General features: G+C 44.5%; 5 protein-coding genes across 6 annotated transcripts; all 5 read left to right on the top strand.

The window, feature by feature from the left end:
* The first annotated feature begins 15,282 nt into the window (after window positions 1-15,282).
* On the top strand, window positions 15,283-80,118 carry LOC142194036 (uncharacterized). The gene is made up of 14 exons (XM_075263064.1): window positions 15,283-15,551; window positions 42,270-42,388; window positions 46,827-47,417; window positions 57,630-57,659; window positions 68,139-68,198; window positions 69,478-69,543; window positions 70,016-70,081; window positions 71,538-71,603; window positions 74,053-74,127; window positions 74,899-74,952; window positions 75,380-75,424; window positions 78,558-78,599; window positions 79,472-79,494; window positions 80,074-80,118. Exons 2-14 carry the CDS (start codon window positions 42,271-42,273, stop codon window positions 80,116-80,118), a joined length of 1,281 nt encoding a protein of 426 aa, XP_075119165.1. The 5' UTR covers window positions 15,283-15,551; window position 42,270.
* Window positions 80,119-81,287: 1,169 nt separating this feature from the next.
* LOC142194035 (uncharacterized) lies at window positions 81,288-85,569 on the top strand. The gene is made up of 4 exons (XM_075263063.1): window positions 81,288-81,396; window positions 82,471-82,513; window positions 83,411-84,594; window positions 85,418-85,569. The coding sequence occupies exons 3-4, from the start codon at window positions 83,415-83,417 to the stop codon at window positions 85,567-85,569; spliced, it is 1,332 nt and encodes a 443-aa protein (XP_075119164.1). The 5' UTR covers window positions 81,288-81,396; window positions 82,471-82,513; window positions 83,411-83,414.
* Window positions 85,570-88,424: 2,855 nt separating this feature from the next.
* ADGRG2 (adhesion G protein-coupled receptor G2) lies at window positions 88,425-112,064 on the top strand. Of its 2 annotated transcripts, none has more exons than XM_075263582.1 (14): window positions 88,425-88,977; window positions 89,778-89,970; window positions 91,150-91,306; window positions 93,168-93,311; window positions 94,248-94,415; window positions 96,642-96,681; window positions 97,790-97,893; window positions 99,361-99,485; window positions 99,820-100,091; window positions 100,527-100,626; window positions 101,601-101,881; window positions 105,227-105,328; window positions 107,727-107,879; window positions 110,568-112,064. In XM_075263582.1, exons 1-14 carry the CDS (start codon window positions 88,785-88,787, stop codon window positions 110,732-110,734), a joined length of 2,199 nt encoding a protein of 732 aa, XP_075119683.1. In that variant the 5' UTR covers window positions 88,425-88,784; the 3' UTR covers window positions 110,735-112,064. The 2 variants fall into 2 exon arrangements, with proteins under 2 accessions (XP_075119683.1, XP_075119682.1); XM_075263581.1 differs by having other exon boundaries at window positions 88,587-88,977; window positions 94,290-94,415.
* Window positions 112,065-122,581: 10,517 nt separating this feature from the next.
* On the top strand, window positions 122,582-153,966 carry SPAG5 (sperm associated antigen 5). Its single transcript, XM_075263062.1, has 24 exons — window positions 122,582-122,653; window positions 124,143-124,280; window positions 125,430-126,889; window positions 127,814-127,997; window positions 128,668-128,787; window positions 131,273-131,365; window positions 132,224-132,358; window positions 133,056-133,175; window positions 134,598-134,690; window positions 135,385-135,519; window positions 136,351-136,423; window positions 137,380-137,527; window positions 140,021-140,074; window positions 142,584-142,698; window positions 143,725-143,858; window positions 144,995-145,163; window positions 145,467-145,560; window positions 147,799-147,919; window positions 149,577-149,709; window positions 149,873-149,953; window positions 151,757-151,900; window positions 153,123-153,197; window positions 153,718-153,798; window positions 153,895-153,966. The coding sequence occupies exons 1-24, from the start codon at window positions 122,597-122,599 to the stop codon at window positions 153,964-153,966; spliced, it is 4,029 nt and encodes a 1,342-aa protein (XP_075119163.1). The 5' UTR covers window positions 122,582-122,596.
* Window positions 153,967-163,641: 9,675 nt separating this feature from the next.
* On the top strand, window positions 163,642-173,631 carry ALDOC (aldolase, fructose-bisphosphate C). Its single transcript, XM_075263578.1, has 9 exons — window positions 163,642-163,730; window positions 166,678-166,808; window positions 168,095-168,306; window positions 169,330-169,384; window positions 170,848-171,008; window positions 171,119-171,202; window positions 171,958-172,132; window positions 172,255-172,454; window positions 172,751-173,631. The coding sequence occupies exons 2-9, from the start codon at window positions 166,697-166,699 to the stop codon at window positions 172,844-172,846; spliced, it is 1,095 nt and encodes a 364-aa protein (XP_075119679.1). The 5' UTR covers window positions 163,642-163,730; window positions 166,678-166,696; the 3' UTR covers window positions 172,847-173,631.
* Window positions 173,632-244,756: the final 71,125 nt, after the last annotated feature.

The following is a 244,756-nucleotide window of genomic DNA, read 5'->3' as shown; positions in this document are numbered from 1 at the left end:
ATGATATGGTAATTACTTACATATACAGGGAAACTTATTAAAGTTGACCACCCAAATTTGCACAGGGAAATGGTCTTTTATAGGGGTGGTCCTCTCCCCAGCAAGGCTCCTACTCACATTCTTGCAACCCAGCATTGCTCCCCATTGTAATCTTGGTCCCTAACATTATTCGCTTTTTTATTCCTGGACCCCTGGAATAGGTCCACCTTACATTTATGGTACCCATGACAGCTACCTTACATATTCTGTGTCCCCAGCATAACTTACTCTTTCTCTCCTGGTCCCCAACCTGGCTCTTACCTGGCCCCAAGGTAGCCCCCTCTTTCCTGGTAGCTGCATAACTCTCTCTCTCTCATTTCTGTTTCCCAGTATGGTCCCCCTCTTATTGTTGGTCTCTGGTCTCCATCCTGGCTTTCTTTTCCATTTTACCCCCTCACTGCTGACCTTGACACTTGTCAGTCTTCCTAGCACATGTGAGTCCAAGTGTATGCTTTCTCTTTCCAAAGTGGTTCCTTGGGAAAAAAAAATGGCTTACAACAATGGCAGTGGCGGTAGCTTGTATGCTTTGTAATATTGCGATCACAAACATTACACTAATCTGGAAGGGTTGCCTGAAGAAAGGTGAAGAAGCCTTGACTTCATTATTGTCGTAAACAGCATCAGCTCAAGGAAGGTGTACAATAGAAGATTGGAAACGGGTGATTTGGAGCAATGTAATGAAAGGCAATAGACTGGGCTCTGATAGGTGCAAATGCGTCTGGAAGAAATAAGGGGAAAAGGGGCTAATGGATCAAGACATTAAAGGAAGTGTCACGTTTGGTGGAGGAAACCTGATGATATGGGGGGTTTCACAGCCAAAGGTGTTGGATATTTGACCAGGTTCGATTGGTGGTCTCAGTGCTGAGCTCTGTATGAGTATCCTACAACTACACTCAAGTACTGTGTATATGTAAAGGAAGACATAGTGTTCCAGCAGGACAACGTCCTGAAGCATACCTCGACATTAGCAAAGAAATGGTTCAATGACAATGAAGTAGAGGTGCTGGATTGGCCCCCACAGTCCCCAGAGTTCAACCCAATTGAATACCTGTGGTCATAGTTGAAGAAAAAGCTGTACTCATACCCAAGTGAGTCCACCAGTAGGCACCAACATTGGGAACGTGTAAACGAGACCTGGAATCTGACTTTGGTTAAGAGCTAGCTATAGGGCTGCCTCCCCCACCATGTGGTGACCTCCCCTCAACTTTTGTTGTCAGTCCAGCTCTCACGTGACCAGATCACGGGAGCCATCTGGTTAGTATAGCAGCCATGAGCCTTGTGAAGGCTCCCAGGCCTGTTAATGTAAAATAAACTGCTCAGGCCTGTCTTTGGCGGGCCTCAGTACATATACAAGAATGTATAGACTATAATACAGTTTTGCAGTCTATGGTCCAAGCAATCTTAAGATCACATGTTCAAGTAAGGGCTAAAAATATTGAATAAAGTTTAAAATTAAAGATATGTTTAGAAAGTATTAAAAATATTTATCTCATGCCACATAGGCAGCACAACCCGCTTAGGCTAAGGCGCCACATTGTGCAAATGCAGCTTTTTTTGTTGCAGATTTTGCTGCATTTTTTTCAGCTAAAGCCAGGGGTGGATTAAGCAGTAGGTAGAAGTAGAAGAACTTCATATATATTTCCCATTCCTTTTGTAGCCATTCTTGGCTTTGAAAAAAAAAAAAAAAAACGCAGCAAAAAAGCCGTGTTCCTGCAACGTGGGACTTCAGCCTAAAAGTGAAATGGGAAGGAAGGGTCATAAAAAAAAAAAAAAGATCCACTTCTATACTGCTCATATAAAGAAGTTGAGACTAGAGATGAGCGAACACTAAAATGTTCGAGGTTCGAAATTCGATTCGAACAGCCGCTCAATGTTCGTGTGTTCGAATGGGTTTCGAACCCCATTATAGTCTATGGGGAACAGATACTCGTTAAGGGGGAAACCCAAATCCGTGTCTGGAGGGTCACCAAGTCCACTATGACACCCCAGGAAATGATGCCAACACCTCTGGAATGACACTGGGACAGCAGGGGAAGCATGTCTGGGGGCATCTAACACACCAAAGACCCTCTATTACCCCAACATCACAGCCTAACAACTACACACTTTACACACTCAATACCACCTCTCTGACAGTAGGAAAACACCTTGAAACATGTGTATTTGGCACTTGCAGTGAGGAGAGCTTGTCACCAGCAGTGAATTTGGCCCTTGTAGTAAGTTGAGGTTGGCACCAACATTTGTTTTGAAAATCAGGGTGGATTGAGCCTCTAACCAGCAGAGTTTGGGCAAATTCATGGTGGAGGGAGCCTCTAACCACCCCAGTTTGGGCAAATTCATGGTGGAGGGAGCCTCTAAAAACCCCAGTTTGGACCAATTCATGGTGGAGGGAGCCTCTAACCAGCCCAGTGTGGGCAAATTCATTATGGAGGGAGCCTCTAAAAAACCCAGTTTGGACCAATTCATGGTGGAGGGAGCCTCTAACCAGCCCAGTTTGGGCAAATTCATGGTGGAGGGAGCCTCTAAAAAACCCAGTTTGGACCAATTCATGGTGGAGGGAGCCTCTAACCAGCCCAGTTTGGGCAAATTCATGGTGGAGGGAGCCTCTAAAAAACCCAGTTTGGACCAATTCATGGTGGAGGGAGCCTCTAACCAGCCCAGTTTGGGCAAATTCATGGTGGAGGGAGCCTCTAAACAGCCCAGTTTGGGCAAATTCATGGTGGAGGGAGCCTCTAAACAGCCCAGTTTGGGCAAATTCATGGTGGAGGGAGCCTCTAACCAGCCCAGTTTGGACCAATTAATGGTGGAGGGAGCCTCTAACCAGCCCAGTTTGGGCAAATTCATGGTGGAGGGAGCCTCTAAACAGCCCAGTTTGGACCAATTCATGGTGGAGGGAGCCTCTAAAAAACCCAGTTTGGACCAATTCATGGTGGAGGGAGCCTCTAAAAACCCCAGTTTGGGCAAATTCATGGTGGAGGGAGCCTCTAATCAGCCCAGTTTGGACCAATTCATGGTGGAGGGAGCCTCTAACCAGCCCAGTTTGGGCAAATTCATGGTGGAGGGAGCCTCTAAACAGCCCAGTTTGGACCAATTCATGGTGGAGGGAGCCTCTAAAAAACCCAGTTTGGACCAATTCATGGTGGAGGGAGCCTCTAAACAGCCCAGTTTGGGCAAATTCATGGTGGAGGGAGCCTCTAACCAGCCAAGTTTGGACCAATTAATGGTGGAGGGAGCCTCTAAACAGCCAAGTTTTGGGAAATTCATGGTGGAGGGAGCCTCTAAACAGCCCAGTTTGGGCAAATTCATGGTGGAGGGAGCCTCTAAAAAACCCAGTTTGGACCAATTCATGGTGGAGGGAGCCTCTAACCAGCCCAGTTTGGACCAATTAATGGTGGAGGGAGCCTCTAAACAGCCAAGTTTGGACCAATTCATGGTGGAGGGAGCCTCTAAAAACCCCAGTTTGGACCAATTCATGGTGGAGGGAGCCTCTAACCAGCCCAGTTTGGGCAAATTCATGGTGGAGGGAGCCTCTAAACAGCCCAGTTTGGGCAAATTCATGGTGGAGGGAGCCTCTAACCAGCCCAGTTTGGACCAATTAATGGTGGAGGGAGCCGCTAAACAGCCCAGTTTGGACCAATTCATGGTGGAGGGAGCCTCTAAAAACCCCAGTTTGGACCAATTCATGGTGGAGGGAGCCTCTAAAAAACCCAGTTTGGACCAATTCATGGTGGAGGGAGCCTCTAACCAGCCCAGTTTGGACCAATTAATGGTGGAGGGAGCCTCTAAACAGCCAAGTTTGGACCAATTCATGGTGGAGGGAGCCTCTAAAAACCCCAGTTTGGACCAATTCATGGTGGAGGGAGCCTCTAACCAGCCCAGTTTGGGCAAATTCATGGTGGAGGGAGCCTCTAAACAGCCCAGTTTGGGCAAATTCATGGTGGAGGGAGCCTCTAACCAGCCCAGTTTGGACCAATTAATGGTGGAGGGAGCCGCTAAACAGCCCAGTTTGGACCAATTCATGGTGGAGGGAGCCTCTAAAAACCCCAGTTTGGACCAATTCATGGTGGAGGGAGCCTCTAAAAAACCCAGTTTGGACCAATTCATGGTGGAGGGAGCCTCTAACCAGCCCAGTTTGGACCAATTAATGGTGGAGGGAGCCTCTAAACAGCCAAGTTTGGACCAATTCATGGTGGAGGGAGCCTCTAAAAACCCCAGTTTGGACCAATTCATGGTGGAGGGAGCCTCTAACCAGCCCAGTTTGGGCAAATTCATGGTGGAGGGAGCCTCTAAACAGCCCAGTTTGGGCAAATTCATGGTGGAGGGAGCCTCTAACCAGCCCAGTTTGGACCAATTAATGGTGGAGGGAGCCGCTAAACAGCCCAGTTTGGACCAATTCATGGTGGAGGGAGCCTCTAAAAACCCCAGTTTGGACCAATTCATGGTGGAGGGAGCCTCTAAAAAACCCAGTTTGGACCAATTCATGGTGGAGGGAGCCTCTAACCAGCCCAGTTTGGACCAATTAATGGTGGAGGGAGCCTCTAAAAACCCCAGTTTGGACCAATTCATGGTGGAGGGAGCCTCTAACCAGCCCAGTTTGGGCAAATTCATGGTGGAGGGAGCCTCTAAACAGCCCAGTTTGGGCAAATTCATGGTGGAGGGAGCCTCTAACCAGCCCAGTTTGGACCAATTAATGGTGGAGGGAGCCGCTAAACAGCCCAGTTTGGACCAATTCATGGTGGAGGGAGCCTCTAAAAAACCCAGTTTGGACCAATTCATGGTGGAGGGAGCCTCTAACCAGCCCAGTTTGGACCAATTAATGGTGGAGGGAGCCTCTAAACAGCCAAGTTTGGACCAATTCATGGTGGAGGGAGCCTCTAAAAACCCCAGTTTGGACCAATTCATGGTGGAGGGAGCCTCTAACCAGCCCAGTTTGGGCAAATTCATGGTGGAGGGAGCCTCTAAACAGCCCAGTTTGGGCAAATTCATGGTGGAGGGAGCCTCTAACCAGCCCAGTTTGGACCAATTAATGGTGGAGGGAGCCTCTAAACAGCCAAGTTTTGGGAAATTCATGGTGGAGGGAGCCTCTAACCAGCCCAGTTTGGACCAATTCATGGTGGAGGGAGCCTCTAAAAAACCCAGTTTGGACCAATTCATGGTGGAGGGAGCCTCTAACCAGCCCAGTTTGGACCAATTAATGGTGGAGGGAGCCTCTAAACAGCCAAGTTTGGACCAATTCATGGTGGAGGGAGCCTCTAAAAACCCCAGTTTGGACCAATTCATGGTGGAGGGAGCCTCTAACCAGCCCAGTTTGGGCAAATTCATGGTGGAGGGAGCCTCTAAACAGCCCAGTTTGGGCAAATTCATGGTGGAGGGAGCCTCTAACCAGCCCAGTTTGGACCAATTAATGGTGGAGGGAGCCGCTAAACAGCCCAGTTTGGACCAATTCATGGTGGAGGGAGCCTCTAAAAACCCCAGTTTGGACCAATTCATGGTGGACGGAGCCTCTAAACAGCCCAGTTTGGGCAAATTCATGGTGGAGGGAGCCTCTAACCAGCAGAGTTGGTGGAAATCAGGGTGGAGGGAGCCTCTAACCAGCAGAGTTGGGGGAAATCAGGGTGGAGGGAGCCTAGTATTAGCAGAATTGTGCAACGCTTATGGTGGATGAGTATGAGGATGCGGAGGAATTGGAGAGGTTGAGTACAGACATGGAGTTTCATGTTGGGGTGCTTTACACAGGTGGGCACAAAAATGACGGCTCTACCCAGTGGTGGTTCATTTTTATCAAAGTGAGCCGGTCGGCACTCTCAGCTGACAGACGGGTGCGCTTGTCAGTGATGATGCCACCGGCTGCACTGAACACCCTCTCAGATAGGACGCTGGCGGCAGGACAGGACAGCACCTCCAAGGCATATAGGGCAAGTTCAAGCCACAGGTCCAACTTCGACACCCAATACGTGTAGGGCGCAGAGGGGTCGGAGAGGACAGGGCTGTGGTCGGAAAGGTATTCCCGCAACATGCGCCTATACTTCTCACGCCTGGTGACACTAGGACCCTCCGTGGCGGCACTTTGGCGAGGGGGTGCCATCAAGGTGTCCCAGACCTTAGACAGTGTGCCCCTCGTTTGTGTGGACCGGTGAGAACTTGGTTGCCTACTGGAGGAACTGCCCTCCCTGCCGCCAACGTCACATGCTGGAAACATCTCCATCATATTCTGCACCAATTGCCTGTGGCAAGCATTGATGCGATTGGCCCTCCCCTCTACCGGAATAAAAGACGAGATGTTGTTTTTATACCGGGGGTCAAGGATAGCAAAGATCCAGTACTGGTTGTCCTCCATGATTTTGACAATACGCTTGTCGGTTGTAAAGCACCCCAACATGAACTCAGCCATGTCTGCCACAGTGTTAGTTGGCATGACTCCTCTGGCCCCACCGGAAAGTTCAATCTCCATTTCCTCCTCATCCTCCATGTCTACCCATCCGCGCTGCAACAATGGGACGATTCGAAGTTGCCCGGAAGCCTCCTGTATCACCATCACATCATCGGACAACTCTTCTTCCTCCTCCTCCTCCTCCTCCTCCTCCTCCTCCTCCATTAAACGCAGTGAAGCGGACAGATGTGTGGACCTACTCTCCAGCTGTGACGGATCGGATGCTATCCCTAACTCCTCTGTGTGATCTGAGTTATCCCTGATGTCAATCAGGGATTCTCTCAGAACACACAAGAGCGGGATTGTAAGGCTCACCATCGCATCCTCAGAGCTCACCCTCCTTGTGGACTCCTCAAAGACCCGTAGGATGTCACAAAGGTCTCTCATCCATGGCCACTCATGGATGTGAAACTGAGGCAGCTGACTTTGTGGCACCCTAGGGTTTTGTAGCTGGTATTCCATCAAAGGTCTCTGCTGCTCAACCACTCTATTCAACATCTGAAACGTTGAGTTCCAGCGTGTGGGGACGTCGCACAAAAGCCGGTGTTGTGGCACATGCAGGCGTTGCTGGAGAGATTTTAAGCTAGCAGCGGCTACTGTCGACTTGCGAAAGTGGGCGCACATGCGCCGCACTTTCACCAGTAGCTCTGGAACATTGGGGTAGCTCTTTAGGAAACGTTGCACCACTAGGTTGAAGACGTGGGCCAGGCATGGAACATGTTGGAGTCCGGCAAGCTCCAGAGCTGCTACCAGGTTCCGGCCGTTATCACAAATGACCATGCCTGGGCCCAGGTGCAGCGGCTCAAACCATATTGCCGTCTCATCGAGGAGGGCATCCCTCACCTCGGAGGCAGTGTGCTGTCTGTCCCCCAAGCTGATCAGCTTCAGCACAGCCTGCTGACGTCTACCAACGCCAGTGCTGCAACGTTTCCAACTCGTAGCTGGGGTCAATCTAACAGCGGAGGAGGAGGCGGTGGCGGAGGAGGAGGCGGTGGCGGAGGAGGAGGCGGTAGAGGAGGAGGAGGAGGGGGGTGTTCTTCTCGTGTCCCTGCCAGGAATGTTAGGCGGGGAGACGAGGTACACCGGGCCAGTTTGGGAAGCAGTCCCAGCCTCAACTACATTCACCCAGTGTGCCGTCAGTGAAATGTAGCGTCCCTGTCCGCATGCACTTGTCCACGCGTCGGTGGTCAAGTGGACCTTTGTGCAAAGCGCGGAACTAAGGGCCCGCCTGATGTTGAGTGACACGTGCTGGTGCAAGGCGGGGACGGCACACCGGGAGAAGTAGTGACGGCTAGGGACGGCATAGCGAGGTGCCGCAGTTGCCATCAGGTCCAGGAAGGCGGGAGTTTCAACAAGCCGGAACGCCAACATCTCCTGGGCCAGCAGTTTAGCGATGTTGGCGTTCAAGGCTTGCGCGTGTGGGTGGTTAGCAGTGTATTTCTGCCGCCGCTCCAATGTCTGAGAGATGGTGGGTTGTTGTAAAGAAACGCCTGATGGTGCCTTTGATGGTGCAGGAGAAGGAGATGAGACAGGACCAGGGGAGGATGAGGTAGAAGTCAACAAAGTGGCGGAGGCAGATGAAGTGGTGTCCTGGCTCGTCCTCTGGAGTGCATCGCCAGCACAGTCAGCAGTGGCAGTGGCAGAGGCAGAGGCAGTGGCAGAGGCAGTGGCAGTGGCGTGAACGGCAGGCGGCCTTTGTCCTGCCGTTGCTGCCTGCCACTGATTCCAGTGCTTGGATTCCAAATGACGGCGCATTGAAGTGGTGGACAGGTTGCTCTTCTCAGAGCCCCTAATCAATTTCGAGAGGCAAATTGTGCAGACAACACTATATCTGTCCTCGGCGCATTCCTTGAAAAAACTCCACACCTTCGAGAAACGTGCCCTCGAGGTGGGAGTTTTTCGGGGCTGGGTACGAACTGGAACATCTTGGGAGATTCCGGGTGTGGCCTGGCTTCGCCTAAGCTGCTGACCTCTGCCTCTGCCTCTAGCTACCCTTTTTGGTGCTGCACCTGCCTCAACATCCACACTACTTTCCCCGCTTGACATCCCCCCTGTCCAGGTCGGGTCAGTGTCCTCATCATCCACCACTTCCTCTTCCAACTCCTGTCTCATCTCCTCCTCCCGCACAATGCGCCGGTCAACTGGATGCCCTGACGGCAACTGCGTCACATCATCGTCGATGAGGGTGGGTTGCTGGTCATCCACCACCAAATCGAACGGAGATGGAGGAGACTCTAGTGTTTGAGCATCTGGACACAGATGCTCCTCTGTTAGGTTCGTGGAATCGTGACGTGGAGAGGCAGGTTGAGGGACAATGAAAGGAGCGGAGAACAGCTCTGGGGAGCAGGGACAGTTTGGGTTATTGTTCTGTAAAGCTTCGGAATTTTGGGAGGAAGGAAGACAAGACTGTTGGGTAATAGGAGGAGAGGAGGCAGAGTCTGACTGGCTGCTGGACAATGTGCTGTAAGCGTTCTCTGACAGCCATTGCAAGACCTGTTCCTGGTTCTCGGGCCTACTAAGGTTTGTACCCTGCAGTTTAGTTAATGTGGCAAGCAACCCTGGCACTGTGGAGTGGCGCAATGCTTGCTGCCCCACAGGAGTAGGCACGGGACGCCCTGTGGCTTCACTGCTACCTTGCTCCCCAGAACCATTCCCCCGACCTCGCCCACGGCCTCGTCCACGTCCCTTTCCGGGAGCCTTGCGCATTTTGAATTCCTAGTTAGAAATTGGCACTGTATACCAGTAGTAAAAATTGTGGGTGCACGTAACCCCAATATATTCTTTGAATTACCAGTCAGACACTGGCACTATATGGCAGTAGCAAGAAATGAGGGTATTTGTATTCCCAATATATTCTTTGAATTCCCAGTCAGACAATGGCACTGTATACCAGTAGTAAAAATTGTGGGTGCACGTAACCCCAATATATTCTTTGAATTACCAGTCAGAAACTGGCACTATATGGCAGTAGCAAGAAATGAGGGTATTTGTATTCCCAATATATTCTTTGAATTCCCAGTCAGACAATGGCACTGTATACCAGTAGTAAAAATTGTGGGTGCACGTAACCACAATATATTCTTTGAATTACCAGTCAGAAACTGGCACTATATGGCAGTAGCAAGAAATGAGGGTATTTATAACCCCAATATATTCTTTGAATTCCCAGTCAGACAATGGCACTGTATACCAGTAGTAAAAATTGTGGGTGCACGTAACCCCAATATATTCTTTGAATTCCCAGTCAGACACTGGCACTATATGGCAGTAGCAAGAAATGAGGGTATTTGTATTCCCAATATATTCTTTGAATTCCCAGTCAGACAATGGCACTGTATACCAGTAGTAAAAATTGTGGGTGCACGTAACCACAATATATTCTTTGAATTCCCAGTCAGAAACTGGCACTATATGGCAGTAGCAAGAAATGAGGGTATTTATAACCCCAATATATTCTTTGAATTCCCAGTCAGACAATGGCACTGTATACCAGTAGTAAAAATTGTGGGTGCACGTAACCCCAATATATTCTTTGAATTCCCAGTCAGACACTGGCACTATATGGCAGTAGCAAGAAATGAGAGTATTTGTATTCCCAATATATTCTTTGAATTCCCAGTCAGACAATGGCACTGTATACCAGTAGTAAAAATTGTGGGTGCACGTAACCCCAATATATTCTTTGAATTACCAGTCAGAAACTGGCACTATATGGCAGTAGCAAGAAATGAGGGTATTTGTATTCCCAATATATTCTTTGAATTCCCAGTCAGACAATGGCACTGTATACCAGTAGTAAAAATTGTGGGTGCACGTAACCCCAATATATTCTTTGAATTACCAGTCAGAAACTGGCACTATATGGCAGTAGCAAGAAATGAGGGTATTTATAACCCCAATATATTCTTTGAATTCCCAGTCAGACAATGGCACTGTATACCAGTAGTAAAAATTGTGGGTGTATATAGCCCCAATTCTATTGCTAGGGGACTTGCAGGGTATTTCTGGGGTGAAGGTGGGGGGGCACACCGTTGGAACGGGTATCGGGGTATATATCGGGTATACGGGAATACACTGACAGTGTATTCCATTCAGGATCCTGGGAAAGCTGGGTTGCGGCGATTGAGCCCGTCAGTGCCACGTTACACTGACAAGCTTCTCCCTGGAATTTAGCTCTTACAAGAGCTGTTGTGGTTGTCTTCTCCTTCCTATCCTAGCCTGTCCCTGCCTACCCAGAATCTAAGCCCTAGCTAGCTGGACGGAAACCTCCGTCCTCGGTGAATTGCAAGCTCAGAATGACGCGAACCTGGGCGGCGCTGTTCTTTTAAATTAGAGGTCACATGTTTTCGGCAGCCAATGGGTTTTGCCTACTTTTCTCAACGTCACCGGTGTCGTAGTTCCTGTCCCACCTACCCTGCGCTGTTATTGGAGCAAAAAAGGCGCCAGGGAAGGTGGGAGGGGAATCGAGTAATGGCGCACTTTACCACGCGGTGTTCGATTCGATTCGAACATGCCGAACAGCCTAATATCCGATCGAACATGAGTTCGATAGAACACTGTTCGCTCATCTCTAGTTGAGACCATAAGCCCCAGTTACTTAATATCATGCTGGTGTGGTGGTCCCAAGCAGTCTGACACTAGGTTCACACTAGCGTTTAGATCTCTGTCATTCGGATCTGGATGGGGATACAAAAACTGTCCGCTTAAAAAGTGGTTACCTGTGGACACCTGCAGACCCCATAGTCTATAAAACTGGAGTAGGGAAAAGTCCTCCTTGTAAGATTTTTCTCTCCAAGGATTTTAGACATCTAGTGTAGAGACATACAAATAAACTAGGCCCATGTATTGTTTAATAGAATTACCATTATGTGGCCTTCTATTTATCCCCATTCCCCACATTTAAATGGGTGCACATACATACCCTGTAATAAATAGATGTGACACATTTTAAAAGATTGTAGTTTATATATATAACCTACACTCATGGTTGTAAATTTTTCCAGAAATTACCGTATATACTCGAGTATAAGCCGACCCGAATATAAGCCATGCCCTTAATTTTACCACAAAAAACTGGGAAAACTTATTGACTCGAGTATAAGCTGAGGGGGGGAAATGCAGCAGCTACTGGAAAAATTCAAAAATTAAAATAGATACCAATAAAATTACATTAACTGAGTGGGTTACTGATATGTGAGAGACAAGAAGGTAATAATTATTACATTAAACATTATTAAGACACTTTATTATTATCTCCATATGTCTCACATATTAGTAACCCTTATATGGGGCACACAGGGGTTAATGTGAGGGACATGATGGGGTTAACTGCTATTAATGTGAGGCACATGGAGTTACTAAAACTAAATTAATAACCCCAAATGCCTGACATTAATAGGAATTGTAACCCCAGCATGTACCTGTGTGTTTTAATTTCACTTTACTGTATGAGCGCTGCTGGATGCAAACATAGGAGCAGGGACCTGCCGTCTCCCGGGCTTTCATCTCTCTTGCTAGTGAAGGGGGGAGTGTCCCATATCATTACTGTAGCAACCACTGAAGGACACTCCCCCTTCACTTAATTTATGCAGGTCCTTGCAAGCCTGTGCTGCCTGACTTGAGTATAAGCCGAGGGAGTCTTTTTCAGCATAAAAACTGTTCTGAAAAAGTCAGCTTATACTCGAGTATATAGAGTAAGTATCGTAAGAAAATTATTACAATTACACGTTTTGTTATACACTTTTTTTTTTCCTTTGTGTGTATTGGAACATACCACAAAAAAAATTAAGAAAAAAAGCCAAAAATGATTTAATTTCATGCAAAACTCCAAAAATAGGCCGGACAAAATTACACACGCCTTCAACTTAGTATTTGGTCACACACCCTTTGGAAAAACATAACTGTTGCTTCCTATAGCCATCAACAAGCTTGTTACACCTCTCAACTGGAATTTTGGACTCCTCTTCTTTTGCAAACTGCTCCAGGTCTCTCAAATTTCAGGGTTGGTAACACTTACAGCCATGACTGTAAACCTCCTTGTCTAGCAACATCAAAACTTAAAAAATGGCACAGATCAATGCAAGAAAGGTGTAAACTAATACACTTAACAAACAATTTCAACATATTACAGACAATGGCAAAAATGGCACAAGTCCAATGACAATTTGCCCTCATAATGTTTTTTTTTCTTCTAACTAAATATGTGAACCAGGCAATGCCAAGTCCCGCCATATAAATACACTGGCCATTTTTGGCAGTGATCGGTATAAATTACTGCTGTCAGTGCTTTCCTATTTTGATGGATTTTTGCCAGTTTATTCTACGCTACTCTATATCCATGTGTTTGTGATCACAGAAAAAGTCTGATGCTATATTTACAGTATACTGTTGCCAAAACGACAAGTTTTATGAACGTACCTTAAATATTTTTTCAGTGTAGAGGGATGCAGCTGTTGATTCAAGTGTGTGAGCGCAGGGTCCCAGCCCGTCGTCTATAGTAGAAACGCAGACCTCACACGTAATCGTGCCAACATTTTCTTTTATTGATCAAAATTGTGTATTCTGAAGAGCCAAGCAAAATGTTTTTCGGTCACAAACGTTCTTCAGACTCTCCGTGGACGTCCCTACTTGAGATCCGCAAATTGCCAATGTGAAAGGTAATGAAGACCAGAGATACTGCAGAGGAGGAGGCAGGATGCCGAAGAAAAAAGCGCTTGAAACCCAGGACGGAAGAAGACACAGGGAGAGGCCGTTCCAGAAGAAGATGGAGGCAGCGCTGGAGAGTTCTCTCGCAGCATTGGGGACGCCCCCAGTGCTGTTTGAGCGTTGAGGTCCGCCCCCAGTGCTGTGAGAGAACTCATTTGCATACCAAAGAAAAACGGGATTTCTACCAAACTGCAAAGACATCTAAAGGTAGGAGAAGAATAGCCTTTCTTAAGGCTATTCCTACGTGTTAGGGAGAAAAAAAAAGAGTATCCAATGATAGAATCCCTTTAAGAAACCCTAGTTTATCAATGTAAATCCTGGTTATTATGTTTTACAACAGAAGGGCGCATTTAATAAAAGTAACTAATTTTACGACATCTAATTTCCTGGGGTTTTTTTGACACATTTACAATCTAGGCGCATGCTATATAGTATTTACCTTGTATTGTGTCTGTACCAAGAAATGTGTCTAAAATGTGGTCTTTGTCACAAAAATAAATAATATGTTATATTCAATATATTGAATTTGGTCTCGTGTGTGATTTATTTTTTTTTAATCTCATCTCTGCTACATTCTTCAATATTTGTAAGGGTTTTTTTTTTCAACAAACTGATTTAAGAGGATTTGTACTAAAGGAAACATTTCTATAAACCTTCCTAATTGTCCAAACTTTTTGGCTCACGGCATGAATTTTGTCATAGTATCTTGTGTTATAAAGCATGCATTCTAAAAAAAATACCTTTCCCTATATGGAAGGGGTTACAATATCTCACTAAATAATGCAAGAAATTCTGAATAATTAAATTTTTATCAAACAGTATTTATATAACACATGAAATATATAGTTCTCATTTCAATTCATAAATAGAGTATGTGTAAATATAAATATTTAATACATGGGTAACATTACATTTTATTCTTTTCAACACTTTTGTGCATTTTTTCTAGTTTTAAATTGGTCTAAATTTCTGCAGAAAAATACAAGTTACGCTAGGTTCACACCTGTATTCTGGTCTCCGTTCTGTGCTTTCCGTCTTCTGCATGCCAGAAGACGGAAAGCAGAGACCGGGTCCGGCCGTGAGCGGCGGTGAGCATTTTATGCTCTCCGCCGCGAAACCGGATTTTTGAATCCAGACACAGAGTACTGCATGTCCGACTCTGTGTCCGGATTATAAAACCCGGTTTCGCGGAGGAGAGCATAAAACGCTCACCGCCGCTCACGGCCGGACACCTTTCTCACCCATTCAAATGAATGGGTGAGAAAGACTCCTGCAGGTTTCCGTCTCCTGCTCTGTTTTATGCAGGAAACAGAAACCTGAAGTACGGACACCTGGGCGCAGATGTGAACGAGCCCTTAATAATAAGACAGCTTCATAAATCTAATTCTCAGACAAGAGTCACCCTACAGTCACATGACAGTGGAGATCGGCTGCATTAAAGAGGACCTTTCATCAGATTGGGCACAGGCAGTTCTATATACTGCTGGAAAGCCGACAGTGCGCTGAATTCAGTGCCGCTGTGGTTTTTCCCTCAGTACTTTTTGTTACTGGACACCACATGATGCTTTAGCCTAAGGGCACACGTCACAGAAACGCAGTTTTTTTTGTTGCAGATTTTGTTGTGGTTTTTTGAGCCAAAGCCAGGAGTGGATTGAGCAGACATTAGAAGTATAAGTACTTTATAGCTCCCATTCCTCTTGTAGCCATTCTTGGCTTTGCCTCAAAAAACCGCAACAAAATCTGCAACAAAAAAGCTGCGTTTCTGCGATGTGGGGCTTTAGCCTTAAAGGTGTATATATTTTCCTATAGTGATTCCTATGGATATGAACAAAAATCCCTGTATATAATGTGACCTATACAGTGTGTGTGAGGGCAGCCTCCCTGCAAGGTCTGGTCAGGGCTCCATAGTCCATGACTACAGTCCTGCCCGGTGCAGAGGGGGCTCCATACTGACCAGAGGGTCCTGAGCAGGTGAGCAGGGGGTGCAGGGTGCCCTCTGCTGTAGCAGCTCTGTGGTGTCATCCTATGGCAGCTGTGACTATACTGGACGAGGCAGCAGGGCAGACACACCCGGCTCCTCCTCTCTCTCTCTGCTGGAGTGTGAGCAGTGTGCCGGCACGCAATCTGGAGACTCACTGCTCAGAGTCACACAGGGACAGGCTTATCGGGAGACCCGCTCAAAGTTGGCGGAGAAACCTGCTGAGAGTGAGTGTGCACGGCTTCCACCCCAGTGATGTCACCTCACAGCAGCCCCAACACTCACTCAGCCCCTCACTAGTCCCAGACTTGTACCAGACCCCTGAGGAGGTGCCTGCCCGGGACACAAGGCTAGAGGAATGGTCTGACGTGCGGGGACAGGAGACTGCTACACCACCAGGTGAGTGCCCCTATAGTACCCTGTGTATGTGGCATTGTATAGCACAGCCTGCATCTGCCTTGTACTATCACTCTTACATGGGACTGCAGATACACCAGTGCATGCACTAAGTCAGTTCTTAGGCGTCTTCAGGAAAGTGTGACACATCAGCCTCTGCCTGTCTCTTATTGCCAGGGGATCTCAGAAGATGCAGGTGCAGAGGAGAAATGGGGAACCACTTGTGGCTCAGTTATCATGGAAGAGATGGAGATTGTTGTGTATTTCTATAATGGATCGATAATGTGTCCTTTATAGTATTGTAGTATGTGATAAGTGAGCGATGGAAATGGACTCTACACACACACAAAGCTGCGAAATCTGGCACAGAGATATAGGTGTAAGGTGTGAGTAGTGTATACGGGAGCGCAACTGTTATATTGTCACTCCGAATGTCACCAAAACCAAATGTGTCACTTCTAATGTCTAGGACTGGACTGACCTGGTAAAGACTGTGTGTGTTTTAAGAAAATTTTGCTGTCAATTTAGTCACAGATTGTCCCCCAACTAAAAATGGTCGGTCACAAGGATACAGATGCTTTATTACTATGGCAGTATTGTAGACAGTGACACCTTTCTAAAAGACCACCTTTTTGAGAAGACCACCCCTTTAACCAGACCGGATTTCTCAAGACAGATTCTGTTCCAGCATATATTATGTATGTATACAGTATGTATATTGGCCACCATATATTATGTATGTATACTGCACATCTTTGTTGAGAGGACCACACCAAGGAGACCACTTTGCAATATACAGTAGTTTTGGGTGGTCATCTCAAAGAGGATTCACATTGTGTGTACAGGGAAACCTCTTGGAGATGGCCGTCAGAAATTGAATGGAAAAGAAGTCTGAAGAATCAGGGCTCGTTCACATCTGCGTTGTGCTCTCCATTCTGCAGGTTTCTGTTTCCTGCATAAAACAGAGCAGGAGACGGAAACCTGCAGGAGTCTTTCTCACCCAGAAAGCTGTCCGGCCGTGAGCGGCGGTGAGCATTTTTGCGCTCTCCGCCGCGAAATCGGGTTATTTAATCCGGACACAGAGTCGGACATGCAGTACTCTGTGTCCGGATTAAAAGATCCGGTTTCGCGGCGGAGAGCATAAAACGCTCACCGCCGCTCACGGCCGGACCCGGTCTGTGCTTTCCGTCTTCTGGCATTCAGAAGACGGAAAGCACAGAACGGAGAGTAGAACGCAGGTGTGAACCTAGCGTCAGTGGTCTGCTCAAAGATGTGCTCTATAGAAGCAGTTTCACAGTGTATATATACAGTGTTTATATAATTATGTAAGCTGATGGCCGGCAAAATAATGGAGGGGGTTTACATCTCGCCCAGACTACTCAGGTGGGCAAGATGAGAGGAAGTCCAGGAATGACTTGTTCTCAGCAGACAGCTTTTGTCTGCTGAGCATTTTGTTACATGCTCAGTATTGGGCTGGATTTTTTTAGGAATGGCAGGTAGGATTGGCAGTGGGACCTGTCATTCCACCCCCCTCCAGTCCACACATTGTGGATGTTTCTGCAGTGTGTCAGCTGCTGTGGATTGTCCTCATCAGTGAGGTTTAAAAGGTCAGCTCCAAGTGTCCCGTATTGGACAGAGCTGGGCTGCAGGGCCAGCTGGAAGGTCACACTGTGGGGGCTGTGTCTGGTACCCTTCAATTTTGCCATTGAATCTGCCATTATAGGTGAGGTAGCCTATTTATGTGTTTAGTCAGAGCCTAGTCGGGCAGGGATTTATTTTGTATTGTTTTTTTTCTTTTTGGTTGCTGTGCTGTTTCGTGTGGAATAAAAATCTGGACTTACGTGTCTATGCCAGCCCACCTAGCAACCTCAGACCCTGACAACATATATATATGTGTGGCAGTGATGAAGACATATATTAGTGTAGTGAGGTTGTTGAAAATGGTTCAAATTCTGCTAAAATGGTGCACATTGCATTATGGGTGTATTCACTAAGACTAGCATATTGTATGCCGGTCTTTGTCCCATGCTCTAGTAGAGGATACACTGTATTTGTGATGTCAGACACATCTTTCCAGCATCCTTGCACCTTGGTGAAATCCTACACCAGCTCCTTCCCATAAGCTGGCCAATCCATCATTTGCCAAAATAAACGCCACTTTTGCGTTGCTGAATCTGTCCTAGGTGATGGACCCCCGCGCCCCAGCATGGTTGGCCACTTGCAGATACTTTAGTCACAAATGGAGTTAAATAGTCGTAAATAACTGATTTCCTACTATTTTACAACAAAAAGTGCTGGTACAACGTTTATGAATCCCCCATATTTTGCTTAGACACAGCTATCTCCATTATGCCTGTCACGGGATGGTTAGAGTCCGGCAATAGGCAATGTGTAATATATATTTCATGTGGAATGTATTCTCTAACCTGTTGTAAACATCAGTGTGTAGTTGGCTGATTAGGGTCTAGTGTGTTAGCACATTGTATGCAAATACCTCTAACTAGTGAGGACCAGTGAGGACAATGGGTGGAGATAATCTGATCAGTGTCTCCAAGAAAATGTTGGATGGTGCATTGTCCATAGTAGACAGGGAGTCTGCTCTCCTTGGTATAGGTGAGGGGGGAAGGATCTGTGACTCAGCCCTTCCCACCCACAGATATAGGTGTAACAGTTTTAGTATATAGTTGTAGCTGCAGTTAGTATGTGTTAGCCGGCCTGTGCACAGCTCTGCAGAGAGCCAGGACTTAGTTACAGGACCAAGGAACCAAAGTTATCATTGGATTGTGACTTCTGTGGACTTATTGTTATTACGGTTGATGTGACCGCCGCCGGCTACTAACTTTGTGGATTACAATAAATTGCTGTTGTCTCCCGACCTCTTGCGTCCGTGTTGATTCAAAAGACCATCCGGAGGAAGACGTATACCTTTGCTCCGTGACAACTGGTTGGCAGCGGTGGGATCAACAGCGGACAGCGAGATGGACTACAGCAGCCCAGCGATTAATGGAGCCACAACCTCAGAATACAGGAACTGGACTATGGCAAGTCTACAAGTAAGGGCCCGGGAACTAAACCTGAGTTACCAGGGAAGAACGAAAGATCAACTGATCGAGGCACTGGAGGAGATGACCCTGCAAAGCGACCATGAGGAGGGCTGCCCCCAGGAGACTGGAGAGATACGGGAGTGGCAGGTACAGACCCAAAAGAGCAGATGGGTTGTTTTGTATGAGGAGGAGTTGGCAGTGCTGGGGCTAGGAGCAACTGCAGAGCAAAGGAGTAGAGCATTACAGAGGGCTCAGGAAACGGAGAAGGAGGAACAGAGAATGGCGCATGAAAAGGAAAGAATGGCGCATGAAATGCGAATGGCTGAGATAACTGCGCGGAATTATAATCAAACGTCGGCCCCCAGCCCAACAGTGAGAGAACCACCATATGTCTCCCATAAACACTTCAAGACCTTTGATGAAGCGGCTGGGGATGTTGATGGATATTTTCAGGACTTCGAACACCAGTGCCACCTGATGGAAGTCCCAGAGAAGGATTGGGTCCGGTATCTGGTGGGGCACCTACGAGATGGGGCTGCGGAAGCTCTCAGAGCCATGGACCCTAGTGATCAGCGGGACTATGAGGCCATTAAAAGAGCGGTGCAGAAGTATTATGCCGTCACTCCAGAGACCTACCGAGTTCAATTCCGCTCTTTGTCTTACAATGGGGGAAGCTCCTTCCACATGTTCGCCCACAAGTTGAAGCAAGCATGCAAGCGCTGGCTAGAAGGAGAGGAGGCTGTCACAGTCGATAAGATCCTCCAAGTCATACTTAAGGAACAGTTCTTTTCCCAGTGCCCCGCTGAGATCCGTGAGTGGGTGCTGGAACGGAACCCAGCCACAGTGGAGCAAGCTGCTTCCCTTGCAGATGAGGGCCTGACCATCAAGCCGCAGTGGAAGAGGTTGTTTGCAGAGGAACGGAAAACTACCACAGTCCGCCAGACACCCTTCATCCAGCCACCCACCTTTCGTGCCCGGCCTCAGGATTACAATTCCCCCTCTACCCCTGCCCCAGCCCATCGGCCTCCAGCTATGAACAACCCTGTCCCTAGACAACGACCTACTGGAAGAATGCTAGAGCGCAGATGTTTTGGGTGCGGGCGGCCTGGACATTTGCAAGCTAGTTGCCCTGTTAACATGGGGGCACGGGCCACCGTGGCATCCCGGCCTATTCACTACCTGGGAACCACCCCTAGGACTGAAAGTTTGGCCCCATTTCCAGATGACTCCATGAATGACCCATCTGTTCCACCTCCAGGGGTCTATGGGATTCAGCCTTCCGCCACACATCCCGCAAACCTTCAGCGGAAGCACTTGCAGGAGGTCCTACTGGATGGCCGAACAGTTGTTGGATTCCGGGACTCGGGAGCTTTCCTAACGGTAGCGGACCCCCGAGTGGTTCGACCCGAGGCCCTAGAGGAGGGCCCTGGCCTTTCTATCGAGTTGGCAGGAGGTACTCGGAAACGTATTCCTAAAGCTACCGTGGAACTCGACTATGGTTATGGACCAAAACGATGCACAATTGGTGTGATGAGCGGGCTGCCGGCCGATGTTCTGTTAGGCAACGATGTTGGAAATCTACAGTGCCACTTTGTGGGAGCAGTGACCCGAAGCCAAGCTCAGAGAGACGCCAACATGGATCGACCGGATTTTTTGCCAGATGCCAGCCCTTCAACTCTACAACTTTACCATTCAGTACCGCCGAGGGAACCAACACCAGAACGCAGATGGGTTATCCCGGCAGGAGGAAATATGAGCTATAGAGACTGATGTGCATTCCCCAATTTACCTGTGTAGGCCAATTGTGTCATGCACATGTTTTGAGAGGGGGAGGGGTTGTCACGGGATGGTTAGAGTCCGGCAATAGGCAATGTGTAATATATATTTCATGTGGAATGTATTCTCTAACCTGTTGTAAACATCAGTGTGTAGTTGGCTGATTAGGGTCTAGTGTGTTAGCACATTGTATGCAAATACCTCTAACTAGTGAGGACCAGTGAGGACAATGGGTGGAGATAATCTGATCAGTGTCTCCAAGAAAATGTTGGATGGTGCATTGTCCATAGTAGACAGGGAGTCTGCTCTCCTTGGTATAGGTGAGGGGGGAAGGATCTGTGACTCAGCCCTTCCCACCCACAGATATAGGTGTAACAGTTTTAGTATATAGTTGTAGCTGCAGTTAGTATGTGTTAGCCGGCCTGTGCACAGCTCTGCAGAGAGCCAGGACTTAGTTACAGGACCAAGGAACCAAAGTTATCATTGGATTGTGACTTCTGTGGACTTATTGTTATTACGGTTGATGTGACCGCCGCCGGCTACTAACTTTGTGGATTACAATAAATTGCTGTTGTCTCCCGACCTCTTGCGTCCGTGTTGATTCAAAAGACCATCCGGAGGAAGACGTATACCTTTGCTCCGTGACATGCCTCCTCTTGGGATGTATACTATTGGGTGATACCTCCAAGTGGCAAAGTCAAATAAATCCTAAACATATTCTTACCTATCTCCTTTTCCTTAATATTTTTAAGGCTCCGCTCACATCTCTGTTATAGCCTCCCTCTGACTTTGTCATAGTTGCTTTTTTTTTACCTTTTCAATTCTCTTGCTTATATAGGACCAACATATTCTGCAGTGCTTTACAGATATTGTCATCACTTACTGTCCCATATAGGGCTCACAATGTACATTCCCTATCAGTATGTCTTTGAAGTGTGGGAGGAAATCGGAGTACCCGGAGGAAACCCACACAAACATGGGGAGAACATACAAACTCCTTGCAGATGTTGTCCTTGGTCAGATTTCACCCCGGGACTCTTGCAGAACGTAAAGGACACTGCAATGGAACCAGCTGATGGATGTGTCAATGTCTTGTTATAAACACAAACCATGACAACAGCCCAAGTGCATGCAGATTTAAAGGGATGTTCCAGTTCCTTTTTTAACCCCTTAAAATAACAAACCATGTATACTCACCTCTCCATTCAACCAAGGATCCAGCGGAGAGTCTCCGTACGGGTCCCCGTCCTTTGTTGATATTCTCCTGATGCAATTATACTACATTTTAACAAAACATGACAGGTCAGATTACTCTTTTGAGGGTCAAAGGTCAGGAATATCTCATATCCACTACTTGTGCACTGCTTCACTGAACCGAGCATATATTGGAATGATGGTTGAGATGACCGGCTATCGACACCTATCACATGGCATGGTTGGCGTTATTCATATTAATGTTTGCAGTAATACATATAACAACATTACCTTATTGCCAAGCAGGGATAAGTTTTAAACTCATAGTAGACCCCTCCAATCTGACCATCTGTACATTAGTATAGTGCAAATGCCCACCTGTCTATGGGCTGTGTCCCGTATTATAAACCAGCTCATAACTCATCACTCACACTTTGGACCTGGACACTGATATTAGGTTGAATGTGAGATTTCACATAGATAGTCTCAACGTCAATCACAAAACAGTCCAAGGGACTCTCTTTCATCAGCTGGAGAGTTTTCCTGCACTCATAGACTTTTCGTTCTTCTGCAGATGGATTCTTTACCCATTGGATTTCTATCTGTAGAGGCTATATAGAGAGCTATAGATGTTTTCACTGGTGGGGTCCATGAGCTATGATCTCAAAAGATCGTTCAACTTAAAGGGGCTGTCCCATCACAAGGATCCTATCTATACTGCTTGTTAATGTGAATGTAAGACTTTTCCTAAATACATTGCTTCAGCAAAACTGCTTTGTTTGTCCACTATCTTACTTTATTCATTTTTTTGACACATCCCTTGACTTATCTGGTCATAAGTCAAGTGATGTATCTGCTGCTCTGAGGGGGGGGGGGGGAGGGGCTAAGTGCACGGGAGCAAGCCTGGAGGGGGGGTAGTTTACACTTTGGGGGGAGGGAAGGGGCCACCAATACAGACCCGGCATCCGCTGTAATAGAGAGGCGGATGCCGGGGAGGGTTAGATGCCGGCACAGATGCCTGCAACATCGCTACACTCCTGCCCTGCATGAAGCCAGCAGCGGTAGGAGCGATGCTGCTATTGCGGAGGGGAGGGGGGGGGGGGGGCCGGAGGAGCGGAATAGCAGCATCGGTCCTGCCGCTGCTTGCTTCACCTGTGCCGGCGTCTACACTCCCACGGCATCCGCCTCTCTATTACAGCGGATGCCGGGTCTGTATTACATTGTGAAGGCTGTACGTCCGATGCCTAGTGCATCGGCAGCGCACATTGCAAGGCCAGCGGCATAGAAGCGACGACTTCTCGCCGCTGGCTTTGCATATGTAACCCTGCCCACCAATGACGCAACAAAGCCGGAAGACAGAAGAATTTACTGCAGCGAAGACTAGCGAGTATGCGACGTGGGACAACCCCTTTAAGCTCCTGATTTTTAAGATGCCCATTCAAGCACTTCTATTTAGCCAATAGCTATTCCTCCTATCTCCCCCATACACCTGCTTGGGCAGTTCAACCAGATGTGGATAGGGAATAGGTATATTTAATGGGGCAACTCCTTTAAGTGATATTACACCTTTAGGCTAAGGCCCCAAGTAGTGATCCGCAACCGAAAAGACTGTATTTCTTTCTGCAGTTTTTCTCAGAAAGAGTCCACAGAGTCCATTTGGGTGTCTTTTTATAAGTGAAATCAATGGACAAAAAGTCAGGGCTGTAGCACTATTTTGTCCAGTGATATCTGACAGATCTGCACTGAATGGATACCTGGTGCAGGTGTGAACATAACCCAAACTGCCTGTAGATGAGCTCCTGTCTAAAACCTTTTCTGTGCTGTGCCCGTCTTGGCAGGATTCACCATCGCTGTTATACAATGTCAGTTGTACCGATAACATTTCCCATATTTCGGCAGCTGGCCTGGGTGTGTACAGATGTGCAGCCTGCAGGGAAGGCTGGAGTAGTTACCTCTGTATTCTGAAGGAATCAAAGGAATCAATGGAAGCAAAGAATCTCTTCTCTTTTCACATAGAATATTCTGTCCTACAACATAATATTGAAGCCCTTGTGTACTATCCTGTATAAGCAGCAGGTAAATAGTTATTGATTTTGATGTGTTGTAAGCAGGAAGAACGCATAGGCAAGCGTAAGGATCTGTTCGGACTAGATAGTGATGTATCTGGGATACTTGTTGCTTGCTTGTAGTTATTGAACATCACGATCTGTATGTTACGAGATGGTGTTGGGTGGCCGGTCCTCTGGCAGGTCCTGGGTGCAATGAACAGTTTATTGGTATAGGAATTACAACCTGTTTTCCTTACAGAAAGACTTCACAGTAAGGGGAATATTCTCTATGTCATCAGCTGCCCCTAGAACTGCGTATACCGTATGCGGCTTACAAGATATTTTTGTAGCATGAGATTCCCTTTAATGGTAGACACCAAGATCTTGTTCTCTAATATATTCTTTGTGACGGAATCAGAATTGAAAAGCACCTCAGGGCAACGAGTAAGGAAAGTGAAAGTCTCCCCTGTTACTCTTTACTATGGGCTGCCAGTCATGGTGCCAGTGGTTTTAGATTAACATACATGTTGCTGACAGCTGACGGGATGTTTAGAGGGGTAATTCCATCTCTAGGATCATAAAGTTGTACTTTAACCTAATGGAATTGTTCTACCCAATACATTGGTTTATCTATATTGCTCCCTTTGCTGAGTGCTGCTCATTATGTGTGCTCCATGCTTACAGTTGGGTGGCTGGGTTTGACCACCTCTGCTGTCTATCAGCAGTGGCCTGGTTAGTGATGTCTGTCCCTTTTCGTAACCACCTCTTCACTGTAATTGATGGCTAAGGCCGGATTCACACGGAGTATTCTGGCTCGTCATTTGGTACGTAGACGCCGCGGGAAGATTTGCAGGCCGTATACGCTCCCATTGTTTTCAATGGGAGCCGGTACCGTACATGCGGCGCTATTTTTCAGCCGTGATTTTGCGGCGGCCGCAAAATAGCGCCACGTGTACGGTACCGGCTCCCATTGAAAACAATGGGAGCGTATACGGCCCGCAAATCCTCCCGCGGTGTCTACATACCAAATGACGAGCCAGAATACTCCGTGTAAACCCGGCCTAACAGAGCAGTCTGTCAGGTCTTCAAAGTGTGGAGCCCTGATAATGGTTAAACACTGCTGTGATCATATCCCGTGATCATAGTCTCTGTTATTTATCTCTGAATGTAGATCCTGAGATAACAGGGTGCAGATTAGCACAAGCAAGTTGCTGGCCTAACAAATATATATATATATATATATATATATATATATATATATATATATATATATATATTATATATTACACAGTCTCTGCCTGCCCACCGACTAGTCACTGAAAACAGTACAAAAATTGTCACCACCGACCTATTTACACCACTCACCACTTTCTGAGAAGGGAGTGGGGCTATCGAATTTGACAGATTTATCATTATTTACGCCAGAAAGCATCTTCTGCTGCTGCAAAGGGATATCAAGACTGTCTTGATAATTTCCTCCCTCAATGCGTCTTGGTGCTGCTATAAGATATTCTGTTCATCTCTATTTTATAGTATCAAATTTGTGATGTAAAAAGTGGATTTGAGGCCCATACATTAAACATGTGACTCACTTCAAAGGTATTTCCATGTTCTCCATTAAAAATAATTCTTCCTAAGCATGAGTCACACCAGGTTTCTGTGGCCACCACCCAGCAGGCTATTCTCCTATGTCTACTACCTGATGCATGGCTTTATAATTGTTTCATTCATGGTCTCAGGACACTTTTAAAGGAAACCAGAAACCTGTGATTTTTTGTTTGAGAATGAACTGAGCTGTTTCTATGGAAATCCCAGCATAATAGGCCCCGGGCTTTTGTGTGATGGCACACTTCATGCTCTGCAAGGAAATCTCTTCTAGACGTAGAATATCTTTTGCGTCTCCTAATTGTTGCCAACTGTTCCAGATTTGCCCATTTGGTCTAGTTTATGAAATCATTGACACCTGCTCTTATATTGTCTGCCAAGCTATCTGAGACATTACAATGTCACGTGAATGGGACCATATGGAAAGCTGCACTCCGACCATGCCTTTGGCCTATGTCATTCCTATACTATACCCATAGGAATTTATTTTGCAGACCTATGCCAAAAGACTTGGTCACATGTGACGGTCTGGAAACTCTTTTTATGCGAGTACTAAAACCAACCAAACCTATGGGAGAATGTTTTCACACGATGGGGCATATTTATCAATAGACGTGACACTCTTTTCTGTCTATATTTATGCCCAAAATTTATGGTGCACGACATTCACAACATATTTATGAGCAGCGTGTGCCAGGAAGAATATCAAAATATGAAAAACTCGGAACGTTTTTGATAAATGTGCCACAGAATGGCCGGGTTTAGAAGTGGCTCACTTTATGGCACCTTTATGAAGCCGAAAAGAACGGATATGGCGCAGATTTTCTTGTGCAAAGTAGACAAAGTTTACAATATCATAAGCTTATTAATTTACACCAATTTACCTCATACGCCATAAGTTTCCGTCTTGCACCACATATTTGTCTTCTCAAAAAGCGAGAGATGATTTGAGTCTGCTTATGTCGCGCCAAAAATTGTAGGGTTTATGATGCGTGCACCAAATATCTTCCTTACAGCCTGTGAGTTACTGTAAAGCTGGGTTCACACTAGCATCGGTGTCTGACAGCTAGTGCCCAACGCTAATGTCCGCGGAAGATTTTAGCATCGGACACTAGCTGTGTCCATTACAATTTCCATTATTTCAAATGGGATATTATGTAGTGTCCTTAAAGGGGCTCAATCATGCTGATAGAGCCCCACATATGCGTGAATAACCTTTAAAAAGGCTATTCAGGCACCTTAAAAGTTATATTAAACTACCCCCCCCCCCCCCCCCCCCGTTTTAAAATAATACCCTAAAAAAGAATGTGATCTACTTACGCATCGTGCACGCTGGGCGGGCATTCAGGGTGTGTCTTCTTCTTCATCCACACCTCCTCTTCCTCCGATGTCCTTGGGACCCGTCCTCCGGCGCTCGCGAACTGACATTGATAAAAAAAATGGCCTGGGTGCATGCACAGTAGCATGCGGATTCTACTACGGCTACTGCGCAGACGCCCAGGTAATTTTTTTTAATCAATGTCAGTTAGCGAGCGCCGGAAGAGGACGGGACCGGAGGACATCGGAGGAAGAGGATGCGTGGATGAAGAAGAAGACACACCCTGAATGCCTGCCCAGCGTGCACGATGTGTAAGTAGATCATTCTTTTTTAGGTTTTGCTGATAGAGCCCCTTTAAGTGTCCATTTACAAAGATGTCCAATTTTTCAAGCAGACAGCAAAATCCTACATCACTATTGTGACAATTCCGTGTTTTTGTGCCTTTCGTGCCAGTCTCCTGACAATAAAAGTGGTGTGTGCCTACTGACAGTAGGAAGAAAATATATTAGAAAATTGTACAAATGTTATTATACTGTGGTTAACCTTTATATAGATAAGATCTACCCTTCGTTCACTTCTGCATTCGGTATTCCGTTTGGGGTGTCCGCATGAGGACCCCCTGAACAGAATACTGAACGCAACTGTAAGCGGTGTGCAGTAAAAGCACACGGACCCCATAGACTATAACGGGCTCCGCGCGCTGCCCGCATGAATCATGCGGACAGGAAAGTAGATTGCGGAGATCTGGCAGCAAACACACAGACTCCATTATACTCTATGGGGATCTGTGTGCTTTCACAGGCACACCGCGTGTAGTTGCACCCCATGCGGACTCCCCCGGACGGAATACCAAAGCTGATGTGAACGAGGCCTGAGGCCTGAGGCTGAGGCATCACGATGCAGAAACGCAGCTGTTTTTTGTTGCAGATTTTGATATGGCGTTTTAAAGTCAAAGCCAGGAGTGGATTAAGCAGAAGGGAGAAGTATAAGAACTTCCTACATATTTCCTTTTCCTTCTGTAGCCATTCTTGGCTTTGATTAAAAAAAACAGCAACAAAACCCCCCCCTGCGTTTCTGCATTTACTTCTTGTCACAGGTTCTCTCTTTGATCATTACAATGATCTCTATCCCACACAATGTATATACATCTATATACATCTATATATACTCTGCCTAAGATCTGATGGCTTATTCTTGTTCATAGACTGGTTACTCATTCGATAAGAAGTGTTTTTAAAATCTCCTATTTTCAGGCAGAATCTGTTATATAAACCATGGAGCTTGGTCTAATGCCAGCGGCTGGGAGACTGTGGGATGTGCCATATTGGCTGGTTTTACATATTGGCGGCTTCTTCCTCACATTGGAGTCAAAGTGGATTTTAAGATGATTCAGTGCAGAGTAATTGGGAACAGTTTTGCTTGTTTCCATTCAGGAATAGGAAGCAATTTTATTTTTTATCATAATAATTTTTTGCTCTTTTTCTACTTATTAATGTGAATTTGCTCACAAACAACCTATAAGATTTTTTTTCACGATATGAGAAGTGGAGAGGAATAACATTATAATTTAGGATGGAATTGAAGGGGTTTTTCCATGGCATAGCCACAGGATATGACTTAATTGTCTAATACATCTCTAATATATCCCTAATATATAGATAATATATCTATATGTCTCAGACTAGTAGTCTGAGACATTCCTTTCTGCATTCAAACTGGCAAGTGGGGCTTAAAGGGGATGTCCGGGCAAAAATGTTTATTTTCTAAATAGGCCGGGGAGGTGAAAACAATTTAAAAGAAATCATACTCGCCTTTACCTGGTGGTCCGGTCCTACCAGTCCATTGTTGTCTTTTGGTGGAGGTCTCTACCGCACATGATCATTGAGGCCAATCAGTGGCCTCAACAAAGGATATGTGACCCTTCTGCTAAAACTGCTGATTGACCTCAGCGGACACGTGACCACTTGACGCTGCAGTTACAAGCGCTGGGGACAACAATGTACTGGGAGGATTGGACCACGCTGAGAGACACTGGAGCACTAGAGACATGTGATTGTAAATTATTTGCCTGGACAATCCCTTTAAGTTTGCAGTGCTTGCAATCTGAGGCCAGAAAGTGGTGTTTAGCTGGTCTTACACGACCGTAGTGGTTTTTGCGGTCCGCAATTTGCGGATCCGCAACACAAATTTCACTTTAAAAAGTGCATCCACAACGTTCCGTGTGTATCAGTATTATGCGGATCCGCAAAAAACGAAACACACCACAAAACACACATGTTGATATCCGCAATTGCGGATATACACTGATGTATGTTCAGTGTATATCCGCAAAAATGCACGTGCCCATAGACTTCTATTGGACCTTCCATGCCGTGCCGTGCCGTAAAAGCACGGCCATTACGGACATGCGGTATATATGCGGACATATACGGACATGCGGCGTGCCACACCACTGACAAAATCTACGGTCGTGTAAGAGGCCTCATAGAAAATTATGGGACCGTAAATGGTCCGCAATTTTGAACCCTCAATTGCGGACCATTTGCGGTGCAAAACTACGGTCGTGTAAGACCAGCCTTAGACTTGTCTTACACAACCGTAGTTTAAGACCGCAAATGGTCCGCAATTGCGGGTTTTAAATTGCGGACCATTTGCAGACCCACTGTCTTTCTATGCAGTCTCTTGCACCACCGTAGATTTTGTCCATGGTGTGGCGTGCTGTAACTATGATCCGCAATTGCGGATGTCAACATGTGTGTTTTGTGGTGTGTTTTGTTTTTTGCGGATCTGCATAATACTGATACACAAGGAACGTTGCGGATATACGTGTAAGACCAAACCGTAGTGGTTTTTGCGGTCCACACGGACGTCTGCGGAATGAGTTTTTAGAGTGAAATTTGTGTTGCGGAACTCAAAAACCACAATGGTTTGGTCTTACACGTGTATCTGCAATGTTTCGTGTGTATCAGTATTATGCAGATCCGCAAAAAAACAAAACACACCACAAAACACACATGTTGACATCCGCAATTGCGGATATACACTGATGTATGTTCAGTGTCTATCCGCATAACTGCACGCACCCATAGACTTGTATGGGACAGTCCGTGCCGTAAAAACACGGCCATTACGGACATGCGGTATACTGTCCAGACCACGGTTACGGCACGCCACACCACGAACAAGATCTATTTAAGTATCAGGAAATCCTTGAAATGTACTCGAAAGGAACTGTGCAATACCAGTGAAGTGTATGACATGGCGGTATTGCATAATATTCCTGTAACTAATCTGTCACATCCCTGTCATTATTCACAACACTTGGATTAGGATGTTATCAGGTTTATCAAGGCAATTTAAAACCCGCAATTGCGGACCATTTGTGGTCTTAAACTATGGTCGTGTAAGACCTGCCTTAGACAATGAGACTATGGGGGACCACAGCCACATTAGACACACCAAACAGCAATGGTAGAATCTGGGACAGCAGCCGCGAAAGGGACGGCATTAGGTTTGTTATCTAAGTAGTTACATTTTTACTTTGATCCTGAGAGCTGTCTTGTAGGAAATTCAAGAGTTCCTCGGAGCCCCTTCACTACTGACTGCAGACACTGTGGCCACAAGTGGAGAGTTAGGTAAATAATAATCTAGCACTCCTTGAGATTGCACTTGAAGTGTTTAGCCAGTTAATATTTCACTTTTATTCATTGTTTATGATTTCTTACCTAATTATGGTTATATATAAAGACATAATCACTTACGTATGACCTGGCCTTGATAAACCTGATAACATCCTAATCCAAGTGTTGTGAATAATGACAGGGATGTGACAGATCAGTTACAGGAATATTATGCAATACCGCCATGTCGTACACTTCACTGGTATTGCACAGTTCCTTTCGAGTACATTTCAAGGATTTCCTGATACTTCCTCGGGACATGCTCAAATATTTCCCCTAAATTAGTAACGTTCTGTGAACTATACAAAGGCAAACCTTAGGATGACCTGCCACTTGAGTTGTTCTCAGCATAGACCGGCAAACTTTTCTCAAAAGTTGTGTCATTTTTTTGCAGTTTCTAACCTAACACTCGACAACGTTTTTGACGTAGGTACTGACACATCAATGACGGCAAGTTCTGCTTTTTGATGATTTTGTCACACCATTCGACATACTTTCATTCTGTGTAAAATCGTGCCACTGTTTTCTAACTTGTGCAAATTTTTTTTAAAGGTCTTATTTCACGAACGGGCCAATATCCCGCCTTGCCCACATTTACAAAGCAACTTGCACGACGCAAGGGGTTAATAAACCCGTCCCACAGCAGATAAAACGCTACTTCAAAGTAAAATTTTCGCCAGATAAAGGAACATTCTTTTGGATTTGTGCGCACAATAATCTACAAGCATTTATGACACAGCTGGAAAGACAGCCGTACACTTGAGACAGCAATTTCTCCCAACTCCGCCATCAATGTCAACACCAGATTCATCTTAATTTTTATGTAGAAAGAAGAATAAAGCGCGGCCAGACATCTCTGATAAGAGCTGATAAGAGTAGAAATGCTTAGACTATATTTTGAGTATATTCCCCAACCTAACCTTGTAGAGTATTGTAATAAAGAAGCAAATACAGACACTGAAAATTTGTTGCACGGCAGTGTGAATTCCACTCAAGCCAATCTAGACTCTAGTGTTACAATACAGATTTACAGTACAATGAGTGTTTTATCTTTTGCAATGCAGTATTGGAAATCTGTGGCCAAATCTGCACATAACAAAGTCCAAGGAGATAAAAAATGAAAACTGAAAACGGAAATAAACCTCTCAGTGCGCTCACCATTTGGTAGAGGTTTGTTATTTTTGTATGCTGCTACAGTGTACGGTGATGATGGCTTCTATTCAATCCACATATATACAGTATATACTTAGTGGCAGCCTCTTCCAGCCATCGATGAAAAAAAAAATCTTTCCAGTGTAAAAGATGCTCAAAAATGTGACCCAACCTGTGCAAATATGTATTTTCTGTCTTCTTAAGCTGACACAGTTGTTAGCTCATTGTTCTTAAAGGGGTTTTCCAAAGTATTTTATTGCTATTTATTTTTATACCGATAAAAAAAAAATTGTGCTGAAATGAATTTTTTTTTTTAGTTGAGACCTCATAAAGGTATACTACCCTTTTGCAGAATTGTGTGAGCAACATAATCTCTTTTGCAACCACTTTATTAGCGGTACTGATCATGTGCCATCCATTGTACACATGACTTAAGTTGTTACCCACAATCTACTATGAATGTGATGTCACTACTGATGATTGTAATATTTGTCTAAAGTTTATTGACTGCCAGAGCAGCCAGGAGGAAGTGGGGACTGGTCCTGATAACCAGACAAGGCAGCACCTGGTTCACACATATGATCACAGAAGTGATTACCGTATTTTTCGGACTATAAGACGCACTTTTTTCCCCCCAAATTTGGGGGGAAAGAAGGGTGCGTCTTATAGTCCGAATGTGGCCGCAATACAGACCCTGTAATAGAAAGGCGGATGCCGGGGAGGGTTAGACGCCGGCACAGGTGCTGGGGCCTGAGACATCACTACGCTCCTGCCCTGCAGGAAGCCAGCAGCGGCAGGAGCGATGCTGTTATTCCACTCCTCCCTCCCCCCTCCCCGCAATAGCAGCCTCCCCCCCCCCCCTTCCCGCAATAGCAGCATCGCTCCTGCCGCTGCTGGCTTCCTGCAGGGCCCCAAACTTCCAATAATGCATACAGTAGGCACATGAGCATCAAAACTCAACTATTGACCAATGCTGTGGACCATATAGTGAACAAATGGCGCCTGGATACACTATGGGAAGAAGGCAGTGGCTGGCAGAGGCAGTGCAATGTTCTGGGCAAATTTCACTCAGAAACTTTAAGGGTTAGTTCACATGGGTAAAGGGGGGCGTATTTTGATCCTGATTTTGACACAGGAAGCCACGTCAGAATAGGACCAAAATACGCCTGCTGCGACTTCCAACAGTTGCGGCACTCCGGGCCTGAGTAGGCCCAAATGAATGGGCCTAGACCGGAGCGTGCTACCGCGAGGCGGATGATGCAGCTGAATCAGCCGCGGAATCTGCCTGAAGAAAGGCCAGCTTGCTTCTTCTTTCTGTGAGTGGCAACATGCCGGTCACGGAAAAAAGTAAGCTAGCGGTCTACATAGACCGCTATTGTGAGAGGACAGATTATGACGTGGATTTAGCGCCAAAATCCGCCCCCTCTTGCTCCGTGTGAATGGGGCCTAAAGCTTCATGCACAGGACCGAGGCTCTTCTGATAGTGGTCTGATACTGTGTTCTAATCCAAAGATTACAGAGCATGTTCTATCCTGCTTCATGACGTTGGAATGGAACGGAACTCCCTCCCCATGAAGGCACTCGAATGACATTCGGATTTCATTGGAGTGCATTCCGACCGAGGGTCTTCCGATGCCTCCATTCCGCACTGATACTTTATTGGACCTCCTCTATATTTATTGGAATACAATGGAGCATTGGAGCATCAGAAAACACTTGGTCATGTGCATGAAGTCATCTTTGAGCAGGATAATACACGGTGTCATACTGTAAAAAAAAAATTAGGAATAGTTTAAGGAACTTGACAGAGAGTTCAAGGTATTGACTCGGTCTCCAAATTCCCTAGAGGTCAGTCCAGTGAGCATATGTGGCATGTGCTGGAGAAACAAGTCCGCTTCATGGAGGCCTTAACTCACAGCTTACAGTACAGAAATTGTGGAATCCATTAATGGGTAGCACAAGGGGGAGCTACAGAATGGGATAACCTTTGTTATATTAGATTTTAATTGTTTACACAGGCAGAATGACATAGACTGCCATAGTATCTTTGTTTAAAAAAAAAAAGTGGAAAATTGGTAGAACAAAAGCTAACGTAATGCAAATTGATGCTATTTGCCTAAACAGTATCCGCTTATATCAAAAGTGAACTAAACAGGATTGTCCAGGATAACAAAGCAGTAAACTACGGTGGGAATCTAGAAAAGGCCTGAAAATAAGATTTTGTACTCCTAGGAATATTCACAGTGATAACATTATTTCAGCAACTTGCACAGAATGGTGGAATCTATAATGCAAGTCATTATGTACAGAATTTCTTAAAGAAATAAAACGATCCTTATCATATAAGATTTTACAGCACCGTACTAACCTGCGCAAGGCGCAAAGGTTTCAGTGTGATAGCACACCTCAAGGAAGGTGAATGGCCTCATTGATTTTCAATACGCGCTCCCTTTGCTTTTCGTTCACATCGTTGCATGGATCAGATTTGTGTGCAGACAGAAACAGTGTATGATAAATGTTTGGTTTGCTGTTTTTCATTAATGTTTAACCCTTTCTTTTAAATAGCTATACTAATGTATCCTGATGACCGTTTAGCCGACAGTAGGAAGTAACTGTAGGGTGGTGATAGAAGCGATGTCAGTGGCACGCTGTGCTGAAGAAGGGTCCCGACCCCATTACAGTGTAGGCTGATAAACTTTGCGCCCTTTGATGTCAGGGCTTGATAGTGTAATTTCTTAACAAGTGGCGTTACGGTGTCATAACCTACATCGGACCTAGTCTATGGGGGGAAAAAAATGAAAGAAAATTTAACCCTTTTCTTTTAAAAAAAATAAAAAATAAATTACTTTGCTTCACCACTTTCTGAAATCCATATAAATCCCCCTTCACCGCTATAGGACATTATGAACACCTTTGCAAAAATTTGAAAAGATACCCCAGACTATAGTAGCCCCCTAGACCATTGTCCCATAATAACTTTGGGCCTTCGGCGTTGCGTCAAATTTTAAACCTTTCACAGGGTTGTCCAATTTCCTGGCCAATGCCTCCTCCCCCTACAAAAGTATTTTTTCATGTTTTCTTTAGCCTCACTTGGCTGTAAAAGTACTCAGGAAGGTCGGGTCATTTGGTCAATAGCTAATTGTTGGTTTGTTTAGCTGCTTTATTGTGCTTGTCAATGGTTAGTGTGTCAATGGTTCCCTGCTAGTATGCGTAGAGGTAAAGCTGTAGCTTTTCTACTGCCCCTCCTGTACATCATGTAATAGTGTACCGTGTGTAATAATATCCAGTTTGTTTCACATTCATAATGCGATATGACTGAGCTTTACAAGAATAAGTGTTACTAGGCCGTCTATCATGTACAGTAAATACATGACTTGCACTGACTTGCCAATGCTTATAACAGTTCTTTTGTACAACTTCGCACAGAGGATCTCTCCAGACAAATAAACAGGACCTTTCACCACCTCCACCAGTTCAATCACTTTTTATTCTTTACTAGTCGTTGCTTCACTGATTCTGGTGCAGTTGAATTTTTTTCTCTAGCCCCCACCATTCCTGAGCACTCAGTACATTTCAAATTTCCCGCTTATGCATAGGCGCCGCTATTTTGTGGTGAATTGCTGCCACCCAGAACGAGATCCAGGGACTGCGATCTGTTGTCATTGACAGCCTATTGAAGACTTCCAGGCTTGAGTGGCATAGAATTGTATATAAAGCACTGTGTATTGCACGAGTTGCAATTTTACAAAGCATTGCAATGCATTGTATTAGTGATCAGACCCCCTGGGGTACAAAAACATAAATAGAATGAAAAAATTCAAATCTCCCCCCCCTTCCCTAGCACACAAGTAAGGGCTAATTCACAGGGGCAAAATGGTCAGGATTATGGCGCGGAATCCGCGTCAAAATCCTGGTCAAAAAAACACCTCCCATTGAAATCAATGGGAGCCGCTCATTTCCTTTTCCTCGAGCGGTTTTTTTCCTGATCACTGAAAAAAGAAGCGAGCTACCCTTTCTTCAGGCGGATTCGCCTTATGACACCACCCTGTGGACTAGGTCCATTCATTTGGTCCTAATCCGGAGAGAGGAAAGCCGCGACGGAATGTGTCATTGCAGAACCCCGTGTGAACTAGCCCTAAAAGTAAAAACATTAAAGTGAAACACATACACATTACTTATTACTAGAGTGTGAAAACGCCAGGTCTTCAGACTTTACTAGAGTGCCCAAATTGGTATAAATAAAAAGTACATCTGGCCCTGCAAAAAAAAAGAAAAAAAGACGCCTTATGCAAAAGTCTAAAAACGTTATGGGTGTCAGAATAAGGGGTTAAAATGTAAAAATATATAAATTTGGTATCCCTGGACTGTACCGACCCATTGAATACAGGTGATGTGTCCCTTTGGCTGCACAGAGAATACCGTAAAAACAAAGCCCGTTAGAAAGTCGCAAAACCCAGTTTTTAGCCAAGTCCACCCTTTTCTCCTTTTTTTAAATTTTATTTTTTTTACAGCTTCTGTTTGTCAGCGTATTGTAGAGATTACTGTCTGGTGCTTTGCCTTGACATTACAAAATAACTAGTTACATAAATGATTCCAAATTGTGACCAGTTTCAGAATGATTTATTAGTAATAGAGAGGTGTAACATAAGGTAAGATGAAGCATTATTTGATTTTAGTAAATTTCTTCACCTGATCATGGCTAGATTTTTATCCACTGAAAGTAAACAATAAAGGTTCCTATTGATTGACTGTATTACCAAGGCTGATATATTTTGGGTACACAGTGTGCCCATTTCCTTATTGTAGAAGTATTGTATACTGTATAACATAACATTTGTTTTTTCCTATTACCATGTGTGTATCCAGTGTGGAAGTTCTGTTTCCTGTTATTAACTTCAACATATCCAATGGTTTTGTGACACTTACCTCTGATTTTCATGTTTGGTCACAGTCCACGTTATACAGAATATTTCATAGAAACAAACTTTGCACAAATCACTAGTACAGTGTGTATACAGGAGGAATATCACTATTTCTAGTAGTTATATCACTACAGGCAGAAACCTGGCAAAGCCCATAATAGTCTATGGGGCCCGCAGCTAACTGCTTATTAAGCAGAGAAGGTTTTCGTTTTTCAGGTCCCCAAGCGAGGCTAAAGAAAGGAAACTTTGGACACTAGTGTGAACCTAGCGTAAGCCTGTCTTTCTTCTCTTCTCTGCTACACTTCCTGCTTACTCCTCCCCCGCCATGAAGTCTGTATGAGAGGGATCTAGCAGGGATCTTCAGAGTGAAAGTCATTTGAGCAGAGGAAGGAGGAGCAGGCAAACTACCTTAATAAGAGCAGATAGAGGCATTTTCCTCTGATAAGATATACAACCCCAATTCCAAAAAATTTTCACGCTGTGTAAAATGTAAAGAACACAAGAACGTAATGATTTGGAAATCTCATATAACAATATTTTAGTCACGATTGAACCTAGAACACATATTGGAAGGTGAAGTTAGACATGTTTCGATTTCATTGGAAAAAAAATGATGGCCGCAACGCTTAAAAAAGTTGGGACAGGGTAATCTCTACCATTGTGTGAGATGAGGTCTGTAAATGTCTGGGAAGTGAGGAGACCTATTGCTGGGGTTTTATAGAGGAAAGTTATCCAGTTCTTGTCTGATGTACCTGTTCAAAAGTCCTAGATCTTCATTGCCAGATATTTTATATTGCTGAAAGATCTGGACTGCAGGCTGCTACTTCAACACCCGGACTCTTCTTCTGCAACATCATGTTAGCATACCTCCCAACTTTTCAAGAACTAAAAGAGGAACAAATTTAGTCCCCCCCACTTTTATATTGACTCCGCCCATTCTCATTCATTTTCCATGTTCCCCCCCACAGTATAATCCTTCTACAGTCACCCGTAAATTATATGCCCCCCCTCCATCTCTCCCCCAGTTTCATGTCCCCCCATCTCTGTCCCCAGATTCATGTCCCCCCATCTCTGCCCCAGATTCATGTCCCTTCATCTCTGCCCCCAGATTCATGTCCCCCCCATCTCTGCTCCCAGATTTATGTCCCCCCATCTCTGCCCCCAGATTTATGTCCCCCCATCTCTGCCCCCAGATTTATGTCCCCCCATCTCTGCCCCCAGATTCATGTCCCCCCATCTCTGCCCCCAGATTCATGTCCCCCCATCTCTGCCCCCAGATTCATGTCCCTACATCTCTGCTCCCAGATTCATGTCCCCCCATCTCTGCCCCCAGATTCATGTCCCTACATCTCTGCTCCCAGAATCATGTCCCCCCATCTCTGCCCCCAGATTAATGTCCCCTCCATCTCTGCCCCCAGATTCATGTCCCCCCCATCTCTGCCCCCAGATTCATGTCCCCTCCATCTCTGCCCCCAGATTCATGTCCCCTCCATCTCTGCCCCCAGATTCATGTCCCCCCATCTCTGCCCCCAGATTCATGTCCCCTCCATCTCTGCCCCCAGATTCATGTCCCCCCCATCTCTGCCCCCAGATTCATGTCCCCTCCATCTCTGCCCCCAGATTCATGTCCCCCCCATCTCTGCTCCCAGAATCATGTCCCCCCATCACTGCCCCCAGATTCATGTCCCCCATCTTCCCCCAGATTCATGCCGTTTCCCCCCCTTTATCTGCCCCCAGTTTCATGGACCCCCTTCATTATGTTCCACCTTAATGTTTAACACAAAAAAACACTTATACTCACCTTTTCCTTGCTCCCCTGCCGCTCTCTCCGCAGTTTCACTTACAGAGTTGTAAGCGCTATGTGACGTCATCACATCGCGCTTACACATCCACTAGTTGGAGCGCTGCAGCAAAGCAAGGAGCTGAACTGTGACAGCTCCTTGCTTTAGTCGCGTATGTATTCAACTCAGATCTGCGTCCTCTGGACGCAGATCTGAGTTGAAATCAGGACATACCTCCCGCCAACCGGGACCGCGGGACAGGACACCGAAATCGTGAATGTCCCGTGGAAATCGGGACGGTTGGGAGGTATGTGTTAGTGTGATGGATCTAATATGTGTTTTTAGCCTTGTCATGCTGAAATTCAAGACCTTCCCTGAAAGAAACATTGTATGCGTGGGAGTATATATTGTTCTGAAACCTGTAAGCCCAGCTATGATTGTGTCACGATGTGTAAGCTGCTCATGCCATAGGAACTACTGCAACCCCATAGCTTCAGATATGCCGCCTTTTAAAGCGAGTGTTGATAACAAGTTGGATGGTCCCTCTCTTCTTGAGTCCGCAGGACACGGCGTCTTTGGTTTCCATAAAGAATTTCTAAGGCTCCATTCACACGGAGTAACGCCAGGTGTTTTTTGTGCTTATTTTGTGCTTATTTTTACGGCTGTAAAAAGACGTTTCCATTGAGTTCTATAGAAAAATACGTCCGTTTTTTTACGTCCGTTTTTTGCATCCGTTTTTTTGCGTCCGTTTTTTTACTCAATGGAAACGTCTTTTTACAGCCGTAAAAATAAGCACAAAATAAGCACAAAAAACGCCTGGCGTTACTCCGTGTGAATGGAGCCTAATATTGATTCTTGTGTCCACAGAACAGTTTTTCATTTTGTGCAGTTCCATTTTAAGTGACCTTTGACCCAGAGGAGATGGGGCATTTGTGGATTGTTTTACTACATGGCTTCTTCTTACAGCTTTAACTTGCATTTGTGGATTGTGTGATGAACTGTGTTCGCAAGCAGTGATTTTCAAAAGTGTGACTGATCCCATGCAGAGATTCCCATTACCCATTCATGCCTGATTTTAATGCAGTGTTATCTGAGGGCTTATAGATCGCGAATATCCAATATTGATCAATCTTTTTCCATGTGCACATGGATTTCACCAGATTATCTGAAATTTATGACAATACTATGTACTGTGATGGAGGGATGTTGAAATTCTTTGCAGTTTTATGTTGAGAAACATTTTTCTGTTCATTTATGGAAGGTTTGCTGAAAAGTTGCTGTAGGTGTCATTGTGTGCAGAGGGCAAACACATCCAAAAGGTGGCACTAGAGCAAATATTCCTTTTTCCATCAAGGAAAACCTATTTGCATATTCTTTGCCCATAATTCTTAGCAAAGCAGGTATAGTCTATAAGACCCTGTACACCCAAAGATGTCCTGCAAAGGCAGACTCCTAAGGCCGGGTTCACACAGGGCTTTTTGGTCCGGAACCTGAGGCAGAGGCCACTTCAGGTTGTGGACCAAAATACGGGTAGCTGGGACTGGATGCCGTGGAATGTAACCATCATCTAGTCGCGTACTCCGCTCCGGATTAGGCCTAAATGAATGGACCTAGTCGGGAGGGAGTGTCTTCACCTTGAGACGTCCACCTGAAAGAATGAGCATGTTGCTTCTTTTTTCCGGGAGCCGGAACAAACCGCTCCCAAAAAAGAGAACTGACCGGCTCCCATTGATTTTAATGGGAGCTGTCTTTTTGGTCAGGATTTTGAGGCGGATACGACCTCAAAATCCTGAACTTACCCTTAAGGAGCCAGTGCTCCTCCAGACTCTATGACGTCTATGGACTTTCACCTAAATTTGTTTTTTCCATTGACTCATGGGTAAAGACTGGGATTATAATAAGGGCCATAAAATTACCACTTCGCTGATAATCCAGTAATGAGATGGTATTATTGTATATACTTTTTTTCCCATTCCTGTATAGATATTCTAAAGAAGATAATACGTTTAGACCTCCAGTGAATGGTGTATTGCTTTGGTTAATAACAGGGTTATGTCAGCCCTTTATTATGCTCTTTATCAATGTTAAAGCGTTCTTAGAAGAGGGATATAATAAACCTTTTATTTTTAATGAGAGGAGGAGAGCGAGTGGCGTATTCTGTGCTCGCATCCTGTATCCTGTGTGACCCTGCGCAGTCCAGAGCACAATACACCTGTAATAGACACTCATTGTCCTGGTCTGCTGAAGGACTCAAGCCGGCGATGACACCAGCCGTGGGAGTCTTCCAAAATCTTTATTCGAGCTCCTCCAGCTAAGCTTGTCTCTTTTATTAATCATCTATTTAGTGCTCATTCCTGTTGATCCTATTACACAGGGCTGAATACGCCCAGCACACAAAAACATCAGATATAATGGGCAAAGTGCATACTCAAAACCATTGTAAGCTCTCCCATAGACAAGAGCTTTGTATCATAGGGTTTATTATACTGTAATATCATTTTTTTGCCGCTTCCTAACTCTGTAGCTCATATAAATGCATAAAATTTACTTTACAGACTCCTTACCCGTTATAAAAAGCCTACAAATATTATCTACGGCCTTATTTAATTAGCAAAATCTTACAAAAGTTTCACTTTCAGTGGCAAAGGTTGAAAACCATGCTGGAACATGCAGAAAAAATGTACATTATGTGTTGTGGGTTTTTTCTTCAGAGTGTAGATAGGATTAGATTATATCTCTGCCACTACATTAGCCACTAGTGATTTTGCAGCAGTGTTACAGAATCTGAGACCTGGTTCTCATCTGCGCATGGGTTTCTGTTCAGGTAGTCCACTTGGCGACCCCCGAACGGAAACCTAATCCGCCTACAAAAACGGTTACCTTAGGAAACCTGCGGCTGCCATAGACTATAATGGGGTCCATGTGGTTTCCGTTCGGTTTCCGCACAAAACATGCGGAAAGAAAAGTCCTGCAAGCAGCACTTTTCTCTCTGCAAGTTTTATGCAGAAACCACATGGACCCCATTATAGTCTATGAGGTCTGCGATGTTTCTTAGTTAACAGCTTTTTAATGCATATAGCTTTCCATTCTGGGATACCCAAGTCGACTCCCTGAACGAAATACCAAACACAGATGTGAATACTGAATAATATGCATATCCTATCAGAATGCCAAGGCTCCATCATGTGCCCACTGCATTCAGAATGGAGGATTCCCAAGCACAAAAAAATAATCTACCTGCCACTCTCTTCCTTAAAACGCTAAATGTTTGTTATTGGTTACTTTACCACCATTTTCAGAAGCCATATAGATACCAGGTAAGGCTAAGTCTACACAACTGTCATTACAGTCCGTTGCTCTCATCCTATGTCGGACTGAAACAGCAATAGAATGACTGAGGTAGACAGAGCCCCCTTGTGTGTAAAAAAACGTGATGGAAGCTGCAGGACTTTTTCTTCCTTTTGAAGAAATCTTCTGTCATGTCTTTTACAGACAGGGGAGTATTCTGCCTGCGTCACTTATTCTATTGTCACATAAGTCTGTTGTTTTTATCCTGTGACGCAGCAGAAGAGTGTAATGTGAACTTAGCCTTAGGCAGACAGGCTTTAAACCTGAATAGCATTTGCCTTTGGGCAGTAATAGATGAGTCAGTTATCACGAAAAACATATATACTTGGTATCATCATACTCGAAAAAATTTGATGATTGTTCCATGTGGTAACCTTTAGAGTTTTTTGTCCGTTTCTTCTATATATTGCCAAGAATTTGAAGGCTGTGTTGAGGTGTTCCATTTTGACGGGATAAGGAAGGACTATATGTCCTCCAAAAATGAAGACAAAACTATTGTTAGGCAATGAATTAGGATATATATATATATATATATATATATATATATATATATATATATATATATATATATATATATATATATATATATCCCATTCTGGCCAATTTTGTAGGATACAAGCCTATAGAGCTATAACAGGAGTGTAGCAACCTACAGGGAATTGGTTTATTTTAACCCTTGTCTCCATGCGCTTTATTGAACACTTAATATGCCCACATTATAAAAGAAGGTGAAACTATGCCCAGAATGTTTTTCTTTCCTCTTCATCCCGCGCTGCGAATACTCGTTGTGAAATATTTCCCTTATGACTGACAGTATTGGAAGGTAATGTCTAGTGTGTCTTGTGTTTTACAGGATGTCGCTCCATGGTTTCCAGAGTGCAATAATCGACAAAACAAAGCATCGTCCTGTGAAATTAAAGAATATTCAGCCGCTATGTATACTGATGTGTATTCTGACTATCCCAGAAATAGGTAAGATGTGCAAGTTCACCATCTTAAGACGTTCTGTTTTTGTCATCTTAGAAGCTATCTTAAGCAAATATGGCATGCAAAGGAGATTAAAGGCAACCTGTCATCAGTTTTATTCCACCCTGAACAATGGCAGGATTACAGCGTAGACTTCCTCTTTACAAGTTCTACTCTGAAATGTAACAGATTCAAAGAAAACATGGGGGGAATGAATTGGTTTTACTGCAGAATCTGTTGTTATGCATTTTTTTTTTGGCAGGGTCAAAGGTTAGCAGAAAGGGACATGGCTTCCCAGATTCATTTTTGGTGCAGGGAGGGTGGCCAGTAAAGGAACCAGTTTATTAAATTAGGCTCATCTCCACACCCCATAGGGGGTCAAGGCTAGCGTAGGAAATGCCAACCGTGTGCAAAATACTACGACTTACCCGGCATTTTCAAGATAATATAGCTTTATGAATAGTTAGGCACAAGGAGAAGTGTTTGCTCTCTGGCTGCACATGGGCTTGTCGGGCGCTCCTTGGAGTGATCAGGGTCCTTGTGACAAGGTGTCCGCCATCGATATATTCTAGCAAAGATCCACAGCACTCGCCTGTGATGTATACAAAGATTATTAGTGTTTAGTTCTGTGGATGCCGACACATTTATAACCGACTCTGTGTAAAAGCCATCTTTTGGGTGGGAAAACCCGCGGCGTTTACCCCACATGAGACCCTCAGCCTAATACAGTTTGTTGGCTATTGTTTTTTTTGTAGGATAAGTGTTTATGACTTACATGAGTGAATACCAATCTGTATATAGAAAGTACAAATATCAGTTTTTCTGTTTACACCCATATGAAGAATGTACAGTGCTGGACTCTGAAGGGGAGTTTCAAGGAGTGTAAGTGCAGCTCGGCACTTAGTATCTTCTTGAACTTTGTCCAGCGTCTCGATTCTCAGAGTATAGCCCCAGGGACAGATCTATGTAATATTTGTGCCAGTGCTTGCATCCCAACTCACCTTACAAAAATGTTGGTGGCTAGATAAACTCGATTTCAGTTCCAGGAAATGGTGTTGTCACATAACCCGTCACCTAGCTTATCTATATAGTATACACCTATTTGTGCCTAGAAGCAGGTGTGTATGGTTATTCCTGTCTGTAAAGTAAGGACAGAGGTAAGCAAGACTAATAATATACAATGTCACGTCTGCAGACAATAGAAGGTAGATTTCAAAATACGTGACTAAGAAAGGAATGTGGCAGCTTTTGGTGTAAAGCTGGAGTTATTGTGGGTGGGTAGATACTTCGCAGCGTGTACAGGATGTCTAAACTTATCTTTTCTGAACACGCAGTTACTGCACCTGTAGGGAACAACGTCATTGACTGCTTGAGGGTTATCTAACATAAGGATTCAGGCGACATTTCATGTAGGACGAAAGAGAAGTGAAACGTTTGACATTCTAAATGAAATACGGTTACGGAAAAAATGTCTGCCTCTTACAGTCAATGCAAAGTGAATGGGATTCTAGCGAATCTCATCCACACAATGCAGAAAAATATGTGCAGCGGAAATGGTGTGATTTCCAAAATCGTTGCAGATTCAGAAATTGTAGCATGTCAATTTTATCTACGGAAACGCCAGTGGTTTCGCTTTAGGTATAATAGAAACAGAAAGGAAACCTCTGCAGACTTTTTTTGCAATTTAAATTTTTGTTGCAATTTTCTAACAATACAACAAGGCCTGAAATAGACCAATAGTACAGAAAAATACAAAAAAAAGCAAAGCAGACCGGAGGGGAGAACCCCAAACTGACCTAAACCAACAAAGGTACGGAATCTTTAAGAAGAAGAGGGAGAAGAGGAAGAAAGAGTGAAAGTGGAGGGAAAGGAGAACTAGAGGAGAGGAAGAAAAGCAGAGGGGAAAAATAAAAACGGGGGGGGGGGGGGGGTAAGGGTAAATATCGGGAGTCGAGCAAAAGACAAACCATATTAGGGCCCGGCAAGCAAGCCTTGTCAGGTTCCCGTCAGAAGGACCAAGAATAAATAACATAAGGACAGAGATTAGCATAACAGTGGTAGTATCCGTGTGGCCGCCCTGCATTGGGTATTCTGCTCAGGCCTAAGAGGAAGGCCCAGAGCCTGGGAGCGTCTGATATTCACTAGAGCATTGAGATTCCAACCAATAAAAGCAGGTTGTATTGAAGACTTCAACCGTGTCATGCACGAAAGAGATGAGGTTATCTGCAGACATTCAGAGAAAAGCGCTGCAGGAAAAACCGCAATGTATTTCTGCGGTCATCATATGTAAGTGGGAGAAAATAAGAAAGTTCTGCTGAAAATATAATAACTTTTTTTTTACATTGGGAACTGTTTTTCTAAAAATTTGGATACTTATTTCAATATATTTTTCTGAATAAATCTATAAAAAAACTGAAATTTTTGTGCTTAATTAGAATTTGTCATCACTTGGAAGGCGCCCAAGCATCACATTTTTAAAGGAAATTATAGCATTCAGTTACCATGCTTGTGGCTTTTGGATCCAGCGATGGCAAATTAAAATAAATGTACTGGCCTACAATTTCCATTTGGAGATCTGTGAAGGGGAATGAATGATTCTTTGACTTATTTGAAGAAATTTCTAAAGGGCTTTGTGAAGACTCACTGTCACTTTATTTTTATGGTATTCATGGCGTAAACTAGATCAGTTCACTAGATATTATGACTCCTCAACACTGAAACTGAATCAAGAAGGAAAAGTCGTGGGATTATGGAAATCACAGGATCCGATAAACATGTTACTCTAGGTTCACTATTTGGATCTGTTTGGGGACCTGAAAAATGGAAACCCAATCAGCTTAAAAAGTGCTTACCCACGGAAAACCCCCGGACCCCATTGACTATAATGTGTTTTGCTGTGCACCATAATAGCCTGTGAGAGTGGAGGTATGAGGTCAATGCAACGTCTGCAGCTGGATATCTGGCTTGTAGCCATTCTAGGCTTGGGACATGATACCCAATTCACTTGTAGCACAGAATATGACTATCACTATACGTGATTCTTCCAGTCAGATGATCTGGTTTGCCTCCACACACCTTGCACTGTCATTCCCATTTGTGGGACATACAACATTGAGCAATGCTGATATCTCTCACCCTAGGCTACTGTCCTAATTTGGATTTGCAATTGCAGATCATATTATGGACCCATTCATTTCTATCGGCCCTTACACACAGCTGTAGTTTTTGTGTCTGGGCCGTAGTGAAGAGTCACAAAATATGGAGCAAGTCCTATACCTTGGTCCATTGCATCAATGTATGGGTCGGGTCAGTGAGAAGCACAGATGATATACAGATATCAATCTTAGGGAGCCTTCACACGGCGTAAATGCAGGTGTATTTTTGCAAAATACACGTGTAAAAATAAGACTCCCATTGATTTCAATATTTTTTACACGTGTAAAAATACGCCTGTAAGGGGGAGTTCACACGATGTAACGTGCCGCGTAATCTGCCACGTATACGGCGTGTGAGAGTTTGCGTGCCGTAAAAGCTCCCATTGATTTCAATGGAGTTAAGATCGTATACGCTGCGTTATTTTGCGGCTGCAAAATCATGGCCGCAAAATAACGCGGCGTATATGATCCTAACTCCCTTTGAAATCAATGGAAGCGTATGCGGCATGCAAACTCGCACACGCCGTATACGTGCCACATCGCGCGGAACATTATATCTCGTGAATGCACCCTAAAATGTCATTGAAGTCAATAGAAGTCTTATTTTTACACATGTATTTTTACACGTGTATTTTGCAAAAATACACGCGCGTTTACTCCGTGTGAAGGCTCCCTTACAGCTTGTCCTTCTTGGGGTTGCAGTTTCAATGTTTAAGAATGTGTACGAATAGTATATAGATACAGAAATTGCCGTGGCATATAGATACAGAAGTTGCTGTGGTATATAGATACAGATGTTGCTGTGGTATATAGATACAGATGTTGCTGTGGTATATAGATACAGAAGGTTTTGTTTCTGTCAAGAGTAGTAGTAGTCACTAAAAGTTATGTACATGGTATAGTCCAGTGTCAGTCTTTGCAGTGTCCCGACGACTGATGTAATATGCATTAGTCAACAAGGGGCTTAGTGTGGTCAGAATAGATACAGATATATAAAAGACAGTCGTTAAAATACCATAAAACTAGGAAAAAATGTATGCTGCTCCAGTGTTGTATACGGATATAGATACTGGTCTCAAAATGTGATTGCTTTTACTACACACAAAGCATTAAAGGGTTTGCCTTGTCAAGAAAGTCCCTGTCCATATCCAGTTGGAAGACTCCTCGAAAGGGCGGTCATGTATATGGCAGGCCTTAGTCAGGATTATCTATGATTTTATTCTATTTTATGCAAAAAAAAAAAAAAAAAAATGCACATTGTCCTTACTTCTCTACATTTTGTTTTTTAGCTCATGCTGCTAAATTCGACCACAAGGCTGTCTTCACTTCACCATGCTTGGATATTATGACTTCAAGTATCCCTGATCCTGATCTGACCAAGTTTACTGTGTGCACCTACATAAAGCTGGCGTCTTCAGATCCCTGGACTGCCTTTACATACCAGCTACCTAATTCTTCTGTCTATGAATTCGGCGTCTTTGGCGATAGCAGCAGCCTGACAATATGGATGTTTGGCACTCAAATAAATGTGATTGAAAAGCTAAACCTACAGACTTGGTACGAGATCTGCATTATGTGGGATGGCGACAGTAAATCCATGGGATTTTATCTCGATGGTACTCAAAAAGTCAGACGCAAACTGGAGAATAACCACAAACTGGCCGGCGGCGGTGGGGTGTTCCTCGGGTGCCCGCAGAATAAAGAAGCTAATTCCTCTATATCTGTTGGGTTGGTCGGAGAGATCTACATGTTTAGGATGTGGAACTCAGTACAATCTTCCTTACTTCAGACGTGCAAAGATGGGACTGTTATACAGTGGAAAACCGAAAAATGGATCTACTACACAAATGTAATACAGAGAGATTCAACGCTGCACTGCGGTAAGTCTTGTCACATCTGCTTTCCATTTCATAGTGTTTAAGATAATCTCCTAAGGTGGCGTCATCATTAGAAATGTAAGGCCCTGGTTTGGAGCAATTCATGGATATACCGTATCCTTACATCGACGGCCGTAGTTCACAAGCATAATAATGCCAGTCCCATTCATGCATTGCAAAAAAAATATTCCAAAACCGTTGCGGTTTTGTGGGGCCTTAGGCTATAAATGGCCATTCTCTATCAGCGCGGTGCTCACAGAGACTGTTGTGTTGCGCTTAAAGGCATCATAACAGGCTTGGTCAGAGCTCATTGACAGGTTGGAGGTTCCTGCATGCGTTATGCTTGTACAATTTGTAAGGAAGCCTGGTGAAATGTGAATTCCTCGAAATCCTTGAGGCAAGATTCATGATCCTAGATAACATTACATCCGGGCACAGTCAGTTATGCAACTCTGTGATGTAATATATAAGGTGGCTCCAAACCAGAGCATCACCTTATATTGTTCACACTGTCAAGATGGACAAGTTGTGTCTATTTTATTTAGCCTAAAGCCAAGGCCACTCGTTGCAGAAAAGCCGCTTTTTATGTTGCAGATTTTGCTGCTCTATTTTGAGCCAAAGCCGGGAGTAGATTTCGCAAATGGTAAATATAAGAGAATAAGATTCCTTATAAGAAATTCTTGATTTTGGCTCAAGAAATGCTTCAAAATCTGCAACAAAAGAGCAGTTTCTCAGTTTTTTTAAGCCATAGCCAGGAGTGGCCTCAAAAGGAATGAGAAATATAAGCTCTTCTACTGCTCTGTTCTGCTGAATTTACTCCTAACATTGGATAAAAATAAATCAAATAATGTCTGCAAAAAAAAATAAATAAAAATGCAGTTTTTCCACAACGTGGGGCCTATGTGAGTCGCCCCGGCTCGGCCTCTGTGGATTCACGGTGCGAGCAGGCCCGACAACCGGGGGCGGCAGCGCCTTGAAGAAGGGGAGTTTTAAGCAAAAATGGATTAAAGAAAAACAATAAAGAAAAATAAAAGTTTGTCGTGATGCCAGTTGGGGTTTCGGCTTGGTGAAGACGGGCACTGTAGGCAGGGCCTCTGGGAATAGGTGGTGATGCAGTGCCAGATGTTATACCCTCCCCAACCAGATCAGGTCCCAGGGCCAGATGATATAGGTGAGGAAGGGATGATTTCCAGGAGGAGTAACAGAGGAGCGATGAAAGAACACAGTCCAGACAGGGGTTAACCAAACACTTTCGGTTTACTTCTGTAGTCAGCAGGAGATAACAGACGTTACAGGAGGATTCACCTTGCTCCAGTATAGTGAGATGCCAGTCTTCCCTTTTACCACCAGTATGATTCAGTCTTCCACTGCTGTAATAGATTTCCTCTGGTTCTGGGTTCCAGGTGCTCAGAGGTTAAGTACAACTGGGTAGATCCCCCTTCTGTACAGCAGGTAACGCGAGTTCTTTGGGATGCTGGATGCACACACTCACCCCAACTCTGTATGTTACTGAGCCTCCAGGAATCTTGCATTCACTAGGCCTCAGTCCAGTGAGTTTCTCAATGTTCTTAGTGTTTCACACACAAGTTAGGAATTGATGGTCCTTTGACTGCAGCTCCGTCCCTGCAAGGTCTTGTCTCACCTCTGCAGGTCCACGGCCTCCTGTGCTGTGCACACCATGCGGCTGCAGCACACCCTGCACCTCCACACACCTCTCCTCTCTCCTACACTCTGACCTGGAACTCCAAGGGGCCTCTTCCTAAAGGGGCAATGTCTGTGGTACTTTATATGTGTTAACAGGTTGTCTGGATCTCACTATACCTTCACAGTACACAGTGTAGATCACATAAGATAACATCTGTAGTGACACGCTCTGAGGGGCGCTACATAAGCATAGCAAATCCCATCCACACACTGCAGAAGAACACACGCAGCAGAAATTCTGCAATTTCCAAAAGGGTCACGGTTTTGGAAATTGCAACATGTCAATTATATTTACGGAAATACTGGCGGTTTCCCTATAGGTATAATGGAAGCAGAAAGTCCGCAGAGTAAAAAATGCAATGAGTTTCTGCTGCGTTTTTTTCCAACAGCGCTTTTTTGCTGCAGCCCACTCTGTAGGGCTTAAAACAGCTAAACCAATATGACAAAAATGCAAAAAAAAAGGTCATAATTAACTCACCGATCCCCTGCTATGCCCGTTGCGATGGGCCATAAATTTAGTGTTAGTACTCTGCACTTCTTGCAATCGAATAGAGATACATTGTACCCAGCATAAATATGAATTATAATTGTGACTACCTTTCTAAACCCATCTGCAGCTGTTATTTTTTTTCTTTTTGTCTGACGTAATGTAAAATGTCAGGCCATACATTGCAAACGTGCAGAAATGCTTCTGAATGGTATATTTTTGGGTTCAGGTCAGCAGACCACAGGCTAAAACCACAATGACGAATCATTTCCAGCTCTGCTAATTAAAACCAAACTCCAATATTCTCCTTGACTGGCAAAACAAACATAAAAGACTTGAGGGGTTTATGTGCAATTTGGTAGAGTAACATTATATGACGCTGGGAATATAGAAGCAGATTCAGTAAAGGGGATCACAAGGGTTTCCTGAAAATACAGTATTACATTTGGGTAACAGTTAAGGATTTTCCTAGAAAAAGATCTGCTTTTGTAAATTGATCTATAAAGTGTAGCGACTATTTTCTCTTTCATTTCTAGTTCTAAATTTTGTGATGATTAAAGGGGTTGTGAAAATAAGTTCAAAAATGGTATCTACACAGGACATTATATACCATGAAGACATATCTCACCTTTGAAGCGTCCCCTGCTCAAGGGCCAGCAGCTTAATTCTCGCTCTTAAGTAGTCACTAACTTTTCAGACAACTTAGGCCCCATTCACATCTGCGTTCCGGTTTGGAGAGTCCCCTTGGGGACCCCCTCAAACAGAAACGTTCGTCTGTGTGTTGTTGGCGTCGATGATCCGCCTATATTCAGCAAATTGCTGCCGTCGATGGTTTGCCTGCTCTGGCATTTGACAGCTCTCAAGCTGTCCTGCTGCTGAACTTGTTGCTCACGCCGTGCCTGTGATTGTTCCGGCATCTCAGCAGCTCGCTGGGACACCATATAATGAGTGTGTTGTTGGTGTCGATGATCCGCCTGCTCCGGTGTTTCTGCAGCTCTCAAGCTGGCCTACTGCTGAACTTGTTCCTCGCACTGTGCCTGGGATTGTTCAGGCACCTCAGCAGCTCTCTGTGATGCCGTATAATGAGTGTGTTGTTGGCGACGATGATCCCCTCAGCTCCGCTTGAGAAGAAGTCTGTGACTTCCGGCTACCTTCATAGCTCTCGTTGTTTTAGAATTTTGTGACAAATTTGATTTTCTTTTTCCCAGAATGTTTAAAATTGCCAAACTGCCAATTTGGATTAAAGGTGTTTTCCCATCCAGTGTGTCAGCACTGCCTGGAGCAGATCAGATAATATGCAAATGCATGTACAGAATGGACTGAGGGTTAGCTGAGTGTTTACGTAGAAAGATAACAGACCTGGTTTTATCAGCAAATGGATTAACTGAGATAATGCTGCTGTCAAGAGCAGTTTAATATAGTATATGAACATAAATCCATAACAATCATGAAGCCATGTCATTTACCGGTATTAAAAGTAGCCTATGTGTTAATCGAGGTTACAAACTATGTCCCAAATCTCCTATATTATGGTCCTTGGACTTTTCTCAGCTATATGTTCACTGTTGCACAGTTACTCCTGGCAGAATGGCAAAACAGTAAAAGTAATGGATACCGGAAGGGTACTTGCTGCACATGTCCACAGCCTCAAGGGCAAATGCAAAGTGTGCTATAACGACCAGAAACGTTGGGTACTAAGCTGCGGGTGCTGGAACAGATGATATGAACATAAACTGGGAAAATATTCAGCAAACGGTTTGCTCACAAAATTATAGGTATACAGTAAAGTCAGTCTTCGACATAAGTCTCAGTATTCTTTTCCTTAAAGCCCTGTGCCGATGACAGTGAACATTTTTTTTTATCATTCCATACATGTCCATTTTTTGAAGAATTGGGGTCAATGGGTACATATAATAACATAAACAATCTGATGCAAAACAGATGTTAAAATCTGATACATGGCCAGAAAACTGTTGAAAAATAAGTGACACGCTAATGGAAGACACATGTTAAAAATTTACAGTTTTATCCATTTTTAATGGCCATATTTTTCACGGAGCCTTATAACCCCCTTGCATGGCTGCTTGTGAATGGGGCTGTTCAAGACTTCTTATTTTTACAGATCCTTCAATAGAATCATATCTATGAGAGATCCATAATAACAGGTGCACCAGAAAGCACACTGACACTAGGTTCACACCAGCTTTTGGGTTTCCATTCTTTGGGTCTGCTTGGGGTGACCTGCGGACACCATAGACTATAATGGAGTCTGCTGGGTTTCCGTCTGGAATCGGTGGAGAGAAAGATCACACTTGCAGGGCTTTTATCTCCGCATATTTTAGGCAGCACGGGGGACGGAGCCCCTAAACAGTCACACAACACTAGTGTGATCGTAGCCTGACCCATTCATTTCTGTCGGCCCATGCACACGTCCGTGTGTTATACAGATCCGTGTGCGGGCCGACAGTCTTGCATTGGGGATTGGGATGAACTGGCTACCTCTGAAGTAGAGCAAGTACAAGTACAAGTGCAGTAAGACTATCTCAGTGTCTTATCACTTTCTCAGAGGATTACTACACGTAGACTAATAATCTTAAAGGGTAATCCTGCACAATGTGAATTCACTGTAACCTTCTTTGTATGGTAAAGTGCTGAGAGAAATACTACTTTTTCTGTTGGTTAATTTCCACAGTTCCTCTAATCCCAGACACCCAGCTTGGACAGTGATGTAAGGTTTATGACACCTCGCTGCCAATTTTTCAACTGGAGGAAAAACAGATTTTAGTAGGTCTTATTAAACAAACCACAGTCAAACCCAAGTTTTATTTTACGTCTTTAACCATATGCTATATTTGATGGAGTATTTTTTACATTTTACGATTCAGATGTTTAAAGAGGACCTGCTCTGTCGCCTTTCCTGGTATACGCCCTGGTCCTGGAGATACCGGTGCACCAATATCCCGCACTGTCAGAAGGGAGGGCCTAGAGCAGGGGTCCTCAAACTTTTTAAACAGTGGGCCGGAGGCAGAGCAGGTCGCACAGACATCGGGAGCAGTGCCCTCCAATAGGTAAAGTGAAGTGCACTCCATGGCCTGGCCCCAGGAGCTTCATTATAAATGCACGCCTGCCGGCGTTGTCGGTGGGGCCAAACAGTAGTGCTTGGTGGTCCGCATGTGGCCCGTGGGCCGCAGTTTGAGGACCCCTGGCCTAGAGCCTAGCATCATCGCTTCCCCCCTGACAGTACTCTTCCATAGACTTGTATTGTCAGAGGGGCGATCCTCACAACCCAGCAATGACGCTGAGCTGTAAGGCTCGCCATTCTAACGGTGGTTAGATATCTGTGCCAAAGTTAATGTCACCGATATCTCCACCATCGGGGCGCATACCGGGAAAGCTGACAGCACACTGTCATCTTTCTAACAGTATATAACTCCCATCAATGAGGACATGAGGTCCTCTTTAAAGGCGCAGTCTGACACCAGAATGCACCCCACAGATAGATAGCATAGGGTCAGCTGAACCAAATATTGTTTTCCCCTTGTGAATCGCTACCTCTGTTTCGCAGATATCACCGTTTTTTTATTGCCACTGCATAAAGGAGCTTTTTAGAGCAATGATGGTGTTAGAGCTAGTTCACACGGGTAGCGGAATGGCGGATTTTGTTCCTGATTCTGACGTGGGCCAATATTCTGAATAGGGCCAAAATGCACCTGCTTCCTGCACCGGAGTAGGCCCAAATGAATGGGCCTAGTCCGGAGGGTGCTGACATGAGGCAGATGCCGGGGCTGAATCAGCCGCGGAATCCGCCTGAAGAAAGGGCAGCTCGCGGTCTACATAGATCTCCATTGTGAGGGAGCGGATTATGACATGCATTCAGCGCCAAAATCCGCCCCCTCCTGCCCCGTGTAAACGAGCCCTTAGCGCTTCCTTTATGGAGCATCTGTAACACCTTCATTGCTCCAAACAGCTCATGTATATATTGACAAAATCAGCTATATCTCAGCAGTGGAGGCAGAGATACAAGGGGAAAACAGATGAAAAATCCAGAATAAATCCTCCTCAAACAGTTACCCCAGCAGGTTTAGCTTCACCAGACCAAGATGTCCAAATTTAACAACCAATAGTGGAAGCTTCACCCAACCAATAAGAAGAAATTCAAAGACACCTTATTCACCCATTGTGTGATACAATGCTGCCTCCTCAATAAATTTGGCTATAACACGATAAGTGAATAAAGCTTTCGATTTTTTTTCCATTTTGTTTCTTGGTTGTCAAATACTTTTTGTTATTTTTTTTTTTTTAATGTAGATTGTGAGCCCCATATAGGGATCACAATGTACATTTATTTTCCTATCAGTATGTCTTTGTATAAGGGTAGGAAATCCATGCACACTCGGGGAGAACATACAAACTCCTTGCAGATGTTGTTCCTGGTGGGATTCAAACCCAGGACTCCAGCGTTGCAAGGCTGCAGTGCTAACCACTGAGCCACCGTGTTGCCTCCTATATTTTTGTTATTTTGTAAAATTAAAAAAATATATAAACTTAAAAATAAGTCTGTTTGCCTTTGTCATATTCTGACATGCACCTGATTTTTTTTTTTGCAGTCAACAAAGTTGTTTTAGATCTTGTTTTTTGGTGGGGTGTGTTGAAGTTTCTAAGGGTAAGTTCACACAGGGTTTTTTGGTCTGGAACCTGAGGCGGAGGACTGGATGCTGGTGCAGTATTGGCATCCAGTTGCACACTCCGCTCCGGATTAGGCCCAAATGAATGAGCCTAGTCGGGAGTGTCTTCAGGTGGATGTTGCGAGGCGAATCCGCCTGAAAGAATGAGCATGTCGCTTCTTCTTTCCGGAAGCCGGAACAAACGGCTCCTGGAGAAAAGAACTGACCGGCTCACATTGATTTCAATGGGGGCCATCGTTTTGGTCAGGATTTTGAGGCGGATACGGATATACCGAAAAACCCGGTGTGAACTTACCCTAACAAGGAACAAGCACTCTTTAATGTTTTATTGTAGACTATTTCACTTTTTATTTTAGAAGAACTAAGATCTACTCAAGGGTTAAAGGAGATATCCACGGCAAAAACAAATTTCTCCGGCAACTCTCCGATGATAAAATATAACTTTTAAACAGAAAACATCATAAACATCATATGTTTTAACCACATGTGCTTTGGAAATTTATAGATCACTTTAATTCCCACATGTAGTGCAGGGTTTTATTGGCAACCCGTCCGGAGCTTAAAGGTATAGATACATACTTACGGAGCCTTTAGGTCAGTTGGTTACTATCGTTATGCATATCAGGCCTCAGGTAGTTGCAATTAAAATGTGGAAATTCACCTTAGAAACGCAGGTAGTGTGAATTGTTCCATACCTACCTTTCTGCCATATATCACATATGGTCTTTTCTGGTTGAAGTGACTCTTTGGATGATATGCAGACACTATTAAATATGTTTCAGGATTATAATCAGTTTTTTTTGTTTTGTTTTTTTTATAAACGCAGGCAGTGTGAATTCACTCATACTTACCCATTTATCTGGTTGAAGTGATTCTTTGGATGATATGCATACACCATTAAATATGTTCTAGGATTAGAATCAGGTTTTTTTGTTTTTTTTTCTTTAAACGCAGGCAGTGTGAATTCATATTTATCCATTTACAATCTTGATGGGTTAAAAAATTCTTTTTGGATGACATGTAGAGAAGGTTGAATGTTCTTCTTTTGTATCCTTATAATAAATTAGGGTTCAGGAGTAAAATAGATATATTTAGGTATATATGCATATGTTATAACTAGTGGAGCTTCAGGTCCAGGTGACGAATACTTTGCAAAGATGACTAGGGTGGTTCCCTAACACCGGAAATTGAGATGGGTGAGAAACCTATATTAACCCAGGTCATTCTATTCAGAGCATGCACTGAGGAAGGAACGATGGTTCCGCAACGCGTCTGCGGTTTTTAGGGGGTTTACATTTCTTTTCTTTATTTTGTGATTGACATCAAATTTTTTGTCATTTTATGATGTTTTCTGATTAAAAGTTATATTTTATCATTGGAGAGTTGCCGGAGAAATTTGTTTTTGCCGTGGAGATATTACACTCAAGGAATAGAGTGTGCTGCCGTGCACCCCAAAGAATTTAACCATTGAAAAGCCGATGTCTGAAATCAACCTGTGGGTGAGCTGAACCTTTTTGTACCTTTTTTTAAAAGGAGATATGCAGAATTAGAAAATGTTTCAGGCCATCACATCGTGTCCATTGGTCACTCGGCCATGCTACAGCTCAATCCCACACAAATTCTTCAACTGCTAAAAAGAAAAAGGAAAGGCGATGAAACGCTGCTTTATTGTGCTTTTTTAATGTTAGCCCTAATCTGAATCCTCTGGAATCTCTGCCGGGTTCTAGATTTCATTTTGCTGTCCAGATTCCAGAAACGGTTCTGCTAGATGTCGAAGTCAGAAGGAGACGGCAACATCACAGAGAGAGGCCGAGCTGGAAACTCCGGATTTTCACTAAGGGCTTGAGTGACTCATTTGGAAATAGAGAGAAATATCATATTTCTTACCAATTAGTTGTGCTTCATGTTCTGTGTTGTGCAGGGATATTTTGTTTTACATCTGGCGGGATTATTTCATTTAGTTCATTAAGACGCTAACCCAAAACATTCTGATCGTTGGCATGTTGGGTAGTAAAAGCAGTGTCAATAATAGTTGTGGAAGCAAAAGTCGTACTATGAGATTCATGACAGTATCACAGGTGACTGGAGAAAAAACACACACTACTTTTTTTTTTTTTTTTTGAATATTTGGAAACTGTAGAATTTCCTCTACAAGGTCCTGGGATTAGGTTTACAACCAATTTATTGCTGACAGACTCTCCCTGAATAAAATGTAATAACGTCGACATTTTGGGACTTTGGAACCAATTACTAGTTTACCAAAGAGTTATGGTCTGAGGTTACAATATTGCACAGATTAATAATATCTAAATTACGTACAGTATGAACACAATAGTTAGAACTAGAGATGAGCGAGTACTACTCGAAATGGTCGTTTCGAATAGCACGCACCCATAGGAATGAATGGAAGCGTCCGGCACGCAGAGGGTTAAGCGACTGGCCGCCGGCAAAGTCTGCGAGCCGGCCGCTTCCATTCATTCCTATGGGTGCGTCCTATTCGAAATGGGAGTTTCGAATAGTACTCGCTCATCTGTAACCTATAAAATATTGTGGGGAAGGTAGCTCGGTAGCAGCAATGGTGCGGACCCAACCAGTCAAGGACAGGGACACAAAATCAGGTTTATTTAGAAAAAACAGCAAAATAAATAAACCTTGACTTCAGGCACAAAAAGTGCAAAATAAAATACAGCCTTAACTTCAGGTAAATAATGTGAAACAAAACCCTGCTCGTCTGAGCACTAGCTAGACAATGAGTACTAACTGTACATGGGGCTTACCACCAGTCACACGAATCAAAAAAAAAAAAAGAGCTCGATATAGTCTCAGACCCAGACACCTCCTCTCGCTCCCAGGATCTGCCCTGAAGTGCAGGCTTGGTAGCCTTTTATGGCCCATTAACGAGCCCATGACCCACATCTGGGGCTGAGGCCTACACAAGTCCTGCCCTCAACCACACATATGTCAGAAATTGGGGGAAATATACCGGAACTTCAGCTCTCTGCCTGTCACCTTCTCGCAATATACAGAACCTAAAACCTTCATTTTTATCCTGCTTTTGTGCCTCCGCCTCAAATTCCGGACCAAAAAACTCTGTCTGAACTCAGCCTCAGCGTGGAAATTTCTTCTTATATTAAGAGTATGATTTAATGCATGGGTACGGAGTGTGAGTACAGGTCAGCATTACATATACCAGTAAACCAGCATGTCCCCAGGACAGCGGTGTCAGCAGGTAGATCAGAAGATGCCGTGTACCTTTTTGCTAGCAAATGTGGCCCTCTTGAGGCAAACTTGTTTCATGCATGAAGTACCGTGAAGTAATTCTCTCTCTTTCCTTTGCAGCAAAAGAACAGGAATATTCCTCAATGTCTGGTAGGTTTTCTGTGTGACTATATTACTATGTAAACCTTTTATATAAGCTACATCTTACTAGCACAGTGTACTCCGTAAAAGTAGATTCTAACTTACCGCTTCTGCAGAAACCACAACTAACTCATATCTATATGTGATGGTAAAATGGAGGAGTACCAGGAATATCACAATATCCTTCAGTGTAGCAGACCCTCCCCTCTATACAAGTGTTTTATATAGTCATAAATTGGAAAAATTGCAAAATGACCTTACTAGACGACTACAAAGATACCTACTAGACTGACTTTCTATCATTATAGTATTTTCCATCCAGGAATTTACTGCACCAGAACCTGTTGAGTTATCCTGCAGCACCTCCGCAGGTTCATAGAAGTATTACACATTTTACATCCAAAGTAATGGGCTTGTAATAAATGACCATACCAGAGTGATCATCATCCTTGCAAGATAATCTGCAGAGGAAGAATAGAAAGGTTTTAGGGTGGCCATGTAATGCAGCACTGAAAAATCACTTCAGTATTGTGATGCTAATATTCCTGATTTTTTTTCCTGATTTTCTGCTGTTGATTTTGTTCTCCTGATCTGTCACTTTCTCAATAACTTCCTCAATCATGGAGAAAGAGGTGTGCAGAGGTGGAAGCAGGAATACCTGCGTCATTGCTCCCATAGCTTAGATATACGTATTATTACACCTGTATGTGTCACTGTATAACCGCTATATACCGCTATCCTATGAAACCTTTGAGGTATTTGTGAAAAGTACTTGGAAACGAACATGCAAAGGGGAATATCTTTTACATGACTACAACCAGTATCAGTCTCTTTTCCGAAAAGGAAATAAAAATCCCTTTGAGTCCCGTTTCTGACCATGTAATACAACTGGTACAATAAGTAGTCCTAGTGCAAATAATAGACACTCATAAGGTGAATGGTCAACCTTGTGCTCCTCGGCCATGTTTACTCATTGGGAGTCTACTTTAGTCGTGACTCACAGGCTTTAGGCTGAATAAGAGATAATAAACCTTCATCACATTCGGTTTTATTTTCTATGAACGGACTGCTACTTTTCTGTAGAGGAATCTACATGAGCGCATCAGCTCTTCTGAGCATCTCCTTCATATAAATAATGTGCATTTAGGAATCTTATATGACCCCCTATAAAGCCTATTGCCAGTGGTACCTACAATTCTCAAAGGGTCATTTCTGTCTTATCGAAAGTAGGAAATTTACTGGACAGACTCAATTTTTTCCATGGCCTTATCGTGGTCTACTTTGATCCGCATGCTCAGTAATCTGTAGCTGATGATTCCTTTCCAGACAAAGCAGCTGATCTTTCATGTGATTTCGGAGCTGGAAAAATCATTACAATCATGCAAGAAATAATGGTGTATGTAGACATTGATTGTGTATGTAAAGCTTAACCCTGTTCCGAACCTGAGCATGTACGTGATACTACCATTAGGCGAACCTTTGCCATATGCAGCTCTGTCAGCAGTCCGCATCTTATAGAACAGCAACAGTCAAGTGGGCGGTCCTGCACAGTGATAGCCTTATGTATGAGTGTGTATACAGAAAACACAGTCAATCACTGAGATGGAAAGCCCACCGGACTACTAAAACCAGAATGAGCAGATATTTGTGTACATGACAAGGTAAGCTGGAACCTTTTTAACAAAACTATAACCATCAACCTGTTCTGCTCCTCCTGCTCTATAACATGCTGCCTGCATGTATAATGGGACAGGTTCCTTTTAATTCTGTGTAGATCATTCAAAGGTGACAAATGTGGATTTTTTTTATGGGGTCTTCACATGTGAGAGGTAGTAGTCTATGATGGTCATTCTTAAGCTGGTCTTACACGACAGTACGTTTAGTCCGCAAATGGTCCACAATTGTGATTTGTCAATTGTGGACCATTTGCGGACACATTGTATTCAGTGTGGCCTCTTACACCACCCTGATATTTTATCCGTGGTGTGCCGTGCCGTGACTGAGGTCCGCATTGAATACCGCAGGTTCACAAAGTCATGGACATCACGGCACTGCATGGACTTACCCATAGAACTCTGTGGGCGCACGCAGCTGGACACGGACATCTGCGGAATGACTTTTTGGAGTGTAAGTTAGGGGGCGTTCACACTACCATCGGTGTCCGACAGCTAGTGTCCCATGCTAATGTCTGCGCAAAATCTTGCGCGGACATTAGCATTGGACACTAGCTGTGTCCATTACATTTTGCATTGATTCAATGGGACATCGGGTGCGTTCTTTTACAGTCCGTGTCTGTCCTTAGCATCGGACACTAGCTTTTGGACACCGACGGTAGTATTGCAGATTAGCAAATTGTGGACCGCAAACACCACTACGGTCATGTAAGACCAGCCTTAAAGGGGTTGTAGAGGGCTATAAAAACATGGCAACTTCCTAGAATAGCAGAATTGCACCTGTCTGCTGGTTACAAGTGGTAGTGCAGCTTAGTCGCTATCACTCCTGTATAGCTGAAATGCAATACCAGGTGCAATTTATGGCCAGTTGGGGTGCTGTACTTGAAAGAAGGTAGCCCTGTTTTTCAGATCCTGGACATCTCCCTTAAGGGGGCATTCACACGGAGTAAAGTGGCGCCAATTCTGGCACGATAATTCACGGCAGAATCAGCGCTGATAAAAAGACTCCCATTGACTTTAATGAGTTCCATTTTCTGTGCGGAACACATTGAAGTCAATGGGAGTCTTTTTATCAGTGCTGATTCTGCCGCACGTTATCGTGCCAGAATCGGTGCCACTTTACTCCATGTGAATGCCCCCTTAAGTTACTCTGCAGAAGTAAATTGTCAAACATGGCCTATCATGGGCCACTAACTCTCAGATGTGAAGACCTTCCCAGACAACATCCCATATCTCAGCTTATTGGATACTTAAATGCTCAGGTTTTTCACGGAGTTATGCTTTATGCTTGTTGGATTGTACAATAATCTTTGTGTCTATGTTCAGTAATAAATGGCTTTAGTCTGTGTGAACTCTCACTTGTCTTGTGTACATTTTGGAGTGTATTATAACATTACATTTAGTGTTAAATTCCTGTTAAAGTGTAATATTTGCAATCTTCTGTAAAACTTGTATGTATAACAGATACACATAGGTAGGTGTAATACCACTTAATACACTCTAAAACCGTCACGTGCTCCTGCTCTTATTTTGTTCTTTCTCCTTTCATTTCTTTAACATTTTTTATTGCTGCTATTTGTGTGTCACATGGGAACAGAACAATGTAGCCGCATGTACTATTGTAACAAACCCCCTATTAAATACAAGCACAAACGTGCAGTAAAAGTATTCCTGTACATTGTGTACCATAAGAGCTCATTCACATTCCAGCTGAGAGGCTACTTAAAACTTAAAAGCAGTTTGATGCCATCACTTTTCTAAAATAATGAAGCATAACCTATGTATAAAATAATTAAAAAACAATATAAATGAATTATAACATTTAGACTAATAATATTTCATGTGCACCATCAGTTACTTTTGAAGCTGCATAATAATTTGGTGTGGAATTTCAGAAAAAGGAACCCATTGAAGTCAATGGGAGGCTTTTTTTTCAGCGCTGAAATTCCACACCAAATTCCTCACCATTTTCTTCCGCGTGAATGGACCCTAAGTCTTAATAAAGGGCCCGACTGGTGCAAGGCGTGCCTGGATCATCAAGAGGCTTAATAATTCAGGCATATGCCCGTGCACCAAAATGGAAACCTACACCAGATAGGCATTGGCATAAATTTCCTATATAAGTCATGCTAGTTTTCTAGTGCGAGTTATACTAAATCTGTTGGATTGGCTCCACAAACATTCATAGAAAGTGGTTAGCGAGTCACAGAATGGGGAATGTGGCAGATTTATGGTGCAAAAACAGGTTGTGTGCCAATGTGGTGCCACAATAACATCCATCTACTCCTGAAAAATTGCATAAATGGGTTGATAAATTCCCCTTATTGTGTTGCAGTTTTTACCAAGTTGGATTTTACTGTAATTTTACTACTATTTACAGCAGTCACATGAATAGGAGTGAATAGGGCCCACAACCTTTGGGTTCTATTATAGATTCTGGTTTTATTCACAACACATGCATTAAAGAGAGTGAAAACAGCATATGTAATAGCTTTCAGGTTTCCGTCTTCTGCCAGAGAAACTGGACAGGAGATGGAAACCGGCAGTCAGATTTCAAACCCCTTCATTTGAATGGGTTTGCAAAGTGTCTGCCCATGAGCGTCTTTTGGTCTTCGCGGCTAAACCGTTTTTATTTTTAACCGGACACAAAGTCGGACATGCAGGACTTTAAATCCGGTTAAAAAAACCCGGTTTCACTGTGGAGAGCACAAAACACTGACAGGCGCTCACGGGCGGACACTGTCTGCTGGATTTTTGTCTCCTGTCGGCAGAAGACAAAAACCTGAAAGCGGAGACCGAGGTGCAGATGTGAACCCGTCCTTAATAAACTCTGTCGTTAAAGTTTAACCAAACTTTCAAACAACTTGTGATTTTCTGGCAGTATTTGTGTCATTAATACATTTTGTAATATACTTGATTAATACATTTTGTCTCCTTTCTGTGAAATTCAGTTTTTTTCACTTTTCCTAGTTTCTGCATTGAGAGCTATTCACTGAATGTTACTGTGTATGGAGCTGTGTAACATGCAGGGAAAGTGAGAGTATGGGAGGGTCATTGCAAACAGTATATATATATATATATATATATATATATATATATATATATATAATATATACACTTGCCAATCCCAACTGTATTACTGTATTTTTAACCAGTGATACCTCTGGAAATAATTTAGATAGCACCGCACGAGAAGAGACCAGAAGAGAATCTCCTTTTTCATATGACACCTAAAGCTGGTTTGTACCTTTTATAATGTTTGAGATATAACTGTTTGCTGTGACCCCCTCTCCTCATTTTCTCTCCATATTACACAGCCCCGTTCATACAAAGTAACATTCAGTGAGAGGCAGAAACAGCTCCCAATACAGAAACAAGGGGAAGAGTGAAAAATGCAGGATTTCACAGAAAGGAGTCAAAATGTATTAATAAAGTATATTACATAATGTATTAATGACACAAATACTGCCAGAAAATCAAAACCTGTCTGAAAGTTTAGTTACACTATAGCCTAAGGTTAAGGCCCCATGGGCCGTAAATGCACTGCTAGAGCACTGCGGGGACAACCGCTGCGTGAATGCATATGGACCGCGCCTAATGAAACAATATGATTGGCGCTGCACCCCTGTTCACTGCATACAGTGGATTGGACCTGTCTTATTGTTAGGTCTTCCGTATAAAAACTCCATTTAAGGCAGGAAAACAATTTTTTTAAATAAATTTATTACAGTAATTTTAATTTATTAGAAATGCAAAACAAATGGTTATTAGATTCTAAATATCATTACAGGAGAACAATCCAGATTATAATTATGATCAAATAAAAATAAAATAATCTGCGGGAAATCATTATCCAATCTAAAGATAAAATCTAATAATTTCCTTTTTATTCTTTTACGAAACAGGTCAGATCAACAATATCATTCACTTGTTTCACAAACGATCTCTTGGAGGTAAAAATAATGTGTTATACTAATTATAATTAATTGGATTTAATTATCTGAGGGACTCTACCATTCTTTTCGTACTGTATACACTTCACTCACGGCATGTGCACTCTCAGTCTTGTGATACAGTGTCGGGGTTACTGAATATTGTATAAAACCTTACTCTGTCTGGTTATATCCTGCACCATAAAGACTGAGACTGTACAGTGGTAGAAACGTTGCCAATGAAAACCTGACCTAAGCGTATCGATGTAGAAGTAATATCTTCAATAACAAGGGCACGTGACTGCTATACGTCTTACAATTAGGAGAATGGTTAAAGCGAGTCTACTACTACCGAAATCTCTTGTGAACCTCTAATCTTCTGTTGTAGGTGAGGTCATAACCTGGCCTCTAAGTAGAACCCTCCTCCTTTTGACATCATAAAGCTGCAACATCTTTATTGAATAATATTAAAATAGAAGTAACTGTTTTAAACTTTAAAATGATATAAAATTATAATAAAACAAATAAACTCAAAATCTAACAGAACGAGGTCTATAGAATCCCCTGGCAAGCTTCCTTTTCCTTTGGGTACATTCCAGCCGATTTCATGCCTCAGGAGGAAGACCGTCACCAGAAGCTGGAATGATGTTAGTTCTTCTCCTAATCATGAGTCTCCTGCATCCGCTTCACACCAGGAACTTCAAGAAATTTTGGGAGCTTGTGCTGATGATGCCTTGAAGCCTTGTGGGTCTGAGTTTGATGACCATGTGGTGGTTGCAGAGGAGAGCGAATACATTGAACCTAACCCAGAGTTGGTGGAGACAGAAGACATAGAAGTCAGTGAATCTGCAGAACCAAGCCTTGGTGATGACCCACAAGCAGAAGATGTGTCACTGGGCAACCTGAACCCCCTAGTTATAGAAATGCCAATTCTGAAAACCCAGCTGGGGTTAAGGAGGAAGAGACAGACCTGCTGATGAGCAGCCATGGTAATGCTTCAGATGGTGATGGACCTCTTGGATTCACATCAACAAGTTGAGATATCCAACCCTGATGACGGTGTGTGGTCTTCTGCCATGAAGGAGTAGATGTCACAGTCTGCAATGGCTCCTTGGGTACACAGTCGTCCTACATGGATGAGGATAGTGATGGGGTGTACTTGAGTTGTGGGATGTATAAAGCAACCTTGGGAGAACAAGTCTGGGATAGAGGAGAAGACCCTGGTCCCCTTTATTCTCTATTTTCTCAAGCTGATTGGACTTGTCTTTTGCTACTAAATACTGTGGATCTACTACCAATCTCAAGAAGGACTGTTTCATCTGAAGAGATCTTTGTCCTTATGATGGGCCATTATGGAATATACTGTGGTCGGATATACTGGGCGGCAGAATGTTTAGATGGACCTTGCCAAGTCCCCAAAAGACTGTAAACTGGTTTGTAGGCCCTACAAACCACCAGGAACTCAGTACAAAGAACCCTCCCCTAACACCAACAAATAGGTGGGAGCAAATTTACCGTCCAGTGTGAGCCACCCCTTTTACTGTATATTTGGGACCTCTTTAGCCTGCCTGGTCTACGTCTACTCTTTCTAAGTATACAAGTCCTCACACAGAGAACCGCATTAGTTGTTCCCGTCTTTGTAAACCTGACTTTGTCAATTTAATCTCACATCTGACTTGAAAGAAAATTTTGTGCAAGCTATAGAGTAAAACATTTGCATAGGCCCTATTATGTTAGTAGGGGAAAGGGTGGCCATTTTGTTGAATCTACTTCAGTTCTGCAGATACAGGGTTTAAAGCAGTTTTGTGCCAGGACCTTATAGAATAGATTTCATGTACTGTAAGTATACATGAGATACAGAGGAATATAGTAATATATAGACTCTATACCTTACCTTACTTATACTAAAGAGTATTCATGTAATTGTCTGTTGTAGAGATTTCAAATGGAGTGCGACAACCTGCAGAAGGAGGTAAATCAAAACCGAACAATTTCATCTCCGTATGTCAGTCTCTATTCAAGGCTTTGGGGTAAAGGGGTTGATACAAGTGAATGGGAGCAGTGATGCCGCACTCTGACATGCCCACTACTTCTAGTTCTGCAGTCAGGGGCTGCCAAAAACAGCCAATTGGCTGGGCTACCAGATCGGATATTGATAATATTGCTCATGATAAGCTTAAAGGGATTCTATCATTAAAATGCTATTTTTTCTCACTAACACGTAGGAATAGCCTTAAGAAAGACTGTTCTTCTCCTACCTTTAGATGTCTTCTCCGCGACGAATCCCGCTTTTCTTCGGTATGTAAATGAGTTCTCTCACAGCACTGGGGGCGTTCCCAATGCTGCCAGAGAAATCTCCAGCACTGCCTCCTTCTTTGTCTGGAACGGGCTCTCTCGCGTCTGCTTCCAGCGCTGGCTTCAAACACAGTCCCGACTGCGCATGCCTAGAAGTTTGAAGCGAGCACCGAAAGAAGATGCAGAGAGAGGCTGTTCCAGAAGAAGATAATGGCGTCGCTGGAGAGTTCTCTTGCAGCAATGGGGACGCCCCCAGTGCTGCGAGGGAACTCATTTGCATACCGAAAAAATCCCGGATTTCTACTGAATGGCGGTGCAGAGGAGGAGAAGAGTAGTCTTTCTTAAGGCTTTTCCTACATGGTAGTGAGAAAAAATAGCATTTTAATGATATAATCCCTTTAAAGGGCTTATATCCTTGGAATAGCTGAATTTGGATACACAAAACACCAAAATGTTGAATGATGTATGTCATTGGGTTTTTCATAAATGGTGAGAGGCCCTCTTTAATGACGTGTTCCAGGTGTTGTTGTTTTTTAAAAATTTTTTATTGATAACCTACCATTAAGATGAGCCATCAATATTACAATCAGCATTTTTGCCAATATCACATCCATCAGTCCCACCAATCTGCTGTTCTAGGCCGATTCAGGCTTCAAAACTGAACAATGAAATAGGCTTTATACATTGAGCTTTTCCTACCTAGCGACAATGAAATGGGTGGTAGGTCCTCCTTAAGTCGTCATAATGACCTAAGTAATGTCACACAAGGCTGCAAACTGCTTACTGTTGTCATAAGATCTCCTTACATAATTCCAAATACCATATCCCTAGAATATGAACGTATGCGAGTAATGGTTATTTTAGCTCTTGACACACTGCCATCTTCTGGAAAGAAGTCAAGCTTTTGTGAATTGTGACCGTTGAAAGACTTTGTTTCGCACAAACATCTTTTGTCCATGAATATTCTTTCTGTGAAGGGATATCCCAAGGAACATCTTCGTCCTTAGTCTTCAGTTATATTGGTAGTGTATGGCTGTTTGCATGGCTGTAAAGGCCAATATAGACCAAGAACTACATCTGTGACACGATTGCTCACCCGTCTGGCCTCCTTTAGTGATTACAATATGGTTTTGTAGATGTGATTTGCGTGATCGGTAAGTGTAGAGTACCACCTGTTTATTCAGTATATGATGAAAGATAGGACCAAACTTAAAGGGATTATCCAGCTTCCAAAAACTATCTGCAAGTACATCCACAGTGGTGCTAAATCCTCACAGTTGCCTTGCGCTGCCTTTTCTTGGCTTTATTTTACTTGAGACTCCTTGTATTACTGTTATGGACATACAGTGAATCTGCGAACAAACTACATTTCCCATGATGCATCTTCCTGCTCTCACTCTCCGTGTACTCTTCCCTTGTCCACTCTCTTCTCCAATTAAATCACAGGTAATAAATCTGTTCCTCATCTGAGGTCACATGATGCTGTGATGTTTCGTTTGCAAGCTCACTCCCCCCCCATCCTCCTGTGAGCAACAAACAAGGAGATGCATCATGGGAAATGTAGTCTGTTCACAGAGTCACTGCATGTAAATAACAGTGATACAAGGAGTCTCAAGTCAAATAAAGCCAAGCAAAGGCTACCCGAGGGAACAGTGAGGATTTAGCACTGCAATGTATTTGCAGATCATTTTTGAAGGTGGACAATCTCTTTAAGGGGCAGATTTTTTAGTGTTATGGGAGCACAAATGTCAAGTGAGATCACCATGAGGTCAGCAGAGCCTAGGAGGATATTTAACATAAAATGTAAAATTTATATTTTGATATTTATATTTATTTTGATATTAATATTTTGGCTATACACTTTATATGACAGTTACATGCATGCTCGGTTCTATTGAGTAATTCATGTGCTCTGAAAAGGGAGAGAGGAGTAGATGCTATCAGACACCACCGGCAAAAGAACTGTCTGGTATTTACCTTCCTCAACATCTGTTGGGGGAATATTGGAGGCCCTCATACACATCAGATGGTCAGCAAAACCTGTAAAAAATAAATGTGGCTGCTTGAAGAGGTTTCCAAGCTAAAATTGATGATTTATCCCAATATCCTATTGATGGGGACTGACACGCCCTACCTACTCATACTCAGAGAATAGAGCAGGAAGCAGACAGCGCTGTTCTCTGTGTAGTGGCTGAATTAAGTCACTGCAGCTCTGCAGTACCTAGTCCTGTTTGAAGAGCTTCTTTACCTTTGTCCTCATGGCAGCCATGTATCATGGGATCACTAGGCATCAGAACGATCAGACAGACCATCAGATTTCAGCAGCTCCTTCAGGTCACAACTATACAGTAAGTTCCAGGTGTATGCCTATTAATATCAACTTTAAAACAATGATAAATTGAGTGTTAGCAAACTGTAGCTGCTTTTTACATGCAGGATTATACCAGTTGTAGCAAAACAGAATCTTTGGTCTGAAACATTTACAATATGGGGATTTGAATTCTGTTCCAGCTGTGACTTTTACGTAGACTATCTCTTCTGCAAGCTAACATTTCGGGTTTTTTATATGTTTCCTTTGCTCTCTGCAGTGACATCTAGACCTTCTCTAGTCTTTCCTAATGTTTCTCCAACAATCAGCTCCACAACAGGTAAGTCAGCCATGCAAGACACACTCTAGAGCTTCGGGGGCTATTGCCACAATCTTGGTCTTGTTTTAAAGCCAAGAATCTCTGTAGCCCCTCTAGATTCTGAGAAATCACTGGTTAAAGTGGAGGTGCATGTGCTTACACCTTCACTTTAACCAGTGTGCAGAAGAACACGAGCCGCTGACCGTGCAAGGAGAGCAGAAAATTATTATTCTCCTGTCTCTTAAGGGTAAGTTCACACGGGGTATTTTGGTCAGGATTTTGAGGCTGTATCCGCCTCAAAATCCTGACCAAAAAGACGACTCCCATTGAAATCAATGGGAGCCGGTCAGTTCATTTTTTCCGGGAGCCGTTTGTTCCGGCTCCTGAAAAAAGAAGTGAGATGCTCATTCTTTCAGGTCAATGAAGCGAGGCGAAGACACTCCCTCCCGACTAGGCCCATTCATTTGGGCCTAATCTAGAGCAGAGCTTGCAACTGGATGCCGGTGCACTGTATCGGTATCCAGTTGCAGCTACCCATGTGAACCCGGCCTAAAGCCGGGTTCACACGGAATATTATGGCACGTAATGTGGTATGTAGACGGCGCGGGAGCTTTTACGGGCCGTATACGCTCCCATTGTTTTCAATGGGAGCCAGTACCTTATACGCGGATCTATTTTACGGCCACCGCAAAATCCCGGCCACAAAATAGCGCCGCGTATACGGTATCGGCTCCCATTGAAAACAATGGGAGCGTATAGGCCCGCAAAAGCTCCCGCGCCGTCTACGTACCACATTACGTGCCATAATACTCCGTGTGAACCCGGCCTAAGATAACTCCACGGGAGGGGAGGGCATACTATGGACATCAACCCACCTCCTCCCCATCATTATCAATCAGAAGCATACTTGCTATTTAACTCCTTATATGCTGCGGTCAATGCTGACTGCAGTATCTAAGTTGTTTTACACAAAAAAAGTAAAAATAGTCTTTTTGCCCTTGTTAATGGAAAAAAATAAATAAAAAAACAAACAATTGATATTACCACATCCATCACATCCCCTTAAAATAAAATTAGTATTTTATGTTATTTATTCTACATGAATAGCGTCATAAATATTGAAATTCAGATTCAAGAATTAATGTTTTTTTGTTCACTTCATCTCTCAAAAACAAAAAGTAATAAAGAATGAAAAAAAATCGTATGTTCCCATAAAATACAGAAATCATGAAAATTGATAAAGTTAAATTTCTGTATATTCTCAGTTTGTATTGTATTTTTATTCATTTATTTTTTACAGGGACAAAGGTATTGACCAGTGGCATGAATACAATTTCAGTTGTAGAAACCACTAATATAACTAATGGTAAGTACATATATACAGTAAGGCTCCGTTCCCACGGAGTAACGCGCCACTCATTTAGACACGTAAACACGTGTCAGAGCGAGGCGCTTCAAAACAGATCCCATTGATTTCAATGGGTGCCGCCTTACGCGTGCTATATATTGAAACCAATGGGTTATAAAGCCTCCCATTGATTTCAATGTGTAGGGCGCGTAAGCCAGCACCCGTCGAAATCAATGGGATCTGTTTTGAAGCGCCTCGCTCTGACACGTGTTTACGTAGTATAATGCAACAGAAATGGCATAAACAATATGGATTCCCGCAGGCTACTAATGCAGCAGGTAAAGAGTGCTGGAATACTAATGGCAGGTTAATGGTTTTGTCCATGTGTTTAATCAATGCTTTTGCTCTTATGGTGCCAATAATTACTTCTGTCCTAGGTTGCTAACATTCTGCTCAAAAAACTGATGAATTTCTTGTTTTATTGTTACAGTCACTGGATTTACCATTGGCACCTCCAGAAGCAAAACAATTTGGACATCATCATCATTAAACAACGGTGAGCATGTTTCTCCCGACCACTTTTGCTCCAATGGTAATAACATAGTAACTGGTAATATACATATCGAAGGCCAAGGCCCCACAAAGCGAGCCACAACGAGAAAGCACTGTGGGAAAAACCACGTCGGAAACGCATTGCGTTATTTCTTGCAGTGCTTTTAACAAAAAGTCCACAACGTTTAGTTATAGTTCAATGGAAACAACCGGTGTTTCCCTAGGTATGATTGACATGCTTCAATTTCCAAAAATGCAATGGTTTCGGAAAGCGCAGCTGGTATTTCTCTGCAATATGTGGATGGGATTCGCTAAAATCGCATCAACTCTGCAGAGACTGTAAAACTCTACATTTTTTTCTTGCAGTGTTTCCACAAGGCCAAACCGCACTGTTTACGCTACCTGGAGCCCCATCCTAAAGTTGTTTTTTGGGACTTAAGAGTTGATAACCTATTCTTAGGATAGGTCATCAGTATCAGGTTGGAGGGGGTCTGACCCACTACCCCACTTATTAGCTCATAGTAGGTGTCATATTTGCCAGAAGCAGCGCAGAGTACAGACCTATGCTCACCAGATGTGCACTGTGTAGTGGCCGTGCTAAGGCCGGGTTCACACGGGGCTTTTTGGTCTGGAACCTGAGTCGTAGGCCGTCTCAGGTTCTGGTTCAAAATACGGGTAGCAGTGCACCGACATCCAGTCGCACACTCCTCTTCGGATTAGGTTCAAATGAATGGGCCTAGTCGGGAGGGAGTGTCTTCAGGACGATTTGCGAGGTGACTCCGCCTGAAGAATGAGCCGGAACAAACCGCTCCCGCAAAAAAGAACTGACCAACTCCCATTGATTTCAATGGCATTCAGTCGCGGCTGCCCATTTTTGGACCGGAACCTGAGGTGCCTTCCGTCTCTGGTTCCGATCCAAAAAAACTCTGTGTGAATTTAGCCTAATCCTTTTGTTTTAATCGGAGATAAGTCACCTCCATAGGTAGCTGTCACTGGGTTACTACCATTAATGTCCTTTGTTGTCATCCATCATAGGACGCAGATGGAGCCTCCCATTGACTCTAATGTAAGCAATGGACACTGTCTTCTGTCATTTTACATTAGGGTGAATGCACACGGAAATCTGGGGGCGTCTGTCATTTAATGTCCATTGCTCTCATCCTGTGACAGATAAGAGCGACGGACATTGAATAACGGTAGTGTGTGAACTCTCCCTTACTCCACTCCCAGCATTATAAACCACAACGATGCTCCGGCCAGTGTGCAAGTATATGTGGGAATAGGGAAGAATAGCCAGCGCCCAATCAAGCCTTCATCCAGCAGTTATTGGAGGTGTATGGTCAAAAGTGACATTGAGAATGTATTTACCTACAAATGTATTTTTTTGGATATCCTGCAATGTACAATGTAAATCAGTCTTGTTCCTTTTTATAAATCATGTCACGTTTTGATTGTTTTAGAAAACGACACATTCACAAACAGCAGTACGTTCTCGACGTCTTCCTTTACAACAACCATGAACAATGGTAAGTCATTTTTAGAGGAACAATTGTAAAACACGCATTGTTTATTCCTGCTACTGGGCATGTAGTTCTGCGGGAAAACCTGTGAAACTATAATCATAAATGCATAAACTCTAGCGAATCCCATCCACTCCTTGTAGAATAATATACGTAGCAGACACCCTGTAGGTTTGGAAGTCGCAGCATATCATTTATACCTACGGAAAACATAGCTGCTTTCCCTATAGGTGTAATGGAAGCAGAAAGTCTGAAAATAAAAACATCTGCGGACCTTCTGTGAAAAGCGCTGTGGGAAAACCGCGATACATGCTACCATGTTTTTTTTCCCCCCACTGTGTGGAGCCTTAGCCTTAAGGTATGTTCTTACGCAGTTTTTTGCATCTGAAAAAATCTGCTTCAGGAATCAGGAAACTTTTTTGAGGCCTTTTTTTTTACATGATGCAAGTTTTGTCGCTGTTTTTGACAGTTTTTTGCTGCAGCACGCTGTATGGACCTGGAAGCTTGCGTTTTTTTGCAAAATCTGCGACAGAAAACGCATGAAAAACCTGCATCGTGTGATTTGGGTCAAAATCAGCCTGCAAGAAACTCCGTGTGAAAATACCCTATTCTGTTTTCTTACCGTGACAGTCTTTTCAGATTATTGAAAGTTTTTTGCATTTGCTAACAATGTATTACACAACCCTCTCTAGTCATAAGAGAAATGGTCAGCCTATTTTATGCTAAAAATCGAGTATGGACATTGTAGGAACCGTGTAAAATGCAAACTTTATTGATGTTTGTGTGCCGCGGTATGGATGTTGGTGAATGTCGTGCTGTCAATAAGTGACCTTACTATGTGCAGAGAAGGGATTGGACGAGCAAGTGCAAAAACATTGTTTTACTCCTTATGGGATATTCAGAAAGCAAGAACATTTGATCTGATTGATGAGGAAAAAGGGGATCGGTAACATGTAACTTTTGTTCCTGTTATTCTTCTCTGTGGTGTCTCATCTCTCCTATGCCTGCAGTCGGTCAGCTTCCCCCGGGTACTTTATATGTCTCTGTCTTGGGGAGTGGGAGCTGCTCTAAGTGCTAGAATTGTAGTTCTGAGTGCTAAACAACCTAAGATCGAGCTATTAGCAGCAAGAACATATATCTTACGTCCTTGGAGGGTGTAAGAGAGATTTTCTTGGCGTGTGAAAGGTAATACTGAAAGGATAAAACTTCTTTTTTGGAACTTTGGCATGTAAGAAAAAAATTCACTTCCATGTTTTAAGTTGGAGTGCAAGTAAAATCTGCAAGTATAAATACACACCAAGGGCACATTAAATGGAGACACAATAATACGAGCATTAAAGCGAGACTTGGCTTTATAAGGCCGGGCCCCACGGGAAAACTCCGCAAACTTTCTGTTGAAAGCGCTGTGCAAAGAACTGCAGTGCGTTCATTCTGTGAATGCAGCCCATGGGGCCGTAGCCTTAAGCAGCTTTACTAAACTAAATGAATCAGAATTGTGATACATTGTGCACTAGAAGGGCTTACCTATCGATTCCATCAACTGCAGTAGATGTAAGACCACAAAAGCTTTATAAGGGCTCGTTCCAACGATGTAACGCCGTCTTACACGCGTAACACATTGAAATCAATGGGTTAAAAAGCCTCCCATTGATTTCAATGTGTAGTGCGCGTAAGACGGAACCAATTGAAGTGAATGGGATTCTGTTTTGAAGCGCTGACTCTGACATGTGTTTACGTGTCAGAATGAGCGCCGCGTTACATTATGGGAACGAGCCCTAAGGCTAAGGCCCCATGTAGAGTTTTCCTCTGCAGACTTTCTGCTTCAATTTCACCTATGCGGAAACCGCCGTTTTTTTGGAAATTGCAGCATTTCCGCTGCTGGTATTTCTTTTGCAATTTGTTGATGGGATTAACCAGAATCCCATTCACTTTCCAGGGACTGTAAAACGCTGCGGTTTTTATGTCACTTTCGGCTCCAGTCCAATCTGACCAATGGTAATTGGTCAGAATATCATATTAATGATTCCCCTATATTCTATCTAATACATGCAGTTAATTGTGTCAGAGCAGAGCTGCACGGTTGCCAAACTTATAAAGAGTATAAGTGAGAAGTTTATGAAGACCAGGCATTTATAAAGCCAGTCTTCATATTTCCTGCTCCATTGAAGGGTGTGCTTCCTCCTAAACCAGGCTCACCTTCCGCAGGCCATGGGTCTGTAGTGAAATCTATTCAGGCACAATTTACACTAGTAAACTGGCATAAATGATAACAAAAAAAATCTGTCGTGGCAGTGTATGTTACTGCACATTATATATATATATATATTATGTATATGAAACAAGAGACAATAATGCATTTTATTGCAAATACATGCGAGTAAAGTGTTCATTGTATATGTTATTTGAAAAATTCTACAAGTTTTTCTCCACTTTTATTTTATTCATTCTTTTATAGGGACTAGCAGTTGGAGCACTGGTATAACCTCTAAGCGGACATATGTGACCTCTGAGTTCAGCCAAACAACAAATGGTAAGTATATAGTATTCTGGTGACTAGTTACCCAAGCAGTGGCCCCATATACGCCCGTACATCTGAGGGGCTTATATTTATTTTATATTTATAAAGCCACAATGGACTAATGTTCTCATAGACGCGGCTGCAATGTGTCATGGCTGTATAATATAGTGCAGGGAGTAATAGCCTTCCAGGCACTTGGCGGTACTAGTAATAGTATGGCGCTCAAGGCTAAGAAGCACAATACACTATACACGATACACTAGATATTTTCTTGATGACATTTTGAAATAAGCAATGATCTATATGAGCATAAGCTTGCCCATGTCAGATGCAGAAACCAATAGAAGGTAGAGTCAGACTACGCACCGACAATACCAGCAGCGTGTGGATCAGTCACTTCTAGACAAGGCTTCCTCTCCCTGAGGACAAGCCAAGGACACAGCAGCCTCAGGCTTCATAGTTCACTTCCTTGGTTAGAATGGCAAGACTTCAGAGACTGTTTACAAGACAGATGCAGGAAATACTAGTGTTTAGTGGCTGGAAAGATGGTGTAAGATTCCTTGCAGGAAAAAGCACAGAATATTTTTTCCTGCAAGGTGTTGAATATATGAATGTATTAGTGCATTGTATAGACAAGGGCATAACACTACCTGCTATATGTAATACAATTTATACAAGGCTTTTCATCATCTTGGCTAATGGTTTTTTTATTATTAAATATGTAGTTGTAGTATTTCTATGATATTACATGCGACTGTATCATTTGTCTTTTTTTTTTTTTAGTTGTAAACAATGAAACATTTACTACACCATCCATTTCATCAGATATGGCAGCAGGTATGTAACTTCTATTCATGCTGTGCTCCATAAAACATGTTACGCCTTGTGAAAATATCTCATGTTATCTATAGGTGTTACTAGATTAGTAGTTGTAAGGCTGCTTTCACACGGAGTAAGGCTCCACTCATTCTGACACGTGTCAGAGTGAGTGCAGTAAGACAGAATCACATTGACTTCAATGGGTTCCGTCTTACGCGCGCTAACCATTGAACTCAATGGGAGGCTTTTTTTAACTATTACTTTCAATGTGATACACGCGCAAGACCGAACCCATTGAAGTCAATGGGATTCTGTTTTACTGCGCTCACTCTGACACGTGTTTACATGTCAGAATGAGCGGAGCGATACTCCGTGTGAAAGCAGCCTTAGAGTGACTTCTGTGTTGTCATATTGTAATATTTTGCTTGTATTTGTGCTATTACAGGAAGCATGAATTGCTCCATGAATGATACCTTGGCCGCGGAGACATGTAAGTGCTTATATCATCATTGATGGTAAAAACGTAACTAGAAAACTCAACCCAAAATGAGAATTAGAAGACTGCACATTACAGCTACAGCATGCAGAAGGGGAACTGCTACAAATGCATAAATAATGACCTGAAATAGTGTCACTCCTCATGTACAACATGGCAGCTTACCCTGAGACTTAAATGAAACAATAGGAACACTTTAATGCCCGTCCCCACTGATTTTATTTTTTTATGTAGCGGCCTATTGTCAATCCATGGGGGCCAGTAAAGAGGGCAATTACTGTGTGAGGGCCGGTAAAAAGGGCAGGACACTGTATAAGGGCCAATAAAGGGACTGGTTATTGTAGGGAGCAAGAAGAGGCATTGTTATACTATGTGTGGCGTTAGTAAAGTGGGCATTTTATCGGGTGAGGGACAGTAATTTTGACATTATATTGTATGGTGGTCAGTAAATGCGGCACTGTACTGTGTGGAAGATAGAAAGGGGCATTCTAAATATGTGGGGGCCACTTAAAGGGAACCTGTCACCATAAAAATGTTCTAATCTACAGGCACTATGTTATAGAGCAGGGGAAACTGAGCAGATATATACTTGATATATAGTTTTTTTGGAAAAGATTCTGTGTAATCTCATTTATTCATTGATTTCTCCATTCTTGGAAGGAATAATTGAATCCAGTGGGCAGATTTAATAGTGCTTGTGCCTACAGAGAAATGTTTGTTAGGACCGGCCACTGGACTCAAGCAAAAAGTTTGGGAATGGTGGAGGCTAGAGAGAAATTTCCAATTGTGCTGGAATCAGTGAAGCAGATAAACAGAAGCTAAGAACTAGAATTGGTGGAAGTGGTGAAAGGTCCTCTTTAAAGCTCCATGTATTGAGATGCATCTAAAAAATGCTGCAAAAGCAAAACCAAGTGAAAATGAGTGATTTCTGGGTTTCTCTGTGAGCCCCTGGCATCTTCTGTATTTGCTTACTTGAGTATTTTCCTGTTCTGTGTTTTCTTACAACTACCATGATGCCTTGCGTTTCACTCTGAGCTGACTCATACCACTCACTCCCACTCCCTTTCTTACTCACACCCCCTCCCTGTTTCCCTAGCTATCCCACCCACTACTAGCCCATCCTAACTAAATCAATCTCCCCCCCCCACCCCATGATAGTCATCTTTGTTCTCATCCAGATCTTCTGGGCATGGGAGGTTACTTCTTCTGGGCTGTTGACCGCCCACATCTGAGCAATAGACCCAGAAGAAGTGACCTCCCATACCCAGAAGATCTGGATGAGAACACAGGTAAGCAGGAGTGCGGGGGGTTGTTAGTTAGGCGACGTTCTGTTTCTAGAAGGAGATCTACAAGTGAAGTAATGTCACTGGAATATCGGAAAATGTGCCTAAGGCGGTCACATGTCCGCCCCGGCGATCTAGATAAATATAGATTTTTTTTTTCAAAAAAATGAGTCATTTAGAAGGTAAAAGGGTGTGTGTGCTTAATTTATAATTATTTAATTTAAATTTTAATTATCAATTTATTTCAGACAACCCCTTTAACATTCAATGCCAGTTGCTATTGTTGCCATTACAAGCACTCGTCCCCCAGATCATGTCCCTTTCTTTTGTTGTTGTTTCTCATTTTTGATTGTGTTGTCCGTGATTCTTGTAATAAAAATATGTATTTTTATGCCATCGGTTTGCACATTCTCTTGGATTTCACAATACATGACTATCACTGTAACTTAGTCTTAAAATAGAATATGAGTTGGAATATTTAATTCCAGTGAGTCACTAAAAGGAAGACAAAATACCACCCAAAAAAAGGGTGTGTGAGGTAGAAATTGATGGCATAATCCCGAATTGTGTCTGAGGCAGGGCTAGCGGCATTACAGTTCAGCAGCAATGAGGAATAGGAATTGTACATGAGCTCACGGAAGATAACCTGCCATTCATCACATAACGCCAATTGTATATTTTGACCACAGTGACCATATGTACTGATAGTAGATAGAAAATTAACATGTTACATAATACATTAAGCGAAAGGTTTATATAAAAATATATCAGGAATTACAAATTTTCTATAGAAACAGCTCCACAAACATTTCTAACAACTGTTTTATTAAAACCGAGACCCACAAAATCACAAAGATACATTATTGGTGTGATAGCAACATGGCACTGCACAGCACCTCTAGCTCAAATATGGCTCCTAGTATGAGCTGTACCAAGGTTGGGATCAGATACCATGAAACGTCCGAAAATGTCTAGGAATGGTGCAAGGAAAATGCTTGTTCTCGTACCGTATTAACTTGATAGTCTTCAGTTGATATCTTTTTAATGGCTAACTAATAATGATGACAGATTACAACGTTTCGGAACTCTCGCCTCCTTTCTCAAGTAAATTTAAAAACCATTTCTGAAGGATTAGACATGAGCGAGTACTGTTCGGATCAGCCGATCCAAACAGCACGCTCGCATAGAAATGAATGGACGTAGCCGGCACACAGGGGGTTAAGCGGCCGGCCGATGTCAAAGCGGAAGTACCAGGTGCATCCATTCATTTCTATGGAGCGTACTGTTCGGATTGGCTGATCCGAATAGTACTCGCTCATCTCTATGAAGGATGCATATTTATGTACAGAGGGACACATAGGGATAGAATTCTAGGAGGATGGGGGGGTGTAGAGGGTTATTAGTAATTGGTAGAAACAATGTAAACAATTCCAGGTTCTTATCAGTTCTCAGGGTCTCAGGTCAGTGATTTCTGTAAGATGCCATAAAACCATGTGACAGATTTAAGCCCTTCTCCAGTGTTTGAAGCAGGGTCATAAGTTTATACTCATAAATCCGTCACTCTTTCTTTGATTTGAAATTCCCTCTTGAAACCAAAATTTTCATGTGATTGGTGATATTATGATCCTCATTGCAGAAATGTTTTGATACGGGGAGGTCCATTCTTCGTTCTCTAATTGTATGGCGATGTGAATTCATAGGCATTCTAAGCTGTTGTCCGGTCTCTCCAACATACAGATTTTCAGTGGGACATTTGGTGCACTTTATTAAATACACTACATTAGGTGTGTTAGGAATGGTGCAATAATTCTAATAATGGGTTTGTTTTGCCTTCTGTTTTGAAGGGTTATTGGATATCTGTAAGTCAAGTTGTGATTACGGTTCAGGTACGTTCATGTTACAGTATTAGAAGACATATAAGCGCTTTTCCATTGATAATGAATGATATGGAAGCAGAACGGTCTGTGTGTGTATTTTATGTTGGTGACTTATATGGATAGAGAAAAGGGAGTCACTGCAGCGTTGATCTGTGGGAGTTCAGGGTGTTGGGCCCCCACTGAGCTTATATTAATGGCCTATCTTAAGGAGAGTTCATCAATATTTTAATCTGGCGAACACCCCTTTAACCCTCATTAAGGTCATAGATCTCACTTTCTATGTGTCATAGTAGGTTTGTAATAGAGGTGCATGTATTGTACCTCCGTGTGTCTCTAGCATTGGCATACAGAATCTTATTCGTCAGATTCTGTCTGGGTTTCAGCAAAAAAAAAATAAAAAAAAAATTGCGGAAATCTCCAAATTCTATGGGGAAAATTGATGAATCCTTGTATGCTACATTTCAGGTAAAGAGGGACGATATTGTAGCGCACGTTTGGCGCAAAGCCCTTTCTTCTTGTGGTCAGGGATCACGCCAGCCTCTTCATAAATGTCTCACTCCGGCCCTTAATAAGACTGGGGCACAATACGCCAATGTTAACAAAAATGTGTTCAAAAGTCATTTTCCCAAGAATCCTTCATATATGTAAAATCTATACTATCAGAGCCTTTACCGTAATGCATGGAGGCCGTTGCGGCGCCACGATAAAGACTTCTTATCTATAAGGGACCCATTAGCTTTTATACTGTCATGTTACAGTAGTCCGATGCTGTACCATTCATTCAGGGACAGGAGGGAGGGCAGTAGGGAAAAGGGAGACAAATACAAGTACCAATGCCATAACTCTTATAGTAACTCTTATATGTTTTCATTTCCTTACAGCTTATGAGATCATACTTAATGAAGTACGTGGATTTATTTATTTATTTTTTATTATAATTGTTGTTATTTATCGGGTTAATGTTCTTAATTCTTATTGTTTGGAACCTTGCAAACTATGTGCAAACAAGGATACATGTAAGGCCACGTTCACAGGGGGCAAGAGGGGGCGGATTTTGGCGCGGAATCTATGTCATAATCCGCCCCCTCACAATGGTGGTCTATGTAGACCGCTAGCATCCTTTTTTCCACTAGCGGCAACATGAAGAAAAGAAATGAGCTGCCCTTTCTTCAGCCGGATTCCGCGGCTGATTCAACAGCGGCGTCCATCTCGTCGCACCACGCTCATTCATTTGGGCCTATGCCGGACCAGAGTGCCGCGACTGTCGGAAGTCGCGACAGGCGGATTTTGGCCATATTCTGGCGTGGCTTCCCGCATCAGAATCAGGACCAAAATCCGCCATCCGCGACTAAGAATTTATGGCAGCATGTTATGTTCTTTATATCCAGTATGCTTCTTACAGGGAGGTATGGCGGTAGTAAACTCACGTTAAAGGGACTTGATAACAATGTAAATGTTTCATCCATAAAATTTCTATTTACAGAATTGTACAGAGGAAGAAAGTAAACTGAAGCTGAAACTGACGTAAGTGCCATCGCCGCTATGAGTATTTACTTTTTTTGTTTATTTTTTTAACCTTAACTGACAGATCCCTTCATATACACCAGTCATCAGTAATCTTCAGCACTCAATCTGCTGGGGAACTACAACTCCCAGCATGATCCATTCACTTCAGTGGGTAGAAGAAGAGCAGAGCAAGTATATATACTGGGAGTTGTAGTTTCACAACAGCAGGAGCGCCAAAGGTTGTCTACCCCCATATACGCAAATAGGGAAAGGCCTGTCATACAAGACATGAGGAGTAAGGAGAAGCCGCACCGCAGACTCTTCTCCCCATTCCTGTTTTATTATTATAGGTAGCTTTCCAGTATTATATACCACTGCCAGTGTTAGAGGACATGAAGGATCCTCTTTAAAGGCTGTATAAGTAATGTGTTAATGTGTTTTTTTTTTTCTATCAGAATTTTGAACTTCAATTATTTGTAAGTATATTGTGTAAGTATATTCATTACATTTTGTTCAATCGCTTTGTCGGTCCATGTGCAGCTGCACTGTTCTTACTAGATGTTATACACTAAAAATGCGGAAATATAGAAATTTTATTTGGATTTGTGAGCGCTACCAGTCTCATCTGATCTGAGATAGATCAAAATAAAACAACTTGACTTTGGGATAGGCAAACGAACTACCCTGGACTGTGGTTCAGGTATACATTGTATTTAACATAGTCATACAGTTTATGTCCCCATGCGACACCCACACAATCTAATGTCCCTAGACAGTATAATGCCCCCCTTGTGGTTCCTACACATTACACTGTCCTGTTATTTCCACCACACTGTATAAATCCCCTTGGATGTGGCCAGTAGTGGAAGCAATGATGGGTGTTATGTGGTGTTATCTATAGTGGTGTGAGCTTCTATTGTAATTCTTAGAATGGTGTTATCTTTTATTGTTATTCCATCTGTCTGGTCTGTGATGTAAGTAAAGGATTTAGTGGTCAGAGTGTAGGATTTAGTATTTTTTAATACAGATAGTGACATGAAAATTTATATATATATATATATATATATATATATATATATATATATATATATATATTAGAAATATTTTTAAAAGAAGAGCTTGGATTTAAAAACATCTGGTGACACTTTCCCTTCGGGTTATTCTTGTCTATTCCTTCTTTCTTTTTTTTATAGCGGGAAGAACTGCAAGGTCTTGGTACTAAATAACACTGCCATCAATGACTGTGATTTATGGAAACGATCTTCTTCCGGCATTAATATACAGGGTGTTAATAGAATAGGTAAGTATGTATTCTATATAGGTTACCGTATATACTCAAGTATAAGCTGAATTTTTTAGCACAGTTTTTGTGCTGAAAAAGCCTCTCTTGGCTTATACTCGAGTCAAGCAAAAAAAAAAAAAAAAAGTATTTATTTATTTTATTTTATTTTTTTTTTGGGGGGGGGTCTATGACCAGCCGCAATAGTAATGTATAGAATCTCCCATAAAATAGTGAAAAAAAAGAAACTTTAAAAAAATATAATAGAAAAATAAAATAAATGAAAGTTCTAAATCCCTCCTTTCCCTAGAATACATGTAAAAGTAGAATATTACCGTGATACACATACACATGAGGTATCCCTGTGTCTGACAGTGCCCGGTCTACTGAATATAGGGGATCTGCAGTGCTCCTGTTCCATCAGGAAGGGGTTAATAGGAGCACTGCAGATCCCCTATATTCAGCCAGGCTGAATTCCAAGTGGGGGAAAAAAAACCCAGTCTCAATCTCAGGGAAGGGGCAGACAGACAACCAAAACACCCCCTCCCCTTCCCCAGCACCTACTGCACCCAAAACCTCCGACCATTTTAATTTTTGAAATTTTCCAGTAGCTGCTGCATCCCCCCCCCCCAGGCTTATACTCGAGTCAATAAGTTTTCCCAGTTTTTTGTGGTAAAATTAGGGGCCTCGGCTTATATTCGGGTCGGCTTATACTTGAGTATATACGGTATATATGTTCTTGGTTCCCACCATAAGCATGTACCACTCTTTCTTATTTCTGTTTTGCTGGACTGTGATATTAGTTGATATCATGGCAGGCCAGATGTGCGGTATAACTGGGGCACATTTTGACATTGTATGTTGTCAGGTTTAGAAGGTGTTGAAAAATTGGTCACAAACAACGATCAATGACATAAACTTAAAGGAGCGAATGAAACTTATTTGTGAGATAACATTCACTATTTCTATGTAAAGAGTTATTCTCCATAGAGTCAATACCTTATATACTGATGCCTGTCAATTCTTTTGTCTACATACATAAGATATAAGATTCTGACGTAAGGTGATGCTAATATATTCTTGCACTTAATATAGATTACTACTGCTGTTGTTCAGAGGAGTGTCCCAGCCCCAACTGGTGAGTTCTGTTCATTCTCAGTTCTTCTAGTTCATTGTTGATAATCACATGTACAACAAGCTAAAGGAGACCTATCACTAGGACAGGCAGCTGCGGTATATTGTAAATCAGGGCATCTTATAGAGTAATGAGTACATTTGTTCCTACTAAACTAACCCACCAAAGTGACTGGGGGCAAAACCTACCTTCTACAATCAGATATCCTGAGGGGGCTCGTATGGATATGCTTCTTTGTCCAGTAGACGTGTTACTAAAAAAACATTCAGAAAATGTCCAGGTTGTTGAGAGAATTGTTGCACCCCTGCTGATGAACTGTATGGGAAGGGGGTCTGCAGTCTCTTCGTTTTTACATTGGTCCATCCACCTGCACACCATCTACTTAGTAGTAGCAGCACAAGGCTTTACGTCCTTGCCCCATTCACTTGAAATATAATGGGGGGTAGATTTCAGGCAGAATTTGGAGTTGATTTTGAGGTTAAATCTGGCTCAAATTCAGCTCCAAATTCCTATGTGTGACCCTAGCCTGGGACTCTGAATGTAAAGTTCGAAGCAAACAGCACTTTTCTCTCCGCGTGTTTCGTGCAGAAACCACACGGACCCCATTATAGTCTATGGGGTCTGCGGGTTTCCTAAAGGTAATCGCTTTTTAATGCATATAGGTTTCCATTCGGGGGTCCCCAAGCAGACTCCCCAACGGAAACCCGAACGCAGACGTGAACCGGGCCTAAGCAATAGCATTAAGCATAGCCTAAGCATTACTAGAGCATTCACTTGACACCAACTATTGGATTACATTATTTTGAGCCGAGTGTGATATTCTATTTAAGTTGCAACTAACAGAACATAAGAAACCTTTTTTCTCATTTCCCAAGTATAAGCTTATTCTTGTTTTTGCAGCATTATGAGTAAACGTATCTGTCTTACCGATGGCACTGGCGTCACCAAAGGATTCTCGTCCACAGTTTTGGATAATAGTGACTTGACGATTGGTGTAACAGTTAATAACAGAACTGGTATGACTGATTACAGTGGAGCATCTACAACTTCTACCAAAGGATCTAGTACAATGATTAATAGCACTTCTCTTACAACCCTCAGTATTGTATCTAACTCAAGTGTAGGGATTGGACTCAGTACGGATAGTATACTCAATACAACACTGAAAGGTGAAGTTACATTAACAGGAAACGGTCAATCTAAAACAACCCCTAACAGTGAAAGCACACCAAGCAATGGTGGATCTAACGCAACACATAGCCATGGAACTACAGCATCTGCCGATAGTGAGTCCAATACAACAGCGGACCAGGCAACAATGACAACTATTAATGGAACAGCTAACACTGGCTCTGATATAACTGGTAACAGTGGTCATACGCCGTCTGCTGACAGTGGATCTCGTACAACAGCTAACAGTGAATCCACAAGGACTACTAATAGTGGATCTAATTCAACATATAACCCCGGACGTACGACCACAGTAAATAATGGATTTAGTACAGCAGGTAATAGTGAATCTACAAGGACTACTAATAGTGGATCTAATTCAACATATAACCCCGGACGTACGACCACAGTAAATAATGGATTTAGTACAGCAGGTAATAGTGAATCTACAAGGACTACTAATAGTGGATCTAATTCAACATATAACCCCGGACGTACGACCACAATAAATGATGGATTTAGTACAGCAGGTAATAGTGAATCTACAAGGACTACTAATAGTGGATCTAATTCAACATATAACCCCGGACGTACGACCACAATAAATGATGGATTTAGTACAGCAGGTAATAGTGAATCTACAAGGACTACTAATAGTGGATCTAATTCAACATATAACCCCGGACGTACGACCACAATAAATGATGGATTTAGTACAGCAGGTAATAGTGAACCGACATCCTCTACTAATAGTGAAACTAACTCAACATATAACAGCGGTCCTACAACAACAAGTAGTAGTGGATATAATACAACAGATTATACTGAATCTACAAGGACTAGTAATAGGGAATCTAATTCAACATTTACCACCGGACATGCAAACACAATATATAATGGATATAATACAACAGGTAATAGTGAGTTGGCAGGCACTACTAATAGTGAATCTAATTCAACATATAAGACCAATCCTATAACAACAAGAGGTAGTGGATTTAATACAACAGATAATAGTAAATCCACAAGGACTAGCAATAGTGAATCTAATTCAACACTTAACACTGGTCGTACGACCACAATATATAATGGATTTAATACGGCCACTAATAGTGAACTAACAGGCACTACTAATAGTGAATCTAATTCAACATTCAACACCAATCCTATAACAACAAGTAGTAGTGGATATAATACAGCAGCTAATAGTGAATCCACAAGGACTAGTAATAGGGAATCTAATTCAACATTTACCACCGGACATGCAACCACAATATATAATGGATTTAATACAGCCGCTAATAGTGAGTTGACAGGCACTACTAATAGTGAATCTAATTCAACATATAACACTGGTCGTACGACCACAATATATAAGGGATTTAATACGGCAGCTAATAGTGAACTGACAGGCACTACTAATAGTGAATCTAATTCAACATTCAACACCAATCCTATAACAACAAGACGTAATGGATTTAATACAACAGATAATAGTGAATCCACAAGGACTAGCAATAGTGAATCTAATTCAACATTCAATACTGGTCGTACGACCACAATATATAATGGCTTTAATACAGCAACTAATAGTGAATCCACAAGGACTAGCAATAGTGAATCTAATTCAACATTTGCCACCGGACATACAACCACAATATATAATGGATTTAATACAGCCGCTAATAGTGAGCTGACAGGCACTACTAATAGTGAATCTAATTCAACATTTAACAGCAACCCTACAGCAACAAGAGGTAGTGGATTTAATACAACAGATAATAGTGAATCCACAAGGACTAGCAATAGTGAATCTAATTCAACATATAACACTGGTCGTACGACCACAATATATAATGGATTTAATACGGCAGCTAATAGTGAACTGACAGGCACTACTAATAGTGAATCTAATTCAACATTCAATACCAATCCTATAACAACAAGAGGTAGTGGATTTAATACAACAGATAATAGTGAATCCACAAGGACTAGCAATAGTGAATCTAATTCAACATTTAATACTGGTCGCACGACCACAATATATAATGGCTTTAATACAGCAGCTAATAGTGAATCCACCAAGACTAGTAATAGTGAATCTAATTCAACATTTACCACCGGACATACAACCACAATATATAAGGGATCTAATACAGCAGCTAATAGTGAGTTGACAGGCACTACTAATAGTGAATCTAATTCAACATTCAATACCAATCCTATAACAACAAGAGGTAGTGGATTTAATACAACAGATAATAGTGAATCCACAAGGACTAGCAATAGTGAATCTAATTCAACACTTAACACTGGTCATACGACCACAATATATAATGGATTTAATACAGCAGCTAATAGTGAACTAACAGGCAGTACTAATAGTGAATCTAATTCAACATTCAACACCAATCCTATAACAACAAGTAATAGTGGATATAATACAACAGATTCTAGTGAATCTACAAGGACTAGTAATAGGGAATCTAATTCAACATTTACCACCGGACATACAACCACAATATATAATGGATTTAATACAACAGCTAATAGTGAGTTGACAGGCACTACTAATAGTGAATCTAACTCAAAATATAACAGCGGTCCTACAACAACAAGTAGTAGTGGATATAATACAGCAGCTAATAGTGAATCCACAAGGACTACTAATAGTGAATCTAATTCAACATATAACACCAATCCTATAACAACAAGAGGTAGTGGATTTAATACAACAGATAATAGTGAATCCACAAGGACTAGCAATAGTGAATCTAATTCAACATTTGCCACCAGACATACAACCAGAATATATAATGGGTTTAATACAGCCGCTAATAGTGAGTTGACAGGCACTACTAATAATGAATCTAATTCAACATTTAACAGCAACCCTACAGCAACAAGAGGTAGTGGATTTAATACAACAGATAATAGTGAATCCACAAGGACTAGCAATAGTGAATCTAATTCAACATATAACACTGGTCGTACGACCACAATATATAATGGATTTAATACAGCCGCTAATAGTGAACTGACAGGCACTACTAATAGTGAATCTAATTCAACATTCAACACCAATCCTATAACAACAAGAGATAATGGATTTAATACAACAGATAATAGTGAATCCACAAGGACTAGTAATAGTGAATCTAATTCAACATATAACACTGGTCGTACGACCACAATATATAATGGATTTAATACAGCAGCTAATAGTGAACTAACAGGCAGTACTAATAGTGAATCTAATTCAACATTCAACACCAATCCTATAACAACAAGTAGTAGTGGATATAATACAACAGATTCTAGTGAATCTACAAGGACTAGTAATGGGGAATCTAATTCAACATTTACCACCGGACATACAACCACAATATATAATGAATTTAATACAGCAGCTAATAGTGAGTTGACAGGCACTACTAATAGTGAATCTAACTCAACATATAACAGCGGTCCTACAACAACAAGTAGTAGTGGATTTAATACAGCCGCTAATAGTGAATCCACAAGGACTAGTAATAGTGAATCTAATTCAACATTTACCACCGGACATGCAACCACAATATATAATGGATTTAATACGGCAGCTAATAGTGAACTGACAGGCACTACTAATAGTGAATCTAATTCAACATTTAATACTGGTCGCACGACCACAATATATAATGGCTTTAATACAGCAGCTAATAGTGAATCCACCAAGACTAGTAATAGTGAATCGAATTCAACATTTGCCACCAGACATACAACCACAATATATAATGGATCTAATACAGCCGCTAATAGTGAGTTGACAGGCACTACTAATAGTGAATCTAATTCAACATTCAATACCAATCCTATAACAACAAGAACTAGTGGATTTAATACAACAGATAATAGTGAATCCACAAGGACTAGCAATAGTGAATCTAATTCAACATTCAATACTGGTCGTACGACCACAATATATAATGGCTTTAATACAGCAGCTAATAGTGAATCCACCAAGATTAGTAATAGTGAATCTAATTCAACATTTGCCACCAGACATACAACCACAATATATAATGGATTTAATACAGCCGCTAATAGTGAGTTGACAGGCACTACTAATAGTGAATCTAATTCAACATATAACACTGGTCGTACGACCACAATATATAAGGGATTTAATACGGCAGCTAATAGTGAACTGACAGGCACTACTAATAGTGAATCTAATTCAACATATAACACCAATCCTATAACAACAAGAGGTAGTGGATTTAATACAACAGATAATAGTGAATCCACAAGGACTAGCAATAGTGAATCTAATTCAACATTTAATACTGGTCGTACGACCACAATACATAATGGATTTAATACAGCCGCTAATAGTGAATCCACAAGGACTAGTAATAGTGAATCTAATTCAACATTTACCACCGGACATACAACCACAATATATAATGGATTTAATACAACAGCTAATAGTGAATTGACAGGCACTACTAATAGTGAATCTAATTCAACATATAACACTGGTCGTACGACCACAATATATAAGGGATTTAATACGGCAGCTAATAGTGAACTGACAGGCACTACTAATAGTGAATCTAATTCAACATTTAACACCAATCCTATAACAACAAGAGGTAATGGATTTAATACAACAGATAATAGTGAATCCACAAGGACTAGTAATAGTGAATCTAATTCAACATTTAATACTGGTCGCTCGACCACAATATATAATGGCTTTAATACAGCAGCTAATAGTGAATCCACCAAGACTAGTAATAGTGAATCTAATTCAACATTTGCCACCAGACATACAACCACAATATATAATGGATTTAATACGGCAGCTAATAGTGAGCTGACAGGCACTACTAATAGTGAATCTAATTCAACATATAACACCAATCCTACAGCAACAAGAACTAGTGGATATAATACAGCCGCTAATAGTGAATCCACAAGGACTAGTAATAGTGAATCTAATTCAGCATTTACCACCGGTCCTACAACAACAAGAGGTAGAGGATTTAATACAACAGCTAATAGTGAACCAACAAGTATTACTAATAGTCAATCTAATTCAGCATTTAACACCACACTTATGACAACAGGAGATGGAGGAGTTAATATAACAGCTGGTGGAGACACATGGACACGTAATACCACTGTTAATACTGGATCTACGACAACCTCTCAAAGTGGATCTAAAACAACTTATACATACAATCATACTGTAACTATTTCTGGTGGTTCCAGCAGTTCAGATAACGTTACAAATTCACCAAACACTACAGGTAAACCTTACATATACTCTTAATTCATTTTTTATAGAAATCTTTCACTACAGGCATACAATATATTATTGCTGTTGCGGTTTAATCTCAGCATACATTTTAATACAGATACAGTAGATGCAGTATATATGTATATACTTTTGTTATGTCAAGTTTGTAGATTTGGAGAAAAAGTGTTATGCAAACAAAGAAGTCGGTGCACTGGGGGCGGGGCTTCAGCCCTGGGAGCACTGCTCAAGTAGGATGGGTGATATCATAGCAGTGGGAAGATGAACTCTCCCCGCATGGGGGTGGCACCGGCATGGGACAGTAGGGATTTGAGTGGCCTGAGCAGTGTTGGGGAGCTGAAGGCCCAACCCCAGTGCACCAACTTCTGTAAGAGCTTAAAGATGTTTTTTTTTTTTTTTCCACATCTCCAGAAGTGACTTGCATAACAAATGTATGTTATTATCACTGTAATGTGCCTTGTATGGTGGTGGCAGTTTATTAGACATGCAAAAGTAATGGGGGCTTCAGGAAAAAACCTAATTTTAACACATTTTTCTCATCACTACTAACAAAATTAACATTTTCCATATTCTTTAATGTGAAACACAAATTGCACAATGTGCCTGTCTCCTGGTGTTATAGTGATATTTTTATGACTACAATATGATAGTACGCCCCTCAAACAAAAACATGTATCGTTGTAAATCTTCTGTCCCTAACCTTGAAGCATCTGATCACAGAAATGTGTTTCCTCCAATGAGTGAACAACATTTCTGTATCTGTAACTTGTATGTTTTTCTCCTTGTTCAAAGATTCTTCGAAAAATGTGACCATCATCCTCCCCGGGCCGGATGATCTCAATTCATCCGCTATAGACAGGATTTTGTCACAATTAGAAAGCATGTTACGTGGAGAAGTGAGTGTTAGCGACGCACAAGCAATGCTTAATACGTTGGATGTATTATTAAGCGCTAATCAGACTCTTCTTGGACCGGTCGCTAACAGGTAATTTGGTCTTTTTCAATCTAAGTACTTTCACCTTCTCAAACAAAGTACCCCATAGTGAGAAAAAAAACCCAACCGAGTACCCCCGAAGTAATGATTTCTGATAAATGACTTTTAACCTTATGTAATGGCTACCTCAATGCCCCCACATCTAGTAAAATGACCTCCTCAGTGCTCCCACGTGTAATGTAATCAGGGGTGAACCATGGCGTTCTGCCGCCTGAAGCAGACGTCAGAAAGCCAGCCCCCCCCCCCCCTGGAGGAGGGGGCGGGGCCGAGCAGAGGGGGCGGGGACGAGTGGAGCGAGCGTCTTTAGCAGGCAGGGAGAGGACCCGCTCTCTGCCTGAGCGTGAGGGGCGGCCGCTGGAGCAGCGCTGCTCCAGCGGCCGCCCCAATCCACCGCTCAGTGACGGTGACCCTAAGCCAGTCCAGGACAGCTTGTCCTGGACTGGCTTAGGTCAGCAAAAATGCCGCCCTCCCCGTGGCCCTGGCATAGCGCTGCCTGAAGCGGTGGCTTCGGGTCGCCTCATGGGAGGTGCGGCACTGAATGTAATCGCCCCCACAGTTTCCCTATGTGTTGTATAATGGCACTCACAGTACTCTCATGTGTAGTATAATGGTCCCCAGTTTTTGTCTAATGACAGCGTAATGGCCCATGTGTAACATAATGGCCCCCACATGTAATATAATGATCCCTACAATGCACTCATGTGTAACATAATGGCCCCACAAGTAATATAATGGTCCCTACAATGCACTCATGTGTAACAAAATGACCGCCACCGTTCTTTCTTTGGTAAAATAATATCCCCCATAATGTATGCACAGTGACCTGATACCCAGTGATATCTATATTATATGCTATACTGCATGCAGCGGACAGACTCCTATGGGCACCAGCCTTACTTTATAGGTGCAATGAGTTTTTCCATCAGTCCTGATGTTGATGTTCATTGCAGTTACAGGTGCCCGGGGAGCGAGTGCTGAGCTGCATTCACCACTCACCACTGTCCTCCATGCTTTCTCTCTTTTCGGGGCCTGCTGTGACATCAGCAGTTGGCGCCTGGATCAGAGAGGAAGTGAGGGGCGGAATCTTTGTCTGTAAATATGCTATATTGATTTCGTACACGGCGATTTATGTCTTTCTGTTGGTAAGAGTGTTTTCTCTTCTATTTCTAGCCTAATTAAAGTAGTGGACACCATTGGCTTACAGCTGGCTTTCCCTGGAAACAACATTTCTCTCACCTCTAACTTCTTGGCACTGGCAGTGGAAAAAGTCAATGTCAGCTCTTTCACAGGAACATCTTTTGGCGTTGATTCCTCATCTGGTCTCCAGGTAGGACATGATTAAAAATACATTGCAAATTGTGCATCACAAAGTCAACTTTAAGCTAAGGTACCACGTAGCGGGCCGCAGCCAGAAAGCCTTGAAAGAAAAACTGTGTTGGAAATGCATTGAGTTTTTTCCTGCAGCGTTTTTTTTTTCTGTAGAGGTTTCCGCTGCAGACTTTCTGCTTCCATTATACTGCCAGTGTTTCCATAGGTATAATGGAAATGCTGCAGTTTGCAAAAACAATAGATTATTTTCTGTATGTGTGTTTGCGGTTTTCGCCACAGGGTTTCTATCGTCGCCAAACTGCATTGTTTACGCCATGTGGGGCCTTAACCACTTCCAGACCGCCCATAGAGTATATACGTCCGGATAGTGGTTGCCTAGTTCTGACAGGACGTACCGGTACATCCAGTCAGAACACAGTAACTGCACAGAGATCGTGCAGCTACTGAAGCTGGGAGCCGGTTGTAACTTCAGCCGGAGCTCTCAGAGAGAAGACAGGGAAGGTTTATTCTCTTCCCTGCCATCTCGATCGCTGTGTATACAGTGCTCAATGAGCGCTGTATACATGGCTATGGGCACCGCCATGATGCGGCCGCCCTCTGACCCGGCGGTCACGTGATCCGCCGGGAGCAGCGTCTTGCAAGAGCTGCTGGGTCCTACAGGACCCCAGATCAGCTCTGTATACTGTGTATACAGCGTGCAGGAGGCTGGATTTCTCCTGCAACTGAGGCTATATGTACCAGCCTCAGGGTATGTTCACACATCAGTATGCCATCAGTCCGTTTGAATTCAGTTTGAGACTTTAAAACGGACTGATGCACATACTGATTGTATACTGACACCTTTTTATGCTGATAGCAAACGCTGTGGTCCCCTAGAGGACAGATAAGGGGATTAAAAGTAGCAATTGTAAACAAAGTAAAGATAAGGAGGACATAAGGACATTTTTTATATCTCCTTATCTTTACTTTGTTTACAATTGCTACTTTTAGTCCCCTTATCTGTCCTCTAGGGGACCACAGCGTTTGCTATCAGCATAAAAAGGTGTCAGTATACAATCAGTATGTGCATCAGTCCGTTTTAAAGTCTCAAACTGAATTCAAACGGACTGATGGCATACTGATGTGTGAACATACCCTCACAGTTGCAGGAGAAATCAGCCTCCAATACAAAAAAAAAAAAAAGTGATCAGATGTCCCCAAAGGTCTCTTATCACCTTATGAGGACACAATCTGAAAAAAAAAAAAATATATATATATATATAATTAAAAAGTTTAAAAAAATGTAAATAAAATAATAATAATAAAAAAATACGCTAATAAAACGCCGTTATTAAAGGTTATAGCCCCAACCCCCGATGACACCATACAAAATAAAAATTACCATAACGGAGAGGAAAAACTATATTATAAAGTTTTTCAGTGACACTTTGTGTTATTAAATAAAAAATAAATAAATAAATTGAAAACCAGACACAATTTGCCTTCTATTATGTTTATATTTTCCCGGATATAAAAAAAAATTAAAACACATTCGAAAATAAAAACAACATAAAAATAAAGCCCTATGTGTCCCCGAAAAAAAGATGCAAAAATTAGTTGACTGAGACATACGGGAAAAATGTTACAGCCCTCAAAACCGCACATACAAAATAAACCTAAAATGTGTCTGGTCCTGGACCACAAATTGGCCCGGTACTGAAGTGGTTAAAGTAAACCTGTCCCCAGGGTTTTTTTTCTTTGCATTTTTCAAGCAGATTTGGGTGCGGAAACCCCAAATGGAATCCAGGCGCAGGTGTGAATCTAGCCTTAGGAAGGAACTCTGCGGATCACTGTCATTATAATCTGCTTTTATATTGAAGGTATCTTGGGGGGCTCAAGCACCAGGAAACAGTGATGGCTCCGTTCTTCTTCCTGCTTCCGTCATCAGTCAATTGTCTCCTGATGAAAAAAAGAACGCCTCAAGAGTACAGTTTAACTATTATGCCAAGACGTCTTTATTCATGGTAAAATCTCATAGTGTGATATACTGGTTTATGGAGCATGTAAGAATTACTATAGACTGTAACATTTCATTTATCAACACTGTAGGGATTGTAGGGTTATAGGTTGGACTTGTATCAGAAGAGGTGATAGGATCTCCATCAATGTCAGCTCTTTGTATCCTTCAGTAGGCGACTCACAGCATTTTCTGGTGCAATTAGAATTTTTTCGGTAGCCCCCACCATTCCTGAGCATTCGGTGCTGTTAGTTTCTGTCCCTGATAGGCTTGTTAGGCTCCCTGTTGTGAAGTGGGTAGTTTCAGGCAGACAAGGGGGCATGATTCAGGGCTCTCAGACACTACCCAATCATGGGCAGACAGTATCCGCTCAGAACCACGCTCCCTTGTCTATTATATAAGACCACCCACTGACTTGAGTAGAAGATTATTTAGCATATTGGGCAACAAAGATAACTGTAGGAATTGCCCTGAAAGGTGTTGACTAGAGAAATAATTTCAATTCTGCCAGAAACAGAAGAGTGGCAACTAGTAAAGAGTACAAAGAACTGAATTTGGTGCAAGTTGTAAAAATTCCTCTTTATATGAGCTTAGTCTTGGTATTGCTGACCCTGCCAGCTATGTCACTGTCTAAGGCTGCCGCTAGTAATCTGAATTCTACCTTCAAAATGGAGATGTGAAGCAATATAAAGTAATGTTTTTAACATGTAACCTAGCAAAATTCCCCTGTACCTCCTGTAGTCGGCGACCAAAGCCTGTTCCAGTAGTCTGTCTGATATACTATTACTGATTTATATATACCCACCTTACCACTTTAATATACACTACAGGGGAAAGAGTATTTCATTACTTACATGGTGTCTAAAGTTGTCTGATGTCAGTGACCAAAGAATATTACAACCATTTACTGTCATGCCAAGTATTGTTACGGTTTATCTTTTAGTATATGTGTGTTAATACTTTTCACCTTCCATATGTTTATCAGGACTCGTCCCTCACTACAAAACAATTGGTGAGCAAAGTGATATCGTCGAGTGTCTCAAACCTCTCAATCAGTAATCTAACTGAAAGTATTGTTGTAACGCTAAAGACCTCACCGACCAATAGCTCAGTAAGTATGATGTTCTATGTAATAAGATCCTATAATATGCTCCAGTATACATGTCAGGTGCTGGTGCAACATTTGTTACTTGTCTAAATGATTTGGTCTTCCTATCTTTAATCTTCCAATGTTGTAACGGCAGATGAATTACTGATGTTATGGTATTATTACATTATAATCCCAAACAAGGATCCCACAATGTTGTCAGAGAGCCTTTAAGTTCCCTTATGGCGGAACAACAGGGCATAAGAAATGACACAGGCAGCATGTGTGAAATCTTGTGCAGAGTGAGTCCACAACACAGTAAAAGTAAAATTTATTTATAACTTCAGGCCTTACAATAATAAACTAGATGATATTACATCCAGTCAGAATCGCATACAATGTATGATGCATGAATACATTAACTTATTGCTTACTTCAGTGGCGTTACTAGCAATGGCTGGGCCCCAAGGCGAATATTTGACATGCCCCCCCCACCTTTGCCGACTCTTTTCAGACCCCAGAGTGTAATGATCGGAGACCCAGGGGAGGATACAGACATAAAAAACACTGTTACTTACCTCTCCCTGGCTCTGGCGCACTCCCTACTATTTTCAGCCATCGTCAATGTTGGACCAGACATCGCTGAGCCAGGTCGGTGTCGCGACCCATAATGATGCCGGCCTGGCTCACGTGACGTCTGGGACTACCAGAGGGAAGGAGAGGTAAGTAACACTGTTTTTTATGTTCTCTCACCTCCCCCGTGCCTCTGATCATTATACTCTAGGGTCTGAAAAGATCCCAGAGTATAATGATAGTAGTGTTTGTTGGAGTTCGCGGGCCCACGGCCTCATTTACCGATCCCCCACTCTTTAAGACAGCTAGGTCCGCAGAAGGGGAAGTGCAGGCAGCCGTGAGCAGGAGCAGAGATCGGTACATAAATAGGGATTTTAAAAGCAATCCTATTCACTATACAGCATGGAATCTAACAATTGTTAGAATCCACGCTGTGTAGTGAATCACTAAAGTAGCCAGAGGATTTTTTATTAATACTCTGGCTACTTAGTCCCCCGTGGTGTCCACTTACCTCCAGAGATGGCTGGTCTGGTGCCCGGTGCCTTCCTTCTTCTTTGCTTCGCTGTCGCTCCACGCTTCTCTTCTCCCTTTGCTGCCCCCTCCCTGCCAGGTTAGGAGAGTGTGGGCGGGTTAGGAGAGTGTGGGCGGGTACTGGGAGGGGAGACATCACGTCTCCCCGCCCTGTACCCACCCACACTCTCCTAAGCCACATGCCCCGCCTACCTAGCGCTTTAAACACTAACCTGGGAGGCGGGGCAGCGAGGCAAGAAGAAGGAGGGCACCGGAGCAGCCATCTCTAGAGGTAAGTAGCTGCTAGAGATGTTTAGTTTAGCCTCCAATTCGAATGAATGGAGGCAGCCGGCGCGCAGGGGGTTAAGGCTTTGTGCCGGCTGCTTCCATTCATTCCTATGGAGCTGCAGCGGAGCCTTCACACTGAGTATACAGCGTATACTCAGTGTGAAGGCTAAGCAAAGAATTGTGGGAAAAGATCACCGATCTCGATCCCACATAAAAAGATCGTGTTTGGCATTCCGATCACGATCATGAAATTTTCTCGATCGCCGTTCGGAATCCGATCTTTTCCGAACACGATCACTCAACCCTATCCAGCAGTTAACGACCTAGTAGAAAAAAAAAACATCAGGCGCCCCCTAATGTCCTGGGCCCTGCGGCAGGCGCTACTGCCGCTACCCCGGTATTTACGCCACTGGCTTTCTTTTCTGGCTCAAAAACTTTGGCTCTTATTAACTGTGAGCAGAAATAGACAAGAAATGGCCAAGAATTGACAAATGGGGGGAGCTGTATACAGGGGGAAAGGATAGGCTATATACAATTAGACAATAGAATCAATAAAGTAACAATAATGTGTAAATATTCTCATATACCATATTCTTCAGATGTCCTGATCACTAATAAGCACAGGATGTAGTAGAGATGAATAAAAGGAATATTGATCAGGGAAACGTCCTGTCATATTGGGTCCCAGTTTACATTGTTTGATGCCAGGCCATAAACTGTGGTGCCCAGAAGTAGCGTCAGAGACGGATACATGGGCAGGATTAGCTCCTAGGCCATAGAAATAATGGTTATTTTTATTATGTCATCAAAGGAAATCAAAGAAAATAAACATATTCTGTATTCAGATAAAATGTTAACTCTCAGTTTATTTTTCCACAGAACCAAGTGTCCTGTGTATTTTGGGACTTTAACAGAAACAGTAAGTATACTGCATTAAATCAGATATGAATGCCATGTTACTGTACACTAAGGGATAATATCATTGTTATGAAGTTATCAGCAACATCATTACCAGCTCCACCAATACTGCCTCCTTTCATCCTTATATAGGCGCCACTCACTAATTCCAGTGGATTTGGATATTTTTCTCTAGCCCCCCCCCCCCCATTGCTTCCTAGCAATTTGTACTGTTCGTTTTGGTGTCAGATATGCTAACTAGACTCTCTAAAGTCAAGTGGGTGGGAGCAGGCAAGGGGGGGTGTCTCAGATCTCCATTCAGAGAAGAACAGTATCAGACCCTTTTGGGCTTCTGCCTGACACCACTCATTAGATGTTAGAGAGTCTATTTAGCATATCAGGCACCCAAACTAACAGTACTTATTACTCAGGAATGGTGGGGGCTCGAGGAAAAATTCCATCTTTGCTGGATTCGGTGGAGTGTTGTCTATTAGAGGATGAAAAGAACTTAAAGGGATTGTACCATTAAATTCACAATTTTTTTCTCGATAACACGTAGGAATAGCCTTAAGAAAGGCTATTCTTCTCCTACCTTTAGATGTCTTCTCTGCGCCGCCATTTGGTAGAAATCCTAGTTTTCGTCTGTATCCAAATGAGTTATCTCGCAGCACTGGGGGCGGTCCCCAGTGCTCAAACAGCACTGGGGGCATCCCCAATGCTGCGAGAGAAATCTCCAGTGCTGCCTCTACCTTCTACAGGAACGGCCTCACTGCGCGTCTTCTTCCGGAGCTGGGTTCAAACTTCTAGGCCGCAGGTCTCGGGCAGAGCCGACTAACTATGACTAACTGAAACATGTGCTATGTCCAGAAGTCCTTCTATATTCCAGGCTATGAGAGTCTTGACTAGTCAGGGTTGGACTTATGATTACAACATCAGACCACTGGTGGCCATTATAGAGACAGAAGCTAGATCTAAAGCCATTATATTTATCTTATGTGTTTACTGCCGGTAACAATTTCTGACCCTACTAGACAGAACGTTATATGACTATATCCCGAGGTTCTCTGTTACTGTCTACAAAATAAATATCTAGACATTGACTTAAATAATGGATTGTGTTGGGTCAACAGATGGAAGTGGCGGCTGGTCATCAGAGGGCTGCTCAGTGGCTAAAACAACACGGGATGAGACAGTGTGTAAATGTAACCATCTAACCAGCTTTGCAATATTGATGGTAAGAACATTATACTATTTACATATATGTTACCATATGTCATAATCTGACTGTATTACGCTAAGTTCACACCAGCGTTCGGGTTTCTGTTCAGGGGTCCACTTGGGCACCCCCGAACGGAAAACTATCCAGCTTAAAAAAGCAGTTACCTTTGGAAACCCGCAGACCCCATAAACTATAGTGGAGTCTGCCAGGTTTCCACTCAAAAAGGGCAGAGAATATGGAGAGAAAAGTTCTGCTTGGAACGGGGAAGCAAACAATTTGGTCCTGTATCGGCTGTATCCTCAAAGCCTCCATCACTCTATTATTTGGGGCACTGATAAAAAGTACATCTTATGATCTTGACAGTGCCAGGAGTGCCTTTTCGTGTGAAGAGGGGATGCCTTTCTGACATATTTTCTAAAAAGCAGCATGGTTAGACTTATTTTTTATAATTGAATACATCCTGTGTCATAATATTGGAAATTAAAGCGGTTGTCCAGGGATTAGAACAACCCGTAAGACAGCTGGAGGAGGTATAAAATAAAAAAACAAACCTACTCGCCTGTCCCCTGAGGCTGACATCACTGCTGTAACCAATCAGTGGCCTCAGTGGTTCCGGGTTAGGAACTAGTGACATATGTGAGTGATGTCATCGCTCCCTCTCCAGCGACCACTGAGGCCACTGATTGGTCACGTGAGTCTTAGGACATCTGGCAATGTAGCCCTGGTATGAGATGGAAAGGGCACATGGAGGGCTACAGAGCACTGGGGACAGATGAGTATGTTTTTTTTTAATTTTACGCCACCTCATGGTTGCTCCAGTTCTTAAACTTGTACTTTTATATGTCAATATGGCTATCTTATACCCCACATTGGTGACCCTAAAGGAAGGAGTACTTTGCTGCTATCAGATATCAAGATAATAGACCAAAACGACCACCTCTTTGACAAGACCACCGGATTTTACAGCCTAGATTTCCTATGACAAATATCACATCACTGGGGGCAACATGGGGGCTCAGTGGTTAGCACTGCAGCCTTGCAGCACTGGAGTCCTGGGTTCGAATCCCGCCAGGAACAACATCTGCAAGGAGTTTGTATGTTCTCCCCGTGTTTGCGTGGATTTCCTCCCATTCTACAAAAACATACTGATAGGAACAAAAATGTACATTGTGATCCCTATATGGGGCTCACAATCTACATTAGAACAAAACAAAACAAAAAATAAATATATATATATATATATATATATATATATATATATACATATATATATATATATATATATATATATATATATATATATATATATATCATATCTCTGTGCTATAAGTAAGTCTTTGTTGCATTGCAGTAGAGAAAAGCAGCGGACTATACGGTCAGGGCGTCGCAATAAATGTGCTTTTTAATATCACTATAATTCAGTACTATGAATGGACATATATATTGCTTATATTCATACGTTTGTTCTTTATTATGTTTCAGAACGTATCACCCAATGCTCAATTGAAACCAGAGGATCTCCTGGTTTTGACCTTCATCACGTATATTGGATGTGGTCTTTCTGCAATCTTCCTCTCTGTGACTCTTGTCACCTACATAGCATTTGAGTACGTAACAAATATACTTGTCTCTTATTGTCTGTCTGTCTTCAAGCACACGAGTAAGAATCATTTCTGTGTGTAATCTAACCTGCGGCATGGGGGACAAGAATACTAACAGTAAGGGCTCGTTCATATCTGCGCCCGGTCTCCGTTCTGCAGGTTTCCGTTTCCTGCACAAAACAGCGGCGCTACACTTCTGCATTCACACGGGGGGTTCGCGGACCCTCATGATCACTGAGGTTCAGAGCTCCAGCGATCAGATCATTTCTTTCTTTACAATGAGTTAATGTATGTTAAATAGTAAACCTTTTCTTACTTTGTAAATTTGTTTTTATTTCAGAAAAATCCGGAGAGATTACCCATCTAAAATCCTGATTCAGCTTTGTGCTGCCCTCGTTTGCCTAAACCTGACATTCCTGCTGAATCCGTGGATTGCCCTATATAATGACATCCCTGGACTCTGCATCTCTGTCGCTGCTTTCCTGCATTATTTTGTCCTGGTGTCTATTACCTGGATGGGCCTTGAAGCTTTCCACATGTATCTGTCTCTCGTAAAGGTCTTTAATACGTATGTGCGAAAATACATCTTAAAGTTCTGCATTGTTGGATGGGGTACGTACTATTTAGTCTTCTTTTATAGCTGTGTGTGCTAAGCCTGGATCTAGGACACACATCCTTTTTCCATTACATTCCTGCTGCAGTCTGATGGCGGTCACTGAGTTACATGTTGATGTCTTCCCCTGGACCACAGCTATAGTTTGATATTAAAAAAATGTGTTGCCTTGCCTCTTGTAGTTATGAACAGACTGTGACATAAATTTCTCTAAAATGGGGCACATTTTGGCATAAAAGTGGAATTTCAATTCTGCTAGCAGAAAAAGGAACCCATTGAAGTTAACGTGAGGTTTTTTTTTCAGTGCTGAAATTCAGCACCGAATTCAGCGCCATTTTCCTCTGTGTGAATGGACCCTTACATCCTCTGTAACGTGTGAGAGCAACAATTCCATTTTTTCTAACATTGACCCTTTACATTCTGTCTCATACCAGGAGTTCCTGCTGTGGTGGTGGCAATAATACTTGCCGTTAACAAAGACTTATATAGTCTCAAAATAAGTGGAAAATATCCAAATGGATCGACAGATTATTTGTAAGTTGACATAAGTCTGGCAGATTGGTGTGAATAGGATTTCATAGACATCTATTTCCTTTACTTCTACATCTTTCACCAGGATATGCCATAAATGTCTGATAAACATAAGCCTTACTACTGGGACCTGCACCCATTTATCTCGGGAATAGCTGTCCCTGACCCCTGTCTTGCAGCCACATGTGCGACTCTCTCCGTTCACGGTTATGGTAGTTCTGCACTCGGCTATTTTTTGCTGATTCCATCAGATTGAATGGAGAGAGCCCCGTTCACATTATTCAGAAGACAGGATTGAGGTATCCAAATCTCAAGATAGGCGTAGGTTCCCAGAAGTGACAGACAGATATGGCATATTGTGTGGATGTGGCTTTTATGGTAATTTACTACCAGAAATGTCGCGTGTAACTGCGTCCTAATTAGAGATGAGCGAGTACTGTTCGGATCAGCCAATCCAAACAGCACGCTCCATAGAAATGAATGGATGCACCTGGTACTTCCGCTTTGATGGCGGCCGGCCGCTTAACCCCCCGCGTGTTGGCTACGTCCATTCATTTCTATGCGAGCGTGCTGTTCGAATCGGCTGATCCCAACAGTACTCGCTCATCTCTAGTCCTAATAGAAAGTATTGATTCATTTATTTTACCGGCTGCTTCTCATTTGCAGCTGAAGGAAACCTGCAGTTTATTCTGTAGGCAGCATGTTATATGTCCTCATGGTGGGCTTAGGAGTCCGGTGGGTGGTCCTACTCCCTGACTGATAACCTTACATATAGGAATGTACATACAGACATAGCTATCCGTCATGGACCGCCCACAGGACTCGGAATGAGGAGAGATCTGAAGGAATAAATGACAAGTTATACTGGATCTTTCCTCATTACACTATATATCAATATTCTCGGCTTCTCCTGTATTGTCAGACGTTCTACTTTTCTGCAATAAACAATTTGCTTTCCTGTCTTTTTTCCATTGCAGCTGCTGGGTGAATGACACTGTATTCTGGGTCACGGTCGTTGGATACTTCGCTATAATATTCCTCTTAAACGTCAGCATGTTTGTCGTGGTCCTCATTCAGTTGTGTCGCATCAAAAAGCAGAAACAGCTGGGCTATCAGAGGAAGACCACCCTCCAGGACCTGCGCAGCGTGGCCGGAATCACCTTCCTGCTGGGTATCACATGGGGCCTCGGCTTCTTCTCGTTTGGTCCTGGGACAACAGTTGTCATGTTCCTGTTCACTATATTCAACAGCTTACAAGGTTAGTCCGAAAACACATTTCTGAATATCTGACCTGGGCCCTGGCTCAGCCTGCATTGTGTGTACTACCGTAAACCTAAAGCATATCTAGTAGAGATGAGCGAACAGTGTTCTATCGAACACATGTTCGATCGGATATCAGGGTGTTCGCCATGTTCGAATCGAATCGAACACCGCGTGGTAAAGTGCGCCAAAATTCGATTCCCCTCCCACCTTCCCTGGCGCCTTTTTTGCACCAATAACAGCGCAGGGGAGGTGGGACAGGAACTACGACACTGGGGGCATTGAAAAAAATTGGAAAAAGTCATTGGCTGCCGAAATCAGGTGACCTCCATTTTAGACGAATAGTGGATTTCAAATCCGGGTCATATGAGAATGTGAACTTTGTGACTATGAGACAGGGATAGCTGTACAGGCAGGGATAGCTAGGGATAACCTTTATTTAGGGGGGAATGTTATTAAAAATAACTTTTTGGGGCTCTATCGGGTGTGTAATTGTGATTTTTGTGAGATAAACTTTTTCCCATAGGGATGCATTGGCCAGCGCTGATTGGCCGAATTCCGTACTCTGGCCAATCAGTGCTGGCCAATGCATTCTATTAGCTTGATGAAGCAGAGTGTGCACAAGGGTTCAAGCGCACCCTCGGCTCTGATGTAGCAGAGCTGAGGCTGCACAAGGGTTCAAGCGCACCCTCGGCTCTGATGTAGGAGAGCCGAGGGTGCACTTGAACCCTTGTGCACCCTCGGCTCTGCTACATCAGAGCCGAGGGTGCGCTTGAACCCTTGTGCACACTCTGCTTCATCAAGCTAATAGAATGCATTGGCCAGCGCTGATTGGCCAATGCATTCTATTAGCCCGATGAAGTAGAGCTGAATGTGTGTGCTAAGCACACACATTCAGCACTGCTTCATCACGCCAATACAATGCATTAGCCAGTGCTGATTGGCCAGAGTACGGAATTCGGCCAATCAGCGCTGGCTCTGCTGGAGGAGGCGGAGTCTAAGATCGCTCCACACCAGTCTCCATTCAGGTCTGACCTTAGACTCCGCCTCCTCCAGCAGAGCCAGCGCTGATTGGCCGAATTCCGTACTCTGGCCAATCAGCACTGGCTAATGCATTGTATTGGCGTGATGAAGCAGTGCTGAATGTGTGTGCTTAGCACACACATTCAGCTCTACTTCATCGGGTTAATAGAATGCATTGGCCAGCGCTGATTGGCCAGAGTACGGAATTCGGCCAATCAGCGCTGGCTCTGCTGGAGGAGGCGGAGTCTAAGATCGCTCCACACCAATCTCCATTCAGGTCCGACCTTAGACTCCGCCTCCTCCAGCAGAGCCAGCGCTGATTGGCCGAATTCCGTACTCTGGCCAATCAGCACTGGCTAATGCATTGTATTGGCGTGATGAAGCAGTGCTGAATGTGTGTGCTTAACACACACATTCAGCTCTACTTCATCGGGCTAATAGAATGCATTGGCCAATCAGCGCTGGCCAATGCATTCTATTAGTGTGAACTGAGTTTGCACAGGGGTTCTAGTGCACCCTCGGCTCTGCTACATCAGATTGCTACATCTGATGTAGCAGTGCCGAGTGTGCATCAGATGTGTAGTTGAGCAAAACTGACTCAGCACTGCTAAGTCTCTGCATTCGCATAGGAATGCATTGGCCAGCCTTCGGCCAATCAGCGCTGGCTCTGCCGGAGGAGGCGGAGTCTAAGGTCGGACCTGAATGGAGACTGGTGTGGAGCGATCTTAGACTCCGCCTCCTCCAGCAGAGCCAGCGCTGATTGGTCGAGTTCCGTACTCTGGCCAATCAGCACTGGCCAATGCATTTCTATGGGGAAAAGTTAGCTTGCGAAAATCGCAAACTGACAGGGATTTCCATGAAATAAAGTGACTTTTATGCCCCCAGACATGCTTCCCCTGCTGTCCCAGTGTCATTCCAGGGTGTTGGTATCATTTCCTGGGGTGTCATAGTGGACTTGGTGACCCTCCAGACACGAATTTGGGTTTCCCCCTTAACGAGTTTATGTTCCCCATAGACTATAATGGGGTTCGAAACCCATTCGAACACTCGAACAGTGAGCGGCTGTTCGAATCGAATTTCGAACCTCAAACATTTTAGTGTTCGCTCATCTCTAATATCTAGCATTTCAAGTATTGTGTAGAGGGAACATTTTTTTTTTTTTTTTTAATATACAGTACTTTAGGTGATTTTGTTGACTTTTGTTAACATGCTCTAAAGTCTGACGTTAGCAGCTCCGTCACTAACCTGTCACATACACAATTGGACAGATTTATGAACTTGGCTAAGGCCCCACATAAGCGGGCCACAGCGAAAAAGCACTGTGGGAAAAAACGCGGCAAAAACATTGTGGTTTTTCTCACAGCACTTTTCACAGAAAGTCCACAGAGGTTTCCTCTACGGACTTTCTGCTTCCATTATACCTATAGGGAAACCACTGACATTTTTGTAAGTATAATTGACATGCTGAGATTTCCAAAGCCATAATGATTTTGGGAACTCCAGCGTTTCTACTGCACGCATTCTTCTGCAATGTGTGGATGGGATTTGCTAGACTTTGCAGTGAACAGTGTAAAACATTGCCGCGGTGTTTACACACTACTATTCAATCACGGCCCAGCTACTTATCCCCTATCCATAGGGCACCTCTCCCTTTATTTCAATAGGAGAGCCAAAGAATTGGGGATCTTTGTTCCCCATTGGCTTAGGGTTCGTTCACATCTGCATTTGTATTCCGTCCAGGGGAGTCTGCATGGGGACCCCCCCGAACAGAATACAAACACAATTGCAAGTGCTGTGCAGTAAAAGCACATGGACCCCATAGACTATAATGGGGTCCGTGTGCTTACCGCCAGATCTCCGCACGGGTCATGCGGACAGGACAGTAGTTCATAATCTACTTTCCAGCCCACATGATTCGTGCAGGCAGCATGCGGCAAGCACACGGACCTCATTATAGTCTATGGGGTCCGTGTGCTTTTAGAGCACAGCGCTTGCAATTGTGTTTGTATTATGGTTGGGGGTCTCCATGCGGACTCTCCTCGGATGGAATACAAAACGAGGGCTTAATGAATGGAGGTCTGTATGGTTGGACCCGTACCAATTTGCAAATTATTTCCTATGGATAGGATAGAGCAGCACAGTGAAGAACCCCTGAAATTTGCATATATGTATATTGTTATCCCTTCCATGTCCTTCCGCAAACAACAAAAAGCGTACAGAATGGCTCTAATGTGAAGAATTAAAACTTGAATATCACACTGTGGAATATACTGATGCTGTATACCGGCAGCTAGAAATAAGTAATATGTTTCTTTTCTAGGTTTCTTCATATTTTTCTTCTACTGTGTAGCAAAGGAAAATGTCCGCAAGCAGTGGAGGCGATATCTTTGCTGTGGAAAATTCAGGCTGGCTGAAAACTCTGGTAATGCTTTCAATGAAGTAAATCTACTGGTTGCTTCTAAGTATTCCTCCACTTTAATATCAGCTCATACCTATCATAGCACATACAGAACATTTGTATCTCTTGCACACTCCTGAGACTAGTAATGGGCTTGATATGACATTGTGTATTTGTAAGCCGTGTACCGAGGTGGGCTCCCCAGGATACAGCGAAGTCACGAACAAAGGAAGTGAGTCCAATTCAATTTAACAAGATAGGACTTTACTTAGTTTAGATATCCTCTTTTGTCCAAAAGAAGACTCCCAGGTATTACATTTACACAGCCTAGAGGCTGGGACCCTGGTGTTATACAGCACGGTGCCCACTAGTGTGGCCTTCAATATACTCCAAGCTTTTACCTACCTGCAAGCTGCGCCTATGCAGCTGCCTGTTACCTGTTATTACCCTATTACACAGGAACAATTCAGTGTGTGTGACACAGGCATCCGGCGGTGTAACACCAGGGTTTACAATCTTATCACAATACTACTAAATTCCCCCCAAACCAAGTACAACTAAGCAAGTATAATGGTTGGTTAGCTTGCAAGCCAAACAGTGTAAAGTTAAACTAAATGTTGCTCCCAGACTTCCTTAAAAGTCCCTCTCTGGGAGATATAACTCTGTAGAAATCCTCTGTGACTTAGTCCTTTTACCAGACAGGTAGATAGTTCACCAGTATTGCAGCCTGGGGTGATGATTATACCTAACTAACTAACTACAGGCTTTTTACTCAGTCCCAGCAATATGGTGCAAAACTTGCAGTGTGGTGCGTGCACGCTTACTTCTGTTGGGTACCTTTTAGTCTCTGTTAGCATCCGGGTGAAGAGGAGCTCCTCGGACAGCATGCGGTCTCACTGGCAGTCTCACTTCTCAGCCAAGTCTCTGACAGTAATCTTCTCCTTAGAATGGTGTCTGGACAGACTCTGAAAGTCTCAAATCCTCAGCTATACTTGCTGTGGCTTCTCCCTCCAAGGACCCTCTCTGCACAGAGATGTCTCCACAGCTCTCTCTTCTCCTCTAGAGTCCAGCACACTCTGACTCAAAATGGCTCCTAGAACCTTCCTCCAACGATCAGGGTCTCCACATCAATCTTCCAGGGGCATGCAGCCTTTTTCCTTTTACCTGCAACAGCGACCTCTTGTGGTCAAACAACAAAATGTCAGGTTATGAAAACATCAACTCAATTACACATTGCACATTCACTACACAGGGGCTGTTTCACCCTCTTACATATTTCTATAAAATGTAATTCTGCATATTGGGTACATGTGAGAGTGTGCCACGTAGTGTGCCATTGCATGGCGTCCTGTTTCCCACTAGTTGCTAGCACTGTGCCCAGAGGCGATAGAGAGTGCGGACACAACCACAACATTTAAGGCGATCCTCCTCCTCCTCCTCCTACTCGCTCAAACCTGCCTAAAGGTATGGATTTGGCATTCACGATAATTGAGGATCTCCTGATACATCACGGGCGTCCTGGCATGCTTTGTCACCTCCAGGCAGACTCCTTGTGCTCCGTAGTTTTTATGGAGTAATTTTGGGTGTTTGGAATTTCCACAAACTGGAGCAACGTTTGGGCGAAGCCGGTGAATATGACACATGTTGTGACTGAAGTTCTGGTTAAGCTGCAAAACAAGAACAGCCCGTTACAAGAGTGCTGCTATTTCGAGGAGAAATAAAATTCATAAAAATACCCTTTTTTACTAATTGTAGTCAAGCGTTTTAACCTTAGTCATTTTGTGGTTGCTTTGCTTTACTTATACACGGATTTGAAGTTACATTGTATTTTAGGATAGATTTTCTTGCAGCAGTTTTTCTGCTTTTTGACCGCAGGTGTATACACTATTGTGTTTAGGGGCCTGGACTGGTGCACGTTTTTTGGAATGGAAGTGCACCTATGAACACATTAGGCTGGAGTCACATGGCTGTAATACAGACATATTCTGTGCTCTGGTTTATAGCTGCAATTTCTATTATATTGACTTTTATGTAAGGGTTAACAACCAGTGGCACCCCCATTGAAGACAATGGCAGCAGGAGTGCGTCGCATCCACCAGGGGTACATCTACATTTATAACTGGAGAAAAACATCTCCTCCCCCGTTCTTATTATTGGTGGGGGTTTCAGCAGTCCGACTCTCACTGATTCTTTGTGTGTATGTATGTATATACTGTGTATATACATACAGTATATATGTGTGTGTGTGTGTGTGTGTATATATATACAGTATGTAATAAAGTCAGTGATTGGAGGGACCCTTGTGAATACACTCAGTCTCTATTCTTCCCAGAGTCTTGGCATTGGTGTTGGCCATTTTATATGAGCGCTTTTGCTTGCCATTATTTATAATGTCATTTTATTTTATTTACATTGCTTCTAGATTGGAGTAAAACGGCTACCAACAAACTAAGGAAACAGACTTCCAAGCAAGGAGTATCCAGCAGCTCCAGCAACTCCATTCAGTCATCCAGTAATACTAATTCTACCACATTACTAGTGTCCAGCGAGTACTCACTGCACCCTAATGGAAATGGTGAGCTGTGCATGCTTTCTTTCTGGCTTAGGCCTGGTTCACATCTGCGTTGGTAATCCATTTGGGGAGTCTGCATGGAGACCCTCCCGAACAGACTACCAAACGCATTGGCAAGCGGTGTGCAGTGAACGCACACGGACCCCATAGACTATAATCGGGTCCGTGTGCTTTTCGCACGGAACATGCAGACAGAAAAGTAGTTCACGATCTACTTTCCTCTCCGCATGACTCGTGCGGAGACCGTACAGAAAGCACATGGACCCCATTATAGTCTATGGGGTCCATGTGCTTTCACTCCACACCACTTGCCAATGCGTTCGGTAGTCTGTTCGGAAGGGTCCCCATGCGGACTTCCCTGAACGGATTACCAACGCGGATGTGAACCAAGCCTTGGGACTTTGTGTCCGTTTAAAAAAAAACTGGTTTTGTCTTGGAAAGGCAGAAGACGCACATGGGCGGTCACCTTTGCAAACCCATTCAAGTGAAAACTGACCGCCGGCTTTCCGTCCCCTGTCCAGGTTCTCGGGGCAGAAGACAGAAACCCGCCGGATTGGCTAAAGCAAAGGTGTAAACTCGCCCTAATCAGTATGTAATCAGTTTTTGACTAATCAGTTTTTCTTTTTCTTCCCCCTTCTTCATTCTGAGCATGTGCAAAACAGACACAAACTGATTGCTCTCAGAATGGAATAACGCTGGGTTCACACTAGCGCCCGGAGTCCGTTCTGAGCTTTCCGTCTTCTGCATGCAGAAGACGGAAAGCTATCAGACCGGGTCCGGCCTTGTGCACCAGTGAGCGTTTTATGCTCTCCGCCGCGAAATTGTTTTTTTAAAACCGGACATAGAGTACTGCATGTCCGACTCAGTGTCCGATTTTTAAAAAAAACGGTTTCGCGGCGGAGAGCATAAAACGCTCACGGCCGGACACCTTTCAAACCCATTCAAATGAATGGGTATGAAAGACTCCTGCAGGTTTCCGTCTCCTGCTCAGTTTTGTGCAGGAAACGGAAACCTGCATGAACGGAGTGCCGGGCGCATTTGTGAACGAGCCCTTACGCTAGGTTCACACCTGCGTTCATGACTCCGTTCTATGGTTTCCGTCTTCTGCATGGCAGAAGACGGAAACCATAGACCGGGTCCGGCCGTGCGCGGCGGTGAGCGTTTTAGGCTCTCCGCCGCGAAACCGGATTTTTTTATCCGGACACAGAGTACTGCATGTCCGACTCTGTGTCCGGATTATAAAACCCGGTTTCGCGGCGGAGAGCGCAAAACGCTCACTGCCGCGCACGGCCGGACAGCTTTCTCACCCATTCAAATGAATGGGTGAGAAAGTCTCCTGCAGGCTTCCGTCTCCTGCATCTGTTTTATGCAGGAAACGGGAACCTGCAATAAGGACAGTGAACGCAGATGTGAACGAGCCCTGAGTTTGTAATCCATTTTCCATAAAACTCAGTGTTAAAACAAAACTGACTGCTTGCTGTCTGTCTGGAATCCTTATTTTCAGCCCAGAGACAAAGTTCTGCTAGTTCTACTTTTCTCTCCAAACACAAAAAAACTGAAACCAGACGGAATGGCACAAACTGATTACATACTGGTTACGCTGGGTTCACACCAGTGTCCGGTCTCCGTTCAGAGGTTTCCGTCTTTTGCAAGCAGAAGACAGAAACCTGTCAGACAGTGTCCGGCCGTGAGCGCCGGTGAGCGTTTTGGGCTCTCCGCGGCTAAACCGTTTTTTTCAAACCGGACACAAAGTTCTGCATATCCAACTTTGTGTCCGGTTAAAAAAAAAAAAAAAAAAATGGTTTCGCTGCGGAGAGCCCAAAACTCTCCCCGGCGCTCACGGCCGGACACTTTTCAAACCCATTCATTTGAATGGGTTTGAAAAATTCCTGCAGGTTTCCTTATTCTACCCAGTTTCGGGCAGGAAACGGAAACCTGAAAGCGGAGACCCCGGGTGCAGATGTGAACAAGCCCTTACTTTTAAAACCCATTGTAATGAATGAGTTTTCATCCGGACCATTTGAAATCAGTTTTTGAAGATATCCAATACTGATCACGAACGGAATGGCCAAATGCAGATGTGAACCAGGCCTGAGCAATGTTTAGATATAAAGTCTAGGCCGCTTATGTGAGGAAACAGTTTGCAAGACTTTCAGCCCAAAAAACAGTGACTAAAAACAGTTTGGTTTTTTTTATATAGGCCAGGGGAGATTACATTTTTTATTTTTTTTTTAAATCATACTCGCCTGTCCCCGGTGCTCCGGTGTCCTTCCTGCACGTTCTGTTCCTGCTGCTCGCTGTCTTTTTGAAGTGACATCCCAGGTCCATTCTGCTGAAGGCGATCATTGGCCTCAGTGGTCACGTGCAGCAGAGATTTCCACCAGTAGACAACAACAGACCGGCAGGACTGGACCGCAGTGGGAGGCACCAAAGCACCAGGGACAGATGGGATTTAATTTTGTTTTTATTTTCCCCGGCCTATTTAAAAAATAAAATTTTTGCCCGGACAACCTCTTTAAGTAATAGGGGTGTTTTGGGACTCTCATTGCAAAAAAATGCAGGGCAATAATATGAACTAGTGAGCTGAGTCTTCCAGAAACTCCCAATTGGTCACGTTTAGTCTTTAGCGCTTTCTGTTATCTGCTGTAGTTTACACTTTTCTTGCTGATGCTCTAAATTTTATATTTAAAGGCAACGTCTTAAAGGAAAGAAATGGCGTTTCTTTCATGCTGCAGAACGGCGAGATGCCACTTCAAGAAATGGCTGCAAGAGCCTCCACCAAGAATGGAAATGTGAAACAGAATTCTTTGAGAAGGACTTCCAATCGGGGAAGCGTGCATTTCATTGACCAGATCTAGCCGGGTCATCTGCTCATTCGCCATGAAGCCTTGACTGGGAATCCTGCGTTCCAGATGTGAGAACACTAGCGGCTTGTGTATTTCTACATTCACTGAACGTAGCTGCCTTGGACTATCAAGCACGGCTGAAATTAGAGCGTCCGATAGAGAAGTCACTGCACCAATAATGGACTTGGCCAAGTGAAAAGAACCGAGAGGCGTAGAATAGAATCCGGGACCACGAGACAGGACATAATGTTTTATGCCTTGTTCAGCGCATTATTCACTTTTCTTTACTGTATTTTTATATATTTAATTTATATATTGTTGTTTAATATTAGTGTATGTATGAAGGCTAGGCCTGTGAGATGTATCAGTAGTCTAAGCTTACACCTTGTAACTTATTAGTCGTGTGTAGGCCTCTCCTGTCCCTTTATGTTCCTCCACAGAACTGGACCTGGTTTTTGTCCTGTAAAACAACGCTGCCACAGATATGGACTTTTCTGAATTTTTGTTGATATTGACATAACTAAAGGGGGCATCGATTCTGAGTTCAGCCCCGAAATATATTGGTACGATGAAGAATGTTATATTGCTTAAGCCGTGTTTAGGACTAAATATGTTGTTTGCAGAGAATACAGAAGCCTTTTTTTGCATATTTGCACATATTAATGAGGTTCGCCATATTTGGCTTATCGCACATGTACATGTAAGCTCTACTTAAATAACAAAGCAATGGCACCTACTTAAAGGGAGTCTGTCACCAGGACCCAGCTTATCACCCCAGCCCTGCAGATAGATAGGTTGCTGTCACCAGACCCAGCATATCACCCCAGCCCCACAGATAGACAGGTTAGTGTCACCAGAACCAGCATATCACCCCAGTCCTGCAGATAGATAGGTTAGTGTCACCAGAACCAGCATATCACCCCAGCCCTGCAGATAGATAGGTTAGTGTCACCAGACCCCAGCATATCACCCCAGCCCCACAGATAGACAGGTTAGTGTCACCAGAACCAGCATATCAACCCAGCCCTGCAGATAGATAGGTTAGTGTCACCAGACCCCAGCATATCACCCCAGTCCTGCAGATAGATAGGTTAGTGTCACCAGAACCAGCATATCACCCCAGCCCTGCAGATAGATAGGTTAGTGTCACCAGACCCCAGCATATCACCCCAGCCCCACAGATAGACAGGTTAGCGCCACCAGAACCAGCATATCACCCCAGCCCCGCAGATAGATAGGTTAGTGTCACCAGACCCCAGCATATCACCCCAGTCCTGCAGATAGATAGGTTAGTGTCACCAGAACCAGCATATCACCCCAGCCCTGCAGATAGATAGGTTAGTGTCACCAGAACCAGCATATCACCCCAGCCCTGCAGATAGATAGGTTAGGGTCACCAGAACCAGCATATCACCCCAGCCCTGCAGATAGATAGGTTAGTGTCAGCAGAACCAGTATATCACTCCAGCCCTGCAGATAGATAGGTTAGTGTCACCAGAACCAGCATATCACCCCAGTCCTGCAGATAGATAGGTTAGTGTCACCAGACCCAGCATATCACCCCAGCCCCGCAGATAGGTTAGTGTCACCAATACCAGCATATCACCCCAGCCCTGCAGATAGATAGGTTACTGTCACCAGAACCAGCATATCACCCCAGCCCTGCAGATAAGTTACTGTCACCAGAACCAGCATATCACCCCAGCCCTGCAGATAGATAGGTTAGGGGTATCTGAGTCAAAGGGTGAATTGGTGTCTCTGTTATTGATTGGTTTTGTCAATATGCAAATGATGTCCTTGGAGCAACAAGGGTTTTGCTGCTTACCTCTTTGGAGCAATGGTAATGCCTTAGTTGCTCCAAAGACCTCATTTGCATATAGACAAAAAAAGGCTATATCTCAGCAAAGGGGTAACTCATTTACAAGGGGAAAACACAGTATGATTCAGGTGACCCTAACCTTTCTATCTGCAGGGCTGGGTTGACATGCTGAGTTTTTGTGACAGACTCCCTTTAAACTGCTTTGCATCCCTAGGACTAGGATGCCATCTTTTCCAGAATGAATACGGGCATCAGCAGCTAGTTTGTTACAGACATTTATAGCTGTACTTTATCTGAGCCTAATAAAGGTACGCAACAGATGGATACTGGGAAATACATTGAGGATCATATGGACACGTTCCAGGATATCTTATTTATATGTTATGTAAGTTTTACAGTCAGCAGTGTTTTCTATATATGTTTAATTATGAGGAATAACTTGGAAACGTCCGGGCTTGTGAGCTAGAATCTTATCTACCATACCGCTTTGTCGTGGGTTTTGCAGATTCATATGGTTAAAATTTTCATATAAGCAACTCATTCAACCCATGAAGCCTTTGGTATACATTTTGTTGTGGTCTTGCACATGAATATGCATGTTAAGCTGGGCGCAAAGTATTATAATGATGTACATTACTACATAGATAAAATAGCTGGAATTTCTCATTGGCAAGTCATGCTCTTGTAACAAAATGTACATATATCTCCGTATGATTTTTTATTTTCAGAATGGAATGTTGTTTTTTTTTCTATTGCTGCTGAATAAAGTATCATGTAACTTGTCTGTCTAGATTACAGTCCGTCTCTATCATTCTATTAATATACCATTCATATGTACCGCGGCTGGATCGCTGCTTTCTGCTTAGCGATACCAAGTAATACCGTTCAGAGATCAGCAAGACTTGATACTGGGCAGGACGGACACTCACTGGGGAAAGAGTTACAGTTCAGATGTTAGTCAGCTACATTGTTATGGGATACGCCAAAGTAGGGCTGGACTGGCATTTCTGGAAATGAGAAATGGGCTGGTCTCCCTCTTTTTTCACTTATTCTTTCAGTCTTCTCTAACAGAAGACTGGGAGTCTACTGTGTGACACAACCGACACTGATGCAGATAGGCTCACAGCCTTACTACCGGCAAGGCCCAATTCACATCTGCGTGAATGGAAACCTATACACGTAAAAAAGCAGTTACCCAAGGAGATCCGCGGACCCCATAGACTCTAAAGGAGTCCGTGTGGTTTCCGCATGAAACATATGGAGAGAAAAATCCTGCAAGCAGCACGTTTCTCTCCGCATGTTTCGAGCAGAAACCACACGGACCCCGTTATAGTATATGGGGTCTGCGGGTTTCCTTAGGTAACCGCTTATTTTATGCGTATAGGCTGGACTCCCCAAATGGAAACTGAACACAGATGTGAATAGGGCTTGAGTCTGATCCAACCAGCATTACTGCAAGAGAGTCATGTTTTGTGAGACTGAGAGACGGTATCAGATGGAGGAGGGGGTGTTACAGGTTGTTATCAGGTGGTAAAGAGATCCCAATCAACAGTCAGAGCTTCCTTACAACTATATAATTCTGATATACACTGTCTACCAATAAGTATATGGACACGTGTGGTCCGAGCGGCAATTACAGCCTCCACCCTCCGGGGCTTTCCACAAGTCCTTGCATGATGGCTAGTGGTATTTTATTCCATTCGGCTTGGAGAAGACAGGTAAGGTTTTTTTTTTTCACCTATTTTGGACGGCTGCTGCACCCCTTAGTTCCGCGATCCAACTTGTCCCAGAGGTGCTCGATAGGGTTCCAGTCTGGGCTCTGGGCAGGCCAGTCCAGTTAGTTAACCTAATTGTCACTGTACCAAGCCATGGTAGACCTCACTACATGACAGCTGGCGTTGTCATCCTGGAAGTAACATTGGTCCGAGCCATAGAACCGCCATAATGTAGGAAGCACACTGTTATCTAAAATAGTGCAATAGGCGTTGGCGTTGAGTATACCATGTACTGGGGCCAAGGGTCTCAGCCCATACCAGGAGAAACACCCCCAGACCATAACTTCACCCCCACAGAACTTTACTGGGTGTCCAAATACTTATTAGTAGACAGTGTATAATAAAGCTAGCCGAATGAGCTGCTTTTTTCCCTATTGCTTTCAATGTGATACGCGCGTATCACATTGAAAGCAATAGGGAAAAAAGCAGCCCATTCATTTCTATGGGGCGCGCACGTATGACAGCTCCCATAGAAAGCAATGGGATCTGTTTTAACGCCGCTGATTCGGAACGAGTTAACACGTTCAGAATCAGTGAGCGTATACTCCGTGTGAAGGGGCCCTAAGAATTTTCATGTAATCCCAGACAGACAGTATGATGTTGAGATCATGGGATATATCTGTAGGGGCCATATCATCACTCCCAAGACTCGTCCTCCGAAGGGCAAATGTCACACCGAATGTTGATGGGATTTACATTTCTCTTTAATTAATTTAATTTACTTTATTCAAAAATAACTATTGACACTTCTATTTGCAGCATTTTCCCCCCACACCTGCCTAAAACTTTTGAACAATACAATACTATACATATATATGTACAGAGAGAGAATATATATTTTTTGCCTGATCTATGGTCTGGTTTGGTATCGAAATTAGTTTGGGGATTCAGTCTGGGGTCTGATTTAAGTTAGGGTTGTAGGGTTTAGTAACATAGCAGATAAAGTTAGATAAATGCTCCAGTCCATTCAATATGAGGCAACATATTAAATTTTTCTGTTCACATGGGGCACTATTTGTGGCCTAATTTTTTGGTCAAGTCTGATTCATTGGATATAACTGTAGTTAGCTCGGTAGAAGCAGTGGTGCGGACCCAAACAGTCAAAGACAGGAACACAAAATATGCAGGAAACTGGTTTATTTAGAAAAAAAAACAGGAAAATAAATAAACCTAGGCTTCAGGCCCAAAATGAGCAAAACAAAATACAGCCCTAGGCAAAAAGAAAATAAAATCCTGCTCGTCTGAGCGACTAACTAAACAGAAATATTAACCTAACTATTTCTGTGGCTTATCAGCCACAAGAACAAAACAGGAACAATATTGTCTCAATAGACTCAGGGTTACAGGACAGAACCATACACCTCCTTTCACTCCTCGGATCTGTCTTGGAGTGCAGAATCTGCAACCTTTTCTGGCCCGGTAATGAGCCAAGGACTCGAACCAGGAGCTGAGGCCTACTGCAGACATGGACTGGACCACACATAAGTTAAAAACCTGGGGGAGATATAGCGAGTCCAGCACTCGCTGTGGGGCATAAAAGAGTTTGCAGGGGCCACTGTGGGACATTATATACAGTCCTATGAAAAAGTTTGGGCACCCCTATTAATCTTAATCATTTTTAGTTCTAAATATTTTGGTGTTTATAACAGCCATTTCAGTTTGATATATCTAATAACTGATGGACACAGTAATATTTCAGGATTGAAATGAGGTTTATTGTACTAACAGAAAATGTGCAATATGCATTAAACCAAAATTTGACCGGTGCAAAAGTATGGGCACCTCAACAGAAAAGTGACATTAATATTTAGTAGATCCTCCTTTTGCAAAGATAACAGCCTCTAGTCGCTTCCTGTAGCTTTTAATCAGTTCCTGGATCCTGGATAAAGGTATTTTGGACAAACAATTCAAGTTCAGTTAAGTTAGATGGTCGCCGAGCATGGACAGCCCGCTTCAAATCATCCCACAGATGTTCAATGATATTCAGGTCTGGGGACTGGGATGGCCATTCCAGAACATTGTAATTGTTCCTCTGCATGAATGCCTGAGTTGATTTGGAGCGGTGTTTTGGATCATTGTCTTGCTGAAATATCCATCCCCGGCGTAACTTCAACTTCGTCACTGATTCTTGAACATTATTCTCAAGAATCTGCTGATACTGAGTGGAATCCATGCGACTCTCAACTTTAACAAGATTCCCGATGCCGGCATTGGCCACACAGCCCCAAAGCATGATGGAACCTCCACCAAATTTTACAGTGGGTAGCATGTGTTTTTCTTGGAATGCTGTTTCTTTTTGGACGCCATGCATAACGCCTTTTTTTATAACCAAACAACTCAATTTTTGTTTCCAAAATGAAGCTGCCTTGTCCAAATGTGCTTTTTCATACCTCAGGCAACTCTATTTGTGGCGTACATGCAGAAACGGCTTCTTTCTCATCACTCTCCCATACAGCTTCTATTTGTGCAAAGTGCGCTGTATAGTTGACCGATGCACAGTGACACCATCTGCAGCAAGATGATGCTGCAGCTCTTTGGAGGTGGTCTGTGGATTGTCCTTGACTGTTCTCACCATTCTTCTTCTCTGCCTTTCTGATATTTTTCTTGGCCTGCCACTTCTGGGCTTAACAAGAACTGTCCCTGTGGTCTTCCATTTCCTTACTATGTTCCTCACAGTGGAAACTGACAGGTTAAATCTCTGAGACAACTTTTTGTATCCTTCCCCTGAACAACTATGTTGAACAATCTTTGTTTTCAGATCATTTGAGAGTTGTTTTGAGTAGCCCATGATGCCACTCTTCAGAGGAGATTCAAATAGGAGATCAACTTGCAATTGGCCACCTTAAATACCTTTTCTTATGATTGGATACATCTGGCTATGAAGTTCAAAGCTCACTGAGGTTACAAAACCAATTTTGTGCTTCAGTAAGTCAGTAAAAAGTAGTTAGGGGAATTCAAATCAATAAAATGATAAGGGTGCCCATACTTTTGCACCGGTCAAATTTTGGTTTAATGCATATTGCACATTTTCTGTTAGTACAATAAACCTCATTTCAATCCTGAAATATTACTGTGTCCATCAGTTATTAGATATATCAAACTGAAATGGCTGTTGCAAACACCAAAATATTTAGAACAAAAAATGATTAAGATTAATAGGGGTGCCCAAACTTTTTCATAGGACTGTATATAGGGTCAGGTGCGTGGAGAAGTGAGGAGTCAAAGATGTCTGTGTTGCAAACTTTACAGAGTCAAGTCACAGCTGGAAGAAGTGGTCATGGTGGTCCAAAGAGAAAAGACGAAAATGTGGGAAGACGTCTCCTGTAGGTTCACCACTGAGCACGGGTATTGAAAGCTGCTGTGTACAGCTGATCAGTGCAAGGGCCACTTGTCACATAAGCATAGCACATAAAATTCTAAATCCTGGACAAACCCTTTAATTGAAATTAATATATAGTTGCCTTGATGTATTTGGCCTGACTGCACAAATGGTAGGAGAGAGTAAGTGTTCTTACTTAAAAAAAAAAATCCAACTTTTACATAACTGATGACTTTAACCTGTATTTAATAGGTGCCGTGAGGAAGCAAGGGGTAGTGCCTTATAATAGAAAAAAACTTGTCATCACTTATACTGTATGATATTATAATTCATGTACGTAAACTGTATATAGAGGTTTCTAGCTAGACTTTCCTTGGATTATTCTGCCACCTAGAGGTGAAGACCAGTAATGCTAGCAATGCTATTTACTTCGCGATTCCAATCCTGCCCACGGCTGCCTCCTCTTCCCTTCCAAACTGGACCTCTTACATGAGCGTCTGTTTGGCCACAGAAAAATGGCTGAACTGACATGCGCAGTCAGCTCTGATGGCGCGGCCGATGACATGGCGAAGAGGCGTTGGTGGAGAGTCTTCGGAGAGTTTTAAATCAAACCGTTGGAAATTAGCTTTTGAGGATTTTGAGACGGTTTCAAAAACTGATGTCGCGCAGAGAGCCAAACACTGATGTGAACCCAGTCTGAACAGGTTGTGCCTACTTGTATGGAATGGACTGGGTTGCACGCCCTTACAGTAGGTCCGCCTCAGCATATAAAAAAAATCACATAATTTTAGAGTTTTGGATTTTTTTTTCTGCAGCAAAAAGATAGAGGATAGAAAGGGAGAGAATGTGCAGCGTGCTATGCACCTACTTCTGACAAATCTCAAACATTTTGCTATGTGCCCCCATAGAGTATAATCCTCCTAATATTATATGTCCCCACATAATTATATTCCCCTCCAATTGCCCGACAATATGAAGAACCTAGAGGGGGAAATTAAAGGGGCTCTATCATTGGGGATATGCATTTTAAACTAAGGACACGTTGGAATAGCTGAATTCAGCGCACTGTTGGCTTTCTAGTGGTATATAAAACCACATGTGCAGGAGGACATCAAAGGTTCTATGGCTGGGTTCACACTACCGCCGCTGTCCGCCTTCCGTTTTTCCATGGTAAATCCCGGGGAAACTGGACAGGGGACGGCTTCCCGGCAGTCAGCTTTAAAACCCATACATTTGAATAGGTTTTAAAAGTAAACCATTGGTGTCCGCCTGCAGCATCTCCGCGGGGAAACTGTTTGTTTTTTGGCCAGACATAAAGTCCTGCATGTCCAGCCAAAAAAACGTTTTCCTCGGGAAGAAGCTGCATACGGACATCGGCAGTTTGCAGATTTACGGGTTATTAGCTAAAGATATGCCTTTAAAAAGACTATTCAGATGCTGCAATTAGTTTGTAAAAAGACACCCCCTGTTATTATTAATTACCTTGGTAATTGATATGTAAATGATCTTGATTGTGCACGGTGGGCGTCGTGCACCCCTTAGTGTCATAGCTTCTGCACACCCACCGCTGTCTCCAAGCCCCCCTCCTCCTTCTTATTGACGGCGGTTTTTTATTGAAAGCATGCGCGTGTGCAGTGGCGCTCCCTTTGGCATGCTACTGCGCACGCCATTTTCCCATAAAGAACATTGCGAGCTGGAGCATGTGCAGTAGCACGCCGTAGGGTCATGCCCATCATGTACGATTAAAGTTCATTTAAAAACGGGGGTCTTTTTACAAACTAATAGCAGCTCCTGAATAGTCTTTTTAAAGGTTCTCTTTAGCTCCTAACCCGTAAATCTGCTGATAGAGCCCCTGTAGAGCTGACCGCCGGAAAGCCGCCCCCTGTGCAGCTTCTCTGGGGAATAGGTCGGAGACCCGGAAAGCGGACACAGGCGCAAGTGTGAACACCTCCTAAATGGTCTGCAGTGCGCTATATACCACTGTACGGTCCGGTCACTATACGGACACTGTACGGTCACTATGCAGTCACTACGGTCACTATACGGTCAGTATACAGTGACCGAATCGGTATACCTAAATTAGGAGCCCACTTGGCTATGTAGGCGCCGCTGTGCTGTGCCCCTAGCTGCCCCTTGGGCTCTGTCTGTGTCCCCTGTTTTTGCAGTCTGCGGGGCAGATGTGAGCAGAGTCTAATGTCCCTCTCAGTCACGTGACCTCGCGTGTCGGGCTCTCTGTCCCTCCGCCTATACCTTGTACCTGACCCCGCCCATCTATCCTGTTAGCTGTGGTCTGCGCACTATTACCCGCACTAGCCCCGCCCCATTGCGTGGTGTAACCTATACTACTGTAAACAGTGCGTAACTAAGACAAGTGACCGCAACCAGCGAGGAGTGGTTGTTTCAAAACGAGGCTCGGAACGCTACAATGGTGTGACTTGTGATTGGTCCTACTTCAGCCAATAGAATCCTGTGTGACTGATTTGAACTACTGGCGCTGAGTGAACACACAACAGCAAAGCTTCGAGTATTTGACAGGTAATGGACCGCGGGTCTGGCGGTGTTAGTGGGGAAGGGTAGGCGTCACTCTCACTCCTCAGGCGCCGTCTATGATACTGTGTCAGGACGGCCTCGTATGTATGAGTATAGCGAGCCCCGTGACTACCGTCTGCTCTGTGTATCCGACCTTCTGCCATATGTACCCGCCCCCACTGCCCGGTGTAACATAGAAGTAGTCACTAACAGTTCTGGGGGCGCCCGAGAGTCTCCTAAGTCTCCATTATATAGTAACCCTGTAATCTCCACAGCTACGAGCTCAGGTACTGTGCAGTGTCTACATGTACAGGTCAGGTTCAGGCGGGTAGTCATCATGTAGCAGTGTATATATGGTGGACATGGAAATGTCTATGTAAATACCCTGCCCTTCATGTAGCAGTGTATATATGGTGGACATGAAATGTCTATGTAAATACCCTGCCCTTCATGTAGCAGGGCTGCCCACATCACCACAAAGCGGCTTCTTAAGCTGACCAGAAAAGTTAAAGGAGTTACCTCACGAACGACACTTATGGCCTATCCAGAGTTCTCGGTTGTCCAGCACTCCTGTACCCCGACCTCACTGACTGTGAGATCCAGACTGTCAGACATAGTTGGGCTGTACAGAAACAGTGTAGCTCTCTTCTATGCTATTTCTGTAACTATTATAGAAATGAATACGAGTTACAGAGGATGCTAGGCTGTAAGGCCCACCCTTGTTATAGCAGGGAGATGGCTGAACCGAAATTACCAATACTGATCAGCACCGGTGGAGGACAGCGCACTGATGGCTTTCTAGCAGTATATAACACCACATAAAGAGAACCTTTCATGTCCTCAGGCACATGCGGTTTTATATACCGCCGGAAAGCCGACAGTGCACTGAATTCAGCGCACTGTCTTCTTTCCCGTTATGTGCCCCAGGTCTGGAGATATCGGTGCCATTACTGATCTCTGCCCACTGCGTTCCTGACAGTCTAGCTGGGCTGTGAGGAACACCCCCACCTGACAGTGCTAATCCATAGCCCTGTATGGTCAGGGGGGCATTCCTCAAAGCCCGGATAGACTGTCAGGAACGCCCTTCTGACAGTGGGGAAAGATTGGTAATGGCACCGATATCTCCAGACCTGGGCCATATAACGGGAAAGCTGATAGTGCGCTGAATTCAGCACAGTGTCTGCTTTCCGGCGGTATATGAAACAGCTTGTGAAATGTTCTCTTTAAGTCTCAGGCACACAACTATACTTTTTATCTGCAATTGCAGATACAAGTATGACCACACTCTTTTATATGGGTCCATACACAAAGCCGTAGTTTTTGCAGATGTGTTTCCAGGCCACAGTGAAGAGCAGCAACATATAGAGCAGGTCCTGTACTTATCTGTATTTATGGCTCGGTCCATTCTTTTCAATGTATGACTCAGTAAAAATCATAATGACACGTGATCCCAATCCGTGTGTCATCCATGCCATTTTTACTGACCTGTACATTGCATGCGGTTGTGTGCATGTAGCCCAACAGAAACAGCAAAGAACTGTGAGCTATGTTGTTACTATAAATCCCATTTGCTTTTATGAGTTACGGAAATATTATAAGTCATACTGCTGCACTGCTTCTTTTTTTTTTCTTTTTTCTTTCTTTACTATAAATGTAGATTCTGAGCCCCATATAGGGATCACAATGTTTTTTTTTTTTCCTATCAGTATGTCATTGTAGAATGAGAGGAAATCCATCACAATCATGGGGAGAACATACAAACTTCTTGCAGATGTTTTTCCTGGCAGGATTTCAACCCAGGACTCCAGCGCTGCAAGGCTGCAGTGCTAACCACTGAGCCACCGAGTTGCCCCAGTGCTACACTGTTTCTATAAAACGTGACTACCAGTGACAGTCTAGATTTCACTGTCAATTATGTATTTTAGAGACATATACAGGTCCCAGGTGTGGGACTCCCAGCGATCAGGCCCATACTGTGGATACATTGTAATGATAAATTGTTATTGTGTGATACCGTGTTTCTCTGAAAATAAAGACAGGTTCTTCTATTTATTATTCAGAACCTTTTTTTTATTCTCTCCAGTCAAATTTTGTAAAATGTTTAGGTTTAGTAACCCTAACTTACATTCACAATTGATGGGTCTTAAACAAACTTTCTGGCACTCTCCCTATCTAAACACTGTGTGTGGTACCGTGCCCTCTCTATCTCCTCTCCTTTACGCTATGGGGTAGGTTCTGTAGTGGAGTGGCTGCATCTGTGAGATCGAACAGGGATGACACCTGATGTGTGGTCACATAGGGAGCCAAACCCACAGCATAGTAGCAGCTAGGAGGTGGGACTCTGGAGCAGGTGAGTGGATTTTGCCCTGCCAATAATTCTTAAGAGAAATTGATTTTTTTTATTTCATTTTAGACACTGAAACAAATGCATCATGTGGTCTCCGGCCAACCCTGCTAGTGATGAAAACCAAGTTCCTGCCGTACAAAATGTAAGTCAAGTGGTTTTCTACTTATGCTTAAAATAGACCAGTCTACCATGTTTGTTTTTTCTTGTTTGTAGTAGGGACTAAATCACCAGTTGAAGTATATAAAAGAAAATGAAATAGGAATCACAGCAGAGCAGGGTTATTGTACAGCTAAAGATAGAAGACACAAGGGAGCATATGTAACATACACAGTATACTGAAGATATAAACCACACTGAGGTAGAGGGGGAGGTCTGTAGGCTGCCGGATATCATGAGACATTGGTTATGGTGATGGTATATCCACCAGAGGAACACTATAAAGGACCGGCAGCAATATTTTCCTGCGTGTTTTTATTCATTTTTTTTACCTTGTCTTTTTGCACAAGTACAGTAATCTTTCGTTCAGGGTTCGTTCACACTTGCGCTCGGTGTCTGGTGTGTGCATTCCGCCAGAATTCCGTCTTCAGCCCCGGCGAAACTGGACATTGGACGGAAACCCGGCTGTCAACTTTAAAACCCATTCACTGTCTGCGTGGAAGCACTTTTTTTTTTTTTTTTCTTAGCTGGACACAAAGTGAGACATGCAGGACTTTGTGTCCGGCTTAAAAAAACCCATTTTCCCTGCAGACAGGCAGCAGGCAGACACCGGTGGTCAACTTTACAAACCCATTCAAGTGAGGGCGGGTTCACACCTGCGCCCGGTCTCCGCTTTGCAGGTTTCTGTCTTCTGCCCAAGAAACTGGACAGGAGACGGAAACCCAGCTGTCAGTTTTTAAACCCATTCTTATGAATGGGTTTGCAAAGTGTCCGCCCGTGAGCATCTTCTGTCTCTCCGTGGCGAAACAGTGTTTTTTAACCAGATACAAAGTCGGACATGCAGGACTTTGTGTCCGGTTAAAATAAAAACTGTTTCGCCGCGAAGACCAGAAGACACTCACAGGCGGAAACTGACTGCCATGTTTCTGTCTCCTGTCCAGTTTCTCGGGCAGAAGACGGAAACCCACAAAGCGGAGACTGGGCGCAGACGTGAATCCGCCCTGAATGGGTTTTAAAGCTGACCGCCGAGGTTTCGTCCCCTGTCCAGTTTCGCCGGGGCTGGTGGAAATCTGGCGGAATGCACACACCGGACACCGAGCGCAAGTGTGAACGAAACTTTACTTTCGGCTGCGAACGGGCCTCCATTCTCTTGTGAACAGGGAGTCATTGTTATTATTGAGAAATATCTTTATGTGGCACATATGAAACTAAATCTTGTGTGGTCTGCACATTTGGCTCTGTAAAGCATTTTTGTATAGAACCAGTTCTAGGAGAACCTCCTACAATTGCTTGCAGAAAGTGTTGGTAAATTTGTCTGCCAGTGGTTAAGCTATTCTTCCTGATGCAGTGCTATGATGCTATTCTGCCATACCATTATCCATTCAGGTCAGTCTACTGCTGATCCAGTCAGGTAGTTTCTACCCCGGCTGTAAAATGCTACAACTAATCTAAGTTGTTTTCTCTGTTTTCTGTAGGTACATCGTAAGTCTGTTGGTCGGACTCCCTTCAAGGTTGTTACTGGTCAGCAACTTGCTGCGCTCGATCCAAATATTCTTGTCAATAAAAGACCTTCCCTGTCTAAAACATCCAGTCGCTCATCTCTTACAAGCAAGGTAAAAATTCACATATGACTTTTTGGAAAATGAGTTCAGAAAAATGAAATCTAGTAGCAGCAGTGACCATTCAGGATTAATCTCTAATGTGCATTTATGATTTTGGAGGGAATTGGATAAAATAGTCGTCAGTCTTGCTCCACGTATAATATGTTTGTTGTTCCAAGTCATGTGCAGTAAAGGTAGGAAACTCATTCATACTGCAGTTCACCCAAGGCCAGAAGCCCATGGCACCAACCATTGTCCATATTTGAAGGTTGTATGAAGCAGTTGTGGGATTAGACACAGAAAACGGTCCAAAAGAAGTCCGAGCTATTGCATTGTATAGGCATACATATGCCACTCATAGGCTTACTTTATTAAGAAATATTGCAGCCATGTTTTGCTTATCCAGGCATAGTGACATACATGTGAATTGATTCTGCAGTTCAGCCATGTTTACTTGGACAGACTGAGCTGTAGTACCATATTTACAATTCCTCAATATCGGATTGGTGGTCTGACATCTGGACCCCATGCCGATTAGCTGCTCCAGGCATCAACCAATACAAGAACCTATACTGCAGACAAAGCCAGAACCAGCAGGTTCCTTCCATTGAATGGTGGCTGAACTGGAGTATCGCATCTCTGTCCAATTCACTTGAATGGAAGTAGAGCTGCAGCTCTCCAGCATTGCAGCTATACAGTGATTGGAGCCTTCTGGTTTTGTTCCGTTAAGGGAGCATTCACACAGAGTAACGCGGCATTGATTCTGACGCGATACCTCACGTAAGAATCCGCGCTGCAAAACAGAATCCCATTGATGTCAGTGGGTTCCGTTTAACGCACGTAACACATTGCAATCCAAGGGTTAAAAATCCTCCCATTGATTTTGATGCGTTACGCGAGTTAAACGGAACCCATTGAAGTAAATGGGATTCTGATTGGCAATGCTGATTCTTACGCGCTTTATCGTGTCAGAATCAACGCCGTGTTACTCCGTGTGAATGCCCCCTGTAGGTTTCGGTAACAGTAACTGCTTGGAACAGCACGATAGCTCAGCAATATCAAAAGTGGTTAGCCATGAAACCTCTGTAGTATGTCAAGCTAATAAAAATAACTTTAAGGGTTGGTTTAAAATTGAAGATTTTCAACTATTCTCTTCTATAGGAGTCTACAAGAGTCAGCGTTGGCACACAAGTCAATATTTGGATTGACCATTGCTACAGTGGTAACTTGACAAAAAGTTCAGTAACCGAAACCAACACTTCGTTGACTCTTCCTCCTCCTTCTTCTCTCTTGGAGTCTTTATTGTCTGAAGACGACTCCCTGAATTTACCTGCTGGTCCTGAAGACTGTGATCCGTTTAGTCAGTCTTGTGACATTGCCGTACTATCACAGTCTACAGATTCGCTTGAAAGCCATGGTGCGATGGGTGACCTCAGTGAAGGTTATCACAGTCAGTCAGTAAATGATGTTGCTCATGGCCTTCATGGTGAGCAATTGTTAACCTTACCCTCCACTAATACTATTAATGAGATAGGTGCTACATGGGAAGCTGAGACATGCCAAAAGACAAGGCTTATGCCAAATGAGCCTGAAAGCCTTGAAGATGCACATGGGGTCCTATTACCTGGAAGTCCTCTTACAGATATTCCAGAACCTGATGAAATAACTTCAAAAGATGAAGATAGTATTGTAGAAGATGTTATACACCTCAGTGCTTATCACATGAGCAAACCTGCAGTTGTCCTTCCTTCCGAAAAAAATAAGAGCCGGTTAGAAGAGCTCTATGGAGTGGCGCCAAACCCTGCCACGCCTGCAAATGACACCTATGAGATAGATCCTCACCATACTGCGGCTTCTTTTACAGACGTGTTGTCTGAAGTCGCTGAGATTATTGAAAACTGGAACTTGTCTAGAAAAGATGACGATGGCTCCCAAACTGAGCCAACCGATGATGAAGACAAAGTTGAGTGTTGTCTACCGGTGGAGACGTCTTCATCTCTCCCAGGCATTGTGGTAGATAATCTTAGGGAAACGCAGCTGCTCAGTGGTTTACAAGAAAGTCTTGACCCTGTAGTCGATGATTATTATGAGAAAAGTCTTTATGTTTTACCTCTTGAGGACTCTCTTGTTACAGAAGTGATATTTCTCGATTCTGAGGCGTCTTCATATAGAACAATGAATTACCCTCCAGAGACGAGTGCAAACCATTGCTGTACGCCTATTGATCCTATTATGACTGAAGGTTCCACTACATTAACAAATACTAAGTGGTTTTCTCCGATACCTAATATGGATCCGATCCCTAACCCTGATCAAGGGAAGGTCCCGGAGAATACTCCATTCACTGAAAGCTGTCCCACTCCAATGATCCCGAATCCTTCAAAACTTCATGACCTCCAGTTAATTAGCAAAGAAATCTTTAAACATCTTACTCCAAAGATGTTTTCCTCCCCTCACGAAGTTGGGACTTCTATGACTCCAGTATCAACCACTGAGGAAGTGACGTGGACGACACCTATAATGCTTCTGAACAAAAGCATGAACACTTCTTGTGACTTCATAGGGAAGAGGGAGAAGAGCGCAAAGGATAATTCCTCTGAGACGGATTCGGCTCTATGGACGTAAGTAACATGCATTCAATATTTTTCAGTTAGAATATGAGAACTGGGCATATTAAATTCCAGGCAGGAGGCCCCATACACATGAGATTCTTGTCCCGTATTGCCATAATTGATGAGTTTGGCTGATGGTTTTCTAATGTGTATGGTCTGAAGACCCAATCATTAGCCATTCTTCTAAGGGTAAAGCTTCCAAGCGAGAAAAGTGTTTTACCTTCTACTGAATGGCTTTTGTAGCTGAATACTTAAAGGTAGTCTATCATTAGAAAATTAATGTAAAGGCTATTCTGCTCTTACCTTCCATTCTCTTCTGCTCCCCGCCATTTTTTTTTTTTTTTCCCTATCTGTATGTTTTTGGAATATGGGAGGAAATCCAAGCAAACACGGGGAGAACATACAAACTCCTTGCAGATGTTGTTCCTGGCAGGATTTGATCCCAGGACTTCAGCGCTGCAAGGCTGCAGTGCTAACCACCGAGCCACCGTGTTGCATGCTCCTCGCCATCTCTGTAAAAATCTGGTTCTTGTGATAAGCAAATTAAGCTCAGGGAGCACAGGGGCGTACCCCCTGTTCTCCAAGCACACCCGCGTCATCACCTAATGACGCCCCTTAGTTCATTCCCTTCGTGCCCCTCTGCATCTTTTTCTGGTCTTCTGCTTTGCATAGGCATCCAATGCTGCGCTATACGTGGTTCAAATCCTGCGCAGAAAAGCTGGGTGAGGATCTCTTACTTATCTCTGTTTCGAGATATATATATATATATATATATATATATATATATATATATATATATATATATATATATATATATATATATATATATATATATATATAGGGCTCTGAAGTTACTTTTAAGTGTAAGAACTTTACATACTGTGAGGTCGGAGTCTATAATGGACTCTTTATGTCTGTCACTTCATCTTCCAGTTTCTCTAGGGAGGCCTTATCTAGTGCATCTCGGGAGGAGCTGATGGATCGCCTGGAAGGCACATTAATCGTAGTGGAAGTGCTTTCTCGACAGCTTCAAGGCTGGCAACAAAAGAACATTTCATCTAAACCATCTGAGCAGAGGGAGTGTGCTACCCAGACGTGTGTCACTTCCATTAGTACGGTAAGGGCAGAATATCTACTCATAGTAGTGTACAAGACCTACTGTTAGCAAATGGAAATGACTATTCTACGTGTCCAATGCAACTCCTTAATAAATGATTAATTATTTAGGAATACTCACCTTAACAACCCCTCTCGGGTGCCAGCTGTTCTCTTCTACCTTTAAAGCAATATTCCAGTTACAGTAAGTTACCCGCATCCATGCTGTCTCCGGCAGTCCTCATTCAAATGAATGGAGCGACGTGTGCTGTACGTAACCCAGTTCTCGAGATCGGTAGTGATCCCAGAGGTGGAAGACTCATTGATCAGTAAGTTACCCCCTATACTTTGAGTAAGGAGTAACTTGTTGTAACTGGAATTCCCCTTTTCATTTGATAATCACTTGAATAAGATTGAGATTTTATTTTTGAGGGAAAAAATCTCCCAGTCCTATGTAGCTTAATAATATTATATTAGTAAATGTGCCAGGTACTGTGGATCCAAATTGCCACTCACGTCATTGTACACATCCAAACTGATGGATAGCTTACTTTAGACTATACGCACACAGAGATATATATGTGTGTGTATATATAATTATTATTATTATTATTTTCTTATTTTTTAATGTTCAATTTTCTTCCTCATTGATCTTATTAACTTGACTTTCTCTCCCAAATCCTTTTTTGCAGGAGGAACAGTATTACCATAATCTGTACATGAGAACACTTAATAGACTTCAGTCTGTGCAGCAGAGTCAGGAGCAAGAAGAGACATTACAGCAGCATCTTAAAGAAGCTACTGAAGCTTTGGTAGGTTGGGTCCATTCTCCTGTTCATGAGGATTACACCACCTTGATGTACAGTACAATATGTTCTGTGACAGATTTTGCAGTTTGTAAAGAAAACCGATCCCTGCATTGCCAGTCCACAGTCAGACAACAATAGTGATCAGCTGGTTCAGTGCCGTTCACTTCTGGTGACATCACACAACCAAACTATGGGACACATTTATCAAAACAAGCAGAAACAATATTGTGGATAAAATACAATAAATGCATCATAATGGCACAAACATCATACGTGTTGTGCATTGCACTTACCACATTGAATATGCATTACATTGCACACGCTCCCCATCCACTAGAAGCTTCTGGCACCTGGAGGTTGCCAGTACAGCTGATCTGTGTGGGGTCCAGGCATCCGATGCCAACAGATCACATACTGATGACCTGTCCTTTCAATAGTTCATCATTATGGGGTCGGAAAACGCCTTAAAGAGGGTCTGTCAGCAGGAATATCAGTATCAATAGCTGATAGACAATATCTTTTAACGTTGCTTCTACACTTTCCTAAAGTGTATTTTTGCATTGCAGCTCCGTTTTCATAAAGATAATTTTTATTTCTATGTGAAATAGCTGAAAATGAGTTTATTGGAGTTTGCTCACCTGCTGGGGCTTCACGCTCTGCTCTAGATAATGGTCCCCAACTGCAGACAAAGTGTGATTGTGGCAAATGTCACTCAGGCAATGGGGGGCGTAGCTCATCTGCAGTTAGGGGCAGGAGAAGACAAGTCCCTAAAGTCCTTTTCAGGTAATCGTCATAAGAATAAAACACTGATTCTCATAAAAATTTAGCTGCAATACAGAATTAAAAACAAAACCATCTAGGGCTCGTTCACACGTGAGCAAAGGGGAGGTTTTTGACAGCGGATTTTGTGTCAAAAACCTCCCCTTTACAATGGTGGTCTATGCAGACCGCCAGGCTTCTTTTCTCCGCTAGCGGCGGGCTGCTGCTAGCGGAGAAAAGAAGCAACATGTCCTTTCTTCAGGCTTCCGCCCCCGGCAGCACCCTCCTTTGTCGGCTCATTTCATTTCAATGTGAAATATAGCTCTAAAAAAAAAAAAAAAACGCAAAAAAATCTGCAACAAAAAAACTGTTTCCGCAATGTGGAACCTTAGCCTTAGAAAGTGTAGAAGACATCAAATCAAATCATCCTGCAAGATACTGTCAGGGTGGGTTCACACTTGCGCCCGTCTCCGCTTTAGGCAATCTGGCGGGTTTCTATCCTCTGCCCTGAGAAACTGGACAGGAGACGAAAACCGGCAGTCACAAAGTCGGACATGCAGGACTTTGTAACAGACCAGAAAAGTAGGACCAACTTCATATAAACTCTATTTGCCACAGTATGAGTTAAGAAGTAAAAGATCCGCGCTTACCCTCAGGATAGTTGAATAATCGCCTTTATTTAAAAATCACAAACAGGGATCTTCATCGCTACGCGTTACGGGACACCCTGGTCCCTTTTTCAAGTGCAAAAATAGATCATTATGCAGGACTTTGTGTCCGGTTAAAAAAAAAACAAAAACGATTTCACCGCGGAGAGGCAGAAGACGCTCACAGGCGGACACTTTGCAAACCCATTCCAGTGAATGGGTTTGAAAACTGACTGCCGGTTTCCGTCTCCTGTCCAGTTTCTCGGGCAGAAGATAGAAACCATCAAAGCGGAGACCGGGCGCTGGTATGAACCCGCCCTCATTACTTTGATACTAATTTTCCTGCTGACAGTCTTCCTTTAGAAACATTCAAACAATAGCATTTAGTAATAATATATATTTAATTTTTAATCTGTTGCGTGCGCATCGGAAGACCAAAAGAAATGTGGACCTTTAATAACTGCAGTGCCTGCCACTTTTTCACACATAAAACCACTTTAGGTTATAGAATGTGATAAATGTTCCCTGCTGCCATCTGGTATTGCCGAAATGGGCTGATGCAGATGGATAGCTAGAATGTCAATGTGACACGGGATAAAACCTCTTCAGATGAAGGAATACTGTATATTGGACCTTCTTTGAGGTGATACATATTTTTGAAGGCACTCAGGCTGTCTTATAGCTGAAAAACAATCCAAATAATTCAAGACCCTGGGTTGTAACCCTTCATTTACCTTTTATGAGCTTCTTTCAGAATGACCTAATGTTTAATGTTTCAGTCATTGAAGTATTTAGTAAGGTAAAAAGTTTACAATGGCTTAAAAAAAAGTAAAAGTAACCTCATCAATTGCTCACCATTTCTTTCCCGGTTTGTATTCAATGGTCCCTCCCAACAGATACAAAGTGATTGCTTAGTCAATGGATGGTGACCGCCCCCTGCCTGTGATGGGCTGGGGTGTTGGGAGAGACCAAGGAGTAGACGCAGGGCAACACTGAAATGGAAGCAGCGGCAATCGGTCAGGGGAGTAATTCTATTTTTATTTATTTAGCAATACTACTATGCTCTGATTCTGTTCTTCTAGACCTCACACCAGAATGAAGCTTCATCCATGATTGAGTTTGCAAAGAGTCTGTACGATGTTACACAAAAAGACAGAAGTGACTTACAGCAAAAGGTAAGGAATTACAGCTCATAATGTACAATGTAAGCCAAAAATGGCTACGAGGTTATTACTTACCTTAAAGGGTTTTTTTTTCTGAGCTAGAGGTTTAGAGGTTTGCCAAGAGTTAAAAATTATATATGGCAAATAAATAATCAAAGTTCTGGGATTTTCATGCAAACATAGAGAGAATTTACATTCAAAGAGTTTTTGGCTTCGTATTACCTATCACTTATCACTGCATCAATAGGTTTCACAACTTTCTAAGGGTCAGTGCATACAGAGTTTTTTGGCGCTGATTTTGACGCTGAATCTGCCACAAAATCAGCCTTCAAAAAAAAAAAAAAAAGAAAAGCCTTCCAATAGATTTCTATTGTGTAAAGTGACTAAACCTTATTATATTACAGGGGGACTGTCAGCAGTAAATTGGTTATAGACCTAATCCTAGTACCTTGTAACTACCTCTGTTATTCGGCTTTGGTGCCCCCTTTTTCATGTAAATCACAGTTTTTTCCATACCTGAATGAGAGAGAAAATTTAAAAAAAATGCTTCACTTGGGAATCTAGAGGTAATACTGAAGCTTGGGCGCTCCCCAAGGCACTTTTCCCCTCCCCTGCATATGGCTAAAGCTGGGATTTACATGAAAATGGGGCTGCAAAGCTGAGTAACAGAGACTTGTTTGAAAACTGTGATTTGGGGATGTGCTGGGATTAGCTTTATAACCAATTTCCTGCTGACAGACTCCCTTTATGGGTTACATCCAGGGTAAGAAATAGAAATAATTTTATATTTACATGTAATGCAGTCTTCAGATGTAATGATAAAGTTGATAAAATGCCAATACTGAACTTTTTATCCTGTTTGGATCCTAGATGAGCCATACTCGTAAGCTTTTTGCAGACCACATGAGCATTTTGGAGAAGATGAGTGAGAAGGTAAAGGACGGTTTCCTTCAGAGGGATGAAATGAAAGCCAAAATGGAAAAAGCTCTAGAGGCTAAGGCTGCGGTATGTAGACCTGACCCTGCTCACAAATATCAAGGAAACGCCTTATACTTTGTATGGTGCATGATCAGCAATATCTAATAATAATATCGAGTTAGGGCTCGTTCACATCTGCGTTCTCCTCTCCGTACTGCAGGTTTCCTTTTCCTGCATAAAACGGAGCAGGAGACGGAAACCTGCAGGAGTCTTTCTCACCCATTCATTTGAATGGGTGAGAAAGCTGTCCGGCCGTGAGCGGCGGTGAGTGTTTTGCGCTCTCCGCCGCGAAACCGGGTTTTATAATCCGGACACAGAGTCGGACATGCAGTACTCTGTGTCCGGATTAAAAAAACGGTTTCGCGGCGGAGAGCATAAAACGCTCACCCCCGCTCACGGCCGGACCTGGTCTGTGGTTTCCGTCTTCTGGCATGCAGAAGACGGAAACCACAGAACAGAGACCAGAACGCAGGTGGGAACCTAGCGTCAGTCCAGTATTGTCTGCTGCAGTGTTAGTACACAATATCTCACGTATATGACATTACAATAGCTCGTTCATCCTCCTTTGGGTGTATAGCGTCCAGTTCTTTATCTAGGACCCTGTTTTGTTTTTTTTTGTTTTTTTCTTATGAATGTTCTATAGAAGATCTACCTACTTTACTTGTGTGAAAAAGATTGAAGTCATTTGTCTTTACATTGTCTGCTGTCTATGTGTTGTCCTCAGGCGGTCCAGTGTCTCCAAGATCTTGAGATCCACTCCTCAGGAGTCATTACTCAGCTGAGCCGAGACCTAGGAGCTGAAAGGCAGCTTTGTGAGTCTGTTAAAGGGGCTTACGAGCAGCAGGTAATTCATATCCTATACTGTTGTGTAGTTCTTTTCTGCGGGTGTTTATTTATTTTTTTGCCACATTTGGGATTTTTCGGGAAATAGGTTTTTGATAGGTGTTTACTGTCCTGGTTTGTAAATCTAGAAAACACACTTCAGCACAGCACACTCTAGTGATGGTGTCAGGTACTGCAGCTCTTCACCTATTAGATTCCAGTGCTTGGAGGTAGCTGGAACAGCTGATTCGTGCGGGGTCTCTGTGTCTGACCACCATAATCACATACGAATGGCCTATCTTCTTGATATGGTATCAGTATAACGTAACTGTAAAACCCCTTTAAAACTTTCTCACCCTAAGTGCTTTATTCACATCATTCAATACTGTTATGTGTGAATGGGCTCCATGATGCTTTTTAAGCAGAATCTTCTGTTTTCTTGATGTGCATTGTATGGGAGACATCATAGCAGCAAATCTGTAAGAAACAGAGAACTGCTAAAAATGTAGAAAAAAAAAATACAAGTCATATGTCAGAAATAGTTTAGCGAATCCCATCCACACATTGTGGAAAAATACACGCATCGGGTATGCTACAATTTTCAAAACCGTTGTGTTTTTTGGGAATTGAAGCAAGTCAATTGTACCTACAGAAACGCCGGCAGTTTCACCATAGATATAATGTAAGCAAAAAGTCTGCAGAGGAATCCATTGCTGACTTTCTGTGAAAACCTCTGCAGGAAAAACAGCAAAGCATTGCCACTATGACTTTTACTGCAGAGCCTTTATATTGCGGCCCGCTCCGTGGGGCCTTAAAGACACATTGCAACTTATTCTCGCCTGAAAGCACAAGTGGTTTGAGTCAATTTTTAGTCCGCAAATTCCGATGCCCATAACTTTTTTTTTTTTTTTTTTTTTTTTTTAAATCACCATTTTATTTAATTTTCTTTTTTAGAGAGACAAACCGGCTAAAAAATGTGGGGTTTGTTTTATGCCCTGCCCATTTTTAAAATAGAGGTTAAATTGCTGATTAGTGGGAGTCTGACTACAGAGACCACCACTGATCCTGAGCATGGGGGTGTTTTGCCCCCTGTTGTGTACGTAGCTATGGTGAACACAGACACACACACCTCACTTAAATTCACATTCATGGAGCGCAATGCTTCAGCTACTTCCAGCTAATAAAGCACCCCACCCCCCCTCCCCGAATTCCCAGGATCAGCAGAGGTCTCACCCCCACTTATCATGAGTTTATTCTTCATTTTCAGTGTATAGGATCTTTTCTGGGTTTTGATACTATGAAATGCACTTTACAGACTTCCATTTTTCCGCTCCCTTGTGGCTGGTATTAGAATTGTTGCCGGTTCATATGAGAGTGAGGGGTTTATTTTCTTTGTTTTTTGGGTTATTTTTGAACCAATAACATATTTGCTTTTCTTCTAAAGCGTTCTTACAATGAAGAGTTGGCAGATTTTGTACATCGCGCTCAGTATATTTGCTCTGAAGTAGAAGAAGACAGAGCCCAGCTACAGAGACAGGTGATCAGACATGACTTACTTTCTAAGATATTTTCTAAGGCATTGAACATGGCGATATATACAGAATAAGCATCTGCCTCTTCCATAATAGTCATTCAGATGGCAATCGCTTTATTTCCTGTGGGCATCTTTCTACTAATGGGGGGTAGTAATCTTTTCACATCAGTTTTCTGGGTCAAAAGTATCAAACTTTTGGCACTTTGCACCAGAAATCCTCTTCTTTGCTCATTTTCTTACCTGCTTGCAATTTTTGTAAAAAGGGGGGGGGGAGACAAAGCAGTCAGGGGCGAAAGCCTCGGCCTAATGTATTTATCTATAACTCCTATCAGAAAACTGACATGCGTATTACCTGAAATCTATACTAGTCCCTGACTGTCGATTTCAGTTCTGGTGCACAGGATCTCCCATGGTGTGCAAGAATTAAGAGGCCGGAGGAGCCAGTGATCTCATGTTAGGACTGATGCAGTGTATGCCAGTCTTAATACATTTCTCCTACCCCCGTTTATTGTAAACCTAAGGCTGAGCTGCCAGACAACATTGCTTTACCTAGTTCTCCAATCATTGTATATGTGTATGTATTCACAATACCACGTTCCAGGAGATTATGAAGCTTGCAGGCTTATTGTTTCCTGTTGTCATCTTTCTAGCCTTGTAATTCATGTTTCCTGATGTGTTTGTGTGTGTTCCCTGTTAGTGCTCTCAAGCAAGGGAATTGATGTCTCGGCACTGGCGTCTCTTTGAAATTATGAAGGAGAAGACTCAGTCAGCACTGGAGGAGTATGAAGGACTCAAGATGGAAAGGGACATGACGCTTCTAAAAAATGAAGAAGTGAGCCTATATGAAGACTGCATGAACGTTTGACCTGTTTAAAGGGAACCTGTTAGATGTATATTTTTTTTCTGCCATGCTTTGTCTCCATCATCATCCACTGCTGCCTCTCTAATCTTTATCTTGCAGAAAAATGAAGTTATAAATGTTTGAAAGCATAAAATGTTCTATGTAAATTACCCTAAGTAGTCACGGTGGGCGGGGAGAATCTTCAGCCTTGTCATACTGTCCCCTTGCTAATCTTACCTCTCTGAGCCTCTTCTTCCCTGACATTACGAAAGAGATGTCAGTGACACCCAGAGGAGAGATTAGCAAGTGGAGAGCATGACTATGGTGAAGCTGCTCCCGCCCACGTGACTACTTAGGGTAATTTACATATGATATCAGACACTTAGAACTTCACAGAATCAGCTTTACATGGTCCTGCACGACCAGGGGCCAGTTATGGTGGATAAACCACCTGACAGGTTCCCTTAAGAGTATCCTGCTGTCTCCTGTGGTGTATGGGGTCCAACCTAAGGAACTGTTACTACAGAGAGTAGGCACGGCCAACCATACCTTTCCCTGCTGTGGCCACAACAAAAATAACCAGGAGCCTTTAAATCTTATCAGTCCTCCTGTTTGGCTTACAGGTATTGGGGGTCCCAAGCAAGAGCCCCCTTCCTATGACTTCAGAACTTTGTGTTAGGGAGTATCTACGTCTCCTTGTTTGCTGCCTCCTTAGGAGACCATTTATTGTTGAAGACTCTTTTTATGTATTTGTATATTATTCATGTTGTACATAGATGTTAATGTGTAAGATTTACTTGTAATCTCTTTTGCTCCTGTTAGGTACACGGTCATTTACAAAGTGTAATGTCAGACACTGAACAGATGACACTGGAGAACTCACGTCTGGGATCAGGTTTGCTTTATTGATTTACTTATGTTACAGTGGATACACTCCCATCATCTGTAAGGCTGCATCTATAGTGTTCCTTTGCTGTATGTTCTGGGAAAGCTTCCAATACATATGTCAGGTATATCCATAGGCCCACACTTACCACTGTCAGGCTGGTGTAACTTATTTTGTGCTGTAATGAATAGCAACATCATCTTTGCTATTCCATACTGAAGCTTCCTGCAAAAAAGTATATGGGGCAGTACACACTTTTAAGCAAGTGCTTTGAGCCATCCCTTTAAAGGGGCTCTATCAGCAAAATCATGCTGAGAGCCCCACATATGCGTGAATAGCCTTTAAAAAGGCTATTCAGGCACCGCTAAAGTTATATTAAACTACCCTCCCGTTTTAAAATAATACCTTAAAAAAGAATACAATCAACTTACACATCATGCACGCTGGGCGGGCATTCAGGGTCCGCAGTCTTCTTCATCCACGCCTCCTCTTCCTGCGATGTCCTCAGGTCCCGTCTTCCTCCGGCGCTCGCGAACTGACATTGCTAAAAAAAAAAAAAATGGCCTGGGCGCATGCGCAGTAGCCGTAGTACAAGCAGCATGCTACTGCGCATGTGCCCAGGCCATGTTTTTTTTAGCAATTTCAGTTTGCGAGCGCCGGAGGAAGACGAGACCTGAGGACATCGCAGGAAGAGGAGGCGTGGATGAAGAAGACTGCGGACCCTGAATGCCCGCCCCCCGTGCACGATGGGTAAGTAGATCACATTCTTTTTTAGGGTATTATTTTAAAACGGGGGGGGGTAGTTTAATATAACTTTTACGGTGCCTGAGTAGCCTTTTTAAAGGCTATTCACGCATATGTGGGGCTCTATCAGCATGATTTTGCTGATCGAGTCCCTTTAAGCACTTCATTCACAAACTCCACTTCTGTGAATTTTTTTTGCACATTGTTTTTTATTACTTTAGAACTAGAATTGTTGATGGGTCGGTTGTGCACATTGGAATCTGAAATCGAACAACTGAACGAGGACAATTCTGAACTTGAAGAGCTGCTCTCTGCTAAGGAATCCTCTATGAAACTGCTTGAAAAAGAGCTGAATGAGGCGACTGCTCGGTATGACTTGCTCGCTTATATCGATGATATAGACTTGCATAGTTGTCAATGTGTAATGCTTAAAGGGTACTGAATTTTCATAAAAGTTTAAATTTCTGCAGGGTCTTGCAGGACAGTCTGTCCTATGACTATATAAGCCTTCATATATGTTGTCTTATCAGTTTTGTTTTTTTTTTGGTTTTTTTTTTTTTTTGGGGGGGGGGGGTTCTGCTATTGCCCCCTTTCTGGCTACAGCACATTTTGCTTTGAGGCTGTGAGCGTGTACAATAAGAAGCAATCTGATCCCTCCCCGATCCATTCTAACTAGTTTGGTTTGTTTACATGCAGTTTTTGCCAGGAGTAACTGTACAAGAGCAAATGAGAAAAGTCCAAGTCATCATCATATAGGCCAGGGGTTTAGGTAACCTTTTTTGCTTGGCTTGCCGATTTGAATTAAAAAATCGAAGATGAGGTCCTCGGAGTGCCAGGCAATAATTGTAAGGCTGTTGACCCCTATACTGAAGTCATATAGCACAAACTGAAACATAGAGGTGCTGTCATACTGCGCTCCCTGCCACATATGCTTACCGCTATTTGCCTGGGTACACGTTTTCTTTTCCATTAGAAGCGATGTAAGTAGATGTGTAACCCGCAATTAGTGGTAAATGTATGCGACTGGTAGCAGAGTGAGGTAACACCTGTAGGGGGCGACACACTATGTACCTGGATGCTGCATCTAGTCGCCAGTACCTTCACTTTTCTGTAAGTGAAACATGGATTAATTTCAGCTACATTTATTTCCTTGCAGTGCGGTAACAGGAATCAATAGATATCACACTGGTGCCCGCGGACTAGTTTTAGCTATAGCTGCCTCTGGGTACTCAGTGTGTCACCACCTGGAAAGAAACACCCTAAGGCTGAGGCCGCACATGGCAGAAATGCAGCTCTTTTTGTTGTTGCAGATTTTGCTGCGTTCTTCTGAACCAATGCCAGGGGTGGATTGAGCAGAAGGGAGAAATATAAGAAGGTTCCTAAATATTTCCTATTCTTTTTGTAGCCATTCTTGACTTTGGCTCAAAAAATTGCTGCAAAATCTGCAACAAATAAGCTGCGTTTCCACAACATGGGGCCTCAGCCTTAAAGGGGTATTCCCATGTATATTATTATTTTTAAATTTGTAGATAATTAAAAATTAAACATTTTTGAAAATATAAGTCATTAAACATTTTGCAGAGTGTTAAAGACTTTCTCTAAATATCTTGTGGTCGCAGTCTGTTGTCTTGATCGGTTGCCAGTGGATATGACCATGAATGCAGAAACTTTCTAAGGTCAGAAAATCAGTCATGAATTCTTTATTGTGGCCGGGATATCTTCTGATACATGTAGTGTCCCTGCCTGATAACTCAGCTACAATAAGAAAATCATAGCTGAGTTCCTGACAAGTCCCAGACCATTAGAAAGTTTCTGCATTAGTGGCCGTATCCATTGGCAACCGATCAAGATAACAGACTGTCACCACTAAGATGGTTAGAGAAAATCTTTAAAACTTTGCAGAATTTTTAATTATATTTGCTTAAATGTTTAACTTTTAATTATCTACAAATTTAGATATGATTATGTAGATGGGAATACCCCTTTAAGGGAGCAGCACGCAACCAGCGGTACCATTACACTATTTAGCCCACAATATTATCCACAATTGTGGATGAAAGGTACTGTCATGTGCATTACAATTTAGTAATTCCATGTGCCTCATATTAATAGCTGTTAACCCCATCATGTCCCTCACATTAACCCCTGTGTGATTTACATAAGAGTTACTGATATGTGACAAACATGGAGGTAATAATTAAGTATCTTCATCATTAGAGTCCTTTATTATTACCCCCATATGTCTCACATATTAGTAACACTTACATGGGGCACACAGGGGTTAATGTGAGGGACATGATGGGGTTAATTGCTATTAATGTGAGGCACATGGAGTTACTAAGACTAAATTAGTAGCCTCCAATGCCTGACATTAATAGGCATAGTAACCCCAGAATGCACCTGGTATTTTTCTTTTTTTTTTTTTTTTTTTACTTTCACTTTGCTCGGAGCTTCTCTTTCACTTTCCTCTGCTCCTTCTCTTGTGTGCAGGATCCCGAATCTAGCCTAGCAACAGAGAATGAACAGTAAATTAGTTAGAAGGGAGACACCTAGTGGCAGGAACCTTAGGGATGTTTGATTTAAAGTGAATTACATTTTAGTCCAGAATCACAGGCTCTATTAAATGAGACTAAGTTGTCTAAAAAAACGAATGACCATTTCATTTCTCCTGTGACTGCACAACATGGTGACACTTATAGCAAAAAAAAGAAATTTTCTAAAGCCAAAAAAAAAAAAAAAAGTCCCAAATCTTGTATACCCAAGACATGTTTTTTAATTTTAGAGCTGGAATTTGTAAAGATTTTCTAAATGTCTTCTCTTCTGATACTTAATTGATCATTTTGTCAATTATTCTCATTTCAGGGGACTGGAATATCAAGACCGCATAAAACACTTAGCAGGACAGGTCGTTCCCAGGTATATTATATATGATAATTATATTGCTTTTGTCTGTAAGTTATGCTAAAGCTGTTTTCTGGAATTTAAATTGATCCTATCATTGGATACCCTTTTTTTTCTGACTTTATTAAGGCTATTCTTCTCCTACCTTTAGAAGTCTTCTCTGCGCCACTGTTCAGTAGAAATCTGGGTTTTCTTCGGTATGTAAATGAGTTCTCTCGCAGCACTGGGGGCGGTCCCCAGCGATCAAACAGCACTGGGGGTGTCCCCCATGTTGCAAGAGAACTCTCCAGCGCCATCTCCATCTTCTTTTGGAACGGACTCTCCCTGTCTTCTTTCTTCCTGGGTTTGAATCTACTAGGCATGCGCAGTGGGCTCTGCCATCGTGGCTCAGGCAGAGCCGACTGCACATACCCTGCAGCCACAAGAAAATGGCCGCTTACACAGTAAGCTGTGTAAGCGGCCATTTTCTTGTGGCCATGGAGTATGCGCAGTCGGTTCTGCCTGAGGCACGATGGCCGAGCCCACTGCGCATGCCTAGAAGATTGAAACCCAGGACGAAAGAAGACACAGGGAAAGGCCGTTCCAGAAGAAGATGGAGGTGGCGCTGGAGAGTTCTCTTGCAACATGGGGGACACCCCCAGTGCTGTTTGATCGCTGGGGACCGCCCCCAGTGCTGCAAGAGAACTCATTTAATGATAGGATCCCTTTAAGATTGTTGTCCAGGAATTTTAAATTTTTTGGTTTATCGTTAGGATAGGCTAAACACACACACACACACACGTCAGCTGTTTGAGGCAGTTTCCGATGCCAATACTATAAACTGCATGGATGACATACTGTATCTAGGACCCCTCCACTGATTCTGAGAATTGGTTAATTTTGTGCCATTAAAAATTAACCAAATAAATTATTCATTTTACTTTTTATTGATTTTTATTTGTATGGAACTTTTTTTTTTTAAAGGGGTTGGTTTCCTTGTTAAAGGGATCTTCCCATCTCCCTCTCACCAGTTTGCCTGCTATCCCTTCTTCTCACTTCCTGTATTCTTCAGAAAGCTGGGTTTTAATATTTGATGGACAGGACACTATTTCGATACCTCACTAGATATAGACATGGCCTTCACCATGGAAGCTTATTTATTGTGATTACTAACAATGTATAATAATACAGATCAAATAATATGAACATTACAAGTTTAGAGAGGGTAAAAAACTCACATACTTTCAGGACGGACAGTGGGCTCCTTCTAATCTCAGCACTTATCTCGATTTAGATACATAGATAACCGGCTCTGAGACCATGATCCAAGCCCGTATCAGCAAACTGCAATTAGCTGACTTGATTGCTTAGGACCTAAGAGTATAAGAGAACTGCTCTGAAAGCAAGTGTAATCCCAAAAAGTCAGCTCCACCTCGCCTCCAGGGAGCTTTGAGTCACGTTACCATTCTGAGACAAAATACTGGGGCCTGGAACATAGGCAGCGTTATTAACAATGTGGTGAAATAATGTCTCATGGAAGGTGCTGCTCACCTGCAGCAGAATGTCTAAAGCAACGTATTTAGGAAAACTCTTGAATTTATATAAGCTAGCAGTTTAGAAAAGATCTTTGAGATGGGAATATCCCTTTAAGGATCTGAATGACATTAAAAAAACACACAGGATAAATGATATTTACATCAACGAACAATTGCTTTAAGGAATCTTTAGGATTTTTATTTTGATTGCTTGTTCTTATGATAGCTTATTAATTTCAAATCAGTGGGGGTCTGACATCCACAATCAACTGATTAAGAAACCACGCCATTGCCTCTTCATTGTCTGCCAAGCAATCCCTTTTAAAGGGGTATTCCCATCACGCTTGTTCACCAACCTGCAGGCTGTGTGCTCTCTTAACTTCCTGGTTTTCTCGGCACATTGGTGGGCGGGGTTTTACTTGCTCTTCTATCTGCTATGTTTGCAGTCAGTAATGAGGGATTGGTTGTAAATTAATTACCACAGTATGAAGCTGATGTAGCAGAGCTGGATTTGAGTCAGTTTGTAATACATACATATGTAACGGACTCCTTATCTCAGCCCTTATCAGCCAAATTCAATTTAACAAGAATCAGAAATCCCGGAGCCCTCACCTCCCCCCTCCCCTATCTAAAGAGCTCCGTTGCTTGTCTGTGGCAGAGACATACACAGCTCAGAGCTGCTCCCAGCACTCAGCCCCTCCCTCCCCCCTGAGAGCAGGCAGCTACGTCACTTGGGGACCCGAGCAGGCAGCTAGTCACTTGGGGACTAAGTAGATAAGCCTGTGGTCATAGAAATGCATATAAACAATGAAATGAATAAATTAAGATAGCGGCAAAACAAAGCAGTTTTGATAAAGCAATGCATTTAGAAAAAGTCTTATATCCACATAAACTAGCAGTATAGATAGGATCCTTGTGATGGGACAACCCCTTTAAGTGTTCCAGAAGTTCCTCAGAATTTTGTGATGTTTATCTTGCTAATAAAACATTATTCCTTCTGCAATTCTCAGTCTCGAGATGGATTTGTCAAATGCCTTAGACCAGAAACAGACGCTACAAAAACAGCTGGAGAAGCTTGCAAAAGAACACACCTCCCAAATTGCATATTACACAGAGAGCCTCGAGGTAACCGATTATTACAATATGTTTTTTTTTTTTTGTTTTGTTTTTTTTACTTTTTCATTTATTGTAGTTCCAAAGTATTGTGTAATGTAAAATCAGTTGTGAGCACTGCGGCTTCTGCACTGAGAGCCAAGCACAGCACTCTACATTGTGTAGCCGTTGTGCTTGGTATTGCCGCTCACCTCCATTCCCTTGAATAGGAGTTACACACGAGCCACATAATGAATGAATGTGATATCACTGGCCTGTGAGGTGGAAGAAAAGCTCATCCGATCAATGCAGCTGATCTGGCATCAGACCCTCAACAATCAGATATTGAAGACCTATCCTAAGGACCTTTCACCTCTGCCACTAATTACAGTTCTTAGCAATTAATAAGCACTGCTCTGTTGATTCTGGCACATTTTTGCTCTAGCCCCCAGTGTTCCCGAGCAATCATTGCTAATTGTTCATTTAGTTTTGGTGCCTGGACAGGTGCTCTGCTTCCTCCTGCCATGGCAGGGCAAAACCTGGGAACCCACTCCATAGTCCGCCTTCCAAGTACCGCCTCCTGGCCACTACTATGCTGTGGGTTTGGCTACCTACGTGACCAGATGTCAGGTGCTACCCCTGCTCGCTCCCACAGATGCAGCCATGGCAAAGCAGCACCTACCACTTAGCCTAATGGAGAGGAGAGAAAGCGGGCACGGTGCCACTGCCTCACAAAGTGTTTAGAGAGAGAGTGCCAGTAAATTTACCCACTGACCCGGCACCATCAATTGTGCACCCACAAGGTTGGTCAAAGAGAAAACTGAGCAGATCCATTATTTGCTATCGGGCTACATGCTAGCTACTTTAAAAAAAAACAAAAACCTGGTTTATGGCTTTGAAACCCTGTGGTGTGAATAAACACTTAGTCAAATGGAATGTAGATCTCACTACTGACTTTTCTATATTAAGTAAACTCTCTGCTTTCAGTTCCATACTCTTAGACAAATCTAAACCCTAATTATTAATTATTGCTTTTTTTTTTTTTTTTTTTTTTTTAAGTTTCTTGAGCAGGAGAACAGCGTGTGTCGGGAGCAGGTGACAGAGACTGAATCCCAGCTCAAAACACACCATCTTACAGTGCTGGAAAGGAACTTTCAGTGTGAGAATCTGAAGGACACCATCAAAGAATTGCAGTAAGTCTTCTGATTGTTCACAAAAATCCCTTTAATTTAGTATGGGCTACACTGTATGTCTACATTGCCCATAAAGTTGCAACCCCTTTAATCCCTTTTAAGTGATCTGTGGATGAACATTCTATTAGCTCATGTCCAGTGTTCAACAATAAATCATGTGTATCCAGCACTTTCGCATTTAAAGGGGCTCTATCGTTAGATTTTGGCAATCTTAGATAATCATATGCCTGAATAGCCTTTAAAAAGGTTATTCAGGTGCTGCTAATCATTTTAGAAAAGACCCCCCCCCCCCCCGTTTGTATGATTTACTGGTAAAACGGATATGCTAATGAGTCCCTTTGTGCACCCCCCAAGCGTCATACCTTCCTCACGCCCACCTCTGTTACTTGTGCTCTATAAGTCCTCCTCCTCCCTGCGAGTAACCGCCTCCAGCATCTGTATTCTCGGCAGTAGGGAATTGAAATCTCGGGCATGCGCAGTAAGCATGCCCGAGCGCCATTTTCTTGTGGAGAACTCAGTCATAAAAACGATTAGCAGCACCTGAACAGCCTTTTTAAAGGCTATTCAGGCATATGATTATCTAAAATTGCCAAAATCTAATGATGGAGCCCCTTTAAGGTAGGTTATCAATAATCAGAGTGGAGGGGGTCCCATGCCTCCTGTTATAAAACAGAATTTCATAAATCGATACGGGAGAATTTAAGAAACTTTGTAATATATCTTATAAAAAATAATTAAAAAAAAGTTTCCTTCTCCTCTTATAAGAGTACTTTCATAACAGTCTTAGTAGCCTCTGTAACAAGCTTCAGCTTCACAAATAGAAGTCTATGGATAAGAGAGGAGGAGTCTGTAGTCGGATAGTATATTGATATTATTGTCTAATTCTGTGGTTGTAGTATCAGAAGTGTAGCAAAGTTTAGCAGCTATAGTAAGTGTCTCTCTTTCAGCAGTGTCCTCCTCCTCCTCCCCTCTCCATAGACTTCTCCTAGCCTCTTAAGTGGAGAAGGAAACACATTTCTTTAATAAGATGTAATGATGTTTCTCATATTCACCTGCAATGTCCCTGTACACTTCAAAGCAGTAACTAAAGTACCATAGGATAATACTGTATATTTTCAGCTGTGATTTCCTTACAGGACAGAAGTAAGTATCTTACAAGAGAAGCTGTCACATGCAGAGGAGGAAGCTCAGAGCAGGATCACAAAACTGAGCCAAGAAATCTCAGACTCTTCCACTGAAATATCAAAAATCAAGTCAGACATGCTGGAAGTGATAGAGACTCTCAGACAAAGCACAAAAACTGAGGTACAGAATTGTGTTCCTTTTATCAAGTTATGCAATAAGAAAAAAAATTAAAAACTACAACCCTTTTTTTTTTTTTTTTTTTTTTTCCTTTTAACCGGACACAAAGTTGGACACGCAGGACTTCGTGTCCAGTTAAAAAAAAACCCAAAAAAAACCTGTTTCGCCGCGGAGAGCACAAAACGCTCACGGCCGGACACTGTCTCACAGGTTTCCGTCTTCTGTCTGCAGAAGACGGAAACCTGAAAACAGAAATCAAGCGCTGGTGTGAACCCAGTGTAACCTGATTCTAACCCTCTTCTGTAGGCACCAGAGAGTTTACCTGGATCACAAACACCTGGCCGGAGTCTGGTACCATCTAAGGATGAAGAGCTAACAACAACAAGTATCAATGTAACAGGTCAGAATTAACACATTCATGGGATTCTCTGAGAGACAACCACAATTTTCTTTGGGAAAAAGAAGGTGGGGGGGGGATGGGGACAGGACGTAATAAGAGAAACTTTCTAGAAGCTTTACTGACCTGACTGAGCGCCACAGTTCTGTCTTGCAGCTGAATCTCACAGAGACTGTACTACATGCTAAGCAGAAATTACTGTTATCATCAAGGAGCGTTTACAAAGAGCTATTTTGCATCTCCTTCTAAGTTCTTTACTGGAGCAATGTCAGAACTCTTTGAATCCTCGTACAAAATATTTCTTTGTGGCCGCCTTTACTAAATGCAGTAGTGTTGGGCTCTGTTCCCACTGATCCATGGCTTCTGATCAATGCTGACTGATCAAGTTAAAGGGGTTGGCCACTTTCAGACCAATATTGACCAACAAATGTACAATAAAAAGATATACAATTTTCCAATATACTTTCTGTATCAATTCCTCACGGTTTTCTAGATCTTTGCTTGTTGTCATTCATTCTGTTACTTCTAGAGGATAAAACTCTGACCATGGTCATGTGATTTACGGTCCATGGTCATGTGATGAGCACACAGGTGCACAGCTGATTACCAGGCAGATGTCTGATTATTGTGCTGCGACTGTAACAAGCAGCACCTGTGTGCTCATCACATGACCATGGACCGTAAATCACATGACCATGGTCAGAGTTTTATCCTCTAGAAGTAACAGAATGAATGACAACAAGCAAAGATCTAGAAAACCGTGAGGAATTGATACAGAAAGTATATTGGAAAATTGTATATCTTTTTATTGTACATTTGTTTGTCAATATTGGTCTGAAAGTGGCCAACCCCTTTAACATATATTGGACCTATAAGTTTCTGTTTTTAGGATATCTATAAGGGCTCGTTCACATCTGCGTTGTTCGGTCCTTATTGCAGGTTTCCGTTTCCTGCATAAAACAGATGCAGGAGACGGAAGCCTGCAGGAGACTTTCTCACCCATTCATTTGAATGGGTGAGAAAGCTGTCTGGCCGTGCGCGGCAGTGAGCGTTTTGCGCTCTCCGTCGCGAAACCGGGTTTTATAATCCGGACACAGAGTCGGACATGCACTACTCTGTGTCCGGATAAAAAAATCCGGTTTCGCGGCGGAGAGCCTAAAACGCTCACCGCCGCGCACGGCCGGACCCGGTCTATGGTTTCCGTCTTCTGCCATGCAGAAGACGGAAACCATAGTACGGAGACCCTGAACGCAGGTGTGAACCCAGCGTAAGACTGACAAGGCGATGTATTCTGCTTTCTCCTTTAGTCCTATAGAAGTGAGTGGAGTAGTGGCTGCGCATGTACACTACCACTCTATTCATGAATGCATGCCAAGCTTTCCCCAGCAAAATCCACTGTTTCCTCAAGTGGGGCTGAAACTGGAACCATCATGTCAAGGATGAAGTACTTATCTTCATGTTGCTCCCCATCTACTCTTTCTGTTAAAGTAAAGTTAGTCATGTTTGACATGATATGAAATACCCCTAGTAGTCATGCTGTGGCCCTGCCAATCTCGCCCTACCGGGAGATGAAATTAGAAGATGCTGCTCCTGCCCACATGTCTATTTATGTCATTTTCTTTCTTTCTTCTTTTTTTTTTTTTTTTTTTTTTAAATCATCAAACAATTATAACTTTATTTTGCTGCAACATAAAGATGAGTCAGCAAAGGAAAGGTAAGTATTTCATCCTACATGTGATGGTGCCAGTTTATGGTGGAAAAAACACTTTGTAAGTTCCCCTCCATCGTCTCTGAGACAACCCCTTTTATAACTGCATATTTTGATCAGATCCTAGATCTAATTACTGTGCCGAGATTTTCAGTGTCACCACTTAAAAAAAAAAAAAAGGGGTCCGATCAAATGTTTTTACCTTTCCCCTTTAGGCTCTCAAGAACAAAGAGAATGTATCTGGAGTAAGACCAGTGCATTTACCGTAGTTCTCCCTGTAACCTCCCCATCTGCTGGTAAGTCTTACGTTTTAAACCATGTTACATCAGTCTGTAGCCTTGCATTTCCATTCTGCTACCCTTTCATTTATGTACACAAACCTCTGATTTTGCTTTCATTGAGTTCAAGTATGCCCTAATATATAAAGAAGCGCTCCAGCGAGGGCGTCCCGCACCTGCACCCCTCACCTGAATGTCTCGTATACTCTATACCTCTTCATTACGTGACTAATATCAGTTTTACTTGTCTTCCAGGTACCCCACATCTCTTAGATGAGGTGCTTGAGTTGAGCAGCACTGTCGCAGATGTTGTCACCACTTCGTCCAATGCCTTGGAGGAAAAACAGCAGGTCATCCAAGACCTAAACATACAAATGTGAGTAGGAGCGTAGGAGGTTCTGCATGACAACCGTGTAGTGAATAGCTCCAACTTTGGGCACCATTATATATATGGAGATGAAAAGTTTAGTAACTTTGTAAATGGCTCAGATTTACTAATCCTGCTACACTTAGTACATTTTTTGGCACACAAACAATGAGCAGTGCAGCAATTTTTAGCGGGCTGGGGTAGGGATGCCCTGGTCCACCACATTTACTATATCTCACCCCAGAAAACTGGCATAGGTTATACCACACTCCTACACCAATTCTTCACTGGCATAGATTTGAGATCAGATACACTTACAAACACAATCATAACTGAGCCTAAAGTCACGTCTTGTGCCTATTCGGGAATGGCTTAAGACTGTCATAAGAAACGCCAGTCTTAAAGGGATTCTATCATTAAAACTGCTTTTTTTTCTCGCTAACACATAGGAATAGCCTTAAGAAAGGCTATTCTTCTTCTACCTTTAGATGTCTTCTCCAAGCCACCATTCCATAGATATCCCGGTTTTCACCGGTATGCAAATGAGTTTTCTCGCAGCACTGGGGGCGTCCCCAATGCTTTCGAGAGAACTCTCTAGTGATGGCCTCTTCTTCCTCTGGAATGCCCTTTCCGCAACATGTTCTTCCGATGACGGCTTCTGGCTTTAAATGGGATGCATGCGCAGTCAGTTCTGCCATGCCTGCAGCCATTTTCTTGTGGCCACTTACACAGTACACTCGTGTAAGCAGCCACAAGAAAATAGCCGCAGGCACACGCAGTCGGCTCTGCGCATGCGTCCCATGTAAAGCCAGAAGAAGCCATCCAAAGAATACGTCGTGGAGAGGACGTTCCAGAAGAAGAAGTGGCCGTCACTGGAGAGTTTTATTTTGCAGCACTGGGAACGCCCCCAGTGATATTTGAGTGCTGCGAGAGAACTAATTTGCATACCGATGAAAACCGGGATATCTATGAAACGACGGCACGGAGAAGACATCTAAAGGTAGGAGAAGAATAGCCTTTCTTAAGGCTATTCCTATGTGTTAGCGAGGGCAAAAAAAAAGCAGTTTTAATGATTAGAATCCCTTTAATAAATTTCCACCAATGTATTATCTATTCATGGAAATTCTAATAGGTTATGTAATGTGCTATAAAACTGATGTGACCTCCAGTCACGCTTATCTAAAGGGGTTTCTCTGTGATAGCTTTCTCTCTTCTGGGGGTCTGCAGATTTATATAATGGACGTTTAAGATGGCTATGAATGTCTTTTCTCCATCTTATTACTCAGTGTTCTTCCTCTTAGGGCTAGTTCACACGTGATTACGTGTGTGCATATTCTGTTGTGGTTGCCGCGACGGGATCCTGGTGCACTGCACGGCTTTCCGCTCCAGATATGGCCCAAATGAATGGGCCTAATCCAGAGGGTGCTGTTGCGAGGCGGAATCCTCCTGAACAAAGGGCAGCTAGCAGAAAAAAGAACACTAGCGGTCTACATAGACCACCATTGTGAGGGGCCGGATTATGACGTGGATTTCGCGCCAAAATCCGCCCCATCTTGCCCCGTGTGAACGGGGCCTTACCATCTTTCCTTCCGATATAGTACAAATAATGGCGTAAATGAAATTGTGTGTTTTTTGTTTTGTTTTGTTTTTTCTCCCCCCTCTCTAGTGCATCTCTAAAAGAAGAACTTCAGAGACAAAGATCCCAGCATACGTCTGAAACGCGTGTCCTCCAGGAGGAGCTGGCAAACCTGAAAAGGAAAAACTGTGTGTTGGATGTCAAAATTAACAGCAAAGAGAAGGTGACTGAGCCAAAATGGAAGCATGTGTACCCTAGAAGGGCAAAGTATAGTGCAATAGAGGCCTATACAATCAATGTATCCTGTTAGACTGGTTACCACAGTTGTATTGCAGAGACGTAATATGGGGTGAAACCTGATGACTTATATTTAGCATTTGTTACAGTGTATCAGCGAACTCCAGGAGGTTGTGAATGAACAGGAAAAGAAGATATTGCAGCAGTTTAGTGAGGCCAAAGAAAGTGAGGTAATAAATCTTTGTAGTCACACCCTGTATTGTCTTATAACTAGACGTCTTCATCTAAGTACTGAATTCTCTGTCCTCTCTGATCCTCCCTCTGGTTCACAATAGAAATTTCATAATAGATGTATATAGTTAGAAATCTGACTTATGCCCTTATTACTACATGTTGTCTTTGAATCTCAGTCTGGCAGCTCCCTTTCCCTGCCAAATGAGAGCAGGGGGAGTGTTTCAGACTACCAAAGCACAGTGAGAGCGATTTACTAATCAAAATGTGCCAGACTATTTATTTATTTTTTTCCCCATCCAGTGACTGAGGGGGTCACTTAAACAGGACCTGTCACAAGGTCTGAAAAGCCCAATAATTTCCATCATTTGATAATGTTTAGATTTTAATGTTTATCCAAATCTGTTCAGCCATTCCAAGGTTTTATAGAGGACCTTTCACCACCTCCAACAAGTCCAGCTCTTTACATCATTTAATTGGCGCTGCCCCACTAATTCTGGCACTGTTGGAATTTTTTCTCTAGCCCCCACCATTCCAGAGCAATCAGTGCTGTTAGCTTTGGTCTCTGATATACTATTTAGGCTCTGTACTGTCAGGAGGGCGGTGTCAGGCAGGAGAAGACCAGGGATGTGATTCTGAGCTCTGACATTGGCTGCTTATGATTGGAGCTCTGAGCCACAACCCTTGGCCTGACACCGCCCTTATGTCATTACAAAGCTTAGTAGCAAATCAGGCACCAAAACGAACTGTACTTGTCACTCAGGAATGGTGGGAGCTAGAGAGAAAATACCAACTGTGCTGGAATCAGAGGAGCAGAGACTATTAACAGATGCCAAGAACTAGACTTGGATGAAATTGGTGAAAGGTCTATATATATATATATATATATATATATAGATAGAGATATAGAGATATAGATATAGAGATATAGATATAGAGATATAGATATAGAGATATAGATATAGAGATATAGATATAGAGATATAGATATAGAGATATAGATATATATATATATTTATTTATAATAATCATAGTGTCGATGCAAATTAGGGTCTACAGTGGACTGTAAAACTGCATGACATGCAAAACACAGACACCCCTCCCCCAAGTGTTACCACCCACTTAACTAGTATACCCTAATTTGTATATACAGTATAAGGGTTTATACCTTTGGAATGGCTGAACAGATTTGGATAAACAAAAAACACCAAAATGCTCAGGATGACAGTGCCGATCAGATGATGTAGGTTATTGTGCTTTGCAGACCTTGTGACATCCTCTCTGCAAAGATGACACTTATTCTCTATCCATAAGATATGGGATAAGTGCGATTGCTGGGGTTCTGACCACTTGGACTCCCAGCTATTAGGAGAAGGGGACCCAAAAGTTCCCTTGAATGCTTGATGTGAATGGGGCCCTGGTGCTAGCTCTCTAGTCTCTTCTGTGAATGTGTACTGGCACTCCGCTTCCGCTTACATAGAGCTTTCAAGAGACATTTGGGCTCTAATGGCGGTGTGATCACTGGGACCACAAGACAGGGGAGCAGAATATGATGGTGCTATACAAGTAACCATAAAAATAAGTATAATTTCTGGGACAGACCACTCGAAAATGCGAAGTGAGACAGATTTACTAATCCTATCTAAATGATATACAGTACTAATGTAGACTCAGTAGTCCAAAGATGCACCTAATTTACCATCCAATGTCAGCCACTTTGATAAGTCCGATACGTTTTTTAGACTGTTGTGATGGTATGTGAAGACTTCTTCCTTAATCTCATTTATTCTTTCTATTATTAGGCCCTTATTCAGAAAAACGCAGAATTAGAGATGTCTTTAAAAGTGTGTGAGAAAGAAGTGGAAGTGCTGAAACAAGAACTAAGTCAGAATTCTACAGAAGCTGCCAGAAGCTGGATCCAGGAGAAGCTGCTCTTACACAAGGATGTGAGTCTGATTTCTCCGTCTACTCGTGTGTGTATATGATGCCTTCCTTTCACGTTTGTTTGTGACTGTACACGCAATGATTTTTGTTGGGCGATCTGGCCAGTTTCTGTGGGGTCCTTCAACAATCTCATGGCTGATATGTCTCACTTGTCTCATACTCTCCTCAGTTGTCCAGTGCCTCTTGCGTCTAGTGCAGCTGCCGCATTGCGGTTTCCATGCTTTCATTTATTTTTTTGCTCTTTTAATTGTTAAAGGGATCCTATTATTAAAGCTCAATTTTTTTCTGCCTAACACGTAGGAATAGCCTTAAGAAAGGCTATTCTTCTCCTACCTTTAGATGTCCGCGCTGCCGTTCTGTAGAAATCCCGGTTTTTGTCGGTATGCAAATGAGTTCTCTCGCAGCACTGGGGGCAGGTCGCAGCGCTCAAACAGCACTGAGGGCGTCCCCAATGCTGTGAAAGAACTCTCCAGCGCCGCCTCCATCTTCTTCAGGAATGGGTCTTCTTCCGGTGGTGGCTTCAAACTTCTAGGCCTCGGACAGCCGACTGCGCATGCCTTCCGGCCACAAGAAAATGGCCGCTTACAATACTGTGTAAACGGCTATTTTCTTGTGCACAGTCTGCTTTGCCCGAGGCCTAGAAATTTGAAGCTACTGCCAGAAGACCCGTTCCTGAAGAAGATGAAGGCGGCGCTGGAGAGTTCTTTCGCAGCATTGGGGACACCCCCAGTGCTGTGAGAGAACTCATTTGCATATCAACAAAAACCGGATTATATACCGAACGGCGGCGCGGAGAAGACATCTAAAGGTAGGAGAAGAATAGCCTTTCTTAAGGCTATTCCAACGTGTTAGGCAGAAAAAAAAATGAGTTTTAATGATAGGATCCCTTTAAATGTGGCCTCAGCAGGACATCCTTGTCCTGCGACTGCTGAGGCTACTGATTGGTCTCAGCAGTCATGTGAGTCTCAGGTCTTCTTCCAATGAGGTATCGGCATAAGACCAAAGGGGCTCTGGCAACAAACCACAGACCCCCAACCCCGCAGGACAGAGGAGTAAGCTTATTTTTGTCTTCCAGGACAACCCCCTTTTAGCCTCATAGTTCTAGTTGTGTCCATGATAAGTGTCCATAAAGCTACCTGGCAGCCGCTTATCCTGATCTCACCATAGCAATAATATTCTATACCTGTGAAATGCTTAGACTCATTTTGTATTCGGTTTCCTTAGCTAACTGCAGCAAGACTGAAACTAGTCGACAATGAATATTCGAAATCTGAAGCAATTCAGCGGCTATTAAGACATGTAAGTATTTTCTTCAAGTTCCCTTGGAAAAAATGAATTATACATGAATACATTATACATTATTCATTAGAGGGTTAAATGCGTTGACCAGGATCTGAATATTTTTGATACCGATGATCTATCCATTGGTCTGCTAAGTATACAGCCCTGCCACTGTTCCAGGGAATGGGAGGAGGGGGGGGCAGGTACAGGCGCAACCAAAGTTGTTCTTTGACTTTCTGCTGTGGGATCCACTGGACCTGAATTAGGCGAGGGATCTGAAGCAGAAGACCGCCTCAGATTCCTCTCCATATTTCATGTGAATTTTTTATTACTGTTCCTTTTGAAATTCATTTTGGTTTAAGAAAAGAAACAAACAGTAATATCCGAAACAAAAAAAATCCAGATTTTCTGAAATGTGTAGCCTCCGCCTAAATGATTCCTTCATATATTCTGTAACTGAAGCACCTGATCACAGGGGCAGCATTATCTTACATGTATGGTGGCCCTGCTGTTCATATGTATATGTTGGCTTTTGTAGAAGGATATACTGAAGGATAACCTAGCACTCTCAGAGGCAGAAGTGAGGAAGCTGGACCACATTATTGTCCGAATACGACAGGTAAGATCATAACTATATAATAATTCTAGAGTAAATGGTCAGGCTTGTTTTACCTGCCTCTGATTATCTTACATACTCGCTTTCTGTTTTTCTCAGGTTCTCCTTTCTATACCAGAGGTCGTAAATGGCTGCGATAAACTGAGACAGTTAATGGAGTTCCTGAACTAGAGTGTCGGCTCAATGGTTAATACGCTCAGAAAATCTATCATTAGTTCTGTACAAAAGGTTCAAAGTAGAGAAGAGCGTGCCAGCTTTTATATTGTTAGGCTTATTAGCAAGTTCTCGATACGTGCTTGAAGCCCTGAAGCCTGTAGTAACCACATTGTGTGCTCTCGTGATAACACTTCCTGCTTGTTCCCTCAAGTTCATTGGTTAAAAAACTCTACAAATGTTAGATAATACTAAAATAACTTTCCTCCTCTTCCCTTGCTAATGTTCCTTTGGTCCTCCTAGTCTTTGTTTGCAAGACTATAGCATTTGAGTTGTATAGGCAGCGAATGGCTCCAGTAGTCACAAGACATACTACTACTGGAATCGCCATACCTCGGAGCCATGATGGCAGTAGAACAACACATGAACATTACAGCGGTCTCATACTGTCTGCAAACAAATACCCAGAGGTCCGCCAGAGCACAAGTACTGGATTAGTGAGGCGAGTGGTGCTTTGTTTTTGTTCAATAACCCATTGAATCCAAATGACCATCCACATTTGGATCAGGGCACAATGGCTCACGAGGACAAATACACTGGTTTTATAGCAGAATTGCGTTCATAGATTTATTAAGCACATTAGCACCTTTTCCAAAAGTTGGGACATTAACAAGTTTCCCTTCACCTTCTGTCTTAGCCGACATTTCTCTGATACAACTAAGACGACCAGATCACAGGCAGAAGTGTTGTCATAGGGACACAGAAGGAATTACATTGTGATGTTGTGACATTTGTCCTTTAAGAAAAGTTTAAGTAAATGTCTTGAATATATGTACATTTTTATTTATATGTATTTTCAGTTAAAAAAAAGTTATTTTAAATATTAAACAATCTTTTGTAAAACCATTTTTTTTTAATTAATTTTTTTTTTTTTTTTGTTTTGCGTGCTGATTTTGTTGCAGATGTCATACTATGCTTGGCAGAGGATACAATTTTACTAGAGATGAGCGAGTACTGTTCGGATCAGCCGATCCGAACAGCACGCTCCATAGAAATGAATGGATGCACCTGGTACTTCCACTTTGACGGCGGCCGGCCGCTTAACCCCCCGCGTGCCCGCTACGTCCATTCATTTCTACGCAAGCGTGCTGTTCGGATCGGCTGATCTGAACAGTACTCGCTCATCTCTACATTCTACATCTCTATGGGTTTGCCAGACATTGCCAGTCACTTGTAGGTGTAGCTGTCTTTGCAATCGAGGCTGATATCTTGCGTCAGCAAACTCGCCAGAAGTCTTAACAACTGCTGCCCATCAACTCCTCTAGCACAGCGGCGTAGTAAGGGTGCATTCACACTGAGTAAACGCTAGCTTATTCTGAACGTAAAACACGTTCAGAATAAGCGGCGTCTAAAGCAGCTCCATTCATTTCTATGGGAGCGGGGATACGAGCGCTCCCCATAGAAATGAATGGGCTGCTTCTTTCACTCCGTGCAGTCCCATTGAAGTGAATGGGGAGTGCCGGCGTGTACGCTCCGGCATGAGCAGAGCTTGCCGTATACGCCGGCACTCCCCATTCACTTCAATGGGACTGCACGGAGTGAAAGAAGCAGCCCATTCATTTCTATGGGGAGCGCTCGTATCCCCGCTCCCATAGAAATGAATGGAGCTGCTTTAGACGCCGCTTATTCTGAACGTGTTTTACGTTCAGAATAAGCTAGCGTTTACTCAGTGTGAATGCACCCTAATACTCTATATCAGGGATAGGGAACCTTCGGCTCTCCAGCTGCTGTGAAACTACAACTCCCAGCATGCTCCATTCACTTTCATGGGAGTTCCAAGAACAGCAGAGCAAGTTTGCATGCTGGGAGTTGTAGTTTTGCAACAGCTGGAGAGCCGTACGTTCCCTACCCCTGCTCTATATCATAGTAAGGCCATGGGCACTATTGGCGTCAGAAGCCCTGCTATGATATAAGCAGTTAGTGAACATCTCATAGTCTTCTCTTTCGGACACTATCAGGCTTTATTCTGCTGCAGAAGACGAATATACATCAGTTGTATCTGACCGGGGGGAGTTGGGCATTACAGTGTCCATTGTAATCAATGGCCTGTCTCTGTAATGTAAGATAGGACATGTCACGTGAAGCACAAGACTTCCTTTTACTAACAGATGTAATTTACAAAAAATAACGCCTAGGGGTTGCCTAAAGCTGCGGATATGTGGGATGGTCTCACCGATTTCCTTGTACAGTTACAGCATAGTGGAGAGGTGCCGCCACATCTCTTCTACACACTCACCGAGCAAAGTGACCTACAACCTGGGATTTGAACCCGCAGCATGTCGAATATTTCTACAGCAGATACCTACTGTTGCGCCACCACCTGGGTTTTGCTGTGGTACCTTTTCAGGAACAGATGCTGCAGAATTTCATCAGAAAAATTCAGCGGTATGTTTGTTCAGCGGCTGTCAATTGGATATTTAGGTTGACCGCAGGAGTTGGTTTGCCTGGCCGTTTTCGTAACAGGAACTGCTATTAGTGTAATAAGCAGAGGGACAGAATGATAACAGCACCCCCTGGGGGTCGCCACGTGGGAGAGACGCTGATGTCATGATGTTTGGATACAAGTTGTTGGTGCACGTGGTGATGGTTTGGAGGGGGAGGGGTTACTGTCAAGGATTGTAATTGGACTTTAGTGGTTATTCCAGAGGCCTGGAACGGACAACTAAGGAAAACTGCAACAGAGTCCAGGAAAGGTGGATAATACGGTTTGCTTACACACCTACCATAGTTCTCAACTTACTATACTTTGAGGTCTAATAATAACCAGGTTATAATATTTGGATATAGATATACGTAGATAAATCCAGCATTCTCCGGACTCAAAATAGCTTAAAAACTTCCATATTTTATTTCTTCATACGATAAAAATGACAATCCATATTCATGAAGGTGCTGCATCAGAAGACAAAGCGCATCACTAGTAAACTCTGCTACGCGTTTCGGAACATAGTTCCTTCCTCATGGCATGAGGCATGAAGAAATAAAATATGGAAGTTTTTAAGCTATTTTGAGTCCGGAGAATGCTGGATTTATCTACGTATATCTATTTTCAATTGACCGAGTTGAGTCCCTCGGTGTCCGTGTATTCTGGAAACAAGAATATGTTTACAGATTGACAAGTGGGTGAGCTGAACTATTTCTATATCTATAATATTTGGATGACAAGTCAGAATCAAAGCAAGTAAATTGGTCCATAAACTGCAATTTAATAAAGTGTAAAAGGTTATCTTAGTCCGTTAGTAAAGTACAGGGCCATAGTTTTGGATACACCCAGATAAAATGGAAGTGGTTGCTGATATCACCTTACCGTTTGTGGCATCTTAGTACATGGAAGGGGGGAAATATTTAAGGGCAGGTCGCGGCCATCTGCAAAGCTGTTATTTCGGGTTCATCTTTACTTTTTTCAGTGGGAAGGGGGTCATGTGACACATCAAACACATGGAGAATTGCACAAGAATAACAATGCTGTGCTCATTCTTAACGTAGCTTTAGTCATTATCGTTGTATCCGGTGCTCCACATCCTGGATCTTCACGGAGTACACTGTAGCCTTCAAATGGCCACGGAGATAGAAGTCCAAGGGAGTGAGATCCGGAGACCTTTGGTGTATCCATATCTGGGTGTATCCATACTTATGGCCCACCCTGTAGTGCTAGTGTAAGCAATAAATGTTTGTCTTACATGTTAACCCATCGCAGAGTCCTATCTTGGAAAGTGGCAGTACCATCTCTTCTGTCTTGGAAGTGGTGGCCAGGTCCATCCTTTATACTAGTTGTTTGGTCGTCTCTTTGTGTATACCCAGAATGTTCCCCTGTATAAGCATGTGATGCCAATACTGGGTACCGTTTTGGGATGTGAGTGGAGACTTCACACTCACACGATGACATTGGAGCAGCTGCTGTCACCTTTTTGGAGGACCAAAATTTTCCCACATAATTAACCCCGTGTTACAAGCCTGTTCTGTTATATTAGCTTGCTATGACTTGGTAGTTTTATTCAGGGCTGGCATCACGTAATAGGGCTGAGGTGCCGTATCAGAAACAATCTATGGAGACGTGTGCCATGGTTTGTGGGGAGTAGAGGCTCTGATAGCATCCAGAAAACCTGAAAAGTATATGCAAGAGGACACTGGTAACTGTTCTCTCATTATATACCTATTCCCCCAATATACAGTATATAAGTCAGTATTGCCAACATTTTAGGAATAAAGACATGGACGCAGATCCCAGTATTATACGTTAATCTCATTGTTTCTCTACAAAAAACAATATGAGGTCAACATTATACATTTTGGTGTATAGGACCCTAGCTATTTCATGGCGACCTCTATACAATGGGTCTACTGGGTGCAGCGCTGCCTGATGACCACCTAGTATAGCTCCCCTGTCATCTGCCATACACCCCACCATACAGAAGGGGCACCATGTGAACAGATCTCAAAAATGGAGTGTGATCTTACTTAGGTACCCCTCTGCGTGTGGTCATTAAACAGTATTTTTTTTCTCTTTTTTGCGGTAGTGGTTTTTATTTTATAAGAATAAAAATTGGGGGAGGGAGAACATGAGCAGGTTAGTACAAGCAGGCGATCAACCCACCATAAAAAACCAGCCATAGTAAGGTAGCAATAGGTCCCTAAATATAGTGACAATAATGTCCCTATGTTTTAGGGAGCCTTCACACGGAGTAAACGCGCGTGTATTTTTGCAAAATACACGTGTAAAAATAAGACTCCCATTGACTTCAATGATATTTTTTACACGTGTAAAATGTCATTGAAGTCAATGGGAGTCTTATTTTTGCACGTGTATTTTGCAAAAAAACACGCGCGTTTACTCCATGTGACGAATCCCTTAGACAGCACAAAAAGTGTAGTTCCATCAGAAGTAAATAATCGAACTATATACATCACTGGGACAATTACAGTATTAGGATATGTCACTGGAAGATGGAATATGGATGTCCTAGGAGTTTTGGGTTGTTGCCAACCCCTAGGTCACATGATCTGGGCCAGCGCCCGGGTTTCTCCATCTCATCCCTATTAGTTAGTTATCTGCTATGAGAACCATAGCCCATCAGGGGAGGGGATGCAGCTTTAATCTATAAGTGAACCTATACGTGATCAGTAGGATGATAAATAATCCTCCATATCCTGATTTTGATGCTGGGGGTGGTGTTATTTTGGTGCTTTAACCAGAGAGATATTTATATGCTATATAAATGGCAGCATAATGTATAATCCACATTAATCTGATCTTTGACATTTGGTATTGGCATCTGATCTCTTCATATTAACCCTCTATTAGTGATGTAGCTTTGGTACTGTTGGAGTTAAACCAATTATCCCTGGGCTGAAGGTGACCTGAAGAGCGTTCCTTCGTCTTCAGCAGTGATGGGGGAGGATGCGAGCCGCACTGTGGTATACAGAACATCCATTAGATGGCTGGCTGAAGGAAATGTCAAGGTAATGTAAGGAGCACCATTATAGCAGATCACTGATCTATTATACAGGTCCTATACTGAGCTCGTGACTTGAGGTGTACCTCTACATTTGTTAGGTTGTCCTCAGCAGGATAAGCATGAAGAAGTTCACAAGGTGACACTGGCAGTCAGATATGGGAGTCAGCAGGGGAGGCCACTTTTGTCTCAGCAGTTAATGGGTTGGGGGAGAACACTGCAGAAAGATTGTGTTGTTTTAGGGGTGTCTGCTGTTACAATGTAGTAAAAATCCTCCCCAATAAACCTAGAAGGATCACGTGGATGACTCCTCATTACTGACATTGTAATACATCTGTAGAGGGTCGTTCACCTACATTGTAGTTCATTGTTAGCAGCGTATTCCGCCAGTGTGGCCGATGCTGTAGTTTGGTACGGTGGAGCGAAATTATAAGGTCTTCTTACTTCAAGGGGACATAGAGTAGGGCGAGTTATAGACTGTAATGAATAATGGGGGAGCTTTTTCACATTTTTCAATCTCAATTTATTTTTCATTTGCTAATTTTTCAGGAACTGAAGCTGACAGCTTAACCCTAGGCTGATTCAGGTTTACTAAGACCCAGCAGCTTCTGCAGCTCAATACAAACCACTGGACATTACAAATCGCTCCATGGCAAATAGATAAAGAGTCTCAAATCTGCCATAGATAAAAGGAATCCGCTGAGATCCTGACAGTGACTCAGGAAATGTCTGCTCAAATTATAACTAAACGGCCTAAGGATCCCCCCGCATGTCGGCAAATACAACCCAGACTGGAACTGCTGAATAAAAACACGTGATGTCACAACAGCTTATCATACTGAAACCCACTTGTGATGTCACAACGCAGTTTTGATGTCACAGCATCTTACCTGCCTAAATGTTTGTAACCTACGTCCTTAGGGGCAAACACAAATGACATGTCCTCCAAGCAGCACTTTTCTCTCCACATTTTTTTGTACGGAAACCACACGGACCCCATTATAGTCTATGGGGTCCGCGTGTTTCCTTAGGTAACCACTTTTTTATCCAGATAGGCTTCCCGAATGGAAATCTAAACGCAGATGTGAACCGGGCCTGAGATATAACACCATGTGTTAGTGCAATTCCTCTTTAGCTTCTGTTTTATTCTGCAGACTTCACTGAGAAGAGTATCCAACCCCTGGACCCCCTCTACCATGTTTCTGATATGTGGTATAGATCTAAAACCACTCCTGGTCCCTGAGGACAAAGTACATCATCTTTAGCCTCTCCAAAATCTCGTTGGTTCCAGCAGTGAAGCTGGATGTAGGTGCCTGGCTTCCCTGTGTATGTGATGGAAGCAATCAGGGAATTTTCCAGAGGGTACAGTTATGGGGCAGCCTTATCTGGTGGATCTATTGTGGGGCAAGGGAGTGTGTCCCAGAGAAGTTCCGCACACACTATAGTAGTGTCCCATAAGTGCCCACACATAAGTATAGTGCCTCCAGGCCCTACACAGTACAGGGCTCAGGGAGCGAGTGGTAAGTATAATTCACAGAACTTACAGCTCCTAGGACCCCCTGCTTCTTCTCTAGTTCTGGTGCCTACATCAGAGTGACACCGCATATACACAGTCCAGTCATATTAATGGGACCACCGCCTACTTTTGACGTCAACGTTAAATAACCAATTGCAGAAGGCGCGTGTCATCAGCCATATGGGTGCACTCATCATTGTGGAAGGCACGATGGATCAGCACAACTATGCATCTATCCTTGTGGACCATGTTCACCCCTACATGCGAATTGTTTTTCCTCAGGATGATGGCATCTACCAGCAGGACAATGCAACATGTCATAAAGCTTGCAGTGTACGTGTGTGGTTCGGGGAGCACCAGGATGAGTTTACCGTACTCCCTTGGCCAGCAAATTCCCCGGACATGAACCCAATTGAGAATCTGTTGGACCACCTTGATCGGGTTGTTCGCGCCATGGATGCTCACCCACGTAACCTAGCGCAGCTGGCCACGGCACTGGAGTCGGCATGGCTCAACATCCCAGTGATATCATCACAACATCCCCTCTCTTCCTGCACGTCTCGCAGCGGTCCGCTCTGCCAAAGGGGGTTATTCTGGATTTTGACAGGTGGTGACATCAATGTGACTGGACTGTGTAGAAGGGGCAGAGAGTCCAAGGAGCAGGAAGTACTGAGGGTTATTGTGATGAACTCTGTATATAACTTACCATGCCAAGCTTTGTAGCTACTTATGAATTTTCTTCTGGTTATTGTGTTTGTTACCTGTAGTAGGTATAACTTGGTTTGGGTTTAATTTATATGGTAACTTCAATCCCTTCCACAGGGTGCTGATGATCAGTTAAACAGGATGTGAATTGAGTGCAGACAGCCACGAGGGTAACAGATGACCCAACTCGCTTTTTCAGTCTGAGCACATGACAGACCAAAATTAGGCAAATCAACAAATAGAAGAAAGCAGAGAAATTATGACATCACCAACATGTATGTCGTAATTCATGTTTTATGACCATGCACTGAAAGATGGCCGGGGATCCCTAACCAGTCAGTGGCGTCAGAAATCCCGATGTAGATCATTAATAAATGCCCCAAATTATTCTGGGTGAGGCTCCTTTAAAAAGGGTGATGTTAGGAGGCCCAGGGGTCAGATATTTTGGAGATGCAGCTAGGCAGTAGATCTGTCCATTTCATTCCCATTCTATTTGATATTGTTTGCATCTAAGTGTCTTTTTGTTGTTGCATCTTATCTTGTTAAGCCTTGTACTTTTTTTTCTATATATGAAATCTAAAATAAAGTTGTCTTTAGCTCTAAACACCACAATTACAGATAGAGTACAGTATATATCGCTTAGGCGTGTTACCTATTTGTGCTTGTTTTGGGCATATTGGTGTCTCACCTACCGTAAAGAGTCCACAGGTGGTGTTAGCTATTGAGGTGGATTTTGGGGGATGTGGTGTTGCTAAACTCATGTGTAGCCTTGAGTGATAGGAGAGTGTGGAAGTGGAGTCCCCCCTTTACGGTCGCACGTGTGTGGTGGGTAGGCTGCACTGATCTCTGACAAGATTGGTCAGCATCGAGTGGGATAATTTGTGACAGTCGTCCTTACCTCTTGTTTCCAAGCCTTCTATTATTCCTAATGGAAATGCTTATTGGTTACCAGGCCAATACTCTACTGAATCATCTTCCAGGAGAGCAGTACCTGCCAGCGTCCATGGGTGGCGGTCTTATCCATTAAGCCACCCTTCGTGTACACCCTTGGGAGCAGCCATTTAACACAAGAAGATTCCTGCTACAAGTTCAGCAGGACCAGAAGACAATGGCACATACGTAAGATTTCTGATGGGTTTGAGATGATCAACCTTGTCCTTAAACGACATCTGTCAAGCCAAACTGGGTAAACTTGGACCATGGTCATCCTTGACTCTTCTCCCAACTGGTTCTAGGAGGACATATTACATATGAGGACACCTGCAGGGTGTGTGTACACGGTCAAGTTTTCAGATGCAGATTTTAAAGCCAGGAATAGAATGAAGTAGCCCCTGTACTCCATCATTGCGCTCCCTTTATGGTCCAGGCCTGATTTTGACTTAAAAAACTGCATCTGAAAGACTAAACATGTAAACACCCCCTGCGGTAAAATACACGAGAATATGTCATGTACCAGTCACTAGGAAAAACAGAGTGGATAAAATCTGAGGCCCCCATGTGTTCTCCATGGTCCCCTACCCTTGAATAAATGAGGTTGGATTGCAAAGTGGACAGGAATCGGATCTGCCCTGAGTCTCACATCCAAGTCTCATCCAGGCCATAGAATGAAACCTGAATGTAAAAGAGGATACAGATAATGGTAATGGGTCAGGGGTCCTTTACGGACATTGGGCTTGGTCAGGAAAGTAGCAATAATAAGGCCATCCATTACAGTCACTTGTAGAACCCAATACTATGGCGGACACAGCAGCCCCATTACTACTGCAGGCAGTATACACTGTACACTGTATACTATACAGCATTAGCTAGTCTGTTCTCATCAGGCCTTCAAGGAACATGTAACAGAAAACACCAGAGGACAAGGAAATATCCAATTGTGAGGAGCGTGACGTCAGCAAGCTCCAGGGAAAAGACTACAGCGTGACGTCACTCCCCAATCAGCTCGCAGGGGCGGGGCCACAGCGGGTATTAGAGCTCCGGAGTCACGTAGCTCTGCAGCAGATTCCTGTTATTACCGGAGACTTCGGAGCTTTCCTCAGCGGCTACAGGTGAGGGGTGGCCGGGGGTCGGGAGGAGCAGTGACCGGGGAGGAAGGCTCCAGCTGGGTGTATGGCGGAGGGAGAGATTCCTGCTCCATCATGGGGTGGGTGTGGTCACCTTACCGGGGGTGAGAGATGTAGCAGAGCTGGCTTGGTTATTGCAGCTGCAAGCCTATGTAAAGCTATAGGTTGCTGTATATGTGCGCTCTGCTGTGTATATATATATATATATATATATATATATATATATATATATATATATATATATATATGTGCGCTCTGCTACCTGTGCATTAAGCTGGGTGCTATAGATCACAGTGGCCATATGTATTCCCTGCATGTTATATAATGTAGATATATTGCAGGGGTGGATGGAGGTTCTCTTCTGCTTTATATTGCCCCAGTGCCTGGCTATGGGTTCACTGTGCTGTATAATCTATCTGTAGGGCTCCTCAAAGTATATTGGAAGGTGTAGTAGTAGTAGTAGTATTACAATGTTATATGCCTTTAAGGTGGGGGGAGCCCCAAAATCTTTACACCTCAAGACCCCATATAAGACTGTAGAGCAACCAGTAGCAAGAACCTGATGTAAGATGTTTCCAGAAGTGACATGACCAGTGTAGAGGGAAGGTGCGGGTATAACTGTTATCATCCCTTATCTAGAAGACCTTCCCTCATCTGGTTCTGGGAAAGCTGGGTACGGCCTCTGCTCTTTCCCAGTCTTACAAATGGCCGATATGACCAGTTATGGTGTGTTGCATCCTCCAGGATGGCCGTCCTTGTAGGATCTAGGATGACAGCCATGACTTTCTCCCAGTCCCAGGAGATGATGGTGTCTTAAGATGCTGGTGTAGCAGTGATGGTGTCTCTCGAGGCGCACTGGATGTTTCCTTGACACTTAGCACTGGGCCTCCTTGTCAGGTTTGCTTCTGTTTATTTTGGCCCATCCTCAATCTTCTCTCCTACCTCTCGCCCCTCCTTGTCCCCATGACAGGATCTGCACGGTCACAGCTGACTGTAGCAATACATGGAGAACCTTCAGGAATAAAGTGGCACCAAGTCTTGTCTCATCGTCCTTTTGACATTGCTTGTCAGGTTATTGTCCGCATCATGTTATTGATCCTCATCCACTGGGGGGGGGGGGGGGGGGGGGTCACCTTGTCATTCCTGCTGTGACCTCTGGCTATGGATTAACCCTGAAATGTATAAACCCCTTGATGAGTAGGATGGGGCCGGGCGGACGTAACGCTCCGTAATTGGGGGATTCCTTGCGGCGTTATGCATTTCAGTATCGATGATGCTGTCAGCTGTAGATGAAGGACACCTCAAGGTTGTTTCCTGATGGAGGTGGAATAGATCCAACTGCAATTATGGCATGTTACAGGTTTATACTGGTTTAATTTGTATTCATCTGTCATAGTGATGGGTGAGACACTGGGTATGATAGAGAGAAAAAATAAATAAATAAAAAAAAAAATATATATATATATATATAGTGTTTTCTGCCAGCAGGCCTCATTCACATCGCAATATGACTCATCCCAATATTCCTAATTCTAGTTACAGGACCCCTCCACCTATCAGCACCCCTCACAACCGCTGTCTTAGGCGAATCTACATAAGCCCCTCCTCTTTGGGGTCTTGTTTGCAGGAATATATAGATATATGTATGGCTAGGGACACACTGGATGGCTCTGCTGCATGATGCCTGACCATGACTGAAGCTAGCCAGAGTCTGCTATGGCTTTTAGCCACATTTCCTGGTTTTGGACAAATCTTTGATTTAGGTTTTTTTCAGGTCCGTCACTGTTGTATAGAAAACTTTCACTTCTAAACAAATTACGGCCAAAAATAAAAGGTTATATTGCAGTAAAATCTTGCACATTTATGCCCGCTATCATGGCATCTATAGTTCTATTCACACACAGTTGCTAAAACGGTTACATTTTTTTTTTGTTCCTTTGATGCATTTTTATCCACACTATTATACCCTAATGTGAATGGCGACTGAATAAGACAGCTTGTCCTTCTGTAGGATGAGTCTTGTTGGTCTTTCCTAGCAGATCTCGCTTCCACTACAATGCTTTCTTCCGCCAGGTTGCCAAGGCAGCCTTGCATCTGTCATCATGGCAGCCATATTAATTAGTCAGCTGACGGGCTAAGCTTGACTATCCCAGGGACACGGTATTGTCCTCCATGTAACCAAACCTGCCCTGATGCTCTGTGCTCACCGGATATATATTTTGTGTTATCCATCCTTGTCTTTCATCGTGAATACTGTTAAGGGTTAATAACGTCCCCCACCATCAGCTTTGTGAATAATTGAGCCTGTGTGAACGCCCCCTGCTGTTCCTAGGAGACTGTGCGAGGATCCTGAAGACTCCTGGCCTCTCACCAAAGAGGTTTATAGGGCTGTAATCTCTTTACTTCTCTCCAAGGCTGCAATCCTCGGACGGGTAAAGCATATTAAGTTTGATTAAAGGAAAGCAGTTTCAAGGTGCCTGCGCTAACCCAGAGGCTGGAGGGGTTAATGCTTAGGTTGGCGCTACCTGGCACCGTACACAGTCCTAAGGGCTAGTTCACACGGGGGCAAGGAGGTGGATTTTGACCTCAAAATCTGCCTCCATACAATGGTGGTCTATGGAGACCACTAGCGTTCTTTTTTTTTTTTTTTTTTTTTTTTTTTTTTTTTTCTGCTAGCGGCGAGCGAGCTGCCCTTTCTTCAGGCAGATTCTGTGGCTTGCTGAGCCGCAGCTTCTGCCTGGCAGCAACAACCTCCGGTGTCGGCCCATTCATTTGAGTTGACTCTGGAAGCGGAAACCGCGACATTCATGGCAGGCGGGTTTTTGACCTGAAAGTGATGTGGCTCATGGTGCCAAAATCTGCCCCCCGTGTGAACGAGCCCTAATACGTCTCTGACCTTGTGCAAATGTATAAGATATTTTCTCTATCATAGATCTGACAGAACGTCCAAGATGACCCACCAATACCCAGCCCTGAGTTCTGAGCAGAAGAAGGAGTTGTCAGACATTGCACAAAAGATTGTAGCCAAGGGGAAGGGTATCCTTGCTGCAGATGAATCTGTAGGTAAGTGACATGGGAAAATGTAAAGCACCATGGAATTAATGGTGCTATATAAATAAGTGGTGAAGTGAGTGGTCATGCCATTGTTTACTTAATATTTTAGCACTTTGCCTTTAAAGCAGGCTATCCGGAGTATTAAAGGGTGTGTCCCATTTCAAGGATCCTAGCTATACTGGTAGATTATGTAAATTGAAGACTTTTCCTAAATATGCTGCTTTGCTTGCCTGCTATGTGACCTCATTCCTCCCATTGTTTACACAGCGTTGCTATAACCCCAGACCTGTAGGACAAGTGATGTCACTCACTGCTCTTGCTGGCAGGACAATCAGTTCAGCTAAATTACAGTTTGCCAATAAAGCAAAGTCTGTTATCTCTCTATGTAAACACACAGATAACACTGCATCCATTCTGTACAAGTATCTGCACATTAGGCCCCCCCTCCTTTCCAAACGGAAAACCAAACGCATTGACAAGCGGTGAGCACACTGACCCCATAGACTATAATGGGGTCCATGTGCTTTTCGTACTCTGAACTACTTTTCTCTCTGCATGATGTCTCTTTCCTGCTATGTGCTGGGCTATGAGGATCGCCCCTTCTGACAGGACTCGTCCATAGCCTTGTACTGTCAGAGGGGGCATTCCCTACCACCCAGCGATGACGCTGAGCTGCCCCTTCCCCAGTACTAGTACATGGACGAATACAGTCACGGGGCGTTCCCCACAGTTTAGTCACAGCTGGGCAGTAAGGAACGCCCCCTCTGACAGTACAAGGCCATGGGTAGTACTGTAAGGAGGGGTATTCCTCACAGCCCAGCTAGACTGTCAGGAGCTCACTTCTGATAGAGGGCAGAGATCGTTGCTGTTATAACGGTACCGATAACTCCAGCCCTTAGTTCAGTGCACTGTTGGCTTTCTAGCGGTATGTAAAAACGCATGTACCCGAGGACATGAATGGTCCTCTTTAAAGGCATTTTCTGGATTGGGACACATTTTAGGTACTGATGACTAAGCACAGGTCATAGTATTAGATCAAGGTGTCTGACACAAGACCCTGCAGTAATTGGCAGTTCCTGGCACCCTTTGGTGCCAAAATGTGTAGAGAGAACTGAGCCAGAAGCAGTTGGTCAGATGGGTGGCTCCTGTCTGCCTCTAGGTCACCCACCTGACAGCACATAACTAAGGCCTGGAGGAGAAGCAGGTGAATTCTGTACAAAAGATTTGTTCCTTGCGTTGTGCCACTAATGGAAGATGTATGGAGAGTATTAAATGTATTCATTTCTTTCTCTCAGGGAGTATGGCCAAGCGCCTGACTGGTATTGGCGTAGAGAACACAGAAGAGAACAGGCGTCTTTACCGTCAGCTCCTCTTTAAAGGTGATGAGCGTATGGATAAGTGCATCGGCGGGGTCATCTTCTTCCATGAGACCCTGTACCAGCAAGGAGACTGCGGGACCAACTTTGTAAAGATGATCAAGGATAAAGACATTGTTGTAGGAATCAAGGTAAGTGTCGAGTTAAAGGGGGTGACGCTAGGGTCACATTAGCACGGTCTCTCTGGGGTTCATCAGGGAGCCAAACAACTTAGAGGGCGACCACTAAAATAGCAGTGGACTCCATTGATGCCTGAAACTCTGGCGCAGTTATGAACATAGGCTGAGCGTTTGATGGCTGTCTCAACAGTCCGACCAACCAGTAGTTGCAGCTCTTGACTCCTGATATCACACTTAGAGATGAGCGAGCACTGTTCGGAGCAGCCGATCCGAACAGCACGCTCCCATAGAAATGAATGGAAGCACCTGGCACGCAGACTTTGCCGGCCGCTTAACCCCCCGCATGCCAGCCGCTTCCATTCATTTCTATGGGAGCGTGCTGTTTGGATCGGCTGATCCGAACAGTGTTCGCTCATCTCTAATCACATTGGGTTGTAGTATGACTGGACAATCCCTTTAATGTTTAAATTCCCAGGATCTGTATAACAGTTAAGGGTTGTGTGAGATTGTAAAACCTGAGAAGGCAGCTCTCCTGCTCACTCAGATTTCTTCTGCTTCACTTGAACAGACCTTGTTCTCTTATGTGGTATCTCCTCCAACCCTTAATTCCATGTGGCTGCAAAATTATAAAAAAATTCTTGCGCCCCAATGCCAGTGTGACTAGATCCTAATAGTAGATATCCCTACAATACATACTCTGCAAGTCTTCTAGTTCCAACAAATGAATGTGGTGTTCTGTGTTCCCTACTGTTATCACGGCCTGGATTGAGCGCTGTTCCTATTGTGCGGGGTGGATGATGGAATTTGAAGGTCGGGTAAAGGAGAGGTCGTGCGTTCTTCCACTTGCTTAGTCTCTAATAATAGAGCCATGGATTGCCGCACATTAGATAACCCAGAAACCATACTATACGCTGCAGTCCTGGGAACGTGCCAAACCAATGAGCCAGATTCTGAATCCCTAGATGAATGAATCATGTCTCCACAAATGGCTTTTTATCTCAGATGTTGCTGAGTAACATTGTGTTTTTATGACAGGTTGACAAAGGAGTGGTCCCTCTTGCTGGTACCGATGGAGAAACTACTACTCAAGGTTAGTGTCTTCCCCATTGACCATCAATATACAGTATAGCATGTGATGTGTGTAGGTACCAATAAGCATATCATAATGGTGAATGGAACTGGGAGGGGGCAGTATCCACATGTAAGGAATCTATAGCCCCCTGGACATAACGTCCTACTGGGATTACAAAATATCTTGTGGCATTAGAATCGTGGTGCTAATTCTGTTTAAGATGCTGCTGTTTATCTTGGCCATATTATGGCTTCTCACTAATTAGACCGGTAGAATTTTGTGGCTGAGCCTCTGCACTCTGTATCAGACACTGCTTCTAACATTGGTCACGCTTACTAAGACTCTTGTGCTTCAGCTTAAAGGGATTCTACCATTAAAACTTTTTTTTTTTTTTTTTGGATAAGATGTCAGAATAGCCTTTAGAAAGACCATTAGTCTCTTACCTTTAGACGTGGTCTCCGCTGCACCGTTCCTTAGACATACCGGTTTTTACCAGTATGCAAATGAGATCGCTCGCAGTGATGCGGGCGTCCCCACCACTGCTAGAGAATTGTCTCCAGCACCGCCTCCTTCGTCCAAGGTGTCATCTTCAATGTCTTCTTCCGGCATAGGCTTGTAACTTCTAGGCGTCGGGCCTTGAACAGGGCAGACTCACAGGCCATGGGAAAATAGCCGCTAACAATACTGTGCAAGCGTCCATTTTCCCGTTGCCTGCGCAGTCTGCTCTAGGCGTCGGGCCTTGAGCAGAAGTTACGAGTCTGCGCTGGAAGAAGACCTTGAAGATGACGCTGTGGATGGAGGCGTCGCTGAATTCAAATCTCTGGCAGCGGTGGGGACGCCCCCATCGCTGCAAGAACTCATTTGCATACCAATAAAAGCCAGTATTTCTAAGGAACGGCGCAGCGGAGACCACGTCTAAAAGGTAAGAGACGAATAGCTTTTCTAAAGGCTATTCTGATGTCTTATCCACAAAAAAAGGTTTTAATGGTAGAATCCCTTTAATGCATTTGTCACCTTGTGTCGCATCTTGGCCTCTGCACCCCTCTTGCCACTTTTCTAGACAGTAGGCGGAACAGGATATGAATATAGGTGGGCCAGGATGGAGATGCCCTGATTCCCAGACTTCCTATAACTCTCCAGAAAAATCTGCTGTAGATCTGTAACCAGATAGTGGTTAAGTTGCTAGTCTTAATAAGCCATCATTCCACCCACATTTGTGTAGTGGTTATGCTTGGTATTACAGTTCATTCCCATTTAATTGGGTCTGAGCTGCACCGTGGACCTGAGGCCATGACTGGTCTGAAATAAGTGCCTATATCCTGAGCACCATGGCTTTGGGCAGCCGGCTGGAGGTGGCGTGACTGAACTCTAATATAGTCCCAAAATGTGCTTGTAATAACTTGTGACTTAGTGGTTTGTTTTTTTTTTTTGTTTTTTTTTGTTTTTTTTTGCTTTATTACTTATGTATTCCTCCCTCATAGGTTTGGACGGTTTGTCTGAACGCTGTGCTCAGTACAAGAAAGATGGTGCTGACTTTGCAAAATGGAGATGTGTACTTAAGATCAGTGCGGATACCCCCTCCTCCTTGGCTATTATGGAGAATGCCAATGTACTTGCACGCTATGCCAGCATCTGCCAGCAGGTAAATGCAGATTACACAATAAGCTATTTTACAAGAGATTACAAGGAATGTCATTGTGTGAATACTGGCCAAACCTGTATGTGCAGCTACTATTACCTTCTTTTTTGCAGAATGGCATTGTTCCCATTGTGGAGCCTGAGATCCTTCCTGATGGAGACCATGACCTAAAGCGCTGCCAGTATGTCACTGAAAAGGTGCATTCTTGTCTTATAATTTAATGGAATAATAAGATGCTGGTTGGGTCCAAGTCAAGATCTGTTAATAACTTCCATCCTGTCATTAGTTGATCATAAGCACTGAAGCCTTTTTGCATCTTCATAGCACATGTGCAGTATATGAACACTAATGGCAACAAATTATTACAAGGAGCGTCCCACCGGCTTTGCTTCTTTCCAAAAATAGGATATGTTATTTGCCTTACCCCATCATTCTTGATTTGACTAAATGTATAAACCACAGGATGGGCATGATCTGTCCTCAATCTTTTAATTTGTGACGTTAAGCCCCCTTGCAGATGACCATGTGTTAGGTCAGTGTGCTATCTGGGTATTCCCATTCACTTCTATGGGCCTGTACACATGACTGTGAATTACACGGTCCCATGTGCGACCATCAGTCTGGGCTGCAAAATATGGAACTGGTCCTATTCCTGTTTTTTGCAGCCATGCTTCCGTGACTCCATCCATTAAATGAAATGGGCCACGGAGGCATGGGCGGCACACGGGTGACATCTGTGTGCTGCCCATGCTGTTCATTAATGGCAGCCAATTAGCACATGGTTGTGTGCAACCGGTGCTAGGCTGAGCGTCCATGCAGAGGAAACTCTGGCGTGTGGGGGGGCGGGGTTGGTGTTTGGAGATCCTTTCCTAAACTGACTGGTCAGTAATCTGATTAGAAATTCAATTCAAAGGCTTCATAGTAACTAGACTGACTCTTCTGTCCTGTCTAGGTTCTCGCTGCTGTGTACAAGGCTCTTAGTGATCACCACATTTACTTGGAGGGAACCCTACTGAAACCCAACATGGTGACTGCTGGCCATGCTTGCCCAAAGAAATATGCTGCTGAAGAGATTGCCATGGCCACAGTCACTGCCCTCCGCCGCACTGTGCCCCCTGCAGTGCCAGGTATAGGCTCTCCTTATTATGTATCTGTCTTCGCTTCTAGATTACTGTCCTTGTTTCCATCTCACTCTGCATGAATAACAAGGGACTCATAATATAAATATATATATTTTTTTTTTTCCCAGGTGTTACCTTCCTGTCTGGTGGACAGAGTGAGGAGGAAGCCACCATTAACCTAAATGCTATCAACAACTGCCCTCTGCCCAGACCCTGGGCTCTCACCTTCTCCTATGGCCGAGCTCTTCAGGCCTCCGCTCTGAATGCTTGGCGTGGAAAGAAAGAGAATGAAAGTGCAGCTACTGAAGAGTTCTTAAAACGGGCAGAGGTAAGGTCTTCAGCCCACTTGATCCTAACTGTTCTACTGATAACTCTTCATAGTCTGCATTATCCTGAGATATAGCCCTGCGGTAAAATTATCCTGCAAATCACTGCAGCTTTTTCAAGCTGAGCATGTTTTGGGCCAAATGGTCTCGTCTGGCTTCAGGGTCAGAGAGGGCTTTAATAGTCTCCGAAGACCTATAGAGGTAAATGGAGAGACTGTACATGTCGTGGTTTTTTTTTTTTTTTTTTTTTTTTTTTTTTTTTCTGACTCTAAACTTATGTCTATCTTCCCTTTTCAAGGCCAATGGGCTTGCAGCCTGTGGGAAGTATGAACATAGCGGAGATGGCTCCGGGGCAGCCGGCCAGTCCCTGTACGTTGCCAATCATGCCTATTGAGGTTGGTGTGACAAGCATGGACCTACAGAACAACTCCACTCTGCTTCCCTGTCCTACAAGCAGCATCCACGTGGACACCCCTTGCAGCCAAAACTTGGAATAGCCACAGCCATTTCCCACTCTGCTCCTCGTATTTGTTCACTGTCCATAAGAGCCCATTACTACCTGTGCTGTGAAGGGGCTTGCTCTTTGGTGCAAGGATGAGATCTAACCTGATCCTGTCTGGCACTGTAACTTGCTTGGTTGTGTCAAATATTTTCCTACTAGATCTTATTTTTGAGACCTAAAATTCTATTAAGAGTGACATAAAAAGAATGTAGAGTTGGTACTGGCCATATATATATATATATATATATATATATATATATATATATATATATATATATATTATATTGGTTAAGGGCGTCCTCTGCTGGGCAGTTGAAGTAAATCTTGTTCACATGAACAGGTAGACGATCAGTTTCATTGGTTTTCACTGTCTTTCACCTGCACAATAGCTGATCTTATCTAAAACTGTCTTCTCCTTGGAAGGGCATTGCTATGACTCCCACCCAGGCACTGTTCTGTGAAAGGTCTTGCACTTGTGGTACATCTTTAGATTATTTGGTTGTGCGCTACCTCTTCCACTGAAAACTGACCGACCTCCTCCTGTAAGTTGGAAATGAAACTCCTTAGCAAGGGGAGGGTAGCTAACTAAATCCTGTGCATTGTGAACATAGTGTTGTCTGTATCTGTATGCAACTGATGTACCAAATAGTCAAAGAAATAAACTCTAGTGACTTAAAGGAAAATGGTGGTTACTGCATTCACTAATCTGTAAGATTGAGTTATGGTATCTGTCTCGTCCCACTCCGCATCAATATAAGATGTTGCAGAAGACAGGCTATCTTCATGAAATCTTAGCCCATATTCACAAGTAGGTCATTGTGGACCTGAACCAAAGTGAAGAGTAAGATATAACAGAAAGCTTTACACATGTTCTGTTCTTGGCCTGGTTTTGGTGCACCATCACTGACTGTGAATATAGCTTTAGGTCTTCTAAAACTACAGAAGAGCAGATATCCATGACTAGTTCTAGAGTAATGACAAACAGATTCTAGGATTATACATTGGTGAATGAAAATATTTGCTGCAATAGCCCGGACAGAGGTGAGAGGTCCTATTTAAATAGGAGATTGCGCTAACTCCATTTCTTTGTATCCTTCAATATGTCTGGCTCCACTGATTCTTCTGCAGTTTCATCATAGATATACGAAGTAGGATTAGCCACCAGGCAGAAGGCCTCATTAGCATATTGTGTACTGAAATGAACCGCACTGATTGGTCAGGAATAGCAGGGGCTTGAGAAATTCCAACTGTGCCAGAATCGATGAGGCAAAAGCAGTCACATGGCCAAGACACAAGAAAAATAAGCAGGACTCAAACATTCTGACTGTTAAGATGCATTCAGACTGGGTAGTGAATCTTTTTTTAAAATAAAAAAAAATCCCACCATTATTAATGGAACTATTAAAGGGAGTCTATCATTGCACAAACACTTTTTAACTTTATTCTACTCCTACTTTTTTCTTTCTCCATGCTGCTGTTTCACCGAAATATTAGTCACGTGGTCTGGGATATTTGCATATAGGCCCAAAGCCTGCGCTAGCAGTAACCGGCATTACTAACAGCACAGGCTTCGGGCCTATATGGTACTGCTAGCACAGGCTTTTGGCCTTTATGATAATATCCCAGACCACGTGACGTCTGGGGCATTACCATATAGGCCCGAAGCCTGCTAGGATTAACATTGGATCCCGGAGAGGTGAGTAACACTATTATGTTAGCTCACCTCCCCTGGGGCTCCGATTACTATCCTCAGCGGGGAGGGATAATAACAGTAGTAGGATTGCGGCCTGGGCTCAGGCCTACTCACTGTCGGCCTCCACAACCTATAGTAGAAGCGGAGGCGGCAGTGGGGAGGTTGGTAAATGGGCTACTATCTGCTGTGAATACTCCAGCGGGTAGCGGCCTATTATATAAAAAAAATTTGTACTTTCCGACCTCACTGCTGCTCCCACCGCCTCCTCCCAGCAGTAAGACGTCTGAGTCTCAGCATAGGCGGCGTGATGACTCCAACTCTTGCCTCACTAGAGATGCGGTGTGAATGCGTCCCTAGATGTTTTGGGCTCTGACTATGCATTCAAAACAGCTTTAAGATGCTGGCACACAGTCATGTAAGTTTGGATTTGTAGTTTACTTCTAAAAGTATCTACCTTGCTTCCCCTTTAACAAATTAAACACTAACTTGTTACAACCCTGCCAGAACACATTACTGCCTTCCTACATTAAATATTTTGGAAGGGCAGCCAAGAATGCCAGCTCCTGTCCTGGATCCAGAACTGCTTCACTGACTTGTTTGTGTTCGTATTTCTGAGAATTTGCATCTTGTTTTCAGTGCTGCTGAATGGAAGTCATTTGCTAAAATGTTTCTGGAATCCGTGCACACCCCTAAAGTCCCTTTTTTGCAGGGTCAGTAAATTATATATTATAAATAAAAAATATATATTAAATAAATATATATTTTAGTTTAAGCACTTTTTTTGCATATATATATATATATATATACAGTATATATATTAAGATGGTGCTTTTATTTTGTAAAATGGTTTCATGCTATTTTTCAAGTCCTATAGAGAAGTCTAAGGACAAGCAACATAACCAGAGCCTGCCGGAATGTGAAAGTGGCCACAAACACCCCATAAATAGCAAAAAATAGCATCAACAAAAACACAGTTGGGGATTCATCAATCCCTCTTTGTCAGTTTTCTGGTGTAAAGGGATGATATTGTAGTGCACGTTTTGCGCAACGCACTTCCATGTGCCATATGTACGCCACAAGCCCTGATCCGCGCTTTGTTCACCACGTTGTGTGATTAAGGGCGTTGACATCTTGGCCTCATAGATTCATTATGTAGCCTATTTCTAAAAGTTTTGGTCTGTATTTAGGCTTTTGAATCTGCAAAGTTTTTGACAAATATACCATTAAAAATTCTGCAAAGTGCTGTGAATGAATTCAGCCTTAGGGCTAGTTCACACGTGAACTGCCCGCGCGGGTTTTGACACAGAGAGAGACGCGGCGAGCCGCGTCTCTCTCTTGTCAAAACCCGCCCGCCGCGACCATCGCTGTCGCGGCTTAACCCTCTGCTGTCGGCTCAAATGAATGAGCCGACATAGGAGGGAGCTGCCGGGGGCGGAAGCCGCGCGACTGAGACAGCGCGGCTTCCGCCTGAAGAAAGGACATGTCCTTTCTTTTCTCCGCTAGCAGCAGCTCGCCGCTAGCGGAGAACAGAAGCCCGGCGGTCTCCATAGACCACCATTATAAGGGGAGGTTTTGGACGCGAAATCCGCTGTCAAAAACCTCCCCTTATACTCACGTGTGAACTAGCCCTTACAGTGATGAAAGTACCTGTGTAAGAGCAGACCCCCTAGTTTCCCTAGTAGTTCAGTACAGAGAAACCCCCCCCCCCAATATCACTCTCTAACATACAGTATATGGTAGGACAAGAGAAGTGGTTCTGTGCACTGTCCATATACAGAATAAGAGGAGATCCTGAGAATTACATCCAGCATATAGTACAGAGCAGTGATACTGTGCATTGTTCTTATACACAGAATAAGAGCAGGTACAGGAATATTGTGCAGTGTCTACAAATACAGAATTACAGCAGATACTGGGAATTACATCCAGCATATAGGCAGTGTCGGACTAGGATGTTAGGGCCCACCATTGGAATTGTTGCTAGGGGCCTACTACCAGTACCCCTGCAGATCAGCTGTACCAACACAGCGTGGCTACAGGTAATAACAATACTATGATGCTCACCCGCCATACAATGTTCACCCACTGCACTACCTAAAACCTCTTCTATACTATGTATGTCAAACAAGCAGTGCGGCTCTTGGAATTATTAACATTGCCCATACAACTATAGTACCCACAACTGCAGTTATCAAGAATATGGTGAGTAAACAACGCATGTCCAGCATAGAAACAATACTGGGTGCTGCGTGCTCTGGTTAACATCTGATCTGCTGGGTCCACCGGGAAAATTACTGGTACCCTGGTGGGCCATTCTGAACCAGCATTTAGGAAAACAGAAGTGGTACTGTCCATACATACAGAAGAAGAGCAGATTCTGAGAATGCATCCAGCATTATAGAAGTGGTACTGTGTACTGTCCATGTATACAGAGTAAGAACTGAGAATTACACCTGAAAAGAGAAGTCGTATTGTGCACAAACCATATAGAACTATGGTAAATCCTGGATAGAACTCCTGAGCCATCTTGTGTCACTTGAGCTTGAAGGCTTGTGCAGCCTCCCAGAGTGCTCCTGCTTTAATTGTTTGTCTTTTGTGCCTCTGGGTTGTGTTTGTAAGTCCTGTGTTCTGTGCTCCATGGACATTTATTTTGCAACTTTCCCCACGTTGTTTCCGTGTAGTGTATCAAATCTCTACACTTGGTACAGCTCTGGTCCATCACGGGCCATTATATGGGGTCTGGCAGATTTAGGTCTCCTGAGGGTGCCATTATAGCCCCAGAGGCAGTAGGTAGAGTGCAGTCTTGGGTACAATGCTAGTTGGTGGTGTGACAGTATGCTGCTCTGAGGTCTAATGGTGTCCTACACGGTCCCTGAGGAGGAAGAATTCAGCCCACTGTTCTATTAAAGATAGCCCTGAGACTGGGAGTTTCAGCAGTCAACATTATGGACTTTATGACAAGAGGAGCGGTGGAGTCCATTGACAGGAGGTGTTGTCCCAGCACCTTCTAGAAGGTAACCAGACCCCTGTCAGTAGTACCCTGAAGTCATACCTCCCAACTGTCCCGGATTCTGGGTCCTGTCCCACTGTCCCGTTCAGCGGGCGTTATGTCCCAGTTTAATGTCACCCTCCAGCTGCCCCCACGGTTTAATAGCCCCCTTCCAGCTGCCCCATAGTTTAATGTCCCCCTCTAGTTTCCCTCGGTTTAAACTGGAGCACAAGGAGTCGGACTTCATACTATGGGGCAATTAGAGGGGAACATTAAAATGGGGGGGCGTATAATGTTAGGGTGATTGTAGGAGGAATATACTGTGTGGGGGAACAAAGAAAAATGTATGAGAATGGGTGGAGTCAACATAGCAGTTGGTGGAGCTAAATTTGACCATTTTTTTCTGTCCCCCACATGATATATGACTTCATTTTTATTGTTCCACACGAGGTATATAACAGTTTTTCTGGCCCTTCACACGGTATATGACCCCCTTTTTTTTTAACCAACCCACACAGGAATACCTATTTTTTTAGCCAGTCCACATTGTATATGAACCCTTTTTCTGGCCCCGCACATGGTACATGACCCCCCTGCGCAGTCCCACCAAATGTGGAGAAGGGAACCTCTCTCTGTGCTGCAGCACCAACACCGATCAGACACACGAGGGTATATCCTATGGAGGAGATCTGGACAGCGATAGCATCAGATTAAAATTTTGAAATTGTTCTCTTGCGCACTGCACGGTAAGGGCAGTTTATGAGTAAACAGGAAAGATCTGGACAAGTCAGTAGGAGAAATCGGTTTCTGCTCCCAATTTATGGTGTACAGAGGGGCCCCTGAAGTTACTTCACCTAAGAGAATGCCATAAAGAAGGGGAGAGAACGGGCGGCAAGGAAAATGTACAAGTACAGCAAAGGAGCTGGTGGTATTCCAGCCAAGATAGAGGGAAGCTTGGATTGGATACTCTCAGCTGATCAAGAGAAGGGAGAGAACCCGACCCGAGCACATTGTGCAGTCTCACATCGTCCCAGTCAGACCAGCACAAGAGTCAATGGGGAAAACATTGAATTGTGGAACAGTGGGCTCAAGGGACCAGGGACCCTCGCTATACTGGCACTGTGACTTCCTGAATCCCACATCGAGAGGAAATGCGCAGAGAGGAGTGAATGTCTGATAAGGGCGATAGTGAGTAGGAATCCAAGGAACGAAAGGGAGAACAGAGAGTAGTTCTTTCTCCATGGCCACCCACTAGAGCCTCAGTAGTGCCAGTTAAAGAGCCACAACAGGACCATTGATTTATAGTACAGGTAAGGGTTGGGGAGTCCCGTGCCCCCGCGCGTTTATGCCGTGTCAGTGTGGGGAAGCGTTGAGGTATTCCCCCAACAATGGCCGAAGACCATCTAAAGCCTAGAACAAAAGAAGTGCGGGACCTGAGTCAGCAGAGCCTTAAACAAGCCTTGTACAAGAAATGGAGGCCGACATCCATCTTCAACATGTTAATGCGACCAAACCAGGAAAGGCTAAGCATATTTCAAAAGGTCTACTTCAGTCCTCTCTAGAAGAGGAAGATAATTATATTAGGAAAGGCTGGTGGGATCAGAAGTCATCTGGATCCCCAGATATTTCAAAGTGCACCAGTTATGACATATGTGCTGGTCCTCTGCAAACAGGATGTGCCACAAATGACACTTATTCCATATCCACAGGACAGGGGATAAATGTTCCCCAGTGATCAGGAGGATGGGGGAGCAAAAGTCCCACTAAAGCCGCCTCGTGAATGGAGCTCCAGTTCGCTTGTATGACTGCTGCTCCATTCACTTCTATGGGTCTGTCTGGACTGTAATCTCTATAGAACTGAATGGAGTGATGGTCACACAAGCGAACTGGAGCTCCATTCACAAGGAGGCCTTAGGGGGATTTTCTGTCCTCATGACCACTGGGGGTGCTAGACTCTTATCCTCAGTCCTGTGGTTAGTAAAGAAGTGGCCATAACAGGACATCCCTTTGATTTTATTGATGCAGATTCTATTTTGTATGTCAAAAGGAGGGAGTTTTAAGGGGCACAGAGGGATTTAGGTCAATACTAGGGATTGTCCCGCCAGAAGATCACTTGGGGATTTTTTTGCTGAAAATTTGAGAGCAATGACCCATTTCCGCATGGTCGTGACTAGAGTGGAGTTGCTCCTGGTAGGTATGATGTCAAAGGAAGGGGCGTGGCCTCTCAGAGGAGGGCGGAGTTTCGGCCATCACTGATCTGTGCTGTGTAGAGGAAGCCGGAGCCGAGCTCATGGAGCTGGAGAACAGAAAGCAGAGGGGATTGTAGCGTGGTAATGGAGGATGGAAGGGGAGAGACAGGTCTGTTTTACATGAGACGGCATGTTGGATGAGGCTGAGGGGAGTGAGTGATGTAGTTACATGGGACTGCACGTTGGATGAGACTGAGGGTAGAGAGTGATGTAGTTACATGGGACTGCATGTTGGATGAGGCTGAGGGAAGGATTGATGTAGTTGCATGGGACTGCATGTTGGATGAGGCTGAGGGGAGAGAGTGATGTAGTTACATTGGACTGCACGTTAGATTAGGCTGAGGGGAGAGAGTGATGTAGTTACATGGGACTGCGTGTTGGATGAGGCTGAGGGAAGGATTGATGTAGTTACATGGGACTGCACGTTGGATGAGGCTGAGGGGAGAGAGTGATGTAGTGACATAGGACTGCATGTTTGACGAGGCTGAGGGAAGCAAGTGATGTGGTTACATGGGACTGCACGTTGGCTGAGGGAAGCGAGTGATGTAGTTACATGGGACTGCACGTTGGATGAGGCTGAGGGGGGAGTGATGTAGTTACATGGGGCTGCACGTTGGGTAAGGCTGGGGGGGTGAGTTATGTAGTTACACGGGACTGCACGTTGGGTAAGGCTGGGGGGGTGAGTTATGTAGTTACACAGGACTGCATGTTGGATGAGGCTGAAAAGAGAGTGATGTTTTATATGGGACTGTATCCCGGAGGGTCTGGGGGATTGGATTGATGTTTAGGGTGGTATAGGAGTCCTTGGCATGGAGGGAGACAGGGTTCTTTGGGTGTTTCTGGCATTTAAGGGGGAGCAGGAGATCTTTGGGGGTACTGCTGCATCTAAGGGGGGGAGGCAGTGGCGTGCACAGTATTTCATGCTCAGCAGTGCCCCCCCACAGTATTATATGCCCAGCAGTGTCCCCCCACACACAGTATTTCATGCCCAGCAGTGCCCCCCCCCCCACACAGTATTACATGCCCAGCAGTGTCCCCCCCACACACAGTATTTCATGCCCAGCAGTGCCCCCCCCCCACACAGTATTACATGCCCAGCAGTGTCCCCCCCACACACAGTATTTCATGCCCAGCAGTGCCCCCCCCACACACACACAGTATTACATGCCCAGCAGTGTCCCCCCCCCCCACACAGTATTTCATGCTCAGCAGTGCCCCCCCCCCCCCCCCCACGGTATTACATGCCCAGCAGTGTCCCCCCCCCCACACACACACACAGTATTTCATGCCCAGCAGTGTGTCCCCCCACAGTATAGCAAGCCCAGCAGTGCTCCCCCATACAGTATAACATGCCCATGCTGCGACCTGTGTCCTTGTTTGGAGGTCCCTGGGGTGCGTTTACTATATGGAGGTCTTCCCATAGATAATTAATATTTTTGTACTATGATAATTCTATGTTGTATTTGTATTATGGATATTGTATATATCCTTATATCTATGCAATGAGAGTGTCATTTACTTACTAATATATAGTATTATCTCAATTGGGCCTCCTTTTTTGTATGGTTGTACCACCTCATTATCTCTTTTCTTATATATGTTTTAACATGTATTTAAATAAAGTCTGATATATTTTTGTTAAACATTTTTTGTGGCATTGCGCTTTTTTAGCATAGTGTTTCAAGATAGAAAGAAGGTAGTATGACTATAGCCTGATATAAATGGTGTCTCTTTGTATTAATATTCCCCCAATATCCCCTGATACCCCCATGATATAACCAATCCCCCCAATGTGCTCTAAGACCATCAATGTCACCTGCTGCCACCATGTTTTTATACCCTCCTGTAATGTAACCTGATTCCCCCAATAATATAATCCCCCACAATGTCCCCTTATTATAACCCCCCCGATGTGTGAATATTATACTCACCTCCGCCATCCCGCGGTGACGCTGCTTCTTCTTCCAGATTGTGAGCCACATACAAGGTACCGGGAGTTCTGAGAGGACATGAGTGACCCGACACAGGGGACACAAGGCAGTGATTATTCCACCACCTGCACCAGGACACGTAACTTGTCTGTTCTCCTCGCACCTTGTAGACCGCAGGGTACTTTTAACCTATATATCAGAGTGGTAGGGCAGGAGGCCTATGGCTTCCTGCTCTACCGGAGGCTCAGAATCACATCGGTGGAACCTTTTATCACTGTCTTTGCAAACCTGCCAAATATTTAACAAGTAGATCAACAGAACTTCGGCTTCATCCCACCCCTATAGGTGACTCTATAGGCCGTTTTTGGCGGTGTCAGGATCACCACTTCCACCCAGGGATCTCCAAATAAGTGCAGTGTCTCTGCTGTCTTTGCCTCTGGTCTTCAACCCACGGCCTACAAGCTGGTCTCTTACGTTACAAGGACAAACCCAGGTTTGTCCTCCAGGTTCCAGGCCAACTCAGTCTCTTGATAAGATGACGTCTTCCATGTTGTTGAGGGTTCACAACTGGATCTGTGCTGTACCCATCCCAACTAGCAACATGGACTCTTTTCCATTTTTCTGTCTGCAACATTGTCTAGCCTCTCCAATGGTAGTTCTGTGCCTCAGCCCCATTGTCTCCATACTGGACCCTACTCGGTTCACAGGTGCCATACTGAAGACCCTGCCTCTGTCCTACGGAGACATCTTGGGGCTTTTTGGATCTATGGAACCAGCTACCCCCAATGGCCAGGGGCGAGACTTCTGCACTACAAATATAGGAGGAAAGTACTGAAGTACATTTACACTCATAAATAATGATTCTGGAAGGGGGCAAATACTTTTTTTATAATGCTTACATTGGACGTGACTAGAAAGAAATAATAATAATTGTGGCTCCTGCTGGGTTGTCGATATAATTGGGTGATGGTTCTGCTGCGGATTGTGTCCTCTGGGAGGTAGAACGCCGAGCATGTACTGGGAGATGGTAATAATTGACCTCCCGGGTCTGAAGCCTCCATGATATGTACAGTATGTGTATATATATATATATGTGTGTGTGTGTAACAAAGAATGGACTGAATGAGACACGTGCGGCACCGCAGCATCACACAAACCCCTGACATGCACTCCATGGAGGTTATATGAAAGTCTGCTCTGTCACTTTAAGCCGTCAGCATAAAATTGGTGCAGAATATGGATAATAACATTCCTATGGGGTCTGACAGACGTAGCAGTGCTGACTACTGAGTCCCCGCTGTGTGAGGCTAGGGATAATGCATGCTCAAAACACTCTGACTATAGATAATATTAGATCAGGAGTATACGGAGCCCAAGACAAGACTAAGAAGCATCCAAAGACCAGGCTAAACAGAGCCCTAGGTCAGAACTAGATACAGCCCAAGACAGGACTAGACACAATACAGGACAAGGCCAGACACAGCCCAAGGATAGGTCTAGACACGGCCCAAAAGCAGGCTACACCAGGCCAATACAGGACTAGACACAGTCCAAGACAGGACTAGACACAATCTAGGACAGGGTCAGACACAGCCCAAGAATAGGTCTAGACACAGCCCAATACAGGACTAGATACAGTCCAAGACAGGACTAGATACAGCCCAAGACAGGACAAGGTCAGGCACAGCCCAAGACCAGGACTAGATACAGTCCAAGGACAGGACTAGACTCAATCCAGGACAGGGTCAGACACAGCCCAAGACCAGGACTAGATACAGTCCAAGACAGGACTAGACCCGATCCAGGACAGGGTCAGACACAGCCCAAGAATAGGTCTAGACACAGCCCAAGACCAGGCTACACACAGCCCAATACAGGACTAGATACAGCCCAAGGACAGGAATAGACACAATACAGGACAAGGCCAGACACAGCCCAAGGATAGGTCTAGACACGGCCCAAAAGCAGTCTACACCAGGCCAAGACAGGTCTAGACACAGCCCAAGACCAGGCTACACACAGCCCAATACAGGACTAGATACAGCCCAAGGACAGGAATAGACACAATCCAGGACAAGGCCAGACACAAACCAAGACCAGGACTGAACACAATCCAAGACAGGCGAGGACTTCAGCGAAGACTAGGACCAGATCAGGACAACCAAGAACTTGCATCATATTAAACCTCAAAGAGAACACAAAACAAAACAGCACCGAGCAAAAACCGATGATAGTGTAGTAATTTTTAAAATATGGTTGGTACAAAAAAAGTATAAAAAGTAATAATATCTATTTAGACCCGATGGCCTCTCACCTGTTAAGGTTGTGAAAGGACGTGCACAACCACGTGTAAGGGAACATTCACACAGAGTAAGGCCGAGCGTGTATCACAGCTGTACACGCCAGCGCTACGGCAGGCTACTGAACACTTCCCTTTAACTTCAATGGGAGCGCTCGTAATGGGTTCAGTCTGTAAAGAGAGAATAAATAATTGAGGTATCAGCTGCTAAAATGTGTATACATTTATTTGGGACACCCTGTATATGCGCGCGCATATATATGCGAGACCCTGTATATGTGCACGTATATATATGGGACACCCGTGCCCATGTGCGCGCGTGTTTTATTTGGACACCCTGTATTTGCGAGCGCATATATATACGCTCGCATATATATCTCAGACTGAATCTGGCTCTGACCTCTCAGACTGATTCTGGCTCTGACCTCTCAGACTGATTCTGGCTCTGACCTCTCAGACTGATTCTGGCTCTGACCTCTCAGTCTGATTCTGGCTCTGACCTCTTATATTGCTTCTGGCTCTGACCTCTCATACTGATTCTGGCTCTGATCTCTCAGATTGATTCTGGCTCTGACCTCTCAGATTGATTCTGGCTCTGACCTCTCATACTGATTCTGGCTCTGACCTCTCATACTGATTCTGGCACTGATCTCTCATACTGATTCTGGCTCTGACCTCTCATACTAATTCCGGTTCTGACCTTTCATACCACTTCTGGCTCTGATCTCTCAGACTGATTCTGGTTCTGACCTCTCAGACTGCTTCTGGCTCTGATGTCTCATACTGCTTCTGGCTCTGACCTCTGATACTGCTTCTGGCTCTGACCTCTCATACTGATTCTGGATCTGACCTCTCATGCTGATTCCAGTTCTGACCTTTCATACTACTTCTGGATCTGACCTCTCAGACTGATTCTGGCTCTGACCTCTCAGCCTGATTCTGGCTCTGACCTCTCAGACTGCTTCTGGCTCTGATGTCTCATACTGCTTCTGGCTCTGACCTCTCATACTGATTCCGGCTCTGACCTTTCATACTGCTTCTGACTCTGACCTCTCATACTGCTTCTGGCTCTGATCTCTCAGACTGATTCCGGCTCTGACCTCTCAGACTGATTCCGGCTCTGACCTCTCAGACTGATTCCGGCTCTGACCTCTCAGACTGATTCCGGCTCTGACGTTTCATACTGCTTCTGACTCTGACCTCTCATACTGATTCTGGCACTGATCTCTCATACTGATTCTGGCTCTGACCTCTCAGACTGATTCTGGCACTGATCTCTCATACTGATTCTGGCTCTGACCTCTCAAACTAATTCTGGTTCTGACCTTTCATACTACTTCTGGCTCTGATCTCTCAGACTGATTCTGGCTCTGATCTCTCAGACTGATTCTGGCTCTGACCTCTCAGACCATTTCTGGTTCTGACCTCTCAGACTATTTCTGACTCTGACCTCTCATACTGATTCTGGCACTGATCTCTCATACTGATTCTGGCTCTGACCTCTCAGACTGCTTCTGGCTCTGACATCTCATACTTCTTCTGGCTCTGACCTCTCATACTGATTCTGGCTCTGACTTCTCATACTGATTCTGGCTCTGATCTCTCAGTCTGATTCCGGCTCTGACCTCTCATATTGATTCCGGCTCTGACCTCTCATACTGATTCTGGCTCTTATCTCTGATATTGATTCTGGCTCTGATCTCTCATATAGATTCTGGTTCTGACCTCTCATACTGATTCTTGCTCTGATCTCTCATACTGATTCTGGCTCTGACGTCTCATACTGCTTCTGGCTCTGACCTCTCAGACTGATTCTGGCTCTGACCTCTCAGTCTGATTCCGGCTCTGACCTCTCATATTGATTCTGGCTCTGATCTCTCATACTGATTCTGGCTCTGACCTCTCAGTCTGATTCTGGCTCTGACCTCTCATACTGATTCTGGCTCTGACCTTTCAGACTGCTTCTGGCTCTGACATCTCATACTTCTTCTGGCTCTTACCTCTCTGACTGATTCTGGCTCTGACCTCTCATACTGATTCTGGCTCTGACCTCTCATACTGATTCTTGCTCTGAGCTCTCATACTGAGTCTGGCTCTGACCTCTCAAACTGAGCCAGAATCAGTCTGAGAGGTCAGAGCCAGAATCAGTATGAGAGATCAGAGCCAGAATCAATATGAGAGGTCAGAGCCGGAATCAGTATGAGAGGTCAGAGCCAGAATCAGTCTGAGAGGTCAGAGCCAGAAGCAGTCTGAGAGGTCAGAGCCAAAATCAGTCAGAGAGGTCAGAGCCAGAATTAGTCTGAGAGATCAGAGCCAGAATTAGTCTCAGAGGTCAGAGCCAGAATCAGTATGAGAGGTCAGAGCCAGAATCAGTATGAGAGATAAGAGCAAGAATCAGTATGAGAGGTCAGAACCAGAATCTATATGAGAGATCAGAGCCAGAATCAATATCAGAGATCAGAGCCAGAATCAGTATGAGAGGTCAGAGCCGGAATCAATATGAGAGGTCAGAGCCGGAATCAGACTGAGAGATCAGAGCCAGAATCAGTATGAGAAGTCAGAGCCAGAATCAGTATGAGAAGTCAGTGCCAGAATCAGTATGAGAGGTCAGAGCCAGAAGAAATATGAGATATCAGAGCCAGAATCAGTCTGAGAGGTCAGAGCCAGAATCAGTATGAGAAGTCAGAGCCAGAATCTGTCTGAGAAGTCAGAGCCAGAATCTGTCTGAGAGGTCAGAGCCAGAATCAGTATGAGAAGTCAGAGCCAGAATCAGTCTGAGAGGTCAGAGCCAGAAGCAGTATGAGAAGTCAGAGCCAGAATCTGTCTGAGAAGTCAGAGCCAGAATCTGTCTGAGAGGTCAGAGCCAGAATCAGTATGAGAAGTCAGAGCCAGAATCAGTCTGAGAGGTCAGAGCCAGAAGCAGTCTGAGAGGTCAGAGCCAGAAGCAGTCTGAGAGGTCAGAGCAAGAAGAAGTATAAGACGTCAGAGCCAGATGCAGTCTGAGAGGTCAGAGCCAGAATCAGTATGAGAGGTCAGAGCCAGAATCAATCTGAGAGGTCAGAGCCAGAAGCAGTCGGAGCCAGACTGATTCTGGCTCTGACCTCTCATACTGATTCTGGCTCTGACCTCTAGGACTGATTCTGGCTCTGACTCTCAGACTGATTATAGCTCTGACGTCTCATACTGATTCTGGCTCTGACCTCTCATACTGATTCTCGCTCTGACTCTCAGACTGATTCTGGCTCTGACCTCTCATACTGATTCCGGCTCTGATCTCTCAGTCTGATTCCGGCTCTGACCTCTCATATTGATTCCGGCTCTGACCTCTCATACTGATTCTGGCTCTGATCTCTGATATTGATTCTGGCTCTGATCTCTCATACTAATTCTTGCTCTGACCTCTCAGACTGATTCTGACTCTGACCTCTCAGAATGATTCTGGCTCTGACCTCTCAGACAGATTCTGGCTCTGACTTCTCATACTGATTCTGGCTCTGACCTCTCAGACTGCTTCTGGCTCTGACATCTCATACTTCTGGCTCTGACCTCTCATACTGATTCTGGCTCTGACTTCTCATACTGATTCTGGCTCTGATCTCTCAGTCTGATTCCGGCTCTGACCTCTCATATTGATTCCGGCTCTGACCTCTCATACTGATTCTGGCTCTTATCTCTGATATTGATTCTGGCTCTGATCTCTCATATAGATTCTGGTTCTGACCTCTCATACTGATTCTTGCTCTGATCTCTCATACTGATTCTGGCTCTGACGTCTCATACTGCTTCTGGCTCTGACCTCTCAGACTGATTCTGGCTCTGACCTCTCAGTCTGATTCCGGCTCTGACCTCTCAGTCTCATTCTGGCTCTGACCTCTCATACTGATTCTGGCTCTGACCTCTCAGACTGCTTCTGGCTCTGACCTCTCAGACTGCTTCTGGCTCTGACCTCTCAGTCTGATTCTGGCTCTGACCTCTCATACTGATTCTGGCTCTGACCTTTCAGACTGCTTCTGGCTCTGACATCTCATACTTCTTCTGGCTCTTACCTCTCTGACTGATTCTGGCTCTGACCTCTCATACTGATTCTGGCTCTGACCTCTCATACTGATTCTGGCTCTGACCTCTTAGACTGATTCTTGCTCTGATCTCTCATACTGATTCTGGCTCTGACCTCTCATACCGATTCTGGCTCTGAACTCTCAAACTGAGCCAGAATCAGTCTGAGAGGTCAGAGCCAGAATCAGTATGAGAGATCAGAGCCGGAATCAATATGAGACGTCAGAGCCGGAATCAGTATGAGAGGTCAGAGCCGGAATCAATGTGAGAGGTCAGAGCCGGAATCAGACTGAGAGGTCAGAGCCGGAAACAGACTGAGAGGTTAGAGCCAGAAGCAGTCTGAGAGGTCAGAGCCAGAATTAGTCTGAGAGATCAGAGCCAGAATTAGTCTCAGAGGTCAGAGCCAGAATCAGTATGAGAGGTCAGAGCCAGAATCAGTATGAGAGGTCAGAGCCAGAATCAGTATGAGAGATCAGAGCAAGAATCAGTATGAGAGGTCAGAACCAGAATCTATATGAGAGATCAGAACCAGAATCAATATCAGAGATCAGAGCCAGAATCAGTATGAGAGGTCAGAGCCGGAATCAGACTGAGAGATCAGAGCCAGAATCAGTATGAGAAGTCAGAGCCAGAATCAGTATGAGAAGTCAGAGCCAGAATCGGTAAGAGAGGTCAGAGCCAGAAGAAATATGAGATATCAGAGCCAGAATCAGTCTGAGAGGTCAGAGCCAGAATCAGTATGAGAAGTCAGAGCCAGAATCTGTCTGAGAAGTCAGAGCCAGAATCTGTCTGAGAGGTCAGAGCCAGAATCAGTCTGAGAGGTCAGAGCCAGAATCAGTCTGAGAGGTCAGAGCCAGAATCAGTATGAGAAGTCAGAGCCAGAATCAGTCTGAGAGGTCAGAGCCAGAAGCAGTCTGAGAGGTCAGAGCCAGAAGCAGTCTGAGAGGTCAGAGCCAGAAGCAGTCTGAGAGGTCAGAGCCAGAAGCAGTCTGAGAGGTCAGAGCCGGAAGAAGTATAAGACGTCAGAGCCAGAAGCAGTCTGAGAGGTCAGAGCCAGAATCAATCTGAGAGGTCAGAGCCAGAAGCAGTCAAAGCCAGACTGATTCTGGCTCTGACCTCTCATACTGATTCTGGCTCTGACCTCTAGGACTGATTCTGGCTCTGACTCTCAGACTGATTCTAGCTCTGACCTCTCATACTGATTCTGGCTCTGACCTCTCATACTGATTCTCGCTCTGACTCTCAGACTGATTCTGGCTCTGACCTCTCATACTGATTCTGGCTCTGACCTCTCATACTGATTCCGGCTCTGATCTCTCAGTCTGATTCCGGCTCTGACCTCTCATATTGATTCCGGCTCTGACCTCTCATACTGATTCTGGCTCTGATCTCTGATATTGATTCTGGCTCTGATCTCTCATACTAATTCTTGCTCTGACCTCTCAAAATGATTCTGGCTCTGACCTCTCAGTCTGATTCCGGCTCTGACTTCTTGGACTGATTCTGGCTCTGACCTCTCAGACTGCTTCTGGCGCTGATGTCTCATACTGCTTCTGGCTCTGACCTCTCATATTGATTCCAGCTCTGACCTTTCATACTGCTTCTGGCTCTGTCCTCTCATACTGATACTGGCATTGATCTCTCATACTGATTCTGGCTCTGACCTCTCATACTGATTCCAGTTCTGACCTTTCATACTACTTCTAGCTTTGACCTCTCAGACTGATTCTGGCTCTGACCTCTCAGACTGATTCTGGCTCTGACCTCTCAGACTGATTCTGGCTCTGACCTCTCAGACTGATTCTGGCTCTGACCTCTCAGATTGATTCTGGCTCTGACCTCTGAGACTGATTCTGGTTCTGACCTCTCAGACTGCTTCTGGCTCTGATGTCTCATACTGTTTCTGGCTCTGACCTCTCATACTGATTCTGGCACTGATCTCTCATACTGATTCTGGCTCTGACCTCTCATACTAATTCCGGTTCTGACCTTTCATACTACTTCTGGCTCTGACCTCTCAGACTGATTCTGGCTCTGACCTCTCAGACTGATTCTGGCTCTGACCGCTCAGACTGATTCTGGCTCTGATCGCTCAGACTGATTCTGGCTCTGACCTCTCAAACTGATTCTGGCTCTGACCTCTCAGACTGATTCTGCCTCTGACTGCTCAGACTGATTCTGGCTCTGACTTCTCATACTGATTCTGGCTCTGACTTCTCATACTGATTCTGGCTCTGACCTCTCAGACTGATTCTGGCTCTGATCTCTCATACTGATTCTGGCTCTGACGTCTCATACTGCTTCTGGCTCTGACCTCTCAGACTGATTCTGGTTCTGACCTCTCAGTCTGATTCCGGCTCTGACCTCTCAGTCTGATTCTGGCTCTGACCTCTCAGACTGCTTCTGACTCTGACCTCTCAGACTGCTTCTGGCTCTGACCTCTCAGTCTGATTCTGGCTCTGACCTCTCATACTGATTCTGGCTCTGACCTTTCAGACTGCTTCTGGCTCTGACATCTCATACTTCTTCTGGCTCTTACCTCTCAGACTGATTCTGGCTCTGACTTCTCATACTGATTCTGGCTCTGACCTCTTAGACTGATTCTTGCTCTGATCTCTCATACTGATTCTGGCTCTGACCTCTCATACCTATTCTGGCTCTGACCTCTCAGACTGAGCCAGAATCAGTCTGAGAGGTCAGAGCCAGAATCAGTCTGAGAGGTCAGAGCCAGAATCAGTATGAGAAGTCAGAGCCAGAATCAGTCTGAGAGGTCAGAGGCAGAATCAGTCTGAGAGGTCAGAGCCAGAAGCAGTCTGAGAGGTCAGAGCCAAAATCAGTCTGAGAGGTCAGAGCCAGAATCAGTCTGAGAGGTTAGAGCCAGAATCAGTATAAGAGGTCAGAGCCAGAATCAGTGTGAGAGGTCAGAGCCAGAATTAGTATGAGAGGTCAGAGCCAGAATCAGTATGAGAGGTCGGAGCCAGAATCAGTATGAGAGGTCAGAGCCAGAATCAGTATGAGAGGTCAGAGCCAGAATCAGTATGAGAGGTCAGAGCCAGAATCAGACTGAGCGGTAAGAGCCAGAATCAGACAAAGAGGTCAGAGCCAGAATCAGTCTGAGAGGTCAGAGCCAGAATCGGTATGAGAGGTTAGAGCCAGAAGCGGTATGAAAGGTCAGAGCCAGAATCAGTATGAGAGATCAGAGCCAGAATCAGTATGAGAGGTCAGAGCCAGAATCAGTATGAGAGTTCAGAGCCAGAATCATTATGAGAGGTCAGAGCCAGAATCAGACTGAGAGGTCAGAGCCAGAATCAGTCTGAGAGGTCAGAGCCAGAATCGGTATGAGAGGTCAGAGCCAGAATCAGTCTGAGAGGTCAGAGCCAGAATCGGTATGAGAGGACAGAACCAGAAGCAGTATGAGAGATCAGAGCCAGAATCACTCTGAGAGGTCAGAGCCGGAATCAGTATGAGAGGACAGAGCAAGAATCAGTATGAGAGATCAGAGCCAGAATCAGTCTGAGAGGTCAGAGCCGGAATAAGTATGAGAGGTCAGAGCCAGAATCAGTATGAGAGGTCAGAGCCAGAATTAGTATGAGAGGTCAGAGCCAGAATCAGTCTGAGAGGTCAGAGCCAGAACCGGTATGGGAGGACAGAACCAGAAGCAGTATGAGAGATTTGAGCCAGAATCACTCTGAGAGGTCAGAGCTGGAATCAGTATGAGAGGACAGAGCAAGAATCAGTATGAGAGATCAGAGCCAGAATCAGTCTGAGAGGTCAGAGCTGGAATCAGTCTGAGAGGTCAGAGCCGGAATAAGTATGAGAGGTCAGAGCCAGAATCAGTATGAGAGGTCAGAGCCAGAATCAGTCTGAGAGGTCAGAGCCAGAACCGGTATGAGAGGTCAGAGCCAGAAGCGGTGTGAAAGGTCAGAACTGGAATCAGTACGAGAGGTCAGAGCCAGAATCAGTCTGAGAGGTCAGAACCAGAATCAGTCTGAGAGGTCAGAGCTAGAATCAGTATGAGAGGTCAGAGCCAGAATTAGTATGAGAGGTCAGAGCCAGAATCAGTCTGAGAGGACAGAGCCAGAATCAGTCCGAGAGGTCAGAGCCAGAAGCAGTATGAGAGGTCAGAGCCAGAAGCAGTATGAGAGGTCAGAGCCAGAATCAGTCTGAGAGGTCAGAGCCAGAATCAGTCTGAGAGGTCAGAGCCAGAATTAGAATGAGAGGTCAGAGCCAGAATCAGTCTGAGAGGACAGAGCCAGAATCGGTATGAGAGGTTAGAGCCAGAAGCAGTATGAGAGGTCAGAGCCAGAAGCAGTATGAGAGGTCAGAGCCCGGATTTAGACTGAGAGGTGAGAGCCGGAATCAGACTGAGAGAACAGAGCCAGATTCAGACTCAGAGGCCAGAGCCGGAATCAGTATGAGTGGTCAGAGCCAGAATCAGACTGAGAGGTCAGAGCCAGAATCAGACTGAGAGGTCAGAGCCAGAATCAGTCTGAGAGGTCAGAGTCAGAATCAGTATGAGAGATCAGCGCCGGAAATCAGTATGAGAGGTCAGAGCCAGAATCAGTATGAGAGGTCAGAGCAAGAATAATTATGAGAGGTCAGAGCCAGAATCAGTCTGAAAGGTCAGAGCCAGAATCAATATGAGAGGTCAGAGCCAGAATCAGTCTGAGAGGTCAGAGCCAGAATCAGTCTGAGAGGTCAGAGCCAGAATCAGTATGAGAGGTCAGAGCCAGAATCAGTATGAGAGGTCAGAGCCAGAATCAGTATGAGAGGTCAGAGCCAGAATCAGTATGAGAGGTCAGAACCAGAATCAGACTGAGAGGTGAGAGCTAGAATCAGTCTGAGAGGTCAGAGCCAGAATTAATATGAGAGGAAAGAGCCAGAATCAGACTGAGAGGTCAGAGCCAGAAATAGTATGAGAGGTCAGAGCCAGAATCAGTATGAGAGTTCAGAGCCAGAATCAGTCTGAGAGGACAGAGCCAGAATCAGTCTGAGAGGTCAGAGCCAGAATCAGTATGAGAGGTCAGAGCCAGAATCAGTCTGAGAGGTCAGAGCCAGAATCAGTCTGAGAGGTAAGAACCGGAATTAGTCTAAGAGGTCAGAGCCAGAAGCAGTATGAGATGTCAGATCCAGAATCAGTCTGAGAGGTCAGAGCCAGAATCAGTCTGAAAGGACAGAGCCAGAATCAGACTGAGAGGTCAGAGCCAGAATCAGTCTGAGAGGTCAGAGCCAGAATCAGTATGAGAGGTCAGAGCCAGAATCAGTATAAAAGGTCAGAGCCAGAATCAGTATGAGAGGTCAGAGCCAGAATCAGTATGAAAGGTCAGAGCCAGAATCAGTATGAGTGGTCAGAGCAAGAATCAGTCTGAGAGGTCAGAGCCATAATTAGTATGAGAGGTCAGAGCCAGAATCAGTCTGAGAGGTCAGAGCCAGAATAAGTATGAGAAGTCAGAGCCAGAATCAGTATGAGAGGTCAGAACCAGAATCATTCTGAGACGTCAGAGCCAGAATCAGTCTGAGAGGTCGGAGCCATAATTAGTATGAGAGGTCAGAGCCAGAGTCAGACTGAGAGGTCAGAGCCAGAATCAGTATGAGAGGTCAGAGCCAGAATCAGTCTGAGAGGTCAGAGCCAGAATCAGTCTGAGAGGTCAGAGCCGGAATCAGTCTAAGAGGTCAGAGCCAGAAGCAGTATGAGATGTCAGAGCCAGAATCAGTCTGAGAGGTCAGAGCCAGAATTAGTATGAGAGGTCAGAGCCAGAATCAGTCTGAAAGGACAGAGCCAGAATCAGACTGAGAGGTCAGAGCCAGAATCAGTCTGAGAGGTCAGAGCCAGAATCAGTATGAGAGGTCAGAGCCAGAATCAGTATAAAAGGTCAGAGCCAGAATCAGTATGAGAGGTCAGAGCCAGAATCAGTATGAAAGGTCAGAGCCAGAATCAGTATGAGTGGTCAGAGCAAGAATAAGTCTGAGAGGTCAGAGCCATAATTAGTATGAGAAGTCAGAGCCAGAATCAGTATGAGAAGTCAGAGCCAGAATCAGTATGAGAGGTGAGAACCAGAATCATTCTGAGACGTCAGAGCCAGAATCAGTCTGAGAGGTCAGAGCCAGAATTAGTATGAGAGGTCAGAGCCAGAATCAGACTGAGTGGTCAGAGCCAGAATCAGTCTGAGTGGTCAGAGCCATAATCAGTATGAGAGGTAAGAGCCAGAATAAGACCGAGAGGTCAGAGCCAGAATCGGTATGAGAGGTCAGAGCCGGAAGCAGTATGAAAGGTCAGAACTTGAATCAGTATGAGAGGTCAGAGCCAGAATCAGTATGAGAGGTCAGAGCCAGAATTAGTACGAGAGGTCAGAGCCAGAATCAGTCTGAGAGGACAGAGCCAGAATCAGTCCGAGAGGTCAGAGCCAGAATCAGTATGAGAGGTCAGAGCCAGAATCAGTATGAGAGGTCAGAGCCAGAATCAGTCTGAGAGATCATAGCCAGAATTAGTCTGAGAGGTCATAGCCAGAATCAGTATGAGAGGTTAGAGCCAGAATCAGTATAAGAGGTCAGAGCCAGAATCAGTATGAGAGGTCAGAGCCAGAATTAGTATGAGAGGTCAGAGCCAGAATCAGTATGAGAGGTCGGAGCCAGAATCAGTATGAGAGGTCAGAGCTAGAATCAGTATGAGAGGTCAGAGCCAGAATCAGTATGAGAGGTCAGAGCCAGAATCAGACTGAACGGTAAGAGCCAGAATCAGACAAAGAGGTCAGAGCCAGAATCAGTCTGAGAGGTCAGAGCCAGAATCGGTATGAGAGGTTAGAGCCAGAATCAGTATGAGAGGTCAGAGCCAGAATCGGTATGAGAGATCAGAGCCAGAATCAGTATGAGAGATCAGAGCCAGAATCAGTATGAGAGGTCAGAGCCAGAATCATTATGAGAGGTCAGAGCCAGAATCAGACTGAGAGGTCAGAGCCAGAATCAGTCTGAGAGGTCAGAGCCAGAATCAGTCTGAGAGGTCAGAGCCAGAATCGGTATGAGAGGTCAGAGCCAGAATCAGTCTGAGAGGTCAGAGCCAGAATCGGTATGAGAGGACAGAACCAGAAGCAGTATGAGAGATCAGAGCCAGAATCACTCTGAGAGGTCAGAGCCGGAATCAGTATGAGAGGACAGAGCAAGAATCAGTATGAGAGATCAGAGCCAGAATCAGTCTGAGAGGTCAGAGCTGGAATCAGTCTGAGAGGTCAGAGCCGGAATAAGTATGAGAGGTCAGAGCCAGAATCAGTATGAGAGGTCAGAGCCAGAATTAGTATGAGAGGTCAGAGCCAGAATCAGTCTGAGAGGTCAGAGCCAGAACCGGTATGAGAGGTCAGAGCCAGAAGCGGTGTGAAAGGTCAGAACTGGAATCAGTACGAGAGGTCAGAGCCAGAAGCAGTCTGAGAGGTCAAAACCAGAATCAGTCTGAGAGGTCAGAGCCAGAATCAGTATGAGAGGTCAGAGCCAGAATCAGTCTGAGAGGTCAGAGCCAGAATTAGAATGAGAGGTCAGAGCCAGAATCAGTCTGAGAGGACAGAGCCAGAATCAGTCTGAGAGGTCAGAGCCAGAATCGGTATGAGAGGTTAGAGCCAGAAGCAGTATGAGAGGTCAGAGCCAGAAGCAGTATGAGAGGTCAGAGCCCGGATTTAGACTGAGAGGTGAGAGCCGGAATCAGACTGAGAGAACAGAGCCAGAATCAGACTGAGAGGCCAGAGCCGGAATCAGTATGAGTGGTCAGAGCCAGAATCAGACTGAGAGGTCAGAGCCAGAATCAGACTGAGAGGTTAGAGCCAGAATCAGTCTGAGATGTCAGAGTCAGAATCAGTAAGAAAGATCAGAGCCAGAAATCAGTATGAGAGGTCAGAGCCAGAATCAGTATGAGAGGTCAGAGCAAGAATAATTATGAGAGGTCAGAGCCAGAATCAGTCTGAAAGGTCAGAGTCAGAATCAATATGAGAGGTCAGAGCCAGAATCAGTCTGAGAGGTCAGAGCCAGAATCAGTATGAGAGGTCAGAGCCAGAATCAGTATGAGAGGTCAGAGCCAGAATCAGTATGAGAGGTCAGAACCAGAATCAGACTGAGAGGTGAGAGCTAGAATCAGTCTGAGAGGTCAGAGCCAGAATTAATATGAGAGGTAAAAGCCAGAATCAGACTGAGAGGTCAGAGCCAGAAATAGTATGAGAGGTCAGAGCCAGAATCAGTCTGAGAGGACAGAGCCAGAATCAGTCTGAGAGGTCAGAGCCAGAATCAGTATGAGAGGTCAGAGCCAGAATCAGTCTGAGAGGTCAGAGCCAGAATCAGTCTGAGAGGTAAGAACCGGAATTAGTCTAAGAGGTCAGAGCCAGAAGCAGTATGAGATGTCAGAGCCAGAATCAGTCTGAGAGGTCAGAGCCAGAATTAGTATGAGAGGTCAGAGCCAGAATCAGTCTGAAAGGACAGAGCCAGAATCAGACTGAGAGGTCAGAGCCAGAATCAGTCTGAGAGGTCAGAGCCAGAATCAGTATGAGAGGTCAGAGCCAGAATCAGTATAAAAGGTCAGAGCCAGAATCAGTATGAGAGGTCAGAGCCAGAATCAGTATGAAAGGTCAGAGCCAGAATCAGTATGAGTGGTCAGAGCAAGAATCAGTCTGAGAGGTCAGAGCCATAATTAGTATGAGAGGTGAGAGCCAGAATCAGTCTGAGAGGTCAGAGCCAGAATAAGTATGAGAAGTCAGAGCCAGAATCAGTATGAGAGGTCAGAACCAGAATCATTCTGAGACGTCAGAGCCAGAATCAGTCTGACTGGTCAGAGCCAGAATTAGTATGAGAGGTCAGAGCCAGAGTCAGACTGAGAGGTCAGAGCCAGAATCAGTGTGAGAGGTCAGAGCCAGAATCAGTCTGAGAGGTCAGAGCCAGAATCAGTCTGAGAGGTCAGAACCGGAATCAGTCTAAGAGGTCAGAGCCAGAAGCAGTATGAGATGTAAGAGCCAGAATCAGTCTGAGAGGTCAGAGCCAGAATTAGTATGAAAGGTCAGAGCCAGAATCAGTCTGAAAGGACAGAGCCAGAATCAGACTGAGAGGTCAGAGCCAGAATCAGTCTGAGAGGTCAGAGCGAGAATCAGTATGAGAGGTCAGAGCCAGAATCAGTATAAAAGGTCAGAGCCAGAATCAGTATGAGAGGTCAGAGCCAGAATCAGTATAAAAGGTCAGAGCCAGAATCAGTATGAGTGGTCAGAGCAAGAATAAGTCTGAGAGGTCAGAGCCATAATTAGTATGAGAGGTCAGAGCCAGAATCAGTCTGAGAGGTCAGAGCCAGAATAAGTATGAGAAGTCAGAGCCAGAATCAGTATGAGAGGTGAGAACCAGAATCATTCTGAGACGTCAGAGCCAGAATCAGTCTGAGAGGTCAGAGGCAGAATTAGTATGAGAGGTCAGAGCCAGAATCAGACTGAGTGGTCAGAGCCAGAATCAGTCTGAGTGGTCAGAGCCATAATCAGTATGAGAGGTAAGAGCCAGAATCAGACCGAGAGGTCAGAGCCAGAATCGGTATGAGAGGTCAGAGCCGGAAGCAGTATGAAAGGTCAGAACTTGAATCAGTATGAGAGGTCAGAGCCAGAATCAGTATGACAGTTCAGAGCCAGAATTAGTACGAGAGGTCAGAGCCAGAATCAGTCTGAGAGGACAGAGCCAGAATCAGTCCGAGAGGTCAGAGCCAGAATCAGTATGAGAGGTCAGAGCCAGAATCAGTATGAGAGGTCAGAGCCAGAATCAGTATGAGAGGTCAGAGTCAGAATCTGTCTGAGAGGTCAGAGCAAGAATTAGTATGAGAGGTCAGAGCCAGAATCAGTCTGAGAGGACAGAGCCAGAATCAGTCTGAGAGGTCAGAGCCAGAATCGGTATGAGAGGTCAGAGCCAGAAGCAGTATGAGAGGTCAGAGCCAGAAGCAGTATGAGAGGTCAGAGCCAGAATCAGTATGAGAGGTCAGAGCCAGAATTAGTACGAGAGGTCAGAGCAAGAATCAGTCTGAGAGGATAGAGCCAGAATCAGTCCGAGAGGTCAGAGCCAGAATCAGTATGAGAGGTCAGAGCCAGAATCAGTATGAGAGGTCAGAGCCAGAAGCAGTATGACAGGTGAGAGCCAGAATCAGTCTGAGAGGTCGGAGCCAGAATCAGTCTGAGAGGTCAGAGCCAGAATTAGTATGAGAGGTCAGAGCCAGAATCGGTCTGAGAGGTCAGAGCCAGAATCGGTATGAGAGGTCAGAGCCAGAAGCAGTATGAGAGGTCAGAGCCAGAAGCAGTATGAGAGGTCAGAGCCCGGAATTAGACTGAGAGGTGAGAGCCGGAATCAGACTGAGAGAACAGAGCCAGAATCAGACTGAGAGGTCAGAGCCAGAATCAGACTGAGAGGTCAGAGCCAGAATCAGTCTGAGAGGTCAAAGCCAGAATCAGAATGAGAGGTCAGAGCCAGAATCAGTATGAGAGGTCAGGGCCAGAATCAGTATGAAAGGTCAGAGCCAGAATCAGTATGAAAGGTCAGAGCCAGAATCAGTATGAAAGGTCAGAGCCAAAATCAGTCTGAGAGGTCAGAGCCGGAATCAGACTGAAAGGTCAGAGCCGGAATCAGTCTGAGAGGTCAGAGCCATAATCGGTATGAGAGGTCAGAGCCAGAAGCAGTATGAGAGGTCAGAGCCCGGAATTAGACTGAGAGGTCAGAGCCAGAATCAGTCTGAGAGGTCAGAGCCAGAATCAGTATGAGAGGTCAGAGCAAGAATCAGTATGAAACGTCAGAGCCAGAATCTGTATGAAAGGTCAGAGCCAGAATCAGTCTGAGAGGTCAGAGCCGGAATCAGACTGAAAGGTCAGAGCCAGAATCAGTATGAAAGGTCAGAGCCAGAATCAGTCTGAGATGTCAGAGCCAGAATTAGTATGAGAGGTCAGAGCCAGAATCAGTATAAAAAGTCAGAGCCAGAATCAGTATGAGAGGTCAGAGCCAGAATCAGTATGAAAGGTCAGAGCCAGAATCAGTATGACTGGTCAGAGCAAGAATCAGTCTGAGAGGTCAGAGCCATAATTAGTATGAGAGGTCAGAGCCAGAATCAGTCTGAGAGGTCAGAGCCAGAATAATTATGAGAAGTCAGAGCCAGAATCAGTATGAGAGGTCAGAACCAGAATCATTCTGAGACGTCAGAGCCAGAATCAGTCTGAATGGTCAGAGCCAGAATTAGTATGAGAGGTCAGAGCCAGAGTCAGACTGAGAGGTCAGAGCCAGAATCAGTATGAGAGGTCAGAGCCAGAATCAGTCTGAGAGGTCAGAGCCAGAATCAGTCTGAGAGGTCAGAACCGGAATCAGTCTAAGAGGTCAGAGCCAGAAGCAGTATGAGATGTCAGAGCCAGAATCAGTCTGAGAGGTCAGAGCCAGAATCAGTCTGAAAGGACACAGCCAGAATCAGACTGAGAGGTCAGAGCCAGAATCAGTCTGAGAGGTCAGAGCTAGAATCAGTATGAGAGGTCAGAGCCAGAATCAGTATAAAAGGTCAGAGCCAGAATCAGTATGAGTGGTCAGAGCAAGAATAAGTCTGAGAGGTCAGAGCCATAATTAGTATGAGAGGTCAGAGCCAGAATCAGTCTGAGAGGTCAGAGCCAGAATAAGTATGAGAAGTCAGAGCCAGAATCAGTATGAGAGGTGAGAACCAGAATCATTCTGAGACGTCAGAGCCAGAATCAGTCTGAGAGGTCAGAGGCAGAATTAGTATGAGAGGTCAGAGCCAGAATCAGACTGAGTGGTCAGAGCCAGAATCAGTCTGAGTGGTCAGAGCCATAATCAGTATGAGAGGTAAGAGCCAGAATCAGACCGAGAGGTCAGAGCCAGAATCGGTATGAGAGGTCAGAGCCGGAAGCAGTATGAAAGGTCAGAACTTGAATCAGTATGAGAGGTCAGAGCCAGAATCAGTATGAGAGGTCAGAGCCAGAATTAGTACGAGAGGTCAGAGCCAGAATCAGTCTGAGAGGACAGAGCCAGAATCAGTCCGAGAGGTCAGAGCCAGAATCAGTATGAGAGGTCAGAGCCAGAATCAGTATGAGAGGTCAGAGCCAGAATCTGTCTGAGAGGTCAGAGCAAGAATTAGTATGAGAGGTCAGAGCCAGAATCAGTCTGAGAGGACAGAGCCAGAATCAGTCTGAGAGGTCAGAGCCAGAATCGGTATGAGAGGTCAGAGCCAGAAGCAGTATGAGAGGTCAGAGCCAGAAGCAGTATGAGAGGTCAGAGCCAGAATCAGTATGAGAGGTCAGAGCCAGAATTAGTACGAGAGATCGGAGCAAGAATCAGTCTGAGAGGATAGAGCCAGAATCAGTCCGAGAGGTCAGAGCCAGAATCAGTATGAGAGGTCAGAGCCAGAATCAGTATGAGAGGTCAGAGCCAGAAGCAGTATGACAGGTGAGAGCCAGAATCAGTCTGAGAGGTCGGAGCCAGAATCAGTCTGAGAGGTCAGAGCCAGAATTAGTATGAGAGGTCAGAGCCAGAATCGGTCTGAGAGGTCAGAGCCAGAATCGGTATGAGAGGTCAGAGCCAGAAGCAGTATGAGAGGTCAGAGCCAGAAGCAGTATGAGAGGTCAGAGCCCGGAATTAGACTGAGAGGTCAGAGCCGGAATCAGACTGAGAGATCAGAGCCAGAATCAGACTGAGAGGTCAGAGCCAGAATCAGACTGAGAGGTCAGAGCCAGAATCAGTCTGAGAGGTCAAAGCCAGAATCAGAATGAGAGGTCAGAGCCAGAATCAGTATGAGAGGTCAGAGCCAGAATCAGTATGAGAGGTCAGGGCCAGAATCAGTATGAAAGGTCAGAGCAAGAATCAGTATGAAAGGTCAGAGCCAGAATCAGTCTGAGAGGTCAGAGCCGGAATCAGACTGAAAGGTCAGAGCCGGAATCAGTCTGAGAGGTCAGAGCCATAATCGGTATGAGAGGTCAGAGCCAGAAGCAGTATGAGAGGTCAGAGCCCGGAATTAAACTGAGAGGTCAGAGCTGGAATCAGACTGAGCGGTCAGAGCCAGAATCAGACTGAGAGGTCAGAGCCTGAATCAGACTGAGAGGTCAGAGCCAGAATCAGTCTGAGAGGTCAGAGCCAGAATCAGTATGAGAGGTCAGAGCAAGAATCAGTATGAAACGTCAGAGCCAGAATCTGTATGAAAGGTCAGAGCCAGAATCAGTCTGAGAGGTCAGAGCCGGAATCAGACTGAAAGGTCAGAGCCAGAATCAGTATGAAAGGTCAGAGCCAGAATCAGTCTGAGATGTCAGAGCCAGAATCAGTCTGAGAGGTCAGAGCCAGAATTACTATGAGAGGTCAGAGCCAGAATCAGTCTGGCTCCGACCTCTCAGACTGCTTCTGGCTCTGACCTCTCAGATTGATTCTGGCTCTGACCTCTCATACTGATTCTGGCTCTGATCTCTCAGTCTGATTCCGGCTCTGACCTCTCAGTCTGATTCCGGCTCTGACCTCTCACATTGATTCCGGCTCTGACCTCTCATACTGATTCTGGCTCTGATCTCTGATATTGATTCTGGCTCTGATCTCTCATATAGATTCTGGTTCTGACCTCTCATACTGATTCTTGCTCTGATCTCTCATACTGATTTTGGCTCTGACCTCTCATACTGATACTGGCTCTGACCTCTCATACTGATTCTGGCTCTGACCTCTCATACTGATTCTGGCTCTGACCTCTCATACTGATTCTGGCTCTGACCTCTCATACTGATTCTGGCTCTGACCTCTCAGTCTGATTCAGGCTCTGACCTCTCAGTCTGATTCTGGCTCTGACCGCTCAGTCTGATTCCAGCTCTGACCAGTATGAGAGGTCAGAGCCAGAAACAGTATGAGACATCAGAGCCAGAAGCAGTCTGAGAGGTCAGAACCAGAATCAGTCTCAGAGGTCAGAGCCAGAATCAATCTGAGAGGTCAGAGCCAGAATCTGTCCGAGAGGTCAGAGCCAGAATCAGTCTGAGAGGTCAGAGCCAGAATCAGTTTGAGAGGTCAAAGCCAGAAGTAGTATGAAAGGTCAGAACTGGAATGAGTATGAGAGGTCAGAGCCAGAATCAGTATGAGAAGTCAGAGCCAGAATCAGTCTGAGAGGTCAGAGGCAGATTCAGTCTGAGACGTCAGAGCCAGAATCAGTTTGAGAGGTCAGAGTCAGAATCAGTCTGAGAGGTCAGAGCCAGAATCAGTCTGAGAGGTCAGAGCCAGAATCAGTCTGAGAGGTCAAAGCCAGAAGTAGTATGAAAGGTCAGAACTGGAATGAGTATGAGAGGTCAGAGCCAGAATCATTATGAGAGATCAATGCCAGTATCAGTATGAGAGGACAGAGCCAGAAGCAGTATGAAAGGTCAGAGCCGGAATCAATATGAGAGGTCAGAGCAAGAAGCAGTATGAGACATCAGCGCCAGAAGCAGTCTGAGAGGTCAGAGCCAGAATCATTCTGAGAGGTCAGAGTCAGAATCAGTATGAGAGTTCAGAGCCAGAATCAGTCTGAGAGGTCAGAGCAAGAATTAGTATGAGAGATCAGAGCCAGAATCAATATCAGAGATCAGAGCCAGAATCAGTATGAGAGGTCAGAGCCGGAATCAATATGAGAGGTCAGAGCCGGAATCAGACTGAGAGATCAGAGCCGGAATCAAAATGAGAGGTCAGAGCCAGAACCAGTATGATAGGTCAGAGCCAGAATCAGTCTGAGAGTCAGAGCCAGAATCAGTATGAGAGGTCAGAGCCAGAATCAGTATGAGAGGTCAGAGCTAGAATCAGTCTGAGATTCAGAGCCAGAATCAGTCCTAGAGGTCAGAGCCAGAATCAGTATGAGAGGTCAGAGCCAGAATCAGTCTGGCTCCGACTGCTTCTGGCTCTGACCTCTCAGATTGATTCTGGCTCTGACCTCTCATACTGATTCTGGCTCTGACCTCTCAGACTGCTTCTGGCTCTGACCTCTCAGACTGCTTCTGGCTCTGACCTCTCAGACTGCTTCTGGCTCTGACCTCTCAGACTGCTTCTGGCTCTGAGCTCTCAGACTGATTCTGGCTCTGACCTCTCAGACTGATTCTGGCTCTGACTTCTCATACTGATTCTGGATCTGACCTCTCAGACTGATTCTGGATCTGACTTCTCAGACAGATTCTGGCTCTGACTTCTCATACTGATTCTGGCTCTGACCTCTCAGACTGATTCTGGCTCTGATATCTCATATTTCTTCTGGCTCTGACCTCTCATACTGATTCTGGCTCTGACTTCTCATACTGATTCTGGCTCTGACTTCTCATACTGATTCTGGCTCTGACTTCTCATACTGATTCTGGCTCTGATCTCTCAGTCTGATTCCGGCTCTGACCTCTCATATTGATTCCGGCTCTGACCTCTCATACTGATTCTGGCTCTGATCTCTGATATTGATTCTGGCTCTGATCTCTCATATAGATTCTGGTTCTGACCTCTGATACTGATTCTTGCTCTTATCTCTCATACTGATTCTGGCTCTGACCTCTCATTATGATTCTGGCTCTGACCTCTCATACTGATTCTGGCTCTCACCTCTGAGAGTAATTCTGGCTCTGATCTCTCAGACTAATTCTGGCTCTGACCTCTCTGACTGATTTTGGCTCTGACCTCTCAGACTGCTTCTGGCTCTGACCTCTCATACTGATTCTGGCTCTGACCTCTCAGACTGATCCTGGCTCTAACCTCTCAGTCTGATTCCGGCTCTGACCTCTGAGTCTGATTCCGGCTCTGACCTCTCACATTGATTCCGGCTCTGACCTCTCATACTGATTCCGGCTCTGACCTCTCATATTGATTCCGGCTCTGATCTCTCATACTGATTCTGGCTCTGACCTCTCAGACTGATTCTGGCTCAGTTTGAGAGGTCAGAGCCAGAATCGGTATGAGAGGTCAGAGCCAGAATCAGTATGAGAGCTCAGAGCAAGAATCAGTATGAGAGGTCAGAGCCAGAATCAGTATGAGAGGTCAGAGCCAGAATCAGTATGAGAGGTCAGAGCCAGAATCAGTCAGAGAGGTAAGAGCCAGAAGAAGTATGAGATGTCAGAGCCAGAATCAGTATGAGAGGTCAGAGCCAGAATCAGACTGAGAGGTCAGAGCCAGAAGCAGTCTGAGAGGTCAGAGCCAGAATCAGTATGAGAGGTCAGAGCCAGAATCAGACTGAGAGGTCAGAGCCGGAATCAGACTGAGAGGTCAGAGCCAGAATCAGTCTGAGAGGTCAGAGCCAGAAGCAGTATGAGACGTCAGAGCCAGAATCAGTATGAGAGATCAGAGCAAGAATCTGTATGAGAGGTCAGAACCAGAATCTATATGAGAGATCAGAGCCAGAATCAATATCAGAGATAAGAGCCAGAATCAGTATGAGAGGTCAGAGCCGGAATCAATATGAGAGGTCAGAGCCGGAATCAGACTGAGAGATCAGAGCCAGAATCAGTATGAGAAGTCAGAGCCAGAATCAGTATGAGAGGTCAGAGCCAGAAGAAGTATGAGATGTCAGAGCCAGAAGCAGTCTGAGACGTCAGAGCCAGAATGAGTATGAGAGATCAGTGCCAGAATCAGTATGAGAGGTCAGAGTCAGAAATAGTCTGAGAGGTCAGAACCAGAAATGGTCTGAGAGGTCAGAGCCAGAATCAGTCTGAGAGATCAGAGCCAGAATCAGTATGAGAGGTCAGAGTCAGAAATTGTCTGAGAGGTCAGAACCAGAAATGGTCTGAGAGGTCAGAGCCAGAATCAGTCTGAGAGATCAGAGCCAGAATCAGTCTGAGAGATCAGAGCCAGAAGTAGTATGAAAGGTCAGAACCGGAATTAGTATGAGAGGTCAGAGCCAGAATCAGTATGACAGATCAGTGCCAGAATCAGTATGAGAGGTCAGAGTCAGAAGCAGTATGAAAGGTCAGAGCCGGAATAAGTCTGAGAGGTCAGAGCCAGAATCAGTCTGAGAGGTCAGAGCCAGAATCAGTCTGAGATCAGAGCCAGAATCAGTATGAGAGGTCAGAGCCAGAATCAGTATGAGAGGTCAGAGCCAGAATCAGTATGAGAGATCAGAGCAAGAATCAGTATGAGAGGTCAGAACCAGAATCTATATGAGAGATCAGAACCAGAATCAATATCAGAGATCAGAGCCAGAATCAGTATGAGAGGTCAGAGCCGGAATCAGACTGAGAGATCAGAGCCAGAATCAGTATGAGAAGTCAGAGCCAGAATCAGTATGAGAAGTCAGAGCCAGAATCGGTAAGAGAGGTCAGAGCCAGAAGAAATATGAGATATCAGAGCCAGAATCAGTCTGAGAGGTCAGAGCCAGAATCAGTATGAGAAGTCAGAGCCAGAATCTGTCTGAGAAGTCAGAGCCAGAATCTGTCTGAGAGGTCAGAGCCAGAATCAGTCTGAGAGGTCAGAGCCAGAATCAGTATGAGAAGTCAGAGCCAGAATCAGTCTGAGAGGTCAGAGCCAGAAGCAGTCTGAGAGGTCAGAGCCAGAAGCAGTCTGAGAGGTCAGAGCCAGAAGCAGTCTGAGAGGTCAGAGCCAGAAGCAGTCTGAGAGGTCAGAGCCGGAAGAAGTATAAGACGTCAGAGCCAGAAGCAGTCTGAGAGGTCAGAGCCAGAATCAATCTGAGAGATCAGAGCCAGAAACAGTCAAAGCCAGACTGATTCTGGCTCTGACCTCTCATACTGATTCTGGCTCTGACCTCTAGGACTGATTCTGGCTCTGACTCTCAGACTGATTCTAGCTCTGACCTCTCATACTGATTCTGGCTCTGACCTCTCATACTGATTCTCGCTCTGACTCTCAGACTGATTCTGGCTCTGACCTCTCATACTGATTCTGGCTCTGACCTCTCATACTGATTCCGGCTCTGATCTCTCAGTCTGATTCCGGCTCTGACCTCTCATATTGATTCCGGCTCTGACCTCTTATACTGATTCTGGCTCTGATCTCTGATATTGATTCTGGCTCTGATCTCTCATACTAATTCTTGCTCTGACCTCTCAGAATGATTCTGGCTCTGACCTCTCAGTCTGATTCCGGCTCTGACTTCTTGGACTGATTCTGGCTCTGACCTCTCAGACTGCTTCTGGCGCTGATGTCTCATACTGCTTCTGGCTCTGACCTCTCAGACTGATTCTGGCTCTGACCTCTCAGATTGATTCTGGCTCTGACCTCTGAGACTGATTCTGGTTCTGACCTCTCAGACTGCTTCTGGCTCTGATGTCTCATACTGTTTCTGGCTCTGACCTCTCATACTGATTCTGGCACTGATCTCTCATACTGATTCTGGCTCTGACCTCTCATACTAATTCCGGTTCTGACCTTTCATACTACTTCTGGCTCTGACCTCTCAGACTGATTCTGGCTCTGACCTCTCAGACTGATTCTGGCTCTGATCGCTCAGACTGATTCTGGCTCTGACCTCTCAAACTGATTCTGGCTCTGACCTCTCAGACTGATTCTGCCTCTGACCGCTCAGACTGATTCTGGCTCTGACTTCTCATACTGATTCTGGCTCTGACTTCTCATACTGATTCTGGCTCTGACCTCTCAGACTGATTCTGGCTCTGATCTCTCATACTGATTCTGGCTCTGACGTCTCATACTGCTTCTGGCTCTGACCTCTCAGACTGATTCTGGCTCTGACCTCTCAGTCTGATTCCGGCTCTGACCTCTCAGTCTGATTCTGGCTCTGACCTCTCAGACTGCTTCTGACTCTGACCTCTCAGACTGCTTCTGGCTCTGACCTCTCAGTCTGATTCTGGCTCTGACCTCTCATACTGATTCTGGCTCTGACCTTTCAGACTGCTTCTGGCTCTGACATCTCATACTTCTTCTGGCTCTTACCTCTCAGACTGATTCTGGCTCTGACTTCTCATACTGATTCTGGCTCTGACCTCTTAGACTGATTCTTGCTCTGATCTCTCATACTGATTCTGGCTCTGACCTCTCAGACTGAGCCAGAATCAGTCTGAGAGGTCAGAGCCAGAATCAGTCTGAGAGGTCAGAGCCAGAATCAGTATGAGAAGTCAGAGCCAGAAGCAGTCTGAGAGGTCAGAGCCAAAATCAGTCTGAGAGGTCAGAGCCAGAATCAGTCTGAGAGGTTAGAGCCAGAATCAGTATAAGAGGTCAGAGCCAGAATCAGTATGAGAGGTCAGAGCCAGAATTAGTATGAGAGGTCAGAGCCAGAATCAGTATGAGAGGTCGAAGCCAGAATCAGTATGAGAGGTCAGAGCCAGAATCAGTATGAGAGGTCAGAGCCAGAATCAGTATGAGAGGTCAGAGCCAGAATCAGACTGAGCGGTAAGAGCCAGAATCAGACAAAGAGGTCAGAGCCAGAATCAGTCTGAGAGGTCAGAGCCAGAATCGGTATGAGAGGTTAGAGCCAGAAGCGGTATGAAAGGTCAGAGCCAGAATCAGTATGAGAGATCAGAGCCAGAATCAGTATGAGAGGTCAGAGCCAGAATCAGTATGAGAGTTCAGAGCCAGAATCATTATGAGAGGTCAGAGCCAGAATCAGACTGAGAGGTCAGAGCCAGAATCAGTCTGAGAGGTCAGAGCCAGAATCGGTATGAGAGGTCAGAGCCAGAATCAGTCTGAGAGGTCAGAGCCAGAATCGTTATGAGAGGACAGAACCAGAAGCAGTATGAGAGATCAGAGCCAGAATCACTCTGAGAGGTCAGAGCCGGAATCAGTATGAGAGGACAGAGCAAGAATCAGTATGAGAGATCAGAGCCAGAATCAGTCTGAGAGGTCAGAGCCGGAATAAGTATGAGAGGTCAGAGCCAGAATCAGTATGAGAGGTCAGAGCCAGAATTAGTATGAGAGGTCAGAGCCAGAATCAGTCTGAGAGGTCAGAGCCAGAACCGGTATGAGAGGACAGAACCAGAAGCAGTATGAGAGATTTGAGCCAGAATCACTCTGAGAGGTCAGAGCTGGAATCAGTATGAGAGGACAGAGCAAGAATCAGTATGAGAGATCAGAGCCAGAATCAGTCTGAGAGGTCAGAGCTGGAATCAGTCTGAGAGGTCAGAGCCGGAATAAGTATGAGAGGTTAGAGCCAGAATCAGTATGAGAGGTCAGAGCCAGAATCAGTATGAGAGGTCAGAGCCAGAATCAGTCTGAGAGGTCAGAGCCAGAACCGGTATGAGAGGTCAGAGCCAGAAGCGGTGTGAAAGGTCAGAACTGGAATCAGTACGAGAGGTCAGAGCCAGAATCAGTCTGAGAGGTCAGAACCAGAATCAGTCTGAGAGGTCAGAGCCAGAATCAGTATGAGAGGTCAGAGCCAGAATTAGTATGAGAGGTCAGAGCCAGAATCAGTCTGAGAGGACAGAGCCAGAATCAGTCCGAGAGGTCAGAGCCAGAAGCAGTATGAGAGGTCAGAGCCAGAAGCAGTATGAGAGGTCAGAGCCAGAATCAGTCTGAGAGGTCAGAGCCAGAATCAGTCTGAGAGGTCAGAGCCAGAATTAGAATGAGAGGTCAGAGCCAGAATCAGTCTGAGAGGACAGAGCCAGAATCGGTATGAGAGGTTAGAGCCAGAAGCAGTATGAGAGGTCAGAGCCAGAAGCAGTATGAGAGGTCAGAGCCCGGATTTAGACTGAGAGGTGAGAGCCGGAATCAGACTGAGAGAACAGAGCCAGAATCAGACTCAGAGGCCAGAGCCGGAATCAGTATGAGTGGTCAGAGCCAGAATCAGACTGAGAGGTCAGAGCCAGAATCAGACTGAGAGGTCAAAGCCAGAATCAGTCTGAGAGGTCAGAGTCAGAATCAGTATGAGAGATCAGAGCCGGAAATCAGTATGAGAGGTCAGAGCCAGAATCAGTATGAGAGGTCAGAGCAAGAATAATTATGAGAGTTCAGAGCCAGAATCAGTCTGAAAGGTCAGAGCCAGAATCAATATGAGAGGTCAGAGCCAGAATCAGTCTGAGAGGTCAGAGCCAGAATCAGTCTGAGAGGTCAGAGCCAGAATCAGTATGAGAGGTCAGAGCCAGAATCAGTATGAGAGGTCAGAGCCAGAATCAGTATGAGAGGTCAGAGCCAGAATCAGTATGAGAGGTCAGAGCCAGAATCAGTATGAGAGGTCAGAGCCAGAATCGGTATGAGAGGTCAGAGCCAGAAGCAGTATGAGAGGTCAGAGCCAGAAGCAGTATGAGAGGTCAGAGCCCGGAATTAGACTGAGAGGTGAGAGCCGGAATCAGACTGAGAGAACAGAGCCAGAATCAGACTGAGAGGTCAGAGCCAGAATCAGACTGAGAGGTCAGAGCCAGAATCAGTCTGAGAGGTCAAAGCCAGAATCAGAATGAGAGGTCAGAGCCAGAATCAGTATGAGAGGTCAGGGCCAGAATCAGTATGAAAGGTCAGAGCCAGAATCAGTATGAAAGGTCAGAGCCAGAATCAGTATGAAAGGTCAGAGCCAAAATCAGTCTGAGAGGTCAGAGCCGGAATCAGACTGAAAGGTCAGAGCCGGAATCAGTCTGAGAGGTCAGAGCCATAATCGGTATGAGAGGTCAGAGCCAGAAGCAGTATGAGAGGTCAGAGCCCGGAATTAGACTGAGAGGTCAGAGCCAGAATCAGTCTGAGAGGTCAGAGCCAGAATCAGTATGAGAGGTCAGAGCAAGAATCAGTATGAAACGTCAGAGCCAGAATCTGTATGAAAGGTCAGAGCCAGAATCAGTCTGAGAGGTCAGAGCCGGAATCAGACTGAAAGGTCAGAGCCAGAATCAGTATGAAAGGTCAGAGCCAGAATCAGTCTGAGATGTCAGAGCCAGAATTAGTATGAGAGGTCAGAGCCAGAATCAGTATAAAAAGTCAGAGCCAGAATCAGTATGAGAGGTCAGAGCCAGAATCAGTATGAAAGGTCAGAGCCAGAATCAGTATGACTGGTCAGAGCAAGAATCAGTCTGAGAGGTCAGAGCCATAATTAGTATGAGAGGTCAGAGCCAGAATCAGTCTGAGAGGTCAGAGCCAGAATAATTATGAGAAGTCAGAGCCAGAATCAGTATGAGAGGTCAGAACCAGAATCATTCTGAGACGTCAGAGCCAGAATCAGTCTGAATGGTCAGAGCCAGAATTAGTATGAGAGGTCAGAGCCAGAGTCAGACTGAGAGGTCAGAGCCAGAATCAGTATGAGAGGTCAGAGCCAGAATCAGTCTGAGAGGTCAGAGCCAGAATCAGTCTGAGAGGTCAGAACCGGAATCAGTCTAAGAGGTCAGAGCCAGAAGCAGTATGAGATGTCAGAGCCAGAATCAGTCTGAGAGGTCAGAGCCAGAATCAGTCTGAAAGGACACAGCCAGAATCAGACTGAGAGGTCAGAGCCAGAATCAGTCTGAGAGGTCAGAGCTAGAATCAGTATGAGAGGTCAGAGCCAGAATCAGTATAAAAGGTCAGAGCCAGAATCAGTATGAGTGGTCAGAGCAAGAATAAGTCTGAGAGGTCAGAGCCATAATTAGTATGAGAGGTCAGAGCCAGAATCAGTCTGAGAGGTCAGAGCCAGAATAAGTATGAGAAGTCAGAGCCAGAATCAGTATGAGAGGTGAGAACCAGAATCATTCTGAGACGTCAGAGCCAGAATCAGTCTGAGAGGTCAGAGGCAGAATTAGTATGAGAGGTCAGAGCCAGAATCAGACTGAGTGGTCAGAGCCAGAATCAGTCTGAGTGGTCAGAGCCATAATCAGTATGAGAGGTAAGAGCCAGAATCAGACCGAGAGGTCAGAGCCAGAATCGGTATGAGAGGTCAGAGCCGGAAGCAGTATGAAAGGTCAGAACTTGAATCAGTATGAGAGGTCAGAGCCAGAATCAGTATGAGAGGTCAGAGCCAGAATTAGTACGAGAGGTCAGAGCCAGAATCAGTCTGAGAGGACAGAGCCAGAATCAGTCCGAGAGGTCAGAGCCAGAATCAGTATGAGAGGTCAGAGCCAGAATCAGTATGAGAGGTCAGAGCCAGAATCTGTCTGAGAGGTCAGAGCAAGAATTAGTATGAGAGGTCAGAGCCAGAATCAGTCTGAGAGGACAGAGCCAGAATCAGTCTGAGAGGTCAGAGCCAGAATCGGTATGAGAGGTCAGAGCCAGAAGCAGTATGAGAGGTCAGAGCCAGAAGCAGTATGAGAGGTCAGAGCCAGAATCAGTATGAGAGGTCAGAGCCAGAATTAGTACGAGAGGTCGGAGCAAGAATCAGTCTGAGAGGATAGAGCCAGAATCAGTCCGAGAGGTCAGAGCCAGAATCAGTATGAGAGGTCAGAGCCAGAATCAGTATGAGAGGTCAGAGCCAGAAGCAGTATGACAGGTGAGAGCCAGAATCAGTCTGAGAGGTCGGAGCCAGAATCAGTCTGAGAGGTCAGAGCCAGAATTAGTATGAGAGGTCAGAGCCAGAATCGGTCTGAGAGGTCAGAGCCAGAATCGGTATGAGAGGTCAGAGCCAGAAGCAGTATGAGAGGTCAGAGCCAGAAGCAGTATGAGAGGTCAGAGCCCGGAATTAGACTGAGAGGTCAGAGCCGGAATCAGACTGAGAGGTCAGAGCCAGAATCAGACTGAGAGGTCAGAGCCAGAATCAGTCTGAGAGGTCAAAGCCAGAATCAGACTGAGAGGTCAGAGCCAGAATCAGACTGAGAGGTCAGAGCCAGAATCAGTCTGAGAGGTCAAAGCCAGAATCAGAATGAGAGGTCAGAGCCAGAATTAGTATGAGAGGTCAGAGCCAGAATCAGTATGAGAGGTCAGGGCCAGAATCAGTATGAAAGGTCAGAGCAAGAATCAGTATGAAAGGTCAGAGCCAGAATCAGTCTGAGAGGTCAGAGCCGGAATCAGACTGAAAGGTCAGAGCCGGAATCAGTCTGAGAGGTCAGAGCCATAATCGGTATGAGAGGTCAGAGCCAGAAGCAGTATGAGAGGTCAGAGCCCGGAATTAAACTGAGAGGTCAGAGCTGGAATCAGACTGAGCGGTCAGAGCCAGAATCAGACTGAGAGGTCAGAGCCTGAATCAGACTGAGAGGTCAGAGCCAGAATCAGTCTGAGAGGTCAGAGCCAGAATCAGTATGAGAGGTCAGAGCAAGAATCAGTATGAAACGTCAGAGCCAGAATCTGTATGAAAGGTCAGAGCCAGAATCAGTCTGAGAGGTCAGAGCCGGAATCAGACTGAAAGGTCAGAGCCAGAATCAGTATGAAAGGTCAGAGCCAGAATCAGTCTGAGATGTCAGAGCCAGAATCAGTCTGAGAGGTCAGAGCCAGAATTACTATGAGAGGTCAGAGCCAGAATCAGTCTGGCTCCGACCTCTCAGACTGCTTCTGGCTCTGACCTCTCAGATTGATTCTGGCTCTGACCTCTCATACTGATTCTGGCTCTGATCTCTCAGTCTGATTCCGGCTCTGACCTCTCAGTCTGATTCCGGCTCTGACCTCTCATATTGATTCCGGCTCTGACCTCTCATACTGATTCTGGCTCTGATCTCTGATATTGATTCTGGCTCTGATCTCTCATATAGATTCTGGTTCTGACCTCTCATACTGATTCTTGCTCTGATCTCTCATACTGATTTTGGCTCTGACCTCTCATACTGATACTGGCTCTGACCTCTCATACTGATTCTGGCTCTGACCTCTCATACTGATTCTGGCTCTGACCTCTCATACTGATTCTGGCTCTGACCTCTCATACTGATTCTGGCTCTGACCTCTCAGTCTGATTCAGGCTCTGACCTCTCAGTCTGATTCTGGCTCTGACCGCTCAGTCTGATTCCAGCTCTGACCAGTATGAGAGGTCAGAGCCAGAAACAGTATGAGACATCAGAGCCAGAAGCAGTCTGAGAGGTCAGAACCAGAATCAGTCTCAGAGGTCAGAGCCAGAATCAATCTGAGAGGTCAGAGCCAGAATCTGTCCGAGAGGTCAGAGCCAGAATCAGTCTGAGAGGTCAGAGCCAGAATCAGTTTGAGAGGTCAAAGCCAGAAGTAGTATGAAAGGTCAGAACTGGAATGAGTATGAGAGGTCAGAGCCAGAATCAGTATGAGAAGTCAGAGCCAGAATCAGTCTGAGAGGTCAGAGGCAGATTCAGTCTGAGACGTCAGAGCCAGAATCAGTTTGAGAGGTCAGAGTCAGAATCAGTCTGAGAGGTCAGAGCCAGAATCAGTCTGAGAGGTCAGAGCCAGAATCAGTCTGAGAGGTCAAAGCCAGAAGTAGTATGAAAGGTCAGAACTGGAATGAGTATGAGAGGTCAGAGCCAGAATCATTATGAGAGATCAATGCCAGTATCAGTATGAGAGGACAGAGCCAGAAGCAGTATGAAAGGTCAGAGCCGGAATCAATATGAGAGGTCAGAGCAAGAAGCAGTATGAGACATCAGCGCCAGAAGCAGTCTGAGAGGTCAGAGCCAGAATCATTCTGAGAGGTCAGAGTCAGAATCAGTATGAGAGGTCAGAGCCAGAATCAGTCTGAGAGGTCAGAGCAAGAATTAGTATGAGAGATCAGAGCCAGAATCAATATCAGAGATCAGAGCCAGAATCAGTATGAGAGGTCAGAGCCGGAATCAATATGAGAGGTCAGAGCCGGAATCAGACTGAGAGATCAGAGCCGGAATCAAAATGAGAGGTCAGAGCCAGAACCAGTATGATAGGTCAGAGCCAGAATCAGTCTGAGAGTCAGAGCCAGAATCAGTATGAGAGGTCAGAGCCAGAATCAGTATGAGAGGTCAGAGCTAGAATCAGTCTGAGATTCAGAGCCAGAATCAGTCCTAGAGGTCAGAGCCAGAATCAGTATGAGAGGTCAGAGCCAGAATCAGTCTGGCTCCGACTGCTTCTGGCTCTGACCTCTCAGATTGATTCTGGCTCTGACCTCTCATACTGATTCTGGCTCTGACCTCTCAGACTGCTTCTGGCTCTGACCTCTCAGACTGCTTCTGGCTCTGACCTCTCAGACTGCTTCTGGCTCTGACCTCTCAGACTGCTTCTGGCTCTGAGCTCTCAGACTGATTCTGGCTCTGACCTCTCAGACTGATTCTGGCTCTGACTTCTCATACTGATTCTGGCTCTGACCTCTCAGACTGATTCTGGATCTGACTTCTCAGACAGATTCTGGCTCTGACTTCTCATACTGATTCTGGCTCTGACCTCTCAGACTGATTCTGGCTCTGATATCTCATATTTCTTCTGGCTCTGACCTCTCATACTGATTCTGGCTCTGACTTCTCATACTGATTCTGGCTCTGACTTCTCATACTGATTCTGGCTCTGACTTCTCATACTGATTCTGGCTCTGATCTCTCAGTCTGATTCCGGCTCTGACCTCTCATATTGATTCCGGCTCTGACCTCTCATACTGATTCTGGCTCTGATCTCTGATATTGATTCTGGCTCTGATCTCTCATATAGATTCTGGTTCTGACCTCTGATACTGATTCTTGCTCTTATCTCTCATACTGATTCTGGCTCTGACCTCTCATTATGATTCTGGCTCTGACCTCTCATACTGATTCTGGCTCTCACCTCTGAGAGTAATTCTGGCTCTGATCTCTCAGACTAATTCTGGCTCTGACCTCTCTGACTGATTTTGGCTCTGACCTCTCAGACTGCTTCTGGCTCTGACCTCTCATACTGATTCTGGCTCTGACCTCTCAGACTGATCCTGGCTCTAACCTCTCAGTCTGATTCCGGCTCTGACCTCTGAGTCTGATTCCGGCTCTGACCTCTCACATTGATTCCGGCTCTGACCTCTCATACTGATTCCGGCTCTGACCTCTCATATTGATTCCGGCTCTGATCTCTCATACTGATTCTGGCTCTGACCTCTCAGACTGATTCTGGCTCAGTTTGAGAGGTCAGAGCCAGAATCGGTATGAGAGGTCAGAGCCAGAATCAGTATGAGAGCTCAGAGCAAGAATCAGTATGAGAGGTCAGAGCCAGAATCAGTATGAGAGGTCAGAGCCAGAATCAGACTGAGAGGTCAGAGCCAGAATCAGTCAGAGAGGTAAGAGCCAGAAGAAGTATGAGATGTCAGAGCCAGAATCAGTATGAGAGGTCAGAGCCAGAATCAGACTGAGAGGTCAGAGCCAGAAGCAGTCTGAGAGGTCAGAGCCAGAATCAGTATGAGAGGTCAGAGCCAGAATCAGACTGAGAGGTCAGAGCCGGAATCAGACTGAGAGGTCAGAGCCAGAATCAGTCTGAGAGGTCAGAGCCAGAAGCAGTATGAGACGTCAGAGCCAGAATCAGTATGAGAGATCAGAGCAAGAATCTGTATGAGAGGTCAGAACCAGAATCTATATGAGAGATCAGAGCCAGAATCAATATCAGAGATAAGAGCCAGAATCAGTATGAGAGGTCAGAGCCGGAATCAATATGAGAGGTCAGAGCCGGAATCAGACTGAGAGATCAGAGCCAGAATCAGTATGAGAAGTCAGAGCCAGAATCAGTATGAGAGGTCAGAGCCAGAAGAAGTATGAGATGTCAGAGCCAGAAGCAGTCTGAGACGTCAGAGCCAGAATGAGTATGAGAGATCAGTGCCAGAATCAGTATGAGAGGTCAGAGTCAGAAATAGTCTGAGAGGTCAGAACCAGAAATGGTCTGAGAGGTCAGAGCCAGAATCAGTCTGAGAGATCAGAGCCAGAATCAGTATGAGAGGTCAGAGTCAGAAATTGTCTGAGAGGTCAGAACCAGAAATGGTCTGAGAGGTCAGAGCCAGAATCAGTCTGAGAGATCAGAGCCAGAATCAGTCTGAGAGATCAGAGCCAGAAGTAGTATGAAAGGTCAGAACCGGAATTAGTATGAGAGGTCAGAGCCAGAATCAGTATGAGAGATCAGTGCCAGAATCAGTATGAGAGGTCAGAGTCAGAAGCAGTATGAAAGGTCAGAGCCGGAATAAGTCTGAGAGGTCAGAGCCAGAATCAGTCTGAGAGGTCAGAGCCAGAATCAGTCTGAGATCAGAGCCAGAATCAGTATGAGAGGTCAGAGCCAGAATCAGTATGAGAGGTCAGAGCCAGAATCAGTATGAGAGATCAGAGCAAGAATCAGTATGAGAGGTCAGAACCAGAATCTATATGAGAGATCAGAACCAGAATCAATATCAGAGATCAGAGCCAGAATCAGTATGAGAGGTCAGAGCCGGAATCAGACTGAGAGATCAGAGCCAGAATCAGTATGAGAAGTCAGAGCCAGAATCAGTATGAGAAGTCAGAGCCAGAATCGGTAAGAGAGGTCAGAGCCAGAAGAAATATGAGATATCAGAGCCAGAATCAGTCTGAGAGGTCAGAGCCAGAATCAGTATGAGAAGTCAGAGCCAGAATCTGTCTGAGAAGTCAGAGCCAGAATCTGTCTGAGAGGTCAGAGCCAGAATCAGTCTGAGAGGTCAGAGCCAGAATCAGACTGAGAGGTCAGAGCCAGAATCAGTATGAGAAGTCAGAGCCAGAATCAGTCTGAGAGGTCAGAGCCAGAAGCAGTCTGAGAGGTCAGAGCCAGAAGCAGTCTGAGAGGTCAGAGCCAGAAGCAGTCTGAGAGGTCAGAGCCAGAAGCAGTCTGAGAGGTCAGAGCCGGAAGAAGTATAAGACGTCAGAGCCAGAAGCAGTCTGAGAGGTCAGAGCCAGAATCAATCTGAGAGATCAGAGCCAGAAACAGTCAAAGCCAGACTGATTCTGGCTCTGACCTCTCATACTGATTCTGGCTCTGACCTCTAGGACTGATTCTGGCTCTGACTCTCAGACTGATTCTAGCTCTGACCTCTCATACTGATTCTGGCTCTGACCTCTCATACTGATTCTCGCTCTGACTCTCAGACTGATTCTGGCTCTGACCTCTCATACTGATTCTGGCTCTGACCTCTCATACTGATTCCGGCTCTGATCTCTCAGTCTGATTCCGGCTCTGACCTCTCATATTGATTCCGGCTCTGACCTCTTATACTGATTCTGGCTCTGATCTCTGATATTGATTCTGGCTCTGATCTCTCATACTAATTCTTGCTCTGACCTCTCAGAATGATTCTGGCTCTGACCTCTCAGTCTGATTCCGGCTCTGACTTCTTGGACTGATTCTGGCTCTGACCTCTCAGACTGCTTCTGGCGCTGATGTCTCATACTGCTTCTGGCTCTGACCTCTCAGACTGATTCTGGCTCTGACCTCTCAGATTGATTCTGGCTCTGACCTCTGAGACTGATTCTGGTTCTGACCTCTCAGACTGCTTCTGGCTCTGATGTCTCATACTGTTTCTGGCTCTGACCTCTCATACTGATTCTGGCACTGATCTCTCATACTGATTCTGGCTCTGACCTCTCATACTAATTCCGGTTCTGACCTTTCATACTACTTCTGGCTCTGACCTCTCAGACTGATTCTGGCTCTGACCTCTCAGACTGATTCTGGCTCTGATCGCTCAGACTGATTCTGGCTCTGACCTCTCAAACTGATTCTGGCTCTGACCTCTCAGACTGATTCTGCCTCTGACCGCTCAGACTGATTCTGGCTCTGACTTCTCATACTGATTCTGGCTCTGACTTCTCATACTGATTCTGGCTCTGACCTCTCAGACTGATTCTGGCTCTGATCTCTCATACTGATTCTGGCTCTGACGTCTCATACTGCTTCTGGCTCTGACCTCTCAGACTGATTCTGGCTCTGACCTCTCAGTCTGATTCCGGCTCTGACCTCTCAGTCTGATTCTGGCTCTGACCTCTCAGACTGCTTCTGACTCTGACCTCTCAGACTGCTTCTGGCTCTGACCTCTCAGTCTGATTCTGGCTCTGACCTCTCATACTGATTCTGGCTCTGACCTTTCAGACTGCTTCTGGCTCTGACATCTCATACTTCTTCTGGCTCTTACCTCTCAGACTGATTCTGGCTCTGACTTCTCATACTGATTCTGGCTCTGACCTCTTAGACTGATTCTTGCTCTGATCTCTCATACTGATTCTGGCTCTGACCTCTCAGACTGAGCCAGAATCAGTCTGAGAGGTCAGAGCCAGAATCAGTCTGAGAGGTCAGAGCCAGAATCAGTATGAGAAGTCAGAGCCAGAAGCAGTCTGAGAGGTCAGAGCCAAAATCAGTCTGAGAGGTCAGAGCCAGAATCAGTCTGAGAGGTTAGAGCCAGAATCAGTATAAGAGGTCAGAGCCAGAATCAGTATGAGAGGTCAGAGCCAGAATTAGTATGAGAGGTCAGAGCCAGAATCAGTATGAGAGGTCGAAGCCAGAATCAGTATGAGAGGTCAGAGCCAGAATCAGTATGAGAGGTCAGAGCCAGAATCAGTATGAGAGGTCAGAGCCAGAATCAGACTGAGCGGTAAGAGCCAGAATCAGACAAAGAGGTCAGAGCCAGAATCAGTCTGAGAGGTCAGAGCCAGAATCGGTATGAGAGGTTAGAGCCAGAAGCGGTATGAAAGGTCAGAGCCAGAATCAGTATGAGAGATCAGAGCCAGAATCAGTATGAGAGGTCAGAGCCAGAATCAGTATGAGAGTTCAGAGCCAGAATCATTATGAGAGGTCAGAGCCAGAATCAGACTGAGAGGTCAGAGCCAGAATCAGTCTGAGAGGTCAGAGCCAGAATCGGTATGAGAGGTCAGAGCCAGAATCAGTCTGAGAGGTCAGAGCCAGAATCGTTATGAGAGGACAGAACCAGAAGCAGTATGAGAGATCAGAGCCAGAATCACTCTGAGAGGTCAGAGCCGGAATCAGTATGAGAGGACAGAGCAAGAATCAGTATGAGAGATCAGAGCCAGAATCAGTCTGAGAGGTCAGAGCCGGAATAAGTATGAGAGGTCAGAGCCAGAATCAGTATGAGAGGTCAGAGCCAGAATTAGTATGAGAGGTCAGAGCCAGAATCAGTCTGAGAGGTCAGAGCCAGAACCGGTATGAGAGGACAGAACCAGAAGCAGTATGAGAGATTTGAGCCAGAATCACTCTGAGAGGTCAGAGCTGGAATCAGTATGAGAGGACAGAGCAAGAATCAGTATGAGAGATCAGAGCCAGAATCAGTCTGAGAGGTCAGAGCTGGAATCAGTCTGAGAGGTCAGAGCCGGAATAAGTATGAGAGGTCAGAGCCAGAATCAGTATGAGAGGTCAGAGCCAGAATCAGTCTGAGAGGTCAGAGCCAGAACCGGTATGAGAGGTCAGAGCCAGAAGCGGTGTGAAAGGTCAGAACTGGAATCAGTACGAGAGGTCAGAGCCAGAATCAGTCTGAGAGGTCAGAACCAGAATCAGTCTGAGAGGTCAGAGCCAGAATCAGTATGAGAGGTCAGAGCCAGAATTAGTATGAGAGGTCAGAGCCAGAATCAGTCTGAGAGGACAGAGCCAGAATCAGTCCGAGAGGTCAGAGCCAGAAGCAGTATGAGAGGTCAGAGCCAGAAGCAGTATGAGAGGTCAGAGCCAGAATCAGTCTGAGAGGTCAGAGCCAGAATCAGTCTGAGAGGTCAGAGCCAGAATTAGAATGAGAGGTCAGAGCCAGAATCAGTCTGAGAGGACAGAGCCAGAATCGGTATGAGAGGTTAGAGCCAGAAGCAGTATGAGAGGTCAGAGCCAGAAGCAGTATGAGAGGTCAGAGCCCGGATTTAGACTGAGAGGTGAGAGCCGGAATCAGACTGAGAGAACAGAGCCAGAATCAGACTCAGAGGCCAGAGCCGGAATCAGTATGAGTGGTCAGAGCCAGAATCAGACTGAGAGGTCAGAGCCAGAATCAGACTGAGAGGTCAAAGCCAGAATCAGTCTGAGAGGTCAGAGTCAGAATCAGTATGAGAGATCAGAGCCGGAAATCAGTATGAGAGGTCAGAGCCAGAATCAGTATGAGAGGTCAGAGCAAGAATAATTATGAGAGGTCAGAGCCAGAATCAGTCTGAAAGGTCAGAGCCAGAATCAATATGAGAGGTCAGAGCCAGAATCAGTCTGAGAGGTCAGAGCCAGAATCAGTCTGAGAGGTCAGAGCCAGAATCAGTATGAGAGGTCAGAGCCAGAATCAGTATGAGAGGTCAGAGCCAGAATCAGTATGAGAGGTCAGAGCCAGAATCAGTATGAGAGGTCAGAGCCAGAATCAGTATGAGAGGTCAGAACCAGAATCAGACTGAGAGGTGAGAGCTAGAATCAGTCTGAGAGGTCAGAGCCAGAATTAATATGAGAGGAAAGAGCCAGAATCAGACTGAGAGGTCAGAGCCAGAAATAGTATGAGAGGTCAGAGCCAGAATCAGTATGAGAGTTCAGAGCCAGAATCAGTCTGAGAGGACAGAGCCAGAATCAGTCTGAGAGGTCAGAGCCAGAATCAGTATGAGAGGTCAGAGCCAGAATCAGTCTGAGAGGTCAGAGCCAGAATCAGTCTGAGAGGTAAGAACCGGAATTAGTCTAAGAGGTCAGAGCCAGAAGCAGTATGAGATGTCAGAGCCAGAATCAGTCTGAGAGGTCAGAGCCAGAACCAGTCTGAAAGGACAGAGCCAGAATCAGACTGAGAGGTCAGAGCCAGAATCAGTCTGAGAGGTCAGAGCCAGAATCAGTATGAGAGGTCAGAGCCAGAATCAGTATAAAAGGTCAGAGCCAGAATCAGTATGAGAGGTCAGAGCCAGAATCAGTATGAAAGGTCAGAGCCAGAATCAGTATGAGTGGTCAGAGCAAGAATCAGTCTGAGAGGTCAGAGCCATAATTAGTATGAGAGGTCAGAGCCAGAATCAGTCTGAGAGGTCAGAGCCAGAATAAGTATGAGAAGTCAGAGCCAGAATCAGTATGAGAGGTCAGAACCAGAATCATTCTGAGACGTCAGAGCCAGAATCAGTCTGAGAGGTCCGAGCCAGAATTAGTATGAGAGGTCAGAGCCAGAGTCAGACTGAGAGGTCAGAGCCAGAATCAGTATGAGAGGTCAGAGCCAGAATCAGTCTGAGAGGTCAGAGCCAGAATCAGTCTGAGAGGTCAGAGCCGGAATCAGTCTAAGAGGTCAGAGCCAGAAGCAGTATGAGATGTCAGAGCCAGAATCAGTCTGAGAGGTCAGAGCCAGAATTAGTATGAGAGGTCAGAGCCAGAATCGGTCTGAAAGGACAGAGCCAGAATCAGACTGAGAGGTCAGAGCCAGAATCAGTCTGAGAGGTCAGAGCCAGAATCAGTATGAGAGGTCAGAGCCAGAATCAGTATAAAAGGTCAGAGCCAGAATCAGTATGAGAGGTCAGAGCCAGAATCAGTATGAAAGGTCAGAGCCAGAATCAGTATGAGTGGTCAGAGCAAGAATAAGTCTGAGAGGTCAGAGCCATAATTAGTATGAGAGGTCAGAGCCAGAATAAGTATGAGAAGTCAGAGCCAGAATCAGTATGAGAGGTCAGAGCCAGAATCAGTATGAAAGGTCAGAGCCAGAATCAGTATGAGTGGTCAGAGCAAGAATAAGTCTGAGAGGTCAGAGCCATAATTAGTATGAGAGGTCAGAGCCAGAATAAGTATGAGAAGTCAGAGCCAGAATCAGTATGAGAGGTGAGAACCAGAATCATTCTGAGACGTCAGAGCCAGAATCAGTCTGAGAGGTCAGAGCCAGAATTAGTATGAGAGGTCAGAGCCAGAATCAGACTGAGTGGTCAGAGCCAGAATCAGTCTGAGAGGTCAGAGCCAGAATCAGTATAAAAGGTCAGAGCCAGAATCAGTATGAGAGGTCAGAGCCAGAATCAGTATGAAAGGTCAGAGCCAGAATCAGTATGAGTGGTCAGAGCAAGAATAAGTCTGAGAGGTCAGAGCCATAATTAGTATGAGAGGTCAGAGCCAGAATAAGTATGAGAAGTCAGAGCCAGAATCAGTATGAGAGGTCAGAGCCAGAATCAGTATGAAAGGTCAGAGCCATAATCAGTATGAGAGGTAAGAGCCAGAATAAGACCGAGAGGTCAGAGCCAGAATCGGTATGAGAGGTCAGAGCCGGAAGCAGTATGAAAGGTCAGAACTTGAATCAGTATGAGAGGTCAGAGCCAGAATCAGTATGAGAGGTCAGAGCCAGAATTAGTACGAGAGGTCAGAGCCAGAATCAGTCTGAGAGGACAGAGCCAGAATCAGTCCGAGAGGTCAGAGCGAGAATCAGTATGAGAGGTCAGAGCCAGAATCAGTATGAGAGGTCAGAGCCAGAATCAGTCTGAGAGATCATAGCCAGAATTAGTCTGAGAGGTCATAGCCAGAATCAGTATGAGAGGTTAGAGCCAGAATCAGTATAAGAGGTCAGAGCCAGAATCAGTATGAGAGGTCAGAGCCAGACTTAGTATGAGAGGTCAGAGCCTGAATCAGTATGAGAGGTCGGAGCCAGAATCAGTATGAGAGGTCAGAGCCAGAATCAGTATGAGAGGTCAGAGCCAGAATCAGTATGAGAGGTCAGAGCCAGAATCAGACTGAACGGTAAGAGCCAGAATCAGACAAAGAGGTCAGAGCCAGAATCAGTCTGAGAGGTCAGAGCCAGAATCGGTATGAGAGGTTAGAGCCAGAAGCGGTATGAAAGGTCAGAGCCAGAATCAGTATGAGAGGTCAGAGCCAGAATCAGTATGAGAGTTCAGAGCCAGAATCATTATGAGAGGTCAGAGCCAGAATCAGACTGAGAGGTCAGAGCCAGAATCAGTCTGAGAGGTCAGAGCCAGAATCAGTCTGAGAGGTCAGAGCCAGAATCGGTATGAGAGGTCAGAGCCAGAATCAGTCTGAGAGGTCAGAGCCAGAATCGGTATGAGAGGACAGAACCAGAAGCAGTATGAGAGATCAGAGCCAGAATCACTCTGAGAGGTCAGAGCCGGAATCAGTATGAGAGGACAGAGCAAGAATCAGTATGAGAGATCAGAGCCAGAATCAGTCTGAGAGGTCAGAGCTGGAATCAGTCTGAGAGGTCAGAGCCGGAATAAGTATGAGAGGTCAGAGCCAGAATCAGTATGAGAGGTCAGAGCCAGAATTAGTATGAGAGGTCAGAGCCAGAATCAGTCTGAGAGGTCAGAGCCAGAACCGGTATGAGAGGTCAGAGCCAGAAGCGGTGTGAAAGGTCAGAACTGGAATCAGTACGAGAGGTCAGAGCCAGAATCAGTCTGAGAGGTCAGAACCAGAATCAGTCTGAGAGGTCAGAGCCAGAATCAGTATGAGAGGTCAGAGCCAGAATCAGTCTGAGAGGTCAGAGCCAGAATTAGAATGAGAGGTCAGAGCCAGAATCAGTCTGAGAGGACAGAGCCAGAATCAGTCTGAGAGGTCAGAGCCAGAATCGGTATGAGAGGTTAGAGCCAGAAGCAGTATGAGAGGTCAGAGCCAGAAGCAGTATGAGAGGTCAGAGCCCGGATTTAGACTGAGAGGTGAGAGCCGGAATCAGACTGAGAGAACAGAGCCAGAATCAGACTGAGAGGCCAGAGCCGGAATCAGTATGAGTGGTCAGAGCCAGAATCAGACTGAGAGGTCAGAGCCAGAATCAGACTGAGAGGTCAGAGCCAGAATCAGTCTGAGATGTCAGAGTCAGAATCAGTAAGAAAGATCAGAGCCAGAAATCAGTATGAGAGGTCAGAGCCAGAATCAGTATGAGAGGTCAGAGCAAGAATAATTATGAGAGGTCAGAGCCAGAATCAGTCTGAAAGGTCAGAGTCAGAATCAATATGAGAGGTCAGAGCCAGAATCAGTCTGAGAGGTCAGAGCCAGAATCAGTATGAGAGGTCAGAGCCAGAATCAGTATGAGAGGTCAGAGCCAGAATCAGTATGAGAGGTCAGAACCAGAATCAGACTGAGAGGTGAGAGCTAGAATCAGTCTGAGAGGTCAGAGCCAGAATTAATATGAGAGGTAAGAGCCAGAATCAGACTGAGAGGTCAGAGCCAGAAATAGTATGAGAGGTCAGAGCCAGAATCAGTCTGAGAGGACAGAGCCAGAATCAGTCTGAGAGGTCAGAGCCAGAATCAGTATGAGAGGTCAGAGCCAGAATCAGTCTGAGAGGTCAGAGCCAGAATCAGTCTGAGAGGTAAGAACCGGAATTAGTCTAAGAGGTCAGAGCCAGAATCAGTATGAGATGTCAGAGCCAGAATCAGTCTGAGAGGTCAGAGCCAGAATTAGTATGAGAGGTCAGAGCCAGAATCAGTCTGAAAGGACAGAGCCAGAATCAGACTGAGAGGTCAGAGCCAGAATCAGTCTGAGAGGTCAGAGCCAGAATCAGTATGAGAGGTCAGAGCCAGAATCAGTATAAAAGGTCAGAGCCAGAATCAGTATGAGAGGTCAGAGCCAGAATCAGTATGAAAGGTCAGAGCCAGAATCAGTATGAGTGGTCAGAGCAAGAATCAGTCTGAGAGGTCAGAGCCATAATTAGTATGAGAGGTGAGAGCCAGAATCAGTCTGAGAGGTCAGAGCCAGAATAAGTATGAGAAGTCAGAGCCAGAATCAGTATGAGAGGTCAGAACCAGAATCATTCTGAGACGTCAGAGCCAGAATCAGTCTGAATGGTCAGAGCCAGAATTAGTATGAGAGGTCAGAGCCAGAGTCAGACTGAGAGGTCAGAGCCAGAATCAGTATGAGAGGTCAGAGCCAGAATCAGTCTGAGAGGTCAGAGCCAGAATCAGTCTGAGAGGTCAGAACCGGAATCAGTCTAAGAGGTCAGAGCCAGAAGCAGTATGAGATGTAAGAGCCAGAATCAGTCTGAGAGGTCAGAGCCAGAATTAGTATGAAAGGTCAGAGCCAGAATCAGTCTGAAAGGACAGAGCCAGAATCAGACTGAGAGGTCAGAGCCAGAATCAGTCTGAGAGGTCAGAGCCAGAATCAGTATGAGAGGTCAGAGCCAGAATCAGTATAAAAGGTCAGAGCCAGAATCAGTATGAGAGGTCAGAGCCAGAATCAGTATAAAAGGTCAGAGCCAGAATCAGTATGAGTGGTCAGAGCAAGAATAAGTCTGAGAGGTCAGAGCCATAATTAGTATGAGAGGTCAGAGCCAGAATCAGTCTGAGAGGTCAGAGCCAGAATCAGTATGAGAGGTGAGAACCAGAATCATTCTGAGACGTCAGAGCCAGAATCAGTCTGAGAGGTCAGAGCCAGAATTAGTATGAGAGGTCAGAGCCAGAATCAGACTGAGTGGTCAGAGCCAGAATCAGTCTGAGTGGTCAGAGCCATAATCAGTATGAGAGGTAAGAGCCAGAATCAGACCGAGAGGTCAGAGCCAGAATCGGTATGAGAGGTCAGAGCCGGAAGCAGTATGAAAGGTCAGAACTTGAATCAGTATGAGAGGTCAGAGCCAGAATCAGGATGACAGGTCAGAGCCAGAATTAGTACGAGAGGTCAGAGCCAGAATCAGTCTGAGAGGACAGAGCCAGAATCAGTCCGAGAGGTCAGAGCCAGAATCAGTATGAGAGGTCAGAGCCAGAATCAGTATGAGAGGTCAGAGCCAGAATCAGTATGAGAGGTCAGAGCCAGAATCTGTCTGAGAGGTCAGAGCAAGAATTAGTATGAGAGGTCAGAGCCAGAATCAGTCTGAGAGGACAGAGCCAGAATCAGTCTGAGAGGTCAGAGCCAGAATCGGTATGAGAGGTCAGAGCCAGAAGCAGTATGAGAGGTCAGAGACAGAAGCAGTATGAGAGGTCAGAGCCAGAATCAGTATGAGAGGTCAGAGCCAGAATTAGTACGAGAGGTCAGAGCAAGAATCAGTCTGAGAGGATAGAGCCAGAATCAGTCCGAGAGGTCAGAGCCAGAATCAGTATGAGAGGTCAGAGCCAGAATCAGTATGAGAGGTCAGAGCCAGAAGCAGTATGACAGGTGAGAGCCAGAATCAGTCTGAGAGGTCGGAGACAGAATCAGTCTGAGAGGTCAGAGCCAGAATTAGTATGAGAGGTCAGAGCCAGAATCGGTCTGAGAGGTCAGAGCCAGAATCGGTATGAGAGGTCAGAGCCAGAAGCAGTATGAGAGGTCAGAGCCAGAAGCAGTATGAGAGGTCAGAGCCCGGAATTAGACTGAGAGGTCAGAGCCGGAATCAGACTGAGAGATCAGAGCCAGAATCAGACTGAGAGGTCAGAGCCAGAATCAGACTGAGAGGTCAGAGCCAGAATCAGTTTGAGAGGTCAAAGCCAGAATCAGAATGAGAGGTCAGAGCCAGAATCAGTATGAGAGGTCAGGGCCAGAATCAGTATGAAAGGTCAGAGCCAGAATCAGTATGAAAGGTCAGAGCCAGAATCAGTATGAAAGGTCAGAGCCAAAATCAGTCTGAGAGGTCAGAGCCGGAATCAGACTGAAAGGTCAGAGCCGGAATCAGTCTGAGAGGTCAGAGCCATAATCGGTATGAGAGGTCAGAGCCAGAAGCAGTATGAGAGGTCAGAGCCCGGAATTAGACTGAGAGGTCAGAGCTGGAATCAGACTGAGAGGTCAGAGCCAGAATCAGACTGAGAGGTCAGAGCCTGAATCAGACTGAGAGGTCAGAGCCAGAATCAGTCTGAGAGGTCAGAGCCAGAATCAGTATGAGAGGTCAGAGCAAGAATCAGTATGAAACGTCAGAGCCAGAATCTGTATGAAAGGTCAGAGCCAGAATCAGTCTGAGAGGTCAGAGCCGGAATCAGACTGAAAGGTCAGAGCCAGAATCAGTATGAAAGGTCAGAGCCAGAATCAGTCTGAGATGTCAGAGCCAGAATCAGTCTGAGAGGTCAGAGCCAGAATTAGTATGAGAGGTCAGAGCCAGAATCAGTATAAAAAGTCAGAGCCAGAATCAGTATGAGAGGTCAGAGCCAGAATCAGTATGAAAGGTCAGAGCAAGAATCAGTCTGAGAGGTCAGAGCCATAATTAGTATGAGAGGTCAGAGCCAGAATCAGTCTGAGAGGTCAGAGCCAGAATAATTATGAGAAGTCAGAGCCAGAATCAGTATGAGAGGTCAGAACCAGAATCATTCTGAGACGTCAGAGCCAGAATCAGTCTGAATGGTCAGAGCCAGAATTAGTATGAGAGGTCAGAGCCAGAGTCAGACTGAGAGGTCAGAGCCAGAATCAGTATGAGAGGTCAGACCAAGAATCAGTCTGAGAGGTCAGAGCCAGAATCAGTCTGAGAGGTCAGAACCGGAATCAGTCTAAGAGGTCAGAGCCAGAAGCAGTATGAGATGTCAGAGCCAGAATCAGTCTGAGAGGTCAGAGCCAGAATTAGTATGAGAGGTCAGAGCCAGAATCAGTCTGAAAGGACACAGCCAGAATCAGACTGAGAGGTCAGAGCCAGAATCAGTCTGAGAGGTCAGAGCTAGAATCAGTATGAGAGGTCAGAGCCAGAATCAGTATAAAAGGTCAGAGCCAGAATCAGTATGAGTGGTCAGAGCAAGAATAAGTCTGAGAGGTCAGAGCCATAATTAGTATGAGAGGTCAGAGCCAGAATAAGTATGAGAAGTCAGAGCCAGAATCAGTATGAGAGGTGAGAACCAGAATCATTCTGAGACGTCAGAGCCAGAATCAGTCTGAGAGGTCAGAGCCAGAATTAGTATGAGAGGTCAGAGCCAGAATCAGACTGAGTGGTCAGAGCCAGAATCAGTCTGAGTGGTCAGAGCCATAATCAGTATGAGAGGTAAGAGCCAGAATCAGACCGAGAGGTCAGAGCCAGAATCGGTATGAGAGGTCAGAGCCGGAAGCAGTATGAAAGGTCAGAACTTGAATCAGTATGAGAGGTCAGAGCCAGAATCAGTATGAGAGGTCAGAGCCAGAATTAGTACGAGAGGTCAGAGCCAGAATCAGTCTGAGAGGACAGAGCCAGAATCAGTCCGAGAGGTCAGAGCCAGAATCAGTATGAGAGGTCAGAGCCAGAATCAGTATGAGAGGTCAGAGCCAGAATCTGTCTGAGAGGTCAGAGCAAGAATTAGTATGAGAGGTCAGAGCCAGAATCAGTCTGAGAGGACAGAGCCAGAATCAGTCTGAGAGGTCAGAGCCAGAATCGGTATGAGAGGTCAGAGCCAGAAGCAGTATGAGAGGTCAGAGCCAGAAGCAGTATGAGAGGTCAGAGCCAGAATCAGTATGAGAGGTCAGAGCCAGAATTAGTACGAGAGGTCAGAGCAAGAAACAGTCTGAGAGGATAGAGCCAGAATCAGTCCGAGAGGTCAGAGCCAGAATCAGTATGAGAGGTCAGAGCCAGAATCAGTATGAGAGGTCAGAGCCAGAAGCAGAATGACAGGTGAGAGCCAGAATCAGTCTGAGAGGTCGGAGCCAGAATCAGTCTGAGAGGTCAGAGCCAGAATTAGTATGAGAGGTCAGAGCCAGAATCGGTCTGAGAGGTCAGAGCCAGAATCGGTATGAGAGGTCAGAGCCAGAAGCAGTATGAGAGGTCAGAGCCAGAAGCAGTATGAGAGGTCAGAGCCCGGAATTAGACTGAGAGGTCAGAGCCGGAATCAGACTGAGAGATCAGAGCCAGAATCAGACTGAGAGGTCAGAGCCAGAATCAGACTGAGAGGTCAGAGCCAGAATCAGTCTGAGAGGTCAAAGCCAGAATCAGAATGAGAGGTCAGAGCCAGAATCAGTATGAGAGGTCAGAGCTAGAATCAGTATGAGAGGTCAGGGCCAGAATCAGTATGAAAGGTCAGAGCAAGAATCAGTATGAAAGGTCAGAGCCAGAATCAGTATGAAAGGTCAGAGCCAAAATCAGTCTGAGAGGTCAGAGCCGGAATCAGACTGAAAGGTCAGAGCCGGAATCAGTCTGAGAGGTCAGAGCCATAATCGGTATGAGAGGTCAGAGCCAGAAGCAGTATGAGAGGTCAGAGCCCGGAATTAGACTGAGAGGTCAGAGCTGGAATCAGACTGAGAGGTCAGAGCCAGAATCAGACTGAGAGGTCAGAGCCTGAATCAGACTGAGAGGTCAGAGCCAGAATCAGTCTGAGAGGTCAGAGCCAGAATCAGTATCAGAGGTCAGAGCAAGAATCAGTATGAAACGTCAGAGCCAGAATCTGTATGAAAGGTCAGAGCCAGAATCAGTCTGAGAGGTCAGAGCCGGAATCAGACTGAAAGGTCAGAGCCAGAATCAGTATGAAAGGTCAGAGCCAGAATCAGTCTGAGATGTCAGAGCCAGAATCAGTCTGAGAGGTCAGAGCCAGAATTAGTATGAGAGGTCAGAGCCAGAATCAGTCTGGCTCCGACCTCTCAGACTGCTTCTGGCTCTGACCTCTCAGATTGATTCTGGCTCTGACTTCTCATACTGATTCTGGCTCTGATCTCTCAGTCTGATTCCGGCTCTGATCTCTCAGTCTGATTCCGGCTCTGACCTCTCATATTGATTCTGGCTCTGACCTCTCATACTGATTCTGGCTCTGATCTCTGATATTGATTCTGGCTCTGATCTCTCATATAGATTCTGGTTCTGACCTCTCATACTGATTCTTGCTCTGATCTCTCATACTGATTTTGGCTCTGACCTCTCATACTGATACTGGCTCTGACCTCTCATACTGATTCTGGCTCTGACCTCTCATACTGATTCTGGCTCTGACCTCTCATACTGATTCTGGCTCTGACCTCTTATACTGATTCTGGCTCTGACCTCTCATACTGATTCTGGCTCTGTCCTCTCAGACTGATTCTGGCTCTGACCTCTCAGACTGATTCTGCCTCTGACCTCTAAGACTGATTCTGGCTCTGACTTCTCATACTGATTCTGGCTCTGTCCTCTCAGACTGATTCTGGCTCTGACCTGTCAGACTGATTCTGGCTCAGTCTGAGAGGTCAGAGCCAGAATCGGTATGAGAGGTCAGAGCCAGAATCAGTATGAGAGATCAGAGCAAGAATCAGTCTAAGAGGTCAGAGCCAGAATCAGTCTGAGAGGTAAGAGCCAGAAGAAGTATGAGATGTCAGAGCCAGAAGCAGTCTGAAAGGTCAGAGCCAGAATCAGTATGAGAGGTCAGAGCCAGAATCAGACTGAGAGGTCAGAGCCAGAAGCAGTCTGAGAGGTCAGAGTCAGAAGCAGTCTGAGAGGTCAGAGCCAGAATCAGACTGAGAGGTCAGAGCCGGAATCAGACTGAGAGGTCAGAGCCAGAATCAGTCTGAGAGGTCAGAGCCAGAAGCAGTATGAGACGTCAGAGCCAGAGTCAGTCGGAGAGGTCAGAGCCAGAATCAATCTGAGAGGTCAGAGCCAGAATCAGTACGAGAGGTCAGAGCCAGAATCAGTATGAGAGATCAGAGTCAGAATCAGTCTGAGAGGTCAGAGCCAAAATCAGTATGAGAAGTCAGAGCCAGAATCAGTATGAGAAGTCAGAGCCAGAATCAGTCTGAGAGGTCAGAGGCAGATTCAGTCTGAGAGGTCAGAGCCAGAATCAGTTTGAGAGGTCAGAGTCAGAATCAGTCTGAGAGGTCAGAGCCAGAATCAGTCTGAGAGATCAGAGCCAGAATCAGTCTGAGAGGTCAGAGCCAGAAGTAGTATGAAAGGTCAGAACCGGAATTAGTATGAGAGGTCAGAGCCAGAATCAGTATGAGAGATCAGTGCCAGAATCAGTATGAGAGGTCAGAGCCAGAAACAGTATGAGACATCAGAGCCAGAAGCAGTCTGAGAGGTCAGAACCAGAATCAGTCTCAGAGGTCAGAGCCAGAATCAATCTGAGAGGTCAGAGCCAGAATCTGTCTGAGAGGTCAGAGCCAGAATCAGTCTGAGAGGTCAGAGCCAGAATCAGTCTGAGAGGTCAAAGCCAGAAGTAGTATGAAAGGTCAGAACTGGAATGAGTATGAGAGGTCAGAGCCAGAATCAGTATGAGAGATCAATGCCAGTATCAGTATGAGAGGACAGAGCCAGAAGCAGTATGAAAGGTCAGAGCCGGAATCAATATGAGAGGTCAGAGCAAGAAGCAGTATGAGACATCAGCGCCAGAAGCAGTCTGAGAGGTCAGAGCCAGAATCATTCTGAGAGGTCAGAGTCAGAATCAGTATGAGAGGTCAGAGCCAGAATCAGTCTGAGAGGTCAGAGCAAGAATTAGTATGAGAGATCAGAGCCAGAATCAATATCAGAGATCAGAGCCAGAATCAGTATGAGAGGTCAGAGCCGGAATCAATATGAGAGGTCAGAGCCGGAATCAGACTGAGAGATCAGAGCCGGAATCAAAATGAGAGGTCAGAGCCAGAATCAGTATGAGAGGTCAGAGCCAGAATCAGTCTGAGAGTCAGAGCCAGAATCAGTATGAGAGGTCAGAGCCAGAATCAGTATGAGAGGTCAGAGCTAGAATCAGTCTGAGAGTCAGAGCCAGAATCAGTCCTAGAGGTCAGAGCCAGAATCAGTATGAGAGGTCAGAGCCAGAATCAGTCTGGCTCCGACTGCTTCTGGCTCTGACCTCTCAGATTGATTCTGGCTCTGACCTCTCATACTGATTCTGGCTCTGACCTCTCAGACTGCTTCTGGCTCTGACCTCTCAGACTGCTTCTGGCTCTGACCTCTCAGACTGCTTCTGGCTCTGACCTCTCAGACTACTTCTGGCTCTGACTTCTCATACTGATTCTGGCTCTGACTTCTCAGACAGATTCTGGCTCTGACTTCTCATACTGATTCTGGCTCTGACCTCTCAGACTGATTCTGGCTCTGATATCTCATATTTCTTCTGGCTCTGACCTCTCATACTGATTCTGGCTCTGACTTCTCATACTGATTCTGGCTCTGACTTCTCATACTGATTCTGGCTCTGACTTCTCATACTGATTCTGGCTCTGATCTCTCAGTCTGATTCCGGCTCTGACCTCTCATATTGATTCCGGCTCTGACCTCTCATACTGATTCTGGCTCTGATCTCTGATATTGATTCTGGCTCTGATCTCTCATATAGATTCTGGTTCTGACCTCTGATACTGATTCTTGCTCTTATCTCTCATACTGATTCTGGCTCTGACCTCTCATACTGATTCTGGCTCTGACCTCTCATACTGATTCTGGCTCTGACCTCTGAGAGTAATTCTGGCTCTGATCTCTCAGACTAATTCTGGCTCTGACCTCTCTGACTGATTTTGGCTCTGACCTCTCAGACTGCTTCTGGCTCTGACCTCTCATACTGATTCTGGCTCTGACCTCTCAGACTGATCCTGGCTCTAACCTCTCAGTCTGATTCCGGCTCTGACCTCTCAGTCTGATTCCGGCTCTGACCTCTCACATTGATTCCGGCTCTGACCTCTCATACTGATTCCGGCTCTGACCTCTCATATTGATTCCGGCTCTGATCTCTCATACTGATTCTGGCTCTGACCTCTCAGACTGATTCTGGCTCAGTTTGAGAGGTCAGAGCCAGAATCGGTATGAGAGGTCAGAGCCAGAATCAGTATGAGAGCTCAGAGCAAGAATCAGTATGAGAGGTCAGAGCCAGAATCAGTATGAGAGGTCAGAGCCAGAATCAGTATGAGAGGTCAGAGCCAGAATCAGTCAGAGAGGTAAGAGCCAGAAGAAGTATGAGATGTCAGAGCCAGAATCAGTATGAGAGGTCAGAGCCAGAATCAGACTGAGAGGTCAGAGCCAGAAGCAGTCTGAGAGGTCAGAGCCAGAATCAGTATGAGAGGTCAGAGCCAGAATCAGACTGAGAGGTCAGAGCCGGAATCAGACTGAGAGGTCAGAGCCAGAATCAGTCTGAGAGGTCAGAGCCAGAAGCAGTATGAGACGTCAGAGCCAGAATCAGTATGAGAGATCAGAGCAAGAATCTGTATGAGAGGTCAGAACCAGAATCTATATGAGAGATCAGAGCCAGAATCAATATCAGAGATAAGAGCCAGAATCAGTATGAGAGGTCAGAGCCGGAATCAATATGAGAGGTCAGAGCCGGAATCAGACTGAGAGATCAGAGCCAGAATCAGTATGAGAAGTCAGAGCCAGAATCAGTATGAGAGGTCAGAGCCAGAAGAAGTATGAGATGTCAGAGCCAGAAGCAGTCTGAGAGGTCAGAGCCAGAATGAGTATGAGAGATCAGTGCCAGAATCAGTATGAGAGGTCAGAGTCAGAAATAGTCTGAGAGGTCAGAACCAGAAATGGTCTGAGAGGTCAGAGCCAGAATCAGTCTGAGAGATCAGAGCCAGAATCAGTATGAGAGGTCAGAGTCAGAAATTGTCTGAGAGGTCAGAACCAGAAATGGTCTGAGAGGTCAGAGCCAGAATCAGTCTGAGAGATCAGAGCCAGAATCAGTCTGAGAGATCAGAGCCAGAAGTAGTATGAAAGGTCAGAACCGGAATTAGTATGAGAGGTCAGAGCCAGAATCAGTATGAGAGATCAGTGCCAGAATCAGTATGAGAGGTCAGAGTCAGAAGCAGTATGAAAGGTCAGAGCCGGAATAAGTCTGAGAGGTCAGAGCCAGAATCAGTCTGAGAGGTCAGAGCCAGAATCAGTCTGAGATCAGAGCCAGAATCAGTATGAGAGGTCAGAGTCAGAAGCAGTATGAAAGGTCAGAGCCGGAATCAGTATGAGAGATCAGAGCATGAAGCAGTATGAGACATCAGAGCCAGAAGCAGTCTGAGAGGTTAGAGCCAGAATCAGGCTGAGAGGTCAGAGCCAGAATCAGTCTGAGAGGTCAGATCCAGAAGTAGTATGAAAGGTCAGAACTGGAATCAGCATGAGAGGTCAGAGCCAGAATCAGTATGAGAGGTCAGAGCCAGAAGCAGTATGAGAGGTCAGAGCCAGAAGCAGTATGAGACATCAGAGCCAGAAGCAGTCTGAGAGGTCAGAGCCAGAATCAGTCTGAGAGGTCAGAGCCAGAATCAGTCTGAGAGGTCAGAGCCAGGATCAGTCTGAGAGGTCAGAGCCAGAATCAGTATGAGAGGTCAGAGCCAGAATCAGTCTGAGAGATCAGAGCCAGAATTAGTCTGAGAGGTCAGAGCCAGAATCAGTATGAGAGGTCAGAGCCAGAATCAGTATGAGAGGTCAGAGCCAGAATCAGTATGAGAGGTCAGAGCCAGAATCATTATGAGAGGTCAGAGCCAGAATCAGTATGAGAGGTCAGAGCCAGAATTAGTATGAGAGGTTAGAGCCAGAATCAGTATGAGAGATCAGAGCAAGAATCAGTATGAGAGGTCAGAACCAGAATCTATATGAGAGATCAGAGCCAGAATCAATATCAGAGATCAGAGCCAGAATCAGTATGAGAGGTCAGAGCCGGAATCAATATGAGAGGTGAGAGCCGGAATCAGACTGAGAGGTCAGAGCCAGAATCAGACTGAGAGATCAGAGCCAGAATCAGTATGAGAGGTCAGAGACAGAATCAATCTGAGAGGTCAGAGCCAGAAGCAGTCTGAGAGGTCGGAGCCAGACTGATTCTGGCTCTGACCTCTCATACTAATTCTGGCTCTGACCTCTCAGACTGATTCTGGCTCTGACATCTCAGACTGATTCTGGCTCTGACCTCTCAGACTGATTCTGGCTCTGATCTCTCATACTGATTCTGGCTCTCATCTCTCATACTGATTCTGACTCTGACCTCTCAGACTGATTCTGCCTCTGACCTCTCATAATTATTCTTGCTCTGACCTCTCATACTGCTTCTGGCTCTGACCTCTCATACCGATTCTGGCTCTGACCTCTCAGACTGATCCTTGCTCTTACGTCTCAGACTGATTCTGGCTCTGACCTCTCAGTCTGTTTCTGGCTCTTACCTCTCATACTGATTCTGGCTCTGACCTCTCAGACTGATTCTGGCTCTGACCTCTCAGACTGATTCTGGTTCTGACCTCTCAGACTGATTCTGGCTCTGACCTCTCGTACTGATTCCAGTTCTGACCTTTCACACCGCTTCTGGCTCTGACCTCTCATACCGGTTCTGGCTCTGACCTCTCAGACTGATTCTGGCTCTGACCTCTCATGCTAATTCTGGCTCTGACCTCTCAGACTGATTCTGGCTCTAACCTTTCATACTGATTCTGGCTCTGACCTCTCAGACTGATTCCGGCTCTGACCTCTCAGACTGATTCTGGCTCTGATCTCTCATACTGATTCTGGCTCTGTCCTCTCATACTGATTCCGGGTCTGACCTCTCAGACTGAGTCTGGCTCTGATCTCTCATACTGCTTCTGGTTCTGTCCTCTCATACCGATTCTGGCTCTGACCTCTCAGACTGATTCTGGCTCTGACCTCTCATACCGATTCTGGCTCTGACCTCTCAGACTGATTCTGGCTCTGACCTCTCAGTCTGATTCTGGCTCTGACCTCTCAGACTGATTCTGTCTCTGACCTCTCAGTCTGATTCTGGCTCTGACCTCTCATGCCGATTCTGGCTCTGACCTCTCAGTCTGATTCTGGCTCTGACCTCTCATAATGATTCTGGCTCTGAACTCTCATACTGATTCTGGCTCTGACCTCTCATACTGATTCTGGCTCTGATCTCTCATACTGATTCTGGCTCTGACCTTTCATACCGCTTCTGGCTCTGACCTCTCATACCGATTCTGGCTCTGACCTTTTATACCGCTTCTTGCTCTGACCTCTTAGTCTGTTTCTGGCTCTTACCGCTCAGTCTGATTCTGCCTCTGACCTCTCATACTGATTCTGGCTCTGACCTCTCAGACTGATCCTGGCTCTGACCTCTCAGACTGATTCTGGCTCTGACCTCTCAGACTGATTCTGGCTCTGACCACTCAGACTGATTCTGGCTCTGAACTCTCATACTAATTCTGGCTCTGACCTCTCATACTGATTCTGGCTCTGACCTCTCAGACTGATTCTGGCTCTGAACTCTCATACTGATTTTGACTCTGACCTCTCATACTGATTCAAGTTCTGACCTTTCATACTGCTTCCGGCTCTGACCTCTCATACCGATTCTGGCTCTGACCTCTCAGACTGATTCTGGCTCTGACCTCTCAGACTGATTCTGGCTCTTTCCTCTCATACTGATTCTGGCTCTGACCTCTCAGTCTGATTCTGTCTCTGACCTCTCAGTCTGATTCTGGCTCTGACCTCTCAGACTGATTCTGGCTCTGACCTCTCAGACTGATTCTGGCTCTGACCTCTCAGACTGATTCTGGTTCTGACCTCTCAGACTGATTCTGGCTCTGACCTCTCAGACTGATTCTGGCTCTGACCTCTCAGACTGATTCTGGTTCTGACCTCTCAGACTGATTCTGGCTCTGACCTCTCAGACTGATTCTGGTTCTGACCTCTCAGACTGATTCTGGCTCTGACCTCTCAGACTGATTCTGGTTCTGACCTCTCAGACTGATTCTGGCTCTGACCTCTCAGACTGATTCTGGTTCTGACCTCTCAGACTGATTCTGGCTCTGACCTCTCATACTGATTCTGGCTCTTACCTCTCAGACTGATTCTGGCTCTTACCTCTCATACTGATTCTGGCTCTGACCTCTCAGACTGATTCTGGCTCTTACCTCTCATACTGATTCTGGCTCTGACCTCTCAGTCTGATTCTGGCTCTGACCTCTCAGTCTGATTCTGGCTCTGACCTCTCAGACTGATTCTGGCTCTGACCTCTCAGACTGATTCTGGCTCTGACCTCTCAGACTGATTCTGGTTCTGACCTCTCAGACTGATTCTGGCTCTGACCTCTCAGACTGATTCTGGCTCTTACCTCTCATACTGATTCTGGCTCTTACCTCTTATACTGATTCTGGCTCTGACCTCTCAGTCTGATTCTGGCTCTGACCTCTCAGACTGATTCTGGCTCTGACCTCTCAGACTGATTCTGGTTCTGACCTCTCAGACTGATTCTGGCTCTGACCTCTCAGTCTGATTCTGGCTCTGACCTCTCATACCGATTCTGGCTCTGACCTCTCATACCGATTCTGGCTCTGACCTCTCAGACTGATTCTGGCTCTGACCTCTCAGACTGATTCTGGTTCTGACCTCTCAGACTGATTCTGGCTCTGACCTCTCAGACTGATTCTGGTTCTGACCTCTCAGACTGATTCTGGCTCTGACCTCTCATACCGGTTCTGGCTCTGACCTCTCAGACTGATTCTGGCTCTGACCTCTCATACTAATTCTGGCTCTGACCTCTCAGACTGATTCTGGCTCTGACCTCTTATACTGATTCCGGCTCTGATCTCTCAGACTGATTCCGGCTCTGACCTCTCAGACTGATTCTGGCTCTGATCTCTCATACTGATTCTTGCTCTGTCCTCTCATACTGATTCCGGCTCTGACCTCTCAGACTGATTCTGGCTCTGATCTCTCATACTGCTTCTGGTTCTGTCCTCTCATACCGATTCTGGCTCTGACCTCTCAGACTGATTCTGACTCTGACCTCTCAGACTGATTCTGGCTCTGACCTCTCAGACTGATTCTGGCTCTGACCTCTCATGCCGATTCTGGCTCTGACCTCTCAGTCTGATTCTGGCTCTGACCTCTCATAATGATTCTGGCTCTGAACTCTCATACTGATTCTGGCTCTGACCTCTCATACTGATTCTGGCTCTGATCTCTCATACTGATTCTGGCTCTGACCTTTCATACCGCTTCTGGCTCTGACCTCTCATACCGATTCTGGCTCTGACCTCTCAGACTGATTCTGGCTCTGACCTCTCAGACTGATCCTGGCTCTGACCTCTCAGACTGATTCTGGCTCTGACGTCTCATACTGCTTCTGGCTCTGACCTCTCAGACTGATTCTGGCTCTGACCTCTCATATTGATTCCGGCTCTGACCTCTCATACTGATTCTGGCTCTGATCTCTGATATTGTTTCTGGCTCTGATTTCTCATATAGATTCTGGTTCTGACCTCTTAGACTGATTCTTGCTCTGATCTCTCATACTGATTCTGGCTCTGACGTCTCATACTGCTTCTGGCTCTGACGTCTCATACCGCTTCTGGCTCTGACCTCTCAGACTGATTCTGGCTCTGACCTCTCATATTGATTCCGGCTCTGACCTCTCATACTGATTCTGGCTCTGATATTGATTCTGGCTCTGATCTCTCATATAGATTCTGGTTCTGACCTCTTAGACTGATTCTTGCTCTGATCTCTCATACTAATTCTGGCTCTGACCTCTCAGACTGATTCTGGCTCTGACCTCTCAGACTGATTCTGGCTCTGACCTGTCATACTGCTTCTGGCTCTGACCTCTCATACTGATTCTGGCTCTGACCTCTCATACTGAATCTGGCTCTGACCTCTCGGACTGATTCTGGCTCTGTCCTCTCAGACTGATTCTGGCTCTGACCTCTCATACTGATTCTGGCTCTGACCTCTCAGTCCGATTCTGGCTCTGAACTCTCATACTGATTCTGGCTCTGACCTCTCATACTGATTCAAGTTCTGACCTTTCATACTGCTTCCGGCTCTGACCTCTCATACCGATTCTGGCTCTGACCTCTCAGACTGATTATGGCTCTGACCTCTCAGACTGATTCTTGCTCTGACCACTCATACAGATTCTGGCTCTGACCTTTCATACTGATTCTGGCTCTGACCTCTCATACTGATTCTGGCTCTGACCTCTCATACTGATTCTGGCTCTGACCTCTCATACTGATTCTGGCTCTGACCTCTCATACTGATTCTGGCTCTGACCTCTCATACTGATTCTGGCTCTGACCTCTTAGACTGCATCTGGCTCTGACGTCTAATACTACTTCTGGCTCTGACTTCTCAGACTGATTCTGGCTCTGACCTCTCATACTGATTCTGGCTCTGACCTCTCAGACTGATTCTGGCTCTGACCTCTCAGACTGATTCTCTTTCTGACCTCTCAGACTGATTCTGGCTCTGACCTCTCATACTATTTCTGGCTCTGACCTCTCAGACTGATTCTGGCTCTGACCTCTCATACTGCTTCCGGCTCTGACCTTTCAAACTGATTCCGGCTCTGACCTCTCATACTGATTCTGACTCTGATCTCTTAGACTGATTCTTGCTCTGATCTCTCATACTGATTCTGGCTCTGACGTCTCATACTGCTTCTGGCTCTGACCTCTCAGACTGATTCTGGCTCTGACCTCTCATATTGATTCCGGCTCTGACCTCTCATACTGATTCTGGCTCTGATCTCTGATATTGATTCTGGCTCTGATCTCTCATATAGATTCTGGTTCTGACCTCTTAGACTGATTCTTGCTCTGATCTCTCATACTAATTCTGGCTCTGACCTCTCAGACTGATTCTGGCTCTGACCTCTCAGACTGATTCTGGCTCTGACCTGTCATACTGATTCTGGCTCTGACCTCTCATACTGATTCTGGCTCTGACCTCTCATACTGATTCTGGCTCTGACCTCTCGGACTGATTCTGGCTCTGTCCTTTCAGACTGATTCTGGCTCTGACCTCTCATACTGATTCTGGCTCTGACGTCTCAGACCGATTCTGGCTCTGAACTCTCATATTGATTCTGGCTCTGACCTCTCATACTGATTCTGGCTCTGACCTCTCATACTGATTCTGGCTCTGACCTCTTATACTGATTCTGGCTCTGACCTCTCATACTGATTCTGGCTCTGACCTCTCAGACTGATTCTGGCTCTGACCTCTCAGACTGATTCTGGCTCTGACCTCTCATACTGATTCAAGTTCTGACCTTTCATACTGCTTCCGGCTCTGACCTCTCATACCGATTCTGGCTCTGACCTCTCAGACTGATTATGGCTCTGACCTCTCAGACTGATTCTTGCTCTGACCACTCATACTGATTCTGGCTCTGACCTTTCATACTGATTCTGGCTCTGACCTCTCATACTGATTCTGGCTCTGACCTCTCATACTGATTCTGGCTCTGACCTCTTATACTGATTCTGGCTCTGACCTCTCATACTGATTCTGGCTCTGACCTCTCAGACTGATTCTGGCTCTGACCTCTCAGACTGATTCTCGTTCTGACCTCTCAGACTGATTCTGGCTCTGACCTCTCATACTATTTCTGGCTCTGACCTCTCAGACTGATTCTGGCTCTGACCTCTCATACTGCTTCCGGCTCTGACCTTTCAAACTGATTCCGGCTCTGACCTCTCATTCTGATTCTGGCTCTGATCTCTCATACTGATTCTGACTCTGATCTCTTATACTGATTCTGGCTCTGACCTCTCATACTGATTCTGGCTCTGACCTCTCATACTGATTCTGGCTCTGACCTCTCGTACTGATTCCAGTTCTGACCTTTCACACTGCTTCGGGCTCTGATCTCTCATACCGGTTCTGGCTCTGACCTCTCAGACTGATTCTGGCTCTGACCTCTCAGACTGATTCTGGCTCTGACCTCTCAGACTGATTCTGGTTCTGACCTCTCTTACTGATTCTGGCTCTGACCTCTCGTACTGATTCCAGTTCTGACCTTTCACACCGCTTCTGGCTCTGACCTCTCATACCGGTTCTGGCTCTGACCTCTCAGACTGATTCTGGCTCTGACCTCTCATACTAATTCTGGCTCTGACCTCTCAGACTGATTCTGGCTCTGACCTCTCATAATGATTCTGGCTCTGACCTCTCAGACTGATTCTGGCTCTGACCTCTCATACTGCTTCTGGCTCTGATCTCTCATACAGATTCTGGCTCTGACCTCTCAGACTGCTTCTGGCTCTGATGTCTCATACTGCTTCTGGCTCCGACCTCTCATACTGATTCTGGCTCTGACATCACATATATATACGCTCATGCGGGTGTCTTATATATATATATATATATATATATATATATATATATATATATATATATATGTGCTCATGTATGTATGTATATATATATATATATATATATATATATATATATATCTATATATACACACAGGGTGCTCGCATATAAATACTGGGTGTCCTAAAAAAATGTGCGCGCACATGTGCGCGGGTGTCCCATATATATGTGCGCATATATATGCGCTCGCATATATATGCGCTCGCATATATATGGGACACCTGCGCACATGTGCGCGCGCATTTTTTTGGGACACCCTCTATATATATATATATGCATATACAGTGCCTACAAGAAGTATTTAACCCCCTGCAGATTTAGCAGGTTTGATAAGATGCAAATAAGTTAGAGCCTTCAAACTTCAAACAAGAGCAGGATTTATTAACAGATGCATAAATCTTACAAACCAAAAAGTTCTGTTGCTCAGTTAAATTTTAATAAATCTTAAACATAAAAGTGTGGGTCAATTATTATTCAACCCCTAGGTTTAATATTTTGTGGAATAACCCTTGTTTGCAATTACAGCTAATAATCGTCTTTTATAAGAGCTGATCAGGCCGGCACAGGTCTCTGGAGTTATCTTGGCCCACTCCTCCATGCAGATCTTCTCCAAGTTATCTAGGTTCTTTGGGTGTCTCATGTGGACTTTAATCTTGAGCTCCTTCCACAAGTTTTCAATTGGGTTAAGGTCAGGAGACTGACTAGGCCACTGTAACACCTTGATTTTTTCCCTCTTGAACCAGGCCTTGGTTTTCTTGGCTGTGTGCTTTGGGTCGTTGTCTTGTTGGAAGATGAAATGACGACCCATCTTAAGATCCTTGATGGAGGAGCGGAGGTTCTTGGCCAAAATCTCCAGGTAGGCCGTGCTATCCATCTTCCCATGGATGCGGACCAGATGGTCAGGCCCCTTGGCTGAGAAGCAGCCCCACAGTATGATGCTGCCACCACCATGCTTGACTGTAGGGATGGTATTCTTGGGGAGGTATGCAGTGCCGTCCAGTCTCCAAACGTCACGTGTGTGGTTGGCACCAAAGATCTCGATCTTGGTCTCATCAGACCAGAGAACCTTGAACCAGTCTGTCTCAGAGTCCTCCAAGTGATCATGAACAAACTGTAGACGAGCCTTGACATGACGCTTTGAAAGTAAAGGTACCTTACGGGCTCGTCTGGAACGGAGACCATTGCGGTGGAGTACGTTACTTATGGTATTGACTAAAACCAATGTCCCCACTGCCATGAGATCTTCCCGGAGCTCCTTCCTTGTTGTCCTTGGGTTAGCCTTGACTCTTCGGACAAGCCTGGCCTCGGCACGGGAGGAAACTTTCAAAGGCTGTCCAGGCCGTGGAAGGCTAACAGTAGTTCCATAAGCCTTCCACTTCCGGATGATGCTCCCAACAGTGGAGACAGGTAGGCCCAACTCCTTGGAAAGGGTTTTGTACCCCTTGCCAGCCTTGTGACCCTCCACGATCTTGTCTCTGATGGCCTTGGAATGCTCCTTTGTCTTTCCCATGTTGACCATGTATGAGTGCTGTTCACAAGTTTGGGGAGGGTCTTAAATAGTCAGAAAAGGCTGGAAAAAGAGATAATTAATCCAAACATGTGAAGCTCATTGCTCTTTGTGCCTGAACTACTTCTTAATACTTTAGGGGAACCAAACAGAATTCTGGTGGTTTGAGGGGTTGAATAATAAATGACCCTCTGAATAAACTTTTCACAATTTAAAAAAAAATTAAACAAAGAAATAACATTCTTTTTTGCTGCAGTGCATTTCACACTTCCAGGCTGATCTACAGTCCAAATGTCACAATGTCAAGTTAATTCAGAATGTGTAAACCTGCTAAATCTGCAGGGGGTTGAATACTACTTGTAGGCACTGTATTTATATATATAAATATGCGCGGGTGTCCCATATATATGCGAGCACCCTGTATATATATATATATATATATATATATATATATATACAGTGTGGAGCCGTTCAGTGTGAATATATATGCGCTCGCATATATATGCACACTGAACGGCTCCACACTGGAGAAAACCAACAGCTACACCTACCTGGGGCTGGAGCTCAGCCAATCAGGAAGCTTCAAAGCAGCAATAGAAACCCTGAAAGCAAAAGCCTGCAGAACCTTCTACGCCATCAGAAGACAACTGTACCACCTCAAACCACCGGTGAGGGTCTGGCTGAAGATATTTGACGCAGTCATCTCCCCGATCCTTCTCTATGGCAGCGAGGTTTGGGGCCCCGCCACCTACCCAGACCAGTCAAAGTGGGATTCCAGCCCAACAGAGAACTTCCATCTGGAGTTCTGCAAATACCTGCTCCATGTCCATCGCAACACCTCCAACATGGCCTGCAGGGCAGAGCTAGGCAGACTCCCCCTATGGCTCACCATACAGAAGAGGGCTCTAGCTTTCCAGGCACACATCCAGGGGAGCAAGCCTGACTCCTACCACCACCAAGCATGGCTAAGCCACCTGAGCAAACCAGACACTCACCAACCAAACAGCCAACCACCAACCCAAAAACACCAACAGATGATAACCAAGGCCGAAATAAAGGCGAAGAATATAATTGAGTTATCAGCTGCTAAAATGTGTATACATTTTTTGGACACCCTGTATATGTGCGCGCACATCTATATATACACACACAAACATATATATGCGCACACACACACATACAGTATATGCACACAGACATATATAGGCACGCACACATATATATGCACACACACATATATATATACTAGCTGGTACCCGTGACTTCGTCTGCGGTGATTGTAGAACTGGGTAAATCCAGGCGCGGGTAAGATTTTAGTACTGTGTATAAGGTATGGGATATAAAATGTAACTTTGTATCTTGTTTTTGCTATAATTCTGAGAATACGTGAGACTTTTGTGTTGAATGTAATTTGTATTTCAGCTGCTATACGGTGTTCTGAGAACTGTACATAGTGTGTTTGGGACAGAGGTATTTCAGGTTAATATACATGGATATACGACATTGTATGATTTGTTATTTTCCGCCAGTACATGTAAGTTTTGGGCACAGGATACTCTGGAGCAAGCAACATAAAGTCTGGCCCTGTGCATGACAGTTTAGTAACCCATCATGTCCTTCACATTAACCCTTGTGTAAGAGTTACTGATATGTGAGAGACTTGGAGGTAATAATTAAGTATCTTCATTATTGAGGTCTTTTATTAGTACCTCCATATGTCTCACATAGTAGTAACCTTTATATGGGGCACACAGAGGTTAATATGAGGGACATGATGGGGTTTATTCCTATTCATGTGAGGCACACAGGGGTTAATATGAGGGACATGATGGGGTTTATTCCTATTAATGTGAGGCACATGGAGTTACTAACACTAAACTAATAACCCCAAATGCCTGACATTAATGAGAATAGGAACTACAGGAAGGGACCTGTGTGTTTCTTCACTTTGCTAGCAGCTTCCTCTCCTCCTCGGGGAACCTTTGCAGGATGCAGACGGCAGGAGCTATCACTATAGCAGGCAGAGACCTGAGCGATTAAGCTCCACCCCCTCTGTTTCCTGCACCCCTCTCATTGGAGGGCAGTGAGAGAAGGGGAGTGTCCTTATGCCTCAGCTCTAGCAGAGCACTGAAGGGACGCTCCGACTTCATTTAACTCTTGCAGGTCCTGTGCTGCTGGTGTGCCAGTGAAATATGGCAGGAGTGCCACTCTTGGCACGTGTGCCAGGGGTTGCTGACCTCTGCTGTAGAGAGTAATATGAATTTTGTGGCTTGCTATGGTCCAAAGTGTGTGAGATTGCAGAGATAGTGATGTGAGTTTGGGTTTTGTGGGGGTCCTGGGAAAAACGTATGTGCGCTATTGTGACATGTCCCCTGTATTCTGTGTTTCGTTACGATTCCGGGGATACCAAATTTATATAGTCTTATTTACTTTTTGACCCTTTAAAAAAATCCAAAACTATGTTAAAAATTTTTTTTTTTTGAAAAGTCGCCATATTCCGACAGCCGTAACTTTTTTATATGTGCGTGTACGGGGATGTATAGGGCGTCTTTTTTTGCGGGGTCGGGTGTACTTTTTAGTTCTACCATTTTCGGGGAAATGCTATTGCTTTGATCACTTTTTATTCAAATTTTTATCAGAATCAAAACAGTGAA

The sequence above is a fragment of the Leptodactylus fuscus genome, chromosome 2, assembly GCF_031893055.1.
Source record: "Leptodactylus fuscus isolate aLepFus1 chromosome 2, aLepFus1.hap2, whole genome shotgun sequence".
NCBI classification, from domain to species: Eukaryota; Metazoa; Chordata; class Amphibia; order Anura; family Leptodactylidae; genus Leptodactylus; species Leptodactylus fuscus.
This window is presented reverse-complemented; position numbering and strand designations above follow the sequence as displayed.

Bases quoted from the DNA above. Each gene is read 5' to 3' on its own strand.
- LOC142194035 (XM_075263063.1), top strand. From the start codon at position 83,415: ATGAGTAAACGTATCTGTCTTACCGATGGCACTGGCGTCACCAAAGGA. The intron at 84,595-85,417 runs GTAATAGTGAGT...AACATTTAACAG, and splicing joins TAATGGATATAATACAACAG to CAACCCTACAGCAACAAGAG.
- ALDOC (XM_075263578.1), top strand. From the start codon at position 166,697: ATGACCCACCAATACCCAGCCCTGAGTTCTGAGCAGAAGAAGGAGTTG. The intron at 166,809-168,094 runs GTAAGTGACATG...TCTTTCTCTCAG, and splicing joins TGCTGCAGATGAATCTGTAG to GGAGTATGGCCAAGCGCCTG. The intron at 171,009-171,118 runs GTAAATGCAGAT...TCTTTTTTGCAG, and splicing joins ATGCCAGCATCTGCCAGCAG to AATGGCATTGTTCCCATTGT.
- LOC142194036 (XM_075263064.1), top strand. From the start codon at position 42,271: ATGTCGCTCCATGGTTTCCAGAGTGCAATAATCGACAAAACAAAGCAT. The intron at 57,660-68,138 runs GTAGGTTTTCTG...TGCTCTCTGCAG, and splicing joins GGAATATTCCTCAATGTCTG to TGACATCTAGACCTTCTCTA. The intron at 70,082-71,537 runs GTGAGCATGTTT...TGATTGTTTTAG, and splicing joins ATCATCATCATTAAACAACG to AAAACGACACATTCACAAAC.
- SPAG5 (XM_075263062.1), top strand. From the start codon at position 122,597: ATGTGGTCTCCGGCCAACCCTGCTAGTGATGAAAACCAAGTTCCTGCC. The intron at 147,920-149,576 runs GTGAGTAGGAGC...CCCCCTCTCTAG, and splicing joins CAAGACCTAAACATACAAAT to TGCATCTCTAAAAGAAGAAC. The intron at 149,954-151,756 runs GTAATAAATCTT...TTCTATTATTAG, and splicing joins GTGAGGCCAAAGAAAGTGAG to GCCCTTATTCAGAAAAACGC.
- ADGRG2 (XM_075263582.1), top strand. From the start codon at position 88,785: ATGACAACAGGAGATGGAGGAGTTAATATAACAGCTGGTGGAGACACA. The intron at 91,307-93,167 runs GTAGGACATGAT...TTTATATTGAAG, and splicing joins ATTCCTCATCTGGTCTCCAG to GTATCTTGGGGGGCTCAAGC. The intron at 101,882-105,226 runs GTTAGTCCGAAA...TTTCTTTTCTAG, and splicing joins TATATTCAACAGCTTACAAG to GTTTCTTCATATTTTTCTTC.